Consider the following 241,328-nt stretch of genomic DNA (forward strand, 5'->3'; position numbering starts at 1 on the left):
CTATAAATTCTATGTCTTATGATCTTATACTCCACAACCACCTAATAAAGGAGCAGTGCTCCAAAAGCTAGTGCTTCCAAATAAATCTGTTGGAGTATAACCTAGTGCTGTGTGATTTTTAACGTTGTACACCCCAGTTCAACACCAACATCTCCAAATCATGTACAGCACTACTTGGACTTTCTGTTTCCGCACGAATGATTGACAGGCGGCAGACAGCCAATCAGAAGTCACATCAGTCACCGACGCAACACGTCGTAGCGCATGCGCAGATTCAGGCACCTACCATATGTCTGAAAGAGATTTTAAAAAGTGACAGAGTGAGGCAACAGTGTGAAAAACATGGGGAAAAAACAGAAAAACAAGAGCGAGAATAAGTGAGTGTACAGCTATTTACCCTTTAGTTTACTTGCCGTAGATGAGATTGGTTGCTGCGGGCGATGGGAGGAATTAAGGGAGAGGGTTCCTTGAGTAGGCCGCTGGACGGATCTGGTCCTCCTGCTCGAGTGCGGAGAAGCCTGTGTCCCTACTGCTGACATGACGCAAGACGGTCAAGTTGGTGTGCTACTGATTGGGGTTAACATTACTTTGTTTTATGGAAATGGGAGGCTCTCTTCACTCCTTTCCTCTCTGAACCTACGTTACGTTTTTAAGGAATCGCATGAGCTAGAATTTTGTTTCTACGTATGGTTTAAATCCAGTAGTTTTAGGGTCGTGTTAAAGGTACATCACAATTTTCTTGCCCTCAAGATTATGTGCCATAACCAGAAGATATTAATCCGATGCAGACTTTATATAAGTTTGACTCATTATGGATTTTTAAGTATGTTAACAATCCTGTTGAAGTGGCAAAGACAGGCTGTGTGAACATGATGTTTCCACCATAACTTATAGACTGAAGATTAGTGTAGAGTATAACTTCATCCCTTATTATGATATCAGTTGCAAATCTTTGTCAAAATGTGGCTGCTTATGTTGCCTTGGCTTTATCAATTTGTTATCTTCTGCTTTGTGAACCTGGATGATTCTGAGTACTGTAAACTAATTGCACAATCAACCTGGTCAGATGTGTTATAACATACCTCTGAAGCAGGTGGTACTTGAAATTGGATGTTCTGGCTCAGAGGTTGGCATACTATTGCTGTGCCACTAGACCCCTTCCATAATCCTAGTTACAGTTAAAAATAGAACTTGCAAGCATATCAGTGCACTTAGTGAGCCCTTTGCTAACTTATTCATGTTGCAGTATGTATCTAATTAGAGTAGTTTTAGCATCTAAGGATCTAGTTAGATTTGCCTTATTCTGAAGGTTGCCCCAGTTTCAGTGATCAGTTTGTCCATTGAAAAGGATATCTAACATTTTCAGATTCTGTTTGATGAAGCTCAACCGTTAGCCAGGAAGGACCTAAAGAGAGAGCTAAGAAGAGCCAGGAGGGGACATGGGAATTCTTTGGCAGGTAGGATCAAGGAAAACCATAACATTTTCTATAGGTATGTCAGGAATAAAAGAATATCTAGGGTAAGATTAGGGTCTGTCAAGGACAGTAATGGGAAGTTGAGCTTGGAGTCCGAAGAGAGAGGAGAGGTCCTAAATGAATATTTTTAATCAGTATTCTCACAGGAACAAGATCATGTTGATGAGGAGAATACTGAGGTACAGGCTATTAGACTAGGCAGGATTGAAGTTCACAAGGAGGAGGTGTTAGCCATTCTGGAAAGTGTGAAAATAGATAAAACCCTTGGATTGGATGAGATTTATCCTAGGATTCTCGAGCCAGGGAGGAGATTGCAGAGCCTTTGGATTTGATCTTAATGTCGTCGTTGTCTATAGAAATAGTACCTGAAGACTGGAGGATGGCAAATGTCCCTTTGTTCAAGAAGGGGAATAACCCTGGTAATTATTGACCAGTGAGCCTTACTTTGGTTGTGGATGAAATTTTGGAAAGAATTATAAGAGAGAGGAGTAATTTGATTAGGGATAATCAATACGGTTTTGTGAAGGGTAGGTCGTACCTCACAAACCTTATTGAGTTCTTTGAGAAGGTGACCAAACAGTTGGATGAGGGTAAAGCAGTTGATGTGGCGTATATGGATTTCAGTAAAGTGTTTGACAAGGTTCCCCACAGTAGGCTATTGCAGAAAATATGAAGGCATGGGATTGAGTATGATTTAGTGGGTTTGGATCAGAAATTCGCTAGCTGTAAGAAGACAGAGGGTAGTGGTTGATGGGAAATGTTCATCCTGTTCAGTTTGTAGTGGTGTACTGCAAGCAACTGTTTTGGGGCCACTGCTGTTTGGCATGTTTAGAAATGATCTGGATGAGAGCGTAGATGAATGGGTTAGTAAATTTGCAAATGACATGAAGGTCACAGGAGTTGTGGACAGTGTGAAAGGTTGTTGCAGGTTACAGAGGACATGGATAAGCTGCAGAGCTGAGCTGAGAGGTGGCAAATGGAATTTAATGCAGAAAAGTGTGAGGTGATTCACTTTGGGAGGAGTAACAGAAATACAGAGGACTGGCTAATGGTAATGTTCTTGGTAGTGTGGGTGAGCAGAGAGATCTTGATGTTCATGTGCATAGATCCCTGAAAGTTGTCACCCAGGTTGATAGGATTGTTAAGACGGCGTACAGTGTGTTAACTTTTATTGTTAGAAGGATTGAGGTTCAGAGCAATGAGGTCATGTTGCAGCTGTACAAAACTCTGGTACGGCCACTCTTAGAGTATTGCATACAGTTCTGCTCACTGCACTATAGGAAAATATGGAAACTTTGAAAAGGGTGCAGAGGAGATTTACCAGGATGTTGCCTGGTATGGAGAGATCGTCTGATGAGGAAAGACTGAGGGATTTGAGGCTGTTTCAGTACAGAGAAGAAGGTTAAGAGGTGACTTAATAGATGCATACATGATGATCAGAAGATTAGATAGGGCAGACAGTGAGAGCCTTTTCTCTCAGACGGTGATGGCTAGAGTGAGGGGACATTGCTTTAAATTGAGGGATAATGTATACAGGATAGATGTCAGAGGTAGTTTTTTTACTTAGAATAATAAGGGTGTGGAACGCCCTGCCTGCGATAGTAGTAGACTCACCAACATTAGAGCATTTAACTGGTCATTGGATAAACATTTGGATAATAATTGAATAGTGTAGGATAGATGGGCTTTAGATTGGTTTTACAGCTTGGCACAACATTGAGGGTCACAGGGCCTGTACAGTGCTGTAATGTTCTATGTTAACATGAAAAGCTTTGAAAATTAGTTTGCCTGTATAACTAATCACCTGTTCAATGACCATACCTGAATTCTGTAATTCCGTGGGAATTTTACCTTCTATGTTACGAGATATAAATAAGTTCACCTTTCTATTGATAGGCTGGAATGAACCAGCACATCTTGTGACCTACATGTAGCACTTGGGTGCAGTTCCTTGCACCTTATCAGGTATTCAATCCTGCTATTAACAACATAAAAGTGTTCACACACAAGTTTTTAAACTTCTGAGCTAGCTAGAAAATTTGATCAAAAAGGAGGCAACGGACTGGTGGTATTACTGGCAGACTGTTAATAAGTTGGTGACCGGAGTTCGAATCCCACTATGGCAAGTGGTGGAATTTGAATTAATTTAAAATCCTGCAATTAACAGACTAATGATGACTGTGAATTCATAGAAACAGAAAAACAGGAGGAGGCCATTCGGCCCTTCAAGCCTGTTCTGCCATTCATCATGACCATGGCTGATTATCCAACTCAATCGCCTAATTCTGCTCTCTCCCCATAACCTTTGTCCCCTTTGACCTAAGTGTTGCCCCTTGAATACATTAAATGTTTTGGCATCAACTATATTCTTTGGCATTGAATTCCACAGTCTCACCACACTTTGGTGGAGATACGTTTCTTCATCTCCATCCGAAATGGTCCATCCCAAGTCCTTGGACTGTGATCCCTGGTTTTGGATGCATCCACCATGGGGATCATCCTCTCTGCATCTACCATGTCTTGTCCTGTTATGATTTTATAAGTCTCTGTGAGATTTCCCCACCATCACTTGTCTGATCTCCAGTGAAAACAATCCTAACCTAGTCAATCTGTCCTCATATGTCAGTCCTGCCATCCCTGGAATCATCCTGGTAAATCTTTATTGCACGTCCTTGAGAGCAAGAGTATCCTTTCTCAGAAAAGGAGACCAAAACTGCACAGTATTCTATATGTGGCCTCATCAGGGCCCTGTATAACTGAAACAATGCATCCCTGTTCCTGTACCTGAAACGTCTCACAATGAAGGCCAATGTACAAATACAATTTGCCTTCTTTACTGCCTGATGCACCTGCATACCTACCTTCAGCGACTGGTGCGCACTTCCCTCTCCCATTTTACAGCTGTTCAATCAGTTGTCATTTTGTTTTTGCTTCCAAAGTGAATAAACTCACATTTATCCAAATTATACTCATCTGCCATTGATTTGCCCACTCACTCACCCAGTTCAGATCATGCTGAAGCATCTTTGCATCCTCGTCACAGTTCATTCTCCCATCCAACTTGGTATCATCTGCAAACTTTGAGATGTTACATTTTGTTTCCTCACCCTAATCATCAATATATAGTGTGAATAGCTGAGGTCCTAGCACTGATCCCTCTGGCACCCCACTAGTTACTGCCTGCCAATTTGAAAAAGATCCATTAATTCCTACTCTTTGTTTACTCCCTGCCAACTAGTTTTCTATCCATCTCAATACGCTCCCCCCAGTTCCATATGCTTCAATCTTGCACAATATCCTCTTAAGCGGGCTTTGTCAAATGCTTTCTGAAAGTCTAAATATACCTTATCAACTCTAGTAGTTACATCTTCAAGGAATTCTAACAGATTTGTCAAGCATGAATTCCCCTTCATAAATCCGTGCTGACTCTGCCACTGCTTTGTAAATGCTCTGCTATAAAATCCTTGATAATTGATTCGAGAGTTTTCCTCACTGTCGAAGTTCGTCTTATTGGTCGAGAATTCCCTGATTTCTCTACCATGTCTTTTGAATACTGGAGTAACATTAGCTACCCTCCAATTTACAGGGATTCTTCCAGGGTCTATAGAATCTTGGAAGATGACCACCAATGCAGCCACTATTTCTAGAGCCACTTTCTTAAGTACTCTGGAATGTAGATCATCTCGCCCTAAGGATTTATCCATCTTCAATCCCATCAATTTTTTCAACACCATTTTTCTACTAATATTGATTTCCCTTAGCTCTTCTCTCTCAATAAGTTTAGCATTCTGTAAAATTTCTGGTATCTGATTTGTGTCCTCTTTTGTGAAGACATAGCCAAAATATATATTCAGTTACTCAGCCATTTCTTTGTCCCCTATTATACATTCTTCCGTTTCTGTCTGTAGAAGACCTACATTTGTCTTCACTAACCTTATTCTGTTCACATACCACTAGAAATTCTTCGTGTCATTCATTATGTTTCCTGCAAGCTTACTTTCGCACTGTATTTTCTCTTTCTTAATCAATCCCTGGGTCCTTCTTTGCTGAATTTTAAACAGCTCTCAATCTCCAGGCATATTGTTTTTCTTAGCCAATCTGTAAGCTTCTTCCTTGGTTTGGATACAATTTCTAATTTCCTTTGTAGTCCATGGATTGGCCCTCTTACCCATTTTGCTTTTGTGCTGGACAGGAATAAACAGTTACTGCAGTTCCTCCATGCATTCCTTGAATGTTTGCCATTGCCTATCCACTGTCATCCCTTTCAATAACTCTCCCCGATCTATCAATGCCAACTCACACCTCATATCTTCATAGTTTCATTTATTAAGATTCAGCAGCCTAGTCTCTGAATCAACTTTCTCACTCTCCATCTTGATACAAAAACAGTGTCAATTGTCAGAAAACCCATTTGGTTCGCTGATGTTCTTCAGAGAAGGAAATCTGCCATTCTAACCTGGTCTGGAATTTGTGTGATTCCAGATTATCATCTGTCCTCTGGGCAGTTAGGGAAGACAATAAATTCTGGTCTAGCCAACGGTACCCTGATCTCGTGAATGAATATTTTGAAAAAGTATCATTTAATAGTAGGCATTATATTGTATATGGCAGCTGGGTCGACAGCATATTTCTGCTTTTTAAAACCATGAACGTTGGCAACTGCAATTTGCTCATTGATCTATTGCTCAAAGTTATGAAACAAGTCATCATTAATCTTCAGTGACAGAGGTTAAATTCATAAAATGAGACACTAAGAAAGATCGATTTTTGGTTGTTTGTGTGAGCAGGACTAAGTGTAAGAGGAAGGAATCTTGACAAAGATTACATTGATGTGTATAGATGAAGAAACCTGAGAGAAAGTGGTGCATGACTGAACAATCTAGAATTCAGGGATTGTAAAATATACAATGTGCTATGTTTTGAACACAAGCAAAATACTGTGGATGCTGGAAAATAAAATAAATGTTAAAATGCTGCAAATGCACATTAGGTCTGACAGCATTGTGGACAGTAATAGGTCACAACTTGAAATGTTAACTATCATTAGACTTGGAGTCAGAATCATCATAGCTTTCAAGTAGAAATATGGGAGGGAGGTTTAAACAAAACAAAAAGGAAGCTTATTAATTGGAGAAAGTCACAATCTCAAAAGAAGTGGATTTTGGTAAATTGTTGGAACTGTGGCCTATCAAGTGCTTTTGTTTTGATGAGCTTCAGCCTATGATCTTAAAAAAAGCAGCTAATGATGTAGTTGATACATGAGTTTTAATTTCTCAAAACATCTTTGATTCAGTGGCAGATGAAGTTCAGTTCAGAGAATTTGCATTGATGAACATGGACCGACAACATAAAAGAACTGTGCAAGACTTAAGAGGGTGCAGGAGCAGAGGGATGTGGGTAGATATGTGCATAGAAATTGGCAGGAGAGCAGTTTTTAGAGCAAACAATAATCTGGACTTTATTAACAGGGTTCAAGATTAAAGAGATTTGGCTGAACTTTATATACGACACTTGTTAGACTCCGACTGTAATTTCATGTGCAACTCTGGGTGCCATACTATTGTTATTGGCAACCACTCGCTAACCAGTATGATTGTCCATCTAGGAAATTCCGTGCTACTGGTCAGTTACACCACAGGAGTGATGTGAAAGGTTTGGAGAGAATCTGGGAGAGATTTACAAGAGTTGTTTCAGGGATGATATACTTCAGTTAAAATGGTAGATTGGAGAGATTGGAACTGATCATGAAGAGAAGCAGGCTAATAGGAGATTTAAGAGAGGTTCTCAAAATCATGAGGCTGCATAGAGTAGCTAGGGAGAAATTCTTTCCATTCATCAAAGGATCAAAAATGTGATGGTACAGATTTCAAGTGAATTGCAAAAGTCGTAAATGTGATTTGAGAAAAGAACTACCTCATGGGTCAAGTCTGGAATAAGCTGCCTAGGAATGTGGTCGACACTGGTTTAATTGAGGCATTCAACAGCTTGAGATGATTATTTCTATTTAATGTGCAAGGATATGGGAAGCCGGCAAGGGAGAGTGGCACTAAGTCATAATTTTCATTTGCAAAGTTGCTGAAGATGGCATGGGTTGAATGGCCTTCTCCTGCACCACAATACTTCAGTGATTCTGAAGAGAAATATAAAATAGGGTGCAGCAACAAGATATCCTCTGGCACAAAGTGGCAGAGATAGAAATGTGTTTCTTTTTAGAAAGATAGCACCATTCAGACGACTAATGAGTGGGTAAGTTTCTTTCAGAGAGGTAAGTACAAAGTTTGGGAGAAGATGCGTTGGTAAGTACATTCATTGGAGAGATAAGGCCTGTGCGAGCTTTGGTTTACCAATGCATTTCAGCAGTCTCTAAAAACAGTGCAAAAGAAAAGTTCTGCGTGGTGAAAGCTTAAGTGACATAGAAGAGAATATTCTACAAGGCTGTTGAATGCATAAGTTAAGTGACCCCCTGGTGAGGAATAAATCAATTATGTTAACAGCTTAATGGTCTCTTGAAGAGATATGAATTAGAGACATGGTGTAGAGTGAGTACAGAAGTTTGCTGTTAAGAAACCAAGTATAGCCATGCCTACTGAATAAAAGCTTTATGTGGAAACAGGCTAACTCTGAGTTTTAAGGTGAGGATAAGAAGATTGAAACTTCTTGTTGAAACAGCCACCCCCAGTCCTGAAGAAGGGTTACACCCGAAATGTTTTCTCCACCTCCTGATGCTGCCTGGCTTGCTGTGTTCTTCCAGCCTCCAGCTTGTCTACCCACGGGCTAATTGGCTAACAAATGCTATGTAAATGGGGATCAGGTCTGGAGCCTTTCTAATTTTCATTTTTAAAATTTTGGCTGAGGCCGTTATTGGGCCAGCTTAGCATTGCAAGCCTTTGGTCTTAATATTGTCATTTATAAAAAGAAACACTTCTTGCACAAAATACGGTCTGATATTTTTTGAAGCAGATTTTAAAAAGCTTGACATGGTCTTATTCACCTTGGTAGGTGCAAATGCGCATTTCCTTTGGCTACATTAGTAAGCAGAATAAGCAGACTGAGTTGGGGAAAGGTGTAGAATAGGTTCGAGTTTATATTTGTCCTTATTATGACAAATGCCTTTTGGTTATTTGTTTATGGGAAGAATGCAGTGGAAGTAACATGCTCCTCTTGGCAGGAGTGAAAAATTTGTAAGTTAACTCATGCTTTATTTTTGCAGTTTGCTACTACTGTATGTATTACTTTGTGGCTCACTGCTACCTCTCAGTGCCAGGGACCAGGGTTCAATTCCACCCTTAGGCCATTCTGAGTGTGTGGAGTTTCCACATTCTCTTTGTGTTTACGTGGGTTTCCTCCGAATGCTCTGATTTCCTCCCACAGTCCAAAGATGTGCAGGTTAGCTGGAGTGACTATGCTAAATTGCCCATAATGTCAGGGATCTGCAGGCTAGGTAGATTAGCCATGGGAAATGCAGGATTACAGAGATAGGGTAAGAGATGTGGATCAGTGTGGACTTGATGGCCTGAGTGGCCTGCTTCCACATTTCAGGGATTGATTCTGTGATTCTATGATTTATTGATATTACAGAGTGTTGTGATAATCAGAAGCTACTGACTTTCAATTTGACTCCAATTTTTTTTACTGTGGTTCTATGGTGAATGAGGTGGTGCTTTATGCTCTTGTAAAAGGAAATATTTTTGTATTTTAAAACAATTGGTTCCCATTTTCCCACTGAGCCCATTTTACAGGATAGGTGAGACTTGCTGTTGGAAAATGTATTTAGAAGGCTTTTGAAGGCACAGACAAAAACATGAAGGTGAAATGTCTTTATTAGTGAATTGTAGAGATATGTGACAAAAGCATCATGGCAGAGAGAAAGAAATGGATATCAGTGTCAGAGAAGCCCATGGTATATGAGTTGGCAGCATCTAGTTGGATTCTGGATCAGTGGTGCTGGAAGAGCACAGCAGTTCAGACAGCATCCAATGAGCAGTGAAATCGACGTTTCGGGCAAAAGCCCTTCATCAGGAATAAAGCACCACTGATCCAGAATCTGGTTTCCAGCATCTGCAGTCATTGTTTTTACCTAGCATCTAGTTGGAGAAGATTGCTCAGAAATGGTAGAGCAAAAATGTGGATGAATTTGACAATAATACCTTGAAATTCATTCATTTGAGGAAGAGAATCAATTACACCAACTTGTATTGTGCCATTGCTGTAGATATGCACAATTCACTGTGTAAATATTCCAAGATCCAAACTGACAGAGCTCATCAAACAATGTGGATCATGAAGCTTGCAGAAGTTGATTTTTAGTGGAGCCTTGGCCTGAAGTGTGGACATTGGGTAAATTAATCATTGAAATGATGTGTGTGTGAATTAGAAGATTTTTCTCCCCAAATGATCAGCTGACAGTTTTGAGATGTTGAGGAAAAAGAAATGAGATTGGTCTCTCAGCAACAAATAGAGAGTTTTAATAGCTGATAATTTGAATCCTGCGGTTGCACAACTTGTATACACTCCTTTTTAAAAAAAATGAGTGTCCTTTAGAATAAGGCATCCATTTTAACATATTCGAATACACCTGACAAATAAAAGTTCTTATTTAGACCTGTGGAGTATTTGAGAGCTAATAAATGTGTCAATTTGAAAATGTTGAGTGATTAGTGAAATCCAAGGTACCTGCAAAGCATGATTAGAAAACATTGTATTTATTCCACCCTTAAAATTATTAAGCTAACTCCAGTGAGATTAGTGGGTACAGAAAGTCGTGTAAAATTCACTTTATATTAAAATTACTAAGCCTGTTAATATCCAACTAAAATTAGTTTTTGACTAATTTATTCAGCAATTTGCCAAAACCCTTAAAATGGAATTTGCCATATGTAATAAAATTAAGAAGTTTATTTTATATACTGTTAAGACATCTATTCAGGTATAATTACATACATGATCGAAGATTTTCAATGAAAAGTTTAATTTACTGTTACTAAAGAAGCACTATGTAACAGACAAGCCAGGGGTATGTTAACCTCTGTGTTAAGAGTTTACTCATATATGATTTATTGCATGATATATGTAATGTCCAGACCATGGACAAGGTTCCCTAATTCATTTATAGTTACAGATGGGATATACCCAATTATTAAGCTTGAGGTGAAGAGGGATAAACCATCCAGGAGATGGTTTGCTGTTTAGTGGGTCATCAGCTTCTCATCTTTGTCATCACAAGAGGTTGCAGTGCAGTCTGTTTAGCAATTTCTTTGACAGTGTTAGTTAATGTGTCCCTTTGATTCCAGAAAGAATTTTTTTTAAGCTCCTGCAGCTATTGTCTCCAGTAGACCTCTTTAAAAGAAAACACACTTTGGAATTCAGGGTGACCGTGACACACAGGATGAAATTTATGAAGTGTTCCCTGTTGCCCATTGGCATCAGTAATTTTCACCAATGTGCCTCATTGCAACTTTTGGTCATCAGTAAGCTCTCAGAGCGGATCTATTCAATTAGTGTGCATCTTGTATGGGGAAAAAAATTGCCTCAGTCACGAAGTCTATTGAGCAGAATTGGTACAGCTGTACTTTCAAGCAAGTGTTATGATTTGTCATTAAGTTGGCCTAAATTGTAAAGTTTCTGCCTTCGCCTTTTCATTTTTCAATTTGGCTAATTAGTCAGCAAGATGCAGTCCAAGAAAACACGTCCCTTGTTTGCAGAGCACCAATATCCTATTAATGTAGGAATCATCATTCATAGGCAAAGAGAGTTTGATTCAATTTTTTTTCACTTCACAATTCACCATATCATTCAGAATTAGAACAGACCTCTTGTCATTTTGTCATGTTACAAATTGTAATGGCTAATTGTTGTGGAGCTGGTTCCTGTTTGGCAATTAATGATTTTGACTTGGTTTCTCTTTGGCTGATTTTCTTATAAAAGTCTGCTGAAGGATGCTTACTTTTTGAGAAGTTTGACTGTTTTCCTTCATGTTGTAAGCCAGCAGGATTGCTTTTCAGCGCAGCATTCATGTATATAAATGTGGCAAATCTGTTAAATATCTAAGCTGTGCATGAATGCAACTTGAAACTGAGGCGGCAGAGGGTGACCAAGAAGGAGAGGCATCACTTTGGCGTATACATTGCAGCCTGGAAGCAGTCACCTGCACTGGAGGGAGGATCACCTGGCAACAACCCCCCTGATCAGCAGCAGAAAGAGCATCGAGCACCAGGCAGCTGAGAGGGAGAGGCATCACTTCAGTGCATATATTACAGTCTGGAAGCAGTTATTCGCACTGAAGAGCCGAAAGTCATGAGCCTGATATCAAGGAGCTGGATCCATTCAGGATCACCCAAGATGCTGGGCGCTTCATGGATAAGAGTGATGTGGGACACTGTGCTCTACGGTCTGTTCCTCGTGGCGTGAACCGAGACGAACATCAACTGTGGCTGAAAGACCATCAACTTGATGAAAGATGCTGTTTGGTCTGCCCGAAACTTGTTGATCTTCCAGCTCAAGGAGTTGACCTTGATGGAATGTGCCAGTTTGCAACACTCAAAGGTCCAGGACTGCGTGCTGAGCGTTGCGCTGAAGCTTGGGGCAAGGCATAGTGGGGAAAGCCCACTGTCCTTCTGCTGCAGAATAATGGGGATCTGTTCAGTAATTGGGCCCTGCTGATGCCTCCACTAAATGCCAAGAGGTTGAACAGTTAACATAGAGAATGGTAAATATCAATGACACAATTTGCTCTTGGAAAGTAAAGACAGTACGCATCTGAATGGCATCAACTGTACATGTATCAAAATTTTCTATGAATAAAGTATATTTTTGAAATAAACAAATTTAAAAAAATTTAGTGAAGTTGTTGTTACATGTGGGACAGGTCTGGCCTGTTCCGCACTTCTGTGCAGCGGCAGTCACCTGAGCTATCTTCCACTTCATGTGGAGACCAAAGATGGACTGTGTCCGAAGGGACACCTGAATAAAGAACTGGACAAGGGGGGGAGAAAACGCATCCATTACTACCCTCATCCTGATGGCCTCCTTTGTATGTGCTGCATCAAACTGTGTGTGGATCCCTGGTATGCAAACACCATGATGAAATGTAGTTACTAAATAAAACTGTCATTTCCTGATTGCCAACTGTAATATCACTTGTATCTGCTGTTTAGAAGCTCATATTACTGTCAAAAAATAATTTAGCAGAAAGATTAACAAAAATCTTTAGTGTTGTCTTTGAAAACTTCAAACGTTTCTTGAAATCCTTCAGTGTTCTCGACTAATTCGCTTTTTGTGGCAGAGAATTCAATAGGCTCACCACTTTCTGGATGAAGAAATTTCTCTTCATCTCAGCCCTAAATTACTTATCCTGTGTCCTTAGATTGTGACTCATGCTTCTGGACTCCTTCTTCATTGGGACCATCCTTCCTATGTTTACCCTTTCCAGTCATAGAGGTGTACAGCACGGGAACAGACCCTTTGGTCCACTTCGTCGATGCCAACCAGATATTCTGAATTTAGGGCTGGTCCCATTCGCCAGAACTTGGCCCATTATCCCTCTGAATCCTTCATATTCATATACCCATCCAGATGAATTTTAAATGTTATAATTGTACAGCCTCTGCCACTTCCTCTGGGAGCTCATTCCATGCATGCAACAGTCTCGGCATAAGCCTATGCACTCTAGTTCTGGACTCCTTAAGCACCCTCCGACCCACGGAAAAGGCCTTATCTATTTATGTGGTACCTTTATTGAGAGCCTTCCATAAAGTCCAAGTAAACCACATCCCCTGGCATGCGTTTATCAGTTCTGCCAGTTACATCCTTTTAATATTCCAGTGGTTTTGAGCATAATTTCCATTTTGTTAATCCATGCTGATTCTGTCAATTAAATGTGTTTAATTGTTACTGATTACAATTTGCCCTGTTTCTGACTGAGGGACCTATGTTTTTCTTGACCAATCTTTTTTTCTCTGCAAAAGCTTCTTTGGTTATGTGGTTATGGTTATATTTTTCCTGTGAGCTTATGCTCATTCTCTATTTCCCCGCTTTAATTAATACTTTGCTCTCCCTTGCTGAAATCTAAACCTCATGTGTTCCCAATCCTCATGTGTGCTTTTTTGGCCATTTTATATGGCCCTTTTTGTTCTAACACTATCCCAAATTTCCCTTGTTAGCCATGGTTAGCCATCTGTCCTGTTTTTATTTTTGTGCCAGACAGCATTGAACAATTGTTGCGATTCCTCCATGTGCTCTTTAAATGTTTGCCATTGTCTATTCATCATCATTCATAACTTTCACACCTCATGCCATCGTACTTTCCTTTATTTAGATTCAGGACCTATGTCTCAGAATCAACTCTCACCCTACATATTTATTGATGTATATAGATTACATTAATTATGCCCATCAGGGATGGGGATTCAGATTCTGTTGCATTCCCTATTAATATTGGCATTCTTGTGTAAAAATTGGTATATTGTCACCCGACACTGTAGTAGTACCCTAGGAATCGAGCCCTGCTGTCCTCAGACTTGTCACAAAAGTCATAGGCTTTATCCACATATATAAAATTCTCCAATTTACCTTTTTATTACACCAAGGTTAGCAGAAAGCACAGACCAAGTTTTCTTTTCTACCCAACTAGAATTTATATTTATTGCAAATAAATAGGCTCTAACTGCAGGTACATAACTATGAATTGTTGACATTTAACTCCATGGGATTCACAGATGTGATCGTTTTTCCTTGCTGTTCATCAATTTCTCATCTCCAGGTACTTTACATTTCCTTGCAGGCGTCACATAGTGGCTGGTTCGCAAATTGCAAAATCTTTTAGCTACTGGTTGAAAACTATAAATTTTCCGTCACTGAGAGGAAAAATAAAATGGATTTTTTTAGCCTTTTGATATTGCTATTTTTTTCCAAAGGTAGAATGAGAAACACCATCTTTCCTTCTGGTGTTCTGTTTGCACACCTTTAACTACATAGGAGCCAATCACTCCACAGACTAATCAGCCAAATCTCATTTTTTTATACACCCCCAGATATTAGCGCATCTGTAACTAACCTTCCCGCAATGCATGAAAAAGCAGCAATGTTAGTTCATTTGTTGCTTGGGTCATAATTTATCGCCCATCCCTAATTGCCTAGAGGGCAGTTGAGTTAATTACAATGCTGAGGATCTGGCGTCATAAGTAGTTTGGAGCAGATCTGATTGGTGGATTTGCTTCTCTAGAAGACATTGATGAATCAGGAAAGTTGTGTGACCACAAACAAAGGCTCCATAGTCAACATTAGGCTTTTAACTCCAGATTTTTATTGAATTCAATTTCCCAGAACATTATCTTGGGTCTATGGATTTTTCATCTAGTGATGTAACCACTACACCACTACCTCCTTATTTATAATGAGTGAGAGTAACCTTTTTTTTAAAAAGTGCAGCAATCCCTTTCACAATCCTTTTTCTCCCCAGCAGTTCTTTTTCCATTTTAGTCCACAATAAAAAATACAGAAAAATAAACAGTACAATCTTTACATTATTTATTTTTGTTCCTAGTGCCAAGGATGATATTGATATTGATGCATTGGCAGCAGAGATTGAGGGAGCAGGAGCTCCCAAACCTAAACCAGTTAGTAAAAAGAAGAAAAAAGATTTTGAGTAAGTATTAGTTTTGGATTGCTTGTTTTTATTTGTGTTTGTGTTTGCGTGTTTTCTTCTGTACTGAGTTTCTCTTTGTTCTCAAATTCCAGGGAAGATGATATACTAAAAGAAATTGAAGAACTTTCTTTAGAGATTCAAGGAACAAAGGGTCATAATGAAGCAGCCAAATCTTCAGCCAAAGTAAAGGTTTAACTTAGTTTTGCCATTTTTGAGAAGGATACTTCCAGAATTGTACTTATTTAGCTTTTGCCCTGCAGTGTTTATTATCACAAAGGGAATGACCAATTGGCACTAATATTTTAGTTCTAGATAAACTATATTGTATGTTCTCTGATCTAAAGTTTCCGATCCCATACCCTGTATGTGCCAAATATCATTTACTTCCTTCTTTGTACCATCACCCATTTCCACACCATCTCCAGCTGATTTACTGTGAAAAATTGCTTGTATTTAACACTCCCTTTTAACACTTTAGTTAATTCTAGACATGGATTCTCCAGTCTTCTCTGAATTTGAGCTCACTTAAACTTGATCCATATTGCAACAATTTTTCTTATTCATTACTCTGTTCTTGCTGACTCATATTGGTGTCTGATATGACATTGTCTGATTTTAAATTCTTATTTATGGTAAGTCCCTCTGTATCCTTAGAATCTACTACATTTGTACCTCTGCAGTTTTTCAAGTCTCCTAGAATTTTCTCCTCTGCCCACTGTTGCTCTCCTCCCTTTGTCATCCCCCCTTTACCATCCCACACTTTTGTCTCCATAGCTTGCCTACCTGTGTGAAAAAAAACTTGGCAGAATTTCAGCACAACACTATGCTAAGTGCATTGCCCATAATGCAAAATGGGTTTGAATTCTTTTGTTCCCTCTTCATTTCCATTGAATTAATTTTTTTCATTCATCTTTAAATTTTCTAGGTTTTACTGTTGTCAATTATTTAGAAATGCCAGAAAAACATTATATCATATAAAACATACAAAAGTCAGCATAAGTTTTTTTCTGATATTCATAAGAGCTGACAGCATTAGTTTGTGTCCAGTTGCAGATGTGTTCAGATATTCCAAAAGGTTAAAAAGTGTGCTTTTTTTGATAATTTCAATTAGACTTAAAATCATTCCTGCACTAGCAGGATGTGTTTAGTACCTTTTTGACTTTAAAGCTGCTTTTAGTTTTAGCCATTTTGGATCTCAAACTGCACTCTAGGTCAAGATTGAATCTTAATTCTATCTAAAAAAAGCCCTTTCTGCTAAATTGAATAAGTTGGCCCAGACAGGGCTGGCATAATTTTCAATTTCACGTTTTGCAATGGAATGGAAGTTCAATATTTTATTGAAACTATTTTTATTCTAATAGAAAGAAGAAAAAGATGAATCCGAACCAATCAATAAAAAGCAAGATAAGAAGAAGAAGGGCCAGAAAGTCTCAAAATCTAGTTTTGAAGATGATGAAATGGAAGGTAAAGAGCTTGGACTACCAAAAACCAAAGGTCAGAAGCAAAAATCTGAGCAATCAGATGAAGAAGAGTTCATTGAGATACCTAAAGGGAGATCCCAAAGTCTTGCACAAAAACTCGAACTTTCAGAAGATGAGGAAGTTGATACTAAGAACTCAAAAGCAAACTCGGACAGTGATGAAGAATCCAGCGAGTTCCCTCAAAAGAACAAGAAGAATCAAAAAAGTAATCAGGCGAAGAAAGGTGAAAGTGAAGGGGAGGATGGAGGAGATTCTGCATTCAAACTAAAAACAGCTGCACAAAAGAAAGCAGAAAAGAAAGAAAGGGAGCGCAAGAAACGGGAAGAGGAAAAGGCTAAACTTCGTAAGCAGAAAGAAAAGGATGATTCTGAGCGACAGAAAAAAGAAAAAGAGCAGGAAGCTAAAACTCAGAAAGCTGAAGCTGAACTTGTTTCTAAAAATGTCAGTGAGAAAATGGATGTTACTCCAACTGCTGAAGTTAAGGGAATTGAAGATACTACAGGTGCAGAAGGTACTGTTTGATATATCTGATTTATATTTGTAAAAAGCTGGTTGTTGGACCATTTATTTTTAGCTTCTGAGCTGTTTCCTTAAAGTATTCATTTTGAAATAGGTCACATTTTGTTGTCAAACCTTGCATTGGAAGCCAAATGGCAATAACATTTCATGGTTTTCAGTTGGTTTTCTTTTTAAAAAAAACTAGTCAATTTCTTCTGTCCCTGTGTACAATAAGGTGAAGAATGTGGTCACACTCTACCTGTCACTGTCTTCATGTCCCTTGTTCTTTAATTCTTTTCTTTCTAATCCTGACTCTTTCTTTTGTTTTCTTCTCCATATTTGTTTTTGTGTGTTTGTTTTTTCCATTGTCCTCTCTCTTTTCCTTTTGTTTTTGGCTGATGTTGTGGGTGGTGTGCCATTTTGTTGTAGGAAGAAGGCAACCAGTAGATGCAGGCAACATTAGGAATCGGGATTTAATGGAAGTCTGACCTTTGCCTCTAATTTGAGGAAATTTTTGCTTGCTAATGTTAGTAAATAGTTAATGATTTAAACTTGAGAAACTGATTATTACTGAAACCACATTGTTGGCTAACCAATAAAGTTAGATTTGCTACCAACCATGCCATGCAGCAACCCACAAGATCGTGCATAGGCCCTGTTTGAGTTAATGTTTTTAGGTGAATGTGCATCTCGGGCAACACTTAGAGTCATAGAGATGTACAGCATGAAAACAGACCCTTTGGTCCAACCCATCCATGCTGACCAGATATCCCAACCCAATCTAGTCCCACCTGCCAGCACCCGGCCCATATCCCTCTAAACCCTTCCTATTCATATACCCATCCAAATGCCTCTTAAATGTTGCAATTGTACCAGCCTCCACCACATCCTCTGGCAGCTCATTCCATACACGTATCACCCTCTGCATGAAAAGGTTGCCCCTTGGGTCTCTTTTATATCTTTCCCCTCTCACCCTAAACCTATGCCATCGAGTTCTGGACTCCCCGACCCCAGGGAAAAGACTTTGTCTATTTATCCATGTCCCTCATGATTTTGTAAACCTCTATAAGTCATCCCTCAGCCTCCGACGCTCCAGGGAAAACAGCCCCAGCCTGTTCAGCCTCTCCGTGTAGCTCAACTCCTCCAACTCTGGCAACATCCTTGTAAATCTTTTCTGAACCCTTTCAATTTTCACAACATCTTTCCGATAGGAAAGAGACCAGAATTGGAAGCACCTCGCATTTATCTGAATTAAACTCCATCTGCCACTTCTCAGCCCATTGGCCCATCTGGTCCAGATCCTTTGTAATCTGCGGTAACTCTCTTCACTATCCACTACACCTCCAATTTTGGTGTCATCTGCAAACTTACTAACCTCTTATGCTTGCATCCAAATCATTTTTGTAAACGACGAAAAGTAGAGGGCCCAGCACCGATCCTTGTGGCACTCCACTGGTCATAGGCCTCCACTCTGAAAAACAACCCTCCACCACCACTCTCTCTCTTCTGCCTTTGAGCGAGTTCTGTATCCAAATGACTAGTTCTTCTTGTACTCCGTGAGATCTAACCTTGCTAATCGATCTCCCATGGGGAACCTTGTCGAATGCCTAACTGAAGTCCATATAGATTACATCTACTGCTCTGCCCTCATCAATCCTCTTAGAGTCATAGAGATGTACAGCACAGAAACAGACCCTTCAGTCCAACTCATCCATGCCAACCAGATATCCTGATCTAATCTAGACCCATTTGCCAGCACATGGCCCATATCCCTCTAAAACCTTCCTATTCATATACCCATCCAGATGCCTTTTAAATGCTGTAATTGTACCAACTTCCACCACTTCCTCTGGCAGCTCATTCCATACATGCATCATCCTCTGCGTGAAAAAGTTGCACCTTAGGTCCATTTTATGTCTTTCCCCTTTCACCCTAAACCTATGCCCTCTAGTTCTACACTCCCTCACCCCAGGGAAAATACCTTGTCTATTTATCCTATCCATGCCCCTCATGATTTTACGAACCTCACCCTCCAATGCTCCAGGAAAAACAGCCCCAGTCTATTCAGCCTCGCCTATAGTTCAAATCCTCCAACCCTGGTGACATCCTTTTAAATCTTTACTGAAGCCTTTCAAGTTTCACAACATCCTTCCCATGTAAAGGAATAAAAAATATCATGACACTGAGGAGCTGGTCACTTAAACTCATAGTTTCCATGTCATGTGCATTGTGTGCACAAAAGTAAATCCGTTGTATACCACTCCCCTATCCCACAACCCTCATTATAATAATCAAACACCAGAGTATGATTTGCACTTTTGACGGCTGTTTCAGTTTTATGGTAAGGGTAGCAATCAGGTGATGAAATCTCAAACATAAAGCTCCAGCAAAAATTTAGTAAAGTTAACTCAATAAAAAGCAAAGATATCTGCTCTGCTGGTTTTGCGAGCATCAGGTTTATGCGATTAAAATAACTGAGGTGCAAGCTATTTTGGTGCATATGCCTTGCTTTATACAAGGTTTTGGATGGTTATGTTAGCTAGTTGTGTGCTTCGTAACACTGAATATTGTTCCAAGAATTTTAGTAGTTACATTCTGCAAATGTCTTTAAAATGTAAATTTTCTTCAAATTTTCCGCTCCATCCATTACCCTGCACCCACCCTACCCTCACAGAGAATGAGAATGTTCACAGAGCTTCTACAGTTAATGAATTGCTGATCTCTAGTCATGACGAGAAGTGGGGGCACATCTCCAGTTGGTCCTCATGTAAACTGATTATCGTGTTCCTGAAAATCATGAAATCAAATGAAACAATTTAAAGTGAAATGTGGCTTCCCATAAAAATCAATGTTAAAGCCCAAGTTAGGTTTCTACAGATAGCCTTTGCTGAGAAAAGAGAGAAAAGAAACATATGCTGTACGATATGTTTACTCTCAGATGAAATAATTTTCAAGTAAAATAAATCACAAAATAGAAAATAGTGTACAATCTGGTATGTCAGGATAGGATGTTTCTAAGCAGAAAGCATTAGTTGAGTACATTCCTCAATGTCCATATTCAAATAAAATAACTTTCAAAACAAAATTTTTTACATAAAAATTCAAAATACAGAAAAAGGTCGATTATCCGAACAACACGGGCAGGGAATATTTTGTTTGAATAATTGAATGTTCGGATAATCAAATGCCAGAGAACGTAGTTTAGCCAAGCATCGGGACCTTGTGAATTTGTCTGGATAATCCAAAATTGGAATAATCAAATGCCGGATAATCAAGGTTCCTCTGTATAGAGGACAGTACAAAAGGACAAGTTTAATAAATTAAAGTTAAACATTTATCTGATTATGTTTTGACTGGGCTCCATCTATTGACAGATCTATTGTACTCAAGTCCACATTTTTGACCACACTTGCATGTGTGGTGAAATTGTCAGTTATAATTCTCAATCTCTCAGAAGCTCCATTACAGGTCCGTCTATAAGAAATCTTCTAATATAAGACTGAGTGACTTTGCCATCCACAATCTTATCAATTAACCATTTAGTTGTTTTCATGACATTTTTGTAATCTGAATTTAAGTCCAAATCTTTTCCAGCCATAACTTTGCTTTAATCTACCACAGCATTTTGTTCAAATCAAATGTCTTTACAAATAACCAACTAGCCACCTTTTGGCTTTGCTTTACCGATGTGACATCATTGTACCCTGGGCAAGTAAAACAGAAGAAGTCCCATGTCCTTTTCTTCAGTTGCAGATATCACTGGCTGGCTAACATTTATTGCCTGTCCCCAGTTGCTAGAGGTGGTGGTGTTGAGCTGCTTTCTTGAACCATTGCAATCCGCGTGCAGTTGGTAGACCCACTATGCCCTTAAGGAGGCAATTTCAGATTTTGACTCAGTGATCCTTCAAAAAACTCTATCAAGTTTGTGAGACATGATTTCTCATACACAAAGCCATGTTGACTATCCCCAATCAGCCCTTGCCTTTACAAATGCATGTACATCCTGTCCTTCCGGATTTCTTCCAATAACTTGCCCAACACCGACGTCAAGCTCACTGGTCTATAGTTCCCTGGCTTGACCTTAACATCTTTTTTAAACAGTGGCACCACGTTAGCCAACCTCCAGTCTTCCGGCACCTCACCTGTGACTGTTGATGATACAAATATTTCAGTAAGAGGCCCAGCAATCACTTCCTTAGCCTCCCACAGAGTTCTAAGGTGCACCTGATCAGGTTCTGGGGATTTATCCACCTTTATGCATTTCAAGACATCCAGCACTTCCTCCTCTTTAATATGGACATTTTTCAAGATGTCACCATCTATTTCCCTACATTCTATATCCTTTTCCACAGTAAATACTGATGCAAAATGCATGTTCAGTATCTCCCCCCTTTTCTGCCTGGTGAATAAGAAAATGACAGAGGCTTTATTAGTCTTCAGGTAGAAGATGTAAAAGCATTCTGGAAATAAATAGGGAACCATGGGTCTAGTGCTAATGGCGGATCTTGAAGAAATCAGTGGAAGTAAAGATAATAGTGCTGGAGAAATTAATCAGTTCTCTTGGTCTTGATAGCCTGCAAATGAGGGTTTGCATTCATTTTGATTTTCCATAGATCAAAGAATGGTGAAACAGAGGGCCAGATGTCTGAGAACTTTTGAATGTTTTAATAATTCCCGGACAGTAGGGGAGTCATCTGACAATTTTCTAGCAATATCTATTTCTTAACTAACATCAAGATGCGGTCTGGTCATTTCAAATGCTGTTTGAGTTTATGTGCAAATTAGCTACCGCACTTTCCTGGTCACGTTCATCACTATACAGTGACTAGAGCACTGAATTGGTTTTAAAATGCTCTGAGACTTTCTATGGTTTTGAGAAGTGCCTTATAAAAATGTCTTTCTCCTCCTTTGTTATGTGTAAACAAAGAGGACAGTAGGCATATGGGACCATAAAAATGGGAAGTTCCACTTCAAGTCAGTGCCTTCCTGATATGGAGCTATGTCCACCTTCATTCACTATTACTGTTTTTAAAGTCTGGAACCTGTCCCTAACATTGCATAAATGAACTTTGCCTAGGGGTTCAAAACTGTGTTCACCATCACCTTCTCTAAAGCAAGTGGGGACCACAGTAAATTCTGGCCAATTTGGTAATGCTTTTCTCTGTTTCCCATATGATTGACTGTTGAACGGTCAGAAATTATTTAGTAATTTTGGCATGCTCAACTATGGAGACTGATACCAAGTATTTATTCAGCTCCTGCCACTTTGATTCCCCATTTGTTATTTCCGTTAATGTTGTTTCCTTTGTTCTGCGAGGGGTGTGTGTTCACTTTAGCTTTGATCAAATCACTTCTTGGCCTCCCAAATTTCAGGAATAACAGTCCAGCTTTGGGTGGTCTTAAAATTTGTCAGAAAAAAATTGAAGTTCTTGCAGACTGTATGTTTAGTATCTCAAATCTGACTCCATTTTGTTTATGGATGAACTTTGACAAAGAACATTTGAGAATTATTGTGCCTGCTACTGTCCTTTTTATCATAGTCATGGGCATTTCTCATGCCTTGCATTGCAAATGCATTAGTATTTGTCTGAATCAGTGTTTTTTTTCTTACCCATTTATACTAACAATGACCCACATCCACTGGTTGTAACCTTTTATTTTACTCAGTGGTCTAGCAAGTTCTGTGGCTGAGTCAAGCCTTTTCTGTTTCCATGGTGATGACATAACCCAGGATTCCATGTGTTAGTTTTAAGCAGAATCTGCTTTTATTTCTCCCCACATGCTGTACACTAATTCAGGAATAAGATCAAATTAATAAAGTTGTAATGACATGAGAAGTACATTTGTCATCTTACTTTAAAACGATGAGTTATTGAAACTTCGTGCTGAAAATAAATAAGATAGTTGATTAGTTAGTGTTCAGTTTACATAAATTTCATATTTCCACAAATTTTAACTTGTTATGAGGTACAACTGAGACAGTTCTAAACCTCCCTTGGTTTATTAAAAACATCAGGGGGAAAAAAACAAGATAAATTATGCCACGCATGAAGCAATTCATGACGTACTGAGTACCTTGCGCTTTCAAATCACTGTAATATTGCAAAACAGTAATTGAAGAAAAGCTTGCGTTTTTTAATTTGTGCATCTTTTCAAAAGAAACCTAATATTCTGCCTCTGCTTCAGAGTAATCCAGATTTTCTTTTGCAAATTTCTTCCTTTTTTACTAACTTGCAAAAGCCCTGAGAATCTCTGTTGCTTGTTTTTATTTTATGTTTGGTTCCCAATTTATCATTTTGTTCCTGTCCTTGTTTTTTTTTCCTAAACCTTAACAATTCTCAGTCTTATTACTCTTTTACATAGGACGTGGGAAAGATTAGTGGTAAATCAGAGGATTAGAAAAGTTTCAAAGACTAATAAAAGATGACCAAAGACATAATAAAATGAGGGAGAAAATAAACTCTGAAGATGCTGTCTGAATTTATCCAGTTAAACTTCCAAGTGCTTCTAAACAGATGTGGAGGAGCCTTATAAAATTGAAACTAACAGCTTGGAAATTGAACTGTCTTCCGTGCTAGCCAAGCAGAAGTTGCTGTGAATTACATGAGTAATATGAGGATGGGCACTGCCTCCGTTAGACACCCAGTTGATGTTCAAAAAAAAGTTCACCAGTAATTTTGGAGGAAATTATTTTGTTAGAATGTGACGGGGGCAAAATGAAATTTGCATAATATTTAAGTTGTATAACAATTAGGAAAAAGCAAAGCAAGCTCTAGATTTCGGTGTCTTTTCTCATGGGTTTCTCCTTGATGTGTGAAGGTAATGTTGGGTTGAGCAGTTTGTTGAGGATTTCAGAATGGTTCTGCTTATTTTAACTTGCAGGTGAAGAAAATGATGGGGAGAAAAAGAAAAAAGACAAAAAGAAAAAGAAAGATAAAGATGAAAAAGAGAAAAAGAAAGCTGGTCCCAGCAAAGCTACTGTAAAAGCTATGCAAGAAGCACTTGCAAGATTAAAAGAAGAAGAAGAACGACAAAGAAGAGAAGAGGAAGAACGTTTAAAACGATTAGAAGAACTGGAAGCCAAACGTTTAGAACAGGTATATTATTAATTAATTGATAGAATGTTCAAAAATTGATTTTTGCTGAGAGGCAAACGGGCATCATTCCATTTGCTTTCCCTATTAACTGCTGAACTTGGATGCTAGCTTTGTATGATTTGTTCAAAAGGACCCTCCAATTCCTCTGTACTGCAATTTTCTGCAGTCTTTCTCCATTTAAATAATATTAATCTCTATTCTTTCTGGCGGGTTTAAAGTGTCACATCTTTTGCACATTGATTTCCATCTGCTGAGGTTTTAACCTGTCTGCATACTGTGTTCAGGTCATCCTCAACACTTGCATTCTCATGTGCCTTTTGTGTCGTCCAGAAATTTGGCCATAGTATTTTCATTTCTTACTGCATCTACAATCTCTTTCACCTCCTCCACTCCCCCCCTTACTTCCCTGCTCTCGCTCTATTAAATGAGATGCAAGTGTTTCACTGCAAAACTCTGGAAAAGATTAGTCTAATAGGACATGGTATTATCAGTTCAGTAACTTCTATTTGATTGCAATCTGTAGCGACATCAATTGTGATGTCTATAGCAAAACAGCTGAGTCTCCGACAGCAACTTCAGGGTTTATGTATATAACAATATACTCAGAGCCAAGACGTTGTCACCTTTAGAAAAATAGCTGTGAGTGAATGCTAAGTTTTCCTGTCGGTGTTATCATAAAATCAAGTGGTTTCTGGTTCTTTAAAACCTGCTTTTATTGAAAAAATTTGGGTATTTCAGTAATTTGCAGCAGGTGTTCTCAAGAGATGTGTCAAGGTGTGATATTTCTGAAACATATTACCTTTTGAAGGCACAATGCTGCAGATGCATCATGGTCACTAAGTTTATAATACTTAAATAATCACATGCCTGGTAATTCAACAAATGCAGGGCGATTAATAAAACTACTGTATGCAGTAGTTGTGGGTTTGTTCATCGGGCTGGGAATTTCGTTTGCAGACATTTCATCCCTTTTCTAGGTGACATCCTCAATGCTGTGGAACCTCCTGTGAAGCATTGCTGTTGTTGGTTGTTCATGGCAGTGGTCGGTGTATGGACTACTGCAATTAACAGCCAGAACTGGCAGCCAAAGCATCAGAAACAAAACTAAATAGATTCCAACTGTGAAGCGTCGCTGTACTGCATCAGGAGGTTCCACAGTATTGAGGATATAAACTAGAAAGGTGATGAAACATCTGCAAACCAAATTCCCAGCTCGATAAACATAGTCACAACAAATGCAACTGACACCCGAACTACCAATCTTTACACAAACTTTAAACTACTGTATCTCGACACAACAAAAACATGAATACTACAGTAAAACAGGGCAAATAGAAAATTCCACAAAGCTGGTGATACTCTGTTTAAAATCTCTGCAACATCAGATATGTACCAGTTGGAACTTTGAAATGTATTTTGGACAGTGAAAATTTCCTCTCAAGCATTTCTGAATGAGAAAGTGAGAGTATGGCCTGCATTCCTAAATTTGCCAGTAAAGCTTTTGAGCATATAACTTTGCTTTGTAAAGTTAGTCCCGAATTTCCTCTGTTTGCTACATCTGCAATTAAAATGTGACTAATCAAAAACCTTGAGACAAAACTGACTTCAACACTGGAAAATCTTTTTGATTCATTCCATTGCTAAGTATGATGAACATGGGCTAAATTTTGAATGGTTTGTTTGAACATTTATAAAGCTGAAAATAAATAGCTACAAGTAGACATTTTGAGGTAACTTCTAAACTGACTATGAAGTGACCTTGTAGCTTGAGGGTTGTGTGCTTCAGATGTCGTGAATCAAGTGTGACTTACTAGTGATCATCTTTAATAATATGCAATATCTTTACTTTGCAGGAGAAACTAGAACAGGAGCGTAAAGAAAAAAAGAAACAAAAAGAAAAGGAAAGAAAAGAACGCTTGAAGAAGGAAGGCAAATTGTTGACAAAGTCCCAGAGGGATGCGAAAGCAAGAGCTGAGGCTACACTTGAACTTCTTCGTGCTCAGGGTATAAATGAAATTGGAATATTTATATTTGTTAAAAAATATTTAATGGTATTAAGATAACTGGTGTATTAACTGTAGCACTGAATGTACTTCATAGCTAATGCAGCTAAAACCACAGGAGGCTTTTGACCACTTAGTATAATAGTATACCTTTCTGTGCCTGTGTGCCACTGAAGTGGTTCAGTGTTTTGAGTGGCACTTTATTAATAGCATGTAAGAAAAAAATGGAGTTCAGGCATTATGATCAATATGTGAAATTGTTGAATTCAATGTTGAGTCCTAGAGGCTGTAAAGTGCCTAAGTTGCAAATGAGGTGGTGTTCTTCAAGCTTGCATTGTACTTTATTGAAACATTACAGCGAACAATGTTAGCATATTAGCAGGAGCAAGGTGGTTTATTGAAAAGGCAAGTAACTTTCTTTCACCACTGGTAACAACCCCCTTGTCTCTTGCATCGGGCCTCCGTGCTACCTGTTCCCATTGTCTCTCTGCTCCTATTAAAAGTGTATTTAAAAAAGAATCCAACCCCTTTCAGTTCTGAAGAAGTCATACTGGGCTCGAAATGTTAACTCTTTTTCCAGAGATGCCGTCAAACCTCCAGAGTTTCTTCATGCTTTCTTATTCTGATAAATCAGTATTGTAATTCATGAATCTTCTTGATTCGTGACAGCAAAATGTTGCTTTGTTTAAAGAATGCTGCAGATTATAGAAAAAACAATTATGGATGTGATTGCCACAAGGGAAAAGATTGTCCTGAATGCATTTCTTGACTTTGGTTTCAAAGGTGTTGATGTGCCATCCAAAGATTCAATGCCAAAGAAGCGACCAGTATATGATACCAGAAAAAAGAAAAAACAGCATGAGAGCAAAGAGGAGGAAAACAAAGAAGGTGAGTGCTTAGTCTTCAGGTAATTTTGCCAATCTACAATATTAAATAATATGGATCAGTCAAGCAATTTGTATAAATCAGACATAGTTAACTATGTCTGAACATTAATGTTTTGAAGTAGATCCCAATGCAAATCTTCAATAAACTTTACTTAAGTTAGATGTGCTATTGTCTCAAAAGTACACACAACATACAACAGTCATTGTAGTGCAGAGAACATCTCCAATTAGGCAAAAGAGGTGAGTTTATTAATTATACATCCTATGCAACAGTCTCTTAGAATTTGCCACTGGAGTGAATGAGGGCATGTATTGAGATGATTTCCTAAATTGGTCAATGTTTTCTTTTTGTATTCATTCACATTGTTCAGAGAGGGTGGTAGTTGGGGTGATGGTACTTGTGGGCTCGACCATGTCGGGATGAAATAAACCAGATAGATTATGTAGACTTTTCCCTATGAGTTTAATGAGGATAGTCCCAGCTTAAATCATTTTGATTAATATTTCACATATAAACTCTTTGTCAGGCCAAAAGCAACACAAGTCACAGAATCATAGTTCATCATCAGTGACTAACTTTGCAGCATTAGTGACTTATACATTTTCTGAGTGAAAGGTACCAACATATTCTTGCTTTGTCTGTAGAAGCATGTTACATTCTCATTGAATCATCGTTATCTTGGGTAGGCCATTGGCTGTGAGGATGATCTTCTACCTGGTTCAGTGCATTTTTATATGCCTGAATCTGATGCCAAAGTCCCCTCCCCAAAAGTGTGCGCACAAGGCAGGTAATTTTTGGGGCGGAAAAGCAAATCAGGTATTTAGGGAGCTTTATACCCTTTATTTCTGCATCCTGAACTTGGCCTCCATTCAGTGCCTTCCTATATGTTATTTCTTCATTTTGGGCAAATTCGTGTTGACTGCTAGGGAGTCTTTTGCCATCATATGGTTTAGAGTAGAGCAATTGTTCTGAGAGGCTATTGTCAGGTATATGAACAACACGAGGTTGGTTTTGGGTAAATACAAACTTGATGATGCGAATGTTGACTTAGGAAAAGGTTCTACCATTAGACTCTATTCAATCAACACATTTGGAGGATCTTATGGAGACAGTGGTTTAATATTTCTCCAATACCTCGAGGTGGTTTTTGTAAGCAGTTGTCTTTGAAGAGCATAGAAGCACCAGCAACACTATTGTCCAAAAACCCATTGTCTTAGTTCCAGGTTTGAAACTTGACTACTTTATTCACCAGTTGTCTGAAGGATAAGCTGATGCACTGAAGGTAGTGTTGCTTTTGTTATCAATGTGTACCTTCTTTAAGATGAAATGTCTGATATGTGGGAAGTTATCCATATTTCCAGAGCCTTGGATGATCTTGATTAACTGACAATGATGTTGCACTTAGGGGTTGGTTAGAAGAGGATCTTAATTTTCTGGCTGTTTAAGGTAACTGCTGTTCTTTTATATCCATCGGTGAAAGAGTCAATAATGACATGGCGAACAGCCTCTGATTGAGCACAAATATGACCATTGTGCATGTGTGTGTTGATGACTAAAGTTTGTGGGACCTTGGTTTCGAAGTGGAGATGACCAAAGTTAAATAATTTTCTCCTTGATCCTTAAATAAACCTGTAGAGAGCTTGCTCGGAGTTGAGTTGCAGAATTGCAGTAAGAAAGGTGAAGGTGATAGTTGGTGCAATGCCTCAATGAGACCATAAAATGATGCTCAGAATTAACAAAGAAAGCCACGTCAAAATAAAATATTGAAATAGAACAAATATTTAACTGCATGCTCCAGTAAAGGAAATTGATAATTTGTTTAACATGTTTGTTTCCTGGCTTAGCAAAATGCCAAAGTATTTATGATATTTTATCACTTTTCAGAAACTTTGGAGGTTATTTCAACACCAGTACATGAAGAACTTGAAGTAGAGATGACAGAGGCACCAGATGTAATTTCCGAACCCACCCCAGGTTAGTTATTTAATTCATGACTTTTTCAGAAACTCTGCTATCCGTTAGGATTTTGCTGCTGCAGACATTTTGTTTGATTTGGCAATGCAAGTCAATCCCAAAAACAATTTGGTTTTATTAGAATTGACATTTACTGTCCTGTACACACTTGTATGGTAGTAAGTCTGGTAAAGATTTATAATATACTATTATTATTTGGGAAATTAATTCTAAAGTAGATATTTGTGGGATTTTGGTTTTCAGTTCTGTGAAGGTGAGTATTTAAAGATTCCAACTTTTTTTTGCATTGGGTTAAAGCAGTATTTGCAAGAAAGCTTGTGATTTAAATCAAATGACTTGACAAACTCCCAGGTGAGATAATCATAGAAGTGTTTACTAAATTGTATTTCTTTCACTGAGAAAGGAGGACTAGAGGCCAGAAACAAGTTCAGTTCAGACGAAAAGATCTTGACTGCTAGATTTGCTGTTGAGCAGCCTCAAAGTAGCCAAAATCCAAAAGGTATCCTGGCTGTGCGCCTTAGCAAGTGCCAAAGAGAATCTTCTACTTAATGTGTAGAAATTTGGGAGATCATATTGCAGCTGTACAGAACATTGGTTAGGCCACTTTTGGAATAATTCTGGTGTCCTTCCTATCGGGACGATGTTGTGAAACTTGAAAGGGTTCAGGAAAGATTTACAAGGATGTTTCCAGGGTTGGAGGATTTGAGCTACAGGGAGACGTTGAATAGGCTAGGGCTGCTTTCCCTGGAATGTTAGAGGCTGAGGGGTGACCTTATAAGAGGTTTATAAAATAGTGAGGGGCATGGATAGAGTAAATAGACAAAATCTTTTCCCTAGGGTAGGGGAGTCCAGAACTAGAGGGCATAGATTTATGGTGAGAGGGGAAAGATATAAAAGAGACCTAAAGGGCAACTTTTTCATGCAGAGGGTGGTACGTGTATGGAATGGGCTGCCAGGGGAAGTGGTGGAGATTAGTACAATTGCACCATTGAAGAGGCATCTGGATGGGTATATGAATAGGAAGGATTTGGAAGGATATAGGTCAAGTACTGGCAGGTGGGACTAGATTGGGTTGGGATATCTGGTCAGCATGGACGAGTTGGACCGAAGGGTCTGTTTCCATGCTGTACATCTCGATGACTCAATGACTCTATGTGCCAAATGGCCAAGCCTGCAAACTTGTCAGATTAATAAGCATCTAAAGAGTGGTGAAATGCTTCACCTAACAAACCTGTTTTTACTCTGTTTCAAGAGCTTGACATCCTTGTTAGTGTGATTCCCAAGTCTGGATACAGTATCCCATTTAAGGCCCAGATTCAGTTTTACTGGCTTGTTTCCTTAATTATAAGGTCATGTTTCCCTATTTACTTAACTGCTACTGCAAGCTTCAAAGATTTGTGACTATCTATCTCCAATATATCTACCCAGTTTAGTAGTATGTCTCTGCTTTCTTCAAGAATTCTCCTAACCTGCTTGCTGTTTTATATTAGGAGAAAGTGAGGACTGCAGATGCTGGAGATCAGAGCTGAAAAATGTGTTGCTGGAAAAGTGCAGCAGGTCAGGCAGCATCAAAGGAGCAGGAGAATCTTTAGAAGGGCCTATGCCCGAAACGTCGATTCTCCTGCTCCTTTGATGCTGCCTGACCTGCTGCGCTTTTCCAGCAACACTTTTTCAGCTATTTAATATTGTCAAGTTTAGTATCGTCACAAGCTTCAAAATTATGCTCACTCCATTTCCCTGCTGTTTACTTACTCCGTGCCTTACCATTCTATTGCACGAACATTCCTATACTCTTCCCTCCCAAAACCCAACTCACCTTGGTCTTTATTGCATCAATTAAGAACAAAACGTGAACAGTCTGGATAGCAGCTACGAAGATTTCTTTACACAAAAGACCCAAGTATTTTTGTCATTAATTGCTGCTGTGGCCTTTGTCTTCTGTATCAGGCTACTTTGTCTTCTGTGTAAAGAACTTTCTGGTAATCACTACCCACACTATTAATTTCAAATGGATGATTCCACGTTACTGACCATGAGCAAGAGAAACAGTGCCTTTTTAGTTGCTCTATCAGCACTTGTACACCATTTCTGTTTTGCAATTTGCTCATCTAACCTGACTTGCCATGTTGAAAATTACTTTATGGTGACTACCTCTATAGTCTCCAGCTGGCAGTTACTTTTGTTTGATTTTAAAGGATGGATCAGCTTTACCATTATCACATATTTCTCTCAACATGCCAATGCAAGAAACTAAACCATCAATTGTGAAATTTCAATTGAGGTATCAGCAATCATGGACATATCTCAGTTGATAAAATTTGGACTTGTTGCTGCACAGTTGCCTGCCAATACTATTGAAGATCACTTGTACGATTTCAGTAAGGTGATGGGAGAAAACTGGGATAGAAAACTTCTTTTAATATTTGGCACTTTGTGCACCAATTTGATTAGCCAAAAAAATCTGCATTAATATGTTTGGGAAAGTTACTGTACGTAGAAGATGGTTCTGTGTTTAAATTGCATTCTTTGAAATTTAAAAACAAACATTATTAGTATAACTCACAGGGCTTTTGTTTTGAAGAGTAGTATTTTCATTGACACAAACAAAGGTTATATGGTCCCATATAGAACTCTGTATTTTCATAAATGTATATATCTTTCTAAATTCCTAACCTTAATAGTTATTGATTATTGAGAATGCACTTTCATATAATAGCTAGTGTCATTTACTTCCCCCAGTGCAAAATTCTTGTTAATTAAAAAGAACTTCAGACGTTCATTGATCATATTTTTAATTTAAAGTTGAATGTTTAGTTTGTTTGAAATCTTGTTTTGTAGAACATGAAGAAGAAAAAGGTGAGGCTGATCTTGATGATTGGGAAGCTATGGCAAGCGATCATGAACAAGATAAAGGTAAATAAATGCTGCAATTTCTGCAAACCAAAAGACTTCAGTGTGAAACTAGAGTGCATAGGAATCTTGTAAAATTATAATTCCACAAAGAAAATCTATTGAATCTATTTCTCTCTCAAAATTTAAAACTTGCCCGTTTAAAATGATATTTGCCCAAATTATTTTAGGTATTTTCTCACCAAGGATGCCTACATTGTGATGTGATATTTTGAGATTAAACCATTTCTGTAGTTAATGACAGTAATTTAACAAATCTTTTCAGAAGTGAAAACTGTTCATATTGAAGTACAAGAGGAGGCTGAAGATGAGGAAGATGATGATGAGGAGGAGGAAGAAGAAGAGAGTGATGATGATGGAGCAACTGAGGAAAGTGAGGATGATGAGGAAAAGCAAGTTTTTGATGAAACTAGGACAGCATCACTAAAAATGGAGAAAGAACCTGAAGTGGTAACAAATGAAAAAGCAAAGCTACCAAAAGAGTTTAGCTCAGATTCTGAAATTGAATCTGATTCAGATGATGGCCGAACAAAAGAAGAACGAATTTATGATGAAGCAAAGCGACGTATTGAGGTATTGTTACAGAATTTTCTGTGTGGCCTTCATTAAGTTAAGGAAATGTCTCGTATTCTTCATTCATTTTGCAAGCCTGTTGATACGATTGTTATTTAAAATTTTCTTTGTCTTCTTTCATCTTTGCCTCTTAAAGATTAATTTATCCAAATGTTTTCAAAGTGAAATTGTATTTGATAAATTTTTCAGAATTCTTACAGCATGTGATAAGCAGAATGGATGAACAGGAACTAGAAAATGTACTGCATTTGGATTTCCTAAATCTACTTGACTAGGTGTGACGTGCAAGGTTACCTCAAGACACGGATGCATGATATAAGACAGTGGCTTAACTAAGCAATTAAGAGGGTCGGGATAAATGGATTATTTTCAGATTGTTGAGCTAAAAATTGTAGAGTGCCACAGGAATCAGTGTTGGGGGGACTCTGTATGTGAATCACTTAAATCACTTGGATGAAGGCACCAGGTGTACTATTTGTTTTAAAATACATTAGGCAGGGGAGCCAATTTTTAAGAAGATGCAAGAAGTGTGGGAATTAATATAATTTGTGGCAAAAATGTGAGCTTATTTATTATGATGGGAGGAACAGAAAAGCTGAATGTTTTTAAATGGATAGAGACTGCAGCAACAGATCTGGTTTTCTGTACCGGAATCTCCTCAAAAAATGGAATGTAATTACAGCAAGTGATTAGGAAGGTAAATGTTGGGCATTTATTGGAAGAAAGCTAGAGTATAAAGCTAGGGACGTCTCCCAGTGACTATGCAAAGCATTGGTGCAACCATAACTACAGTATACAGTTTTTGACCTTCTGAAAGGAGGCACTGGAAGACTTCAGACAAAATTCACTTGGCTGGCTACTAGAATGAAAGGATTGTCTTTTGACATTGGTAGTCATTGTAGATTAAAAGAATGAGAGCTTATCTGATTGTCGTGCACAAGGTTTTGGGGGGATTGGCGGGATAAAGACTGGGAGGAGATGTCTCCTGATATGGTAATCTGGAACCAAGAGGCGCATGTCAAAATAAGTTCTCACCATTTAAGATGGAGACGGAGTGGGTTTTTTTTTACTGTTTGGAATTCATTACTTGTTGAATTGTTCAATATAGTTAAAGCTGAGTTACATTTTTGACCTACAATAGATCAAGGATTGAGGGGGATAGCAGGGAAGTGAACTTAATATCACGATGAAATGAAGTGTTGGAGCAGGCCTTGGAGACCAAGTTGCCTAGTCCAACTCCCCTATCTTATGTTCTAAGGGTAATTTGTAAGCTCCAATTAATCATCTTTCACTTATGATGCTTAGCAAATAGTTGTTTGAATTTTCAGCTCTTTGATATTGTCACACTGGGACCTTGCACCCTGTTTACATTTGCATTTCTCATTGAAATGAACAAATAATGATGTAGGAAAATTAATCAGCGATATTAAAAGAACTTTGAGCTTCTCTACACTTATCCTGGCAAAGATGAACTAACTCAGCACATGCCAGGAAGTAAAGTGGAAACCTCCGGACTCCACTCTGTACTTTTACCCACTAAGTCAATCTCTTTCTTGTTTGCTATTTAGCAGCAGTTAAATAACAAGTCAGTAACACATTGACCTGGACAGTTTTGAAGATAATCTAATATAAGCATCTTTCCTGTATGATGTTTACTATTGTGGAGAAAGCCAGAACCAGAGCATAAATTTGAAATTAGTGTTTGGTCACTTTGGTTTGATATCAGTTTATAACAAAATGGGAATCTGGAACATATCTAACTTCCCAACCAATCACAACCCAATTGAGAAGCAGTGGATTTTGGATGGAATGAGATTGATCATATATTTGATTTGTAAGGGTATCAAGCTATGAAACAAAGCTGCTAAATGTCAGAGGTAAGTGTCGCTATTTCTCATTGTTCATTATAGTCTGCATTTGAGTTATGCATCATAGACTTGCTAACTATGTTGATTGCTTTTCATTTTGGATATGTCTTCTATGCTTTCTCAGAAACGCAGAGCAGACAACATTATGAATATAAACACTGAAAGGCTCAGAGCACCAATTATTTGTGTTCTTGGGCATGTTGACACAGGGAAGACCAAAATTTTGGATAAGGTATGTAAAATGGATCCTACAAATATTTTCACAATTAGCATAAAAGAATAAATGAAGCACAGGTTTGAGTCAAATGCGTGCAAGTTGACTGCCTGTTATTACTGCACACAAAATTAAGGCTAAGTGTTGCCCTCGATTAAAGTTCGTGTAGGTGTTTTGAGTATAATTGGACCAGATTCACGGTTATAGTTCAGTTAAAGTCATATATTCTGTAATATTCTAATTATAATATCGTTATTGTTGATTATTAAATGGATGTTTTATTGTAGCACTTGGAGAAGTAGAGTTACTTAAATAGATTGCAGTGTGCATTTACTACATGGGAAATTTATATTGACAGATGTTATTTTAAATATGGGCAAAATAATTTATAACCAACAGCTTGACGGAGGAATAATGTTAAACAGTAAAGTTATTTTGCTTTATGTATGTTCATATTTTTGTGGCCTAGTTCACATTCAGTGAGTTGTAATGTCTTTAGTTGTACTCACCACAAGCAGTGCACTATTGGGTTACTTTTAAATGAAAGAGAATAAGATATCAGAGTATCATTAAGATTCATGCATGAATGAATGAGGTGACCAGGGTAAGTAGCCAAAATTATGGACTGAACTCTACCATAGAGTTTAAACCCGATAACTTGCCAAAGTTGGATCCCAAAATCCACTTGATTTATTTTCACATGTACCTAAGTACTTTGAAAGCTTTATTTGCGAGCAGTGTAGGCAGATCATAGTAAGCAAGAACATACAGATCATAAGGTGCTTGAACAGAGTGAGGCATGCAGGTTACACTGCACAGGAGGTACGTGAAACAAGATCAACATTATTTGAAGTCCATTCATCAGCCTAATAATGGCAGGGAAGAAGCTGTTCTTGAACGTGTGTCTGTGTGGGTGTGTGTGTCAAAAAGCTTCTGCATCTTCTGCTTGATGGAAGATTTGTGGGAAGGACAGTTGGTCTCCTGATAGTACTGTACTGGCTCTGTAAAGTGGCTATTGATGCAATCTTCAATTATTGCAAAATGTCAAGCATGCAAACACTGATCAACTTCTAGTACCAGTCATTTTCGTTTCAGTCATGCTGACACACAACCCCCTTGGGGTTCACCACTGGAAAAACTCCCAGTGGAAATTTGTACTTTGGTTTCTGTCTATTTAAGCAGACCTCTGTCTGTTACCATCTTCGTTCCTGCCACCTTTGAGCCATTGAAGTCATGCCCTTTATTTTAGAATTCCATTGAATATGGATGTTTAGTGAATGATTGGAGAGTGGTCAGTGTGTCACATCTTCATGAGATAGGCAATGGGTTAAACATTCTTGGATGTGAACGGGTTGTCTTAAGGGGAAATGTTGAACAGATGTAATACATACTCACTGGAGTTTAGAAGCATAAGATGAGCACACTAAAACACGAGATTCTGAGGGGATTTTGAGGCAAATACTGGGGCAATTTGTTCTCTCCACTTCTCCTCTCCCAATCTCCATAACTGAAATTTATAAACCCAGAAACATTCTTTTAAGTTTCATTTGGACTTTCTCCAATGCATTCACATCCTTGCTGAAGTATGGTGCACAGAACAATACTGCAGCTGATGTCTACTTTGTGTTTATACAAGTTCGGCATAACCATGCTCTTTTACTCTGTGCCCCTAATTTAAAAAGAAACCCTAGGATCATGTACATGTTATTGATCGTGCTCTCCCTGTATTCTGCCATCTCTTAATGATCTATGCCGATACACTCAGGACATTCTACTTCTGCACTTGTAAGACTAGTACCTTTTTTGTTTGTACTGTCTCCATATTCTTTCTACTGTAATGGATCTCTTCACCCTTCTCAAAATGGACCCTGCACTTTGACCCCATCCTGTTTTTGTTTTAGCTCTCCCTTCTTTGACACATAATAATAATTAATGTTATTATTTTTGATATACCTAATTATTGGCTATATTTACTTGCAAAATTGTTGTAATTTTTACCAACAGTTAAGTCATCACTGTTGAGGCTGTCTGTCTTATAATTATGAGGCAGATAGAGGAAGAAAAGTTGCTTGGGGACGTGCTGTAGTCCATCCACATTGTGTTCTCTTGTAGACAAACTTGTTGGGGTATAAATTGTTCTCTACAAATGTGGCTGTGTTCAGGATAAGGGCAAATGAAGCCTGCACAGTCTTAGCTGCATTTCCTGTAATTTTCACTGTTTGCAGGGCCTACCTCTGGTCCACCATTCAAAGCTCAGTAGTGAAACTGCTGAGGAAAACCTTGAAGAGGATTTTTGTAAGTGTTCAAGGCAGCCCCACACAGGTTCCATTGTTAAAAGAAGATATTTCAAGTTTCGACAAAAAAGCACTTCACTGCTCCTTTCTTTCCTTCTGCAGCAGGCACTTGACACACACTCAAACCAATCTCTACCTGTGCCGCTCTCTTCTTATAGACACTAGCAATTCCAGTTACAGAGAAATGAACAATCTCTACACGTCATTTAGAAAACAATATCAGTCACTTGATTGGTTCATCAATGTATGTTGGTGGATTGTTGACCTGCTGATCAGAATATTTCCATGATGTGTATTAATACAGGGTGCATGATGTCTAGACAGAAATTGCAAATACTCATAAATTTTTTAATAAGGTACATAGTTGCTTATAGACTTTATAGTACGGTATCTTGATTTTCTTTGTATACAGCTCCGCCATACTCACGTGCAGGACAGTGAAGCAGGTGGTATAACTCAGCAGATTGGTGCAACCAATGTTCCACTAGAAACCATCAAGGAGCAAACTAAAATGGTGAAAAATGTAAGTTTATCAAATGTAGTAAGATTGCAGTTTAAACTCCAATTTATTTCTAAATGAATATTTGTGAAGCAGTGTTCAAATTAATAACTCATTGATAACTCTCTTTTAGTTTGAGAGAGATGAAATTAAAATACCGGGCATGCTGATCATTGATACACCAGGTCACGAGTCCTTCAGGTAAACCCTTTAGTTTTATTCTAGGTGTTTGATCTTAAGGAGTGATTTTTTTTCCCCCAATTACGATGGAACTAATACAAAAGTTGATCCATAATGAGTAGGGGAGCATGCAATTTAAGACTGTAGCAATTTTCTGAATGTATTTATGCTTTGAGCTATGAGGCGAAGGAAAACCCATTGAAGTAGAGAATGTGACTTGAGCAATGATGTCAAGACAACTGACATCGCAACAGTGTTTCATGCTGACTAGTATTTGTTTTCATTTGTAATTTCATTTGTAGATGAAACCAAATTTGTTCAGATGAACAACTCAGGAATAGTTAATCAACTAAATTTAACATGTAGACACAGATTTTCATACTCAAGACAGGTCATGCAAGTTGGGAATTTCCCAACTCATGAAATCACCTCAGGAGAGAAACTCACCTGAATGGCATGATCTATGGCCCAGGGAGAGGGGAGGTGAATGCAGGATACAACCGGACTCTTGCCTGGATGCAGGTCAGACCACAGAAGCTGCTAAGTGCCAGTGCTGTTTAAAAGACCTGCCTTATTTATCAGGACCTTTTTTATTCCAGTTGTTTCATTTAAAGGTAAGGCGTTTCAATCTCAACCTATCATACCCCTATCCCCTGCCCAACCATCGCAACCTGATCACTGTGCCCCCTCTCTATTAAGCTAAATTCAATCCATGTTCTCCTAGCAATCTGTATCAACTCCATGCCAATCCTTTTGGATCCGTTTAGCCAACTTGCCAATTTACTGCCAACCCAACTACCAGCCTTGGCCTTTTTCAACTTTCCAAATCATCCCATGTCTTCCATGGGCAGGCCAATGAAAATTAAATTAAAAAGTGTCTAAGTATCTCTTCCAGCCTTTAATATATATTTTTCAAAAAACAAATTCCTGTTCATGAAAACTAATTCAGAAGTTTCAAATGCTGTTAAGTGTTTAGTCCTTTACATAATCGAGCAAACGTCTAATTCTAACCCATCAGCAAAGAGAGTTAATTCTTTAATAACCTCTTGAATTGTCAGTCATCAGTGGAATTAGGACCTTATGCTGAAGTTCTTGGAAAGCAACCAAACATTTATAATGTAATTATAAGCCTTGAAGAAATGTCAGCAAACTTGTCATTGTGATACCAAGGACATTTTTTCAGCACTCCTTGATGCAGGCAACTTTTGTTTATATTTTAGAGGGTTGAGGATTTAAATAATAACACAGCATGACCGTTCTACAGAATGTATCTTCGTATCAAGAGCATTGATATGGTTTTTTAAACAAAATGCTCTCTAGTTAGTTACAGTAAAAATGGTGTCTCTTTGAACTCTACCAGTCCAGTTGAGTTTAGGTTTCTTACCTGTATGAGGTGGCCAACCCATACCCGTCCTGATGAAACTGTGGACAGTATTTCCTCATCCTGGACAGTATATTTACAGGTCCACAGATTATTGCTGGTCTTACTTTTTGTTCTTTCTCTCAACAGTTTACTGAGCATTTTTGTCAACTATTGATTGACATGTTGTGTCATGTTTGCAAGCTAAATTTGAGTATTATCTGGTTGTCTTTATTTTTCTGCCCTGAAAATAGCAACTTGAGTCAGACTTGTTTGAAATCCAAGGTGTGGTCTAAAATTCACAACAAAAGTTGTGATATCTGGACAGGTAACTATAATACAGGGTCTCTAGTTATGCTCCATAAAATCTCCTCTCTATTCTTTGCTAATACATTTAATTTGTGTTACATAGCTGATCAAATCATTGATTAGCAATAATGTAGCTTGCTTTTGCTGAATATTCATCTACATCATTCCTTAGGTCTTTCATCATGGCAAGTAGTTATGAAGAGTTCAATACCTGTGGATGTGCCATGCAATTGCCGCATATGTAATAACTGATTTATTTTGGTGTACTTGAACATTTTTTGATAAAATAAGATTCAAGTGCACTTAGCATTAGAGCTTATTTTTAGTTGTTCCTCTCTTCCAGTTTCAAGGCTAGTAGACACTGATGATCAAACTTTTACATTCTTGAAACAAACATTTTTGTATGACTCCATATCATCTTTGTGATGCAGATTTCAAACTCTTAAATTAGAGATAATTTATATTGAAAATATTTTCATTTTTTGTTGTTCCTCTTGCAGTAACTTGAGAAATAGAGGAAGTTCTCTCTGTGATATTGCCATCCTAGTGGTTGATATTATGCATGGATTGGAGCCACAGACAATAGAATCCATTAACCTTCTAAAAGCAAAAAAATGTCCTTTCATTGTTGCACTTAATAAGGTGAGTAAAGGTTTTAACTTAAGCGATGCAAGTCTAGACCATTGCTTTAAGAATGAATTGTAAAGAAAAATGCAGTTGAAATCATTTCAGTTTGCAACGTAAACTTTGTGGCATATCTGATAGGTGGAAAGGTGATATTAACAGAGGAGAAAATTTCCTGAAATTCTCAAGCTTTTCAAAAGATCCCTCATGGTTTTGCCCCTGTCTAGATCCAAAACAACTCTCTGATTTTTTTCTGTGCTCTTTCAATTTTGATCACGTGTACATCCTGAGTTTTCAATGTATCACTTTTGATTGCTGTTTCTTCAGCACCTTATGGCCATAGTCCTGTACAGCCGCAACATGACCTCCCAACTCCTGCACTCAATCCTCTGACCAATAAAGGAAAGCATACCAAACACCTTCTTCACTATCTTATCTACCTGCGACTCCACTTTCAAGGAGCTATGAACCTGCACTGCAAGGTCTCTTTGTTCAGCAACACTCCCTAGGTCCTTACCATTAAGTTTATGAGTCCTGCTAACATTTGCTTTCCCAAAATGTGACACCTCGCATTTATCTGAATTAAACTCCATCTGCCACTTCTCAGCCCATTGGCCCATCTGGTCCAGATCCTGTTGTAATCTGAGGTAACCCTCTTTGCTGTCCACAACACCTCCAATTTTGGTGTCATCTGCAAACTTACTAACTGAACCTCGTGCTCGCATCCAAATCATTTATGTAAATGACAAAAGCGAGGGCAAGAAAATCACCCTTGGATGATGCATCAAGTACTCCTCCCATGGTGAACATGCTTGGATGTGGCACTGAGGATGGCAAAGTCACAAAATAAAGCCTGGATGGCTGATGGCAAAGTTCAACAGCAGCATCACTGATTGAGCTGGTCGGGTGCTAATAGGCATGGCTGCTAGCCTGGGTCTGTGACAAAAAGGAAAAACATACTTGACCACCTTCTTATCAAACTACTCACTGCACATGTATGTGTTCATGACAGTATCACTAAGAGTGACCATGGCACAATTCTTATGGAGACTAAGTCCCAACTTCATATTGAGAATACCCTCCATCTTGTTGTATGGTAGTATCACTGTGTTAAATGGAACAGGCTTCAAATAGACTTAGGATCTCAAGATTGGACATCCGTAAGACACTGTGGGTCATCAACAATCATACTCCCAACACAAAGTGCATCCTTTTGGCTGGGCTTATTCCCCACTTAACCATTGCCATAAAGCCAGAGGATCAACTCTTAATGGAGCATGCGGAAGGGCATGTAAGGAGCAGCACCGAGCATAGTTGAAAAGGGGGTGCCGACTTGGTGACGCTACCAGAAAGGATGACTTGTGTGTCAAACTGCATAAGCAGCAAATGATAGACAGAGCTAAGCAATCACACATTATCATCAGAGTCAAACAGTCATAGAGATGTACAGCATGGAAATAGACTCTTTGATCCAATTCATCCATGCTGATCAGATATCCTGAATTAACTCAGCCCCATTTGTCAGCTTTCGGCCCAGGTCCCTTTAAACCTTTCCTAATCACATACCCTTCCAGATGCCTTTGAAATGTTCCCTTCACCATTTTATCTGGCAGCTCATTCGATACAAAAAAAAAGTATAAAGGTTGCCCCTTAGGTCTCTTTTGAATGATGTGCAGATTAGGTGAATTGGGCAATTTAGCATAGCCAATGTTCAGGGATGTGTAAGTTAGGTGTATTAGGGGTAAACATAGGGTAGGGGGAATGGGTCTGGGTGGGTTACTGTTTGGAGGGTTGGTGCGGACTTGGGCAGAAGGGCCTGTTTCTACACTGTAGGGAGTTCTAAATCTTTCCCTCTCACTTTAAACCTATGCCCTCTAGTTTTGGACTCCCCTACCATGGTGCAAATGACCTTGACTATTCACCCTATCCATGTCCCTCAATATTTGGTAAATTTGTATAAGGTCACCCCTCAGCCTCTGATGCTCCAGGGAAAACAGCCCCAGCCTATTTAGCCTCTGCCTATAGTTCATACCCTTCAATTCTGGCAATATCTTTTCTGCGCCCTGTCAAGTTTCATGACATCTTTCCTGTTAGCAGAGAGTCCAGAATTGTACGCAGTATACCAAAAATGGTAAAAACAATGACTGCAGATGCTGGAAACCAGATTCTGCATTAATGGTGCTGGAAAAGCACAGCAGTTCAGGCACCATCCGAGGAGCAGTTAAATCGACGTTTCGGGCAAAAGCCCTCCATCAGGAATGCAGGCAAAGTGCCTGAAGGGTGGAGAGATAAATGAGAGGAGGGTGGGGGTGGGAGAAAGTAGCATAGAGTACAATAGGTGAGTGGGGGAAGGGATGAAGGTGATAGGTCAGGGAGGAGGGTGGAGTGGATAGGTGGAAAAGAAGATAGGCAGGTAGGACAAGTCATGGGGACAGTGCTGAGCTGGAAGTTTGGAACTGGGGTGAGGTGGGGGAAGGGGAAATGAGGAAATGTCTAACCAATGTCCTGTACAGCTGCAAAATGACTCCCACCTCCTACACTGAATGCACTAACCAATAAAAACAACCATACCAAATGTTGCCTTCACTGCCTTGGTTTCCCTTTCCAAAATGCAGCGCCTCACATTTATCTAAATTAAACTTATCTGCCACTCCTTGACCTATCGGCCAATCTGATCAAGGTCCTATTGTACTCTGACGTAATTTTCTTCGCTGTCCACTACACCACCAATTCTGATGTCTTCTGTAAACTTACTAACTATACCTGCTATATTCACATTCAAATCATTTATGTGAAAGATGAACAGCAGTGGACTCAGCACCGATCCTTTTGACACACCACTGGTCACAGGCCTCCAGTCCAAAAAGCTACCCTCTGTCTCCTACCTTCGAGCTAATTTTGTATCGAAATTGCTAGTTCTCCCTGTATTCCATGCGATTTAACCTCGTTAACCAGGGTATCATGCAGAACCTTGTGAATGCCTTACTGAAGTCTTTGTAGACAACATCCATCACTCTGCCTTCCATCAATCCTCCTCATCAGCAGATCAGATCTAAGCTCTGCAGTCCAGCCGCATCCGGTCATGAATGGTGGTGAGCAATTGAACAATTCGCTGGAGGAGGTCAATCACAAATGTCCCCATCTTCAATGATGGAAGAGCCCAGCATATTCGTGCAAAAGATAAGGCTGAAGCATCTGTAACAGTCTTCAGCCAGAAGTGCCGAATGGATGATCACTCTCTGCCTACTGCAATCCTCCCCAGCATCATGGATACCAGTCTTCAACCAATTCGATTCGCTCATTTGGTATCAAGAAGCACTTGGAGGTACTGGATGCTGCAAAGTATAGGACCTGACAACATTCTGGCTTGTGCTCCAGGGCTTGCTGTTATCCTAGCCAGCTGTTTCAGTGGAGGTCTGATGATGGCATCTATCTGACAATGTGGAAATTTGCCCAGTTATGTTCTGTTCATAAAAAGCAAGACTGATCCAATCCTGCTAATTACTATCCCCATCATTCTACTCTTGATCATCAGTAAAGTGATGAAAGATGGTATCAACAGTACTATCAAGCAACACCTGCTACGCAATAACCTGCTCACTGATGCCCTGTTTGAATTCTGTCAGGCCCACTTGGCTTCTGATCTCATTAACTGGCATATACTTGGTTCAAACTTGAACAAAAGAGCGGAATTCCAAAGGTGAGGTGAGAAAACAAAGCCACATTTGATAGAGGGTGACATCAAGGAGCCTGAGCAAAGATTGGAATCAGTGAGAATTATGGAGCAAACTCTTTTCAGGTTGGAGGGATACCTGACACATGGGAAGATGGTTATGGTTTTGGCGATCAATCATCTTGGATGCAGGATATCCCTGCGGGAATTCATTAGGATAGTGCCTTAGGTTTGAACCATCTTGAGTTGATTTATCAATGACCTTCCTCCATCGTAAGGGCCAAAGTGGGGATGTTCATGAAGATTGCACAATGCTCAGCATCATTTCACAACTGCTCAGGTACTCAAGCAGTCCATGTTCAAATGCAACAAGGCTTGGCAAGTAACATTTGGCAACACAAATGCTAGGCAATGACCATCTCCAATAAGAGACAATATAACCACTGACCTATGATATTCAATTGTGATTACATCATTAATTCCCCACTTCTGGGATATTGCCATTGACCAGAAATGCAACTGATTCCATATAAATAGCGAGTTTCCGTATAAATAGTGCTAAAAGAGTAGGTCAGAGACTAGAATACTGTAGCAGTAACTGTCCATCATCTATAAGGCACGTGTCAAGAGTGTGATGAAATGTTCCTCACTTGCTTAGATAGGTGCAGCTCCAACAACATTCAAGAAGCTTGACACCATCTAGGACAAAGTAGCTTGCTTAATTAGCACCAAATGGACGAGCATCAATGCCCTTCACCATTGATACTCAGTAGCAGCAGTATGTACTATCTACAAGATGCACTGTTGAAATCTGCCAACTGGTCCAAATCCACAACCAATTTTAGTTAGAAGTATATGGGCAGCAAATGCAAAGAAACATCACCACCTGCAAGTTTCCCTCCAAGCCACCCACCTTGCTTGGAAATGTAGCCTTGTTTCTTCACTACCTCCGGGTCAAAATTCTGGAATTCCTTCCGAAGGACATTGAAGGTCTATCTGCAGCACATGGACTGCAGCTGTAGAAGGAAGCTTGCCAGCATCTTTTCCAAGCTGACTAAGGGTAATGTGACGATGTTGTGGCTTTAAGAGGTTATATTATTCTTTTTATTTTGGAGAGGTTTAACAGCAGAGGTGGCGAGCAGCATACAGACCCACTAGAGGAAACAGCTAATGAAGCCTTGGGGTTTTTTTTTCAAAATGTTGGAACAATAGAAGCAGCCTGAATGGGTATGGGCACAGAACCAGAATTTGTAGTTTTAACTTTCAGCTGAATTGTTGGGATCTAGCTTTTACTTCTCTTGCTTATAGCCAAAAGCTCTTCCAGCTGCTGCTGGAGTTGCATGTGAGAATCTGTTTTCTGAATTTGCCTTTTGCTAAGGGTGTGTTTGTGGGAGGTTATAGATTGGAACAGTTAATTAGTAAGAGTTACAGTATATTGTTCTGTTAAGTTTCCAATAGAGTTATGTTATTCCAATTCGTTTCTCTTTTGTTGTATTTTAACTATAGTAGATGAATAAAGTGTCTTTTGCTTTAACTCCAGTAGTTTGGCTAATTGAATTGCATCTGGAGTGCAACATCTTACATTTACCTTTAAAATAAGAAATTAGACTGTCTTCTGAATATTTTTAGCCCATAACCGCGAATGCTGGTCAGCCAGCGATGCCCACGTTCCATGAGTGAATAACAATAATCATCTTCAGCTATGCAGCAGAACAATGGATACATTGATTGCTTTTCCCCTTTGTGACTTTTCTGTCTTTCTGGTGCCCTTCTTATTTGGATTGTTCTGAGGAAGGGTCACCAGACCTGAAACGTTAACTCTGATTTCTCTTCACAGATCCTGCCATACTGCTGAGTTTTTCTAAAACTTCTGTTTTTGTTTCAAATATAAAACTTCTGGCCGATTGTAAACATTTTGCTGCTGAGTGGTGACTCAATAAATACTTCAGCTGTGTATTTTTTTGTTGCAATAGATTGACAGGTTGTATGATTGGAAGAAAAGTCCTGATACCGATGTAGTTGCCACGTTAAAGAAGCAAAAGAAGAACACAAAAGATGAATTTGATGAGAGAGCCAAATCAACTATTGTGGAATTTGCACAACAGGTTTTGTGACCTTTTCTGTCGTGTATTATGTTTTTAAAAACCAATTGGCAGGGGTTGATGTATGGAATAGGTAGAAATTTTCAGCTCAAGTTCAGAATATGCTTTCACCTAAGTTGTTATGCCTTTTATTTACTGTGATACAGCAGAGAAAACAGCTAGTCAGTCATGAATGTACCAGTTCTACGGGGGCACTGTCCTACTAATGCCACACTGTTGTTTGTATGGTCTTTCCACTTTGTTCTTGCAAATGTTTATATAATAATCTTTCTCGTGTTACTGTTGAATCTGTTGTTTTCATCTTCTTAGACAGTGCGTTTCGATCATGTCAGCTCAATACTTAAAAAAACAGTTTCTCTTTGCTACCTCTGAATCTACTGCCAGTTACCATAAATCTGCATCCTGTGGTTACTGGCCCTTATGCCGATTGAAAACAATTTATTTTCTACTTTATCAAAAGCATTCATGCTTGTAAACAATTTTGTCTTAGATTTTAACCTCTGCTGTAGGAATAAGACCATAAATAGAAGCAGAAGTTGGCTGTTTGGTCCCTTGAACCTGCCCTGTCGCTCAGTAGGATTGGCTGATGTGATATTCATTATGTCCATTTTCCTCCGTAATTGTTGATTCTTCTACTGATCAAGACTCTATCTATCTATCTCTACCTTAGCCTTAACTATAGGACTCTGCCCCACAGTTCTCTGTGGCAGAGAGTTCCAAAAGGTTCCTCTGAGGGAAGGAGTTCCTCATCATCTGTGTTGCATTGGTCCTTTTCATCCAGAAACTGTGCCCTCTGGTCCTAGTCTCTTGCCATGAGAGGAAGCACACTCTTAGCATTTACCCTGTCAAGCTGCTTAAGAATCCTATGTGTTTCAATGTGATCACCTCTCATTCATCCAAATTCAAGTGGGTATTTTCCTGCTTTTTTGCTTCCCCCCTATTTTTGAACAGGAGCATCATATTGACAGTTTTCCAGTTCTCTGATATTTCTCCAGAATCTGTGGAATTTTGGAGAATTACAACCAATGCATCTGCTATCTCTATGGCCAGTTCTTTTGTGATCCTAGAATGCAAGCCCTCAATATCACAGACTTATCTGCCTTTAGCCCTGTTAGTTTATCCAGAACTACTTCTCTAGCGATGGTAATGGTACTTAATTCCTCCCCCATATTCCGTTGTATTAATGAGATGATCAAAGTATCTTCCACCATAAAGAGTGATGCAAAATATCTGTTTAACTCCTCTACAAATTCCTTGTTCCCCATAACTATCTTCTCAAATTCATTTTCTAGGAACCTGTGTTCACTTTGATCTCTCTCTTTTTATATATTTAAAGAAGCTCTTATTGTTATAGTCCTTGCAAATTTGTCCTCCTCATTTATGTACCCTGTCTTTATTATATTTTTAATCCTCCTTTGCTGGATTGTAAAATTATCCCAGTCTTCAGGGCTATCACTGAATTTTGTCCCCTTTTAATATGCTTTTTCTTTCTACTTGAGACTCTGCTGAACATCCTTACTTGGCCATGGTTAGTTTATTCCTTTCTCAAAATTTTTCCTTTCTACCAGGATATATTTTTGGTGAGAGACATGTATTACTAGCTGCTACTGATTGTATAATCCCGGCTTCTCCACTCTCTCCACATAATTGATGACTCTCATCCCATGTTAATAAATTTCTTCATTATCTTTAGGGCCTTGATATCCTTTTGAATGTTTAAATGCCAGAACTGTATACTGTTCCAACTATGGTCCAAGCAGATTTTATAAAAAATTGAGTATAATTTCCTTTTTACCTCACATGACGCCTTTACCAATACAGCCAAAATTTCCATGTCTATATTTTTTAAGCAGCTTTTTCAGTTTGTTCTGCCAGCTTCCAAAATGTGTGTTATTTATGCCTCAGGTTTCTCTTCCATTCCCTCCCACCCCTTTCAAAATCATGGCAAGAAGGATGAAGACAGACCATTCATGCTAAAATATGTATGATTTTGCAAAACTCTGCATTAAATTTGCCATACAAATAAATGTAAGCAGACATATAAAATAGAGCAATGTTTCTTTGGAACACTACTGCATGATTACCTCTTGTCTGAAAGAAACAGCTGTTCACCATTACTAATACAAAGTACTACTGAAACCAAGCTGGTCTGGTAGCATCTTTGGAGCAAAGCACCAAGTAAACGCTTTGCATCTGATATGACCCCTCTTTTGAACTTCTGCTCTGAAAGGGTCATCCGTTAACTCTGCTTCTCTGTCCACTGATGTTGTTAGATCTACAGAGTTTCTCCTGCATTCTGTGTTTACTGAATACCATTTCTGTTTCTAACATGTACTTCTTTTTCTTTTCTTTCTTTTCTTTCCTTTCTTTTCTTTCTTTCTTTTGTTTTATTTTTTTTCTTTCTTTCTTTGTTTCTCTGTTTTCTTTCTAATCCCTTGATTTTTTTTTCTTTTAAAATTGACTATGCAGGGAAAGGATGTCTAATGAGCAATGCCATGAGTCTTCCACAAATATTGAAAGTGATTGATTTTCATCTGTGTGCCAACTTTGCTTACTATTGTTGATAGGTGAAGAAATTCTAACTTGATGTGTCTAAGCTATTTTCAGTTCGCACATTTATCAGTACATTGCTAATGGGTTAAATGATTCATTTTTAGGGCCTGAATGCTGCTCTATTCTTTGAGAACGAAGATCCACGTACATTTGTGTCATTGGTTCCTACATCAGCTCACACTGGTGATGGCATGGGAAATCTTATTGCAATGCTGGTGGAACTAACCCAGACTATGCTTGCTAAGAGACTAGCATATTCTATGGAACTGAGAGCTCAAGTTATGGAGGTAAGTACTCCTGATCAGTTGTAATTTTAAATAATTTCCAGTTCAACTTCGAAAACATTCTGCAGCAGTATACAGTATTTCTAACTTTTGTGATAAATGCTACAGATTGTCAAAAAATTAAATTAACAAATAAGTGACATTCCTTCACTTGCCAAACTGAAATAGTCAAGCTCACCAACTATCAAGTATCTTGCTTGATGTAATGACCATTCATCTACAAACTTAGAAGCTAGTGTTCGAAGACTGACTGTGTAAATAGAATGGCAACCTACCCAATTCCTGTCACTGGGTCAAAATCCTTGAATTTCCTCCCTAATGGCATTGAGTCAACACAGAGCAGGTGGACTGCAGTGGTTCAAGAAGGTAGCTCACTACCACCTTCGGAAGGGTACTAAATGCTGACCAGCCAGCGACAGTTACATCCAACAAATGAATACATTGCAGTCACTGTCAATAGACATGTCTCACTGAAGAGGTTATTGGATAGCTGCCAAGAATAAAAACCTTGTTGCCATATTTTTACCGAGACTCCCTTTTTCCTAGCCATGAGATTGAGAGACGAATTTTAGTGTTCTGATTGCTGTCTTAATTGAGTTGTCATAGATCAGGTATTGAACCAGTAGTTTTTCTGGTGTAATAGCACACAATAAGTTTTCAGGAAAGTTCAGGATGATCCTTTTCCATACTATTTATTTTGTTTCATTTTAGAATCTTTTACATGCTTGCTTTCTTTGTTGGTTGGTCAATTTAAATGCATAGTAAAGAGCAGTAATGATTATCAGCAGCTGTCAGTGTTGGGTCAGTGATAGCATTCTCATCTGAGTCTAAAGGTTGTGGATTTAAGCATCACTCCAGAGCTTTCAGGAAACAATCTGAGTTGGAACTTCAGTATAGTCGTGAAGGAATACTCCATTATTGGAAGTAGCATCATTCCAGTTGTTCTATTAATTGAGACCCGGTTTTCTTGTTACTTGAGGAACCAGAAGTTATGATTTTCTCTGCAACATTTATCACTCCTGCATTATTGAAACATGTTAGCTGGTTATTTATATGAATGGTGTTCATGAGATCTTGTGCAAATTGTCTGAGGTGTCTTTCTATATTACAACAGAGACTGCAACTCAAAATACTTGGCAAGTTGTGGGGCAACTTGGTGTATTTTTCCTTCTTTTTGCTTTTTGTGCGAGAAACTCATTTTTGATCGGCATTAAATGCATTTTAAGTTGTCCCTCTATTTCTGAAAGACTGTATGAAATGCTGGATTTACTTGTCCAAGTGTCCAATCTAGTGAAAGTGAAATTTCATCTTACAAAATCATCTCCAATGCAATTAATGAAGATTAATAACTAAACAATATTCACTGTTGTCCCTGTAATCTGCAAATGCAGTTGACAGATGGAAACTGTGTTCAAGTGTTCTATCCCATTTCTTGTGTCTCAGCGTTACAGCATCACTGGCTTGGCCAGCATTTACTTCCAGTTGCTATTTGCCCATGAGAAAGAGATGGTGAGCAATTGCCTTGAACAACTGCAGTTCATGTGCTGTAGGGACACCCACTGTGCTGTTTGGAAAGGCGATGCTGCATTTTTGCTTAGCAATAGAGAAGAAATGGCAATATAGTCAAGATGGTATTTGGCTTGGATTAGAACTTGGGAGTTTGCCCACACATTTGTCCTTGATCTTTTAATAATGAAAGTTGCAGGTTTAAAAGTTGCTGTCAAAAATGCCTTGGTGAGATGTTGCAGTGTGACTTTCAAAGAATTATGTACCTGAACCCCTAGGTCTCTCTGACAACACTATCCAGGGCCCCACTGTTAACTGTATAAGCCCTGCCCTATTTGTTTTACCAACATGCAGCTCCTTGAATTTATTCAAATTAAACCACATCTGTCACTTCTTAGACCATTGGCTCAGTTGATCAAGATCTCTTTGTAATCTGAGATAACCGTCTTCACTTTCAAATGTACCACCAATTTTGGTGTCGACTGCAAATTTACTACCCATACCTCCTAAATTCTCATCCAAATTGTTCATATCAATAACAAACAACACTGAAACCTGCAGAACACCACTGGTCACAGGCCTCCAATCCTAAAAACAATCCTCCACTACCACTCTGTACTACTGTGAAGCTAATTTTGTATCCAAATGACCAGTTCTCCTTGAATCCCTAATTTTTCTAATTACGCTAACATTTGAACCTTGTCAAGCCTTTACTAAAATCCATGTAGACAATGTTTATTGTTCTGCCCTTATCGGTCTTTTTGGTTGTGTCCTCAAAAAACTCAGTCAAGTTAGTGAGACATGATTTCCCACGCACAAAGCCAGGCTGACTATCCCTAATCAGTCCTTGTCTCTCCAAATGCACTTCTGTTTAAAAAGACTAAGGCAAAAGATGAAAAATTACAGACAGAAAATTAGCCTAGCCTCGATCGTGGGTAAGATCCTGGAATCCATTGTGAAGGGCGAGATTTCGGAATATTTGGAAGTATATGGTAAAATAGGGCAAAGTCTCCTATCTCTTCCAATTTATTCACCACTGATGTCAGACTCAACAGTCTACAGTTCTCAGGCTAGTCCTCCAGAGTCTGTCTTAAATAAAGGCACAACATTAGCCACCTGCCAATTCTCTGGCACCTCACCCATGGCTGTAGGTGAAATAAATATCTCTGCTAGGAGCCCTGCAATTTCTTCCCTAACTTTCTATAAACGATATTATTAAAATGTAAAATATTTACCAGAATGTTGCCAGAACTGCTGGAAGTGAATTGTAAGCAGAGGCTGGATAGGCTGGGACTTTTTTCACTGGAACATAAGTTGAAGGGCGGGGGCGGGGGGGGGTGGGGGTTGGGGTTTGAACTTTTAGAAGTTTATAAAATCATCAGGGGCGTAGATAAGGTGAATAGCACAGGTCTGTTTCCCTAGTGTGAGGTGAGTTGAAAGCTATAGGAATATTTAAAAGTGACCTGCTGAATTTCTCCAGCATGATTTTGTTTCAGATCTTGTGTTTTATCTGAATGCACTCTGTATAAGATCAAAACCTGGCTTGTGGACCAGATTGAAATTGGCAAGTATGACATTGTGGGCATCACGGAGACATGGTTGCAGGGGATCAGGATTGGGAGCTGAATATTCAAGATTTACATCTTATCGAAAAGATAGACAGGTGGGCAGAGAGTTTGGGGTTGTGTTATTAGTAAGAAACGAAATGAAATCAAAAGTAAGAAACGAAGTAGGCTCAGATGGTACAGAATCTGTGTGGGTAGAATTGAGGAACTGCAAAGGTAAAAAAACCATAGTTGGAGTCATGTACAGGCCTCCAAACAGTAGTCAGGAGCTGTGGTGGAAGATATACCAGGAAACAGAAAAGATGTGTAGAAAAGGCAAAGTTATAGTGATCATGGGGAATTTCAATATGCAGGTGGACTAGGAAAATCAGGTTGATAGTGGATTGCAAGAAAAGGAATTTATGACGTGTCTACGAGATGGCATTTTGGAGCTGCTTGTGGTGGAGCCCACTGGAGAACAGGCAATTGTGGATTTAGTGATGTGCAATGAGGTAGACTTGATAAGGGAGCTTAAGGTTGAAGGAACCCTTAGGAAGCAGTGATCATAATATGATTGAATTTACTTTGCAATTTGAGAGGCAGAAGATTGGAATCAGAAGTAATGGTGTTACAGCTGAATAAAGGTAGAGCCATGTGGGAGGAGCTGGGTAGAATTGTCTGGGAGAGGACCCTAGTAGGAAAGACAATAGCACAGCAGTGGCAGGAGTTTCTGGGAGTAATTCAGGAGACACAGCAGAGATTCATCCTGAGGAAAGAGAAGCATGGTACAAGGGGGATGAGGCAAACGTGGCTGACTAGGGAAGTCAGGGATAGTATAAAAGTAAAAAGAGAAAGCATGTAATGAGGCAAAGAGTAATGGGAAACCAGAGGATTGGGAAGCTTACAGAGGGCAACAAAAAAGGAAATAAGGTGGGAGAAAATTAAATCTGAGAGTAAGTTCACCAGTAATATAAGCGAAGACTGTAAGAGTTTCATATATATATTTTATATATATATATAGTAAAAGAGAGTCAAGAGTGGGCATTGGACTGCTGGAAAATGATGGTAGAGAAATAGTGGGGAACAAGGAAATGACTGAGTAACTGAATAATACTTTATGTCAGTCTTTGCGGTGGAAGACATGAGTAATATCCCAAAAATTCAAGAGTGAGGGGACAGAGCTAATTCTGGTGGTCATTACCAAGAAGAAGATGCTAGAAAAACTGAATGGCCTGAAGACAGATAAATCACCTGGACCAGATGGACTACACCACAGAGTTCTAAGGGAATTAGTGAAGAGATACTGGAGGTGTTAGTGGTGATCTTTTAGGAATGAGCAGAGTCAGGAAGAGTATCAGAGGACTGAGAAATCATTAATGTAACACTTATGTTTAAAAAGACTAAGGCAAAAGATGAAAAAGTACAGACAGAAAATTAGCCAGACCTCGATCGTGGGTAAGATCCTGGAATCCATTGTGAAAGTCGAGATTTTGGAATACTTGGAAGTGTATGGCAAAGTCAGCGTGGTTTCATCAAGGAGATGTCATGCCAGACAAAACTGCTAGAATTCTTTGAGAAAGTAACAAGCATGATAGATTAAGGAGAGTCGATGGATGTTATCTACTTGGACTTCAAGAAGGCCTTTGACACGGTGCTACCCAGGAGGTTACTGAGTAAGGTGAGGGCCCATTGTATGAGAGGCAAGGTGCTAGCATGGACAGAAGCCTGGCTGGCTTTAGAAAACAGAGAATGGGGATAAAAGGGTCTTTCTCAAGATGGCAGCCAGTGACAAGTGGTGTTCCGCAGGCTCGGTGGTAGGACCACAACTTTTCACTTTATAGATTAACAATATAGATGAAGGAACTGAGGGCATTCTGGTCACATTTGCAGACGATACAAATATAGGTAGAGGGACAAGTAGTATTGAGAAGGCAGGAGGCTACAGAAGGATTTGGACAGATTAGGAGAGTGGGCAGAGAGATGGCAGATGTTGTACAACATGGGAAAGTGAGAGGTAGGAAGAATAGAAGTGTGGACTGTTTTCTAAATGGGGAGAAAATTCAGAAGTCTGAAGTGTAGAGACACTTAGTCCAGGACACACTTTAAGGTAAACCTGAGTCACTAGTTAAGAAGGCAAATGCAATGATTGCATTTATTCTGAGAGTACTTGATTGTACTTCTGAGGCTCTATGAAGCTCTTGTCAGACCACATTTGGACTATTTTGCACAGTTTTGGGCTTGATATCTCAGGAATCATGTACCGGCCTTCGTGTTTTCAAAGGAGGTTCATGAGAATGGTCCAAAGAATGAAAAGCTTAACATATGAGGAATGTTTGATGACTCTGTGTCTATGCTGGATGGAATTTAGGAGGATGAGTGGGGGATCTAATTCAAACTTTCAGAATACTGAATGGCCTGCACCGAGTGGATGTTGGGAAGATGTTTCCATTGGTAGGAGAGACTAGGGCACAGCCTTTGAGTAAAGGGAAGAGATTTTAAAATGGAGGTGGGGGAAGCTTCTTTAGCCAGAAAGTGTTGAATCTATGGAATTCATTGTTACAGAAGGCTGTGGAGGCCAGATCGTTGAGTGTATTTAAGAATGCAATAGATAGGGTCTTGATTGTCAAGGGGAACAAGGGTTACGGGGCGAAATTGGGAGAATGGGGTTCAGAAACTTATCAATCATGATTGAATGGCCTAACATCTATGACTTATTATCTTCTCTGCAGTTCTTTGTTTAATTTCACTGTTCTTAATTATGTTGGAAGATATGTAGTGAGAGGATGTTGTATTGGAACCAGAAATTTCTGTTCATTTTCAAAAGGTGCCGGGGGTTTTATTGATGTTTGCCTGAATGAATAATCATATTCTTGATTTTAAACCTCTGCTGGAAAACGGCCCTTTCTGTTTGAACGATTAATGCACAATGCACTGAACAATCATGAACACATACCTAGAATTTCATATAATGGACTGGGTCTGTGCTTTTCAGGCATGTGTGTTTTGGCAATTGACTAATATTGATGCATGTCCTCAATCCAGTTCACCTGTTGGTGCTAATATCTATAAGCATATAACTAGAGATGACAAAACACCAGCTGACTGTATATGTTCATTGAACTGTATGATATTATGAATCACCAGTCTTTGAAAAAGGGAGTTGAAGCAAAAGAAATGACCCAACACAGACATGATTGTAACCTCAAAATACATTTTGCAACAGTAAAATTATGTCTCTTGTTTGAATGTTTCCCAGGTGAAAGCACTTTCTGGAATGGGAACGACTATTGATGTGATTCTAATCAATGGGAACATAAAGGAAGGAGATACTATTATTGTTCCTGGAGTTGAAGGTCCGATAGTTACACAAATCAGAGGTCTTCTATTGCCACCGCCTCTCAAAGAGCTGAGAGTAAAGGTATGGAGTTTTACTTCTTGTGAAAATAATGCTATGTTATAAACATATGTTGATGTTTTACCTAGTATGTGTACTTTGATAAAGCTTACTTATGTTAATCTTGTATGGGGCGTTTGTGATCACTGCCAACAAAAAGTTGCAATGCTGTGTCTGTCTATATCTCCCCTAATACTGACCCATCCTTTATATAATCAAATTTCGTTTTGCATTTTTCAATACCTGTTAGCATAACTTTCAGTAGACCCTTGGTCCATTTCAGTATTAGAGGAACTGTAAAACTGTATCCACATCTGTGAACTGAACACTTGTGACTTTGGAAAGAATTCATTTGTGAAGCTAAATGACAAAATGATTTTCTTTTCTCTGATATCTAATGAATAACAGAAACATTTAGTGGAATCTGTTAATTTTATTGTATGCAATTAAACTTGAAGGAAGTAGTTACAGTATACAATTTGATAACTGTGTCACAATGAAGGATACATAAGCATTGGTCATGATTTGGAGAGGAGATGCAAGACTAATAATCTTCAGAATCGGGTATGAAAAAATATAGAATGTTAAACTCCAGAGAACAATTGGAAAGAGATTTAAGGGAATACTTGTTAAAGTATGTAAAGTATGACAGGGGATGAATAGATTGAATTCTCTATCAGAGATAGCTCTGGAAGCTGAATCATTAAACATGTTCAAGACACCATTTGATAGATTCCTGGACATCAATAAACATGGAAATACTATGGGGAAAGTAGCTTTGAGGTAGATCATTAGCCATGATCTAATTGAATGGGGGAGCAGGCTCAATGGGCCTGTTCCGATGTAATTCAGGTGAATTCTTTAAATCAATTCATTTGGATAAGAGAATGCTAATTTCAAGACAATCATAGTTTTAAATTTAATATACAGGAAACAAAACTGCAGTAGTCGCACAGGTAATACAGTAGCATCAAGCACAGGACATTGAAAGTGTATATGACAAGGTGAGTTGAGTACTAAGTAGATGAAGTTTCCTCAGTTAAAGTTGTTGGCTTTATGTTCTCATTTCAGCTATATAGTAACAGCAATTATGTTTTAAGAAATGTACTTAGTGATACAAAACTGATATTTCTGGAAATAAGGATATTGGACGGTTCCTATTTATGGTCAAAAGTGTGGTGCTGCAAAAGCACAGCCGGTCAGGCAGCATCCGAGCAGTAGGAGAGTCGACTCTCCGCTTCAGCTTATGCTCGAAATGTCAATGTTCCGCTCCTTGGATGATGCCTGACTGGCTGTGCCTTTCCAGCTCCACACTTTTAGACTCTGATCTCCAGCATCTACAGTCCTCACTTTCTTCCTGCTCCTATTTACGGCTCTATATAATTTTCATTACTATATGTCTATTTGTTGAGAATATAGTATGTTTGTAGGATTACAATATTTTAGTGCAGGAATTTCTTTGTGTTACTGGTGAAATATTACTTTATTGAAGAGATACACATGTTAATAAGTTAAATTTACTCCTGTTTTATAAGACAATAAAATCTTCCTTTGATCTTGTTGTGCCCTTCAATAAGTTCACAGCTGACCATCAACTTCAATTTTTTTATGAAGTATGCTCATATTTCTTCTTCCTCTTTGTGTCCAAAATCAACTTATTTCTGTTTTGAACATACTCAACAACGAAGTGCCCACAACCCTGTGTGGTAGAGAATTCAAAAAGTTTTGGGGAGCATGCCTTGAATTGCTACCTTGCAAAACAAAAGTTTAAACTGAGATTGAGTTTTTCTGTTAGCATTATTGAGCTAGCTGACTTTAACCTGTGTGGTTATTACTCATATTAGAGAGAATAAAATCAAACAGCATTATTGCACCTGATCACTATCCTCTAACTACGCTTTCTGAAAGTGAATTGAAATGTTCTTTTTGGTTAATTTGGTTGACAATATTTATTAGGAAATGAGCAGATACTTTGTGTGTGACTCAAAGAAAATGTCATTGCGTTTGTCACCCACCATTGCCACACCACAAAAATGGGCAGCACAGTGGCTCAGTGGTTAGCACAGCTGCCTTACAGTGCTAGGGTCACTGGTTCAATTTTCACCTTAGGTGACTGTCTATGCGGAGTTTGTCTATTCTTTCCATGTCTGCGTTGGCTTCAAAGAGCAAGGAACAAAGAAAATTTACAGTCCAGGGAAAGCCCTTTGGCACTTCAAGCCTGAGTCGATCCAAATCTACTATCTAAACCGGTTGTCCGATTCCTAAGCATCTGTATTCCTGTGCTCCACGCCTGCTCATGCATCTGACCAGATGCATCTTAATGAATCTACCATGCCTGCTTCAACCAGCTCTGATGACAATGCGTTCCCGACACCCACCACCTTCTGTGTGAAGTACTTAAACTTTTCACCTTGAAAGCGTAATCTCTCGTTATTGAATTCTTCACCCTGAGAAAAAGCCTATCTCTCTCCATCCTGTTTATACCCTTCATGATTTTGTAAACCTCAATCAGGTCCCCTCTCAATCTCCTTTTTTCTAATGAAAACAAACCTAACCTACTCAACCTCTCTTCATAGCTAGCTCCTTTCATACCAGGCAACATCCTTGTAAACCTTCTCTGCACCGTCTCCAAAGCATCCACATCGTTTTGGTAATGTGACGACCAGAACTGTGCATAATGTTCCAAATGCAGCCGAACCAATGTCTTGTACAATTTTAACATGACTTGCCAGCTCTTATACTCAATACCCCGTCCAATGAAGGCAAGCACACCAAATGCCTCCTTGACGACTCTATCCACGTGTAACCTTCAGGATACAATGGACCTGCACTCCTGGATCTCTCTGCCCATCAACTTTTTTCCCAAGGCTCTTCTGTTCATTGTATAATTCACTCTAGAATTGGACTTGCCTAAATTCATCACCTCTCATTTGTCTGGATTGAACTCCATCTGCCACTTTTCTGCCCAACTCTACTGTCTGTCTATATCCTCCTGTATTCTTTGACAGTCCCTTATGCTTTCTGCATCTCCACCAATCATCTTGTCATCTGCAAACTTGCTGATCATACCAACAATGCCTTCTTCCAGATCATTTCTGTATATCACAAACAACAGTAGCCCCAACACTGCTCCCTGTGGAACACCAGTGGTCACCTTTCTCCATTTCGAGAAACTCCCTTCAACTACTACTGTCTGTCTCCTGTTGCTCAAACAGTTCTTTATGCACCTAGCTCAAACATGTGACTTCAGGTTTCCTCCAGGTCTTCTGTTTCTTCCCACAAAGATATGCAGATTAGGGGGGGGGGGGGGGGGGGGAGGTTAGCCATGTTAAATTGTCCCATATGGTTCATGGAAATGCAGGCTAGGTGGATTAACAATGCAAATTTGGGGGTTATGGGGATTGGGTGGGAACTGGGTCTGGATGGGATACTGTTCGGAGAGTTGGTGCAGACTCAATGGGCCAAATGACCTCTTTCTGCACTGTAGGGATTTTATGATTCTATTGGCTCAGTGAAAAAAAAATAGAATTTGTAATGGCATTTTTGCTTTAAGGTGGTTATCATGTTTTTTTTCAGAATCAGTATACGAAACAGAAGGAAGTCTGGGCTGCACAAGGTGTGAAGATTCTTGCTAAAGATCTGGAGAAATCTCTTGCAGGTTTACCACTGCTAATAGCCCACAAAGACGATGAAATTGCAGTTCTAAAGGTTTGAATTTTTGTCTGAAAGCATTATCAGTATATAAAACTTCATCTGGGGTCTTGTACAGTGGCAGTATCTCTACCTCTGAAATAGGAGGCTTGTGTTCCAGTCCCACCTACTCTGGGAGGTGTGTTGTAACAGGTTGATTTAAAATTCATGTAAATTTAAGAATTGCTGAAGTACCTTCAAAATCTTATTGCTATCCATGTGGAATTGATTGTCATTGTAGATCCTTAGAACTCCAATAATGCATTGCTCAAAATGAAGTTCTGGGATCATAAAAGCATAAATTCAATATTTACTATCAACTAATAATTTCTCTATATAATAGTGTTTGAAATCTGCACCATTTTCTCCCACCACACATGCTTGCTGTATTTTTTTAAAATCCTGATTATTAGAAGTATTATTCATCCAGATTGGAAATCAGATTGAATAAGAATCTTTTTGCAACATCTGCCTCCATAATTTCTGATTTTCCTGTGTTAATGTAACAAATAGTATTAGTCTACTTCAGTTAGTCATGCTTGATATTTTGAATATTCTGTGTCGTAACTGCTGAACTGTTATTTGGAATAATATATGTAATTTCACTAAATAAGCTTTTTTTAAATTGTGAATGCTGGGTTTATTTTAAGATTGAAAAGCATTTAATGGAAAATCAAATATTTTAGTATTTTAGATTTAGCATTTTGTCTGGTCCTTGTTTCCATTGCCTTGTGAACATTGTGTTGATGTTGACGTAAAATTAAGAATATATTTGCATAACCATGTGGTGTATCTGGAAATGTACATTTCTTTACAATTTTAATTATCCTTGCCTGTTATTGTACTTGCCTGTTTCTATCTTCAAAAGTCACATCAAACAGTCAATATTAAGTTTGAAAATGTGGCCATAATGTAATTTGAAATCTTGTCACGTTACTGTTGGTAGGATGAACTTGACCACGAACTGAAGCAGACACTGAATTCTATTAAACTTGAGGAGAAGGGTGTTTATGTACAAGCCTCTACATTGGGTTCCTTGGAGGCACTCTTAGAATATCTTCGGGCATCAAATGTGCCAGTAAGTATTGTAGTGTGAAATTTTTACTATTTTTTCATTTGTTTTCTTTATTTTCAATATGAAACAAATTTGTCCTCCTCTTTCTGTCATAGTATGCTGGAATTAACATTGGACCTGTGCACAAGAAAGACGTGATGAAAGCTTCAGCGATGCTTGAACACGATCCTCAGTAAGTTCTAAACACAGCTGTTGCAATAATCCAAATGTTTTTTACATAAAGAAATTGTTGCCTCATGTTGATTTAAAGTGCAGTGCAAAGTTCTGAAATTTGAAACCTTTTTAACTTGTCATTGTTCTACCATTATAACAAGTTTTCAATGTGGGAGGTGACCTCTAGAGTTCCAGTGACACTCCTGTGCAAATCCAAAGCTCACATTGTCACTGTCCCTGTTTTTACATACATCCACAAACCATTCTTTACTGCCACGTTTTCCTGGCTGTCACAGCTAGAAGAGTTTACATAGCAACATAAGGAGCAGCAGTAAGCCATTCGGCCCTTTGAATGTACTGCATCATTCAGGATGATCAAGGCTGATTCTCAACCTTGATGCCTTTTCCTTTGCTGACTTTCCTCCTTGGAAAATTTCTAACACGCTCAACAGGTAGGTATAGGGACTTTTTTTTCCCCTGGTTGGGAAGTATAGAACCAGGCATTTACGGATTCAGGATAGGTGTAGGCATTTATGACTGAGATGAGAAAAATCGTTTGGAGCGTGGTCAACCTGTAGAATTTGTGACAGAGGCTGGATGCCAGATCACTGAGTATTTTCAAGAAAAAGATTGCAAGTTTATTTAGATAATAAAGGTAAAAAAGATTATGGCGAGAAAGGGTGGAAGCTTTGAGATGGAAGATTAGCCATGATTCTGTTGAATGATAGAGCAGCTCAAAGGACTGAATGGCCTCTCCTGTTCCTAGTTTGTGTTTACATCCATTCAAGCATTATCGTCGCCATGAGCAATAGCTGTTTTGTCAGCCTGGTTTTACATTTGAAAATTACCTAAGACTTTAATATTTTCCCATCAAGGGTGCTGAGAAGTTTGACTTGTCATAATCACAAGAATTGTTTTTGAATGTCTCTACTCCATGCTAATGGCCAATTGAAATTTGCAAATGCTTCATCCTTATTGCTGACGTGAGCTTGATTGAACCTCATTTTTGCTACTGTCTGATGATAAATTGTTGAAAAGTAGGAGTTTGGGGATTCAGGTAGCTTGTCAGTCATCAGTTGGGAGTGTCTTTCCAAGTCAGACCTTTGGCTTGGGCCACCATCAGTCCTGTGGGTCTGTTCACTGAAAGTTCAGCAGCCATGCTGTGATGGGTAACTTGGGAAGTCATTTGTGGGGATTAGAGACAACAGGTTAGGATGCAGCATAGGCAATAGTTGTGAATAGGAACAATTTCTCATAAGGTTGAGATGAGATAGCTTTTGAAGGCAAAGATTAGTCAAGGCAACGTGGTAATTGATCACACCCCCTGGCTTCAATAGTGGAAAGCAATGCAAAACATGTCAGCATAACTAATCTGTAGACAGGGAGTTTATGGAGTGGGGTCAAGTGTTTTGGTTTTATCATAACCTTTTATACTTGTTCACAAGACAGTCCCTTCATTCAATAGATAATCCTGGTGAACCTTCTCTGAACTGCTTCCAATGAAATGCTATCTTTCCTTAAATAAGTGGGTCAAAACTGCTCTCATTACTCCAGATGTAATCTCACCAGCATCAGGTGCAGTTGCAATAAGACTTCCCTACTCTTATACTCCAACCTCCTTGAAATAAGAGCTGTTATTCCATTAGCTTTCCTAATTACCTGCTGCTCAATCAATCTTTCTATCTAAACTGTTTGCACCCCTCTCACATCTTGCCTGTACACCCACTTGTTTGTCTGCAAATTTGGCTACAGTACATTTGTTTCCTTCGTCCAAGTCTCAATCAGTTCTGCTCACCCCACCTTCCTCTTTGTCAATAGCATGATGACCATTAATTTCCAGACTCCTTCAGTTTTGAAAAAAGGGCCATCCATTCATTTAACAGAAAACAGCTACAGAAGTTCATTATTTTTCATTTGATTGTATTTCCCAACGGCATCCTGGGTATGGTTTCTTGATCAGATGGAAGTCTTAACCTGTTAGCAATCTTAATGGTTGCACAGTCTTTGGAGATTGATGTCACTAGCCATCTCACATGCTTTTGCTCCAGCTGAATTCTTCAAGTCCCATATATCACATACTTTTCATTTTACTGAAATTGACTTTTCTAGCCTTCTGATGGAAATTTGCATAAAGTTTGAAAGATTGATCATGGATTTATACAGTATAGGAGAGGCCCTTCAGCTCATTGAGTTTATACTGCCAAAAATACAGTAATATTTATGCTAGTCCCATAGCCTTGAATGTTATGACACTTCACATGCCTAAGTACTTTGGAAAGGTTGGGAGGTTACCTACCTCAAATACTACCCAGGCAGTTCATTGCAGACCCCACCACCCTCTGGGTGAAATGTACTTTACTCCAATCCTGTCTTAACCGCCTACCTTTAATTTAAAAGTGTGCTCCCTTGTTCTTGACCTTTCGACTAAGGAAAACAGCTGCTTTCTACTCCTCTGTCCATGTCCTTCCTAATCTTTTACACCTCTATCAGATCCTCTCTTAGCCTTCTCCATCATAGGCAACATCCTGGTGAATCTCCTGCTGTATTCCCTGCAGTGCAGTCACACCCTTTCTGCAATGTGGTGACCAGAACTGCACACTGTACTCCAGCTGTGGCCTAACTAAAGTCCTGTGTCCTAACTACAGGCAAGTGTCCCACATATCTCCTCTAATAATCTATCCTGCCACCTTCAGGGATTGATCATTTTGTCTTGAAGTGAGGTTACTTATATTAGAAATTGACTTGTGCTAATCTCCCAATGACACCAAAACGCAATTATACAGTCAAGTTGGTAAGGTCTAAATTGGAAGCCTCGTTCTGTTTTGGATATCACAGAAGAAGAATGTACTGGTTTTGGAAGTAGTCTGCTGATACTTTCTGTAGGTTTACCTGGGAGAAAGGAATTTAAGAAACCGGAGTTGTGTTTCATTAAGATTATACTTGTAAATAAAATAATGAAGAAAATGCACAAAGTAGGCGGAAGAAGATTCCTTACTTTAAAATGTGGCCATATCCAATCAAAGCAAAATTTCATTAAATCACATCTAGGATTTCCCCCCACAGTTAAAAATTTTGATACAACCTTCCCGGAAGTTTATGAGAGAGTACTGATGTATAGAGGGAGAGGACAGGAAATACAGCATTTGTGTCTAACAAAGTGATGGAAGAAGCCACAAGATGTAGGTTCCTTTAAGTTATAAATTTAAGTTTGTATACTGTGACAATATCTGATCTTCACCATTGAATAATGCAATGGTCTAAAGTAACTTCTCATTCCTATTTTTACAGGTATTCAGTTATCCTTGCTTTTGATGTGAAGGTTGAGCGAGATTCCCAGGAGCTTGCTGATACACTCGGAGTCAAGATCTTCAGTGCAGAAATTATCTACCATTTATTTGATGAATTCACAAAATACAGACAAGATTACAAAAAACAAAAGCAAGAAGAATTCAAGTAAGTTCATGACTTAAATGACTGCTTGGGGTTACACACACGTTATCATTTAACTTCTGTAAAAGTTAGAGACACCGATTAGTTTTTGATGGTGACTTCTATTGATAGGAGTCATTCCTTTAAAAAAAATAACAAAATGTTATACATTTTCTTTTACTGGGGTGCTGACTTCTTTACAAATATAAACGTGAATGATTGAAATGAAGTTGCATCATAATTTGAAACAATTGGTCCTGCAGACACGGACTGAATTGAAATGAAACAACAAATAAGATCTGATGAGAGAAACACTTTGAAATAGCAAGCCTGGCAGCATCGACATGAGTAGGAAGCAGTGAATGAAATGTTGATCTGATGAAAGATTACAAACCTGAAAAGTTAACTCTGGTTTCTCCCCATGGATACAATTTGCTTTTGTTTAAGATGACCAGCATCCACAGTTCTTCATTTTATATTACTGAACAGTTTCAACATTATCCTATTTTTATTTCAGATTTCAAGCATTTGCAGTATTTTGATTTTGTTCCTCATATAAATGAGTCCAGGTTGTTAACTGGGAAGTGATGTAGTTATTTTAAGGTTTGAACATGAGAATTTTTCATACAAGATCAAATATCCTAGGTCTTTAATTTTTTTTGTCTCTAATATGTGTTTAAATATCTAAATTTCTCTTCCTTTTGTAGACATGTAGCTGTTTTTCCTTCAAAACTACGCATTATCCCTCAGTTCATTTTCAATTCTCGTGATCCAATTGTAATAGGAGTTTCTGTGGAAGCTGGCCTTCTGAAACAAGGCACCCCTGTGTGTGTTCCTTCAAAAAATGTAAGTTTGCACAAGGTTTTGTTTTCCAAGTGATGAAAAAATATATTGTTTTTACTTTTTAATTTACATTGATTCGGTTTATATTTTTGAGCAGATTTCAGTTGTTAACATTTGTAAGTTTATCTATTCTGATTTTAGTCAGACAACTCATATAAGTTAATTATTTATCCTTTTCCAGTTTGTTGATATAGGAATTGTCACTAGTATTGAAGTGAATCATAAGCAAGTTGATGTTGCTCGAAAAGGCCAAGAGGTCTGCATTAAAATAGAACCCATTCCGGGAGAATCGCCAAAAATGTATGGGCGGCATTTTGAAGCTACAGACTTCATTGTCAGTAAGGTATGATGTTGTTCTATAAAGAAAAATATGCAAGCATATTTTCCTGTCTTTCTACAAAATGGATTGTAACTTTAAAGTTGCAATTTAGGAAAGCAAGATTAAAAAATAATCATGTGTTGCTAGGTGTATTGCTTGACTAGGATAGAATGGACAAAGTATTCAACTTTATGGTGCCCATTAAGTTTAATATTCAAATTGCAGATGCATATATCTGAACAGATATAATTGTTCACTGAGTGGGGTAAAAGTAGAATTCAGTATCTACTTTAGAAACCACTAAGCTTCAGCCAAGACATTTAACTAGCTCCTTTACCTTAGAATTAATTATGTTACTGTGCTGGTGGAAGTAAACTAATCCATTCTCCTGTCAACTACAACAATGTTCACCATACAAAGTTTTCAAGATTTTCAAATCTAATTGAAATTGTTTATAGTCATAACTACTTGCAGTTTGTATTTTTCCTGTGTTTTCAATGAATCAGTTTACCTTCGCTTGAACAGCGCCTCATTTTCTACTTGGGAACTCTTCAGCATTCTGGACTCCATATCAAGTCCTACAATTTTAGGGTTTGAGTACTTTTTCCCATATCCTTACCCCAACCCTCACACCAGACCTTGTCATCGGCTACTATAAACTGCCTATTGTTAGCTACTAATAGTCCCTGTTAGCAGCTATTCACACTCCTAGGCTGATCTTTACCCAGTCCTTTCTTTGTCCAACTGGTTTTCTCTCTCTTTGGGCTCCATCTCCATCTATCATTTCCTCCCACCTTCTGCATAAATACCAAATTCTTCCCAGCTACAGTCAGTTCTGAAGAAGGATCAGATGCAGCCAGACTTGCATTTTTTCAGCAATTTCTATTTTTGTTTATAAATCCTTCATTGTTCTGAGGAAACAGCTTTTTGAGCAAGCATATGAAATGTTGTGGTTCTGTTTGCCGAGCTGGGAATTTGTGTTGCAGACGTTTCGTCCCCTGTCTAGATGACATCCTCAGTGCTTGGGAGCCTCCTGTGAAGCGCTTCTGTGATGTTTCCTCTGGCATTTATAGTGATTTGTATCTGCCACTTCCGGTTGTCAGTTCCAGCCGTCCGCTGCAGCGGCCTGTATATTGGGTCCAGGTTGAAGTGCTTATTGATTGAATCTGTGGATGAGTGCCATGCCTCTAGGAATTCCCTGGCTGTTCTCTGTTTGGCTTGTCTTATAATGATTCCTGATGAAGGGCTTGTGCCCGAAACATCGAATTTCCTGTTCCTTGGATGCTGCCTGACCTGCTGCGCTTTAACCAGCAACACATTTTCAGCTTGTCTTATAATAGTAGTGTTGTTCTAGTCGAACTCCTGTTGCTTGTCATCTGAGTGTGTGGCTACTAAGGGTAGCTGGTCATGTCGTTTCGTGGCTAGTTGGTGTTCATGGATGCGGATCATTAGCTGTCTTCCTGTTTGTCCTATGTAGTGTTTTGTGCAGTCCTTGCATGGAATTTTGTACACTACATTGGTTTTGCTCATGCTGGGCATCGGGTCCTTTGTTCTGGTGAGTTGTTGTCTGAGAGTGGCTGTTGGTTTGTGTGCTGTTATGAGTCCTAGTGGTCGCAGTAGTCTGGGTCAGATATGTAGATGATACCTTTGTAATCATTAAAAACACAAAAATAAAGAACACACACCGGATCATCATCACCACACTCTCAGGAATCCGATCAGAGAGGAAGACAAGGACAACCAACTCCCACTCCTAGACGTGATGGTACAGAGAACCGAATGGAGAATTCACCACAAAGGTATATAGGAAAGTCACACACACAGACCAAGTCCTAAACTACAAAAGCAACCACCCCAACACACACAAAAGAAGTTGCATCAAGACACTGTTCAAAAGGGCCACAACACACTGCAGTACACCAGAACTACAAAAAGAGGAATAAGAACACCTATACAATATATTCGCCAAAAATGGATACCCGTGCAATTTCATCAACAGATGCCTAAGGGAAAGACAATGGAATGAGGACATGCCACAACCCAAAGGACTAGCCACACTACCATACATCAAAAACATTTCTGAACTGACAGCAGACTACTGCGACCACTAGGACTCATTACAGCATACAAACCAACAGCCACTCTCAGAGAACAACTCATCAGGACGAAGGACCCGATACCTAGCATGTCAAAACAATGTAGTGTACAAAATCCCATGCAAGGACTGCACAAAACACTACATAGGACAAACAGGAAGACAGCTAACGTTCCGCAACCATGGACACCAACTAGCCATGAAACAACATGACCAGCTATCCTTAGTAGCCACATACTCAGATGGCAAGCAACATGAATTCGACTGGGACAACACTACTATTATAAGACAAGCCAAACAGAGAACAGCCAGGGAATTCCTAGAGGCATGGCACTCCTCCACAGATTCAATCAATAAGCACATCGACCTGGACCCAATATACCAGCCACTGCAGCGGACAGCTGGAACTGACAACCGGAAGCGGCAGATACAAATCACTATAAATGCCAGAGGAAACATCACAGAAGCGCTTCACAGGAGGCTCCCAAGCACTGAGGATGTCACCTAGACAGGGGACGAAATGTCTGCAACACAAATTCCCAGCTCGGCGAACAGAACCACAACAATGAGCACCCGAGTTACAAATCTTCTCCCAAACTTTGAAGCATATGAAACATTATCATGACATCGCATACAGACTGCTGGAGGTGAATGTGAGACTCATTCTTTAGGTGTTATTCTTTGCCATTGAATTTGGATGGCATTGTGTATTATTGATTACATCACGCAGAATGTGCACAGATGTAGATTAGATTCCCTACAGTGTAGAAACAGGCCCTTCAGCCCAACAAGTCCACGCCGACCCTCCGAAGAGTTACCCACCCAAACCCTTTTTTCCTCTGACTAATGCACCAACACTATGGGCAATTTAGCACGGCCAATTCACCTAACCTGCACATCTTTGGACTGTGGAAGGAAACCAGAGCACCCAGACGAAACCACGCAGACACAGGGAGAATGTGCAAACTCCACACAGACAGTTGCCAGAGGTTGGAATCAAACTTGGGACCCTGGTGCAGTAACCACTGAGCCATGTATATAAAGCGTACAACAGTACTGCACAGGAACCAGCTGTTTGACCCACCATGTCTGTACTTATCATGATGCCATTCGAATCTAATCCCATTTGTCTGCACATAGTCTATGTCCCTGTATACCTGACCTATTCATGTCTGCCTAAATGCCTGTTAAACATTGCTATTGTATCTGCTTCTACCACCTCCCTGGTAACTCATTCCGAGTACATACCACCTTCTGTGTTCAAAAAAAAATCCCTACACGATTCCTTTACACTTTTCCCTCTCTCATTAAATCTATGCCTCCGAGCATTTGATATTTCCACTCTGGGAAATAGACTCCAACTATCCACCTGATTTATTTTGTTTTTTAGTATTATATATTGCACTGTGGTCACCCCTCAGCCTCCAATGATTAGATTACTTTTAGATTAGATTAGATTAGATTACTTACTTACAGTGTGGAAACAGGCCCTTCAACCCAACATGTCCACACCGACCCGCCGAAGCGCAACCCACCCATACCCCTACATTTACCCCTTACCTAACACTATGGGCAATTTAGCATGGCCAATTCACCTGACCCGCACATCTTTGGACTGTGGGAGGAAACCGGAGCACCCGGAGGAAACCCATGCAGACACGGGGAGAACGTGCGAACTCCACACTATCAGTCCCTGAGTCGGGAATTGAACCCGGGTCTCAGACGCTGTGAGACAGTAGTGCTAACCACTGTGCGACTGTGCCGCCCATAAATGCTCCAGTGAAAACAATAAATGTTTGTCTGACCTCACCTTATAGCTAAAACATTTCAATCTAGGCAACATCATGCTAAACCTCTTTTGCACCCTCCACCTTCTTCTTATAGTGTGGACACCAGAACTGCAAGCAGTTCTGCAGATGTGGCCTAACTAAAACCTTAGACAACTGTCAACTTTACACTGTTGAAGTCATGTGTGCCACATACCTTCTTTACCACCTTATCCACTTACGTTGCCACTGTCAAGAAGCAGAGAACTCACACCCCAAGATCCCTCTGTATATCCTAAGCGACCTGTCATTTATGTACACCTTGCTTTTGCAGTTGACCTCCCAAAATGCATCATTGTGGGTCGGGATTAAGTGCCTTCTGCCAGTTCACCACTTAATTTTTCAACTGATCTATATTCTGCTATATACTTTTGATAACATTTCTCAATATCCACAACTTCACCAATTTTCATGTTTTCTGCAAACTTATCAATCAGACCACCTACATATTCATTCAAATCATTTATATAAATTACAAACAGCAGAGGTCCCATCACTGATCCTTGAGGAACACCACTGGTAACAGACATCCAGAAAAATGTGGAAGAGAAAGTGAGGACTGCAGATGCTGGAGATTAGAGTGGAGAATGTGGTCTGGAAAAGCACAGCAGGTCAGGCAGCATCTGAGGAGTAGGAGAATCGGTGTTTTGGGCATAAGTCCTACATCAGGAATAAGCCTCATTCCTGATGAAGGGCTTTTGCCCGAAATGTCAATTCTCCTGTTCCTCAGATGCTGCCTGACCTGCTTTTTTAGCAACGCACTCTCAACCTCTGTCTTCTATGACCAAGCCAATTTTATATCCAACTTACCAACACGCCGTGGATCTTATGTGATTTGATCTTTTAGACCAACCTACCATGGAGGACCTTGTCTGATGCTTTAGTGGAGTTCATGTAGACAACATCCACTACCCTGATCAGTCATCCTTGTGTGATAAGACATTCCCTGCATAAAGCCATGCTGACTATCCCTAATAAGTCCTGCCATTAAGAGCTGTCTTTAGTAATCACCCTTTCACTAATGTAAGGCTTACCAGCCTATAATATTCTGGATTATCCCTATTGCCCTATTATATAAAGAAGCAGCATTGGTTGTTCCCCAGTTTCTTGGGACCTTGCCTGTGGCTAAAGAAGATGCAAAGGTCTTTGTCAGGACCTCAGCGTTGCCTGCTTCAGTATCCGGGGATAGAAGCCATCAGGCCCTGGGGCCTTATCTTCCTTAATGTTTTCGAAGACACCCAATGTCATTACCATCTTGATAATCCAGGGCATACCAATATTAACATACCCCTCCCTACTCTTACTATCTTCTGTGTCCTTCTCAATAAATATCAATGCGAAGTACTCATTAAGGACCTCACCCATTTCCTCTGGCTTCTCGCATAAAGTCCCTCCTTTGTCCTTGAGTAGATACACCTCTTCTCTGTCTCTTGCTCCTGTTAAACATTCAAAATGCCTTGGAATTTTCCTAATCCTATTTTGAAAGAATATTTCATGGCCCCCTTATAGCCCTCCTAATTCCTTGTTTAAGTTATTTTTTGCTGCCTTTATATTCCTCAAGGGCCTTATCTGATTTCAGTTTCCTAAGCCTTAAATATGCTTCATTTTCCTTTTGGTTCTTGCAGGGAAAAAAAGTCAATAATACAATCAGAAAGACATGGTATGTCTAAGTGAGATTTGTATTATCTGTGTCAGGTATTTTATGTGGTCACTTTAAGTATGTCTGAATACTACTGCAGCTACTGTCAACCACTGGTGCCATACATGTGAGTAGGATTCGTGCAATATCCATGGGACTCTGATGATGGACTTGAATGTAGGATTCTTCTGTATCCACAGTTATCTATCTCCTGCAGGGTTATGGATTATTTTTTGCTCTAATATATGACTGTTCCGTTGCCTTGTCTGTACTTTATGTTCAATGCACTTGTAAAGGCAGGATTCATTCCATGGTTGTTTGAGTTGGGGACAGCTGTTTAGTCTGTAACCAGAAATTTTGTAAATGGTGTTTCTTTTAAACTTGCATGATGTAGTAATCAGTTCAGATTCATGCTATTTGGTGTGCTGTTGAGTTTTGAATCTTAGCAAGACTATTGAACTGACAACAAATGTGTTTGTTAGCCTGCATTAATTGAAGTGAACTTTTATCTATCATTCTCCATACCATATGGGATATTTACAGCAGAATTCAAAATGCTGCTCTCTGAACAGTTGCAGAGCATTCTTATGTCTTTGCAATGTAATGAAGAATGACGCTCCTGCATGTTGTCTGTCAACAGCATCAAGCTTGTATGTAAAGTATAATACAACACCGATTCGGTCATAGCCGGCTGTCATGATTGGGGGCAGGGAGGTGCATGAATGCTTGCTCCAGCTTCATGGTGGAAACATGCTCTGTTCTTAGATATCCATATTTCTGGAGGACAATTCAGAGTCTCTCAATTTATTGATCCAAATGCTTTAGTCAAGTTGATGATGCAATGAAGAATTCTTGGTGGTGTTCGCAACTATTTTTTTGGGATTTGTCTGGCATTGAAAACCATGTCAGAGGTTCCTTTGCAAGCTCTAAATTCACTCTATGCTTCTGGTAGGGTTGTTCCACCCATATGAAGTGGACGCTCTAGTGGAATGGAGTTTTAGGATTTTCCCTCGTATGGAAAATCACTCAATAGTATCCACAGCATGATTTATCACTTTTCTTGAAGATAGTTACAACTCTATAATTCTGGAAGTCAGGGCTGCGTTCTTTTCCTCCCAAATCTGCAGAGTGAGTGCACGTAGTCTTGATTTGAGTATAAGGCTGACAGCTTTGAAGACCTCAATTTGGATACCATTATTGCTACAGGCTTTGTTGTTTTTAATCTGTTTGCTTGTTATACTTTTACTACTGATGATGTTCCATCCATGGATTTTACTACAGGATACTGGAGGATAGATTGTGAGTTGACTCAAGGTTGAGATGTTGATCTCTCTCTTGAACATTTTGTTCTTATGATGACTTTGTGCAAGGTAGATGTTCATTACTGACGGAGCAAGTCGATCATCTGCCCAGCAAATATTAGTCCTGTGAATGGAAAAAATGATATAGACATCACTTAAGCTTTGACTCAAATAATGGCAGAAGGAAGTTTGACAGCCTACATTGGCACATCTTCTAGCTCTTCCTTCACTTCAGGTGAGTGGAGGATATCCAGGTGACAGTGTTGAAAGACATCTCTGTCCCAACACAGGCATCTACTGTTAGTGTGTATATTCTTGACGAAGGTTTCCTAGTTTTGCAGGCCTGTCCCTGTCTCCAGATCTCATTTGTCACTGATATTGGCAAATACACCCTGGTAAAAGTCAGCTTGTGACATTGTTTAACATGGGCACCTTGGACACCCTTGACCATGGAATTTTGATAGGTTGGTGGTCAGATTATTGCCACTGCAGGTTTCTTCTGCCTTCACAGCCAGTATGGTGCACATTTTTTGTTTTGGACAGCATTTTGTCTGATAATCCTGTCATGGGTGATCCTATGAGGACCATGACAACATTCCTCAGGGTACTCTTGGAACACAAATATCTCTCCAGTGTGTCAGGATGATGATTTGTAGGGAAGATAACTGATTATAATATCAGTAAGACTTGAGTTATAGCATGAAAAGAAATTGTATAACCCTGCTTTGTACTACATGGAATCTGAAATGACTGATATATCTATGCCTCTGATATATGCTTTTACACTATCCTTTGAGTTTTGCTTTACTGTACCCCTGCACTGCCCCTTTGGCTCTGTCCAGAGTGCTTTTCATCAAATCAGATTTCCAAAGTTCAAAACTACTAAATTTTGCTACACCAGAACCTTAACTTAGCTGTCCAATTACAGACATACAAGCACACCACATCCTTGTTTACTCATATTTTGATTGCTAGTTTTGATTTTTGGGCCTGTCATCAGTACTACTTCTGTTATTTAAAAAAAAACACGTCATCACTCTGGGGCATTTGACCCTTTTATCACACCCAAAAATGATTACTTGTCCGTCTATTCATAGGAACATAGCTGTTTCTATTTACTATCCTATTCATGTTACTTTTTATAACTGTGACTGCTGACTTTATAAATAACCTGCCTATATAGCTTTTAAACCTTCTTTTTAATTGACCTGTTTCCTACTCTATTCTTGTCAATTAAGGGACAACTTTTTTTTTCGCAGTGGTTTGTGTGTGGAATTAACTGCCAAAGAAAATGGTGTTTGTGTACAATTGTAACATTTAAAAGATATTTGGATAAGTACATGAACAGGAAATGTTTGGAGAGAAATAGGCCAAAGGCAGGCAGATGGGACTAGTTTGGGAACGTGGTCAGCATGGACTAGTTAGACCGAAGGGTCTTTTTCCCTGCTGTGTGAGTTTTATGACTATGAGTCTATAAACTTGCCTGAAAACTGCTTGTTCCACCAGGTCTAAGATCAGATATTTCAATATTTAACTAGTTTAATGCACCAGCATGTGCATATCTTAAATTAAACATTTTACTCTGATTAGGCAAAAGTCACGGGAGAATTCTCTGGTAATTCTATCATGTTGGACTTTTAACTATTTTGGCAATGGAAAAAGATGTGCAATTGAAATGATCATCAACACTGTAAGTTCCCCTCCAAGCTACATATGATCTTGGCTTGGAACAATATAACTATGGGCAACAAATGCTGGCCTCGTCAGTGACCCCCTCAACTCTTGAATGAAGTAAATTCACACCGCTTGAGTATAGGGAGAAAGACTCAACAGGCAGCAGATTGTCAATTACTTATTGAATATATGGATTGTTGTGGTGACATTGAGTTTGATCAAAGTTTTGCTTATGAGTTTTCCTTTATTGATGTCTACACTTGTTCATCTATCCTTTCAAACTCCTGTGCTGACAACATGGCCATTATCACCTTGAGGCTCCAACTACAGCTCTGGAATTATTATAAATGGGCAAGGGGTGTATTTATTCCAGTCCATCCATCCATCCATAACCAAAATATTTTAGTTGTGTGAAAGAGGGTGTATTTATTAGCTTATGGGATGTAGACATGGCTGGCTGGCTAACATTTACTTCCCATTCCTAGTTGCCCTCAAGAAGGTGGTCTGAACCGCTGCAGTCTTTGCTGTAGGTAGACCCGCAATGCTGTTAGGGGAGTTCCTAGATTTTGACCCAACAACATGTTTCCACCAATTCCTCTGTCTGTGAAGAACAATTTTTCAATAATTCTCTTTTAGGGTTAAATCAAAGTATGGTCTACTTGTACATTTCAACCTGAAATGATTGCAACACTCTTGCAAATGTAATAGGAGAAAATGAGGACTGCAGATGCTGGAAATCAGAGTTAAAAAGTGTGGTGCTGAAAAAGCACAGCCAGTCAGGCAGCATCCGGGGAGCAGGAGAGTCGACGTTTTGAGCATGACCTCTTCATCAGGAATGCTTCTAATGAAGAGCTTATGCTCAAAATGTCGACTCTCTTGCTTCTCAGATGCTGCCTGACCGGCTGTGCTTTTCCAGCACCACACATTTTGACTCTGCACATGTAATAGTGGAGTAGGTCATTCAATCCCCTCGAACCTGCTCCACCAATTGAGATCATGGCTGATCATCTACCATATTCCTGTGCTATCCACCTATAACTTTTAAATCTGTTATCTACATGATCTTGTCCTGTTTAATTCACTTGAAGCTCCTTGATATCTTCCTCACAACTCTTTCTTGTCAAGTTTTGCATCATCTGCAAACTTTCTGTTGTAATATTATGTAAAGATGTTGGTGATCTAAAATAAAAACAAAGTGCGGTAGAAATTCAGCATCAGCAGCATTTGTGGAGAGAAAAAAATTCAAGTCTGATATTCATTGTCTTCTGAAATGGAGAAGAATTTTGGTTCAGAAGAAGTCACATTGGACTTGAAATTTTAACGTTTGTTTGTAAGTATTTGAGGACCTGGCACTAATCCCTGTGGCATTCCACCAGTTACAGCCATTTTTCCCCTTCTGTATCCTGTTAGCTTAATCCCTTGATCCATGCTGATATTCTTGCACCTTAGTTGAGGAAAACCAGCATGGATTTGATGACGGTAATCATATTAAATTATTTTGATTGTGCTTGAGGTAACAAAGGGCTGTTGGGTGTAATGTAGTTAATGAGATGTCCAAAGATATTTTAATGAAGATAACAATTGATATGTAAGCACGCTCCAAGCCCATGGAATAAAAGTAACAGCATAACAGGAAGCAGAGATCAGTGGTGAATGGTCACTTTCCAACATGAAGTAAGATCTAATGTGAGATTTGCGTGCTTCAATATCTGCTTGCTGCTTTGATTATTTTGCATATCAACAATGAAGGAACGTGTTGCCTATTTTATGATACAATTGCTTGATGGTTTTACAGTTCATTTGGGGAGACTGTCGTAACATGCAATTTTAGGATGTATTTTATAATATGGAGCTGTGGATGGTGATGTTAAAGCTCCAACTTTTTTTCTCGTCACATGTCTGATCAGGAATCTTTTTCACTTTTACCACCCACCATTTACACAAATATTTGGCCACATTACAAATGCACTATTATAGACCATTAAGTTTGAGGTTTTGTGATAGAATGACAAATAGACTAGAGTTTCCATGCAAGACCAATTCCCTGCAGCTTGTTTGTTGTGTTCAATTAACTTGTAATTGTGTCTATTATAGAATAGTAATTGCCTGGTCTCAGATTTGAAGAATGGCTTCTACTTGAAAGACAGAGCAGCAGATTGTTGCTCAGAGCCATATGAGTTAATTACAAGTTGTTAGGCAGCTTGAGCGGCAGTGATAGGACTGTGTTGAGTTACAATGAATGTTATCTATAGCCAGTCTTCTCTTTAAATACAGAGTCCGCATTGTTGTTTCACCAATCCTTGTTTGTGATTTTGCATTTATGTTTAAGAGCTTCTAGGTCAGAGACCATGAGAGTTCCTCTACAATTGCTGTTTTGTTACTTCAGTTATTTTATGTTGCGTGTTAAACAGGATCTGGATTAATTTGCTGAATGTGCTAGGTAATTGCCATTCTGATTTTAATGCAAATAAACAATAAAATTGCAATAAAATGTGCACAAAATTGTATGTATTATTTAGTCTGTTCCAAAACACTAAGATTATTTTGTGAACTTACATTTAAACCTTTGCTTAAAAAAAATCATATGTGGTTACAGATTGGTTATACCAGTGCTTAATGTGAAGCTTTTATCAGTAAATAGACTACAATACTTGGCTGAAGCTCAAGGACAATTTGTTCAAGTCAAGGCAAATCATGCTGGCCTTGAATAGGAAACTGACATTAAATGAAATTTGAACACATTGCCTTCAAGCAGACTTTGATGCTTTCAAGAAGATTGAAAAAAAAACCAGGAAAATAACTTAATGACTGAGTTAAAAATAGAAAGAAAGGTACCTCTTTTGTCTGAGTATCAGCTATAGAGAAGAAACTTTGAGTGAATAATTTTACTTCAAATAAAGAACTGGATAGATAAAACAAGTTGTAGGAATAAGTACAGTACAAACAAGAGAAAGCAAATGCTCCATAGAACAAATTTAAATAGAAGTAAAAGTTTTGATTTAGTTGAGCCTAATTTTTGACCTTGTATCTAATAGAGGAGAAAAAGTGTAATCCTTCAGAAACGTGGAACTTGCTTTACTTCATAATTACCATTAATAAGCAGATTAAATTATTCCTTGTATATTGATGTCAAATGTTAATGCATCCCAATAATCCATCAAATTACATACTTTCTTCTTTTAATTAAACAAGGAATGTAGGAAATGCAGCAAGTTCCATCAACATCTGAAAGAGTTGATTTTGCTACTTTATCCTGGTGTATTACAATAGTTGGGCATCACTTAATGCCACAAAGGTTGGGAAAACTGACTTGATCCAAACTAGTATATAACTCTTGCTTTATTGGTATCGCACAAGAATTAAAATTTTTTCAATGAAGTAATATAACTGTTTGAAACATCTGTTCCCTGTGAAGCTTCATATAAAAGCAGAATCTGACACATTTAGAGACCAGACAAATGTCAAATTGAGAATTAGGTAAACTAATACGGAGTGCAAGTACATGAACACTCATTGATTAAGTAGGACAGTCTTTTTTTAAACAAAACCATAGCTGGAGAAACTAAGGTCTGGCAGCACTGTGGAGAGAAAGCAGAGTTAATGTTCTTGTGACTCTTCAGAACTGAAGCTTTTATTAATATTGAGCAACAACTAGCTGGGGGCAAGAATAGATGAAATCAAATTTACAACAGTTCTTGTTATTGGAGTTACTTCTTTGCTCAAAACAATTGTAGTTTTTGTGCACACTGTTAATTTTAAGCCTGCTATTCAATAATTTATTGAACTTTTCACCAACTTTTTTTTAAATTATAGATCAGCCGACAATCCATTGATGCTTTGAAAGACTGGTTCAGAGATGAGATGCAGAAGTCTGATTGGCAGCTTGTTATGGAACTGAAGAAAATATTTGAAATTATCTAAGTAATACAGTTTGTTTTCATTTAAAACTTCAGCAGTGGGAGGACTGATTGTGATTTATGGTCTATGCTTGAACTGGACCTATTATTAAGCCACGCTGGAATGCTGAGAATCAGAATCCAGAGTAAAAAGTGGTTATAGTTAGTAAACGTTTTCCATGACAAACCAAAACTCTTGCACTGGTTTGACAGTGATATGTTTTACATATTCGTACAGTTCTCAATGTGCCTGTTCTTTTTCTTCCCGTCCTTTGGCTCCCAATATTGGCTGCTATTGTTAAATTTCCCTTCCATTACACAGAACTTGTAAGCAGCACTCCCTGATTCTAATTTTAACTGTATGAAATAATGAATAAAGTGTTTGAATCCTGTGTGCTATAGTGCAGAAGCAGTGTACAGCCTTTTTGACAAATAATTTCGGGTATAGAGAAGTTTTCTCTGTTCCAGGAGCTGCTTTTCTCAGCTACTTCATGACCATACCCTGCTTTTGTGCCTATAAATTTTTATAAATAATTAGGTAAAAGGAGAATTCCATCTGCATTGTGAGAGAAATAGCAAAGCAACCTTGTAATGGTTGTGACCCACACTGTAAACTTTCAAAGCTGAAATCACAAATAAAGCTGAAGCTGATGAGATTTACATTTCTGATATCGTACCTTTTCAAAATCAACTATAATTGATAGCTACCATTTCATAACTTTACCTAATTAGTGTAAAAGTAAGCACATACTTTTGCAGAAAACAAAAGATAGCCAGATTATTATTGCAGTTCAGATAATTTCATTGTGTATCATGCAGGACTGTTCTGTCTAGGGATAGGAGCATAAGTCAAATGGATAGGAGGAATGAATTTAGAATTAATATATTGATTTTAATTTGAGACATTACCTGTAATATCATTGCTTTATGCAGTTTTCTTTCAGCATTTTACCCTTTTTCTGTTCTTCTAGTCTCTCAACTGTTTTATCCATTTTCTACTTAAAATGGAATTGGATAGAGAAATATTAATTTAACCAAATATTTAGCATTCACTGATTTTCAGGCAATGTTCTCATTCAGTATGAAGCCTATATCACCTGTGACAATCATTCCCTTTCATTTCTGGAAAGGAATCTTTCTATTTTAGAAGCTTTAAAAACATAATGCCTTGTACATTACACTCCTTTTTTTCCATTTATGAATTCCTGAATCTTTCCCTTGGAAGTTATTTCCTTTTGACTACTTTTTCCATTTTACCCAATGCCATCCAAGTGCTTTGAAATTAATAGCTTCGGTTAGAGCTCTGTTTTGTAACGGATTTCACTATAAGCCAGATTCATGTGATGATGATGATGTAAAATATTTGTATCCCATTTTCACCAGGCTTCTTAACTAATTTTATGTATTTGTGAAGTTGTCAATAAATTAGGTTTCCTGAATCAAAGCAGTAGGCAAACACTAGGGTAATGTTCATGGGACAGATGTGTTTTTGTTTGAGGAAAAAGGCTATATATTTCCCAGAGATTATCTCAACAAGTGAGTTTTGTTTATGGTTAAAATGGTTGACACTGCACGTATAGTAAGAGAAAGGTTCCTGTATAGCTGCCTTACTGAATTATATGCTCAAAAAAATTCTTAATAACTTTGTCAATCAGCAATTCCCTTTTGCAAAGGACTTTTCTAAGGGCATTACTAAGACATTCTTCCTTCAGGAAATCCTCATAATTGATATGATTTTACATGGAAATGGTCTTTGTATTTGGATGCACATTAATGCCATTTCATGAGTTCCATACTCCAACTCACACCATTTTGGAACAGCCTCTCCTGCACCCTAAAAGGTCTAGAGTGTAAAGCTACAAGGCTAACAAAGAGGTTTAAGACAATAGTTCACCCTCAGAAGAGTATTGCAACCTGTTGTTGCTAACATACTTTTTAGGAGGATGTAAAGACATTGGAGTGTAGAAGAGTTGTGTTCTGCACTTGAACAAGTGGGTGCAGATGAAAATTAGCAATGTAATTCTTGTAGACTGCTCAGGCAGATACAGGTGTCATCTTGCATTTCAGATTTTGAGTAGCTGAGACTAGTCAAAGTGTTTACTTGAGCTTGTTGGAAGTGCTTGCTGTCATCTGTTAAAAGCATACTGAGAAGGGTTCAGCAATAATTACTGACATTCAAAAAGCAGAGGTTCAATTCCTGAATTTTTATAACTGGTTTTAATTTAAGGAAATAAAGTGTTCTGCTTTTGCTTTCTGAACTTGATTTAAAAATGAAAGAAAAATCTGTTTGTTTAATCCATGAGGTGAGAGTGACTTGTCATCAGGTCTACATCAAGTTCCTAGCAAACCTGGAATCCGTGGAAGGAGAAGAAAAAAATTCGCAGGACTTCCTCAGTGTCTGAGGCTCAACCATCTTCAACTGCTTAATAAATAGCCTTCCCTCTATCATGAAGATCAGAAGCGGAGATGTTCAACATCCGTAGGGTTACCAGAAACGCAACTAGACTCCTTAGTAGCTAGGAATACTATGGTGAGTGAGTGAGTGTGTGTGTGTGACTTAGGACAAAGCAGCTTGTTTGATTAGCATCATCTCCACAAACTTTCTCCTCTTCCACCGCTGACACTCAGTAGCAGCTGTGTGTACTTTCTATAAGATGCACTGCAGAAATTCACCAATGCATCATCCAAATCCACAACCACTTCCCTTCCTTCTAAATGGACTTGGGCAGTAGGTACATGGGAACACCAATACCACCACCTGTAGTTCCCCTCCAAGCCATGTACCATTCTGACTTGGAAAAATATTACTGTTCCTTCACTGTCGCTGGATCAAAACCCTGGAATTCCCTCCTTAATGGCATTGGGAAACAGAAGAACTAGAAGTAAGCCACCTAGTCCTTTGAACCTGGTTCACCATTCAATAAGATCATGGCTGATCTTTTCATGGTCTCAGCTCCCACTTACCCACCCTCTCACTATAACTCTTAATTCATTTACTGTTCAGAAGATTATCTATCTTTGCTTTAAAAAACCTTTGAGGAGGTAGCCTCAACCACTTCACTGGGCAGGAAATTCCATAGATTCACAACCCTCTGGGTGAAGACGTTCCTCTCTACATCTATTCTTTTCATAATTTTATGTTTCTATAAGATCCCCCTTCTCATTCTTCTCAATTGCAATGAATATAATCTCAGTCTCTCCTCATTAGCCAACCTCCTAAAGTCCAAAATCAACCTAGTGAATTTCTAATGCCAGTACATTCTTTCTAAAGTAAGGAGACCAAAATTGCACGCAGTACTCCAGGTGTGGCCTCACCAGCACCCTATACAGCTGTAACATAACCTCCCTGCTTTTAAATACAATCCCTTTCTCAATGAAGGACAAAATTCCATTTGCCTTAATTACCTGGTGCACCTGCAGACCAACCTATGATTCACGTAGAAGGACACCCAGGTCCTTCTGCACAGCAGCATGCTACAATGTTTTTTGCCATTCAAGTAATAGTTCTTTTTACCGTTATTCCTATCAAAATGGATGATTTCACATTTATGAACATTTTACTCCATCTGCCAGACCTTTGCCCACTCACTTAAACTATTTATGTCCCTCTGCATTGTTTCACAATCCTCTGCACACTTTGCTCTGCCACTCATCTTGGTGTCATCTGCAAACTTTGACACACTACACATGGTCCTCAACTCCAAATAATCTATGTAAATTGTAAATAATTATGGTCCCAACACTGATCCCTGAGGCACACCACTAGTCATTGATTTGCCAACCAGAAAAACACACATTTATCCCCACTCTTTGCTTCCTATTAGTTAACCAATCCTCTGTCCATGCTAATACATTGCCCGTAATGCCTTGAATCTTTATCTTCTGCAGCAGCCTTTTGTGCAGCACAGTGTTGAATGCCTTTTGAAAATCTAGATCACCACATCTACTGGTTCCCTGTTGTCCACCCTGCTCATAATGTCTTCATAGAATTCCAGTAATTAAACATGACCTGCCCTCATGAACCCATGCTGCGTCTGCCCATCAGGACAATTTCTTCCTTGATAACAGACTTGAGCATTTTCCCCACTACAGAAATTAAGCCAACCGGTCTATAATTCCCCATTTTTGTCTACCTTTTTCTTTAATCAGTGGTGTCACATCTACTGTTTTCTAATCTGCTGGAACTGCCCAGAGTCCACTGTATTGGCCTACAGAATGTGGACTGAAGCAGTTCAAGGCAGCAGCTCACCACTGGCAACTAGGTGGTGAGACAATAAATGCTGGCCAGCCAAGGACGCCCATGTCTTAAGAGTGAATAAATATACATTGAAATTTTTTTTTAGTTTATTAACTTGTAAATCAATTAAAGTGGTCATCTTGCCTCATGTCCATATTTGTTCAGGATGAAGGTCTATACCTTCATTAGGAGAGTGACTAATGTGAAACAGTAACAAAGAGGTTACCTTATCCTAATCATTGCCCAGAACATTTCAATTGATCAGCGCTAAGCATAGTCTTCAAAGTTTTATGCCACCTTTCCAATGGACCTTAAGATTGTGGATGGTGCACAAAAGATCCAAACTGCTTCATCCCTGAACTCAATAATTTCTTTAATTATCTACGTAATAAAAGTTTAATCTTGATCTGATGTATTTCTTTGGGTAATCCATAACTTAATAAAAGTGTAATAGTTCCACTACTATTTTTGTTAAAGGCAGGAAAAATCTCTAATTTTTAAGTGTAATATTTAGACTGGTCTTTCAAAATTCCAATGATGGCTCAATTTGGTATTTAAGTCACTTGCAAACTTCCATTATGATACCCAGATGGACATGTGTGTGTTCCTCATTGGTTGGTATTTGAGGTTGTCATTATTTTCTCATCAAGACTTCAGATAATATTTTTGATTCAACTTGACTGTTTTGTATAACTTTTTCAATTGTAAATCTGTTTGTTGCTTTCCTAGTGAAGATGAAAATAAATAATCTGCCTCATTTTCTTAGCCTTCACTCTTATGAATAAAATTTTCAAAAATTAGATCCAATAGCTGGATTTCCAAAGAATTAGCCTGTTTGGTAGACACCTTTTCTTCTTGGCTGATTTTATAAGCCAATAAATAGGTCATTTTTAGATTGATAGGCTGTTCTTAGTCAGGTATTGCAAGAATTCAGGCTGGGTCTTTGGTCAGAGTCTACCCATGACTCAGATGATTGAACAAATGTAGTGTCAGACATTTGATGACAATATGGAACCATGTTGGAAAGTAAACTGAGAAGGACAAAAGGTTTACAAAGAAACACATTGTTTGAATGGGTGGATAAAAGAATTAACATTTGGAGTACAATCTGGAAAAATTAGTTTCTTATTAAATGCACACTTGTACTTGAAACAAAGTCAATGTGAAGGTACAATGAGCAATTGGGAAGACAAATGGCATATTAACCTTGATTAGAAGGGATTAATGTAAAATTATTGCTGAACAAGATGTTGGAACTAAGTGAACAAAAACAGAAGGTGGTGAATAAACAAGCTTTAAATTTAGGATTTTTTTCAAACTGTTAATTGGCTTTCTATCTTGATCTGTATTTATTCAGTGTTGGCATATCATTTACTGAGGCAATTAAATTATTAAATGTTCACTGCCATAGGAAATAATACACAAATGTGACAACTGAAGATTTAGGCAGTAATCAAATTAACTACTTTAACTGAGAATACTTCTGGCAGTGGTATCATTATCAGTTTGCATTTGAAATGCCTATTGTGGCCTAAATGATCTCTCTCTGAATCCCTGTATTTAAACCGGATCAAACAAAGTTTGCTCACTCACCAGGAATTTTCCAGCTGGACATGTGATGGATTCTCCATCATAACAGCTACAATGTAGCAAACCGTCCAGGCAGCATAAGAGTGAAATATCAGTAAAAGCATATCACAATTTTTATGACTTGCAGAACTTACAAATTCCATATTCTAGAAAACAAAATGTTTAAAGGTCCACTTCGTGATACTACTGAGAGAAGGTAAATGGGCAAGGTGCCAAGTGAGGGCTTAGGGTGGCAGATGAGTTAGGATGGGTAATCATGTAAGGTTAGGTGTTTGGTGGCAGTGGTGGGATGTTAGTTTTATTCTAAACCAAAAGTTATGGAAGATTTTAATTCTTCAAATGTTTCCTGGTTAACTGTTATCAAGGTAAACCAGTTGGAACCCACTGCAGCCTGACTCCAACTCCGTACGGGACTTCGTCAGAGGATTCCAGACATCAGCAAATTGCAAACCAAAATTTTACACATGCCAGCCAATTGAAGTATAGTGAGCTTCCAAGAGCTCTTGACACACATATTTCAAGGTACTTCCAGTCTCTGATAGTTTGGAGATGGGAAGATCTGAGTCTATGTCTTTTAATTTCCTACATTCAAAAAAATTAGATCAGAGAGTTCTGTTATAAATTCACGACAAACATTTTTTATTAAATAGAAGTAAACACTAAAAAACAAACTTTATAAACAACAATTTTTTTAAATACAATGTATTCTACATACATGATACTTTTTACAACACAATTATTTACATGCAACTCCAACAAGAATTTGGCACACAATTTTTGCCAAGAAAAAAACCTACAAAATGTTTTTTCAATATCAGAAATGTTTTCATAAAAACACAATGTATTACTACCATGCAAATTTTAAGAGCTTCACAAAGGATTTATGGCACAAGATGGGAGCTCCAGGCTCCATTGTTTCAGATTTTAAAAATTTCACTAGCGTTGTCCTTTCATGTAAATTTTAACGTGCTTCCATAGATTTGCTGCATCACAACTTGAACATTGTCAAGAATGAAATCAAAAGCCATGTTCCACAGGGAGTCTGCTGACTGCTGGATTAGCCTGCCAGGAAACAACAAAGACATAACACTCAGAACATAGTATTTCAAAACTAAGCGTAAATTTATTTGAATTACTGTCTCAGTGGTAGCAGCAACTGAATACCACATACACCATATATTACACATTGCAGCATAAAATAGACAAATGCTGAGCTACACCAAATTAGGACATAAATTATTATATTAAGAAAGCTTTGCTGTGTGCTGGCAAATTAAGTGTTAAAAAACAAAATAACACCCCATTGAAGTTATGATTTGCTGACAGAGAAAAATTCATGTTCCAGAGGTGGACCTGAAGCCAAAATGTTAGTTTCTCTGATGTTTAAGTGCTCCTTGACACACTAAATATTCCCAGTGCTGAAAAGAACTGAATATTTGAAAGAATTCAAGGTCAAAATGATGTTAGTGTGAAATTACTTGTTTTTCCACTTAGGAAACAGGATCACACTATCACTGGTAGCAGCAATCAATTCTGAGAAAGAGAATTTGACAGTTTGACATGAAAATGAATCAAACAAAGTTCTATGATCAAGGTTTGTGCGAAGATTTGTAGCTCGGGTGCTCTGTTGTAGTGGTTCTGTTCGCCGAGCTGGAAGTTTTTGTTGCAAACGTTTCGTCCCCTGGCTTGGAGACATCATCAGTGCTCTGGAGCCTCCTGCGAAGCGCTTCTTTGATGTTTCTTCCGGTATTTATAGTGGTCTGTCCTTGCCGCTTCCGGGTGTCAGTTTCAGCTGTCCGCTGTAGTGATTGGTATATTGGGTCCAGGTCGATGTGTTTGTTGATGGAGTTTGCCATGCCTCTAGGAATGCCATGCCTCTAGGAATTGCCTGGCTGTTCTCTGTCTGGCTTGCCCAATGATAGTAGTGTTTTCCCAGTCGAATTCATGTTGCTTGTTGTCTGAGTGTGTGGCTACTAGGGATAGCTGGTCGTGTCGTTTTGTGGCTAGTTGATGTTCATGTATGCGGATTGTTAGCTGTCTTCCTGTTTGTCCTATATAGTGTTTTGTGCAGTCCTTGCATGGTATTTTGTAAACTACATTAGTTTTGCTCATGTTGGGTATTGGCTCCTTTGTTCTGGTAAGTTGTCTGAACATGACTGTTGGTTTGTGTGCCGTTATGAGTCCTAAGGGTCGCAGTAGTCTGGCTGTCAGTTCTGAAACGCTCCTGACGTATGGTAGTGTGGCTAGTCCTTTTGGTTGTGGCATGTCCTTGTTCCGTGGTCTATCTCTTAGGCATCTGTTGATAAAGTTGCGCGGGTATCCGTTTTTGGCGAATACCTTGTACTGGTGTTCCTCTTCCTCTTTTCGCAGTTCTGGTGTACTGCAGTGTGTTGTAGCTCTTTTGAATAGTGTCCTGATGCAGCTTCGTTTGTGTGTGTTGGGGTGGGTTGGCATTCATCCACAAACTCCATCAACAAACACATCGACCTGGACCCAATATACCAACCACTACAGCGGACAGCTGAAACTGACACCCGGAAGCGGCAAGGACAGACCACTATAAATACTGGAAGAAACATCAAAGAAGCGCTTCGCAGGAGGCTCCAGAGCACTGATGATGTCTCCTAGCCAGGGGACAAAACGTTTGCAACAAAAACTTCCAGCTCGGCGAACAGAACCACTACAAAGCTCTATGATTTCGACTATTTTTCTGAATTACAATACTTTGCAATGATGAACAATTAATAGCCCACAAAAGACCAAATCTGTCTGACAGCCCTTATTGTTATGGCTCTGATGCATCTAGAATATTTTCAATATTGAAAGTGGTCAACTACCCAAGTCAGTGAGACAATAATATATTGCTGGAGTTCTTCCTCTGAAGTCAAGAAATCCAAACATCTTTGTCAGATTTCACCAAAATCCATTTAGTCTATTGAGAGGCCACAGTGAAGGTCCAAAACTCATCATACAAAAGCAGAAACATTAAGCTATAAGACCATAATGATCTGGATCAGGATTTAGTCAGAGATGTACAGCATGGAAACAGAACCTTCGGTCCAACCCATCCTTGCAGACCAGATATCCCACCTGCCAGCACCCTGCCCATATCCCTCCAAACCCTTCCTATTCATATACCCATCCAAATGCCTCTTAAATGTTGCAATTGTACCAGCCTCCATCATAGAACATAGAACATAGAAGGATACAGCGCAGTACAGGCCCTTCGGCCCTCGATGTTGCGCCGACCGAATCCTACCTAACCTATACTAGCCCAATAACTTCCAAATGCCTATCCAATGCCCGCTTAAATGACCATAAAGAAGGAGAGTTCACCACTGATACGGGCAGGGCATTCCATGAACTCACAACCCGCTGTGTGAAGAATCTACCCCTAACATCTGTCCTATACCTACCACCCCTTAATTTAAAGCTATGTCCCCTAGTAACACCTGACTCCATTAGCGGTAAAAGGTTCTTAGTATCTACCCTATCTAAACCCCTAATCATCTTATACACTTCTATCAGATCTCCCCTAAACCTTCTCTTCTCCAATGAGAACAGCCCCAAGTGCCTCAGCCTTTCCTCATAAGATTTTCCTACCATTCCAGGCAACATCCTGGTAAACCTCCTCTGCACTCGTTCTAAAGCTTCCACATCCTTCCTATAGTATGGCGACCAAAACTGCACACAATACTCCCGATGAGGCCGCACCAGAGTCTTATACAACTGCAACATGACCTCAGGACTCTGGAACTCAATTCCTCTGCCAATAAAGCCCAGTACACCATATGCCTTCCTCACAGCACTATTTACCTGGGTGGCAACTTTCAGAGATCTGTGTACATGGACACCAAGATCCCTCTGCTCATCCACACTACCAAGTAGCCTACCATTAGCCCAGTAATCCATCATCTTGTTATTCCTACCAAAGTGAACGACTTCGCACTTAGCTACATTGAATTCCATTTGCCACATTTCCGCCCAGCTCTGCAACTTATCACTTCCTCTGGCAGCTCATTCCATAAACATACCACCCTCTGTGTGAAAAAGTTGCCCCTTAGGTCTTTTTATATCCTTCCCCTATGACCCTAAATCTATGCCCTCTGCACACCCCGATCCCAAGAAAAGACTTTGCCTATTTATCCTATCCATGCCCCTCATAACTTTGTAAACCTCTATAAAGTCACCCCTCAGCCTCCGACATTCCAGGGAAAACAGCCCCAACCTGTTCAGCCTCTCCCTATAGCTCAAATCCTACAACCCTGGCAATATCCGTGTAAATCTTTTCTGAACCCTTTCAAGTTTCACAACATCTTTCCAATAGGAAGGAGACCAGAATTGCACACAATATTCCAACAGTGGCCTAACCAATGTCTTGTACAGCCGCAACATGACCTCCCAACTCCTGTACTCAATAATCTGACCAATAAAGGAAAGCATGCCAAACGCCTTCTTCACTATCCTATCTACCGGAGACTCCACTTTCAAGGAGCTATGAACCTGCACTCCAAGGTCTCTTTGCTCAGCAACACTCTCTAGGACCTTGCCATTAAGTGTATAAGTCTTGCTAAGATTTGCTTTGCCAAAATGCAGCACCTCCCATTTATCTGAATTAAACTTCATCTGCCACTTTTCAGCCCACTGGCCCATCTGGTCCAGATCCTGTTGTAATCTGGAGGTAACCCTCTTCGCTGCCCACTACATCTCCAATTTTGGTGTCATCTGCAAACTTACTAACTGTACCTTTTATGCTCGCATCCAAATCATTTACGTAAATGACAAAAAATAGAGGACCCAGCACCGATCCTTGTGGCACTCCACTGGTCACAGGCCTCCAGTCTGAAAAACAACCCTCCACCACCACCCTCTGTCCTCTACCTTTGAGCCAGTTCTATATCCAAATGGCTAGTTCTCCCTTTATTCCGTGAGAACTAACCTTGCTAACCAGTCTCCCGTGGGGAAACTTGTCAAACGCCTTACTGAAGTCCATATAGATCACATCTACTGTTCTGCCCTCATCAATCTCCTTTGTTACTTCTTCAAAAAAAACTCAATCATTTAAGATTATAGCATGTATAATTTGAAATTTAAAAGTGATAGATTCAGAGGGAGCATTCGTCACTTTGTAGAAAGTGAGAAGCCTCATGCATTGTAAGAGCTTTTTCTTGTATCATGTCGTTTCTTGGGATGAGAGTTACTCCCCACAGATCTAGTAGCTGCCCTGCTACAGTAGCCACAATACTTATATGGTTGATCTAGTTACATTTCAGGTCAATGGACTAAGTCTAAAGTTCATTGGCTGGAAGGCAGTAGACAGGGTGGTGGTAGAGGTATGCTTTTCAGACTGGAGGCCTGAGACCAGTGGTGTGCCATAGGGATTGGTGCTGGGTCCACTGGTTTTTGTCATTCATATAAATGATTTTGATATGAATATAAGAGGTATGGTTAGTAAGGTTGTAGATAGCATCAAAATAGGTTATGTAGTGGACAGTGAAGATTATCTCAGAGTACAACGGGACGTTGGTCAGATGGGCCAATGGTCAATGAGTGGCAGACAGAGTTTAATTAGATAAATGTGAGGTATTGCATTTTACTAAGGCAAATTAGGGTAGGACCTCTCCAGCTAATTTTAGGGTCCTGCGGAGTGTTACTGAATAAAGAGACCTTGGGGTGCAGGTGCATAGTTCCTTGAAAGTGGTGTCACAGGTAGACAGGTTGGTGAAGATGGCATTTGGCATGCTTCCCTTAATTGATCAGTGCATTGAGAATAGGAATTGGGAGGTCATGTTGTGGCTGTGCAGAACATTAGTGAGGCCACTTTTGGAATATGTGGACAATTCTGGTCATCCTTCTATAGGAAAGATGTTGCTAAACTTCAGATGGTGCATTAAAGACTTAAAACTGAACTGTTTCTGTAAGTGTTTCAGTATCTGTGGAGCCATAAATGGTGCTGAACACTGTGCAATCATCAGTTAACATTCCCACCTCTGACCTGATGATGGGCAGAAAGTCGTTAAATTAAGCAGTTGAAGTTGGGTGGACTGAAACGCCACCTGAGGAACTCCGACAGAGCTATCTGCCCTCCAGCAACCACCACCTTTTTGCTCAGAATGATTCCAATTAGCTGCAAGAATTCCCGCAGATTCCCAGAGACTCTAGCTTTTCTGGGGCTACTTGAGCCACATTTGGATTATCTGAATGGCAATAAATTTGGAAACGGTGAGATGCAAGGAGATGCAGGTTCTTTGTACACTAATCTTTGAAACTAATCAAAGTACAGCAGGCATTCAAGGTGGCAAATATTACGTTGGCTTTCAGAGCGAGAGGATTGGAGTACAAGAGCAGGGATGTTGTGCTGCAATTGTACAAGGCCTCAGTGAAACTACATCCAGAGTACTGTATACAAGGTTTGTAGCTCAGGTTGAGGTTTAGGGTGTAGGTTTGCTCGCTGAGCTGTAGGATTGATATCCAGATGTTTCATTACCTGGCTAGGTATCATCAGTGGCGACCTCCAAGTAAAGCAAAGCTGTTGTCTCTTGCTTTCTATCTATAGGTTTGTCTTGGATGGGGTTCCAGGGGTTTGTGGTGATGTCATTTCCTGTTCGTTTTCTGAGGGGTTGATAGATGGTATCTAGATCTGTGTGTTTGTTTATGGCGTTGTGATTGGAGTACCAGACCTCTAGGAATTCTCTAGCATTTCTTTGCTTAGCCTGTTCCAGGATAGATGTGTTGTCCCAGTCGAAATGGTGTTTTTTTTTCCCTCTGTGTGTAGGGCTATGAGGGAGAGAGGGTAGTGTCTTTTTGTGGCTAGCTGGTGTTTGGGTATCCTGGTGGCTAACTTTCTTCATGTTTGTCCTACGTGGTGTTTCTGACAGTCCTTGCATGTAATTTTGTATTGTACAGAGTTTTGGTCTCTTTGTTTGAGGGTAGATGTTCTGGCTATTGAAGGATTGCTACTAAGGTTTACCAGACTGATGCCTGGGACTGATGTACAAAAATAGCCTGGATCATTTAGGACTATATTCACTGGAGCTTAGAAGAAAGATGGGAACTCTCAGAAAACTATAAAATTCTAAAAGGGTAAATGCAGGAAGGATGTTCCTGATGACAGGGAAGTCCAGAATCAGGGGTCACAATCTAAGAATCGGAGAATGGTGAGAGAATGTGGAATTCTCAGCCACAGAAAGCAGTTGAGGTGAAAAACATTGGAGGTTTTTAAGGAGTTAGCTATCGTTCTTAGGGCTAAAGGGATCCAAGGATATGGGGAGAAAGAAGGAACAGGCTACTGAGTTGGATGATCAACCATAATCATTTTGAATGGCAGAGCAGGCTTGAAGGGCCAATGGCTTACTCTTGCTCCTATGTTCTATGTTTCTAAATCAGCACAGCCAGCTCATGCTGAAGCTGAGGGTGAAGAAGTTCTAAAGAGATACTATGTTAAAAATGGAGTTGGAATGAGAAAGTGACGACATCCTCCCAGACCTGCGGATGAAGAATGGATGGCTGTTCATCAAATAGTGATACTGCTCAGGTATCGCAAGGAGATATTATGAGTAGTGAAATTCCTGTGACATATAGGAATACAGAAATTGCAGGCATCGATAAACAGATAGTTTACATGGCTATGACTTGGTTAAGATGTCCAAGGATATACTGCAGTTCTGTAGAGCGTGTCATAGATGTCACATAGTGGGAAATTTCAACATGCAATCAAAAAAGGACCTTTGACGCAACGTTTTGATGAACCATTCAGTTGTGTATTTACAGACTACATAGAACCATTATTGAAAATAATTCCCAGTAACTGAAAAACTATGCCACCTTCTTTGCAGCCTGCAATACATTATCAATGAGGATGAGCACCTCGCCAAGACCTTCCCCACACCTCCGCTTCTTGCTTTTAAACAACCACCAAACCTCAAACAGATCATTGTTCACAGCAAACTGCCTGGCTTTCAGGACAACACCATACAACCCTGTCATGGCAGGCACTGCAAGACATGTCAGAGGTTTACACGTGGGGACAGCACCCACCATGTATGTGGCAGGTACTCGTGTGACTCGGCCAACGTTGGTTTATTTCATACACTGCAGGCAAGGATGTGCTGAGGCATGGTACATTGGTGAGACCGAGCAGAGGCTATGGCAACAGATAAATGGACACCGCATAAACAATCAACAGACAGGCATGTTTCCTCCCAGTTGGAGAGCACTTCAGTGGTCCGGGACGTTCTACCTCAGACCTTCAGGTGACCATCCTCCAAGGTGGACTTTGGGACAGGGAATAATGAAAAGTGGCTGAGCAGCAGCTGATAGCCATGTTCAGTACCCATGGGGATGGCCTCAATCGGAACGTTGGGTTCATGTCACACTACAGGTGACCCCGCTACACAAACTCCTACAGATCCTCTCTCATATGCTCACACATACACACGCACTCTCTCACAGACTTATACCCCTTTACACTCAAGACACATGACACTCTCTCTCAGACACTCATACTGTCCCCCCCCTCACGCACATGCACACATATATACATACGCATTTGTGGCGTTTCTACTTGCAGAATTATATTTTATTTTACTGAAAAACTGCATGAATCTATGTAAGATTCTGTAAAACCCTTTTTTAGATTAGAACCAGTCCGAATATTACAGCACAGACAGCCTCATACAGGGCACCTCACACATTCAATGCGATATCTGAGATGAAATGGAACCTATCGTTAAAGTTCTACTGAGAATGTAACTTTTTTTAAAAAAAATGTTCTGGGGTTTACGCAAGAAAGAACTGAAACCAACATATTTATTAAGTCTCTCATCTTTAAGAATAATTAATCCAGGTCTTTTCCAAAATGTAATTTCAGTTGCATCACACTGTAAACTTCTGCTAATAATTCTGTGTCTTACAATCTTATCCTCCACAACCACCTGATGAAGGAGTAGCACTCCGAAAGCTAGTATTTCCAAATAAGCCTGTTGCAGACTACACCCTGGTGTTGTGTGATTTTTAACACTGAAAATTAACACAGCACATTAGTACACCCTTAAAATTTTGGATATGACAACCACATTCCCAGAAGCTATTCCTTTAAAGGACAATTACAGCTAGGGCAGAAATAGAAAAGTTTATTCAATTTTTAATTTGTTACCACATGAGATACAATCAATCAATCAGAGCAGGGATCCAATTTCATGTCTATGTTGTTCCAGCAGATCGTTCACATTTTGAATATAAAGCAATTAAAGTCAACTGCATATTATCCACAAACACAAGAGCTTTGAAGAGATACTATCAGAATCTCAAAATCATGATTAAGGTCTGCTGTCATGAATATCCACAGAATTGGGGCAAAGGATTAGATTTCTTACTATTTACTAGTACTCAGAGGTTCCCCGGATGAACTTATTGGATTTCGACAATTTGCGTTGATTCATGGTTTAGGTTAACGGTCCATTAAAGTTGATTAAGAAGTTCTTTAACCAAATAGTTGTATCCTCAAAGTTAGATTGCATGCCCATATTTCTAGAAAGCCTGACAAGAGCATGCAAGGTAGCACAAAAGCATTTGAAAGTTTCACAAACAAAAAAGAATGAATGGACAAGTAAACATTCGGTAACTAGAATCAGAAAAGTAGTTCTGGTCATAGGAAGAAGAATTGGTTATATCACATATATTGTTAACAAGCCTCATCGTAAGGAAGAAGATAAAGAGGAACAAGTGTGTCAGGTGGTAAGTGTAGTGATTAGATTAGATTAGATTACTTACAGTGTGGAAACAGGCCCTTCGGCCCAACAAGTCCACACCGACCTGCCGAAGCGCAACCCACCCATACCCCTGACATATACCCCTTACCTAACACAACGGGCAATTTAGCATGGCCAATTCACCTGACCCGCACATCTTTGGACTGTGGGAGGAAACCGGAGCACCCAGAGGAAACCCACGCAGACACGGGGAGAATGTGCAAACTCCACACAGTCAGTCGCCTGAGGCGGGAATTGAACCCAGGTCCCTGGCGCTGTGAGGCAGCAGTGCCAACCACTGTGCCACCGTGCCACCAAAGTGGAAGTTGACAAAGACAATGAGAGAAAGGTGGAAGAAGCGATAAATAGTTCTCAAGGCAAACCTCCTACAATTCAACTAACACACCCAGAAATACTGGGACAATATTTCTTGATGTCTCAGTTAGAGGAAGGACAACAGGAGGATCTTATACTACTTAGAAAGACTACTTTGGAAGTATAAGGTAATCTGTAGAGATACCCATGGCTGTGCACTACACTAGCTGGGCATGAAATGGATATAGGAGTGTCAGGACTGACAAAACAGCAATCTTTTCAGTTAAGCACAAAAAAGCAAGCTCAAGTGTAAACAAAGATACATGTTGGAAGATCATTTGATTAAATGTAGTCAAAGAAGCCAGAGATCACTGGTAGTGTTAGTTCCTAAAATAGACTATAGATTACAGAAAGGCAAATGTGGTCACAAAGACAGATTCACACCCATTCATTGAGCAGAAGACTACATTGATAGAAAGGAATCAGGGATTGCCTACACTTAGATCTATCTACTGAATGGGTACTGCCAGATGCCACTGACATCAAGGGCTAAGTACAATCCCAGCTACTTTTCAAAACCTTATGGAACAAGACTAGATGAGATTCATAACTATGTAGTTTCTCTAAACGATGTAGTGGCATACAGTAATACTTGGGAACAGCATATGAGACAAGTAGAAGACCTATTCAAGCAATTACAGTTGGCTGGCTTAGTAACAAGTTTAGACAAAAGTGAATACAGAAAAACAATAGCAACTTACCAAGGACACATCGTAGGACAAGGACAGGGGGAACATCGTTTGAACACACACACACACACACACACACACACGGCCAACCACTTAAACTCTACCTCGTACTACCCTAATGACATACAAGTCCTGGGCCGCCTCCACCACCAAATCTAAGCCACCAAGCAACTGGAGGAAGAACGCCTCATCTTCTGCCTTGGGACCCTTTAATCACACAGCATCGGCATCAATTCACCAGTTTCCAAATCTCCCCAACCCCCACCTCATTCCAGATCCAACCATCCAACTCAGCACCACCCTCTTGACCTGTCCAACTTGTCCTTCCCACCTATCAGCTCCACCCTCCCCCAATGACTTATCACAATTTCCTCCTACCTGTCCCAACCTATTGCCTTCCCAGCTACCTTACCTCAGCCCCGTCCCACCTCCTACACTGTCCACATTCCTGATGAAAGGCTTATGCCCAAAACATCGACTCTCCTGCTCCTTGGATGCTACCTGACCCGCTGTGCTTTTCCAGGCCACAGTTTTTGACTCTGACTCGCCAGCCTCTCAGTCTTTACTTTCTTCAAGAGACATGTTGCCAAAGGCAGCAAAGATGAAGGCTCTAATAGAATTCTCTGTCCCTAAAAACTAAATGAGAATTCCTGCAACTTTTTTGGAATGTGCGAGTTTTTAATTGGAAATTTGTGCGTAATGTCAACATGGTAGTTGTACCCTTAACAATGAGACAGTCTTCAAGAAGGTGAAAGCAATCCTAATAGGTGAATCTGTATTGTTTGTCCTGGATTTTTTCAGACCTTTCAAAACAGCAATTGATCTTTGAGATCTGGGGTAGATGCAGTTTTCATGCTGGATGAGGAGTCTGGACTAGCGAAGTCTCCAAGAAATCCAACCAGGGTTAGAAGTACTCTTGTCTACAAAAGGAACATTTGGAATTGTTGGCTCTTTAACATTTTGAAGACTATATCCAACATGGTAACAAGGAATTAATCATTCAAACTGATCATAGAGATCATTCAATTGAAGTCTTTTGTTGCAACCATTCACTGTTAACACTGTTCACAACTTCACATTGCTGGAAAAGAATCTCATTGCCAACGTATTGTTCTGATTGTAAAATAAGTTAAAAGTTTAAGAAATACTAGGATTGTATAAGGAGGAAGAAGGATGGATGAATGAATGCAAGTCTTGCGTATTATTGTTTGAGTTTGCAAATTTTGTGATGAAGCACATTTTCAAGATGGAGCTTCATCTTACATAGAGGGAGATATGAGAAGACTTTTTTGTTTTTCTGTATCTCTGATTGAAAACTGAACTGGGGAAAGGATTGTTTTGAAAATCAAGGATGTTGAACAGTTCTATATGCTTTTTAAAAACAAATTACCTGCTATTAATTATAAGTGCTACCTGCACTGTTTGTTCATGCAGTGGAGGAAAGAATACCGAAAGGTTGGAGCCGGAGGTATGTACTAAGATAGGTTCAGCTGGCAACAAGTAGCTGATTGATTTCTGGTATGGTGACCAGTTGCTGATAAAGATTTTCTGCCTGTGACCACTATATGATGAATGCTGGATAGTTGAGCAGCTTATGGGTGTCAATATTTCATCAGAAGCTATTGGATTTTCAAAAAGGAAGGTGCACTTCATTCTTCTGCAATAAAACAAAACCGCAAGCAAACCAGTTTGTTTCTTTTTAGCAGCTGCTGTGTGCTGTAACTTTGAAGCAATACATCAGAGACTTTATAATGAGCTTGCAAAGGAAGTTCAAAGAAAACAGCAATGCTGTACAAGCCAAAAGGATCATCACAGCAAAACATGCAGCAAGCACCAGTGAAAGTCTTCCCAATTCTTCCTACTGCCCGTAATGCCCTTAATGTCTACCCAAATGTGCATGTAAGGGGAGTGATATAAAGGGCTTACAGTTTTAACTAGGGGGGTTAAGTGTTAAGGGTTCAAAAGTTTTTACTTGTAGCTAGAATCTACATATTTGTGAAAAATTAGTAATCCTTGTCTGGTCTCCTTCTTATTGGAAGGATGTTATGAAACTTGAAAGGGTTCAGAACAGATTTACAAGTATATTGCCAGAGTTGGAGGATTTGAGTTATAGGGAGAGGCTGAATAGGCTAGGGCTTTTTTTCCCTGGAGCGTCAGAGGCTGAAGGGTGACCTTATAGAGGTTTATAAAATCATGAGGTGCATGGATAGGATAAATAGACAAAGTCTTTTCCCTGGGGTGGGAGCGTCTAGAACTAAAGGGCATAGGTTAAGGGTGAGGGGGGAAAGTATAAAAGGGACCTAAGGGGCAACTTTTTCATGCAGAGGGTGGTATGTGTATGGAATGATCTGCCACAGGAAGTGGTGGAGGCTAGTACAATTGCAACATTTAAAAGACATTTGGATGGGTATATGAATAGGAAGGGTTTGGAGGGATATGGGCTGGCTGCTGGCAGGTGGGACTAGATTGGGTTGGGATATCTGATCGGCATGGATGGGTTGGACCGAAGGGTCTATTTCTGTATTGTACATCTCTGACTCTAAGTACAGATATCTGGCCCATGACTTCTATTAACTTGGTCAAAAAGATGGGTAAATTGGGGAATTCTGCATACTTCTATAAAATATTTAACTTTTCATAGAATCCTTACCTTGCAGAAAGAGGCAATGTAGCCCACTGAGTCTGTACTGACACTTCGATGAGCATCCCCACAGACCCACTACAAACACCATCCCATAACCTCACATGGAGTTTTGTGACAACTCCCAGAATTTCCATACCCTACTCTGTTGAGACTTTTTTAAATAGATATTTTTATTAAAAAAAGAAAATTTAAGATTTTTTAGAAAAATTACAAAAATAATACAAACTAGTTTCTTCCACTTTACAATATAATAACACCAATATAAAATTATATAAAATAAACAAACTACTAATCTATTTTACAAACAACCAAAACATAAAATAGGATATCATACATTACTAACAGTAAACAACAAGGTAATAAATAACTAGATACATACTCAAAACAGATTTGTATCAAGTAATAACAAAACCAGTATTTATAAGGGATTCTTCCTCCTGGGGGCCCCCCGAACCAGCTACAACCATCACCACGGCTAAGCAAAAGTCCTGGACAGTATGACCGAAGTATCTGTGTCGATATAGTTCAGAAAGGGCTGCCTTGTTTTTTGGTGCACCATATTAGTGAGGAAGTCAAGGGGGATATATTCCATGACTATCCTGTGCCAGTTTGGAAGTCCTGGGGGTGGGGTCTTCGGATACCCAATTCACTAAAGTGGGCAGCACGGTGGCACAGTGGTTAGCACTGCTGCCTCACAGCGCCTGAGACCCGGGTTCAATTCCCGACTTAGGCAACTGACTGTGTGGAGTTTGCACGTTCTCCCCGTGTCTGCGTGGGTTTCCTCCCACAGTCCAAAGATGTGCGGGTCAGGCGAAATGGCCATGCTAAATTGCCTGTAGTGTTAGGTAAGGGGTAAATGTAGGGGTATGGGTGGGTTGCGCTTCGGCGGGTCGGTGTGGACTTGTTGGGCCAAAGAGCCTGTTTCCATTCTGTAAGTAATCTAATCTAACCTAATATTTTTCCTCACACAAAAGGAGAGGATAGTAAATAATTTCCTCCAGTATACGTCCAGGAAGGGAAGATTTGGAGAGCCCAAATGTAGGGACATTGGATCCGATTCAATCTGCGTACCCAAAATCTCTATCAAGGCATTCCCTACTCTATCCCAATACCTACGTATCTTATAGCATGTACACAGACAATGCGTGAGTGTGCCAAGTTCTATTTTACATTTAGGACACACTGAACCTACCTTGAACTCTGCAAGTTGTTTAGGTGCCATGTGAGCACTGTGAACTATCTTTAATTGAGTAGCCTGAGTTCTGTTACAGATAGATATCTTCCTGGCATTTTCCCAAACATCCTCCCACATTTCTAAAGAGATTTCCAATCCTAATTCTTGATTCCAGGTTTTATATAACCATTCCATGTCCTTCGATACCTTATTGCTTAATGATTGATAAAGAGTACTGACCGAGGGCAGCCCCAATGGCCAAAGCACTCTCCTTTCCATTTCTGATTTATAAGGATCGACCAACAGTGTGATCATCTTTTGTGTAAAGTCTCGTATTTGAAAATACCGAAAGAGGTCCTTGCTAGGCAGTCCAAACTTCCGGTGCAGCTGCTCAAAGGACATCATAACCTCCCCATTGAACAGGTGTCACAAACAGGAGATACCTCTGGACTCCCAAGTTTTGAACGTAGCATGCGTCAGCCCTGGCTGGAATCCCGATGTTCCCACTATGGGGGTATAAGGGGAGACTTTTTGCAGGTTACCCTCATCTTGTCGCATTATCCTCCAGGCTTTGATTGTATTTAGTACAATAGGGTTTTTACAATAGTCCATAATAACTCTCATCTTGTCCATAAATAATAGATTGATATGGGGACATTTTGCTTGGGAGGTCTCAATATCTAACCAGATTGATTGTGGATCACAAGGGACCCAATCAGCTACATAAGATAATATGGAGCTCAATTGGTACCTCCTGAAATCTGGAAAGTCCAGTCCTCCCCTTACATGTGGAAGCCGCAGATTTTCTAATTTGATAAGGGGCCATCTGTGATTCCAAACAAAGGAGCCGAGCCAACTGTAAAGCTAATGCAATGCCTGTCATGGCAGCATCAAGGGGAGCATTCTCATAGGATATAGAAGACAAGGTAAAATATTCATCTTAACTAAGGATATTGGGAGATCTTCCCAGTGTTGAAGGATCTGCCTTATTTTCTCTAACAAGTGTACGCTATTTGCTTTATATAGCTGACCAAACACTGGAGTAATAAAAATACCTAAGTACAGAAAACCTTCCAAAATGGAAAATAAGATCCGCCCGGAAAATGGACATACTGGCAAGGCCTCCCAACGGCATGGCCTCCGATTTCATAAAATTGATTTTATAACCTGAAAACATACCAAATAGATTGACCACTTGAATTAATTGGGGCACGAATGTCAAAGGATCACTTAAGAAGAGGAGGACATCATCTGCATAGACAGTAATTTTGTGCTTGCCTGATCCAACCCTTGGAGCCATTATATTAGGATCAGCTCGTATAGCTTCTATTAGTGGTTCAATCACTAGTGTAAATAATAAAGGTGAGAGAGGACATCCCTGGCAACAGCCTCTGCCAACGCTAAAGCTATCCGAACTTAAACCGTTGGTGATCACTGCTGCTTTGGGATCATTATATAATACTGAAACCCATTTAGTAAAGACCTCTCCAACACCAAACTGCTCCAGCGTTTAAAAAAAGATATGGCCATTCTACCCGATCAAATGCCTTCTCTGCATCTAGGGAGGCAACTAAACCCAGTATTACTTCCTGCTGGTAGGCTAGTATCATATTTAAGACCCTTCTAATGTTATTAGTTGACCTGCAACCCTTTATAAACCCCGTCTGGTCCTCTTTTATAATGAATGGTAAAACTCTTTCCAGTCTTAATGCTAACATTTTTGAGAGAATTTTAAAATCCACATTTAACAAGGATATGGGTCTATATGAAGAGCAATCTTCTGGGGCCTTTCCCTTCTTGAGAATGAGAGAAATATTTGCTTCTCTCAATGAAGGCGAGAATGAATAGTTGACTGTGTGAATAGTTGTACATATTTGAGTGGCCCAGCTAGTTCCCCTATAAATTCTTCATAGAACTCAACCTGGAATCTGCCTGGCCCAGGCGCTTTGCCACTCTGAAGCTGCCTAACCACGTCCTGTGCTTCCTGGGTTGTCAAGTAGGCATTCAAGAGCGACACCTGCTCCGAAGTTAAGCTCGGAAGGGCCAGATTTTTAAAGAAAGACTCCATCTTCCTAGTTCTATCCTCACAGTCCTGCGACTTATATAATTCAAAATAGAATTTTCTAAAGGCTGTATTGATCTTTTTATGATCACAAGTCAGGGTAGTAGCACTCTCTCTAACGGACATAGTGGCTTGAGGAGCCTTTTTCTTTCTGGCAAGGTACACTAGATACCTGCCAGGCTGGTCACCATATTCAAATAATCTCTGCTTCACGAATAATATTTCCATCTTTGCTGTTTGAGTAAGTGCGGTAGTCAAGGCTGCCCTAAGGGCTGTGATCCTCTGTAGCTTAGTAATGGAGGGTCTATCAACATATGCAATTTCAGCTGCCTTCAGGCGAGCCTCGGGCAGGTACTGTTGCTCTCCCTTTTGTCTTTTCCGGGTCTCAGAATATGAGATGACCAAGCCTTGCGTATATGCCTTAGTGGGTTCCCACATCATCGAAGGGTTACTGGCAGTACCTAAGTTGATATCCTAGAAGGTTTTAAATTCCTGCGAAAAATACTTTATATTCTTGCTATCCTTCAATAAGAAAGGATCCATATGCCAATGTCAGGGACCTATCCCATCATCACTCGTCTTAACTTCCATGTATACTGCAGCATGATCAGAAATAGTTACACTATCTATTTTGTAAGACAGTATCGAATTCAAAAGGGTAGAGGGAACAAAAAAAAATCAATTCTGGTATGGAACTTGTGTGGATTCGAGTAGAAAGTCTCTACCCTGGGAATGGAGACACCTCCACACATCTACCAGTCCCAGCTCCTTGTTCAGATCCGCCAGTTGCTTAGATCTCAAAGATATGCCCACAGTGGTCCTAGGTATCCTGTCCATCTCTGGGTCAATAAGACAATTAAAATCTCCCCTTATAAGTGTATGGCTGACCCCAAAAGCCATCTACTTAGAGAACGTTTCCATTACAAATTTAGAAGGGTGCGCAGGGGGACGATAAAGATTCAAAATCCTGTATTCCTCTCCATATATTAGGGCTTTAATCAATATATACCGTCTAAACTCATCTTTTATCTGGATTAACTTTGGAAGGGAAGGTTCTTACAAACAAGAATGACTACTCCCCTACTTTTTGAGCTGAAAGATGAAAAGAACACCTGGCCAAACCCACCCTGTTGCAGCTTCGAGTGTTCCTTATCAAGTAGATGTGTCTCCTGTAAAACAGCTACATCAACCCTTTCTTTTTTAAGACTTGATAATATTTTTTTCCTTTTGATTGGCGAATGGCTCCCCTTGACATTCCAGGTGCACCACCTCAATGAATGGCTAGCTATGATCGTCCAGGCAGGCCTGAGACCCCCCAGGAGGAAGAACTCCACCCAAAAGACATTGAATAAAGACCATAAAAAATTCACATATAAAAGAGCTCTTTAAAAGTTAAATCAACACTATTAAGAACTACTCCTAAGTAAAATTAACACAAAACATATTTGAAAGAAGACTTTCCTCCTTGCTCCCAGGGGGCACTACTACCTTCCAATAACCCCACCATAACCTCTCCCAGCTAGGGCCCTGCCCCTGGCCCAGGCATTACAAAATGGAGTAAATAAATTCCAGTATCTTATTAAACAGGAGTTAAATGTGGGTGACCCATCCGCACCCCCCCCCCCACACCATCATCTAGATACGCTTAATAAAACAATACAAGATAGTAATATATCAAATTACGAAATAACAATCATAGCAAGTATTAGGCAACTAAGAAAAAAGAAAGAAAACCCCACTCAAAAACATCCCCAAAAATCAAATAAGCCACACAAGCTATAGATAGGAAACCAAAGAAAGAATAAAGAACAACCCCTGCCCCCCACCCCCAACAGGTAGTGTCACAGAGATGTACAGCACAGAAACAGACCCTTTGGCCCAATCCATCCATGCTGACCAGATATCTTAACCTAATCTAGTCCCATTTGCCAGCACTTGGCCTATATCCCTCCAAACCCTTTCTATTCATATGCACATCCAGATACCTTTTAAATGGCTGTAGTTACATCATCCTCCACCATCTTCTCTGGCAGATCATTCCATACACGCACAGTTGCCCCTTAGGTCCCTTTTCTATTTTTCCCTTCTCACCCTAAACCTACACCCTCTAGTTCTGGAATTCCCCACCCCAGGGAAAAGACCTTGTCTATTTATTCTATCCATGCCCCTCACGATTTTATAACCCTGAGGAAGGTCACCCCTCAGCCCTCGACGCCCCACATTCTAAATCTTCCACGTCCTTCCCCACAGTAAACACTGATGCAAATTACATGTTTAATACCTCCCCCATCTCCTGCGGCTCCACACATAGGCCGTCCTGCTAATCTTTGAGGGGCCTTATTCTCTCCCTAGTTACCCTTTTGTCCTTAATGTATTGATAAAATCCTTTTGGATTCTCCTTAACCCTATTTACCAAAGCTATCCCCTTTTTGCCCTGCTGATTTCTCTCAAGTAGATTCCTACTGCCTTTATACTCTAAGGATTCATTCAATTTCTCCTGTCTATACCTGATGTATGCTTTCTTCTTTTTCCTAATCAAAACCTCAATTTCTCTAGTCATCCAGCTTTCCCTACACCTAGCAGCCTTTCCTTTCACCCTAACAGGAATACACTGTCTCTGGACTCTATATCATTTCTGAAGGCTTCCCATTTTCCAGCCGTCCCTTTACCTGCGAACATCTGCCCCCAATCAGCTTTTGAAAGTTTGTGCTTAATACCTCAAAATTAGCCTTCCACCAATTTAGAACTTCAACTTTTAGATCCGGTCTATCCTTTTCCATCACTATTTTAAAACTAATAGAATTATGGTCACTGGCCCCAAAGTGCTCCCCCACTGTCACCTCAGTTACCTGACTGAACTGATTTCCCAAGAGTAGGTCAGATTTTGCACTTTCTCTAGTAGGTACATCCACATACTAAATCAGAAAATGTTCTTGTACACACAAATTCTTCTCCATCAAAACCCTTAACTGTATGGCAGTCCTGTACCATAACCATATTCTTACTTACAAATTTGTTTCTCAATTTCCTGCTAACTATTGGAGATCTATAATACAATCCCAATAAAGTGATCATCCCTTTCTTATTTCTCCACCCAAATAACTTCCCTGAGATGGACTCCCAGGAATATCCTCCCTAAATACAGCAGCAATGCTATCCCTTATCAAAAACACCACTCCCCATCCTCTCTTGCCTCCCTTTCTATCCTTCCTTTGGCATTTGTAATCTGGAACATTAAACTGCCAGACTTGTGCATCCCTGAGACACTTTTCTGCAATTGCTAAGATATCCCCTTCCCATGTTCCTAACCATGCCCCGAGTTCATTTGCCTTCCCTGTCAGGCATTTCGCATTGAAGTAAATGCAGTTTAATTTCAGTCCTACCTTGTTCTACGCTTTGTTCCTGTCTGTCCTGACTGTTTGACTCACTCCAGTTCTCAACTGTACCAGTCTCAGATTGAGCTCTTTCCTCACTATTTCCTTGGGTCCCACTGCACCCCCCAGTTTAAATCCTCCCGAGTAGCTCTAGCAAATCTCCCTGCCAGTACATTAGTCCCCTCCCAATTCAGGTGCCATCAGTTTTTCTTGTACAGGTCACTTCTATCCCAGAAGAGATTCCAATGAGCCAAAAACGTGAACCCTTCTCCCCTGCACCAGCTCCTCAGCCACACATTTATCTGCTCTATCCTCCTATTCCTACCTTCATTAGCTCGTAGCTAAGATATTACTAACCTGGAGGACGTCCTTTTTAAATTCCTGCCTAATCTTCTATATTCTCCCTTCAGAATTTCATCCTTTTCCCTTCCTAAGTCAGTTCCGATTGTCTCTTGAATGAAAGGACAATACAAACAAGGATTCAGAGGCTTCAAGAGAAAGGTAAACAGGGATCCAAAATAACAAAATGCTGGAAATGTAAGAGCAAAAGTGTCTTTAAAATAGAGTTAAATTTAGAACATCTGATAGTGATTTGTAAGGGTTACCTACAATGATAAAGACAGCTTAGATACTTTGGTCTGATCGTCACAAATCCTATAGTAAGGAGGTTTATAAACAAAAACCAAATAGCAGGCACTCCTGAATCAAAAATGCACTGCCAGATGTGAAAGACCGAGTTACGAAATATTTCATTCCAATTGTCTCTGATACAGTTATCATGAAGATTAAAGTACCAACAGGATTGAGAAAAGCAAAGACATCTTGAAGAATGATCCAGATGGTCAACTTGAAACATAAACAAGATTAGGCTGTTTCACTGAATATGGTTTGTTACAGACTGCCCTACAAGATGTCATATAGATCTCATGATAGCCCAAAGCCAAGATCGATATTATTAGTCCTTCAAAAGGATGATCACAGCAAACAAACATGAACAAATCTTCATTTGAAATTGGCGCAAGTTGAAAATTTAAACAGAAGGAAGAAGTAACTCCAAGATCTGAAATATAGACTTTAGTGTAAAGCAGCAAATTACTTTTGATGGTAACAGGATGGATTGGGATCTTTAAGAGATGGCCTAGATGTTGAAATTTGAATAAAGCAGGAATAAATACAGTATCATATTTTTGGCCCACTTGAAATCAGAGGCTGTTACAACACCAGACAGATGCCATTTTAAATTTTTCAGTTCCAGTGATACCAAAGAAATTTTAGAAATGAGTAGGATAAGACAACAGTAAAGGACAAGAGTCTACTTAGCAGTCCAAAACTCTTACAACATACAGTAGGGAACAATAACATTTGCTGTTAGATCAGTAATGTTACGATATAGCTGGCTAGCAGGTTATTTTTGCGTCTTGGATCTGGGCTTGAAATCAATCTCAATGATCAGTCAAAAGCTTCTGACTTTTGGTTGTGGGAAATACAAAATAAAATTTGTCAATTTTGACAACTTTTCACTGAACTTCAGAGTTGTTATGGTGCAGGAAGAGACCATTCAGCCCATCAGCTTTATTACTTAGTGGCAGTCTCCTGGCTTTTCCTTGTATCCTTGCACACCACTTCTGTTCTGATTGTTATCTAATGCACTCTTAAATCTGCCTCCGCTAACTTCCAGGCAGTGCACTCCATACCCTAACTACTTGCTGGGTGAAAAAATATTTTTTCTTGTGTCACCTTTCCTTCATTTGCATATCACTTTAAACTTATATCTTCTTGTTTTTTTTTCTTTTGTGAGTGGCATCAGCTTCTCTAATCTAATCTGTCTAACCAGTTCATGATTTTGAAAACCTCTTTCAAATTTCATCTCAGTCATCTCTCTATTGAGACCAACTTCTTCAATTTATTGTCATGACAGAATTTTTTAATTCCTGGAACTATTATAGAGTAATAGAGATGTACAGCATGGAAACAGACCCTTTGGTCCAACCCATCCATGCCGACCAGATAGCCCAACCTAATCTAGTCCCACCTGCCAGCATCCTGCCCATATCTCTCCAAACCCTTCCTCTATTCATATAGCCATTCAAATGTCGCTTAAATGCTGTAATTTTATCAGCCTCCACCACTTCTTCTGGCAGCTCATTCCATATCCCTACCACCCTGTGCGTGAAAAAGTTGCCCCTTCGGTCTCTTTTATATCTTTCCACTCTTACTCTAAACCTATGCCCTCTTGTTCTGCACTCCCCGACCCCAAGGAAAAGACTTTCACTATTTACCCTATGCATGCCAAACCTCTAAAAGTTTACCCCTCAGCCTCTGACGCTCCAGGGAAAACAGCCCCCAGCCTGTTTAGCTTCTCCCTGGCAGCATCCTTGTAAATCTTTTTTGAACCCTTTCAAGTTACACAGCATGTTTCCGATAGGAAGGAGACTAGAATTGCACGCAATATTCCAACAGTGGCCTAACCAATGTCCTGTACAGCTGCAACATGACCTCCCAACTCCTGGACTCAATATCCTGACCAAGAAAAGAAAGCATACCAAACACCTTCTTCACTATCCTATCTACCTGCAACTCCACTTTCAAGGAGCTATGAACCTGCACTGCAAGGTCTCTTTTTGTTCAGCAACACTCCCTAGGACCTTACCATTGAGTGTATAAGTCTGCTAAGATTTGCTTTCCCAAAATGCAGCACCTCCCATTTATCTGAATTAAACTCCATCTGCCACTTCTCAGCCCACTGGCCCATCTGGTCCAGATCCTGTTGTAATCTGAAGTAACCCTCTTCACTATCCACAACATCACCAATTTTGGTGTCATCTGCAAAATTACTAACTGTATCTCTTATGCTCGCATCCAAATCGTTTATGTAAATGACAAAAAGTAGAGGACCCAGCACCAATCCTTGTGGCACTCCACTGGTCACAAGCCTCCAGTCTGAAAAACAACCCTCCACCGCACCTCTGTCTTCTACCTTTGAGCCAGTTCTGTATCCAAATGGCTAGTTCTCCCTGTATTCCATGAGATCCAAACTTGCTCATCAGTCTCTCAAGGGGAACCTTGTAAATCACTTCTGTACTCTCTCCAAGGCATGCACATCTTTCCTATAACGTGGCAGCTAGAACTGGACACTACATTCCAGCTGAGGTCTAATAATTGTCTCATACAACTTCAACATTAGAATCATAGAGTCGTATAGCATGGAAACAGACCCTTTGGTCTTATTTATCCATGGTCACCGGATATTCCACTGACCGAGTCCCATTTGCCAGAATTTGGCGCATATCCCTTTAAGTCCTTCCTATTCAAATATTCACCCAGATGTCTTTTAAATATTAATTGTGCCAGCTGCCACAACTCCCCCTGGCTGCTCTTTAAACCTTTCTCCTTAAACCTATGCCCTCTAGTTTTGGGCACACCCACCGGAGGAAAAAAGACCTTGACTATTCACCCTATTCATGCTCCAGAGAAAAAGGTTCCAGCCTTTTCAACTTCTCCCTATAGCTCACACCCTCAGTCCCAGAAACATCCTTGTGCATTTCAAGTTTAACATCCTTCCTATAGAAGGCTACATACAGAAGGCGACCAGAATCGTACACAGTAATCTAAAAGTGGCCTTACCAATGTCTGCACATGATATCCCAACTCCTTTAAATATTCTGACCAATGAAGGCAAGCATGCCAAATGCCTTCTTCACCACCCTGTCTACTTGACACTCCACTTTCAAGGAACTATGCACTAGCACCTCTAGATCTCCTTGTTCAGCAACACTCGCCAGGACTGTACCATAAACTGTCTCAGTCCTGCCCTGTTTGTCTTACCAAAATGCAACACATCACAGTTATCTAAATTAAATTCCATCTGCCATTCCTTGGCCTATTGATCAAGGGCCTGGTGTACACTGATATAAACTTAATCACTGTCCACTACATCACCTATTTTGGTGTCATCTCCAACTTACTAACCACACATCCCACATTCACATTAAAATAATTTACATAAATGATGAAAATCTGCGGAACCAGCTACTGATCCTTTTGGCACATCACTTCTCACAGGATTCCAGTCTGAAAACAACCCTCCACCACTACCCTCTGTCTTCTACCTTCAAGTCAATTTTATATCCATTTGGCTAGCTCCCCTGGATCCCACCTAACCTTACTAAACAAATTTCCACATGGAACCATGTTGAATGCTTTGCTGAAGTCCATATAGACGTTTACCACTCTGCCTTCATTAATCTTCACCTCTTCAAAATAGTCAATTAAGTTAGTGAGACATGATTTCTCACATACAAAGCCATGCTGACTATCTCTAATCAATCCTTGCCTTTCCTAATGCACGTCAATACTGTCCCTCAGGATACCCATCAGTGATGTAAGGCTTACCTGGCTACAGTTCCCCAAATTTTCCTTAGACCCTATTTCCTTACACTTGTACTCAATGCCCCTATTAATAAAGCCAAGAACATTGCGCTCTCCATCTGTTCTGCCACCTTCCATGATCTGTGCACATAAACGTCCAAGTCCCACTGTTCCTGTACTCCCTCTAGGATTTACCTATTTACATCATTTTTCAATATCCTTTTGAGAAAAGTGCATCACCTCACACATTATTGCACTGAACATCATCTACCACCTACCTACCCACTCCACCAACTTATCAATGCTTTCCTGGAGATCCATACTGTTGTTACAGTTTACAATTCGTCTATTTAAGGTCAGCTGCAAATTTTGAAGTTATCCCTGACACACCAAGATCCAGAACAATAATAAGAAAAACAAGGTCCTAATTCTGACAACTGGGCAACTCTATTTGAAATTTTCCTCCTGGCTAAAAATATCCTCTGACCATTACTCTCTGTTTCCTATCACTCAACCATTTCTGTATCCACACTGCTCCTGCCCCTTTTATATCATGACCTATAATTTTTCTCATTATGTTTATTGTATATCTCATTAACATTTCTGTTGCCTCATTGTGAACGAGACCAAACACCCTCAAAATATATTAAGAAGCTAGTCTAGATGCAAACCTTTTCTCATTTTAAAGGTAAGGTGTTGCATTCTAGATGCAATTCAAATTACTCAACCTTAAGCAAAATAGGCTTTATTTTTACATCACAATTAAAATAGACAAAATAAAAAGAAAAGGATTAGCTTAACTGTAAGTTTATTGAAATGCTTAACAAAATACATATTATTAACTACTAATCAACTGTTCCAATATAATAACATCCCATAAACACAGCTTTGACAGAGGCAAATTCAGTAAAATTTATTGTCTCAAATGCAATTCTAACAGCAGGAAGAGAACCTCAGCTTTTAGCTATAACAGAGAGAGCAATAAGAACTCCACATCCGGTTTCAAGAGTCTAGGAACTGCAGAAAGCTAAAACTAAAGATCATGTTTCTGCGGGTGCTTAGCCTCACCCATTCAGGCTGCTTCTATTATTCCAACTTAAAAAATACAAAGAACTCACAAGCTGCTTAATTTATTGTCATGGAGCAGACCAGTCAGCATTTCTGTCTCAATTTTTTTTACATAATAAAAACCAGGGCAAATTACACCACTTAAAGCCAAATTATCATCACATCTTCCCTCTTAAAAAATGAACGGCTTCATTTTTATAAACCTTTAGCCTCACGCTATTAGTACATTACAATACACATACATTATATTGTCTTTAAACATGCATTCACTACAGTCCATTTCAGTCAGTTTCTCTCAGTCTCTCACCAAACATCTCCATCTCCCTTCATCACAGTCATGACAATGCGTTGGAAATTACATTCACTTCTCCTGACACATTATAATTTTCAAACTGAATGGCTGCAATAATAAGCTCCATCTAAATAGTCTGGAATTTCATCCTTAAATTTTGCCAAATCGTTAATGGGTCATCATCAGTATATACAATTGTCTCAGACACATTACTAGCAATATAAATGTTGAAATGCCAACACTAAACTCGAGGTCTCCTTCTCTCAATTGCGGAATTTTTCTGTTGATGGTTATTAAATTTTCTGGAAAAATATCCAATAGGTCTTTCTATCTTCTCATCATCTTGCAAGAATACACTAATTCATAATTAGATTAGATTAGATTACTTACAGTGTAGAAACAGACCCTTCGGCCCAACAAGTCCACACCGACCCGCAACCCACCCAGACTCATTCCCCTACAATTACCCCTTCACCTAACACAATGGGTAATTTAGCGTGGCCAATCCACCTAACCTGCACATTTTTGGATTGTGGGAGGAAACCGGAGCACCCAGAGGAAACCCACACAGTCACAGGGAGAATGTGCAAACTCCACACAGAGAGTCGCCTGAGGCGGGAATTGAACCCGGGTCTCTGGCACTGTGAGGCAGCAGTGCTAACCACTGTTTGATCTATTTTCAATGTCCTTACTCACCTACTAAAGCTACTTTGTTTGATCATTTCAAACTTTAAATATGTTTGACTAGGTTTTCTCCTTAGATTCATAAAACATTGTAGGCTTCTGGTACTAGTTCATATGCTCAAGATTTTTTTTTAACCTCATCATCGTCCCCAGATATCTCCTCTCATAGTAATGCAAATATCTCACTAGTTTACTTACCAACTTTGTTTGAATCAACAATACCCACATGGTGACCAGCCATTTCACTCGTTTAATCACTTTTTCAAGTGAAATGAAAAAGGCTTCAACATCGTTCTTGTTGAACTTAGGCAATACTTGGACAGGCTTAAACAACACCCATCAGGCCTCTAGTCACAATGGGATTGTGTTCTATCACTGTCCTCATCACTACTCCGACCTTTCACCTCTACCGCTACCATTTTAAGTCGACTTTGAGTTTCCAGTTCCAACCTTCCAGTTCCAAGTTCAAAAAGACTCTTTCTCCCTTTCTTCTACTAGGCCTTTCCTTCTCTTTTCTTTTTGTTCTGCCAGAACTATTCTTTCTTTTTACTTTTTCCTCTGCTAGAACTATTCTCTCTTTATTTTTCTTCTGCTTTCAATCGCAATTCAAACGGTTTCATTTCCTTTTCACGTTCAAGCTGCTTCATTTGCAACTGAATTTTAACTAATTCCAATGATTCCGATGGCATTTCTCGCAATTATAAATATTGAGTTGTTGCTGCAATTACCCTCCCTTTTTGCACGGACAAAGGCAACCCAAACCCAGCCTTCCTGCCGATTCAAAAAACGTTGCCTTGCTCACTTTCTGCAAAGCTCCCAACGTGACTCCTTCCTCCTCCAGGAAACTCTTAGTGACAGAAAGAGCCATTATTACACAATGCACATCCAATTTAAACCAACCAAATGCAACACCTGAAATAAAAAAAACATTCACACTCACTGCCTACGAGTCCAATAATCCTAACCGTAACCTGGCATTAGAGATTTTGATTCCAATAAGAACCCCTAATTTGTTACGGACCAGACTAAACCCTCTAAAAAATGTATTAAGGTAATAGTTTAGACCCTAGCTTTTTGTCATTTGAAATGTAAGTTAAGTGTAAGTTGTTGCATTCCAGATGCAATTTGATTGGTCAAGCTACTCAAATTTAAGAAAAAGAAATTTCATTTTTATATCACATTTAAAATAGACAAAATAAAAAAATTGGCTTAACTGTGATGCTATCAAAATGCTTAACAAAATGATACATATATTAACCCCTATTAATTAACTGTTCCAATACAGTGCGATCCCATAAACACAATGTTGGCAAAGGCAAATTCAGTAAAATAGATTGTCTCACATGTAATTCTAGCAGCAGTAAAAGAACCCCAGCTTTTAGCTGTAATAGAGAGAGAGGAATAAGAGCGTCCACATCCAACTTTAAGTTCCCAGCAATTGCTGAAAGCTAAAACTAAGCATCCTGGTTCTGTGGGAGCTTGACCCCACCATTCAGGCTACTTCTATTGTTCCAACTTTAAAGAAAAACCCCAATGACTCAAGTTATTTAGTGGCTTTGAGCAGACCGCTCATCACCTTTAACATAACCTTTCTTCATTTAAAAAAAAGACAAAATACGCCTCTTAAAAATATAGTGTCATCATGTGCCTCTTCACAAAAACTCCTGCAAGTTGTTGGAAGTCCATTCTGACTTTTCCTGATCAACTGATGACTGCCAGCTCTCTCCTGAATATGTTTTTAATGGAAGCTTCCAATCACTAAAGTTGAACTAACTGGTCTATAATTTCTGGGATCATCCTTACAAGCTTTCTTGATCAAGGCCACAATGTCTGCAGTTCTCTAGTCTTCTGGCACCTCCCAAGAGTCCAGGGTAGCATGACTTGCAATTTCTACCCTCACGTCCTTCATAATTCTTGGATACACCTCACTTAGTCCTAGTACATTGATGATGTTAAGTGCCAATCTATCCAAGATTTCTTTCTTTTTAATTGTGAACCTTTATAGTAATAAGAATTTTCTTCTGTCACCATGACAGGAGCAGCATCCTGCTCTTTTGTATAGTGGGATCAAACTATTAATTTAATGGTTCTGAAGAGTCACCTGACTCAAAATGTTGACTCCTTCCTTCTCACAGTTGACGCCAGACCTGCTGAGTTTCTCCAGCAGTTTCTGTTTTGTTCATTTAACACCTGAGCCATGCCCACTGCTTCCAAGTGAAAATTCTCTTTTTGGTCTCTAATTGGCCTTTTTCCTCCTTTAATCAGTTTCATACTGTTTATATGCCTATTGAAAACATTAGGATTCACCTTTATGCTAGTTGTAAGTTTTTTTTTAATAAAGATTAGCTTCGTTTTTCTTATTTGCTTTTCACCTTTCCCCAAAACCTCATTGATTTTGATTCTCAATGACATCAGTCATAAGACTTTCTTTCTAATCATGGAATCATAGAATCTCTATACAGGGGAACCCCGATTATCCAAACATGATGGGCAGGCACTATTTCATTCGGATAAACAATTATTCAGTTAATTGATTAAATGCCTTTCCTCTGGGGCTTGGAACTTTTAAAGTCTGCTCCCCATTCAGGAGACTGCAGCAGCACATAACGAATGAGGCCCCGCATCCAACCCCCTCCCCAGCCCCCAACCCTGTGTAACACCTCCCCTTGCTCCCAAAACTGCCCCCTACACTGTGCAACACCTTCCCCCGGCCAACACTGCACCCCCACCCGCTTCCTCCTCACCCCCTCTCCAGGGCGGCTGGACCAGACACCAACAAGAATGCTGCAGCTGCCTTTGTGCTGTAAGTCTCCAAATAGCACACATAGCCACAGCCACACACACAACTTTTTACTGCAACTTTTTGACAGGTTCCACCTTTGCCTGTACAGGACAATGTAGGAGAGATTATCTGGGGAAGTGGGGTGGTTTAGGGTAGAACTCCAGGGAAAGTGTGGGGACAGAGAGAGGGCAGGCAGTCAGTCTTTTGGAGACGGTGCCTGTTTAATCATCATTAACAAAAGACACGATTACTGTTGGAAACACATCTTTGATATAATGTTTCCACTGGGACCTTGAGATCTCCTTCGGATAATCCGATTTTCAGATAATTGAGGTTCCCCTGTAGTGTGGAAATAGGCTTTCAGTCCATAGAGTCTATACTGACCTTCTGAACAGCATCTCATCCAGAACCTGCCCCATACTCTATCTCCATAAGCCCGCATTTTCCATGGCTAATTCACCAAGCCTGTACATCCCTGGACAGAATGGGCAACTTAACATGGCCAATCCACCTAATCTGCACATCTTTGGACTGAATTTGAATTACCAAATTAATGGTAATTTCTACCTCTTTGTCATGCAGGGATTTTGGATTTGTTGATCTTATTTTTTCCATTAGAGGGTGTGTACCTTGACTGTACCCAAACCACCGACTGTTTGAAAGTGGAACACTGTTCAATTACTGTTTTTCCCACCAACCTCTTATTTCCATCATTCCTGCTCAGCTCGGTTTTTGCCCCATAAAACTCAGCTCTCCACCAACTGATTTTTCTTACTTAGAATGGTGGTAAGTCATTCTCCAACACTGCCCTGAAACTCATGATATAATGTGTGCTGTCTCCTAAATATTTCCTTAACAGGAGTAATTCATTTTTATGGAGTAATTCTATTGTCAAGGAAAGGTCAAGGAAAATATTATATTACTAAACTGTAATGGCTTCCCAAGATTCATCCTCAATCACCTTAGAGTCATAGAGATGTACAGCATGGAAAGAGACCCTTTGGTCCAACCCGTCCATGCCGACCAGATATCCCAAACCAATCTAGTCCCACTTGCCAGCACCCGGCCCATATCCCTCCAAACCCTTCCTATTCATATGCCCATCCAAATGCCTCTTAAATGTTGCAATTGTACCAGACTCCACCACATCCTCAGCTCATTCCATACACGTGCGTGAAAAAGTTGCCCCTTAGGTCCCTTTTATATCTTTCCCCTCTCATCCTCTAGTTCTGGATTCCCCGACCCCAGGGAAAAGACTTTGTCTATTTATCCTATCCATGCCCCTCATAATTTTGTAAACTCTATAAGGTCAGCCCTCAGCCTCCGACTTCTTGGAGAAGACTATCAAAAACATGACTTTGCATCTAACTTTACCATATAATTGACCTGAGTGCTTGAATGAAACAATGAATTCTGAAATAGAAATGTTTTCCATTCCGATAGCTTTCAGTAAAGCAAGCACAAGACCACAGAAGAAAACTGAAAGTCTTAAAAAACTGCATCATTCAAGTTTTCTCAACAAAACAATCTGAGCTTATTCCTGAGATGTGCATAGGATATATACAGAAGTGAATGAAGTAATGTATTATTGAAAAAATCAATTAAACATAAAAACATATTTAACTGCAGGGCCAGGATAAATTCAAATCTGGTAATACAAGGAACAATAAAATCTAAACTTATATTCCTCCATATTCGTCAACCAAGATTAATGCTATTGTCCTACAATGTACAAAAATTAAGAATATTATGAATTGTACACTATGAAGTGTTTTACAAAGACAGAAAAATTATTCTTAAATGGAGTCCAACAAAAAAAAAGAAAAAGTATTAAACTAGAAATCGTAAAACATAACACATCTTGAGAGATAAATGTGTTACCTTTTCATGTACTTAATAACCAGATCCAACTTTTCCAGATCTTTTTCTTCAATGAGGTCAGTGCAATACTTTACAACCTGCAAAATGTCCTCTTCCACTGGCTCTGAACAAACACAAATGATGCTGCATTAGAAATGAAAATGCTAAGAAGTTCATGAACGTTCAATTGCAGTTTTTTTTGTAAAAGATTTTATATACTCCATCTCATTATATCCTTGAAAATACTGCGTACCACATGCAATCGCAAACTAAATATCTAAAGTCATTAAAGCTGCTATTTTTAAAAACAAATTAAAACAAAATGAGTAACAAGTAACGTCTTTGGTCAAGTGACCCTTCTTCAGAATCATACCCAAACCATTAACTCCGATTTCTCTTTCCAAATACTGTCAGATCTGCTGAACATTTCCAGCAATTTCTGTTTTTGATTCTGATCTACATCATCTACAGTTCTTTCAGCTTTTAAACAAAATGAGCAGCTTGCAAATCTGTATCAAATGATTAGCCTAACAACCCAGTAATTCAAATCCATCTGAGCATTGTACGATATGGTGGTTCAGCTGGGTAACTCCAAACATTCCAATTCAATGCTAACTCATGGTCAGCTACACTAAGACAATTGTATGAGCAAGGCATAACTAATCACTCATACACAGACCCTTGTGGCTGGTTTCTGTTTTCCTTTTCATTTAATAATGCTACAGAAAGGTAGAATAAAACTTCTGTAAGAACAGGTGTACCTGAAAACGCATGATGCAATGAATCTCGAGTAGTTTTGTATTTCCCAATGTCACACCGAATTCCAAGACTTAGGAAGATATCAAAAAAGTAAGATTGATGAAAATCAATTTGATACAAGGGATAGGAAGGGAGAGTGGACAACTAATGAATTGTTTAAAATTCTTTCATGAAAGAAGACTTCAGTCTCTCCCTGGTCATTGTCAACAATTATAATTTCAAGGGAAGTACAGATGATTTTGCTTCACAAAAATTTAAATTATGAAGAGTCATCAAAATTTATTTCACTTTCACTATGACCCTAATTTTTTTTTAATACGAAAATAAGAATGAGTTTACTTTAACTATCTCAACTTATATACTTCAAACAGATCCTCTCTTAGATCATTTCAAATAAAATTCTTTGACTTTTTTTATAAAATAAAAATAAAGATCTGTTGCTCACCACTCACTTAGAAAATGAGACCAATCACAGGCAATGATGGGACCGGATTGTTCTGAAATGAGTTATGATTTCTAGAAGGGCCATTAATTAACCCGCAAAAATAAATTTGAACTTTCAGTAATGTGAAAAATATTGTCACAAGGTGTCAGATTTTAAACAAAAATGTTTACTGGACAAGAATTTTAAAAAGTATTGCTATATCTAGTAAAGGCTTATTCCTTGAACCTGATAATCTCAACACGTCACCCTGTTTTACTGTTACTCTGATTCAAGAGTTCCCAGATACTTTCCAGAATTTTGAAGGTTCCTTCATTCCTCCTGGAACCAAACCAAGATGAGCCATAACTCAGATACTTGCTCCTAGAGGTATGAGATATTTTGGGACCCTTCCATGATAATTTGGTCAGGCAACCCTGTAATTGTCCTTAAGCACCTCATGACTGGAGACACCCCAGTTCAAGTGTGGGCTTAATTGCTTTGTCGCTTAGTGGTCTGCCAGCTTTCGCGCTCTAGCCCTTTCCAAGTTGTGCCAACTTCAGAGAACTGTATATTTTCTGTGGCAAGGCACAGATAATCCCAAAACTAAAGGGTACTTCACTGACAACCCATCTCCATACCTGGGGATGAGCCAGATAGAGATTTCAACTATTTCTCAAACATGTTCTTTGATCTGAAAAGACTAAGATCTTTGCTTGTTGACTAGTTTTCTAGCCTTGCTTTGATTTGGGGTACCTGGTAAAACAATTTCTCTCTTTCTAATAAGGTGAACCACAATCTTAACAGATTAACTACTTCTATTCCTAAACTAAAAGACGACCTATTTCTATTCCAGCCCATTTCAGGAAAATAGACCACCCTCTGAATGGCAATTATGTCAGGTCTGTTTACCAATCTTTCACCAGAGGTTCCCACTATCTTCTTTTTAAATACTTCAGTCTCAGGCCAAAAGTTATAATCCTGCAATATATGAATTGTGAAATTGGGTGTTTTTAAAAAACATCTTAAACTCTAAAGATGGAGCTCATTAGATTTAATTTTGCATTATAACAAAGATGCATAGTTCACTACACCACGCTCCGATATGCAGGGTATTGGTTAAAAACAGGATTATCCATTGTGTTATCAGATATATATTTGCACCATTTAGAGTTTTGTATCATCAGTCTTATTACTATGCTCCAGTTCAAAAAATGCAAGTGCTGCAGAAACTATATACGAGTTCTCCAGTTGCAGCAGTGTAAATCTTTTCTGCGACAATCTTTAGAGAATTCATTTCTTTAGACAAGCAGACACAATAAGAGTGAGATGGCATACTGAAAATTAGCAGCCTTTGCTGTTAGAGCTAAATGGTTGAGGAATTAGGAAGTAATGCAGGATCACAACACATTGCAAACAGAAATGCAGCGTAAAACAGGAATTAGAGGATGGTAGAGAAAATCTGGGCAATTTTAAAAGTCACCAAATTTGTGGATTAAATGGCAAACGATAAATATGCATTCAGCTCTGATCTCTGCTGTCACTTATAGCAAAGGTTGACAGTAAAAATATGAACTCAGTGAAAATTATGTAAATTGGGATCATTTGAACTGAGGAGCTTCACGCTACCACAGCCTCACGTGTAATGAGTGCTACCAGCATTCTAATGCTACTCAATACAAAGGAATGGAGTTGTCAGTGATGATAAATCCTTGTTAGTGCAAGATATAGACAAGCTGTTATGGAGAACAGGAATGGTTGATATCTTATGACACTATGTTCTTTTCACAATTACACAGGGAGTTAATGAAAAATAGAAGGCACTTAGATGCTTGCAATTGATGATTGTATAAGTATTATGTTAATGGGCTTCTCTTCAAGATGGAAGAATTGAATAGTTCGGAACAAAAATGGATTTGCCGACTGTACTCCTCACAATGCTAGCCCATTTAAATTCACAATTAATCTAAGATTAGTATGAAATTAGCTACTTTACTGACAACTTAGCAGGATAGCTCCTCTGATCATGTCGCTGACCAACCACTGCCTTAATCTAAAATGTGAGTCGAAAATACTGAAGTGAGAAGGACAGACAGTAAACAGACTAAAAGTCACGTTGCACAAAGAAAATGTTAACCAAAAAATTTAGAAAACAAAACTCAGTGATGATGATGCAATCTGTGGCTTCTTAAGGAAGTTAAGGATAGTATTAGATTAAAAGTAGTAAATTGTAACATGGTAATGAACAGGTGCTGGCCTGAGAATTGGGAGGGTTTTAGAAACCAAGAGAAATTAACAAAAAGAGAAAAATAAAATGATTGATTGATTTATTGATGTTACATGAATAGTGTTTGTGTGCTACACAGGCAGACTGTACCATACAAACTACATCAGAGTAGCAGAACGGAGTGCAGAATACAGTGTTACAACTGCAGAGAAGGTCCAGAGAGACACATCAGAATTAACACTTGAGAGGTCAGCTCAAAAGTCTGATAACAGCAGGAAAAAGCTGTTCTCAAATTGGTTTGCACAACTATTCAAACTTCTATATCTTCTGCCCAATGGAAGAGGGTGGAGAGTAAAACCAGTGTGGGAGGGGGTCTTTGATTATGTTGGTTGCTTTCCTGAGGCAGAGGGAAGTATAGATGGCATCAATGGATGGAAGGCTGGGTTGCATGATGGTCTGGGCTGTGTTCATGACTCTGTAGGTTCTTGCGGTCTTAAGAGCAGTTGCCATACCATGCTTTCTATGGCGCATCTATAAAAATTGATAAGAGTCCTTGTGGACGTGCCAAATTTCCTTAGCCTTCTGAGGAAGTAGAGATATTGATGTGCTTTCTTGACTGTTACGCGAATGACCATCATTCCCAGGAACTTGTTGATCTCAACCATCTCCACCTCAACACCACTGATGCAGATAGAAGACTGCCCTCCATTCTGCTTCCTGAGTGGAATGACCGGCTCCTTCATTTTTCTGACACTGATGGAGAGATTAACATCTTTATACTGTGCTGTTACACACTTACTTGCTTTCCTGTACTATGCCTTGTTGTTTGAGATCCAACCTACAATGATGGTGTCATCAGCAACTTTGTAAATGGAGTTGGGGGGTGGAATTTGTCCACACAGTTGTGAGAGCATGAGGAATATTTTAGGGGGCTGAGTATGCAGGGCACTGTTGTTGAGGATTATTTTGGAGGAGATGTCATCGCCTCTTACAGATTGCGGTCTGTGGGTCAGCAAGTCAAGAATTCAGTTACAGAAGGGCCAGCCAAGGACTAGATCAGAGTCATAGAGATCTACAGCACGGGAACAGACCCTTTGGTCCAACTCATCCATGCCAACCAGATATCCCAACCCAATCTAGTCCCATCTGCCAGCACTAGATCCATACTCCTCCAAACCCTTATTATTCATATACCCGTCCAAATGCCTCTTAAATGTTGCAATTGTACTAGCCTCCACCACTTCCCTCTGGTAGTTCATTCCATACACATACCACCTTCTGCGTGAAAAGGCTGCCCGTTAGGTCTCTTTTATATCTTTCCCCTCTCACCTTAAACTATGCCCTCTAGTTTTGGACTCACCCATCTCAGGGAAAATACTTTGTCTATTTATCCTATCCATGCCCCTCATGATTTTAGAAACCTCTATAAGGTCACCCCCCAGCCTTTGACACTCCAGGCAAAACAGCTCTAGCCTATTTAACCTCTCCCTCTAGCTCAAATCCTCCAACCCTGGCAACATTCTTGTAAATATTTTCTTAACCCTTTCAAGTTTCACAACATCCTTCTGATAGGAAGGAGACCAGAATTGCACGCAATATTCCAAAAGTGGTCCATCAACATGACCTCCCAACTCCTGTACTCAATACTCTGACCAATAAATGAAAGCGTACCGAATGCTTTCTTCACTCTCCTATCTACCCTGTGACTCTGCTTTCAAGGAACAATGAATCTGCATTCCAAAGTCTCTTTGTTCAGCAAAACTCCCTAGGAACTTACCATTAAGTGGACAAGTCCTGCTCTGATTTGCTTTCCCAAAATGCAGCACCTCACATTTATTTAAATTAAATTCCACCTGCCACTTCTCAGCTCATTGGCCCATCTGATCAAGATCCTGTTGTAATGAAGTAACCTTCTTCGCTGTCCACTACACCTCCAATTTTGGTGTCATCTGCAAACTTACTAACTATACCTCTTATGCTCATATTCAAATCATTTATATAATGATGAAAAATAGTGGACCCAGCACTGATTCTTGTGGCACTCCATTGTCATCGGGCTCTAGTCTGAAAAACAAGCCTCCACAACTACCCTCTGTCTTTTACCTTTGAACCAATTTTGTATCTAAATCGCCAGTTCTCCCTGTATTCCATGAGATCTAACCTTGCTAACCAGTCTCCCATGAGGAACCTTGTCGAATGCCTTACTGAAGTCCATATAGAGCACATCTACCGCTCTGCCCTCATCAATCTTCTTTGTTACTTGATCGAAAAACTCAATCAAGTTCGTGAGACATGATTTCTCATGCACAAATCTATGTTGACAATCCCTAATCAGTCCTGGCTTTTCCAAATACAAGTAAATCTTGTCCCACAGGACTCCCTCCAACAATTTGCCCACCCACTGACATCAGGCTTACCGGTCTTTAGTTCCCTGGCTTGCCCCTACCATCTTCCTTAAACAGTGGCACCACATTAGCCAACCCCCAGTCTTCTGGCACCTCACCTGTGACAATCAATGATACAAATACCTCAGCAAGGTGCCCAACAATCACTTCTGTAGCTTCCCACAGAGTTCTAGGGTACACCTGTCACCATCTATTTTCCTACATTTTATATCTTCCATGTCCTTCTCCACAGTCAACACTGATGCAAAATTCTCATTTAGTATCTCCCCCATCTCCACACATAGGCCACCTTGCTGATCTTTTAGGGGCCCTATTCTCTCCCTCGCTACCTTTTGTCCTTAATGTATTGATAAAATTTCTTTAGATTCTCCTAAACCCTATCTGCCAAAGATATTTCATGTTCTCTTTTTGCCCTCCTGATTTCCCTCTTAAGTCATACTGTCTTGACACTCTAAGGATTCATTCAATCTCTCCTGTCTACACCTGACATATGTTTCCTTCTCTTAGTTAAACAAAACCTCAATTTCTTTAGTCAACCAGCTTTCCCTTCACCCTAACAGGAATATATTGTCTCTGGACTCTCGTGACCTCATTTTTGAAGGCGTCCCAATTTTCAGTCTTTCCTTTACCTGCAAACATCTGCCCCAGTCAGCTTTTGAAAGTTCTTGCCTAATACCGTCAAAATTAGCCTTCCTCCAGTTTAGAACTTCAACTTTTAGATCTGGTCTAACCTTTTCCATCAGTGTTTAAAAACTAATAAAGTTATGGTTACTGGCCCCAAAGTGCTCCACCACTGATACCTCAGTCACCTGACCTGCCTTATGTCTAAAGAAGAGGTTAAGTTTTGCATCTTTTCTCGTAGGTACATCCACATACTGAATCAGACAATTTTCTTGTTCACACTTAACAAATTTCTCTCCATCTAAACCCTTAACACTGTGGCGGTTCCAGTCTATCTTTGGAAAGTTAAACTTCCCTACCATGTTCACCCTATTATTCTTGCAGATAACTGAAATCTTCTTACAAATTTGTTTCTCAATTTCCTGCTGACTATTAGAGGGTCTACAGTACAATCTCAACAAGGTGATCATTCCTTTCTTATTTCACATGTACACCCAAATAACTTCCCTGGATGTACTTCTGGGAATATCCTCCCTAAGTACAGCAGTAACTTTATCCCTTATCAAAATGCCACACACCCCCTCCTCTCTTGCCTCCCTTTCTATCCTTCCTGCAGCATTTGTATCCTGGAACATTAAGTTGCCAGCCCTGTCCATCCGAGTCACACTTCTCTAATTGCAATGATATTCCAGTCCCATGTTCCTGACCACGTTCTGCGTTCATCTGCCTTCCCTGTTAAGCCTCTTGCATCAAAATAAATGTAGTTTAATTTATCAGTCCTATCTTGTTCTCTGCTTTGTCCCTGCCTGCCCTGACTGTTTGACTCACCTCTTGTCTCTTAGATTGACCTCTTTCCTCACTATCTGCCTGGGTCCCACTCACCAATCAGCTGCACCCCCTCCCCAATACCCCCACCTTACGAGTTTAAATCCTCCTGAGCAGCTCCAGCACATCTCTCTCTGCTAGTATATTAGTCCCCTTCCAATTTTGGAGCAATCCATCCTTCTTGTCCAGGCACTTCTACCCCAGAAAAAACTCCTATGATCCAAAAATGCGAATCCTTCTCCCACATACCAGCTCCTCAACCATGTATTCATCTGCTCTATCCTCCTACTCCTACCCTCACTAGCTTGTAGCACCTGGAGTGATCCAGATATTACTATCCTCTAGGACATCATTTTTAAATTCCTACCTAATCTTTTATATTCTCCCTTCAGAATCTCATCCTTTTCCCTTCCTATGTTGTTAGTTCCAATGTGTGCAATGACCTCCTACTGGACCCTCTCCCCCTTAAGCACATTCTGCACCCTCTCAGACATCCTTGATCCTGGCACCAGGGAAGCCACATACCATTCTGATTTTTCGCTGCTGGCCACAGAAACATCTGTCTGTGCCTCTGACTAGAGAGTCCCCTAACACAACAGATCGCTTGGAACCCGGCGTACCCCTTTTACATTAGAGCCTGTCGTGAAAACAGAAACTTGGCTGTTTGTGTTACGTTCCCTTGAGAATTCATCATCCCCTACATTTTCTCAAACAGCATACCTGTTTGAAATGGGGATGGTCACAGAAGAATCTTGCACTAACTACCTAGCTCTCTTACCTTCCCTGGAGTTAACCCATCCATCTGACTGTATCTGTGACTTTTCTCCCTTCCTATAACTGTCATCCATCACATCCCTTTGCTCTTGTAAATTCCTCATTGAAGTTGACCCAGCTTATGTCCACAAATTGACACCATTAGTAAGCTATGTCCACCAGACAACATCATCCAATTCCTTTGCTTAGGCTTTTATTATTTCCAGATTTCATTATTCTGCTCCTGATTGGGCTTCTATTTTCAAACCTCAAATTTAAACTGATTCAAATTTCTGCACACGTATCTGAACTTGCATCAAGTCCCACTCACCTATCACCTCTGCGCTCACTCACGTAACACTAGCTCCCAGTTGAGCAATGCCTCAATTACATTCGCTTTTAACTGGCAAGTTGTTGCTGTCTTTCAGTTAGCATTGTATTTCTATTTCAATTCTAAATGGCTATTTTGAAAGCTGTACCTTAACCTCAGCTATCATAAATAACTTAGACCTACCCCCAATAGTTGTAACCCATTCTTTCAGAAGTGATTTTACATCTTTCAATTCGTAGGCTCCAGCAAGGTTAGCTCTTAAATAAACTGAGTCGGTGCTAATTTCACACTGTGAGGACAGTTTATGTTGTTGGTCTGAAGTAGAAACACCAGGGTCAACCTGTAAAAAAAGTAAAAGGCAATGATTTAGAATAATGATCGTTACTAATATTGAAGTATTTGACATTCAATAACATTACCATAATGGAAAGTGATCTTCTTAACAGAATAAATGGTATTACAGTTACAATTAAGACACTTGGCTGCATGATGGCATTATAATGGCAGATTTTTACTGTCTCTACCTGCAGCTTTTCTTCAACTTGGTGTTCATGTCGGATCAAGTCAGGCAACACTTTATGTGGACTAATCGTTAGTTTATTTTTAAGAGGATTCTGAACTTTAGTGGGACTGGTCTGATTCTTCTTCTTGAAACGTTTCTTTGACTTTTCAGGAATGGTACTCTTTAACTGCAGCAATGGATTCTTCATGCCTAAAACAGTAAAATATGGCTTTTAATCCCATTCTGAATCACTTCTCCCTTTGTAATTTAAAGTTTAGTGTTTTTATAAAGGTCTAGCAACATTCATATACATAAGTTCCACACACACTCTTCATACTACGTTTGTTACTTTTGAAATTTATGTGCCCTGCCTGAACTCATCATCATATAAGCAATTATCACAGATCCACTTCTTTTTAATTCTCACTTTTCTGCCCATTTTCCTCCCTCTACGATTCCCCATCTCTGTCCTTCATGCATAAAACACAGTGGATTGAATAGCCAGCCCACTTATGTTCGCTATCTAAACTTTCAACACCAGAACTATCTCCTGGAGAAGGCATTGAATTCTGACTAGCATTTGAGGAAATGGGAATATAAATTATTCTCACTTTGAATTTCCTCAGTGGCATTTGCAGTTCACTACTTGGTGCCTCCCTACTAAAGTGTAGTTAATATCACAAACTTAATACTTGGTTCTGGGTCAGGGATGCAAAAGAGATGGATGTGAGAAAGAGGAAAGTGGAGCAGATTCCACTGGTGCAAGCCTCCTCTTCAATGTAGCATAGTGTGAATCATACGGGCCAAATTATACAAGACTTATTCATGCACATTCCACTCAAAGGTTTCTAGAGTTTTCTGAATTTTTGACATAATTTTCTACTAAGTGTTATGAAAAATTTAATTTCAGAATTTATGTTCTAGGAATCTAACATTTAGGTTGAAAATTAAGTACTGTGTACAAAATAAATGGAAACACCCGACTGAAAAACTAGCAAACAACCCTGAAGTTTATGCAATTCAAACAAAGCTGAGGTAATTCAACTTCAAAGGAGAAAGATAGGTCAAAGGATGGTGAGAAAAGTATTCACGTCGAGTATTATAGTGGCTATTTTGGATTTAGCTGGAGAAGCCAATTTGCCTCAAGATATCTTGAAAAATGCTTTGAAGTGAAGTTTAAACCGGAGAGATTTAATTTATTCATGTAGGTTCCCCGGATGTCAAAAAAGTTAAAGTCAACTTGTAAAGTTATCTTCATTAGAAATATAATTATTCATGTCAGTGCAGAAGGCAGCCATTTGGCCCCATGTGTCAGCATCGGCTCATTACCTGAGCAGTGTTACCAAATGCCAATCTCCTGTTTCTTCCACATGACCTTACTAATCACTTTTACCTAAAAAATCATCCAATGCACTCTTGAATGTCTCAATCAGCTCTGCATCCATCACACTCCCAGGCAGTACATTCCATACTAAGTTGCTAAATAGAATGGAAGTTTTTTTCTCACTTCACCATGGCTTCTTTTGCATTATCACTTTAAATCTAGTGTTACTTGCTATCTATTCTCCCTGGTCCACTCAAGATTCTGAAAGCCTCAATTAGATCTCCTCTTCGTTGCCATTTCTATGGGAAGGACAGTTCCAACTTCTTCAATCTGTCTTCATAACTGAAGCACCCTGTGGACAACACACCTTTTGGAGTTCTGATCACCTTGCATTCTTCCTATAATGTGGCACCACTATTGCACACAACACTGCAGCTGAGGTCAACAAGTGCCTTTACAAGATCAGCATCACCTCTATGAGATACTGTGTTATGACATATTGTGATAGAATCATAGACCCTTTGGTCCAACTCATCCATGCCGACCAGATATCCTAACCTAATCTAATCCCATTTGCCAGCACTTGGTCCATTTCCCTCCAGACTCATCCTATTCACTTACTCATCCAGATGCCTTTTAAGTGCTGCAATTGTACCAGCCTCCACCACTTCCTCTGGCAGCTCAGTCCGTACATGTATCATCCTCTACATGAAAATGTTGTCCCTTAGGTCTCTTTTATATCTTTCCCCTCTCACCCTAAACCCTATGCCATCTAGTTCTGGACTCCCCCACCCCAGGGAAAAGACTTTGTCTATTTATCCTGTCCATGCCCCTCATGATTTTATAAACCGCTATAAGGTCACCCCTCAGCCTCTGACAATGGGGGAAAACAGCCTCAGCCTATTTAGCCTCTCCCTTTGGCTCAAATCCTCCAACCTTGCACCATCCTTGTAAATCTTTTCTGAACCCTTTCAAGTTTCACAACATCCTTCCGATAGGAAGGAGACCAGAACCGTACACAATATTCCAAAAGTGGCTTAACCAATGTCCTGTACAGCCGCAACAGGACGTCCCAACTCCTGTACTCAATGTCTGACCAATAAACTATACCAAATGCTTTCTTCACCTGTTATCCACCTGCGACTCTACTTTCAAGGAAATATGAACCTGCGCTCCAGTCTTTTCGTTCAGCAACACTCCCTATGACCATAGGTTACCTTTATTAACTCACTCACCAGCTCGTTATATTCATTAATACTGGATTCTCATTCATTCATTCACAACTCTTTATTATAACACTGTTTCAGTCATTCATTCAAAAAATTGTGTTTTGGAAGTGTGCAAATTTAAAAACAACCCTTTCAAAGCAACTACTGCATTTCCACACCTTATCAGCTCTTGCTACAAGCAGTGTTTACTCAGAATAAGTGTAGCATACCGGACAATACCATTCCCATCAAGTCTCCATGAAACATAATATTAATCAGCTCTTTCCAACCATCTCTTGGAAATTAATAGATTAAGCACCCGTTAAATACCTTTTAATTGGGCCATTGTCCCTTTGAGAAACTGACAAAACAGCGCTTCCATAAAACTGCATGAATGAATGAAACTCACGCCAGTAAATAGTCAATAAATGTCACTACCCAGCTGCAGTAATCAGTTTAATATCCTTTATTCTTTTATTGAGTATAGGTACTATTTTTAACTTATTTAGAGCATATTGGCCTCACATTTTTACTAATATTTACTAACTTAAAAGACAAAAGGACTGACACCTCTGAATTGTGCAAACAGACCAGACAGACATCCCATCAGAAGTAGCAGCCGGCACTTAGCACATGTTTTAACCATCTCCTGTCTCCCAGGACAGAAGCCCTTTAAACCTCTGTGTACCAGAGATTAAAAAAAATGTAACAGTAATGGAATTTTAATGTATACAAGAACTGTGTATAAAGGGGCTCTTGTACGAACTGTATTTCGGGATTCTATTGCCGCCTGGAACTTGTGCTGTGATTGTTGAATAAGAGAGACTATTTTCGTCATGCACCGATTCCTTTCATTACTTTAACACCCCTCCTTTCTCTTGTACTCTCTTGCCCTATTTTTGGTGCCAAATGTACTACATGCTTCATTAAATGAGCTTTCTCCTTGTTCTGCCACTTTCAATCACCTGTGTACATATACAAGCAGGAGCAGTATACCATATCTCATGCTGCCTTTCAACGTTCTTCCAATTAAAATGCATCACCTCACATTTCTGTTTATAAGCTTATCTACCACCTATCTGGAGTTCGACACTGTCCTCACAGTTGACAAATTCTTTCAAGTTTTGTGTCATCTGTAAACTTTGAAATTATTTCCTGCATACCAAGATCTAGGTCATTAATATCCAAGGAAAAGCAAAAGTCCCAGTATTACAAATCTTGATCCATCCTGAAACATATACATTAATCATTCAGTTTTCATATTACATAGCCACTTTTGTATCTTTTATTTCATGAGCTATAACTTTCAAGTCTGTTGTGTGACAATGCATCAAAGGACCTCAAAGAGCATGGACACCCCTAATCTTTTGGAGTACAGTTCTAGTCACTTTGCAATAGGAAGGATATTATTAAATTGAAATGGGTATAGAAAAGATTTACCAGGATGTTGCTGGAACTGGAAGGTTTGCATTATAGGGAGAATCTAGATAATCGCACAATTCTTACAGTTTGGAAACAGACCATTTGGCCCAATAAGTCCACACCAACCCTCCAAACAGTATCCTACACAGACCCAGTATCCTATCCAGACCCACTCCCCTACCCTTTTACTCTACATCTCCCCTGACTAATGCACCTAACCTACGCATCCCTGAACACTATGGGCAATTTAGCATTGCCAATTCACCTAACCTGCACATCTTAGGACTGTGGGAGGAAGACGGAAAACCCAGAAGAAACCCACACAGACATAGGGAGAATGTGCAAACTTCACACAGACAGTCGTCCGAGGCTTGAACCAAACCCGGCTCCGCGATGCTGTGAGACCACCTTATAAATTGGTCATTTTCTCACTAGGAAGTTGAGGGATAACGTATAGAGATTTATAAAATGAGGAGAATAGATAAGGCGAAAAGCAAAGGTCCTTTCCCTAGGGTTGGCGAGTTCAAAACTAGAGGGCATAATTTTAATGTGAGGGGAGAAAAATTTAAAAGGGACCCATGAGGCAATTTGTCCCACACAGATGGTGGTTTATATGCCAGAGGAAGTGGGAGATACGGGTACAACATTTAGAAGAAATTTGGACACATTGCAGCTGTACAGGACACTGGTTGGGCTACTTTTGGAATGTTGCATGCAATTCTGGTCTCCCTCCTATTGGGAAGATGTTGTGAAACTTGAAAGAGTTCAGAAAACATCTACAAGGATGTTGCCAGGGTTGGAGGATTTGAGCCGTCAGGAGTAGCTGAATAGGCTGGGTCTGTTTTCCCTGGAGCATCGGTAGCTGATGTCTTCAATTGTAAGTGCTTAGAGAATTGCAAGTTAGCCTGTCCAAATACTAGCCAAAGAATCTTACAGCTGGATATTATGTCTGTGAATAGTTGACTGCAGGAGTAAAGAGTAAAATTTCTAATACAATTGTGTTCATTATTTTAAAATTTATGCTGTTCTGTATATTGGAACAGAATCAACAGCATGTAGTAAAACCAAATTGTTACACCTAAGTCTCCTTAAGAGTCTGTAAAATTCCCAAGCTTTTGTCTTTAAATTCATACATTAGGAATCACTGATTTCATGGATTATATTTATGCTTCACACAAGCCTCTTCCCATCAAATATTATTACAACCTATCACGGTTTCTCTCTATTAATTTCTCCCTTATGTATTTATCTATTTATGAAGTTAAGTTCAGCAACTTCAGAGTTCTGAGAGTTTCTACTAGGATTAATAATAATGAGGGTGTCTCATATTCTACCTTGCCGATGTCTTTGATCATAAGCAGCTCTCAATTCTTCTTGTACATCAGTGGGCAAGGCTGCAAAGACTTCAGGGTCAACCTGTATTTAGAAACAAGATAACCTGAATAGTAAACCCTCTTTGTAAGATTAAAATTCCATTTTTTACACAGTTACAATAATGTTTAATCATGATTAGACACTTATTACCGAACTTAAACACGATGGATATAATAAAAGAAACACAAGGAGGATAAACAGAAGATATCTTACCTGTGAAAAAGCTGGGAGGGCTACAACCATTCCAGCAGTGTTGCTTGGCTCCTGAGGTCCAGGTAATTCAAGAATCACTGTCGCCATTGACACAGGTACTTGCCCAGTAACAGTGCCTTTCACTGATTCTTTGACAGGGGTAGCAGTAAAATTAGGCTGTTGTTGAGCAGCATACGTCTGTTCTACTTGTTCTCTAATATCTGGAGGGAGTGCAGCCAAAACAGAAGGATCTATCTACAATGAGAGTGTAAAACAAAGCATTATCCTTCTTAAGTATTTTTTCCCTAAGTGGGTGTTCTGGAAAGTTTAAGTTTTCATTTTCTTTGGTGTATAAGTGGCAAGAAAATAGAATGCAAAATTACTAGTACTTAAAAGTTGTGTATCACAGACACACATTAAATTTCATAAAACATCACAAACTGAATTATTAGCACAATACTAAAATATCCCTGCTCGAAATAACACAAAAAATTAAGCAGCTAACTTCCTTCAAAACTGGTCTTAAATTATTGCTTTAACACAAAGCAGCATTTCATCACCAAAGTAAATACAAACAATGCAGTTTTAACAATTCACTCTTTTTCAAGATTCCTAAAACCCATTTGCCATTCAAAGTAAAACGTATACAGAAAATAATTCTTTGTAAACTTTTCAGCAGAAATTATGCATGCAGTACATTGCCAAGTTTAGTCAGCAAAAGGTTAAATCCACTCTCTGCATGTTGAATGATCCTTAAGTTTGGTTTAAAGGTATGTTAGTGTATACCGGAAGTATCTGTCAGCACCTTGGAAGAAAAACGGCCTGGATTCCACCTTCCAAAATGTACTGGTGAAGCAGTTGGAGTTACGTGCAAATGTGCAGACAGGAAAAGGACAGAATGAGACTTTATATGATACTCCCAACAGTTTAATAGTGTGTCAGTGCTTCTCTTTTTCAGATGAAAAACTGCCACTTTGGCAAAGTACCCAGGGAACTACAACCTGCCAAGGAGTTAGTTCGTTGCTCCAGGTAAAATCAAAAAGGGGAAAATAGTGAGAATTAAAACAAAAAGGAATTACTTCTTTCTACTTTTGGAAGGCACTAAAAAGGTTACAACAAGAATGTGCATCCAAATATACGAGGTGGAATGGGACTTCATGAAATTTTTATTAAGTAGGGTGTCATAAATAGGAATTCCATACATCTAACATTACAACCTACGTTTTCAAAGTTAAGCACTCCAAAGAAATAAAAATACCCATTTAGCACCCTTAACATAATAAATCAGCCCCAGGTGATTCATTAGAGTGTTATACAGCAAAATTAGACCACAGGTCAAAGGCAGCAGCAGCCAAGGGATTGGTAAAAGAGATTTTTATGGGAGGAAGTTGAGGTACAGAGGTGTAAGGAAAGAATTCCAGTGCTTCCGTTGAAGACTCTTCATTTGAAGACTCAGCTACCAATTAGAATTGAGGGTGTACAAGAGAACAGAATGGGATGTGCATCTTGGAGGATTGTGAGGCTGCAGGAGATTAGAGAAATAGGGAGGGAAAAGGCCAGGCAAGTATTTGAAAACAAAGTTGAGAATGTTACAATCAAGACATTGCTTGACAGGAAGCCCAAGTAGGTGAATGAGTATTGGTAAGAGTGAACAGCACTTGGGGAAAATAAGGATATGGGATTGCAGAGTTCTAGACGTCGTCCAGTCTACAGAGGGTGAAATGTGGCAGGCCAGCCAGAAGTAAGTTCAAATCTAAGGTCAAAAAAGAATAAATGAGGAGTTCAGCAGCATGTGAAATCTCAGACAGTTATGCTGCTTCTCAAACCTCTCAATACTGCAAAATTTAAAACAATGAAACTTTGTTACATTATTACCTTAAAAAAGAGCCAGTGTGAAATTAGTAGAATGTGTCCAAAATTGTTATGCATTACTTTTGATTTAAAATCAACCATGGTGAACATGTACATCACGCAGTCTCCTACTGAGCAGGACGATAGTGCTAATCTCTTGACATAAAGTTATACAAATGCAGGCTTACAATTCAAAAAAAGGAGTCACCCAGTTTGAAGACTCATCATACTGTGACTACTGTATGTGTCATAACATCAGGAACTTTTTTCCACATTAATCTTTGTACCTGAGAAGGGGATGGCACTTCAATACTAAGGTCACGTCGGAGCTTATGGATAACTGTATTCTCAGGGGTATGTACCCCACCAGCTTTTATTGAGATGTCTAAACCATTGAAATTTGTATCTTGATGAGGTGGAAGCAAAAGAGAACCTCCTGCTTCTGCTGTCTTCTTCTGCATACCATCTGGATCTGCAATCAAATTTAAAAAGAAAACAAAGTAATAACAATGTTATAAGTGAATACTGTCCAGGAAAATAAAACACAATTGACATCGCACAAGTATGAAACGTCACATAATTCATAATAGTAGCAGTATTCAATGAGTTGTGATTTTTGTAAAGTCTTTCAAATGGTCTCTTGTGAATCAACTACACTTATGCATCATGAGCAGAACAATTTTCCTTAGTATTATGCAATATTTGACACAGAAGTGAAGATCTAAAAATAACAAATTGCATTCCACTAACTATTAACAGTGAATCAGATGTAATGAGAAACAAATTAATTCTTCTTACTCCCTACCTTATACAGCACCAAAAAGACATTTAAAACTGACAGATGAAATTGCAAGAAACTCAATCTTTCATCTAGGAATTGACAGGAGTGATTGCTATTTCCTTGAAATGTGGTCCCATTTTAAGTATGTTGAACACATCTGTTGGTAACTGGACAGAGTTACCAGAGAAAATTATATGAAAATCTAGTCTAGTTTGGTCCAATTGTCAAAACAAAGCAGTTTTGATGTTGGCATCTCTAATTCTAATAGTAACAGATCCCAGACAGAAGAATGTTCTAATTAGTTTTGTTGCAATAGTTGACTGGTGAAAAAAAATTCAAGAACAACCAAATAACTTAATTTATTACAAGAATATGAAATCTATTCACACGTGCTTGATTAGCAACTACTTTTGAATATAACTTTTCTTTAAATGTAATCTTATAATTAATTAATTATTAATTTTTTTTTTACAAATTGGTGAATCTATTGGGAGTATTTGAAATTTCAGACCAGGGGTCTTTGTCAGGACCACAGCCGAAATAGTCGACTCTCCTGCCCCTCTGATGCTGTTTGACGTGTAGTAATTTTTCCAGCTCTACATTTTATCGACTGACTTTCTAGCATCTGCAGTCCTCACTACCTCTAAGCATTTGAAGCTATCTTTCTCCAAGTGCGTTTGGGAAGAAAATGGTGATAATCGATAAATTTTGTGATTCATGAAAACAGAAAATTGCCATGTAATAAACTAAATTACAGTATATTTGAGCAGAGAAGTTGCAAACTTTTTTTTCCTGTTATAATGAAGAGTTCGAGGAGAAAGTGAGGTCTGCAGATGCTGGAGATCAGAGCTGAAAATGTGTTGCTGGAAAAGTGCAGCAGGTCAGGCAGCATCAAGGAACAGGAAATTCGACGTTTCGGGCATAAGCCCTTCATCAGGAATGAGGAAAGTGTGTCCAGCAGGCTAAGATAAAAGGTAGGGAGGAGGGATTTGGGGGAAGGGCGATAGAGATGTGATAGGTGGAAGGAGGTCAAGGTGAGGGTGATAGGCCGGAGTGGGGTGGGGGCGGAGAGGTCAGGAAGAAGATTGCAGGTTAGGAAGGCGGTGCTTAGTTCGAGGGATTCGACTGAGACAAGGTGGGGGGAGGGGAAATGAGGAAACTGGAGAAATCGGAGTTCACCCCTTGTGGTTGGAGGATTCCCAGGCGGAAGATGAGGCGCTCTTCCTCCAACCGTCATGTTGTTATGGTCTGGCGATGGAGGAGTCCAAGGACCTGCATGTCCTTGGTGGAGTGGGAGGGGAAGTTAAAGTGTTGAGCCACGGAGTGTTTGGGTTGGTTGTTCCGGGTGTCCCAGAGGTGTTCTCTGAAATGTTCCGTAAGTAATGAAGAGTTCATTAACTTTAACATTTGGAAAAAAGGTTGCAATTCTTAGCATTTCAATTACTGAGCTTATAGTAAAATTCATGGGGCAAAATATTATGAATTTTACACTGAAATGGAGGGATTGAACAGTGCTTTGGGCTGAATAATCTATTCTTGCTCCTAATTTATAGATAGCAATGTACTGTTATTGTGAAGTTTTGTTTTTCAACCAACTGCATATGGGCATTGGTTTATTTATATGAAGGGATTTAAACTTAGTTTGGGAAAGAGTGACCAAGCTATGATTTTAAACCAGTACATGTTGTGTTCGTGGAAGTTTGCTGATGCTGTGACTGTTGTTGGGGTGATTACACTACTAGGGTGTTTAATGTAGGGCTAGGGAGGGTAATACTATTACTGCAACAGACACTTCTAGTTCCAGCCCTGAAACGGTTAATAACAGCCATGCGGGCTGAAGCTGGCAATTGCATGACTACCTGTCTGGAGCTCGCAATTGATATACATTTTGTTAATTAAATCATGGAGCCTGTAACTGCCAGCCAGTGTCAATTGTTCCATCGAAACTCATGATTGATAAAGGAACCGGTAACTGTCAGACAGTGTGAATTGCTCTATCGGAACTCATAGTTGATAAAAGTACCTGTTAATTTACTTACTGAAACTATTGATTAAATCACGGAAAACGACTAGCCTGTCAGACACATAGTAATGAAAGTTGATTCTCTAAACAATGAACTATTGATTACGAGATCGGAACCGCTGGCCCCAGGACGTCTGTGCCATTGTCAAGCACAGCAGGAGCTGGACAGGCACCTCGATGCGGCCAATGGGAAGACGGATCCCATCGCGCGCAGATGAACGGACCAATGAGGAAGGCAGACAAGGAAAATCTAACTGGGGACTCCAGGCAGCGCGAAGTATAACTGTGCCAAGTCCGAACGGGGGGGGGGGCAGAACGCCTTCTCCAACGAATGCATGCTTGATAATTCATTGTATCGTTTCCCAGTTAAGATTCTGTGAATAAACGGCAGTCTGCGCCAAACTAAAGTTGCCAGTGTGGGTCTCTCCTTCCAAAAGAACACGCAAAGACAGGACCCCGCGGGTCCGTCTTAACACTGTTTACAATAGAAAAAGAATTCATTGAAAGATATTCACTTACTTTTGGTTTGGAATAATCAAGGAATGATTTTAACATAGAAATAATCCAGAAATTGGAGTCTTTAGGACAGTTGGGGGAGACCTGACTAGGACCAGATGCCATAATCATTGATAGAGTCATTGAGTGGTACAGCACAGAAACAGACCTTTCAGTCCATCTCATTCGCACCGACCAGATATCCTAAATTAATCTAGTCCATGTGCCAGCATTTGGCCCATATCCCTCTTAACCCTTCCTATTCATGTACCCATCCAAGTGCCTTTTAAATGTTATAATTGTATGCGCCTCCACTATTTCTTCTGGCAGTTTGTTCCATACATGCACCATACTGTGTGAAAAAGTTGCCCTTAGGTCCCTTTTAAATCTATACCCTCTCACCTTAAACCTATGTCCTCTAGTTTTAAATTCCCCTAGCTGGGGAAAAAAACCTTTGTTATTCACCTTATCCATGCCCCTCATGATGTTATAAATCTCTGTTAGGTCACCTCAGCCTGACACTGCAGGGAGAAAAGTTGATCGAGGGATCGCTTAGCTCTGCCTATCACTTGCAGCTTTTGATGTTTGGCATCAAGGTGGTCCAGTTCCGTAGCTTCACCAGATTGATAACTCATTTTTCGTTATGCCTGGTCAGGCTCATGGCATGCCCTCCTGCACTCTCTATTAAACCAGATTTGATTACAATGATGCCGTGAGGGATAGTCCAGGTCAAGAGGTTGCAGATTGTGTTGTAGTATGATTCTGCTGTTGTTGATGGCCCACCATGCCTCATGGATGCCCAGTCTTGACTTATGAGATCTGTTTGAAGTCTCTCACATTTAGCGTGATGATAGTGCTACACAACACAATGAAGGGTGTTCTCAATGTGAAGGCAGGACTTTGTCTCCACAAGGACTGTGTGGTGGTCAGAGACAGCAGGCAGATTGGTAAGGATGAGGTCAAGCATGCTTTTCCCTCTGGTTGGTTCCCTCATCACCTGCTCAGATCCAATCTAGCAGCTATGTCCTTCTGGAACTGACCAGCTCAAGCTACAGTGTGGCCGCTCCACCCAGAGTATATTTTGTGCCTTTGTCACCGTCAAGGCTACCTCCAAGTGTCGGAGGAGTACTGACTCGTCAACCAAGGGACAACAGTACGTGGTAATCAGTAGTACATTTCCTTGCTTATGTTTAACCTGATGCCATGAGACTGCATGAAGTCCAATGTCAATGTTAAGATTTCCCAGGGCGACTCCCTCCTAACTGTATACCACTGTGGTGCCACCTCTACCAGGTCGGTCTTGCTGGTGCGTTAGGACATATCCAGGCATGGATTCAAAATGCCTGACATTGTCTGTAAGGTATGATTCCGTGAGTATGACTATGTCTGGCTGTTGCTTGACTGGACTGGGAAATAGCTATCCCAGTTTTTGGTGTCCTCACACATAAATCACTTTATAATTAGTGTACTAATTACCCTATGCCTCTTGCAAAGAAGTAAAAGCTGGAGAAGGTGGCCAGCGAGCAGAAGGTCTCAGGAAGCAAAGAGTATCTCATTGAAGTCTATGGACTGGTGCTCGGTTTTCCCAGTTTTATTTTTTCCTCTACCAATATTACCAATGCTTTTGTTTTGGGTCTGTCTCTGTGTCTGTCAGGGTTTTAAGAGAGACGTTAAAATTTTAGTTAGCAAGAGTTATAAGTAGATAGTTTGTAGTTTTGTTTTGACAGCAGGTCGTATTTATTTATTGGTAATAGAAACTAGAAAACAGGAACAAAAGCAGGCCATTCAGCCCTTCAAGTCTGCTCTGTAATTCAACATGATCACCCAACTAAGTATCCTGTTCCAGTTTTCTTCCCATACTGCTCGATCCCTTCAGCCTGAAGCATTATCTCAAACTCCTTCCTCAAAATATTCAATGTTTTGTCTTCAACTACTTTACATGGCAGATAATTCCACAGGTTTGCCACTCTCTAGATGAAGAAATTTTTCATTTTACTCCTAAATGGCCCACCCTGTATCCTTAGACTATGGCCCCTGCACTGGATTGCCTGCTCATCGCGAACATCCTTCCTGTGTTTACATTGTCTAGGCCTGTTCGAATTTTACAGATTTCTAAGTGGTCACTCCTCATTTTGCTAAATTCCAGTGTCTCTTCATATGTCAGTCCTGCCAACCCAGAAATCATTATAGTAAACCTTCACTGCACTTCTTCCATAGTCAGAAAATCCATCATTAAATAAGGAGACCAAAACTGCATACCAACTTCAAGGTGTGGTCTCACTAAGGCCCTTTGTAATTGCAGCAAGTCATCCCTGCTCCTGTACTCAAACCGTCTCATTATGAAGGCATGGTATTTGTCTTCTTTACAACCTGCTGCATCTGTTTGCTTACTTTCAACGAATGGTGTGCAAAGTCACCCAAGTCTTACTGCACCTGCCTCTTTTTCAATCTATCGCCTTTCAGATAATCTGCTTTCTTGGTTTCTTTTTTACTATCCCAAGGTGGATAATAAGTAGTACTGTTGTTAAATACAGGATCCTAGTCAGTACTTTTTGGTAACTTCTATTCCATTAACAGGTTAAATTAGGATCTTGGTGTACTTGATTAAATCATTAATCTTTGCGGTTACCCCGGGAGCTGTGCAGCTCAAAACTTAGTGCACTTTCCGAACTGGATTGTAATAACAATTTCAATATATTCACCATCTTTCTTGAAGCCCTGTTTCCTTACCAATTTTCAAGTTAAAATCTCCCAGTAAATCACTTTGCTGTTACTACATGCTCCTCTAATGCTGCAATTATACCATCTACCACTTCAGAGGTCCTACCAGGGAACCCACACACTATTTCTTCATTCTCTTTCCCACTACTCCTCTCTCGGCATCTCTCTCATTCCCACCGTTTTTTGACTTTCTCTGTCAACTTCCCCCATTGTTCTCTCCCTCCTTTCCAACAATTCCCTCCTTCGGTTTATGCAAGGCATCTCATTTTTACCTTCTGAAAGCCTGTTTTCCATAGCTTCTTTGGTTCTTGATGCCTGAAAAATGCCCATCTTCGAACACGAAGCCACAATAGTTGAGTTATTTTGCACAAATGAAGACATGGGAGCAAAAGAAGCTTTAGAGTCTGGGATTAAATGATGCATCTGAATTCCAACCTAAAAAATAAAAAGAAGAAAGTTAACTAGATTCCGTCCAAATACATTCCCATATGATTAAAATAATTATTTCACATTTCATTCACTATTGTTTTAAAATTTACAATATAAATCTTACAAGATGTATATACATTCCTCAATTCACTCTAATATTGCAGTTCATTGTAACTGAAGCCAAACCATAAAATGCAGTGAACAGAAAAACTGTGTAACAAACAACAAATAAATTAAAACAAATATTATACAGGGTAATTCAAATGATTTGTCATATTGAGTTAACTATATCATGGGAATACTGAAGCTCTGCAGGGTATATTAAGTATAATGCGAAATACTAAACTTATGGTAATTAAAACATGACTTTTAGTTATTAGTCAATTATTCTATTACCATCTTGTAAAACTTGACAAAAGCTCTGATATTATTTAACCTACTCTTTTCTCTTTCTTAAGGAGTTTCAGTAATTTATATTCAACTGTTTTGCAGTTACACTCACTAGTTTTATGAAAAGAGAAACTAACTTTTAATTATATTGTGCATTGTCAATCAACTTGAAATTCATTGCAATTGTTCCTGTTTAATGCATTTAATTAAAGGTAGAATGTTGTTTTGCAGAAAAATACTTTGATAGCAAAAACAGAAGTTTCTACTGGCCTTAATTACTGTAAGCTGTAGTCAGATTTTTAGTTTTATCTATTGCAGTAAAGAGATTGTAAATCCATTAAACATATCACATCCAGTATATTGAGTTGTACACATCTAGAATATTTCACCTGCTAATTAAAAGTCTATTCCACACATTACTTTGGAAACCACATCATCATTATGGTGATAATAAATACTCCAGCAGGTAATTATCTTTAATTAGGGACAGAATTGGTCAAGTAAGAGGGGAAATTTGCTGCTTCAATTAGCTAAGCATTTATTGCATCACAATAGATTTTGCATTATTTATGAATATATCATTATGATTCTAGGAAGGCAGATTTTATTAATGACTAAGTAGAAAAGGTAAAAGTGAAAACAACTTTAAATGCAATCCTGCCACATTATATTGATAAAGACACATTTTATTTAACGCTTATTGGCTGTCTGATGGATCTCTAGCAAATAATCTGGCAAGTTAGGTTAAAAAGCTGTCCATAAGAGATAAAGTGGCAGATGTATTGGGGATAGTTCCGAACTCAGAATCGGTACATCCTGTTCAAAACGGATAATTCCAAATTTCTCACCCTCGGTAGTTAACTAAAATGTTAAAGAGAATATTAAACAAAGAAAAAAAACATATAATTACATGAATTTAGTTGGCATGTCAGAATATCGAATAGAGCATTAGAAAAGCAAAGAATGACAAAAAGGAAGGAAATTACAGTAGGAGAAAAATCTAGGAAACAAACGTATGTAAAGAAATTTAAAAATGAAAAATATTAACTAAGTGAATACTGTTCCAATAGAAAGTGAGCCTGGGAATTTATAATGGAAAATAAGGAGATGGCAGAAGAACTGAACAGCTATTTTGCATCAGTCTCTACTGTACAGATTACAAGTAACATCACAAAAATATCTGTGAATTGGAAAATGCAAGGGAAGGAGGAACCAATAAAGTTACACAGAGAATTGTTGGAACTGAGAGAATTGTTGGCAGGGCCCAGGTTCTAATAGACTTCAGCCTATGATCCTAAAAACGGTGAGTAAGATACTTGTTGCATTGGCTCTAATTTTCGAATCCTTGACTATTCACCCTATCCATATCCCTATGATTTTATAAATCTCTGTAAGGTCACAGTAAAAAAATAGAGCAATTACCTAAGTAGTGAAAAATTGCACAGCTCAGAGGTGAACAGTCCAACTGCATGAATCACAAAAGACTAATACCGATGTTTCAGAAAGTAATTAAGAAAGCTAACAGAATGTTATTGTTCATTGAGAGCAGAATAGAATATAAACATAGGGAAAGGTTCTTGTGATGCAATGAGAGTGTACCTACCTCTGAGCCAGGAGCACAGTTTCAACTCCCACCTGCTCTAGAGGTGTGCAATAACAATCTCTGAACAGATTGATTAGAAAATATCTACAAAAGTAGGGAGGTTATGCTTTAGTGAAACATAGCATTGGTGATACCACATCTTCAGTACTATGTTGAGAACTGGTCTCCTTATTTAAAAATACAGATAAAGACATTGGAAGCAGGTGAGAAAGTTGAATATTTAATACCTGGAATGGACGGGGTGTTTTATGTGGAAACGTTCAACAGGCTTGGTTTGCATCCACTGAAGTTTAAAAGATTAATAGGTGACTTGATTGAAACATACAAGATCCAGAGTGAGGGCAGAGGGGAAAGAATATTTCATCTTATAGCAGAATCTAGAATGAGGGGTCAGTGTTAAAAGGGCTGCCCATTTAAGACAAACAGGAGGAGAACTCCACCACTGCTCCCCCTACCACCAAGACCTCTTGTCTTGGTATAAAAACAATACCTTTTTATTTTTCTTTGCTTTTCATACTGAAATGAGAAGGAGCTGTTAAAAACCACAGATTTTATAATGCTTTGAAAATAAGGTATTTAATATCTATTGTGAACCCTGTTTGTGTAGCTGTCTAGTGTGGACTAGTGGCCAAATATCAACGGCAGAAGTCCTCTGCCTGCCAACAACCATGTTATTTTTTGTCAGGTAGCTTAACAGCTTGGGCTGTAGATAAGATAGACAGAAGCTGATCAGACCAGAGCAAAATAAGGAGTGCAGCAAACAAAAACAGAGTTCTCTGCAGTAACCCATTTTAAACCTGAAGATAACTAGCTTACCTTACTGTCAGCAGATGCTGCAAGTGGATCTTTGAACTGGACAACTCAAAAGAACTTTCATAAAGTTAAAGACCCAGTGCTTCCCGCACATCTTCAGATCAGCAACAACCAACCCAATAAATATTGTGAACAAATTCTATAAAATAGTTTATCACAAGCACAGATTCAGCTAAAGGATATTGAACAGTTATGGGTTTAATTTCAAAGTGGGAGATTTATTTGATTCAATAATGGAAGTCAAAATTTTAAACTCACCCCTCTCAAATCTGTCACATTCAGCTTCATCATATGGAACATGCGCAGTACCTCTCTGCTAATTATTTTTCCATTGCTTGTTGCGTGGTCCAATGTGACACTTCTGCACAATCCAAATTTTGAGTAGTCATTAGGATGAAAACCCAAAACAGGGAATACCAGAACATATTTACTGATTTATGACAAAATAATTTATATAATATTACACATAGATATGAAAACCAACATTAAAAATATATTGTCTCAGAATTCTATGCTTATCATGTAGCAAATTAAAAATGAAATTAAAAAGACTATAAAGTGTTTGTTATATTAAAGATGCAATTTTTGAAAGGTTAAAAGAAATAAAGTAAACTTGTGTTTCACAATGATTTCATTTGAGTCACAAAAGTAATTGTGTATTTTAGAATATTTCAGAAAGCAAATTCTAAACTAATTCTTCAAAGAACCTCCAAAGTGCCGTGGCTTACTTAAAAGATATGATTAAATTTAAATACTGCTCTGTTGCAAGCAGAAAGCTTTACACCTGCTGGAAATGAGGAGGAATTTCTTCTGATGGTACTAAATCTGGAATTTTTTTTAACCAGAGAGGATGATAGAACCTACATCATTAAGCATATTCAAGTCTGAAATAGATAGATCAGAGAATGAATCAAGGGCTTAAGGGCAAAAGACAGGCAAGTGGAGGTAAGGATTATCAGATCAATCATTCTCACTGAATGGTAAAGCAGACTTGCAAGGTTTACTTCTGCACCTAGGGTCTTTCATAGATCGTCTTTGCTGTTAGCTTTTAAATGTTACAAAGCAAAGTTGAATAATGATGCATGTTAGTTTGGTATAAAATATGTAATAATTGCATATCAAATTAAGCAAATTTAGATTCTTAGCATTCAAAATATTATATAATACATCAAAAAATTCAGAATTAGAAGAGGGAGCTTGACAACTGTAATTTCATTTTGAGTGTATTTTCACATTTTTCCCTTTCCCAGGTTGATTGTTAGATTTAGATAACCTGAAGGATACATTGGAAATAAATGAACCATGCATCTCTTGTTTTTATACACAACAAATCAAGTGAGATTTCAATTTAAAGAGCATGAAATTCAATAGCTCAGGAAAATGAACACAGGAAACAGAATGAGTGATCAAACTGCACCCCATGCTATTAATGGAGCAAGCAAATTTCATGTCGTTTCTTGATTTAATTTATTTCAGTATGTCGCTGTACTTTACTGTTAGTGATTCAACACCGGGGCAGGGAACACAATTGTGAAAAGTTACCAAAAGTTCAAACTAATTTAGTACATAAAGCTAGTTTGTATCACGAGAAGATCCACAATAATTTTGAGAATTAAGCTCTATGTATAGAATAGCTATTTAGCGCCCTTGCCCGTTTCACTATTCATGAGATCGTGGCTGATGTGACCCAACTCCTTTGTTTCATTTTCATTCATTCCTGTGCGTGGAAATCTATTAATCTCCAATTTAAATTTTCTACTGACATAGCATACATCGTTTTACAAATTGAGTTTCAAGCTTCTAATCTCTTTGCATGTAGAATAGTTCCTGAGGATCAGCTTTAAATTTTGTTATGATACCTAATTCTAGACTCCCCCATTTGCAGAAAGATAATATTTCAAGATAAATTTTCAAATCATGGTGATAGCTTGAAACTTTTCACAAAATCACCTCCCAACTTCTAAATTCAAGGGAATACAACCCTAGTTTGTGTAATCGTGCCTCATCTTAATCCTTGATATAATTCTGGGAAATTTGCTCTGCATTTCCTCCAAGGCCAACATATTCTTTCAAAAGTGTGGTCTACAAGTGAATACCGTACTCTAGGTATGATGTAACCACAGTTTTGTGCAGTTGGAAGTTCTAGCCCTTTGCATTCTGGTGTTCCAGATATAAAAATCAATGCTCCATTAAACCTTCTTGGTTGTTCTCTGCATCTCTCCCTGAAAATATATCTTTTCAAAAATAAGTACAGCAGCATCAGATAAATAAGAGTAAGAAGATGCCAGTAACTCAGTGCATGCAACTCTAAGTTGTACTGCAGGATGTCAAGGTATGATTCAAACATCTTCTGGTCAAATAAAGAAAGCTCTGATGATTACTTTCAAAGTTGAAATAGTCTTCAAATCAGTCAGAACCTACAGATTTCAGAAATTTTAATTTCCCCGTGATCACAAAAATATACATCTTGAAAACAATTTTTAATCCACCATTTGATTCTCTACATCACACAAACCATTATAGAGGGACTCTTTGGGGAGCTTTGTAGGAGTTACACTTAATCACCATTTTCATTTTATTGATATTGTCTGGGTACTATACCCATCAGGCAACACAAAACGTAGCTGAAATTCATCATCCAGGGAAGTGCATGTCCTCTAAAAGCCCCATAACATTGCTTTCTTTAAATTAGCTCAAATTGCATTCATGCAACTATCTGCAGCTAAACATTGTTTATCTGAGCTTAGTTTACACAATAATTTCATACTTTATTCTTAATATTTTAATTCCAATCTACTTAGTCCGCATCTATTATAGTGTATTTTGGTTTGATAAAAACTGTTAGAAAATTGATTATTAGCAAAACAAAATAATGGTAACATGCGTTGATTCTCATTTGAGTTTGAGTGTATAAAATTCAATCTTTGAGTAAAACTGCTAAAAAAAAACTTGGAATATAAAGTAGTTCATCTGTGCATTCAGCTTTTATGATGTCTATCTGAAGTATTATTTCTAATTGGCATTATGTAATAGATCTTGTTTTAGAAATGATCAATTGTTGCCCCATATTCAGTAAGTAGCTAAAATGCTACAGTGAATTATAAAGGATAACATAACAGGATGTCTGGAAAATATCACTAGGATTAGAAAACGTTAACATGAATTGATGAAATTAAATTTGATAAACCTACTGGTGTTTTCTGAAGACCTAACTAGTAGAATAGATGAGGCAAAACCAGTAGATGTGGCACATCCAGATTTTCAGAAAGCTTTTAATAAAGTCCCATCTAAGAGGCTAGTGTACAAAATTAAAGAAACGAGGTTTGGGAGTTAACAAACTGGCATGCATTGGTAATTAGATAGCAGAAAGGAAACAGCAGGAATACATGGTTTTTTTTGGGAGTGTAACACAGTGACTAGTGGAATTCTACAGGGATCAAAACTTAGGTTTCAGTTATTTATAATATCTACGAAAAATTTGGATGAGGGAATCAAATGTAACATATTCAAATGTACTAATGAAACAGAATTAGAAGGAATTGTGAGCAATGAGGTGGAAGTGAAGAAGCATCAAAGCATGTTTAACAAGTTGAGTGAGAGGGAAAATACATGGCAGATGTGGTATAACATGGAGAATTGTGATGCTGTCTACGTAAGTAGGAAAACCAGAATGGTAGACTATTATTTAAATGGCGATAGATTAAGAAATCTTGATGTACAAAGGAACCTAGGTGACCTTGTACACCAGTCACTGAAAGCAAGCCGAGAGGTGCAGCAAGTGGTTCAGAATGCAAATGTACACTGACTGTCACTACAATGGAATTTTAGTATAAGAGAAAGGATGGCTTGCTGTAGGTAAGCAGGGCCTTGATGAGAGTACACCTGGACTATTTTATGCACTTTTCATCTCCTTACTTAAAAGACACACTTGCCATAGAGAGAGTACAGGGAAGGTTCACTAGATTGACTCCTGGAATGGTAGATTTGTCATGCGAGGAGAGACTGGGCTGACTAGACTTGTATTCACTCAAGCTTAGAAGAATGAGAGAAGATCTCACTGAAACATATAAAACTTTGACAATGCTGGACAGACTGGATGCAACGATGGTGTTATCCCTTACTGGGGGATCTAGAACAAAGGCTCAGGATAGTCGTGGACAAATCTTATATTCAGATGGCAAATACGTTGATTTTCTATGACCTGGCAATGGAAGCCAAAGTACTCAACATACTTAGGGAAGAAATAGATAGATATCTGAATACTAAAGTTGTTAAGGAATATGGGGAATGATTGGGAAGGTGCTGAGATAGAGGATAAACCATGATCATACTGAATGTCTGAGCAGGCTCAATAGGCTAAATGACATTCTCTTGCTCCCATTTTCTATGTTTCTAATTCACAATACCTGGTAAAATTGTCACAAATTCCATGTCCACCAAACTTAGCCGGTTCCGTTGGAGCACCAGCTTTTCTCGTCATTACTTTAAGAGTTAGACGTTTTCCCTTCATATTAGATATTTCCAGTCGTCGTTGGATCTCCTCTGCAAGGTTGAAAAGAAACACCTCAACTTCTTTAGTCTGAAGGGGGGAAAGGAAACAAAGGCATTACCATTCAAAACTTTCAGATTAAAAAAAACTTGCACACCACAAGCAGAAAGCAAACTCATAACATGCAATAATCTGTCCACAGCTTCAAACTTTATCCAAAATATTAAACATAAACAATTATTGTGAAGTGTTTCGTGAGTGCATGTGTATTATATGAAGACATATAATTGTTTAAAGTACACGCAAAGACAGTATGCTATTGACAACTGTAGACAATTGTAAAAATTTACTTCAAAATGTAATTTGAAACACATAAAACATTAATTACAACTAATTACAAAGATACAATGGTAGCACATTTTGTATATTCTGTTTTACACAGGGGTTTCCCCTTTCCATTTACAAGCGTTTCTGTTATGCTGAAATTGATACCTTTCATTCCTGTCTCAAACTTGTTACAAGCTTATCAGAAGCAGTTGTGACAGAACTAATGTTGACGGTTCACATCAATGACTCGAAACTTAAACCCAAAGATATTTTCCTATTATTTATGGGATGTAGGCACCAATATTGTTGCAGATTCTTAACTGTTCTCAAAAATGTACTGGGGAACTGCTTTCTTGAATCAATGTTGTAGGCTCACCAGCAGTACTGAGCTATTTAGAGTTGTAAGATTTTGATTCAGTGACCATGAAGGAAAAGTAATATGGAACATAGGACTGTGCAGCACAGGAATAGGCCCTCTGATCCACCATGCCTGCACCAAGCATGATACCACTCTAATCTAACCCCACTTGCCTGAACATTGTCTGATGTCTCCTAGTTAGAAGTGAGAGTTCCTTGGAGGGGAGCTTATATGTAATGCAATTTCCATGCCTTATCCTCTGGGTGATTGTAGCTGCCCCAGTAGAAAATACTTTAGGAGGAATCTTTGATAGTTATTTAGATGTAACTTTCAAACGATTCCTAATGGTAGGGACACTGAACATTCATGGTGATTGATAGGGTGCTAGGCAAGATGCTTTGTCTTGGATTGTGTCAAACCTCAAATGTTGTTGGAAATCATTCCAGTAAATGCGATATATTCCATCACATTCTTGACTTTTTGGCAAGGTTTGTAGCTCATGATGTTACCCAGCCAGGTAATGAAACGTCTGGATATCAAACCTACAGCTCAGCGAGCAAACCTACACCCTAAACATTCTTGACTTGCATCTTGTACATGGTGGACAGGTTTTCTTTAGTAAAGGAAGTGAGTTAATTTTCACAAAATATCTTCAAATTCCTAAGGTTCTCATGCAGCCATGGCATTTATGTAGCTGGATTAATAAATCTTTGGTCAATGGTGACCACTGGATGCCAATGGTGGTGTGTTCTGCGATGGTAATACTGTTAAATGCCAAGGGAAGGTGGTTAGATTCTTGCTTATTGGAGATGGTCAGTGCCTGGCACTTCCATGACATGAATGTTGCTTGTCATTTTGATCATGCTACTCCTTTAACAAGTTATGTTGTCCTTGGTCTTTTCTGCAGAAAGTCGGAAAGGCACAGGTTCCAAAAAGTCTGGGGTTGAAGTGTTTTAGGGCCAATTTGATTATAGCTAATAGATACTGCCTCAGACAAAAGGGCTTTCAAGTTTTGAAAAACACTTGTACAATGAAAGGGAAGTAGCCAGTTCTCCGAGCTCAGCTTTTCTCTGGTTTGGTCTGGCTAGTCACTGAAAACAGTCAGGCAGTTTTAAAAGCTGCTGCACACAAAGAAGCAGGTCCATGTTGATGCCCCACTCTCTCTGAAATCTCTCCTGTAAGACCCTGGGTTGGATTTTACCTTTTGCGCCAAGGGGTGTTTAGAGGAATAGTTACAAGTATTTGGAACAGCATCATTAAGTATAATCAGTTGGATTTTCGGATACGTTAAAATATTCTGTATTCTGTTCTCTTTTGTTTCATTCGGTAATCTTGTAAATAAATTATTTTGTTTAAAAATAAGTGGTTTGATCAGCTGCATTCTTCCTGGAATATCCACATTACACCTGCTTAAAACAACTGGCAAAGTTACTTAGAAATTTTGAGGGTGTCTGGCCTAATCCATAACACCATTAATGGAGCAAAATCTTGCTGCATACAATCAAAAATTGTTTCATTACCTGGGTGGTTGAGAATGACATTGAATGCTGTGCAATCATCAGAGACAGCCCAATTCTGACCTTATGATGGGAGTGATGTCATTGATGGAACACAGTGTTTATACCTAAACACTGTTCCAAGGTGATCCTGCAGCAACAATCTAGAGTGGAGGGGACTAACCTCCAACATTCACAAACTCCTTCCTTTCTGCTGGATAGCACAGTAACCACCCTTAATCTCCCCATGCCCTCATCCACTCTCAGAAATTCCACTGATCTAACGTTGCCAGGGTCGCTGATCCTACATTTGCTCAAATGCTGCCTTAATCTCAAGGGCTGTCATACTCACCTCTAGAATTCAACTCCTTTGTCCATGCTTGGATCCAGGTTATCCTGGCAAAAACTCAACTTCGCCTCTTTCACTGGAGTGTGACTGGACTTGAAACGTTAATACTGTTTTTCTCTCTACAAATGCTGCTAGAGTACTGAGTTTCTCCAGCATTTCCAGTGTTTGTTAGCCTCTTCTTGCACAAATAACTCAACTTGTTATCCAACATTTTGTGTTCACTGTTACAAAGATTATTCTTTGAGAATTTGGATAAGGCAATTTTGCTACTATGAAAATTGTAGAGGATGTATTTAGAGGAATGCCAGCATGAAGCTGTGAGTGAGAAATAAGAGGGAAACATTTACAATACAAGCTGGGAGAGCAAAAATCTGAGAAATAACATTGGATCTCCTCCAATCACACCACTGCCGGAGATAGCTGCTTTCCATTAATCAAGACTTCTTAAGAATCCTTCACATCAATTGATCTACCACTGTTAGCTACGCTTTCAGCCACCTCAGTCCTAATCTCTCATTAAGGCTTTGGTCCAAACTTGGGCAAAAATAGGCTAAACCCATATGTCAAGATAAATATTACTTTCCTTGACATCAAGTATTTTCCCCAAAAAAGGTATCAAGGAGTTCTAGCAAAATACAGTCAATGGAAATTGAGGAGAAAACTCTTCACAGCTTGGAGTCATACCTAGCATAAAGGAAGATTGTTGCGATGTTAGCATGTCAACCATCTGAACCATTTTCAGCTGCTTAAGCAATGGTCTTCTCTACACCACATGGTTAGAAAAGAGGCTGTTCACTGATAACTGCAGAATGTTCAGTACTATTTGACTCCTCAGACAGGGATGGCTGGTTTGCAACATCAAGAGTATAGGTTTGAATCCCACACTGGCTGAGGTTATCATGGAGAATTCTTCTTCTCAAATTCTCCCTATGCTTGAAGTGTAGCGACCCTCAGGTTAAATTACCACCAATCACCTCTCTATTAAGGGTGAAGTCCTATGGTCCAGTAGGACTATGGTGACTTTACTGTTACTCCTCAGTTCCTGATAATGTCCATATTATTGGATATTACACTTGATATTATTCAGGCTTCAACTGAATGTAAGCGGTAACTTACATTCACGCCAACAAGCCAGGGAAAGGCATCTCCAATCAGAGAATCAAGCCTTCATAGGAAGTGTGAGGTGGAGGTGGCGACCATGACCATTTACCAGAAACTAAACTAGGACAGCCAAATAGATGGTATAGCTACAAATTGCTGGGAATGCTGCGGTAACCAACACCTCTTGACTTGATTAGTATCCATCCACTATCTTGAAAATGGCATCCACAGTTGCAGCGGCTTGCATTGTCTACAAGATGCACTACAGAAAGTCATCAAGGTTCCTACAGTAGCACCTTCTAAATTCTCAACTATGTATAAAGTTGCAAAAATACCGTCAGCAATGACAGAATAAAGAAAATCTTCCCTAACTCCCTCTCTTTAGCTCACTATCCTCCTTTAAATTTAATGTAGCTTTTGTTATTTGTTCTAATACCTTTTGCTGCAGATCTTTGTTTTATTTAATTTGTTTCTTTAATTGCCCTGTGAAGTGCCTTTGGATATTTTCTATACGTTGTTACTGAAGCTCTTCACTGACATACATAAACACGGACTCCGATGTAAACAATATACAACATTACTGATCCACTTTCATGCTTTTTGTTTATTTGCCTGGATCGATCATAAGTAATGAGGAAAAGTACAATTTTGAGATTCTGATTAGGTGAGCTTCTAATTGTAGCTATTCTATCACACAAAGTATGCACAGGTCATACATTTTTTTCTTGCAAAGGAAAACACAAAATTATCAGGGTACTAGTATGCCTACACCAACAAAGAGAAAAAAGTGTTAGACTAAGTCACATTTTCTCATTTCAACTGGTTGTTACCACCTTTCCATCTATGCTTAGTTTTGCAACCAAAGTGTATACACGTGAAACTCCAGTTGAAGTGAGAAAGTACAACAATATTCACGAGTACCTTACCTGACTAAACCGGATGCCATAGTTGATCTCTGCAGATACAGATTTGCGTTCTCTCTCTGTTCGAACTGGCCTATCGTCTAGACCACGGCAGAATCTGTAAAGCATTTGACCTGTTTTAGGCCCAAATTCCTTTTGAAGCGTAGACATCAAAATCTGCTGGAGTTCTCCACAGGTTTTAACACCAATGGATGCCATTCTATTTTCTAAAGTCCTTCCAACTCCTAAATACAAAGAGAAGTAGCAATATAAATTTAAGCTGAAAATGGAGAGGGCAGTGTGATGAGAAAAATATTTTATATCATATTGCAGAACTTGCCAGATACCTTGCCAGATAAACAAATAAATCATTTATAGCTCCTGAGTTTGACTATTTTATGGTCCTGATCACTTCTGTCAAAAAGAATGCTCACATTCAATATTTAATTAATATAAATATTGCTCAAAAAATAACATATCCTCTGTATAAATTTAATAATTTGAATGTCTCGTCTACACAAAATAAAATTCATTTATCATGGTCTTTATAAATTTTCCTGACAAAATTGTGGTTTAAATAACGAACAGTGGACCTTTCAAGTTTTTTTTTGACTTTTCTTCTGCTAAACTCTCCCAGTAGATTTCTCTAAATTTTCTCATTTTCATCTTGAATAAATTCTGAGGCCTTCTTGATTGCATAGCCAGGGGTCTACATTTCTTTTCTGGCCCTTTCACTGCTCTTTGCAGCTTTGCCTCTTGAAGCCTAATGCCAACTGCAATGGTGCTCATCGTGAGCATCTCTTTTACACTTGGCTGCTTCCCTTTTCTGGGCTTTGCATTATTTTTCACATAGTTATTGAATTTTTTGGGGGGAGGACCATTTGACCTCTAACTTTATCTCCTGGATCATTCAGTTGTTCCTTAGAGAATCTCTTTTGCTAAGGACCTGTATTTTCCAAATATGGCTAGCTTCTGTCTCTTCTACTAGCCAACTCTCTTGTCTCACTGCATTTTGAGTGGCGAGCTCACCTTTCTGCTGCTTCCATGGCATGCTGTTTGCTTTCTCTGGCAAAAATTGCTTTTCAGCTACTGATTAACTGTCTTCTTTAATCGTAAATCTCTGAAAGGGCTAAACTCACTTGCCTCAAATTGATTTTTTTTCTGTCTCTTCTGGATTTTTTTTTCATCGTTGGGATCAGATCCGCACTACTTTTATTAAGTGGTACTTTTCTAGATGCTGGACCTTTGAGATATTTGTCACTTCCACCTGTATTTGGCATTGCGTAAAGATCATTTGCAACAGCTTACTATCACAAATCCTCCTGTGTCCTGGGTCCATCTAGTGGTTAGTGGCAGAAGATGCATAACTATGAAATATTCATTAAAAAAGCATTGTGCTTAGACAACAATGAGGTTTTCATTGTTTGATTGCAATTATATAACTACGTTTGGTCAGGCACAATTACTAGCTTAGGGAGTGGTACAAATACCTGTCTGAAAGCTAGAGGAGAACTTTTTGTCACCATCTACTAAGTGTGATATCAGTAGAGCCTATATAACAATAACATTAACCCCTTCAGAAATATTATCTTATGCAAAATGGTGCTTCCTGGCCCTGCCACACCTCAATTCTAAAATTCTCCTCGTTTACAAATTTCTTCAGTGGCTTGCCTTCCCTATTTCAGTAACCCTCTCCAGTTCTAGAATCTTTTAACCATCCATGCACTTGTCCAATTCTGACTCCTTGTATTTTCCCATTTTGAACTGACCCCCAATTGGTGGTCATCAATATTGCTGCCCAGAAGCTGGAAATCCTTTCTTTAATGTTTCTGCCCTTCACCTTGCCATTCTTAAGATCTACTTTTTTGATCAAGCTTGCTTCTGGAAGTGTGTGGAACATTTTACTACTATAAAGGAACTATATTAATACAAGTTATGTGCAAATTAGCAATTGCATTTTCCTTTATTAAGATAGTGATTACAAAAGCACTTAATTGACTAATAAATGCTTTGGATTATAAAAGCATTACATAAATTCAAGTTCACTTTTTAGGGTTGATTGCATTTCCAAGTTAAGTCAATTGTCAAAATTATCTACATTAAACACTCAGAATTACCTGGCAGATTGCTCACAAGTTGATCTCTGATAAAATCATCAACTTCCTCTGGTTTTAAATAATACTGTCCATCTGGTTTGGCCTTACGGGTGGCCATTCTGGCCAGCAGAATGTTTGATCCTATTCAAAACATCAATAACAAAGCATTATAGTACTCATCAGGAAAGCAACTCTTAAAAATCTTTCACATCTTAGTTAATTTTGTGGTTGTGCTTTCCTCTCTTAAAAGCATCAGCCCACCTTATGCTTCATGCATAAATTGAGACAGTGAGTGGTTTTTATTCCAGGACAAGACAACAAACTCAACCCTGTTCTATCTTCTAAACATAAAATTTCCAGCATCAGACACTGGATAGTATTAAGGCACTGGCTGATCATGTTCCATCTGGGTCAGGGCACTGAGATCTATTCCAATACCCAAGCTAAATCAATCTCTGAAATCTCACCACACACCAGCAATCAAAGCTGATGTAATAATGAACAAATGAACTAAAATTTTAATTTCAAAACTGATTAAACATTTTGGAAACTTTTCAACAATAGCAAGTTAAGAATACTTTGCTTCAGTTTTCCCAGTGAAGGTCACTGAAGCCATTCCTAGAGTGACAAGAAATATAGAGGTTATAAAAAAGTAGGAACCTTAACCAATCACCTCAATAGGAAAAAAGTACTGAGCAAACAATTGGGATTAAAGGCAGACAAGTCTCCAGGTCTGATGTCTTACATCCTAGTATCTTAAGGGAAGTAGCACCAGAGACAGCACTGGTTATAACATTCCAAAATTCCCTGGATTCTGGAAAAGTTCTAGTGAATTGGAAAAACATTAATGTAACACCCTTATTCGAAAGAGGGAGGCGGCAAGTAGGAAGCTATAGACCAGTTAGTTTAATCTATTGTTAGCAGATTGTTGGAATTTATTATTAAGTGAGTTGCAAGAGGACATTTGGAAAGAGCAAATGCAATCTATCAGCCAGCATGGTTTTATTGAGGACAAATCATGTTTGACTAATTTGCTAGAGTTCTCCAAAGATGGAACAAGCAAAGTGGATGATGCAGGTCCTGTAGATCTATTTTATCTTTACTTCGAGAAGGCATTCATAAGGTGCAGCACAGAAGGTACACAAGCTATGATCACACAGAATTAGGGGCAATATATTAGCGTGAACAGAGGCTTGGCTAAATAATAAAGCAGAGAATTTGGATAAATGAGAAGTGATCTATTTTGGTCAGAAGAATGTAAAAGCAACTTATTGTCTAAATGGAAAGAAAATTCAAAATGCTTCAGTGCAGAGAACGGTACATTGGGTGTCATTACACATGAATCACAGTAAACTAGTTTGCGCTAGGTAATAAGGGCAAAGGGAATTTCGGTATATATTCCTAAAGGAATGGGGTATAAAAGCAGGGAAATGTTGTTCCAACTGTATAGGTCACACAGTTTTGGTCCCTTCACATCAGGAAGAATGTAATTCCATTGGAGAAAGTTCAGAGTAGGTTCATTAGATTAACTCCAAAGATGAAAGGCATATCTTGTGAGAAGAGATTGAACAATTTAGGCTTATGTTTCCAGCGTTTTGAAGAATGGAAAAAATCTGATTGAGGTATAAAAGATGCTAAAAGGAATTGACAATGTAGACACAGAGCCCCTTGTAGGGCTTTCAGAAACTAGAAGTCACTGACCTCAAGGTCCACACAGCAACAAACACAACTACAGGGAATATTGAGGAGACATTTTTCTCTCACAGAGCAGGAAGTCTTTGGAACTATCTTCCTAGAAAGGTGGTGGAAACAGAGTCTTTGAATATTTTCAAGGCAGAGGAATACAGAATCTTGATTAACAAGAGGATGAAAGGTTGTTTGTGGTACCTCGAAATGTGAAATAATCAGATCAGTCATAATCTTATTGTTTGGCAGAACAGGCTCAAGAGGCTGCGTGCACTAAACCTGCTCCTAATTTATCTGTTATGCTGATTAACATATACAACCATTCTTCAGTACCACTCCAACTTGAACACCACTTGTAAGATGTACTGAGGAGAGTATACTATAGTGAGGGACTTCAATGTTTATCACCAGGAGTAGCTCTGTAGCACCATATGGTAGTGTTGGCCATGTCCTGAACATCATGACAGCCAGACCTGGCCTACAACAGGTAGAGAACACCACAAGAAGCAAGCTAGTTTAGTTCCTCTTCACCAACCTAACTCCCATAGATACATATATTCATGACAGCATAAGCTAGCAGAGAAGACAAAGTTTTATCTCCACATTAATGGCACCTTCTATTGTGTTGTGTAGCATTATAACTATTCTAAATGTAACAGGTACAGAACACATCTGGTAGTTCAAAATTGGGAACTCATCAGGCACCAATCAGCAGCAGCAGAATCACTTCCACCACAATCTGTAAACCATTGGTCTAACATTTTCCCATTTTATCAATAGCATCGAGTAAGGATTCAATGAGGAGCGTGGAACGGCCTGATACAGTGCCAGGTATACCAATATCTTGGGAAGCTAGAACAAGGAATACAAATATTTTAACAGCAGAGTCAATATGTGAACCAAAAGATTATAAAGCTGTGCTGTCTTATCAAATTCAGTTGTGAATGATAGTGAACAATCAAATAACTAATTGAAGGCATTACCTCCATAAACACCTACATCCTCAATAACAGCGAAATGCAGCATGTCAATGAAAAAAACAAGAATAAAGAATCTGCTACTATTTTCAGCTAGAACAGCCAAGTGAATGATCCATCTTGGTCTCTTCCAGACATCATCAATCTTCACCCAATTGGATTTGTATCACGTGACATCAAGAGATTGCTGAACACATGAAATCCTGGCTATGGTGAAGACATGTTCCAGAATGTGCAATGGTCTCTAATCAAGTTGTTCCAGTCCAGCGAAAACACTGGTAATTAGTCAGACAAGTAGAAAATTGCCCAGATGTATCATCCACAAAAAGCTGGCCAAATTTAATCCATCTGATTAGTGCGCCATCAGTTCACACTCATCAGCAGCAACTGATGGAAAATGTTGTTGACAATGCCATCAAGGGCAACTTACTCACCAACAACCTGTTCACCGAGGCTGAGATTAGGTTCTGAAGAACACTCAGCTCTCAATCTTGAAGCCTTGAGTTCAAACATGGACTAAGTAGCTGTATTCCAGAAATGAAGTGAGAGTGACTGCCCTTGACATCAAGGGAGCATCTGATTGAGTGTGGCATCAAGGAGCCCTAGTAAAAGTGAAATCACTGGGAATCAGAAGGAAAACTCTTCACTGGCTTGAGTCATATCTAACACAAAGGAAGGTGAGTGTAGCTGATGGAAGCCAACACTATTGATCCCAGAACACTGCTGCAGCAGTCACAGAATCAGAGATTTTACAGCATTGAAAAGGGCCTATGGGCCATAAGTGTTCATATGGCTCATCAAGCATCTATGTATTCCAATTCTATTTTCCAGCAGTTGGCCTGTGGTGTTTTAAATGTTCTTTTAAATACCATGTTTTATACAGTGAATTCCTTATACACATAAATCTTTGAAAAAAATTTCCTTAATATCCCTCGAAACCTTGTGCACCTTATCTTCGAATTCTTATTGATTTTTAATGGGAAAAGTTTCTCTGTATCTGATTCCCCCCTCAACCTTCTCTGGTCAAAGGCAAACATCCCCAGCCTATCTAGTCTCTCTTCATTGCTATACCGCTCCAACACAGGCAACATTTTGATGAATCTCCTCTCCACCGTCTCCAGTGGGATCTCATCCTTCCTCTAATGTGGTGACCAGAACTGCACACAGGACTCCAGCTGTGCCTACAGCTCCATTATACTCTCCTCACTTTTGTACTCAGTGCATTGACTAATAAAAAGTAAGAATACTTTATCAATCTGTCTTGTTGCCTTCAAGGATCTATGGACAAGCAAACCAAGGTTCCCCTGGTCCTACCTGTACGCCCTTGCCTTGTTAGTCCTCCCCGAATACATCCCTCAATTTTCAGGGTTAAATTCCATTTGTCACTGTTCAGCCCACCTGAGGAACCTGTCTATATCACCCTGTAGCCTAAGGCTTCTCCTTATTATTTACCACACCACCAATTTTCATGCCATTTCCAAATCAACTGATCACACATCCTACACTCACATCTGGATCATTCATGTACATAACAAACAGCATGATATTCAGAAGCAAACTCTGAGATACACCACTGGACACAAGTTTCCAGTTATAAAAACATTGACCATCACTCACTTCTTCTTGCAGCTAAGCCAATTTTAGATCCAAATTATCCTGGATTCAATGAATTCTTAGCTTTTTAAGCAGCCTCCCATGCGAGACCTTGTCAAAAGCCTTACTGAAGTCAATCCAGACAACATCAGTTGCACTATGCTCATCCTTCACTTCCTTACAAATCATTAAACATGATCTCCCCCTTGACAAAGTCTGTTTGACCAAAACCCTTCAGCACTGTGGCCTTGGTAACCATCTTTAGCTACTTCATCAATAACCTTTCCTCCTTTATAAGAGAAGTGGAGAAACTCACTATCGATTGTATAGGTTTCACTTCTGTTTTCAATTGCTCAAATAATGAAGCATTCCACTTCCACATAAAGCAAGACCTGGATAACTGTCAGGCTCAATCTAATGACCATCTCCAACAAGAAAGAGTCTAACCATTTCCCATTGCCATTCAATGATGTTACCGTCACTCAGTCATTGACTCATAGAAATGGACAGTGTGGAAACACTCCCTTTGGTCTAACTTATCCATGCTAACCAGATATCCACTACTCTGACCTCTTGCCATCATGGTAGCCCACAAACCCACCAACACACTAAAACAGCAGCTAATTAACTTAAATTATCCTATACAGACAACAAGCAAAACGAGCGTCATTTACAAAATACGTTGCAAGAACTGTAACAAACACTACATTGTACAAATAGGCAGAAAACTAGCCACCAGGATACATGAACATCAACTAGCCACAAAAAGACATGACCTACTATCACTAGTATCCCTACACACAGATGATGAAGGACACTACTCCGACTGAGACAACAATCCATCCTAGAACGTCAAATAGAAACATGCACGACAATTTTGACAAGCATGGCATTCCAATGGAACTCTATCAACAAACACAGAGTTGGACTCCATTTACCATCCTCTGAGAAAAAGAACAGGAAATGACACTATCAACCCAAGGAAACCTAAACACAAACAGAAAGTGGGCCATGACACCAGTGCTTCACCAGAGGCTCACTGATGATGTTACCTAGTATGGTGGTACTGAAATGTCTGAAAACAAACCTTCCGCCTCAGCAAGTAAACTTACATCCAGATATCCTAAATAAATCTAGTTCCATTTGTCAGCATTTCTCCCATGTCCCGCTAAAGCCTTTCCATTTATATAATCATTCAGATGCCTTTTAAATGTTGTAATTGTACCAGACTCCACCACATCCTCTAGCAGCTCATTACAACCCTCTACACAAGAGAAGTTGCCCCTTAGGTCCCTTTTAAATCTTTCCCCTCTCACCTTAAACCTGTGCCCTCTAGTTCTGGACTCCCCTACCCTGGGAAAAAGGCCATGGCTATTCACCCTATCCATCTCCCTCAGAATTTTACAAATTTGTATGAGATCACTCATCAGCCTCCAACACTCCAGGGAATACAGCCTATTCAGCCTCTCTCTATAGTTCAAACCCTCCAACCCTGGCAACATCTTTGTAAATCTTTGCTGAATCCTTTCAAGTTTCACAACATCCTTCCTAGATCAGGAAGACTAGAATTGAACACAATATTCCAAATTGGCCTAACCAATGATCTGTACAGCCACAACATGACCTCCCAACTCCTATAATCAATGCACTGACCAATAAATGCAAGCATATCAAACGCCTTCTTCATTATCATCTCTACTTACAACTCCACTTTCAAGGAACTATGAACCTGCACTTCAAGATGCAATTGTTTGGCAATATTCCTCAGGACCTCACCATTAAATGCATAAGTCTGCCCTGATTTGCTCTGCCAAAATGCAACACCACATATTTATCTAAATTAAATTCAATCTGCCACTCCTTGCTCCAGAGGCCCATCTGATCAAGGTCCCATTGTACTCTGAAAGTAACCTTCTTGGCTCTCCACTACACCAATTTTGGTTTCATCTGCAAACTTACTAACCATACCTCCTATATTCACATCCAAATCACTCAATCCTCCACCATCAACATTCAAGGGGCTACCATAAACCATAAGTTTAACTGGACTAGCAACATAAACATTGTCACTACAAGAGCAGCTCAAAAATTACCCAAAGCTTTTCCAGTTAGAACTGTGGTGAAATACTCTCCACATGACTGGATGAGTGTACCTCCACCAATACTGAAGAAGCTCCACACTATTCAGCCTGCTTGACTGACACTCCATTTATCACCTTAAACATTAACTTCTTCAATCATTGATATACCTTAGCTTCTGTGTAGATCATTCTCAGGATGCACTGCTTCAACCTGTCAAGGCTTTCTTGACAAACCATCCAACCATTTGACCTTTCTCACCTAAGAAAAAGGGCGATTGGCACAAAAAGTCATCAATCAACTCAAACTCACAGTTTTCCATGTCTATATTGTAGATCTCTGTTCCTTCAACATCAATTTACCACATCAATGCAGTAGTTCAAGAAGGTGACTCATGTCCACCTTCTCAAGGGCAATAAGGAATGGCCAAGAAATGCCAACCTTGCCACTGATGCCCACTTCTCATGAACAAAAGAAATTCAACTGTTCTTTCTTGACAGATGTTCTTGTCTTAGTGCCGAAAATCTAGCAGTCTCAGTCTTGAACATATTTATTGACTAAGCAACCAGAGCTCTCAGATACACAAGTCTCGAGATTCATACCTGGCTGAGCAACCAAGTTTCTCATCTCAGTCCTAAATATCCAGACCTTTATCCTGAGACTATAACGTCTATTTGTAGGTTCCTTCACCAGGAGAGGAAGCCTCAGTTTCTGTTGCTCTTTAAAAATTCCATACATTTCAAATCAGATGATGTCTTAATGTCGTAATGTCAAAAGTAGAGTGGCTCATTCCAGTTGATCTCACCGTATTGAGCACCTCTTATCTAGAAAATATTTAGTGCATTACCTCTTAGAAATGTATAATTTTACTATTTTAACTCATTTTAATATCTTACTATTCTTAATTGAAATGCTGTGAACATTCAACTTCACACGCAAATTAAAGGCACAATTCGTATTACTTAACTACATACCCATTCCAACGGATGCAGTGCATTTTGTTTTCTCTCTGATCTCAGAGCGAATCACAGTTGCTACCTCATCAGGTGTCAATCCAGTTTCAGCACAAATTGCGGTTACATCTATAAGAGCTTCATCACAGCTGACAGCTTCAATGTCACATGTATAGCTAAATGCAGAGGAGACAAAGGAAATGAGTCAAGCTTTGGAACAGTGGGGAAAAAACTAAACAAATGTAACAGATGTTTTTGTTCATTGCTGGGATTCAGGTTGCAATCCAGAAGAGACAGTTAAGATGCAAATTTATTTTCTCGAACAGATAGAAGCTTTAAGTGAAATTAATTTGGATAGTCTTTACTAAGGCGTTAATGATTGAAGGTCCACAGAGCAAAACCACTATATCTTCACACTAGACTGGCATTCTTTGCTCGGAAAGATCACATGGTGTGAACAAGTTGCATTTAACCTGTACCATGTTGGGTTCCAATTACTCTTGTTTTGATGCTAGCAATTGGCGATTAAAACGCAAGTACATGTTTAATTCCCTACCACTGATTTCTCAAAACAGAGTCAATATAAAAATACTTAAGACAAGAACCAGTAAAATGAATGACTTTATCATAAAGCCTCTGTTTAAAATGTTGTTCAACTCTTTTCCCTCTTGCATCTATCTCACCTAACTATACATCATCAAATGGTCATAACACAAACAACCATGCAGAACATTGGAGAAAGTGAGGTCTGCAGATGCTGAAGATAGGAGTAGAGAGTGTAGTGATGGAATAGCACAGCAGGTCAGGCAGCAGCCGAGGAGCAGAAAAATCGATGTTTCGGATGAAGGGCTCGTGTCCGAAATGTTAATTCTCCTGCTCCTTGGATGCTATCTGGTCTGCTGTGCTTTTCCAGCACCATACTCTCAACCATGCAGAACATGTAATCAATAGGTAAAACTCAAATGACCTTTTTAAACCTGCACTTGAAGTCAATGAAAAATATAATATATTGATTACATTTACTTTAGTTTTATCAAATTTTGAATGAATTTGGTTTTTATAACTGCATTTCTTTGCAAGTACTAATAGTGTATAATGAATTATTAATATCTGTACCGTGCTAATGCCTCCTAGAATTGCAAAGAAACAGGTTGTACAGGGTCCACAAGTTCATGCTAGAGTTTCGCATTGTACTCATGTACTCTTGTCCATTCTCGTCAAAATGTAATTAACATAAATTTCTATGTTCTTCTCACTCATATAGCAATCTAGATAGCCCTCAATTTTTTCTATATTTTTCCTTTCATCTACCTCCTGCAGTAGGAAATTCCACATTTCAACCAGTATGTAGTGAAATAAGTTTCTTTTGAATATCCCATTTTCATATGTATATGACTGACTTTTTATTATAATAACCAGATTGTACACAATATTGTAAATAACACCTAACCAAAGTTCAAAAATGAATTTGACAAAGACTTCTACACTTATCAATTCATTCCATCTAGAAAGTATATAAATTTTATTCCACAGACCATGGAGAACTTTATAAGTATTCCAACCACATTTGAAATCCAATTAGAATTTCAAAGAAAGTTCAGTTCAAAAAGATCTGCATTCATACAATAAGTTAGTTTAGACTTGAAAAAAAATCTCTTACTCAGAACTCAGTCAGTCAGGACGGAAAATAAATTATTAGCATGCACCAATCTGCTGCAGATTTTCTAATTTACTTGCTTTCAGGATTTGTTTTTCATTTAATTTTTTCCACGAATTTTGAAACACAATTTTCTAGTTAATTCCTTTGTTAAATAAAAAGTAAATAACATTTACTTGTGCTGTGATCACCCATATGGAGTGCAATGTCAGATTATGAATTTGAAAACTATAAATTGACTCATAGTCCTAATTTATCCCAAGGGACAGAAATAACTGTAAACCAAAAACTTAAATACATTGGAGTAACGCACTTAAACAAATCTGAATGGTTTAAGAGGACAAGTAAACAAACATAGGTGGGTGGTCTGAAAAGGCAGTGAAATTATTTCAAATGATTTACTAAGAATGGGGACAAATAACAACAATGAATAAAGAATGAAGACAATGATTAAAAATTTGAAAATTACACAGGCTAAAGATTTATGTTGAAAAACTGTCCCAGTGCTACTTTTGTTAGGATTGAAATTCCTCCATCAACAAACTTGAAATAGAATTAAAATTACAATTTATAAATCTGTCCAATTTTCTACTTTATAAACAATAATCTTTGAAAAAACTATTTGTCCGAAAGAGAACAACTTCTAAATATTAATGAATGATCAACTTCTGGAAGATTTAACTTATTAAGTTGGGTTCTTCATGTCATAAGAATTCCACAATTTTTTCAAATCACCAATATTTTACTTGTATACAAATTAGTTATACAATTAATTGCTTTTACTGGTGATTTTTGTTTTCATTACTGTGAAGCTTGCTGCCTTTACTGAGCTGAAATTCTGTTGTGTCTTATTCCACTCATACCAAATATAGGTTCGCAAATGGGACATTTCAGAAATCTAAAAATATCCTAAACTTGTGGAAAAGATTTGAGAATCATATTTGGTTATACTCCTAAGTGTTCCATGGTGTTCTATGGGCAGGACAGACTACAAAGCATTTCTGGTTTCCATGAATAGAAAATTTCTGAGCTTACTGTGGAAAAGAGACCCAAGGTAGCAAAGTTTTTACCACAAAAAATGCACCCCACAAAGAGATATATGTTTGCAAACCTATGGAGAGCTCAACATAAATTAAGGTGGCTAATAAAAATACTAATACTCACTATATTGTAAAGTTAGAGAGAAGGATCATAATTCCCAAAGATGATTGTTAATGTTTTTCAAGTCACTGGAAAGTTTGCAATCAAAAGATGTACAAGTTGAGTCAAGTGCTAATTGGCATCGGACAATGTTGATTCGAAAAATAACGAGCATGGCTCAAAGAGTGATATGGAAAGAATATTAAAATACAATGTTCCTACTCATGGTAATCTGGTAACAGTACTAAAGAAAGACAGTTGTTTCATTGGAATGGGCTCCACTTAAAACTGGGACAAAACAGCATCCTCTCTAATTGTGTAACTAGGGCTGTGGGTTCAGCTTAACAACTGGGAGAGGAGAACAAGGGGCAAATGAAGAAAACTTGATTAATCTAAAGAGATATCCTAAGTCAATACTACAGTTTGGCCATCTGGATAAAGGCACACACAAACTGGATTCAACAGAAAGGTCAACCAAAATAGTACATCAGCAAGGGTGGTCCTGGAAAGAATAGCAATAAAAAAAACTAGAGACTGTTTATATTAACGCACACATTATTCATAAGATGGACAACTAACAGCACAAATAGAGATAGGCCGAGGGGATCCAATTGCAATGTAACATTGGATAGAATATTCCAAGTGAACAGCATCTGGACAGACAGCAAAAACATCAATTTTCTAACCATTTTTTGAGTGGTGAGATGAGATTCTCACCAGTCAGCAGACAATTTGCACTTTTCATCATTATATTATATTATTAGTTAACTTCACCTCACGTATGCAGTTTCCCATTCTTCCAAGTGTTGAATAGAAACTAGGTGGCAGCATGAGTGTCAGAGTGGTTACCTGGGGATTCCAGTTCATTCTTTGCTTTTGTGAACCTCCATCCTGGTTCAGTCCCCAGCATTTCAGGACACACACATTGTTTGCAACTGAACTCACCAAATCCCCATCCATGGACTTGGCATCTGACATGTATCAATCTCAGTGCGAAATGGCACATCTCCAACAAACATACATTTCAACACTGTGCTTGAACACATTGGTACCTTTCATTACAAAGCTGCTGCCAGGACGTTTTGAGCAAAGATACAGTTTTCTCATGGATTTGACCAGGGAACGTAACAAGGATCCTCGCTCATTCTCTTAGCACTTACTCAATTTGTGCATTCTTCGATATTCACAGCATCGCTGCTCGCCTTTTAGTACCTTGCTACGTCAGTTAAAACTTAAAGGCACACAGGCCATTTGTCTTGTCTTGCAGTTTAATTAAGCTAGACAGCTTCTCATGGTTATCAGCGAAGGGCTTGCTGTATGTTACCATGCTAAGTCAATCTCACACCTGCACATGTACCAGCTAGATATGAATCAAACATACTGCCTGGAGCTTCATTCATGAAGTCAAAGGGAGGTTTATCAGGTGCCACTCCTACATTAATTCTGGTCCAGTAACAATACCTGCTATGTCACTGCCTCCCCCAAAGAGATTATCATTTTCTAGGCTGTAACTACAGATATTTTCACCTCAATTTAAAGCAGTTTTTAAGCTAATAATTTTTAAAAGGTTACAGAACACACCACAACACAAAGAGCCATAGGCTTTACAATGTAGGAGGAATGGGTCAGTTCTGCAGGAGACAAATTCAAAATCAGCCTCACTGTCATTCTCTCCCTCCAAAACTTGCATAATTTGTTTCAATATTTAACTACTTTATTTCTTAAAAGTTGCCTCGACCAATCCCTCCCACCCCTTTACTTACAAATAATCGATCATCCACTGCTTTACAAATATTTGAAGACTGTGAATAAGAACAAAAACAAAAAAAAGCATAGAAACAGGCCCTTCTGCCCTCCAAGGCTGCGCTGACACATTTTGCCCTTCTAGACTAAAACTGTCTTCACTTATAAGATCAGCATCCCTCATTTCCTTCCTATTCATGCATTTGTCCAGGTGCTTCTTGAATGCTGCTACTGTTTCTGTTTCCACCAACGCGTCCCTGGCACTCACCACGCTTTGCGTCGTAAACTTGCCTCATACATCTCTTTTAAACTCCCCCACCCCCCAACACACACACACACACACACACACACACACACACCTTAAACCTGTGTTCCCTATTTATTGACCCTTGCACCCCAGGAAAAAGCACCATACTTTGCACTCTATCCAGGCCAATCACAATCTTACAAAAATTAGGTCACCCCTCAACCGTCTACATTCCAGTGAAAACAAACCCTGTTTATTCAACCTTTCTTCATAGCTAACCCACCCCCTCTCCCCCCATACCAGGCAACGTCCTGGTAAACCTTTTCTGCACCGTTTCCAAAGCATCCATATCCTTCTGGTAGTGTGGTGACCGGAGTCTTTGCCATCTTTTAATTAAATGTATTCCGTAGTTACTCTATGATAAAAGAATGCTCATTGGTTATCAACCGACAGCCCCTCACTTTTAAATAGTTTTCAGTAGTTTATGAATCCGCCTACAAAATGCAACATCCTTTCCACATCCACTGCCCTCAGGATAGAGTCATAGAGTCATAGAGATGTACAGCATGGAAGCAGACCCTTCAGTCCATCCCGTCAATGCCAACCAGATATCCCAACTCAATCTAGTCCCACCTGCCAGCACCCAGCCCATATCCCTCCAAACCCTTCCTATTCATGTACCCATCCAAATGCTTCTTAAATGTTGCAATTGTACCAGCCTCCACCACTTCCTCTGGCAGCTCATTCCTCTGTGTGAAAAAGTTGCCCTGTAGGTCTCTTTTATATCTTTCCCCTCTCACCCTAAACCGATGCCCTCTCGTTCTGGACTCCCCGACCCCAGGGAAAAGACTTTGACTATTTACCCTATCCATAACCCTCAGAATTTTGTAAACCTCTACAAGGTCACCCCTCAGCCTCCGACGCTCCAGGGAAAACAGCCCCAACCTGTTAAGCCTCTCCCTATAGCTCAAATCCTCCACCCTGGCAACATCCTTGTAAATCTTTTCTGAACCCTTTCAAGTTTCACAACATCTTTCCGATAGGAAGGAGACCAGAATTGCAAGCAATATTCCAACAGTGGCCTAATCAATGTCCCGTCCAGCCGCAACATGACCTCCCAACTCCTGCACTCAATACTCTGATCAATAAAGGAAAGCATACCAAACGCCTTCTTCACTATCCTATCTATCTGCGACTCCACTTTCAATGAGCTATGAACCTGCACTCCAAGCTCTCTTTGTTCAGCAACACTCCCTATGACCTTACCATTAGGTCTATAAGTCCTGCTTTCCCAAAATGCAGCACCTTGCATTTATCTGAATTAAACTCCACCTGCCACTTCTCTGCCCAATGGCCCATCTGGTCAAGATCCTGCTGTCCACTACACCTCCAATTTTGGTGTCATCTGCAAGCTTACTAACTGTACCTCTTATGCTCACATCCAAATCATTTATGCAAGTGACAAAATGATCTTATACTTTTAAATCAATCAATCAGTGTCTTTATCTTCTAAACATCAGTGGATACAAGCCTAACCTTTCTAACCAATCCTCATAAAACAACCTGTCAATTCCAGGTAAACTTTCTCTGAACTGCTTCCAATGCACTTACACCCCTTCTTAAATAAGGAGACAAATACTATGCACATTTCTCCAGAAGGGGACTCATCCATGCCAATTTTTGTTCAAGCAAATAACCTCTCCACATTTGTATTCAAGTCTCCTTGCAACAAAACAATAACATTCTATTAGCCTTCCTCATATTTGATGCATCTGTTTGCTAACCTTTTGACAGTCGTGGACTTGAACACCCAGATCTCTCTGCATCTCAGAGCTCTGCAATCTCTTGCTATTCAGATAACTTTTGTTTTAAATTATCCTGACAAAAATGAACAATTTCACATTCTCCTATATTATACTATAACTCTTTGCAGTCTCTTTACGTCCTCTTCACAACTTACTTTGCTAACTATTTTTGTGGCATCAGCAAAATTTATCAGCCATATCTGATCAGCACTGGTTCAACAAAGAATACAGTAGTAGACACCAGGACCAGCACTAGACACACCCAAAAGTGAGATGCCAACCTGGTGAAGATACACCACAGGTCTACTTTCATGCCAATCAGCAAAAGTAGGATACGACAAACAGAGCTAAGCACTTCCTTAACCAACACATCAGATCTAAGCTCTGCAGTCCTGTCAATTTCAGCTATCAATGCTGGAGGGCAATTAAACTCATTGGAGGAGCTCGATCCATAAATATTCTCATCTTCAATAATATGGGAGCTGAGTATATCAACAAAGAAAAAGACAATACTGAAGCACTGCAAACACATTCAGCCAGAAGTACTGAGATGATGATTCGTCTTGGTCTCCTCCTGAAATGATCAGCAGCACGGAAACTAGTCTTCACCAAATGCATTCACTCACATGATAGCAAGAAGTGGATGAACATAATGTATACTGCAAACTCCTGACAAAATGTCAGCCATAGTACTGAAGACTTGTGCTCGAGAACTAGCCAAAATGTTCCAGTATAGTGACAATACTGTGATTTACCTGAAAAGTTTCGAAGAAACTCTAGATATGCCCTGTCTGTTAAAAAAAAGTTCAAATTCAACTCAGTCAATTATTGCCCCATCAATGTACTCTATCAAAATGAAGGAGAGGTCACTGAATGTATTGCCAATCAGCACTTTTTCACAATAACCTGTTCACAGATGCTCAGTTTGGTTCTGCTCAGGCTAGTCAGCTCTTGACCTTGTTGAATGATTGAATAAGTTGATTTCCAGAGGCGATGTGAATGTTTTTGATATTAAGACTCATTTGACTGAGTATGACATTAAGGGTAACTGAAACCAGTGGCAATATGGGGAAGACTAGATGGAGTCATACCTTAGAACAAAGGAGGATGGTTCTGATTCTCTGTTTGGGACATCACTGCAAGAATTCCTCACAATGGCATTCTAAACTCAACCATCCAATGATCTTTCTCCATCATGACGTTAGAAGTGGAGACTTTTGCAGACAATTGCACAATGTTCAGCATCAATCATGACCCCTCAGATACTTACACAATTTGGGTCTATATGCAGTAAGAATTAAACAACACCCAGGCTTGGGCTGAAAAGAAGCCAGTAGTCTTTGCACCACACAAATGCCAGTCAATGACCATTGCCAATAAGGAAAAACTAACCATCGCTCTTTGACATTCAACAACGTTAACAGTGCCGAATGCCTTACTATTAACATCTGGGGATTATCATTAACGAATATCTGAACTGGAAGAGCTACATAAATACTCTGGCTACTACAAGTCGGAGACTGAAAATTCAGTAGTAATTCTGATTCCTTGAAACCTACCCGTTATCTACAATGCACAAGCTAGAAGTGTAATGGAATACTTTCCTTTTCCCTGGATGCATTCCACTTCAACAACACTCAAAACCTTCAACCCCAGCAAGGACAAAGCAGCCCACACAGTTGGCCATAATCTGAAAAATTCACTCCCTCCACTACTGATACACAGTGACAGCAGGGTGTACTTACAAGATGCACTGCAGAAATTCATCAGGCTACTCTGACTGTGCCCTTTAAACTCATGACCTCTACTACCTAGAAGGGAGAGGCGCTCCACAAACATGCAGGTCCCCCTCCAAGTCACATACCATTCAGACTTAGAAGTAAATTAGTGTTAATCCACACTGTTGCTGAATTCAAATAGTGGAACCCTATTTCAAACAGTACTGTGTATCTACTCTCCATGGAGTACAGCAGTTCAGGAATGCAACCTCCTCACCATGTTCTCAAGGAACAGGTAATAAGTGTTGGTTGAACCAGCAACATCTACATCACTTAAACAAACATACATAAAAAATAGAACTTTTACCTAGAAGTAATTAGGGCACTATGATTTGGTATACAACTAAAAAACATGCAATTCTGCACAGCAGATATATTGGTAAGCAGGTGTGCAATATGTAAAATTGACCTTCTAGATTAGAGATAACAACCTTTATAGAAATGAAAACAAATATAATTTAGTCACAGGGAAGCAGAAAATGAGCAAATGTATTATTTCATGCTCTGACTAATCGTGATTTATTTAGTGCAATGTTTAATTCACTGTTAAAATAGTAATTTTCATTAATTTTATATGCAAGAATAAACAACAATACCTTGCCAGTGTTTCATACAAAACTGATGCCACTTCTTTGTAGGCTTTGAAGTTATAGCTGACAGCCTGAAGTTCAGGGCACAGTTGCTTTGCTTGTCCAAAAAACATGCCATTCTTAATTCCAATCCGTCTGTAGTAGAAGAACGATAAAATCAATGACATACATACTTGTAATTAGCAAGAAGATCTTTCATAAAATTAAATGCAAACTTTTAAAGGAAGAATATCTTCCTTTTTTTCCAATTTTCTAAGTCCAACTGATGGTCTACACTTCCAGATACTTTTGATCTTTACAACATCCAAGTGGAACACCAGAGTTCTGTTCACTTAGGTTCAGATTTAAAATTACGAGATGGTACCTTTCCACCTTTTCAGGGCTATGAGAGTGGTCAATGAATCTATGAAATTAAAATACCATTTAAAAATACAATTACACCCCAGTCAAAAATGTCACATGTTCAAGAGTTTTTACAGTAAGGTTAACAATGTAGAGAAATTGATGATTCATCAGAATGTAGCTGCAATAGAGGTAGCAGTCCATGGGGACTTCTACAGTGCACCATTTGGAACAATGTAGAATCACCAACAAAACCTGAATTTAAGTCATTCTGCAAATGAACAGACTCTCAAAGTTAACAGTTTCAGTGGTGTAATGTTTTATTGTTATCACTTCAAGATCTAAGCCACAGAAAATGAAATACACAAACATAAAAGTACACATTTTTAGAAGAAATATCTTGTGAATCAAACCAGTATTTTATTAAGTTAAAAATCATACAACACCAGGTTATAGTCCAACAGGTTTAATTGGAAGCACTAGCTTTCGGAGTGCCGCTCCTTCATCAGGTGGTTGTTGATTTTTAACTTTGTACACCCCAGTCCAACACAGGCATCTCCAAACCAGTATTTTATTACCTTGCTTCATAGCTACAGGATGCAATTTCTGCCATTGACAAGGCCATCACATCCATGCTAGTACCATTCACACAGGCAGGATTTGGATTCTCCCAGGTACTGCCATCTAACTTCTCAGGCACTTTTTTCTCTTCTATAAAAATAATGAAATGTACAATGCTAATCTTACATTTGATTTGAGTTATGTCCATGTCTCTCTCCCATAAATTAAAATGCCATAAAAGCTACGGGCCAAAGTTAAGCAAATCAATAACCACACACACTGGCATTATGGCTTCACAATCAACCCCCATACCCATCCCAGTAGTATTTTCAAACAGGTTCATTCTCCGCACTTTCTGATTAATACATGTTCTATGCAAAATCACTCAAAGATAAAATATATTAAGCCTGGGATACTAGAATGGAATTTTGCGACATATTCCTGTACTTTTTGATAAAGCCAATAAGGTGCCAACTCCAAGAGCTTCATGCTACAGTTTTTTCTTCAATAGGACAACAGTTTAAAATAAATTAAATCTGGATGAGTGTAATATTGTTGATTAGGTATACAGTGAGAAAACTATTGTGTGCAAAGGAAAACTTTACATTTCTGCTTATAAACTTGTCAGTGTTTCTATTTTTAATCTCTGCATGCACAGCTGGAAACAAATGTCCATGTAAAACAACATGGTACCAGGGTGTTCACAGCACAAAAGGATGGCATTCAACTTTTATTGTCAAGAAGCCAATGGTGATAGTAGATCTTACACCTATTATATAACTCAACTGATTATTTTCATTTGAAACATAGAATAAAAATCAAACCTGTCACGAAACAGACAAATTTCTCACTATTTAATACCTGGTTTCTCCAAGTGCTTTTATGAATAAAGAGATGTGTTCATGAATTACTCACTTCTGTTGAACTTTAACGCTTGATTATGTGGAATTATACAGGACAGAAGATGTCCTTTAGTCCATCAAGTCTGCACCATCACTCCGTTAACTCTGTACTCATATCAGTTTCCAGCACTAGATCTACTGTCTTAAATATTATGACATTTCAAGAATTCATGTAAGTACTTTTTAAAAAGATTGAGATTGTCTGTCTCAACTACTCTCCCAGGCACCCTCTGGGTGGAAAATATTTTCCTCTAATTCCCTCTAAACCTCCTTCCTTCCACTTTAAAAGTGTGCCCCCACGTTACTGACCCTTCAACTAAGTGGAACAGCTGCTTTCTACCCAACCAATCCACACCTCTCAATCTTACATACCTCTATCAGGATCCCCCCCATTCTTCTTTGCTCCGAAGAAAACTTTCACAGCTTCTCTTCATAGCTTAAGCACTCCAACCCAGGCAATATCCTAGTGAATTCCTTCTAGTGCTTTTGTTTGGGTAAATTGTCTTAGAAATTAACACTTAAACATAATCCCAAAATTCCTTCAATTATTACCACATACAACGAGAAATCACAAAATTTGACATGTACAATAATTAAAAGCTACACATTTTGTTGAATTAACAGAACAGGAATACACATTCTAAGAATGATAATTCCTCACCTATCTTACCTTTCATTAGCTTCTTTTGGTAATACTGCATTTCAAACTGTTGGTTCGTGTTTGATCGGATAGGCATGTGACCATGGCCTCTGTTGTGGGTGACAGCTACTGGCTTTCCTAGAAGGCAGAAAATGAAAAACTTTGATTGTTTATGTGTCTGTACTTCACATCAAACCATATACAATTCATCTGAATTGGACTCGAATGAGAAAAAGGCAGCGAACACAAAAAATGTAAATTTTGGAACTCAAACCAAAATAATTGAAAATAATTAAGTTCTAAATGCTTCTAGATTCTATGATATTAATTATTATTCAAATAGAAACTCCTTCAGGTAGTTTTCACACACAGGCCTCTGTAGAACTTACTGACAGCTGAGCAGAATAACTGGTTTGAAACAGGATGAGCAAATTCAATATTCTTGAATGTGTTTTTAATTACATCTTGAATGGCTCAAGCAAATTTGTGCAACTCACTTATGTTTATACAAGCATAGCTGATAAGGCCAACAAATGTTGGCCTTCCCCTTCTACAGAGTATCTGACTAAGCCATTACAGGATCTGATAGTATTGTGGGAGGATCTCTATCCCAAGGACTGCTTCAGCTCACCACCACATTCTCCAGCTAATTAGGTGTGGGCAATAAGTGTTCACTTGGCTAGTGATGCCCGTACAATGTGAATGAAAAGAAGTTAAAAACAAACCTTAATGTGGTTGACTTGGAGTCACATACCTGCCAGTCCAGCAAAGGAAAGCAGGTATTGTTCACTACAGGATATTAGTGAACCAAATGGGTTGCTACAACAATATATTGTAGTTCCACAGTAATCAAAACTGGGGTGAGTCTTGTTTTAATTTTCGATTAATGAATTAAATTTAGTGATAATTCAACATGATCTTCAGAACATTTTTAAAAAATTCACTCACAGGATATGGATATCACTGCCTGGGCCAGTCGTTACTGCTCATCCCTTCTTGCCCTTGAGAACATGATAGTGAAGATCACAGAATTGCTACAGTATGGAAACAGGCTCTTCAACCGAACAAGTCCACACTGGCCCTCTGAAAAGTATCCCAGACAAACCCATTTCCTGACCTTGCTACTCTACGGTTACCTGACTAATGCACCTAACATACATGTCCCTGAACACTATGGGCAATTTAGCTTGGCCAATTCACCTAACCTGCACATCTTTGGATTGTGGGAGGAAACCAGAGCATCTGGAGAAAACCAATACAAACATAGGGAGAACGTGCAAACTCCAAACAGACAGTTGCCTCATGCTGGAATTGAACCCGGGGTCCCTACTACTGTGAGACAGCAGTGCTAACCATTGAGCCACCATGCCGCTTCATTGGTCTGTTGCAGACTGTGTACTGTAGGTACACTCACAAAGCCAGAGGGGGAATATGTCTTGAAAGCTCGTTTACTAGTCCAGTGACATTAATCCTACTTTACCATTGCCCCATTAATTATTCCCACTTGCATTGAATGTTGAAGGCTTGCAGCCATTGAAAACAGCACCTATTCAGGAAATTCCCCATGAGACTCCTATTTCTGAAACTTGTCACTAAAGCTCAGTTCAGTGTGCATTTTCCTTTCCTCCTGATATAATATTTCAACCCAATATCTTCCATAAGACACAGAAGCAGGATTACGCCTTTTGGCCCATTGTGTCTGTTCAGCCATTTGATCATGGCTGATGTTTCTCAACCCCATTCCCCTGCCTTCGTCCTGTAACCCTTGATCCCTTTACCAATCAAGAACTTATCTGTCTCTGTCTTAAACAGACAGAATGATTTGGCCTCCAAAGCCCTCTGCAGCAATGCATTTTACAGAATTATCACCCTCTGGCTGAAAACTTCCTCCTCATCTCAGTTCTAAAGGGTCATCCTTTCACTCTGAGCTGCGTCTTCTGGTCCTAGTCTCTCTTAATAGTGGAAACACCTTTGCTACATCCATTCTATTCAAGGCAGTCAGTATTTTTTGAGAGTTTCAATCAGATTCAACCCCCCCTCCATCCTTCTAAATCCCTCAGAGTACAGACCTGGTGTCCTCAACTGCTCCTGTTCCTCATATGACAAGTCCTTCATCCCCAGGATCATTCTTGTAAACATCCGCTGGACCTCCTCTAATGTTAGTACATCCTTTCTTAGATACAGGGCCCAAAACTGATGATAATATTCCAAATGCGGTCTGACCAGAGCCTGAGACAGCCTCAGCAATATATCTATACTCATATTTTCTAGCCCTCTTGAAATAAATGCTAACATTGCATTTGTGTTCCTAAGTGCCAAATGAATCTGCATGTTAAACTTAAGAGAATCCTGAACTCGGACTCCTTATTTCTTTGTGCTATGGATTACCAAAACATTTTCCAGTTTCTTCCTACCAAACTGTATAACCTCACATTTCACTCCATCTGCCACTTCCTTGCCCATGCTCCTATCTGCCCATGTCCATCTGCATCCTCCCTGCTTCCTCAACACCACCTGTGCCTCTACCTATTTTTGTGTGATTTACAAACTGAGCAACAAATGCCTCCATCCCGTTGTCCAGATCATTAACATCTATTGTGAATAGTTGTGGTCACAGCACAGACTCCTGCAAAATTCTACTAGTTACTGGCTGCCATCCTGAAAAAGACCCCTTTATCCCTACTGCCTTCTACCAGTGTGCCAATCCTCTATCCACACCAGTACCTTGCCCCTAACACCATGTTTTCCTCTCTTATCTTATTTAGCAGCCTCCTTGTTAGATGCCCTCAGGAAATCCAAATAGATCACGTCAAATAGCTCTTCTTTGTCCAACTTGCTCATTTACTCTTCAAAGAATCCGAACAGATTTGTCAGGAATGACCTCCCATTAAAGAAGCCAGACTGATTCAGCTCTATTTTACCATGTACCCTCAAGGATTCCACAATTTTAGCCTTAAGAATGGACTCTAAATCTTATCAATGATTGACATCAGGCTAACCAGCCTATAATTTCCTGCCTTCCGCCTCCATCCCTCTGAAAGTGAGGTGTTATCGATTTTGAGAAGGTTTGTAACTCAGGTTATATTACCCTCCCTGACTCAAGTGATTCCAGAAAGATGCCTCCACAATCTCTTAAGCTATTTTTTTCAGAATTCTCAGGTGTAGTTCACCTCGTCCACTTTCAGCTTCCTCAGCACCTTCTCCTTAGTGATGGCCATTACATCCAACTCTGTCCCCGACTCTCAAAGTTCTAGTATGTTGGGTTTTCCATTGTGAAAACTGATGCAAAGCACCTATTTAGTTCCTTTGCCATTTCTTTGTTACCCATTACTATTTCTCCAGCCTCATTTTCCAGCAGTTCAATGTTTACTCATGCCTCTCTTCTACCTTTTAGATATCAGAAAAACTCTTGCAATCTTCTTTTGTATTACTAACTAACTTACTCTCATATTTCATCTTCTGCCCTCTTATGGCTTTTTAGAAAGTTACCCTCTACTCATTTTAAAAGCTTCCACTAATATTCATCAAACTGAATGTTTTTTTCTTTTGCCTTTATGCTGTCCCCGAATTCCCTTCGTTCTCCCCTTAGAATGTTTCTTCTTTTTAGGGGATGAATCTCTGCTGTATCTCCCGAATTACTCCCAGAAACTCTTGCCATTACTGCTCCAGCATCTTCCCTGTGAGGCTTCCCTCCCAACCAAAATTCCATTTCTTTGCAGATACTTTTATTCAGTTGTAATATTGTTACATCTGATTCCAGCTTGCGCTTCTCACACTGCAGGGTGAATTCTATCATATTATGATCACTGCCCCCTGCTGGTTCTTTCGCCTTCAGTTCCCGAATCAAATCTGCTTCATTACACATCACCAAATCCAGAACTGTGTGTTCCCTAGCAGGCTCTGTAACAAGCTGCTCCAAAAACAACCATCTCATAGACATTTCACAATTTCCTTTTCTTGAGATCTGCGACCAACCTGCCTATTGAAGTCCCAATGAGTATTTTATTCAATATATTAAATAAATTTACCAGGACCAATACCATATAACTGTCCAGAGGATAACCAGGTAACCATTGTCGCAAGATAGACTGGACAGTAAATAGGGTAATGACACTACCACTGCACAAGACTCTAAATCAGATAGCAGTAAATACTTCTTCTCAGTATTATAGTGAATGCAAATAGCAGTCTCTTTCCAGGTATTCAAGTAACAATGCATATAGTTATTAACAGTTTTCAACCAACTTGTTACAGATCTCCCAATAACTCTTTGATGCAGTGATAGTGCCCCAACCAATGTCTAGAAGGTTTGGTTCAAGTCCCACCTACTCCAGAGGTTGTCAGACACATTTAAACAGGTAGATCAGAAATATCAGGTTCACTAGCAATTGTTTAGATAACCTTTTCCATTCTAGTGACAATAGTATTATCACAGTTATGCTATCAATCAGATGCTGTATTTGACCCTACACTTACATTCTGGCTCCCAACCCAAGTATTCATCCAGGATCCAGTCTTAATGCTATCCTGAAATTTCACTTATAGAAAAGCTGTACCCACTTCATACTGGTACCTGATCTCTGCTTAAATCATTATTCCAACCCACACCCTTCCTTCTGAAATGTGCAATCTTCAGTTCTGAAAAACGACTGCCTAACTATGTCAATCCGACCCTACTATATAATTATGGCTGAGCTATTAACTACAACATTTTAAAGCCTTTCAATTTGGCACTATGACCATGAATGTGTCAGTGTAGCCCACTATGTGGAACGCAAAGGGAAAAGTTGAAAAATTCTCTGTAGCATAGATTGTGAAGATTGATTTGTTCTTCATACCTTACAAACATACAAACTGGGAGCAAGAGTGGGCCATATGGCTCTTCAAGCCTGCTCCACCATTCAAGAAAATCATGGATAATTTGACTGTGTTTTGAATTCCACATTCTCACCTTCCTCCAATGACCTCAGATTCTCTTGCTGAACAAGAATCTACCAGTGTCTACCTTGTAGAGGTGCAGGTGCTGAACTGAGGTGGACATAGTCAGAAGTCACATGACACCACTTTATAGTCCAATAGGTTTATCTGAAATCAGACAAGCCTTTGAAGCGTAGCCCCTTCGTCAAGTGGTGAGAGAGCAGAGCACATAGATACAGAATTTTTAGGCAGAGAAATCAACAGCAGCCAGGCCAAATGATCATACAACTGGTGTGAGTAGAGTATCAGATAATACATCTCTGCAGCTGATCAAGAGTGTTAGATGACGTGTAAAATGTTTATAAAATCAATGTCAGTACTGTGCTATCATTATCACTATCGCTCTGCCTGATTATATGTAAAATGTGACATCTCGGGTCAGATACTGAACTGTAGACGTGAGGCTTTGTTCAGAATCTGTCTCAGACTTTTAACCTAGAACCTGACTGGTTTCTGTCCATATGCCCTGCTCTCATTGCATGTGATGAAGCGGTTGCGCTCCGAAAGCTTGTGTGATTTCAAATAAACCTGTTGGACTATAACTGATGTTTTGTGACCTCTGACTTCGAAAAATATTTGATTGCTCCACTCCACCACTTTCTGAAGCCGAGAATTCCAAAGATGCATAACCCTCAGAACAAATTTCCCTTTGTCTACCTGAATAATCCTGCTTTTAAAACAGCATCTCCTAGATCTAGACTAATGCACAAGAGTAAACATCCTTTCCACATCCAACTTGTCAAGACCATTCAAGATCTTATAAACATCAATCCAATACTCCATCACTCTTCTGTAGGGAAAACAAACCCAGTCTGTCACCAATTCCCTGTGAAACTGAAATATAAAATCTTTAGCTTTGTCTTCAATTGCTCTCATAACAATGGACAGGACTCCATTAGCTTTCTTAATCACTGGCTGTTCTTGCATACTAATTTTCTGTGAGAGGTGTACTAAAGCACTAAATCCCTCTGCTCCTTTGGAAATATGCTGTCATTCTCCACTCATAACAACTTCCATTATTCCTGCCAAATTGAGCAACATTAAACTCCATCTGCCAGATTTTTGTTCACTCACTCAACTTATCTATATCGGTATTGCACCTTATGTTGTCACAGCCCACTTTCCAACCTACCTTTGTGTCTGCAAATTTAGCCACTATATCGTCAACCTCCTTAACTAAATCATTTCTATAAATTTCAAAAACGTTAAGGGCTTAGCAGAAACCCATACAACACACTACTCATCTCAGTCTGCCAAAGATCCTTTTTTACACACTGCTTTCTTCCAGGCAGCCAATCTTTTGTGCATGATCAAGTGCCAATCCCTACTCCAAAAGCTCCTTCATTGCAAAATAACTGAGTCATTAATTGTCTCAAGGAAATCCAAGTACAGTATATCAGTGGTCTCCCCTTTATCCATACTGCATGTTACACCTTCAAAGAATTCCAATGAATTGATGTAAATTAACTTCCATGTCACGAAACCATGCTTACTCTTCTTCAGTAATTTGCATTTTTCCAACCATTTGCTTACAACCTCCTTAATAATCAATTCTAACACACTCCCTATGATAGACGTCAAGCTAGCCAGTATATAGTTTCCTGAGTTCTGCCTCACACCTCTTGAAGAAAGGAGTTATATTTTCCACACAGGACATTTGTTGAACCTCACGAATTTTGGAAAATTAATACCAACACAACTACTACCTCATTAGACACCGTTTTTAAATCCTGAGAGGCGGGGGCGGGTGGGGGGAGGGTCCATCTAGACCCAGAGACTTATCAATCAGCATTGCTTTCCTTGTGATTGTAATTTCACCATTTGTATCATCAATAGGTGACGTGCCGGAAGACCGGAGATTGGCTAATGTGGTGCCGCTATTTAAGAAAGGTGTTAAGGACAAGCCAGGCAACTAGAGACCAGTGAGCCTGACGTCAGTGGTGGGCAAGTTGTTGGAGGGAATCCTGAAGGACAGGATGTAGATGTATTTGGAAAGGCAAGGACTGGTTAGGGGCAGCCAACATGGCTTTATGCATGGGAAATCATGTCTCACAAATTTGACTGAGTTTATTCAAGAAGTAACAAAGACAATTGAGGAGGGCATAGCGGTAGACGCAAACTATATGGACTTTAGTAAAGCATTCGACAAGGTTCCTCATGGGAGACTGCTTAACAAGGTTAGGTCTCATGGAATACAGGGAGAACTAGCCATTTGGATACAGAACTGGCGCAAAAGTAGAAGACAGAGGGTGGCAGTGGAGGGTTGTTTTACAGACTGTGATCAGTGGAGTGCCACAAAGATCGGTGCTGGGTCCATCATTTATATAAATTATTTGGATGTGAGCATAAGAGGTATAGTTAGTAAGTTTGCAGATGACACCAAAATTGGAGATGCAGTGGACAGCGAAGAAGGTTACCTCAGATTATAACGGGATCTTGATCAGATGAGCCAAGGGGTTGAGGAGTGGCAGATGGGAGTTTAATTTAGATAAATGCGAAAACAAATCTTAGCAGGACTTATACACTTAATGGTAAGGTCCTAGAGAGTGTTGCTGAACAAAGAGACCTTGGAGTGCAGGTTCATAGCTCCTTGAAAGTAGAGTCACAGGTAGATAAGATAGTGAAGGCGGTGTCAGGTATGCTTTTCTTTATTGGTCACAGCATTGAGTACAGGAGTTGGGAGGTCATGTTGCGGCTGTACACAGGACATTGATTAGGCCACTGTTGGAATATTGGTTATTTAGAATATTGCATGCAGTTCTGGTCTCCTTCCTACCGGAAGGGTGTTGTGAAACTTGAAAGAGTTCAGAAAAGATTGACAAGGATTGTGCCAGGGTTGGAGAATTTGAGCTATAGGGAGAGGTTGAATAGGCGAGGGCTGTTTTCCCTGGAGCGTCAAAGGCTGAGGGGTGACCTTACAGAGGTTTATAAAATCATGAGGGGCATGGATAGGGTAAATAGACAAGGTCTTTTCCCTGGAGTAGGGGAGTCCAGAACTAGAGGGCATAGGTTTAGGGTGAGAGGGGAAAGATATAAAAGAGACCCAAGGGGCAATTGTTTTATGCAGAGGGGAGTGCATGTGTGGTATGGGCTGCCAGTAGAAGTTGAGGAGACTAGTACAAGTGCAACATTTAAAAGGCATCTGGATGGGTTTTTGCAAGGTTTGTAGCTCAGGTTGAGGTTTAGGGTGTAGGTTTGCTCACTGAGCTGTAGGTTTGATATCCAGACATTTCATTACCTGGCTAGGTAACATCATCAGTGGCGACCTCCAAGTGAGTGGGACAGGCTAAGCAAAGACATGCCAGAGAATTCTGACCAAAAATCTGGGTCCGCTAAGTGGATGACACCTTTGTCATCACAAAACGAATCAAGATAGAAGAGGCATTTAATATCATCAACAACACCCTCACAGGCATAAAGTTCACCAAGGAGGAAGAAACCGACAACAAACTCACATTCCTGGACGTCACAGTCGAAAGAACGGACAACGGAGAACTACAAACCCGCGTATACAGAAAACCGACAAACACTGACCAAATACTTAACTACACCAGCAACCATCCCATCACACACAAACGAAGCTGTATCAGAACACTATTCCAACGAGCCACATCACACTGCAGCACAGACGAACTTTGGAAAACAGAGGAGAACCACCTATACAGCGTATTCAAGAAGAACGGATACTCAAAAAATACAGTCCGCAGATTCCTCAAGAACAAACCACGACAAGCAGACCAAACACAGCCAGAAACCCTAACCACCTTACCATACATCAAAGTAGTTTCAGAAATGACAGCCAGACTGCTAAGACACCTCAGAATCCTCGTAGCACACAAACCCACCAACACACAAACAAAAACTACAAACTTAAAAGACCCAGTACATCCCATGGACAAAACCAACGTCATCTACAAAATTCCATGAAAGGACTGGACGAAACACCACGTAGGACAAACAGGAAGAAAGTTAGCCACCAGGATACACGAACACCAGCCAGCCACAAAAAGACACAACCCTCTCTCCCTCGTAGCCCTACACACGGTGGAAAAAAAACATTTCGACTGGGACAACACATCTATCCTGGGACAGGCTAAGCAAAGACATGCCAGAGAATTCCTAGAGGCCTGGCACTCCAACCACAACGACATAAACAAACACATAGATCTAGACACCATCTATCAATCCCTCAGAAAACGAACAAGAAATAGCATCACCACAAACCCCAGGAACCCCATCCAGGACAAACATATAAATAGAAAGCAGGAGACAACATCTTCACTTCACTTGGAGGTCGCCACTGATGATGTTACCTAGCCACGTAATGAAACGTCCGACATCAAACCTACAGCTCAGCGAACAAACCTACACCTTAAACCTGGATGGGTATATGAATAGGAAGGGTTTGGAGGGATATGGGCCGGGTGCAGGTAGATGAGACTAGATAGGGTTGTGATATCTGGTCGGCATGGACGAGTTGGACCGAAGGGTCTGTTTCCATGCTGTACATCTCTATGACTCTAAGTTCCTTGCTGTCATATACCACCTCATTTATAGGTAATTCTGAGCTGTTTTTTGTGAAATATATGTAGTGAAGATAGAAGCAAATTATTTATTACCTTTACGTGCTATTTCTTTGTTATGAACAATTAACATCCCATTATTGGCAAAAAGGACCACCTCTCTCAACTATTGCGATTTCTTTTCACAATTTTAGCTAGCTTCCTGTCATGCTCTAATTAATTTGTCCCAATTAATCTTGTAGGCTTTCAATACTGTTCATTGTATTCTGACTAGTCATCAGACCTGCCATTCGTCTTTGCATAATTGTGTTTTTCCTTAAGTTTAATGCTTTCCTAAACTTCTTTAAGCAACTAGAGATGGTTGGTCCTGCTGCTTTCTTTTTGTATAGTACTTGTTCTAAATAATCTGAAATATCTCTTTAAATGTACATCACTACTACTTTACTGATCTATTGCCTAGCTGAATATGCCAATTCAATACAGTCAGCTCAGCTTGCATGCCCTTCTGCATTGTTGCCCTAACTTAAGGGTAAAACACCAGTCTTTGAACTATCCATCTCCCTTTCAAACTGGAGATAAAATGCAAGCATATTATGATCACTAATACTCAGAATTGTCTTTACTGTGAAATCATGAATGCATCCTGTCACATTACACAAAACCAGTGTTAGTATGGTCTGCTCTCTAACAAAAGTAGACAATGCTGGAGAAACTCAGCAGGTCTGGCAGCATCTGCGGAGAGAGAAACTGTGCTAATGTTTTGAGTCTGCTTAGACCTTTTTTTGAACCCCTCACAGAAGCCTGTGGTTATCCCACACTGTGTTGTTGCAAGAAATTCTCTTTGGCATTCTATGGACTCTTCATCAAGGTTAATATTATCAATATAATTTTTTCCAGTTTACATGTGGATTAAAATCACTCATGATTATTGCTGTACCTTTATCATAGGCTCCCAGCATTTCTTGTAAACTTACTGCCAAATCATGGTTCCTGCTAGTGGGAACCTGCAGATCACTTCCACTAATTACTTGCTTCCCTTACTATTCCTCATCTCCACCCAAACCAATTCAATATCCTAATCTTCTGAATCAAGATTATCTCTAATATTGCACATTACCATCTTTGATTAGGTCACTGGTGAAGCAGCTGAAGATGGTTACCCCTTGGACACCCTACTATCTGAAGTAGAAACGTTTGATGAAAATAACAATTAACATTCATGCCATACAAGTGCAAGGCAACAACTACCCCACAATCAATAATCTAATCATCTCCCCTTGAAATTTGACATTTAGCATTAGCATTTCTGAATCCCCTCCATCAACAACCTAGGAGTACCACCAAGCAGAAACTGCACTGGACCAGCCATATAAACACTTCAGGTACAAAAGCAAGTCACTGGCTAGGAATCCTGCCAAATGGAACTCACTAAAGTCTGACTGTCTATAAAGGTAAAAACAATGACTGCAGATGCTGGAAACCAGATTCTGGATCAGTGGTGCTGGAAGAGCACAGCAGTTCAGGTAGCATCCGAGCAGTGAAATCGACGTTTCGGCCAAAAGCCCTTCAGGCCAAGTCAAGAGTTTGATGGAATACTCTCCACTGAAATTCCACACCACCAGGCTAAAGCAGCACTTTCGAAACCCATGACCACCGCTACTTACAAGGACATGGGCAGTCGATACATGGGGATACCACCTCCACGTTTGACCCAAAATCATTCCCATTCTGATTTGGAAATACGTAATCATTTTTTCAGTGTTGCTGGGTAAAAATTCTGAAACCCTCTCACTCATGGCATAGTGGGTCTACCTACAGCAAATGGATGTCAGCTGTCTGAGAAGGCAGCTCATCACCACCTTCTTAAGGCAACTATGAATGGCAATAAATATTGGTCCAGCCAGAGATGTCCAAATGCCTAGACTGATGAAACGAATACACTAATTCCAGCACAGTTCAGACATACACTGCTCCAACAATAACTGATAATTGTTTCCCCTACACTGGTGACAGCAGTGGTCCACAAATCAGAGCTCACTTGTCCCAAACCAATCCTTAAGTACCACATTAACTTAAATGTGGTTCAGGTAGTGATCCAGAGATTATTATTATTGAAGATTTGTTTTATAATTTAGCAGTTAACTTCTCAGATACTTTCAGTAGAACCTTTCTCCTAGTTCTACCTATGCCTTTGGTGATTACAACTATATCCTCCCCTCTCTGATTGCAAATTATTCTCCAGCTCAGAGCAGATATTCTGAACTCTGGCATCAGATTGACAACAGTGGTCTAGACATGTGTTCTTTGCTGCTGAGAACAATGTCATTTCCTGCCCGACCTCACTGTACACCCCTACCATTAAAAAAATTTCTGTTTACTCTCCCTCTGAATGGTTCCCTGCACCATGGTGCATTGGTCAGGTAGCTCATCCACCCTGCAACCCTCAACCTCATGCAAACAAGCTGAGGAAACACACAAACCTGTTGGACAATTGCAATGGCTGAGCTTCCTGCACTCCTCTTATCTGCCTTATTTGCAGTCACATGTTTTTGTTCCTGATCAAATCAGAAGACCCCCATCCCAAAGAGTATGATTGCATCCTCAAGTGATGTCCAGCAACCGTCCCTGTCCCTGATGTGTCTGCAGCACGGATTCCAGCTGTAAGTCACTCAGTCAAAGCAAGCATTTACTGCAGACATTTGCACCCTGTATCATACTGGCATTCAGGAGCTTCCATATTCTGCAATCGTAGAAGAGCACTTGTCCTGTTGTCTCCAATATGTGCTAATTAATCACAATTGGATTTGTAATTAATAAAGCCTACACCTCCCAATAAATGTTACCACTGACACTAAATTTTACAATACTGATAAAACAATACCATTCTTAGAATCCTGACAAGGTTATAGTTTTTAATGATACAATTGCCTGCTCCTTGTTCAAATGGGGATCAAATGCTACAGACTGACAAAGAGTAGAAGAACAAAAAGCATCCCCGCACTTTATTGAACTGCCTACTCAGTACACTTCACTTCTTGCAGTAAATCTTACTTCAGGCACCAAATTCTGACTCTGAACCAAATTCCCAGGTATACTCAATAAAAACTAAAAGAATTGCAGATGCTATAAGTCAGAATCAAAAACAGAAATTGCTGGAAAAGCTCAGCAGATTTGGCAGCCTCCGAAGAGAAATCAGAGTTAATGTTTCAGGTCTGGGGACCCTTCCTCAGAACATGAAGGGTCCCCAGACCCGAAGCTCTGATTTCTCTTCACAGATGCTGCCAGATCTGCTGAGCTTTTCCAGTAATTTCTGTTTTTGACCCGGGTATACTCACTTGGCCTTGATCTTACTCATGCGGGCTCTTTGATACTAACCATGCACTCTTAGAGGGGCATGGATAGGATAAATAGACAAAGTCTTTTCCTTCGGGTTGGAGAGTCCAGAACTAGAGGGCATATGTTTAGGGTGAGAGGGGAAAGATATAAAAGGGACCTAAGGGGCAACTTCTTCACGCAGAGGGTGGTATGTGTATGGAATGAGCTGCCAGAAGTGGTGGAGGCTGGTACAATTGTAACAGTTAAAAGGCATTTGGATGGGTATATGAATCGGACGGGTTTGGAGGGATATGGGCCGGGAGCTGGCAGGTGGGACTAGATTGGGTTGGGATACCTGGTCAGCATGGGTGGGTTGGACTGAAGGGTCTGTTTCCATGCTGTACATCTCGTTGACTCTATGAAATGAAAACCAGTGGATACCAGTGGTCAAGAACAGTGAATACAGCAACAAATCAAGACAGTATTTCACAAAGTTCAGTTTCCGAAATCTCCAAAGCAGCAAATAATGTGCTTCAAAATTCCACACCAGCCTTAACGAGAGTATGGTCCCATTCAGAGTACACAGCTCACACAGCAATTCAACAATTTAACCACTTCTAATAGTTCGATGTATACAAACCTTTCAAGTCTGGACGATCACGAATGCCCACTGATACAAAGAAGCAGTCCATATCAACATGCATTATACAATTCTGTTTTCTTGATGGATTTATAGTATTTGCAGTGCCTGAAAGAAAAGAAAATTGTGAACATGGAGTAGGCATTTGTTTACTAAAAGGTTCCCAAATCTTTCAACATGATGGTTAAGTAAGTAGCCATTGACAGCATGGCGCCCATCCCCACAAAATTGGTAAAATCTAAAGAAGTGCTTGCAGCACCCACACATGAAAATGGTATTTTCAAACAATTAACTCATGCAATATGTGACTCTGGATGTGGAGGATGGTTTTGAAGAAACTTAGCAGATTGCTGCAGTGAATCTTGTAGATCAGGTTTGACCAACTTCCTTCTATTCAGGAGTGGGGAGCAGGGAGGAATAGGATAAGGTTCACATTTCAATTTCTGTCTCACTTGGGGGATGGTGAAAAAATTTCAGAAAGATACATCTGGCACAACAGTAAATACGAATTTCATTTTTTAAAAAAATTGATCATTTAAATGAGCAACCTATAAGTAATCTAATCTAAAAACTGCTAAGTAACAGACTTAACATAATCAAAAAGACAAAAGTAAGAGTTTAAGAATTAGACCCCAAGTCCTAAGCATCAAAGAACAGGCGGGAACTAGGGCTAAGGAGTTAGTAGCGTACACACCGAGCTGACTGAGGCAGAATTCATAGTTTGGGAGGGGAGCACAAGGAAGTGATCATAAGCAGGCTGCCTCGCACCCGAGACTGACTTTACGTTTGTAGTGTGTATGTAATGTAAGAGGGTGGTGAGTAATGGGAGGTGTGTGATGGTGATGGTAATGAAGTGGGAACGTGTTGGTAGGAGGAAAGGAAGCGGGCAGGGAGAAAGGGCAGTTTTGTTTTGGATCTTTCTCATTTCTTATCCCATGCCCACATCCTCACATGCTGCATCATCTTCCGTTGCACACTCATGGTTGCCACTTCCCCATCCCAGTTACACAAGCCTGTTCCAATCCCAACCCAAATATCTGCATCTGTCATAGTATCAAAACAAAATTGAGTCACAATTGATTCCTTGTTTCCATTATCTCCTCCAGTCTTAAAATCCTCTTGCCCATCCTCACTTTTTAATGCTCCACCATTGGCTGCCATTTCTAAAACTACTTGGGACTCAAGCTCTGAAACCCTCCTCTACATCTCTTGACTGCTATACTTTGCCTTTTTCCTTTATGACGTTCCTCATAAACGACACAGTTAACAGAATGTTTAGTCACCTTCCCTTACTTCCAATAAGACCATAAGACATAGGAGCAGAAATTAGGCCATTTAGCCCATCGAGCCTGCTCTATCATTCAATCATGGCTTGATAAGTTTCTCAACCCTATTTTCCTACTTTCTGTCCATAACCCTTGAGCCGCTTGGTACTCAAGAACCTATCTATCTCAGTCTTAAATTCAGTCAATGATCTGGCTGTCACAGCTTTCTGTGGCAATGAATTCCACAGATTCACCACTCTCTAGTTTCAGAAGTTCCTCCTTATCTTTGTTCTAAAAAGTCTTATCATTACTTTAATGCTGTGCCCTTGGGTCCTAGTCTCTCCTACTGATAGAAACATCTTGCCAACATCTACTCTGTCCAGGCTATTCAGTATTCCGTACGTTTCAATTAGATCCACCGCGCCCCCCAACCAAAACTTCCTTCTAAACTCCAGAGTATAAACCCAGACAATCCTTATATGTTAAGCTTTTCATTCCTGGGACCATTCCAGTGAACCTCCTCTGAACATGCTCCATGACCAGTACATCCTTCCTGAGATATGGGGCACAACACTGCACCCAATTGTCCAAAATGTGCTCTGACCAAAGCCTTACAGAGCCTCAGAAGTACACCTCTGTTTTATATTCAAGTCCTCTCAACATAAATGCCATCATTGCATTTGCCTTCCTAACTACTGACTCAATCTGCAAGTTTACCTTGGGAGTTCTAGCCCAGGATTCTCGCATGTCTCTCTGCACTTCAGAATTATGAACTTCCTTCCAATTTAGAAAATAGTCCATGCTCTAGTCTTCTTATCAAAGTGCATGACCATACACCTTCCCATGTTGTACTCCATCTGCCACTTCGCCTAATCTGTCCAAATTCTTCTGCAGCCTCCCCGCTTCCTCAATGCTACTTGTCCCTCAACCCTTCTTTATATTATCTGCAAATGTAGGCTGAACACACTCAGTTCTTTCATCTAGATCGTTCAAGTAAAAAGTTGTCGTCTTGTCACTTGTCACCAGCTGCAATCCTGAGAAGGATCCTTTTATCCCCACTCTGCTTTCTGCCAGACAGCCAAGCTTATATCCATGCTAGCACCTTGCCTCTAACACCAGGGGCCTTTATCTTACTCAGTAACCTCCTGTGCGGAACCTTGTCAAAGGCCTTCTTAAAGTCCAGGTAGATAACGTGCATTGGTTCTCCTTGGTCTAACCTGTTTATATCTTCCTCAGAGAATAATAGAAGAGCCCCTTATGCGGCTCAGTGTCATTTATCATTTAATAATGTATGTGACTTTTCATCGCATCAAATGGGATAGGGTGGGATCCTTAAAAAATCTAGTTGGGTAAGCTGCAAACAATAAGAGAAGTGTTACAAATAAATTTACCGAAATGTGAAGTCAGTGATCTTTAAAATCCAACAACCATCACTGTTTCAAATAACAAGTCTTCTTCCTCCAAACTTCAATGACCAATCATACTCCTACTGAAGTACTGATCAACCTCTTCCCTCAAGCACCTACCAATTACCCTACACAGTTATCTTCCTTTCTTCACTTAAGTTAGGATACCAGCTGATGGCAATAATGGATAAGTCAAATCCCAGATTGAAATGTAACCTGGCAGGGCCCAAATTAGATTTTTGCAGTTGGTTAGTCAATGAAAATATTCACAAGAGTGACACTGTTCTCTTAAAACAAGAACACAAGTTTATCAAACAAAAGGAGAAAAAAAAATGTATATTATAATAAAGTCAACATGAAAAATCTTAACACAAAGCAAAAACAGCAATATCCTTTGTAGATATGCAATTCCAGTGAAATGTCACTTCTATCTTAATTAATTTTGTTTATTTATTTGACTCTTACCAGCTTTTTTTCTTGGACTGCTAACAGTTTTAGGACATCTTTCCAGTTCTGATAACTTGAACTTGTTTCAGATTATTTTTTAGTTTCATAGCTGAGACTTTTACAAACTCTCAACATGGAGATTCTACGAATCTAACAAACTGCCCTGCAGTTCAGATAAAATTGCTCTCCTGAAACAAAAAACCTTATTTTTCAGCTAGAATGAAACTGAAACCAGGTTCCTCTGAATTGAACTCAAACTAAGCTCCGAGTGGTTCTTGATCATTTGTTTTCCAGAACGTCTTGGGGGAGGTGGTGGAGGAGTTATACTGTCACTGAACTAATAATTCAGACACAGGCTAATACACTGGGGACATAGGCTGGAGTACTACTATGCAGATGGTGAATTCAACTAATAAATCTGGAACTAAAAGCTAGTCTAACACTGACCATGCAACCACTGTCAATTATTGTAAAACCCATCTAGCTCTCTTTAGGAAAAGAAATCTGCTGTTTTCATCTGGTCTGGCCTATATGTGACACTATACATACTGCAAAGTGACTGACTCTTAACTGCATTCTGAAATGGTTTAGCAGGCCAGTGAGTTCAAGGGATTCAATTAAAAATGGGCAACAAATTGCCAGCAACACCCACATCTCAAAGAATTAAAGAAAGTATAAAGATTTCATTAATTAACAATACAGGTATCTGTCTAGGTCTTTACTATGTCATACGCTTTCTTGGAAATTATGTATTTAGGTTGTTGTTCCAAATGACTTTCGCATCTCAAAAACAGTTACTTCTATTAAGTCAAAATCCATCTGCCTAAATTTTAAAAATCCAAATTCCAATGCACGATACACTTTATCACAATTACCCAATGATCACTGGTAACATGCACCACCCAAACTTCAGTGATACTTTGACTCTCTTAATCTTACAGGGTTTGTGCTTCGTGAAAACGAAGCCTAATAACAAAAGTGCCCTCAACCTCACCATTCTGGCGCAGGTAGCAGAGTCTTTACCTCGGTATGCCCACAAATGGACATGTGAGAATTTCAAAACTTAAGATTTAAGTGGGACCTGCCAGGATGAATACATCCCAAAATATTATGAACAAAAGCATCATTACAAGATCATATCTTATTCAAGAGAACTTTCCTATTGAATTGGCAAAATGGATAAAGACCTTATAAAAACTTCCACCAAAGCAACAACTACACTCATTAAAAAGTGAAATTAAACCATACAAGGGACAATGGTTTATAAGTAAAACTCTGATACATTCTCTTTGAACAAAGTTAATAAATTTATCTTATTAACTGTCAATACTGTTTAAAATGAGTGCAATCTCTCATGTGATTGTACACTAGAGTTAGATAAAAAGCATAATGTCAAACAAGTTAATACGATCTTACCAGAATGATTAGTTTCAATGGGATTTCTTTGAAACTTGCCCATGTTAATCCTTTTTAGTTTCTCTCTGCCTGGGTAAATTCCGTTACTTTGTCTCTGAAGTCTGTTTACATAGTCTGCAAACTCACTTTTCCACGTTGAGATGTGATGCAGTCTTGAATGGGCATAAAACTCAGATATAAAACTTGGGTCTGCCGGTTTTGAAGACCAATGGGAAGATAGCTTGTTGGGTGAAGGCTCTGAACTGCTTTTCATTTTTGGAATTCCTTGAACAGTAGAATGGTTAGCCCCATTTACTTTAAAGCACTCATTTAATGAAGATGCTGTAGCAGTCCTAATATGATCAGGCAGCAAAGCGTTGCCTTCTGCAAACTGCTTTTCACAGTTCCTGAAATGCATTTCACAGTCATCATTTTCTTCTTCCAGCCTTTCAGGAATTTCAATTTCCTTTTCCCACGAACTTTCACTGCAATGTTTTAAGTAATCCTGCTTTTTTAAGGCACTATAAGAATTGGGTTCATTCCTTTTATGAAGTGAAAAATGGTCTCTATAACTATGAACGCCATTATGATTTATATTAGGAAAAACATGCTCCAAGTCTGTTAGTTCAAAGTCTTCACTTTTTATGTCACATCCATTCATTCCATTGTTGGTCTGGTTTGAGTTCTCCTTGTATTTGGCATTCTCTTGGTTGTGAGAGATACTCTTTCTAGAAGTGAGCATCAGAAATCATAAATTTTACTCTTTGATATGCATATTAATGCACTGTATCAACACAAATATCGCCACATATTAGGCGCATGTGATAGACCAAGGCTGCATAACAAGAAACAAAAACAGATAACACTGCAAGTATATAATAGTTCCTGCTTATGTTAAAAGGAAATAAACTTAAAGGGTGGCGTTTGAACTATAAATTCATAGTGTTGCATGGGAAGAATGACACAGAAGTTGAAACAGATATTGAGAATATTGGGAAATGAGTAGCACAGCAGGGTATCAGTTTCCCCAAATTACAAAAGCAATAACAATGGGATGAGGGGTGGAAAACAGGAAGCAGAGAACATAAGATTCTGCAGGCCGTACGCAAGATTTGGTCCTGTGAGGCTTCTACACAAATGGCTTTCACTCCTATTTTCCACTAGCTCAAAATCTATTAACCTATAGCTCAACTACTTTTTCCTCAACCAGCAGTTCTCTCTACTGTTCAGTTCACCAAAATTTCCACTGTTGTAGATAAACTCTACATTGGGGTTCCCATGTTCACTGAATTGTGTATATGACTCTTGGTCACAACCATCTTCAACTAAGAAAAAAGCCTGCATCTCCAAATTGAGTTACTTAACATTCTCTGATTATACTAATGAGATCAATAGATTTTAATATTGGAAATGCCAAATAGACCTTGACTGGAAGGGATAGAAAGAAGAGAGTAAATAAACAGGTAAGACTAGAGGTTACAAAAGTAATGAAAAGACAAAACTAAAGGCTCTGTATTTGAATGCACATAGCATTAAGAACAAAACAGATGACCTGAAAGTACAAATACAAATAAATAAGTACAATCTGTTCGCCATTGTGGAGACATGGCTGCAGGGTGACACGGATTGGAACCAGAATTCTGAAAGGATATTTAGAAAGGATAGGAAGCAGCAAAGGTTAGAAGGTGATTTTGTAAATTAATGGTAGTGCTATCAGAAAGATGGATGACCTAAATTTAAAAAACCAGAAAGTACAGCAGTTTAGGTTGAAACGTGAAATGATAAAAGGTAACAAGTCACTTGTGGCAGTGGCAAACAGGGGCCTGAAAAGTTGCCACACAGTGGGATGTAGTATAATGTAAAAGATCACCTTGTCAAAAAGGTAAACAATCAATCATGGGGGATTTTAATCTGTACGTTCACTTGAAAATCAGGTGGGCAAAAGTAGTCTAGTAGAAAAGCTTATAGAAAGTTTTCGAGATAGATTCTTAGAACAGCGTGTACTGGAGCCAACCAGACAACAATCTAGTCGAGAATACAGCCCATCCCATCACACATATCAGACTTTCATCCACGGATTACATCTAAACCTCCTCAGGAAAGCAACCAACATAATGACCCCTCATACCCCAGTTATATTCTCTTCTGTCCAGCAAGTTTGTATATACATACGAAAAGAGTCAATAACTTCTTCCCTGCTGTTATCAGACTTCTGAATGGACCTCTCAAATTTTGAACTTAATGTTGACCTTGCCCTCTATGAACCTTCTCTGCAGCCGTAACATTATATTCTTCGTCCTGTTCTATTACCCAATGCGCTTTGTAGGTATAAACTTTTCACTGTACCTAGATACCTGTTACAATAATAAATCAAATCAAACCTAGTATTGAGGACCAATAGGATTATTTAATGACCTCATATCGAAGGCACCTCCAGGACACAGCAATTATGACTGAATTCTACACTCAGTTTGAGGAAGGAGAGTGGGACCAAGACCAAGATTTTAAACTTAAGTAAGAGCAACTAATGCTGACTAAAGTGAAATGGCAATTTAGATGAAGAAATGTGTAAATTAAGATAGCATAGTGACATTAAAGGGAACGTCGCAGCATACACAGAACGGATTCAATGAGAATGAAAAATTCCAAGTGGAGAACCCATCAGCAATTACCAAAAAGGTTCAAGATTGCATCAAACTCAAAGGATGCATATAAGTGGGCAAACATGGATGACAGGTCAAACAACTGGATACAATTAAAAGAACAATAAATAACAAATAAAATATTAAGAAGGGAAAAATTACAACACAAGAGAATGCTTGCTAGAAATCTAAAAACAAATAGTAAGAGGTCCTACAAACATTTAAAAAGGAAAAGAGTTAACGTGAAAGTTGTTGCTGTAGAAAGCAAGTCTGGAGATGAATAACTAAAAATAAGGAAATGGCAAGTGAAGAGAAGAACATTAAATCAGAATTTAAATACTGATGTCACTGAATTACTTACATGTTTCTATTCAGTTTATAAATATTGCTCGGGCCTGGCATAGATTCTTCAGGCTTGCTCACAGTGAAGTTCAATCCTTTTTGAACACTTGACTGCTTGGTATAGAGCTGATAGGGAATGTAGGATAAGAGATATCCAGCTTTTATACTGCAATCCAAACAAAAGGATCAAACTGAGTGAACATGTTATCTCCAACAACACAGCTCTGCAAACAACAGAAAACTGTAAATTTCTGGGTCTTTTTTAAATTGGAAACCTAATAGATAGAGCAGGAACATTTTCAAAAAAGACCATTTACCTAAATAAAATTGGTCTGATTAAGAACAGTACAATATGAGTGTAAAAAGAAAAGCTACAGACAAATGGATTATAAAATACCTGCAACTTTGATGTTTAAATCCTGAATGGTTAAATTCATCTTACATCTGATTTCATTGCAGCAGAAGAGAATCATATTTGTTCGAAATGCTATTTTTTTCACAATTAATGTGGAAGTAAATGCATGTTCACAGATACAACAGATTAAGTGTATTGAATATTATCAACTCAACGTGTAGTGTATAAAAGTTCATAACATTAATTGTCTACCACACAGACTCAATTTTCTTTTTCTTTATACTTTCACACGATGCGGGCATGGCTGGCATGACCATCATTTCTTGCCCATTCCTAACTGTTCTTGAACTTAGTTATTTATTTAATATTTCAAGAGGGCAGTTAAGAGTGACTTGACTGCGCTTGCAGATACATTAGGTCAGACGACGTAAGAATGACAGCCTTCGTTCCTTAAAGAATATTAGTAAACCAGATTTTTATTTTTAACTGATTTTTCACTATTACTGATTATAGTGCTTTTAAATCCAGACGGAATTTAAACTCAACAAATTTAGAATCAATCACTCCTCTGTGGGATTTGAGTTCATGTCTCCATAGCATTGCCCTAGGCCACTGGAAAGTCAGTCAATAAAGCGTGGAGCTGAAAAAAACACAGCGAGTCAAGCAGCATCAGAAGAGCAGGAGAGTCCATGTTGACACTCCTGCTCTTCTGATGCTGCTTGACCTGCTGTGCTTTTTCCCCTCCATATTTTATTGACTCTGACTTTCCAGCATCTACAGTCTTCACTATCTCCAAGTTCAGGGACATTACCACCATCTTACTCTTGAACTTCAAATTTGTGACTGGTGGGATAGGAAATAGTCTAGTGCAAACAAAGGGAAAAAAATATTTACTGGCATAACCATCTCTCTCACTTAGAAATCTGAGAAATGTCATTTTTCAGTTTAAGATCATACCTTTCAGCACCAATGAAATGTAAAGATGAGGACAAATTCAAAAGCTATTACACACATATTTTTGAAAGCACTGTACAATGTGACAATTTGGAAATACTTAAACTTGCGATCCAGATGCTAATAGCTTGATATGAGTCATGTCTAAGTGTATTCCTAAGGCAACTGGCTGCAGTAATGTCAACCACTGCTCCGTTTTACTAGATCACAGTGCATCCAAATGAGGAATTAGTCACTGTTATAGATTTTATGATGCTTTGGATGCAGAAGCTGGTGGGATAGAAAAAGATGACCAGAAGGACCCTAGTGGCACTATGGGAGAGAAGACAAGAGGTGAGGGCAGAAGTGCAGTAAAGGGTCAGACATGGCTAAGGGCTCTATCAACCTTGGTCACAGGAAATCCTTGGTTGAGGAAAAAGGTGGACATTTCTGAGATCTTTCCCTGCAAAAGGTGGCATAATCAGAATAGATGCATCGGAGCCAGAGAAACTGGGAGAATGGAATGGAGTCTGTCCAAGAAGCAGCATGAGTGAATGTGTTACCTATGTAACTGTGGAAGACAGTGGGTTTGTAGTAGATATCGGTGGCCAATCTATTGCTAGATATGGAAACAGATGTCAAGAAATGGAAAGGAGGAGTGAGGGATAGACAAGGTGAGAGCATGCTGAAAATTAGAAGCAAACATGATAAATTTATCCAATTTTGAATGAGAGGGGAAAACAGCACTGATGAGCTCAACAGTGCACCAGAGAAACAGTTGTGGGGAGGGACCTGAGTACAATGGAAAGAGGAATGTTTCACATACCCCAGCATAACTGGAGCACATGGCTACACCTTTGATCTGAAAAATGAGAAAGGAGTTAAAGGAGAAGCTGCCCAAAGTGAAATCTGAGGGACTGAGGAGTGGCAGATGGTGTTTAATTTAGATAAATGCAAGGTGCTACATTTTGGAAAACCAAATCAGAGCAGGGCTTATACACTTAAATGGTAACAGAACATAGAAAAACATAGAAAAATACAGCGCAGTACAGGCCCTTCGGCCTTCGATGTTGCGCCGATCCAAGCCCACCTAACCTATACTAGCCCACCATCCTCCATATGCCCATCCAAAGCCTGTTTAAATGCCCATAAAGAAGGAGAATCCACCACTGTTACTGGCAGGGCATTCCATGAACTCACGACACACTGAGTAAAGAATCTAACCCTAACATCTGTCCTATACCTACCACCCCTTAATTTAAAGCTATGCCCCCTCGTAATATCTGACTGCATAAGTGGAAAAAGGTTCTCATGGTCAACCCTATCTAAACCCCTAATCATCTTGTACACCTCTATCAAGTCACCCCTAAAACCTTCTTTTCTCCAATGAAAACAGTCCCAAGTGCCTCAGCCTTTCCTCATATGATCTTCCTACCATACCAGGCAACATCCTGGTAAACCTCCTCTGCACCCGTTCCAGCGCCTTCACATGCTTCCTATAGTATGGTGACCAAAACTGCACACAATATTCCAGATGAGGCCGCACCAGAGTCTTATACAACTGCAACATGACCTCAGGACTCCGGAACTCAATTCCTCTACCAATAAAAGCCAGGACGCCATATGCCTTCTTCACAGCACTACTTACCTGGGTGGCAACTTTCAGAGATCTGTGTACATGGACACCAAGATCCCTCTGCTCATCTACACTACCAAGTATCTGACCATTAGCCCAGTACTCCATCTTCTTGTTACTCTTACCAAAGTGAATCACTTCACACTTACCTATATTGAACTCCATTTGCTACCTTTCTGCCCAGCTCTGCAGCTTATCTATATCCCGCTGTAACCTGCCACATCCTTCCTCACTGTCAACAACTCCACCGACTTTTGTATCATCCACAAACTTGCTCACCCAACCTTCTAGCCCCTCCTCCAGATCATTTATAAAAATGACAAGCAGCAATGGTCCCAAAACATCCTTGCGGAACACCACTGGTAACTGCACTCCAAGATGAACCTTTACCATCAACTACTACCCTCTGTCTTCTTCCAGCCAGCCAATTCCTAATCCAAACCTCCAACTCACCCTCAATGCCATACCTCCGTATTTTTTGCAGTAGCCTACCATGGGGAACCTTATCAAACGCCTTACTAAAATCCATATACACCACATCTACCGCTTTACCCTCATCCACCTCCTTAGTCACCTTCTCAAAGAATTCAATAAGGTTTGTGAGGCACGACCTGCCCTTCACAAAACCATGCTGACTATCCTTGATCACATTATTCCTATCCAGATGTTCATAAATCCTATCCCTTACAATTCTCTCTAAGACTTTGCCCACAACAGAAGTGAGACTCACCAGCCTATAGTTACTAGGGTTATCCCTACTCCCCTTCTTGAACAAGGGAACCACATTTGCTATCCTCCAGTCTTCTGGCACTATTCCTGTAGACAACGAGGACATAAAAATCAAGGCCAATGGCTCTGCAATCTTCTCCTTTGCTTCCCAGAGAATCCTAGGATAAATGCCATCAGGCCCACGGGACTTATCTAGTTTCACCCTTTCCAGAATTTCCAATACCTCTTCCCTACATACCTCAAAGCCATCCATTCTAATTAATTGTGACTCAATATTCACATTGGCAACAATGTCCTGTTCCTGAGTGAATACTGATGGAAAGTATTCATTCAGTGTCTCCCCAATTTCTTCAGCCTCCACATGCAACTTCCCACTACTATCCTTGACTGGACCTATTCCTACCCTAGTCATTCTTTTATTCCTGACATACCTATAGAAAGCTTTGGGTTTTCCCTAATCCGACCAACCAAGGACTTTTCATGTCCCCTCCTTGCTGCTCTTAGCTCTCTCTTTAGATCCTTCCTGGCTCCTTTATAACTCTCAATCGCCCCAATTGAACCTTCATGCCTCATCTTTACACAGGCCGCCCTCTTCCCTTTAACAAGGGATTCCAATTCCTTATTAAACCACGGCTCCCTCACACAACCCTTTCCTCCCTGCCTGATAAGTACATACTTATCAAGGACACTCAATAGTTGCTCCTTGAACAAGGTCCACATATCGAATGCACCCTTCCCTTGAAGCCTACTTTTCCAAGCCACGCATCCTAAGTCATGCCTCACCGCATCATAATTTCCCTGCCCCCAGCTATAACTCTTGCCCTGCAGTGCACACTTATCCCTCTCCATCACTAGAGTAAAAGTCACCGAGTTGTGGTCATTGTCCCCAAAGAGCTCACCTACCTCCAATTCTAACACCTGGCCTGGTTCGTTACCCAGAACCAAATCCAGTATGGCCTCACCTCTTGTTGGCCTGTCTATATACTGTGTCAGGAAATCCTCCTGCACACATTGGACAAACACCGACCCATTTAACGTACTCGAGCTATAGCTTTCCCAGTCAATATCTGGAAAGTTAAAGTCCCCCATAACAACCACCATATTACTTTCACTCTTCTCCTGAATCATCCTCGCAATCCTTTCTTCTACGTCTCTAGGACTATTAGGAGGCCTGTAGAAAACTCCTAACAGGGTGACCTCACCTTTCCTATTTCTAAGCTCAGCCCAAATTACCTCAGATGGCGAGTCTTCATCCATCGTCCTTTCCACTGCTGTAATACTATCTTTGACAAGCAATGCCACACCTTCCCCTCTTTTACCCCCACCTCTGGCCCTACTAAAACATTTAAACCATGGAACCTGCAACAGCCAATCCTGTCCCTGTTCTACCCCTGTCTCCGTAATAGCCACAACATTAAAATCCCAGGTACAAACCCACGCTGCAAGTTCACCTACCTTAATGTCCTGGGCAGTGTTGCTGAACAAAGAGACCTTGGAGTACAGGTTCATAGTTCTTTGAAATAAATCGCGGGTAGGTAGGATAGTGAAGGCGGCATTTGGTATGCTTTGTTATTGGTCAGAGCATTGAATGTAGGAGGTGGGAGGTTGTGTTGCGGCTGTACAGGACATTGGTTAGGCCACTTTTGGAATATTGTGCGCAATTCGGGGCTCCTTCCTATCGTAAGGTTGTTGTGAAAAAAGATGTACAAGGATGTTGCCAGGGTTGGAGGATTTGAGCTATAGGGAGAGGCTAAATAGGCTGGGGCTGTTTGCCCTGAAGCATCAGAGGTTGAGAGGTGACGTTATAGAGGTTTATAAAATCATGAGCGACTTGGACAGGACAAAGACAAGGTCCTTTCCCTGGGGTGGGGGAATCCAGAACTATAGGGCATAGGTTTAGGGTGAGAGGGGCCAGATTTAAAAAAAGGGACCTGAGGGGCAACTTTTTCCACACAGAGGGTGGTGTGTGTATGGAATGAGGAAGTGGTGGAAGCTGGTACAATGACAGATTTAAAAGGCATCTGGATGGGTATATTAATAGGAAGGGTTTAAGAGGGATGTGGGCCAAATGCTGACAAATGGGACTAGATTAGGTTAGGATATCTGGTCAGCATGGACAAGTTGGACTGAAGGGTCTTTTCCGTCCTGTACATCTGTATGACTCAAAGACAAGATCGGTCAGGCGGGGAAGGTGGTGGTTAATGGGGACGGTTCAGGCCTTCATTTCAGAAAGTGAAATAATCCCCCTGATGGGGGATGGGTGTGTAAAGAGACTGCACATCCAATGAAGAGGAGATGGCTGGATCTAAGAGCAGAGTGCAGTCAAGTCAAAGGGAGACAGGTTTGAGTGAGTGAGACAGAATTAAGGTGACCAATGTCACATCAACAACTTTCAATTAACAGGTTGAGGGCAGGTGAAAGGCCAGAGGAAGGGGTTCAGGAAGGAGAATACTGGAGGCAGGTGAAGGGATCTGTGGGACAGGGTAACAACTCTTATCTAAAGCAATAGGCATGGAGGCGAAGGTGCCAGAAGAAGAGTTTGTTTTGTTCTAGACCATCATTCCTAAACAATTTTCTCCAGCTGAGGTTAAACCACTGGTTTATATTGCTGGGCTTATCTTATCTCCTTTTTGAACAAAGACACTTCACTTGCAATTCTTAAATCCCCTGGCAGCAGTCTTGTATTTAAAAAGGGATGGACAATTAATGGCTCCCAAATCCCTCTGTTCTGTAGCCTTCTGCAATCTTGCGCCATTTAAATAATATTCAGCTTCATTCCCATTTCTGAACGTTCTCATTTCTGACCTTGTGATTGGCTTTTCCCTATCATGAATCAGCTGAAGATGGCTTAGCCTAGGACACCATCTTGACTATCTTGCACTGATGCCTGGAGACTGAAACAATCCATCTCCAATAACCATAACCATTTTCTTCTGTGTTATGAATGAATGGTCAGATTATCTGAAGTTAATATTAACATGGACCTAGACATTGCTGGCAAGGCTAGAATTCATTGCCAAACTCAGCTGACCCTGAAAAGGTGGTGGTGGTGGTACTTCATTCATGAATTATATATGAATGTGGGGTATACTTTGTAGCAGTTTGATAAAACAAAGCACAACAGAGGTGAGGTTAGGGAGGTTGGGAAGTGGTCGGAAACAAAGCCATAAAGGGGTTTGCAAACAAGGATGAGAATTCTTCCATGTTATTAATGACATTGATCTTACATTATGATGGGTCAAGCTGTTACTGAAAAGATAAAAAAGGAATTTACATTTAACGGCATTTTTTTAATCTCTTCAGGACTGCCAATAAATTGTTTTACAAGTAGTGTCACTGTTAATATTTGGACAAAGGCAGCAGTCAATGTGTGCGTAGCAGGACACAACAACCAACAGTTAGTACGTTTTAGCAATATTGGCCGAAGGATAAATGTAGTTTTGTGCAGCAGGGAAATCCTTTTGCACTGTTTCAATTTAACATTATAGAGTCTTTCATACCAACCTAAATTGGCAGATAAGGGATCAGTGTACTATCTCTTCTGAAAGACAACATCTTTGGCAGCATAACATTCATGTCTCAGTCATTAGAAAGTGCCCTATTAAATGGACCATAATTTGAGTCTGACTCAGAAATAAGTGTTCTCTCACTGAACCAAGGTTAAAGTAATTTTTTAAAAACATTCATTTTGTGAGCTGAGTAAAGAGTGAGGGCTGCAGATGCTGGAGATCAGAGCTGAAAATGTGTTGCTGGTTGAAGCGCAGCAGGTCAGGCAGCATCCATGGAACAGGAAATTCGAATTGTCGAATTGCTGCCCATATTTCACGTTTTCCTCAGAAATTCTGCTCAACATAGAGACTGGTAGCTGCAGAATATGCTGAATCATTACTATAAGTCCTTAAGGCGTAGGAGCAGAAGTAGCCATTCAGTCTATCAAGTCTGCTCCATCATTCAATGAGATAATGACTAATCCGGTAATCCTCAATGTCACTCTTCTTCCTTATCCCTATAACCCTAGATTCCCTTACTAATTAAAAATCTGTCTATTTCAGCCTTATTAAGTATACTTAATGACCTAGCCTCTACAGCACTCTGCAGGGTAAAGTGTTCCACTGATTCACTCTAAGAGAATAAATTCCTCTTCATCTTTAATTGAGTAACCCCCTTACTTTGAGAATGTGCCTCCGGTCTCTCACACACAAGGGTAAACAGCCTCCCATTTACCCTGTTAAGCCCCCTAAGAAACTTAAATGTTTCAATAAGTTCACCTCTCATTTTTCTAAACTTTACTGAGTACAGGCCTGACTTACTCTTTGTAAGAAAGTTCCTTCATACTTAGTGAATGTTCTCCATACTGCATCCAATACCAATAAATTGTTTCCGGTATTCTTGGAGTGGTCTAACAAGTGCCTTGCATAATTTTAGCAAGATTTCTCTATTTTTATAGATCATTACCTTTAAAATAAAGGCCAACATTCAAGTTCTGATTCCTGAAGAAGGGCTTATGCCCGAAACGTCGATTCTCCTGCTCCTTGGATGCTGCCTGACCTGCTGCGCTTTTCCAGTAACACATTTTTCAGCCAACATTCAAGTGCCTTCTCTATTATACAATGACCTCGTACCTAGTTTCCCTAGAATGTAGAACATGTCAATAATTTAGGGCATATTGAGATTAAGGGGGATTGGTATGGGATACTTAAAAAAGTTTAAGGTAGATAGGTCCTCAGGTTTGATATGATCTATCCTAAGATACTGAGGGAAGCAAGGGAGGAGATTGCTAGGGCCTTGAAAGAGAGTTTGTATCCCCTTTATCCACAGGGGAGGTCCCAGAAGACTGGAGAATAGGTATATTGTTTTTTTGTTTAAGAAGGGCAACAGGGATGCCCAGTAAATTATGAGCTGATGAGCCATACATCAGCGGTAGAAATTATTGGAGAATAATTATTTTTAGGGACAGGATTTACTCACATTTGGAAAAGAATTGACTTATTAGGGATAGTCAGCATGTCTTTATGCAGGGGAGGTCTTGTCTCACAAATTTGATTGTGTTTTATGAGGAAGTTATGTTTAATGATGTTGGCAATGGATGTTGTTTAAATGGGCTTTACTAAAGAATCCAACAAGATTCCCATAATAGGCTGGTCCAGAAGATTAAGTCACATGGAAATCACACTGAGTTGGTAAAATGGGTACAAAATTGGCTTGATAAAAGAAGGTTCAGAGATGTAGAGGGATGCTTTTCTGTCTGGAGGTCTGTGACCAGTGGTGTTCCTCAAGAATCAATGCTGAGACCTTGGTTGTTTGTAACATATAAATGACTTGGATGAAAACGTTTGATTAGTACATTCGCAGATGTCAGAGTCATAAGCTCAGAAGCAGACTATTTGGTCCAACCAATCCAAGCCGACCATAATCCCAAACTAAATTAGTCCCATTTGCCTGCACTTAGCCCACATCTCTCCAAACATTTCTTATTCAAGTTCATTTCCAAATGCCTTTTGAACGTTGTATCGTACCCACATCCACCACTTTCATGAACCAATATCTCCGTAAAAAAATTGCCACTCATCTTTTTAAAATATTTTCCTCTCACCTTAAAATTATGCCTACTACTCTTGAAATCCCCCATTCCAGAAAAAAGACACCTGCCATTCACCTTATCTATATTCCTCTCAATTTTATAGATCTCTATAAAGGTCACCCCTTCAACCGCATACACGCCATTAAAAGAAGTCCCAGCTTCTCCTTATAACCCAAACTCTCCATTCTCCATTACAGCTTGGTAAATCTCTTCTGAACCCTCTTCAGATTAATTACATTGTTCCTTTAACAGGGCAGCCAGAACTGGACACAGTACTGCAGATGAGGCCTCACCAACATCATGCACAACCTCAACATAATGTCCCAACTCCTCTCATCAAAGGTCTGAGCAATGAAAGCAAGCTTGCTAAACGCCTTCTTAACCACCCTATCTATATGTGACACAAACTTCAAAGAATTTTGTGGCTGAACTCCTAGGTCTCTCTGCTCTGCAACACTACCCAAGGTCATACTTTAAATTCTAAGTCCTGCCCTTTTTTGTTTTACCAAAGTACAAAGCTTTGCATTTATCCAAATTAAACCCCATCCTACTATTCTTTAACATTGACCCAATTGATCAAGATCTCTTTGTAATCTTAAATAATCTTCGTAACATGAAAATTGGTGGAGTTGTGGACAGTGAAGAAGATTATCAAAGGAGAGAGAACATTTGAAAAGTTATGCAGAGAAATGGTCGGAAGAGTTTAATTCAGACTAGTGTAATGTGAGGCATTTTGGGAGGTCAAATGCAAGATGAAATTACACAGTAAATGGCAAGACCCTTAGGAGCACTGACATATGGAGAGATTTAGAGGTTTAAGTCCATAGCTCCATGAAAGTGGAAACTCAAATGGCAAAGTAGTTAAAAAATAACATTCAGCATGTTGCCTTAATCGGTTGGGGCTTTGAGTACTAAGTTGACAAGTCATGTTGCAGCCATATAAAACTTTAATTAGGCCACATTTGGAATATTGTGTGCAGCTCTGGTCCCCACACAGGATGGATATTGAGATTGTGGAGAGGGTGCAAAGGAGATTTACCAGGATGTTGCCTGGTTTGGAGTACATTAGCTACAAGGGGAAGTTTGGCAAACTTGGATCATTTATGCTAGAACATTGGAAGGTAAGGGGGTAACATGGTATGAGTATATAAAATTATGACAAGAATGCATTAAGTGAATAATAGGAGTCTTTTCCCCAAAGGTGAATAGTAAAATTTAAGAGGCATTTAGACATACACAAAAACAAGACTGGGAATAGGGAGGAAGTGAACTAGTTTATAATGGCATCATGGTCGGCGCAGACATGGTGTGACGGAGGCCCTGTCTGTGTTATGCTATGCTGTACTGTACTATGTTCTCTATTCTTGCTGCCAAAGTGCAAAACCCCATATTTCCTCTCTTTACATTCCATCTGCCAAGTTTTTGCCCACTCACTGAACCTGTCTATATCCCTTTGCAGACTGTCATTCCCATCAATTGTCTTCCCACTTATTTTTGTGTCATGATCCAAGTCAATGAATTCATAAGAAATTTCCACATTTGCCTCATGACTGATGTCAGGCTAACTGCTCAAGCACTCAGTTTTCTTACTCTCTCCCTCCTTATATGATAGACTAACATTTGTTAACTTCCAATCCATTGGGATCATTCTAGAATCTAGGGAATTTTGGAAAAACTCAAGTAGTACATTTATTACCTCTGCAGCTATCTCATTGTAGAATTCTAGGATTGGGCCATGGGTTTTGAGGGATTTCAGTGCCATAAGTTTCTTCAATACATTTTCTCTTTTAACATTAAATGACTTTCGTTCCCGATTCTTTTTAGACCCATTGCTACCCTCTGTTTCTCATGTGTAATTTGTAACTTCTATTTTGAAGACAGACAGCTCCTCTGTTAAACTTGCATTGTGCAGAGTACAAGGAACTTTATTACACATCAAGTCAGACTGTATATAACTGAATAGGCAATAGAATCAGAAATGTACAGCAGGGAAATAAACCCTGTGGTCCTACTCGTCCATGCCAGCACAGCCTAAATTAATACAGTCCCATTTGCCAGCATTTGGCTCATATCCCTCTTCCTATTCATATGTCCATCCACATGCCTTTAAAATATTGTAATTGTACAGGCTCCACCACTTCCTCTGGCACCTCATTCCATACACGCACTGTCCTCTACATAAAAAAGTTGCATATTAGGTCCCTTCTAAACCTTTCCCCTCTCACTTTAAACCTATGCCGTCCAGTTTCGGACTCCCCTATCTCAGGGAAAAGACCTTACCTATTTACCCTCTCCATGCCCCTCATGATTTTATAAACCTCTATAAAGGTCACTCCTCAGCCTCCAATGCTCCAGGGAAAATAGCCCAGTCCATTAAGCCTCTTCCTATAGCTCAAACCTTCCAACTGTAGCAACATTTTTGTAATTTTTTTCTGAACCCTTTCAAGTTTCACAACATCTTTCCTATAGCAGGAAGACCAGAATTGCACACAATATTCCAAAAGTGGCCTAACCAGCTGCGCAACATGACCTCCCAACTCCTATAATCAATGCACTGACTAATAAAGGCAAGCATACCAAACGCCATCCTACCTATTGCAACCCCATTTTCAAGGACTTACAAACTTGCACTCTAAAGTCTCTTTCTTCAGGAGCACACCCCAGGACCTTACCATTAAGTGTATAAGTTCTACCCTGATTTGCCATTCCAAAATGCAGCACCTCACATTTATTTATATTAAACTCCATCTGCCACTCCTCAGCCCATTCACCCACCTGATCGTTGTACTCTCAGGTAACTTTCTTCACTGCCCACTCTTCCACCAATTTTGGTCTCATCTGCAAACTTACCAACTGTACCACCTATGTTCACATCCAAATCATTCATATAAATGATGAAAAGCAGTGGACCCAGCACCAATTCTTGAGGCATACCACTGGTCACAGGCCTCCAGTCTGAAAAGCAATCCTCCACCATCCTCTGTCTTCTGCCTTCGAGCCATTTCAGTATCCAAATGGCTAGCTCTTCCTGTATTCCATGTGATCTAACCTTGCTAACCAGTCTATGTATACATCAAAATATGAGAATAAACCTTCCGTCACCCAGCACCGACACCCTTAGGTCTAACAAAAAAAAAACTGGAGGGAAACATTTCTGAAGTGCAAACAGTTAGTCTGCTTCTGGCTCACCAGCACACCAAAATACTTTCCAAGCAACAATGAACACACTAAAGATAAGTGACCCCAATTAATGTATTTAAAACTGCTCTTGCAATTGAAAAAAACAGCACAAATAAAGCAGGAGCAATCTGGATGGCTGCTTGACCCTGCTCCACCATTTAATAAAATCATTGCCAATTTTTGATTTCAAACATACTTTCACACTTCATTCCCTCAAGTCCTACCATCTACTGATCTTAATATACTCAACAACTGATCATCCACAGCAATTTTGGGTGGAATATTCTAAGTATTCAGAACCTATGGAGTAAGAAGTAACTCTAAATGCTCATTCCATTTAACAAGTGTTTTCTTTACAAAGCTCAGAGATTGTAAAAGCTCTAGTTTACAGATTGAAATAGTATAAACAAGAAAACAGTTAAGAAAATTTGCTGTGAAAGATATTTTACTTTCAGTAAGATGGATACAGAACTTCAGCAAAATATTTTCGGAGATCTTTTCAAACTAACGTGTAAATGCGCCTTTGCAATCTGACGCTTGTGCCACACAAAAACTTAAGTCATTCAGATATCCTACTACCATGAACTGCATGTGACAGAACAAATTAAGACAAAGCTCAACTAAAACAAAAATACAGCAACACTGAGCTAACTGAACTTGCAATTTTAACAATATACAATTAAATTTAGGGTTAAACAGTGTAATAAATATTCACTGGATTGTTTTGTCTCCTTTTTACAAAAGAACTATATCTTAAATCTAAACTCTTAGTACTGGTCAATACTATTATCAAATTGACGGTTCACAGCTATCCAGGTCAGAGTCACACTGTCACTGAGTAAATGACAATCTGACAGCCAAACACTTAAGGATCAGACACGTGGGCTTTACTGTAATTAGCAATGTGTCCACTTGTCAAAACATAAATGGGAACGACAATAACCATTATATTTTCACTTACCTGTCAGTAATCCAACTGGGGCGAACAACTTTCTCTTCCTTCAGTTCTTTGATTTTTGAATTTGGAAGGTTAGTGGCAATAATGTGAGTAGTTTTAGACCTCGAATAGTACATATGATACTGGCCTCCATGCAGCATCATAAGCCGTCGCAGCTCATCAGCCGTTGGGTCTGCAACACAACACATCACATCATTTACAGATGAAGTAAATCAGGACTAATTTAGCATTCAGGCCATGGCAACTACACAAGCATGAAATATTTTATTTACCCTGCCAGCATTATACCTTTCAACCACTCATTGAAATTCATTCAACTCCATTCTACTAGATGAATAATCATTCAACTATCTACCCAGTGACATGAGGACAGATTAAATTAATTCCAGTGTTCTGAAAGGATACAGCTAATTCTGAATAAGATTTATAAATCACCACATACCTGTGTAACCATTGACAAAAATTGAAACACCTCTGAAAATACAAGATACTGTCCCTTCATTTTGTTGTTGAAGAGAAGCGTCTGATTTGAATTGTCTTTCTAGCTTGTCCATCTTTGCTGCCATGTATCCACCCTACGAGAAAATTCAGAAGACCTTATTACCCTGCACTGACTTATTTCAACACTTATCTAACATAAGTCTCCTTGAACAAAAAGGAAATATTTAATTTACATAGTCCTTGTCATAAGTCTTCAAAACATCTCATGGCCCTTCACACAATTAATTACTTTGAATATGTAGATAAATATATACAATAGGATCCTGTCAATTAAGAAAATCTTTTTTCTCTGTTGGCTAAGGGAAATATACATTAAGACAGAGTTCCTTCTTGTATGGAATTTTGAGTATCCACTGAAATGATCAGAAGATACAGGTGGACAATTAATCTGATATTTTGACCATAGGATGATGTTTCTGCCTAATGCATCACACCTTCAATATTGATTTTTATTGATGTTGGCCTTTGGTATTCAAAGGGCCTAGACTTCAATCTACAACGTTTGGAATATTAACAACTCTGGCAAAAAAAAGTAAAACTGTAGTGTGATTGTAAGCTTATTCAATTTGTATTGTGAGATGGACAAAATGAAACGAATAAATTTACAAATAAAAACACAGAAAGCTTAAGAGTAATGTGAGCTGAACAAACCCATTCTGTCCAACCGTCCCCTTCGCTGGCACGTTTCCTCCATCCTCCACGGCTCATAGTAGGTTCCCTGAAATTTAATTTTGAATTGTCCATTTTAAAACATAATCACTCAAATTTATTATGAATTACATACAAAAGAATAATTACTTATGCTTAAAAGGAAGTTTAAAAAGGTTGCCAAAATTGCAATTCACCTTGGTAAAACATGAAGTCAAAACTGTGTCTATTAGTTACTACATGTGAACAAACAACTGTTATTATCAAAGTCAAAATGAATTCATGATTCATAGCACTGGTATTTTAGGGAGCTTTATTATGACACACACTACATGTTATTACTTTAAAATAAGTATATCTACATAATGAAAAAAGAAACTATTCAAACTTCACGAGTTGATTAGTTGATGCTAAACTAATTAAGCAAATACTTCTGTTAATATGTTTCTTCTGAACCACCAAGAACATATTGTCTTAAACACTTCTCATATCTAACTTGCCTCTAAGTATTAAGTTTAATGCACAGTGGCTTGGTAATACACAATTTCAGTAATGCTTGAAAAACAGAGACTTGCTATTACAACGTTTTGGTTTTCATTCATTTGGATAGAAACAATAATGCCAAATTCTAAAGGGAGCATCGATTAGGCTGCATGAGTAAAAGGTGTTGACTAGTTTTGTCAAGTTTGACTGATTGGTCAAGGTATTGCCTTAGAGAATACATCAGGAAAATATTGTCCTTCATGCCTTTGTTTAATTAAAAAAAGACAATGCGTGCACATGTTCTTTTTTTCCTGCAGAGAACAGGTTGTTGCCTGTGAAAATTTATAACTTCTAGCAAGCATAAGCGAATCACATTGTGAGCCTGATGACAAATTTGAATTGGTCATAGCACGTTTGAGGCTGTTCAGCAAGGGCTGTCCAATTCAGGGTTTGCATCTAATATTAGACATTATGTTGAGTCCTGCGAGCATGTCCTGGTTTGAGTGCAGTTGAAGAGATTACTGTTAGATACAATCTGCCATCTGTCAGGACAAACAGTCTATGTACTGAGAATTCCACCAATAGTAAAATATTTAAAGTCTCTTTGGATGCTCAGATTTTGAGAAACTGCACACAATAATTCCAATTGTGATTACATCTAAACAAGATCTATAGAATACATTACGTGCATTCATTAACAATTTCTGTCTAGAGAGTAATCCTTGAAAGTGCATTGAGGCAGGAATAAACTAGGGATTGGGATAATGAATTAAATGGTGCAAAGTGATTTAGAGCTGAACCTCAAGAGTATGATAGCATTTCAAAATATGTATTTCATAATCCATATGGTTTTGTATTATTAACTGCAAATTTTCCTATTGTGGGTGATTCAATTGTTTTCATTCTTTGTAACTGCCAACATTGGGGCAGTTTAGCACTTTGTACCACTTAGCAACATGATAACTGAAGAATTTTGCATTATATAGTAAACCAGAAAACAATGGGGTCAGGTAAAAGGAAAAGGCAGCTTTATTGACTATAATGTATTGCTTTCCAGGTATTTTTGTGTCATCTGCAAATCTAGCTACAGTTCGTTCGTTTCCTTCACTTATAGGTTCGCATTTTTGCAATTCCAAAGGTTATATCACCTTCTCATTCTGTGAATCTATTTAATTATATCTAGAAAAGGAACCAGCTTGTGTGGAAAATCATGCTCCACTCCTCCTCCCATACAAAATCTCTGTATGAGCTGTATTTGCACTTGTGGATTGGTACAAACAGCAAAGAGATTTAAACTATGCATTTAAACATATCAGTCAGCAGCTTCAGATCTTACTGTAATCTCTATGACAATAACTGCATGTTCCCTACCTTATCTCCAACTCCATCAAAAACCTCTTTCACTTCTTGATTCAATTTCTCCAATGCACTTCTGGTCAGTCTCCCAACATCCCCTCTCCAAAAAAAATCACAAATCAGCTGTAGGTTACCCACTCTTGACAAAGCTCCACTTACATATTCTGTAATCTCTTGCTTGTTTAATTAATCCAAAGAATCATGTTACAAATCTTATTTGCTTCTTCTACCTATTCCACTACAGCCCAATACATATTAAAGGACAACTTAAGTTGCTACTACAAACCTCTCTAGCCTTAGGTTCTTTCCAGTTCACCAACACTGCAATTAAATGAAATCCTTCCTGTACAGCAGCAACCAGAGTTGTACATATCATTCCGGAAGTGTAGTGTACTATATTCTCCAAACTTTGCATCACGTTTCTCTACCACATCCACTTGGTGGTAACATCTCAACCTGACTCTTCAAAACACTCAACGTTTTAAAATTCATTCGTGGGTTGTGGGTGTCACTGCATACGTAGTTGTCCTTGAGAAGGTATTCGTGAGCTGTCTTCTTGAATCACTGCAGTCCATCTTCTTTAGGACATTAATGAAGAGTTTGTTTAAGGAATGTATTTAAGGAGGAAAGATGGGTGGAAATGGTACAGAGTTATTGTTAAATTATATCCATGGGGGGATCCATGATGGTAGCAATCTAAGAGGATCGTGTTGCAGAGCTCCGCACCACAGCACAAGCTGGATGAACTTCTAATCCACCCAACCCGGACCACTGCAATATCCTGGGACTCTGGAGATGTCAAGGAGTCCCAGAAAATTCTGAATATTCATCAGATCTGCGTTTTTGACCGTCCAGAGATGCCGAAGGGAGGAGCAGCATACGAGGCTGGGCCTGCAGCCCAGCCTGCAGGATCCTCAGACTCGATTACCTACCAGGCCCTGGTGAAGGAACTCACAAAATTTTGCAAGATGTTGGGTAAGCAAATTGAGGAGAAGCTGGCCCCGATCTCTACAATGCTGCAGAAGCATGAACAGCAGCTGGGAGACCTGGAGAAAAGGATGGATGAGGCAAAACACAGCGTTGCAGTAGTGGAAGCTGATACCTGTTCCTCCAAGGATAGGATCCAAGCCCTGGAGATGGAAGTCTGTAATTTGCATGACCAAGTGGATGAACTTGAGAATGGGGCAGGAGAAAAAATATTTCGATCGCCGGTCTGCTGGCGGGTAAGGAAGGTCTGCGCATGGCGGAATTTATTGAGGACTGATTGCCGAAATTCCTTAACTTGGAGACTGGAATGAGAGGCTTGAAGATGGAGAGGGCTCACCAGGTCACAGTGTGGAGGTCAGTTATTGGAAAAATATCCACATCCTCTCTCGGTGCGGTTTCATCATTATAGAGATAAGGAGAGAATTGTGGAAGCTTCCAGAATCCAGGGGAAGGGTCCGAAGGCCCTAATGTACAAGGGTTCATGCTTTTCCAGGACTTCTCATTGGTGATGATCCAGAAAATACTATTACAGCACCAAGAGACGACTGAGGGAGCTTGAGATCCAGTACTCTGAGGTATCCGGCGGTGCTTCGGGTCACCTTAGATGGATCCATACATCTCTTTGACACAGAGAAGGCAAGAAATTTTGTGGACAAATTAATCTAATCTGATCAATTTAGTATGTACATATAGTAGCGCTGTTTGGGTATGTCTTTTTTTTCTCTTTAAAAAAAAGAGGAAGCTCGGTTGGGGCTCTCTTTTTATATTGGTAATAATCTGGTTTAAACTAAGTTTGAAAACAGTTGAGATGTGTACCCTCAATTTCGAAGTTATACTAAAGGATGGGTGGGGTATTTACTCCCTTCTTGTTTAAAAAAAATATTTATTCACATTGCTATTCCATGGTGTATTTTCTTTGTTTTCTGCTTGTGTTTGTGGTGTGGCTCTAGCTGGGATGAGGGAAAATGGTTGGGATGGCTAGATGCCTACTTACAGGCAGTTTATGCCTGGTTCAGCTATTTAAATGTCTGGGCTGCAGTCTTGGCAGCGGGATGGGAAATTGGGTTTTGGGATGGGTAGTTGCTCCCTTTGGGCAGGGGTTGAATTCCTATATACAGCACCGTTGGCACTTTATATGTTGGTTAGTTTTTTTCATTTTTGTTGTAGAGATAGCTTTGTAGGTTTGTTAACTGTAGTGATTTTAGTTTGTGTAATTGTTATGTTCGATGGATGTTGTGACACTAAGACTTGGCGATTTGTGGTTTGAGTTCCTCCTATCTGGAATTTAAATGTCATTACAGGAGGTTAAGGCTAATGACTTGATTAAATGGTGTACCTGGAATACCAAGGGGAGTCACTCACCAATTAAGAGGAAGGTACTTTTGAATATTAGAGAGGAGGTGGATATTGCTTTGTTACAGGAGGCACACTGGGATGATAGGGAGCACTTGAAACTACAGCAGAATAGCTTTGACCAGGTTTACTTTTCTTCTTTTAATACCAGAAGTAGGGGAGTGGCTACACGGGAGGTTTGTAATTCTCAAAGCCCTGATAAATAAGGAAGGATATGGTGTTTTAAATGTTTATTGCCCTACGGCCCACCCCCTCAAATTTTTGGTTGATGCGTTCTCTAAACTGACCAGTCTCTACTCTCAGTATATCATTATAGGGGGAGGTTTTAACTGTCTCATGGACCCCACAGTGAATAGGTTGCCCAAAGACACCCCGTTACCTTCTGTACAAACTAAACAACTGGTGGATCTGTCTGTGGAGTTACAGTTGGTGGATGTCTGGAGGCGTCTCCACCCTACTGGCAGGGATTTTATGGCCTTTTTTTTCCAATCCACATAGATGTCACACTAGGATTGATTATTTTTCTGACCCCCGTGGCAACCCTGGACTTTGTGGCATCTTGTACAATTGGTAATATTACCACTTCCGATCACGCTCCAATGTACCTGTTGGTTAAGATTAATAACGTTACAATAGGTTCGAGGCACTGACAAATGGACCCCTTTATCCTCAAGGATAACAAGTTTGGAGAGTACTTCTCTGGGGAATTTCAGGTGTTCCTAGACATGAACTCGGGCTCGGCTAGTAGCCCATCTGTCCTCTGGGAAACTGCCAAAGCCTATGCCATTGGATTAATTATTTCCTACTCTGCCAGTAGGAAGTGGCAGAAGGGTGAGCAGCAACTTCTCCAAGCACAGTTGAAAGCAGCCAAGAAGGTTTACTTTGACAGGCCATCACTGCGCAAGCTACAGAGGATTATGATGCTGCGGTCTGCATTGAATTTCATACTCTCACAGACAGCAAAGAAGGAGCTTATTTTTGCAAAGCAAAGGTTATATTAGCATGGTGACAGGCCAGGCAAATACTTAGCATCTCTTGCCAGGAAAAGGAGCACACTTCAAGCTATTATGGTGATTAGGGAAGGGTCTGGGAACCTAACATGTGACTCCAAAAAGATTTTACTTTAAGTTATACCAATCTGAGGGTGTCAAGGAGGGGCAGGTCAAATGGAGCTATTTTTCAAGGATCTGGAGCTCCCGGGCGTGACCCCGAACAAGAGTCTTTTCTCAATGCTGAAAACGTGTTGCTGGAAAAGCGCAGGTCAGGCAGCATCCAAGGAGCAGGAGAGTCGACGTTTCAGGCATAAGCCCTTCTTCAGGAATGCCCCTTTATCAGAGCAAGATGTGCAGGAGGCTGTGAAGCAGCTTCAGAGTAGAAAGGCACCCGGTCCTGACGGACTTCCCAGCTAATTCTATAAGGAATTTATAAACACATTGTCAGGCCCGATGCTCGACATGTTAAATGACTCATACAGCCATGATTGTCTCCTGCCATCTCTGAGAGGCCAATATTTCACTTATTCTTAAGAAAGGAAAGTCCTAGAAGACTGTGGTTCATCCAGGCCCATTTCACTCTTAAATGTTGACTTTAAAATCCTCTCTAGATTCTTGCATTAAGGTTGGAGACTGTGTTACCTTCTGTTATTAAAGAGGACCAGATGGGCTTCATAAAAAGCCGCAGAACCTCCAATAATGCAAGGAGGCTTCATGTAATTCAAGTATGTCAACAACAGTCAATACAGGGATTGGTGATTTCTCTAGATGCAGAGAAGACATTTAACAGAGTTGAGTGGCCATACCTTTTCTATACTCTGCAGCAGTTTGGCTTGGGCAAAGTCTTTATAAGATGGGTAAAGGTTCTCTACAGTGACCCTCTCACTGTGGTCATTAATGGGGTGCGATCAAGCAATTTTAACATTTTTAGGGGCAGCCAGCAGGGCTGTCCCCTTTTGCCACTGCTTTTTACATTGGTGATTGAACCATTGGCGGAGGCCATTCGTAGGGATCACAATATATCAACTCTAGAAGTGGGGTCAAATTACATAAGATTTCATTGTACGCAGACGATGTCCTAAGTTTTTTTGAAAAATCCAGCAGTTTTGGTGCCTCACCGATACAATGCATCAGTGTATTTGGCACCTTTTTGAGGTACAAGATTAATTTTGCAAAATCAGAGGCTATGCCTATGGGTGGTCTTATGAAGGTTTAGGTCTTGAGGCGGATATCGGTTCCTATTTAAGTGGTCACAGCGGGGTTGTATGTATTTGGGTATATTCATTATTCCAGTTCTGGATCGACTGTTCAAAGCTAATTTTGTTCAATTATTTGACAAAATCAAACAAGACCTTTAAAGATGGGAGGCACTTCCGGTCTCGTGGTTGGGTCAGATAGCACTTATTAAGCTGAACATTCTCCCCCGTTTGTTATACCCTTTCCAGATGCTCCCCTGATTTTGATAAGCAAACATTCAGGAGATTGAATGGCTGGTTCAGCTCTTTTATTTTGCATAGTAAGCAGCCCCTCATTAAATTAGCTAAATTGTAATTGCAAAATTGTAAGTTTGGGGGGAGTGGATCTCCGGACATTAAAAGCTACCAACTAAGCTCGCTTTTATTCTACGTGAGTGATTGGGTTTGTAGGGATTCTCTTTCAATATGGTTAGATATTGAAACCTTCCAGGCAAGGTGCCCCCTTACCAGCTTGCTGTTTTTGGACAAAATGAGGACAGTTAGGGAATATTGCCAAAACTCAATAGTTACCAATACTGATAAAGCATTGAGGGCAATTCGGCAAAGGGAAGGTACTATTGGCAAAACATCTTCTCTTATACCTATAATGAGTATATGCCAGATTTTCAACCGGGGACGATAGTTTCGCGATTCAAACAGTGGGTAACTAGGGGTGTGTCTTGCGTGGGCAATCTATTTGAGGGAGACACAATGGTGTCCTTTGATCAGTTAACATAGAAATACGAGCTATCTAACAGGGACCTCTTTTGTTTTTTTTCAAGTTAGGGATTTTATTCAAAAAAAAGGCTGAACTTGTGACTGATCCCTACAAATCTGACAAAGAGAGGAGGATGCTCAGTGCTAAGAGTACACTTTCTGACAGTACTTTATATCAACAATTGGGGGGTGCCCCCTCAGATTGAGTTTGATCAACTCTGTAGGGTGCGTGCGAAAGAGCTCAGCGTTGAAGTCTCCTCAGAGGCAGAGCAAGATATTTGGGAAAACGCAAGAAAGATATCAATTTGCAATAGGACACATGCTTTACAGTTGATGATTCTCCATAGGGTCCACTTGGCTCCAGACCGTTTGTCAAAATTTAAAACAGGGATGTCTTCAACATGTCCCAAGTGTAAGGTCGGTATGGGTACACTTACCCATTGTCTTTGGCCCTGTGGTAGATTTCAAACATACAGGAGCACTGTGGCAGGTGCAATGGAGAGGATTTGGGTGTAAGGGTGGAGAAGGACCATGATCATCTTCTTCTTGGCCTGCCCAGCATATTCCCTGCAGATGCGCATAAGAACAAACTTTTCAATGCTCTCACTTTCTGCGCAAGAAAGAATATCTTGCTAGGTTGGGTATCCAAACCCTCGCACCTGTCAGATGGCGTAAGATTGTTATAGAGCATATCCTCTACGATTTTCTCATAAGTATGGTACACCACAAGACTGAGAATTTTTATAAGACATGGCAGCTGAAAATGTGTTGCTGGTTAAAGCACAGCAGGTTAGGCAGCATCCAAGGAACAGGAAATTCGACGTTTCGGGCATAAGCCCTTCATCAGGAATGAGGAGAGTGTGCCAAGCAGGCTAAGATAAAAGGTAGGGAGGAGGGACTTGGGGGAGGGGCGTTGGAGATGTGATAAGTGGAAGGAGGTCAAGGTGAGGGTGATAGGCCGGAGTGGGGTGGGGACGGAGAGGTCAGGAAGAAGATTGCAGGTTAGGAGGGCGGTGCTGAGTTGAGGGAACCGACTGAGACAAGGTGGGGGGAGGGGAAATGAGGAAACTGGAGAAATCTGAGTTCATTCCTTGTGGTTGGAGGGTTCCCAGGCGGAAGATGAGGCGCTCCTCCTCCAGCCGTCATGTTGTTATGTTCTGCCGGTGGAGGAGTCCAAGGACCTGCATGTCCTCGGTGGAGTGGGAGGGAGAGTTAAAGTGTTGAGCCACGGGGTGGTTGGGTTGGTTGGTCCGGGCGTCCCAGAGGCCGCAAGTAAGCGGCCCGTCTCACCAATATAGAGGAGGCCACATCGGGTGCAGCGGATACAATAGATGATGTGTGTGGAGGTACAGGTGAACTTGTGGCGGATATGGAAGGATCCCTTGGGGCCTTGGAGGGAAGTGAGGGAGGAGGTGTGGGCGCAAGTTTTACATTTCCTGCGGTTGCAGGGGAAGGTGCCGGGAGTGGAGGTTGGGTTGGTGGGGGGTATGGACCTGACGAGGGAGTCACGAAGGGAGTGGTCTTTGCGGAACGCTGATAGGGAGGGGAGGGAAATATATCCCTGGTGGTGGGGTCTGTTTGGAGGTGGCGGAAATGACGGCGGATGATACGTTGTATACGGAGGTTGGTAGGGTGGTAGGTGAGAACCAGTGGGGTTCTGTCTTGGTGGCGGTTGGAGGAGCAGGGCTCAAGGGCGGAGGAGCGGGAAGTGGAGGAGATGCGGTGGAGGGCATCGTCGATCACATCTGGGGGGAATCTGCGGTCCTTGAAGAAGGAGGCCATCTGAGCTGTGCGGTGTTGGAACTGGTCCTCCTGGGAGCAGATGCGGCGGAGACGAATGGCAGCCCTTTTTGGAATACCTAGATACAGATTTATCTGCCACACTAATAAGGGCTTTTACAAAACCATAATGATTGTACTTTATGAGTCCAATATCCAGGGAGGAGGAACTACAAATGTATGAGCGTCTTGTTTGGCTGAGTTGAGTTATTACTATTTATTAGTTTGTTATTGGTTATTGTTTATTTAGGTAAATAGTTAGCTGGGTTTTTTAATATATACTTTTCTATATATATTCATACATTTGTACAAGGGTGGGTTGGTTTTTTTTCACATTGTGTTCTTCCTTTGTATTGTTTTGAATTGTATTGTTTTGTATTTGCTGTAATAGTATAAAAAAACTTTCAATAATTTTTTAAAAAATTATATCCACCAATACAAGAAATCATTGAAATTCTTTACAAACATGTCCAACTTCTTGAACAAGGGCAGGATTTATACAGTTAATGGTAGGGCCCTGGAAAGTGTTGCAAAACAGAAGAACTTAGTGATTCAGGTACTAGCTCATTGAAAACTGTGCCTCAGACAGAGAGAGTGGTCAAGAAGGCATTTGGCATGCTTGCTTTCATTGGTCAGATCATTGAGTATAAGTGTAGGGATGTCTTGCTGTGGTTGTACAGGATGTTGGTGAGCTGCTTTTGGAATACTGTTTACAGTTCTGGTCACTTCTCTAGGAAAGATATTACTAAACTGAAGAGGGTACAGAAAAGATATACAAAGATATTAGCAGGACTGGAGAGGCTAGACAGGCTGAAACTATTTTCACTGGAGAATAGGAGGTTGAGGGGTGACCTTATAGTGGCTTATTAAATTACGAGGGGCATAGTTAAGGTGAATAGCAAAGATATTTTTTCCTCGGGGTTGGGAAGTTCAAAACTTGAGGGCATAAATTCAAGGTGAGAGAAAATATTTGAAAAAGACCCGAGGGGTGTTTTTCTTCACACAGAGGGTGAAATGAACTGCTAGAAGATGCAGTAGATGCAGATACAGTTACTATGTTTTAAAAAGGCACTTGGATAAGTACTTGAACAGGCAAGTTTTAGTTGGATATGGACAAAACCCAGGCAAATGGGACTAGTTTAGTTCAACTAATCTGGTTAGAATGGATGAGTTGGACCGAAGGGTCTATTTCCCTGCTGTATGACTCTATAAAGATAAACCTATAAAGCACTGGACTCAATTTACACCTCTCTTGAACAAAGGGGGTAAATGAGCACCCTTAAAAAGTGACACCACAGTTTTAACGTGCGAACAAGTGAAGTAACTTGGATGAAAATATCCAAATTCAAAAAGTGAATTTAGTTTTCACATTTAATGTCATTTGTTACCTTCTCACCAGATCAAACCATCTGCATGCAACTAAGGTATCCATTTGTTCATAAATTGATAATTAGAATGGTATACATGCACTTCTTCACATGACATGCTTTATCCACAGACTTTTCCTTTATTCAGCAGTAACATTTCATTCCACTTTTGACTCGAGCAAACGTTCGTCCTACCCTTCCCAGAGTTTAAGAGCAAAATACAAATTTCAAACTGCACTTGAGAAAAGGCAGCTGGTTTTCATCTTTGTTCAATACAAGAAATTTTAAGAATAGTGGTTTGAAAAAAGATTGCTGAATATCAAAGAAATCCTTCTATCTTAGGTATTTTATACTATGCCCACCTTGTTTTGTGTTTCGCATTAGAATACAAGAAAGATTGCTTCCTTTCAATGTTGTAAATTTTAAAAAGCTGTTATTTATATTTGATTATCTTGGTGCCTTCTCAAAACATAATGCTGTACCTATTTACAATCCCAACATTGATTGATCACAGGAAATGCACTTGCCAAGGGATGGCTGCCGATACACAAATGCTTTGCCAAGACAGATGCAATGAATCAACACATAATATGAACAAAGTCCACAATAACCACTGAACCTAAATCTCTACATCTACTTTTGCAATTGATTTCCTGCTCAATACGACCAGTAATGAGCTGTTAAATTCTCCTGACATTAAACACAACTTTGTCAGCAAAACACTGGCTTGCACAAATATTATCTACAATTATATTCCCTAAAAAACAAGATGAACTAACCATAATTATCAATGCTCCCTCCTCCCTAACTTTTGAACCTCATAACAAACAGCTTACTCCAACTATGCAAATGCTTATAACGCAGAAGTAGGTCAAATTTTTAAAAAGACCTGAACTAACACAATTCCACACAAATTGCATGTTTTCAAATCATAAACATCTAACAATGAACTCTAACCTGGAAAGCAGATACACTTGATTACTGTTTCCAACTAAATGCTAATGCTGTTGAATGAGGAGTATCCAAAATCTAAACTTGAATTCAGGCTCATTACTTGTGCAGATGTCCTTTTGCATCCATTTATTCAGGATTGTATCACTTACAATTGTCTAAAATTTGGAACTTAATTAGCACAATCAGTTCTGCATAACATAACAAAGGGGTTTAATAAGGTACCGCATACAAGGTTACTTAATAAGAGCCTATGGTATTACATTAGCATACTCAGAGGATCGGCTAACTAACAGAACACAGATAGGTTAAAAGGAGCATTTTCAGGTTTGCAGCCTGTAACTAATCGAGTGTTATAGGGATAACTTCTGGTGCCAGAATTATTTGCAATACATATTAGTGACTTGGATGAGGGAAGTGAATGTGCTATAGCCAAGTTTGTGGATGACACAAAAGCAGGTGAGAAGGCAAATGGTGAGGATGACACAAATAGTCTGCAGATAGATACAGGCAGTTTAAGCACATGGGCAAAAAAAATTGGTAGATAAAATACATTGTGGGTAAATGTAAGATTGTGCATTTGGCAGGAAGAACTGCAGCACAGAGGGACTTTTGGATCATCATGCAAGAATCACAAAATCAAACAAACAAATTCAGCAGGTAATAGGGTAAGCAAGTGGATAATTGGCCTTTATTTCAAAGTGATTGGTGCATAAAAGTAAGGAAATTTGCTAAGGCTATAGAAGGACTCATCAGACAATACCTGGAGTACTGTGCAGTTTTTGGTCCCTTTATCTAAAGAAAGATGCACGAGCCATTGAGGCAATTAAAAAAAAGGTTCAGTAGGTGGACCTCAATTAGGGAGGATTGCCCGTTGAGAAGAGGTTGAGTAGGTTGGATCTGTACTCACTGGAGTTTAGTAGAATGGAAGGCTACCATATTGAAGATTCTTAGCATGCTTGAAAGATCATTTCCCATTATGACAGTGTAGAACCAGAGGATATAATCTCAGTATAGGAGGTTGCTCACTTAAAACAGAGATGAGGAGAAATTTCTTTACACAGGTGATGGTGCTGGTGGAACATGTGGAATTCCTTACCACAGAGACTGGGTCATTAACAATATAAAAAGCTGGGATAAACAGAATTTTAATCAGTTAAGAAATCAAGAGTTTTGGGGAAAAGGTAGGAAAGGTGAATTAAGGATTATCACATCAGGCATGATCTCACTGAATAGTGAAGCGGTCGATGGGCTGAATTGCCTACTTCTGCTTCTATGTCTTATGTCTTGCATGAAAGATATGCTTCTATTTTCAAGAAAGCATTAAAATAAGAGTTGTTGTGGCCACAGCAAAAATAGCTGGAGCTTTGAGATGGAAGGGTGATTTCACACATTACTCAAAAATCTGGGGTAAGAGGTCCTCAATGTGGCAGACAGAAAATCTAAGGGAGGCATATAAAGTAGGAGATTTTTAAAAATTCTTTGTGGGATGTGGGTGTCACTAGCTGGCCAGCATTTGTTGCATTTCCTTGGTTGCCGTTGAGAAAGTGGGTGGCGAGCTGCCTTCTTGAACCGCTGCAAAAGTAAGGAGGTGCCTTCTCTGCCATTCAATATGATTATGGCTGATCCATTATCTAACACCACATTCCCACTTTCTATCCACATCCCTTTGATGCCTTTAATATAAAATTTATCAATTTTTTTTCTTGAATACAACAGACATAGCAGGGATTAAACAATAAGCTCGGGGAACTTTGCAAATCAGTGTGCAGGTGCACTCGACACCTCAACTCCTCCCGAAATCCTTTTCTTTTCTATGTCTGTCATTGGTTGAGTTTCCAAGCATCTCTTCTAACTCGTCCAAGAAGGCCCAGAAAATGTTTGACATATTAGCAGGCAAGGAAGCATTTGCAGAAACAGAGTTAATGTTTCAGGTTAATAACCATTAATATGATCATGAAAAGGCATTTGATGGATATCATAAAATTTAAGTATATCTACAGGCTGGTAATATGGAAAGCAGGAGAACAAAAGGGTAGTTCTGAGATACAGTGAAAGACAGGAAAAGATTAAATGACAAAATAAATAAATGATGCTGTTTCTGTTGTGCCATCATCCCTTTTTGTTCCTTAATCGCTCTCCCCTTTCACTCTATCACAGATCTTCTCTTTTGCCAGACTTGCTGGATTTCTCAGCACTATTTGTATTCAAAATCTCCTGCTTATATTCATTCGCCTTTTGCTTTTTCCTTCCCTTTCTCTGCACTCTCTTGCTTAGAAACTGTTACAGTTCTAACTTCTGTAATTCTGATCAAAAGTTTTATATAGTAATATAGCAAGGAAACAGATCTTTTAGTCCAACTCGTCCATGCTGACCACGTTTCCCAAACTAAACTAATCCCATTTGCCTATGTTTGGCCCATATCTCTCTTAACCTTTCCTATTCATGTACCTGTCCAAATGTTTTTTAAATATTGTTAGTCTACTTGCATCTACCACTTTCTCTAGCGGTTCATTCCACACACAAACCATCCTGTAAAAACACTGTCCCTCAGGTGCCTTTTAAATTTTTGTTCTCTCGCCTAACAAATATGGCCCTGAGTTTTGAACCCACCCCATCCTTGGAAAAGACCGTTGCTATTCATCTTATCTATGCCCCTCATGATTTTATAAATCTCTTTAAGGTCACCCCTCAACCTCCTATGCTGCATTGAAAGAGTCCCAGCCTCTCCTTATAAATCAAACCCTCTGGTGACAGCGACACCCTTGTATCTCTTTTCTAAATCCTCTCCAATCTAATAAGATCTTTCCCAAGGCAGGGCAACCAGAACTGTACGCAGTACTCCAAAAGTGGCCTCACTGCTCCACAGCCTCAACATGATGCCCATCTCTTTCCTGTACCTAATTGCCTGTGAAATGAAGGCAAGTGTGCCAAAATACTTTCTTAATCACTGTCTACTTGCAACACAACTTTTAAAGAAATATGCACCTGGAACCCCTTGGTCTCTCTGTTCAATAACACTATCCAGGGTCCTACCCTTAACTGTATAAGTGCTGCCCTTGTTTGGGTTACCAAAATGCAACACTTCACATTTATCCAAGTTAAACTCCATCTGCCTCTCCTCAGCCTATTGGCCCAGTTGATCAAGATCCCTTTGTCATCTTAGACAACATTCTTCACTGTTGACTATTCCAACAATTTTGGTGTCACCCACAAACATACAAACCATGCTTCCTAAATTCTTATCCAATAATTTATATAAATGATAAACAACAGTGGACCCTGCACTAATCCCTACGGAACACCACTGGTCACAGGCTTCCAGTCTGAAAAATAACATTCCCCACCACCTTCTATCTCCTACTGTCAAGCCAATTTGATATGTAAATGGCAGGCTCTACCTGAATCCCATGTGATCTAACTTCATTAATCGTTTTGACCTGAAATATTAACTATATATCTCTCCACAAATGCTGTCTGACCTATTGAGTAGTTCCAACATGTGTGATGTTTTACTTGAGCATCATGGCACAATGTCTCTTCCTTTTAATCTTCATGAAGTACATGGGATTGTTTGTTTTTAAAGGTGCTGTATAACTTGAAATTTTGAATATTCCGATGAGCTTCTGGCTTGTCTCTCTACAATCTGAGGTCATCCAAAACTCTGCTACATGTGTGTAACTCACAATAGCCCTTGTTCCGCTTTCAGCTTTGTGCTTGCTGATCTACATTTGTAGAACTTTGATTTTAAAAGATTTTATCATTGTTTTCTAATTTGTCCATGGCTTCATCCCACCATATCTGTCACCTCCTTCAGACCCACAACTTGCGTGCACTCTGCTGAATCTAGCCTTGTGTATTCCTAATCCAGGATGTTTCACAACTGCTGACCATGCTCAGTTGCGTCGGCCCCAATTTCTGAATCCTTTCGCTCTCTGCCTTGATTTCCTCAAAAACCTACCGTTTTGAGCAAACTTTTGATCATCTAATCTAATATCTTCCTAAGTGGGTCAGTGTTATACGTTGTTTTGTGATGCTCCTTAAAAAGGCCTTGGGACGTTCTGTTGCATTAATATGGTTTGTAAGTTGTCATAATGTCTGCCTGAGACATAGCGGCAAAACGTGTTACAGCAAAGAATAAAAGCAAACAATTGACAACGCTTGCACTAGTTCTCTGAAAGAACAATGCACTGTATTTCGATTCCATCTTACCCTGTATATGAACACAATGCCATGCCAGTTTTAGAAAGCATACTGTTCAGTTCACCTTGTTACATATATACCAAACCAAGTCAATGGTATAGCTTAACTTATTGAAATGGGTTTGCAGAGAGAAATAAGATAAACATTTTTCTTTCCACAGTGTCTCAATTACAAGCATTACAACAGAAGCTAATGTAAGAAATAAATGGGCAGTACATGTTCCACTATCAATTTGATGCACACTAGACAAGGGGGCTATGATATGCTCTGTAAGTGGCATCAGCCTTCATCATTTGACAGAGATTACCAAATTGAGCAGAGGATCAATGGGTGTGACCTCAGATTTCTCCAGTAGTAATTATGTATTTGTTACATGCCTACATTTTATCTAGTTTACATTCCATAAATGTTAATTTTTCAATTATTGCCATACCAACTAAAATCTTACTAGACCAGTTCAATCCCAATGGGACAGCACTGGTTGCCTTAAATGAGAAGTGTCTAGACATACATAATTTCACCTTAGAGACAAGACAGAAATTAAGTGAATTCTGAATTAAGAGAGCAATAGCAGGCAAGAAACATTCAAAACAAAGGTAAACAGTTACAGCTGTATCCCTTGAGGAAAGAATGTTTTTGTCATGCATACATTCAGAAAGAGAAAAACAGCAGATAAGGAGAAGTCCAAAGGACCATTACTTTTCTCTTTTCCCCCTGCCCAAGGCACCATGTGAATAACCACTTGTTTCAATTCTATGTTTGGCTTTGCCTTCAAATGGCAGAGGTCCTGTGCCATTAGCTTGGCTGAAAATGGGACTCTAAAATGGAGAAAGATTCAACATGAAATAAAAAGAAAGGAATCAGTACTTCTTTCAATATGGTAAACTGAGCATGAACAGCAAACTGTGAAAGACAAGAAACAGCACTTGTATCTGTTCTGTCATTCAATAAAATTGCAGTTGACCTGATCTTGGCCTCATCTCCACTTTCCTGCCTGTGTCCCTTAAAACTGGACAATCTGCCTATCTGAGCTTTGATATCATTGAGACCACCTTCACACTTGCTGCGGTAGAGTTTTCCAAATATTCATAAAATTCAGAAGAAATTCCTTTTCATCTTTGTCTTACAGGGGCAACCCCTCATTCAGGAATAATGTCCCCAATTCTAAATCCAACCATGAGGTAATAACACCTTTTCAGCACCTTCTGTCTTTCAGCATTATAGAGATGTCTCCTAGAAATGTGATCAAGAAATCCCTGAAGGGACTTTGACAGCAACATGATTAAGAAAAATAAAAATAAAGAACTGTGAATACTGGAAATCTGAAAAACAAACTGAAAAGACTGCAGAAAGTCAGCAGGTCTGGCAGCATCTCTCAAAAGAGAAGTGGAGTTAATGTTTTCAGCCTGGTGACCTTTGGTCAGAATACTTGGTATATGGAGTTCCAAATCAAAATGGTATCTTAAAATGAATGGACCATAACTCCCACCGCACTCCACCATCAGAATGCACAAAAGATTTTTATGTGCTAGTGTTTCACTTCAATTGCTTGCACAATCGAAAAAGAGCACCCCACTCCCACACAGGAGGGCAGCAATACATACCACAAAGAATATTTAACATAAGCTTGGTAGCTATATCTGTTTTACGGCAAATATGATATTTGCAGGTGCAAAATTATAATTTTCATACATATATTTGAGGAAAATCGAACAAGTGAAGTTATTCATAAGTTAGTTCAACTATCACCAAACAAGATATTTCTCAACAGATGTTGACGGGGATGGGGGGGGGGTGTGGCTAAGAGGGATAAAACACAGCATTTGCTAAAGGAACAGACATTTGTGGACATAAACATGAACAGAACTTTACGAGAATAGGAAGAACAGAGCTAAAGTCTGACCAAAATCCCCATTCGTTCTTTACAGAGAAATAAAATCACAACATAATCTGCGCAACGCTATTATTTTACCGCGAATTACAGTCAGTTTTGGAAAGGAGGCTATTGTGTAAATACTGCTCAGAAAATTCAAAACAATTGGGAGGCAGCTTTCTAACAGGTACGGGGGAGGGGTGATTACACCATTCTCCTCCTGGATTAAGGTGAAAATCACCTGGATTATGGGGAAAACCTCCCCCTGCTGTTGGATTGAAGGGGAAACCTCCTCCTGGAGATGATGGGGACGCCTCCTGCAGTCTCCAGCCCCCGCCCCCCGCCCCCGCCCGGCGATGATCCTCTGCTCCGGAGCCAGGCAAAGGGCTCCCAGGGCAGTAGGGTCTGTGCTCAGGCAGGACTCCGGCTTTAAGGCTCTGCCTTATCTCTAGAGTGGCCTCGGCTGGGGAAAAGCCGACATTATTTGTGTCTGAGGCCAGGGCTGCAGCTTCTCAGCACCGAGACCCGGAGCCCCCGGAGGAGAGAGACCGGGCCGCGCGCTCTCTCCGTGCCGGTGCCGCCAGTCACGTAACTGGGTACGGGCTCACCTCTCACGGCCTAAAACTCATCCCGACCTCGGTTACCATCCGTCTCCCGGCTTCTATTATCACCGTTTGTATATCGGGCCGCTGGCCTCTACCCCTCACTCCGGTCTCTGGCTCCGTGATCTCTCCATTCCCGTTCCACCCCGCCCCGTCCGCCTGCTCCGGCACCGCCTGCAACCACCCAATTACAGCGACACCGTGGGCTGGAGGCTAGTACTACACCCAGTCACAGCAAAACCCTGGGCTGGATGCAAGTACTACACCCAGTCACAGCGACACTACGGACTGGAGGCTGGCACTACACCCAGTCACAGCGACATCGTGGGTTGGAGGCTAGTACTACACCCAGTCACAGCGACACTGTGGGCTGGAGGCTAGTACTGCAACCAGTCAAAGCGACACTGAGGGCTGGAGGCTGCTACTGCATCCAGTTACAACGACACCGAGGGTTGGTTCAACACATTCACAGCGACACCAAGGCTGAAGGCTGGTATTACATTCAGTCACAGCGACATCGAGGGCTGGAGTCTGGAACGACACCCAGTCACAGCTACACCGAGGGCTTGGAGGCTGGTAATACCCATAGTGACAGAGATACTGGGCGACGAGAGGCTGCAACTGCACTATTTCATGATGGGGGTGTGACTGGAATCACACATTATTGCAACTGAAGAGGGGTAGTGCAAAACTGAAACTACATTGAGTCGCAGCGACACCTAAGATAGGATTTTGTACCGTGTCGAGAGTGGGGTGCTGGAAAAACACAACAGGTGTTGGAACAGAAGGAGAATCGACGTTTTGGGCAAGAGCCCTTCATCAGGATCCTGATGAAGGGCTCTTGCTTGAAGCATCGTTTCTCCTGCTCCTCTGATGCTGCCTGACCTGGTGTCATTTTCCAGCACCCCACTCTCGACTCTAATCTCCAGTATCTGCATCCCTCACTTTCCCCTAGTTGATATTGTACTATACCCAGTCACAGTGACACCCTCAGGTGAAAATGTGTAACTGCGCCGTGTTACAATGACACAAGGTGGTAAGGACCTGTAACTAGAGCCATATCACCATGATACATGGTGTTTCACAGTGACACCTGGTGGAATCGTGAAAAGTAATGAGACGCTTATAGCGAAGTTTACACCTCGTTCGCACATTTATTCTGTCTCTGATATGTGTCGGGGTCTACAAAGAAAATCTTCCACCATACCATTGCTTGATACCTATCCACTGAATAAAATCTGCCAGTCTTCCTTCATAGGTTGGGTTGGACTACTGCTGGTGACCATGATGTGGAAGTCACATGGCACCAGGTTATAGTCCAACAGGTTGATTTGAAATCACAAGTTTTTTTTGGAGCACTGGTCCTTCACCTGGTGAAAAAGGAGCAGCACTCGGAAAGCTTGTGATTTCAAATAAACTTGTTGGACGATAACCTGGTGTCATGTGACTTTTGACTTCGGTGAAACAGCGAAAGGTGAAACCCTTAAGTCAAGATTAGAGTGTTGCTGGAAAAGCACAGCAGGTCAGGCAGCATCCGAGGAGCCGGAAAAATCTATGTTTTGGGCAAAAGCTTTTCATCAGGTAAAGCCCCAATGAAGGGCTTTTGCCTGAAGCGTCCATTTTCCTGCTCCTCAGATACTACCTGACCTGCTGTGCTTTTCCAGCACCACTCTGATCTCCAGCATCTGCAGTCCTCACGTTCGCCCTGAAACCCTTATGTGGCCATTCTGAGCAGGCAAGGAAGCCAATTGTCTCACTGCTGCCTATAAAATCCCAGAAAGGTCAGGGATTGAACAGTACACTCAAGAAGGCCACCTGCTGGCTTTCGTTCAAATGTACCTATAGCGATACTAAAACTTTGTCGTAAGATTGGGGAAGCGACAGCCAGTGATACAGTCATTAAACCGACAATCCAGAACCCCTGGCTAATGCTCTGAGGATACGAGTTGAACAAAAATCTGGAATTAAAAGCTAGCCTAATGGGTTTGTAAAAGGCAGATTGTAATAATGTACCCAATCTAGTTGAATTTTCTGATTAGCAACAGAAAAAAAATTGATGAAGGGTTTTCAATAGAGATCATCTATACTTTAAATAATTGTTTGCCAATCAAAATTGAAACCTGTTGAATAGCTCGATCAGTATCAACTTAGATAAAAATTAGTTGAAGGACAGAAAATAGCAAGTTGTGATTCATAGTTGTTTTTCCAAACAGGATGATGATAGCTATGGTATTACCCTATGTTCAGTGCTGGAATTACTTTTTAAAAACAATCTATACACACTTGCTTTATCTTTTAGCTTTTCTCATGTTATATAAGGTGAAAGCAACGCTAGTTGATCACTCTTCATTTCAAATTCTTTTAGGATTCATTGGGTGGTTTTACAGCTGAATGTTTTCCTGCTTCCAATCCTCCCCGTTTACCCAGGCTGGGGACTGACATCGATATATGCCTGCACTAGTGAGATCATCAAAGGCCATTGTTATGTCCAAGATTGGAAGATGCACTATCTGTTTCTAGGCCTACCCTTGATACAGTGAAAATTGTACATTATATTAGGTTCAGAACATAAAGGGCCATAAACTAGGTTTATTTAATGAACAAAAGTACTTGTTATTATAATCATAAAACTATTTGATAAAAATGCACTAATACAAGTTTGATCTATGTAATTGTAATTTCTAACTATTTCCAACAGATATGCACAAGTACAAATTAAAGGAAATATGAAAAAAACTTGCTGTGCAGAAATTAATATTGGAAAAAGATACTTTGGCCAAAACCAGGTCAAAAATCAAATGACACCAGGCTATAGTCCAACAGGTGTATTTGAATTTGCAAGCTTTCAGAGCTCACTTCCTTCCTCAGGCACGGTTTGTTAATTCTCTGAGAATAAGAGTGTGAGATATGAAATATTCCAGATTGCTTTTAGTCAAACACACTTTATCGTGTAAACTGGACAAACAGACTCAGATAGTGGTCAATAGACATATACAATTGTTCCTCTAGGGTATCTTTCGAAACAGTTAATTCGGGATGTCTAGAGGAAGTCTTTAAGAAACCTTTAAGATACTTTGGCTTTTAAGCTCTCATACAGAATTCTGAAGAAGGTTTCCCATAGTCAGCATTTCCTGTAATTTTCTTTCTTCTGTGAAGACCTCCAAGACCTGAATGTGGCAACAAATTTGGGAACCAGATGCCAATGCATGGAACTACGGAGTGGCTGCTTAAAGGGAATGTTGTTCACAACCTCGACAAAGGAAGAATCATGGACCTAAAAATGGCTGCAGTAATCACATGGCCACAAATTAAGGCAAGTTTAGGAACCAATGTGGAATAAGTAAAATCCTCTGAATTGAAATGACCATTTTGTCAAAAATGTTGAAAAGTCAGGCATCAAGAAACTCACATCGCCTATTTAACTTATAGTAATATGTTAAGTTGTACATGCTGGAACTGAAAGGGTTGCCTGTGATTGCCCAGCTTGGAAGCCAGACTCAAAACTACAAATGCAGTCATGCATAAATGCATATTTCAATAGCTGCTTGAAGACCAGCAGATAGACAGAAAGTAAAATGGATTAGTAACAGCAAAGGCTGGAAGACCCTCTCTCTCTCTCTCTCTCTCTCTCTCTCTCTCTCTGTTTCCTTTTCATGATCTGGAAAACTTGCACCAGCAATTAACCAAATCGGCAGACCATCTATTCACCAACAATTCATCAAGATTTGACAAATTTCACTCCAGCTGGCAACATAATACAGCAAGTAAACAGCTGAGGTCTCAGGTTCGATCACAAGGGCTCCAAGAATATTTTAAAGTGCACATATCTCCCTACTAAGCACTCCCTTGTTTTTAAACTTTGTCATTTTTTTTAAGAGTGTTGGATGTTGTGCTTTAATAAAATTTATTTTTGTTCACTAAGAAAGCCTCTCAATTGACTCCTTAGTTTTGTTTCAGTGAGTAAGTCTTAATTGAAGGGCGAAAGACCAACATGCTAAAAAGAAATAAAGCTCTTCATTATGGCCAACTGAGGGGTTAAAAAGATTGGAGCCAATTCACCCCTCCTGATCATGTCATACAATTGAAATAGAGGATAAAAGCCAGTGATGGTGGCTCAGTAGTTACTACTGTTACCTCACAGTGTCAAGAACCCAGGTTTGATTCCAGCTTTGAGTGATTGACTGTGTGGAGTTTGCACATTCTTCCCGTGTCTGCGTGGGTTTCCTCTGGGTGCTGCGGATTCCTCCCACAGACCAAAGATGTGAAGTTTAGGTGGATTAGCCATCTAAATGGTGGGTGGCACGGTGGCACAGTGGTTAGCACTGCTGCCTCACAGCGCCTGAGACCCGGGTTCAATTCCTGACTCAGGTGGCAGACTGTGTGGAGTTTGCACGTTCTCCCCGTGTCTGCGTGGGTTTCCTCCAGGTGCTCCAGTTTCCTCCCACAGTCCAAGGATGTGCGGGTCAGGTGAATTGGCCATGCTAAGTTGCCCATAGTGTTAGGTAAAGGGGTAAATGTAGGGGTATGGGTGGGTTGCGCTTCGGCGGGTCGGTGTGGATTTGTTGGGCCGAAGGGCCTGTTTCCATACTGTAAGTAATCTAATCTAAGTTGCTCTGTAGTGTGCAGGTTAGGTGGGTTAGTCACGATTAAAAACCCCACGGAGGGTTACAGGAGTGGAGGTCTGGATGGTATGCTTTTCAGAGGGTCAGTACAGAGGCGATGGGTCAAGTGGCTTCTTTCTGTAATTTAGGAATTCTATGATCTGATGACACCAATTGACTGCAAATGGATAGATGAGTAGCAGATAGAATTTAATAAAAAGAATTTTGATGATACGGAGAGGGAATACAGATATAATTCATAATTATAAGGAGTACACAGGTATCCGGGGATTTGAGGGTTAATGCATGTAGATATTTGCAGGTGAAAGGATATACTGAGAGAGCAATAAGCAAAGCGCATGAGATTTTGGGCTTCAGATAAAGTGGCATTTGATAAAAAAGCAGGGAGGTTATGTGGAACATAGAACATTACAGCGCAGCACAGGCCGTTTGGCCTTCAATGTTGCGCTGACCTGTGGAACCTCTGAAACCTATCTACCCTACACTATTACATTTTTATCCATACGTATATCCAATGACCATTTAAATGCCCTTTAGGTTGATGAGTCTACTACAGTTGCAGGCTGTGCATTCCACGCCCCTACTACTCTTTGAGTGAAGAAGCAATCTCTCACATCTGTCCTATATCTATCACCCCTCAATTTGAATCTATGTCCCCTCATGCTAGCCACCACCATCCGAGGAAAATACTTTCAGTGTCCACCCTATCTAACCCTCTGATTATCTTATATGTCTCAATTCAGTTACCTCTCAACCATCCTTTTGCTAACGAAAACAGTCTCATGTCCTTCAGCCTTTCCTCATAAGAACTTCCCTCAATATCAGACAACATCCTCGTAAATCTCCCCTGCACCCTTTCCAAAGCTTCCATATCCTTCCTAAAATGTGGAACATTTGTAAAGCTCTGGCTCTAGAGCATTATTGAAAAATATGGTGCTGGGAAAACACAACAGGTCAGGCAGCATCCGAGGAGCAGGAGCATGTTTCGGGCATAAGCACTTCTTCAGGAATGAGGCTGGTGTGCCAAGCGGGCTGAGCTAAAGGGTAGAGGGGAGGGAATTTGGGGGAGGGGCACTGGGAATACGATAGGTGGAAGGAGGTGAGGGTGAGGGTGATAGACCGGAGAGGGGGTGGGCGCGGAAGAAGATTGCAGGTCAAGAGAGTGGTGCTGAATCCAGGGGTTGGGACTGAGATAAGGTGGGGAGGGGAAATGAGGAAGCTAGAGAAATCTACATTCATCCTGTGTGGTTGGAGGGTTCCTAGGCGGAAGATGAGGCGCTCTTCCTCCAGGCGTCATGTGGTCAGGGTTTGGCAATGGAGGAGGCCAAGGACCTACATGTCCTTGGCAGATTGGGCGGGGGAGTTAAAGTGTTCAGCCACGAGACGGTTGGGTTGGTTAGTGCGGGTGTCCCAGAGGTGTTCCCTGAAACGTTCCGCAAGTAGGCGGCCTGTCTCCCCAATGTAGAGGAGACCACATCGGGTTCAACGGTTGCAGTAAATGATGTGTGTGGAGGTGCAGGTGAATTTGCAATGGATATGAAAGGTTCCATTGTGGCCTTGGAGGGAGGTGAGGGGGGGAGGTGTGGGCGCAGGTTTTGCACCTCTTGCGGTTACAGGGAAAGGTGCTGGGAGTGGAGGTTGGGTTGGTGGGGGGTGTGGACCTGACGAGGGAGTTGCAAAGGGAGTGGTCTCTCCGGAACGCTGACAGGAGTGGGGAGGGAAATATATATGCAAATGTGTTGCTGGTCAAAGCACAGCAGGCCAGGCAGCATCTCAGGAATAGAGAATTCGACGTTTCGAGCATAAGCCCTTCATCGCTTATTCCTGATGAAGGGCTTATGCTTGAAACGTCGAATTCTCTATTCCTGAGATGCTGCCTGGCCTGCTGTGCTTTGACCAGCAACACATTTGCAGCTGTGATCTCCAGCATCTGCAGACCTCATTTTTTACACAGGGAAATATATATCTCTGGTTGTGGGGTCTGTTTGGAGGTGGCGGAAATGACGGAGGATGATACGAAGTATCAGGAGGTTGATGGGGTGGAAGGTGAGGACCATTGGGGTTCTGTCCTGGTGGCGATTGGAGGGGCGGGGTTCAAGGGCGGAGGTACGGGAAGTGGAGGAGATGCAGCGGAGGTGAAGGAATTGGGAATATGAGATGGCGTTTTTACAGGGGGCACGGTGGGAGGAGGTGTAATCTAGGTAGCTGTGTGAGTCGGTCAGTTTGTAGCAAATATCTGTGTTGAGTCGGTCGCCCAAGATAGAAATGGAGAGGTTTAGGAAGGGGAGGGAGGAGTCTAAGACAGTCCAGGTATTTGAGGTCAGGGTGGAAGGTGTTAGTAAAGTGGATGAACTGTTCAACCTCCTCGTGGTTGGCACGAGGTAGCGCCAATACAATCATCAATGTAGTGGAGGAAAAGGTGTGGGGTGGTGCCAGTGTAGCTGCGGAAGATGGACTGTTTCACATATCCGACGAAGAGGCAGGCATAGCTGGGGCCCATGCAGGTGCCAATGGCTACTCCTTTGGTTTAAAGGAAGTGGGAGGATTGGAAGGAGAAGTTGTTAAGAATGAGGACCAGTTCAGTCAGTCAGAGAAGGGTGTCAGTGGAAGGGTTCTGGTTGGGTCAGCAGGAAAGGAAGAGGTGGAGGGCTTGGAGGCCTTCGTGATGGGGGATGGAAGTGTATAGGGACTGGATGTCCATCATGAAGATAAGGCATTAGGGGCCGGGGAAGCGAAAATCATGGAGGAGGTGGAGGGCGTGGGTGGTGTCCCCAATGTAGGTGGGGAGTTTTTGGACTAAGAAGGACAGGATAGTGTCGAGTTATTTTTCTTCATCAGATATGTAGAACAGTCCATCTTCCTCAGCTACATTGGCACCACCCCCCCACCTTTTCCTCCGCTACATCGATGATTGTATTGGCGCTACCTCATGCTCTCACGAGGAGGTTGAACAGTTCATCCACTTTACTAACACCTTCCATCCTGACCTCAAATTTACCTGGACCGTCTCAGACTCCTCCCTCCCCTTCCTAGATCCCTCCATTTCTATCTTGGGCGACCGACTCAACACAGACATTTACTACAAACCAACCGACTCCCACAGCTACCTAGATTACACCCCCTCCCAACCTGCACCCTGTAAAAATGCCATAACATATTCCCAATTCCTTCGCCTCCGCCGCATCTGCTCCCAGGAGGACCAATTCCACTACCGAACAACCCAAATGGCTTCCTTCTTCAAAGACCGCAATTTCCCCTCCGATGTGGTCGACGATGCTCTCCAACGCAACTCCTCCACTTCCCGCTCCTCCGCCCTTGAACCCTGTCCCTCCCCGCCTCAGGCAACTGACTGTGTGGAGTTTGCACATTCTCCCGTGTCTGCGTGGGTTTCCTCTGGGTGCTCCAGTTTCCTCCCACACGCCAAAAATGTGCAGGTTAGGTGAATTGGCCATGCTAGTGTTAGGTGCAGGAGTAAATGTAGGGGAATGGGTCTGGGTGGGGTGTGCGTCGGTGGGTTGGTGTGGACTTGTTGGGCCGAAGGGCCTGTTTCCACACTGTAAGTAATCTAATCTAATCTAATCTAATCAATCGCCACTAGGACAGAACCCCAATGGTCCTCACCTTCCACCCCACCAACCTCCTGATACATCGTATCATCCTCCGTCATTTCTGCCACCTCCAAACAGACCCCACCAACAGGAATATATTTCCCTCCCCATCCCTATCAGCATTCCGGAGAGATCACTCCCTCCGCGACTCCCTCGTCAGGTCCACATACCCCACCAACCCACCTCCACTCCCAGCACCTTCCCTTGCAACCACAAGAGGTGCAAAACCTGCGCTCACACCTCTCCCCTCACCTCCCTCCAAGGCCCCAGTGCATCCTTCCATATCCGTTGTAAATTCACCTGCGCCTCCACACATATCATTTACTGTATCCGTTGCACCCGATGTGGTCTCCTCTACATTGGGGATACAGGCTGCCTACTTGCGGAACGTTTCAGGGAACACCTCTGGGACACCCGCACCAACCAACCCAACCGCCTTGTGGCTGAACACTTTATCTCCCCCCTCCCAATCTGCCAAGGACATGTAGGTCCTTGGCCTCCTCCATCGCCAAACCCTGACCACATGACGCCTGGAGGAAGAGCGCCCTCATCTTCCGTCTAGGAACCCTCCAACCACACGGGATGAATGTAGATTTCTCCAGCTTCCTCATTTCCCCTCCCCACCTTATCTCAGTCCCAACCCCTGGATTTAGCACCGCTCTCTTGACCTGCAATCTTCTTCCCGACCTCTCCGCCCCCACCCCCTCTCCGGCCTATCACCCTCACCTTCACCTCCTTTCACCTATCGTATTCCCAGCGCCCCTTCCCCAAATTCCCTCCCCTCTACCCTTTAGCTCAGCCCGCTTGGCACACCAGCCTCATTCCTGAAGAAGGGCTTATGACCAAAATGTCGATTCTTCTGCTCCTCGGATGCTGCCTGGCCTGCTGTGTTTTTCCAGCACCACATTTTTCAACTCTGGTCTCCAGCATCTGCAATCCTCACTTTCTCTAGAGCATTATGCCCAGTTCTGGGCATCACATTTTAAGAAGAATGTGAGGGTCCTTGAAGAACTGTACAACAGAATTCTTGGTTTAGTTCCTAGGATAAGAGATTTTAGCTACAAGGAGTTGTTAGGGTTGTTCTCCTTGATGCAAAGTAGGCCGAAGGGAGATTTGATAGAGATGTATAAGATTATGTCAGGTTTAGATAAAATAGACAATGAAAAGCTATTGATTATTAGATGGTTAAAGAACTAGCAGACACATGTTTAAGATTTTGGGCAAAAGGCACAAGGGCATGTCAGGAAGAATGTTTTAATTCAGTGAGAGTTAATGGCACATAGCACACTGCGTATAGAGGTGATTGAAGTGGAGACATAAATGTTTCATAATGAAATTGGACAGACTGAAATATACATGCAGAGTTGCAGAGCTGGGGGATAAATGGAGGAAAGAGACTCCCTGGATTTTTTTTTCCCCAGAGAGCTGATGATCTTGATGGAATGAATGGTCCTCTTCTGTGACATAACAATGCTAAGTGATATTCTGGCGCAATGAGACAGCTAAGAATGGAGCAAACGGTGAAAGTATCAGAGAGAGTTGAGAAGAAATCTTTGCACCCAGAGAATTATCGGGACTTGGAATTTATTGTCTGCAAGGTTGGTCAAACCAGAAACCCTTATTGTATAGACAACTCTTTTGGATATACAGCTGAAGTCTCATAAGCCACAGGGCTGGACAATGACATTATCATTGAAATTATCATAGAATCATACAGCATAAAAGTGCATTCAGCCATCATGCCATACGGGCTCTTTGTAAGGGCTATCCAGAAGACTCACTACCCTTCCCTCACCTGGATCTTATCCTTTTCAACAATTTTTCCAATTCCCAATTAAAGTTACTAAGAGGGCTATTTTATTTGCTAAATGCAGATTGTTTGCTGATTTTGTATGTCATTGATGGCAGTCTTGGAAATAAATGTTGTTTGTAAGCTCATTGGTTATGTGTAAATCTTGGTACTAAAGGCATGTCTCCTCAAGCCAAGGAAGATTATTCTGGACTTTCAACTGCAGCTCTTAATACATATAATATCTGAGATACAGTACGTCACAACTACCCTTCGTGACCACTCCAGAACAGTTATTTCTCTATTATGGTAAGCAATGCTATTAGAAACCCCCAACAATTCCGATCTAAGATACTCCAGTTGTTCAAGCAAAGTAAAAGTTGGAAACAAAATAATTGTAAATAGAAATTTTGTGATTTGATATCATTTGTAAACAATGATGATTACTAAGCTTCATAAATCAACACCAACTGTAATCTCACCATCCTGAATCTAAAATACAGTGCTGTTTCCTCAGTATCACAAGGTCAAAATCTTAAAACTGTCTTTGTAAGGGCATTGTGGGCGTACCTTTACCAAATAGACTACAACTGTTCAAGTAGGCAGCTCATGGGTAACTAGGGATGGGCAATAAATGAATGTCCAGCCAGAGATGCCCACATCTCACAAGTGAATTTAAAAGAACACCAAAAATGCAGATGAAACAATGTATTAAATTTTAAAACATTTTAAAATATTAATTTAAAATAAATACTACTCATCTTTAAGAATCTTACTACCACAGATGAAGCCATCCACAGAATATCAGTTTCAAACCAGCAAACTGGGCTGTTGGCAAGGAATGGGAATCAAGTTGCAAGATCCACAGAGGAATATTTATTAAGACACAAGCGATCATACTGTATTCTCTTTACCACAAAATTGTGTCCCTGTGAATGAGATACACAGGTCTGTACACCGAACCTCAAACCTGTGCTCTTGATCAACAAATTCAGTCTGCATCTCTTGGAAAACTACAGAAGGCTTACCTTGATGGGTCAAATTACACTTGTATTCTGTGGATCTGATAAACGTACCTGAGCTGAAGTTACAAGCATACAAAATACAGTATGTAGTCAATTTGGGATGCCTGAAATTCAGAGGAATGTCTGTTTCTCCAACAAATGCTTGGCAGCTGGAATTATTTGAGATTTTATACACTAAACTTCACAATTTGGAGCTGCTCTTTATTGCAAGACCTCTCCTCAGAAAGGTTTGTTCCTCAGTGGTTAAGGGCACGGTGTAGGGGGATCGTGAATGAGTTAATCAAAACAGGGAGGCTACCGAGTGAAAAGCTGTTAGGGGTTTCCTGTAAAGAATGGACCAAGATAAAACTGCCATCGCTAAACTGAGAGTGAATAACAGAACTTTGATATATTTGCAACTCTCAGGGGACAAGAAGACATACAGATCCACACCTGACAATCCATTTCAAAAGCAGGCAATCAGTCCTGTTGCTTGTGTGCCACTTTTTTTATATGATAAAGCAGATTAGCAGATGATTAGCAGATCATATATAGGTCCAGCCCTTACACAGGTAAATTTGATCAGCAAAAGATTGTTAAGGAAAATGAACATTTATTTGTGTTTACAGCATTTCTCTTTTTTTATCTCAAATATATTTTCATTTGTTAGAGTGATGCACTGATTGTTTGATAATATTGAATGTTTCATAAGGAAATTCCTGAGGCAGTATCAATGGGTAAAACTTAATGTTACATAGTTGATGTTCAGTGGAAGATGTGAAAGTGGATGCCACTTCTGCTTGGGATGGGGTGGGAGGAGGATGGCTTTTCCCCCACGATCATGCAGTTGGCTGTCTATTACGTGTATACACTCAGCAAATTGTGTGGAAAGTGAGCATCATTGCCTCATGAGGTGAATTGTTTTAGGACCTTATTTAGGACAGCCAATCATTCACTGTCAGGCAAGAGACATCAGCCTTTGTGTTTGCCCCCACCTCACTATCATAACACCCTACCCACTCCCCTTCACACACCTCACCCATCTAAAGCCTAATGGAGATGTCTCAGTCCAGATGAGACATGTTCAACACCTTACTGTGAGTTCGCCTCCAACCATCTCTGTATCTCAAATACTCTTGTGTTAGAGAGGTCCATACTCTACTCACTCTCAGAATATAGAGGACTAACACAAATTAGTTGTTGTATTTATTGATGGATGTATTAGATTTGAAGCCCTTAGTTTTTGACTCCTGTACATGCAAAAAAAAAGGATTGAATCATCCCAGACCATGAACAATGTGGGCAACGGACGAGTCAGCCAGAAAATATGACGAAATTGACACAAACGAGATCAATACACTGAGAAAAAGGATTCTGATTCTGCAATCAAGTTTTGAATGGTGAGTTTAGAACCTCACGAGTGACCAAAGAGATGCCTATTTTCATGCATTACTATTTAATTTCAGTGCACTGACAAGCATTTTCCTATTCCTTCATACGTCATATAGAAACTAGACAGTGACAACTCCTGACAGGAAAATCAGAGTGGGTACTTAAGCAAGTTTGTTCCTCTAGGCATCCATTATTGAACAGCAATCCCCAACACCTCAGTCTATGCTTCATGGGCACTGACCATGTCATGGTAAGTTGGGAAGCTTCACACTTATTAGTCATGGGCCTGTTAATTCATCAGACAGGTCTGCTTCTTGAAGTTGGTCATTGGATGGGCCATGGTCAGTCTTGAACATCTGTCCACTGAAAGTCAAGAGAAGTTATTGGGCTGCTGTGGTAGGGAAGCTGAAAAGTTTAATTGTAGGGATTGGAGGCTGCAGAGGGGCTAATAATTGTGAAGGGGTCAGCTCAACATATAAGGAGTGGAGGCAATAGAATGTGGCATGACAATGGGCATTATGGGAGCGGGGAATTGTTGATGATGACCACCTAGCCTTGATGGGGGTCAATGTACTACTGCGTCAGGTATGATTATCGTGGCCGGGTGAGCTGCCCAAAATGATAACGTTTATGATGGATTTGATGAAAGGACTAAAGCATGCTGGGAAATGAAAACCAGCCTTGACCAAAGTGACTATGCTAATCAACATGCTGCAGAATCCAGACAGGCTGCAGCTACCAACAGACAGTTTGCAACAAACCTGGTAGCTGCAGACTCTACAAAACACATCTGAATTTTGGTTTGAATTGAGTCAATGGAATGTCATCCTCAGGGCGATTGAAAACATCGAGGTGCATACGAGACATGGGTGCACCTCACACCTTTATTTGGAGGAGGCTACGTGTGCCCAGCATCCCCAGGAATGGAGGCCTAAGGACCACCCTGCCATCAACATGCCAATGCCTGGTTGGGTCTGATCGATCAGGGTGACCAAGCCTGATTGATCCATTGGTGAATAGTGAAGACCCTCCCAAAAGGGCATGAAGACTTTGGAATATAAGAATCACCACAGCTCCATGCTCAATGCGGTAACTTGAGCCCGGTAACGTGATAGCAGTAACTGGAGATTAACCACCAAGAAGAGAAGGCACCTCTGAGATCATTGGGAAAAGGCCAGACAACATCACCATGTGGAGCAAGGTCAGGTTTTAGTGTGGTGGTATATGATCATCCAGATTTAAATTAAAGCACAGTGGATTTGTAGAGTAAATTGTTAGTTTTCAGTATATTTTATTGTTATAATATTAATTGTGTTACATGAATAAATATTCTTGTTTATTATTATTAAGAGTTGACTCAGTTATTTTGCTGGTATAGGAGTTAAAGCACACTGTGTGGGCAGGTGCAACACTAACAGTACACCTAGGGTTCAGGGGGTAAATTGGAGAAATGTACAATTAAATAAATGGATGGGAAGAAAGGGAAGATCAAAGCCGATGGGGTTGACAGTGAAGGCTGTAAGAACAGTTTATGAAGATTTGGGGATTATCTAGACTGATAGGCTGAGCATACAATTCACTCGGTGAAGTGTGACCACTGATTCCTTCCAACTTCATCCAAATTGGAAGTGGAAGTGAAAATGGTTGCCAGTGCACCCAGAGGGGATGGAATAAGTGTTTTATTTTATGTGTGAGGAGTCTTTACTCTTTGTATGATGCGAGGACCTTCGAAGGGCTATAGCACTATAGCATTAAACAGACGCCAACCATTAGAGGTGAAAGACACCTGTTTTCAAAAATGCTGTGTGTTGACCTTGACCAACTAAATAACATGGCCCAAGTACCCTTGACCCATATGATCTATTATTATTAATTAATCCTTCTAATGGCTGTGAGGCATAAGCAATGTCTTGTGGCCTGGAAAGATCCACCCTAGTTGCCAAAATAGCAAGCATCTTCCAAGGTCTTATAGGCTATACTAGATGCAGAAACTGCTCACTTCACACCTTGGACTACAAAATGCCCATAGCTTTATTGGATATGCAGTGTTGTCTCTCTGGATACTGTGGGGATAGGGAGTAGCAATAGAAGTTTTCACTATGCCAATATATGTGTGCCAAAAGGTACATGTCTGAATCTGGGCAATAGTGTGCTGAATCAATGTCGAGGCATCCTTCTGTCTTCCTTGTTTGGGGCCTCCATGTTCTAGCATTTGGAGAATTATTCGTGTGTAGTGCAATGATGGAATGATCACAATTGCTTTATTTCTGATGTTGTTCCCATGAATTGTCCTCAACGGATACAGGCACAGAAGCTGTGGTGGTCATTCCTGCAGCTGTTGCACTAAGAGCTGTTACCCAAATGGATGAGAAGTGTGGTTCTATAGCCCACAACCATCATTACCCTCCAACTAATGTGGAACAAACACCTTCTACACAGCTTCCAGCTATAGACACTTTAATGGTGCAGTGAAATTGCCAGAATGCCACACTTATTCATCATCCATAAAATGTTGCGCAGATAAGAGTGGGGCAGTGGCATTATACTCCATCCAGAGGTGGGGGTCAGAACACTGTGTAACTCTGTCCAGTGTTTCCTTTTCTACTGGAGTCATTGAAAGTCATAGGATGGTCCCTCCTCATCAAGTTTCCATGTAGCTCATGCTTCTGCCTTTGTACCAATACTATCCACGCAGAGGATGCAGCTTGATCAGCCAAATCTCTGCTCCCAACAACTGGAAGATGCAAGGGTATGGGATGGACACTAATGATTCTGAGAGCTGCAGTATTGTTCTGTGTAAGAAGATAAAGATGATGTTCAGAGGGAACAGCACCTTCAGTATCTTACAGCACAGCAGAGCCAGCCAAAGCTGCTCAGACAGCATTTCCTTGTGAACATCATTCAATGGTACTGAGTTATGTGAACCCATCTTTCAATAGCTGCAAATGTTTGACGCCGCTGAGGCCAGCCTCACCTGTTTAATCACAACTAAAGGTAAGCTTAATGCATTGATTTTTCCACATATTCCTTGCTGTTTAATAAAAGTTAAGGTTGTAAAAGGATGGAAGACTTCCCAACAGCTAATGCTCCCTCATTCAATCGTAACAAAGTTTCCTGTTGGGATGTGTACTATTGAAAAGATAACTGTCATTCAGACAGGGTTATAACACCAACTAGTACTGACATTCACTCACACGGTTGATGATCAAAAGTGAATGTGTATTTTAAAATGTGATAATGTACTTACAATGCCATGCCACTTATGTGCTCACTTGTGCTTTGCCCTTTCCATCCTATAGGTGCCACCATGGTGTCCACCTATTGGCCCTGCTGACAAATGATTCAGGGGACAGATATGGAGAGAGAGCCCAAATGTGCTGAGTCTGTCCTCCCCAGGTGCAGGATCACACCCCCACTGCTCCAAACCCACACCTCTGCTTTAACTCCAAAAGGGTTGAGTGTGGCAGGCAGAGTGGAATAGAAGGTCTGGTCACATCTGGATTGTCCTGAGAGGTGACCTCCAGTGCATCTGTATGTGACTACTCCTCCAGTTGGCTGCTTACTAGCACCACCCTCTCACCTTCTGAGGAAGGGGCACCTGGGAGTGAGGTCAAGGACCCTGCCTCCCCAAGCAGAGCACCAATGACCACAGTGATGGAGTTCAGGTCTGTGTATATATCCAGCAGACACTGAGTATGCTATACGCTAGCTCTCTAGGGCAGCTACCAATCTGGCCGTGGAGGCAGCCAAGTGTTCACATGTTAGATGCAGTATGGTACAAATACTTGGTGGAATCCTTCAATCATCAAGTCAACTTGCCCAGTGCCTTCCATAGATCTGCTTGCTGCTCCTGTGTCAGCTTGTGCATTATGAATTCACGATGAGGTCTCCTGAGGAAAGAGAGTGGCCTCTCCTCTGTAACATCCTGTCTATCAAGACCTCTAGATATCTGCTGTTATAGATAATTGTGTGCTGTAGATAAAGAGTAACTAGTGGATGTATTTTATTTAGATTTCCAGAAGGCATTTGATAAAGTGCCACAGCAAAGATTATTGTAGACAATAACAGCTCATGCTATAATGTGTTCATATGTTCGGGGGGTACAGCATATTGTTAGAGCTAGAACATTGGCTGGCTAACAGGAAGAAGAGAATAATAATAAATGGGTCTTTTCCATGCTGGCAGGATGTTGTTGTGAGTGGTGTACCACAGGGGTCAGTGCAGGGGTTTCAATTCTTTACAGTTTATATAAATGATCTGCATTAAGGGATTGAAAATGTCACAGCTAAATTTGCTCACACTACAACTTAGATAGGAAAATGATTTGTGAAGAGAGCTGAAGCAGCCAATAAAAGGATATTGATAAGTGAAGTAAGTGAGCAAATATCTCGTGAACGAGTACGATGTTGGAAAATGTGAAATTGCCCATTTTGGCAATAAAAAATGTTATCTAAATGATGAGAGTTCTGAGAATGCAAAGAGATCTATGTGCCCTAGTGCCTGAATCACAGCTGGTTAGTATGCAGGTACAGCAAGTAATTGGGAAAGCTCATAGAATATTATGTTTTATGGGGATCAGGTATTCTTCAATGATGCAGGGCATTGGTGAGACCACACCTGGAGTACTATGTACAGTACTGGTCAGCGGACTTGTGGATGTTAATGCTTTGAAAGCTGTTCAGAGAAGGTTTAATAGACTAAGACCTCAAATGAGTGGATCACCTTTGGACAAAAGGCTAGAATTGAGTTTAGAAGAGTTGACAGTGACTTAATTACAACATATATGATTGAGGATACTTAATCTAGTCGATATTGAAAGGATGTTCCCTCTGTGGAAGAATCTAGCACTAGGGGGGGTCACAGTTTAAAAATAAGGGTGCATCCACTTAAGACAGAGATGAGGAAACATTTTTTCTGTCAGAGGGTTATAAGTCTTTAGAATTCTGTTCCTAAAAGGACAGTAGCTGCAGAATCTTTTAACTATTTTAAGGCAGAGATAGATAGATTCTTGATTACCAAGCAGATAAAAGATTATTGGGAAATGTGCATGAATGTAGATTTGAGGTTAAAATTGGATCAGCCATGATCTTATTGAAGGGCGGAGCACACTTGAAGGATCCAGTGACCTACTCTTGTTCCTTGTTCATATATTGGTGAAACAGGGAGCTAACCTGCCTCTGTCAGCCACTTCTGGGGCAATTCTACACACAGGGAACTCCTTACTGATAGCATTCATTCTGGTGCATTAATGTCTTTTAAATATGGTGCCAGTTCCAAGAATCCAGGAGGTCCTAGCAGTGACGAATGCTTTAATCTGTGGTGAGACGGAAGATATGACGAGCAGGGTTCTGTAGAGGCATGGTGTGAAGGTAATAAGGCGAGTTTTGAAAACAGCTCAAAAACTTTTGTTAGGACAGAGAGAAACTCTCCTCAAAAACTCTCCAAAAATTTAAAATGAGCTTATTTCAAGTAAAATTCAGCTGTTTTCTCTAAATCTACCTGCCAACCCCTTTTATGATTCTAATGACCTCTATCAAAGTACAGGAAAATGAGTGCTTAGCAGCTCAAATAAAACTATTTTATGCAATTTAATTAATTATATGAATAACTGGCAGTTGGTTGGAACTGAGCTGAAAATTAGATAAATGCATCAAATCCTAACATTGTTTGGTGGGTCCCTAAACATTGTTTGTATCGAAATAAGCGTATCTCACCTTGTGAATCTATGATGCGCAATAAGCCTATTTTCTGACCAGTGTTCATCATTTATTCCTCTCCGTAATTGGAGCAATAAAATTGAATTTTTAAGTTAAAATTTTGCCACATGTTCAGATATGTAAAGAAAAAAGAAGTAAATAAAGGATAACACTGAAACATATAGATACATTTTGATCAAAAATAGAGAAAACGTTATTCTCACTGTGCACAGAGGAAATTGTAGCAATTTGAAAATCCTATGCCCTTTCACTTTAAGTGTGGTTTTATCTCTCAGACTTATTGGTGAATGAGACTTCATGCATTCTCAGTGTGCAGCTAGCCACAAGCAGAAATCAGGTGGCTGCCATGAATACCAATCCGTTGTATTTGGACAGATGCATGTGGCCATTGTTCTAAGGTTGCCAATCTTCCAGAATTAGGCTGGAAACTCCTAGAATTGAAGATGGATCTCTAATCTGCTGCGAGCAATTGTGAAAATGAATAAATTTAGGAACATCAAAAAGATTAAACTCTTCTGTATCGTCATAAAAAATTGAAGATTGTAAAGAGGCTGTTTGACCTACAGTCAGCATTCACCCAATTTGGACAATAGTGAGTATTGTTGCTTTCCATCTGGTGTGGGAAGGCAATGCGTCATAGGGATGGATCTTTTGGATAATCAATGGCAGCAATAACAATGATTGTTGGGGATATGGTGGGGAGAAGGTTGG

The 241,328-nt window shown here is 39.8% G+C and overlaps 2 protein-coding genes across 4 annotated transcripts; one reads left to right on the plus strand and one right to left on the minus strand.

Moving 5' to 3' along the window:
* The first annotated feature begins 272 nt into the window (after nt 1–272).
* Nucleotides 273–77,541, plus strand: eif5b (eukaryotic translation initiation factor 5B). The gene is made up of 24 exons (XM_060826005.1): nt 273–377; nt 15,016–15,117; nt 15,210–15,300; nt 16,479–17,109; nt 23,979–24,193; nt 26,047–26,197; nt 26,980–27,084; nt 28,969–29,058; nt 31,897–31,971; nt 32,234–32,541; nt 34,534–34,641; nt 37,330–37,440; nt 37,550–37,617; nt 39,766–39,907; nt 45,536–45,667; nt 48,322–48,504; nt 54,808–54,969; nt 58,522–58,653; nt 59,582–59,713; nt 59,806–59,882; nt 63,152–63,316; nt 64,000–64,138; nt 64,317–64,478; nt 76,803–77,541. The coding sequence occupies exons 1-24, from the start codon at nt 343–345 to the stop codon at nt 76,908–76,910; spliced, it is 3,624 nt and encodes a 1,207-aa protein (XP_060681988.1). The 5' UTR covers nt 273–342; the 3' UTR covers nt 76,911–77,541.
* A 5,905-nt stretch (nt 77,542–83,446) lies between these two features.
* Nucleotides 83,447–222,674, minus strand: rev1 (REV1 DNA directed polymerase). Of its 3 annotated transcripts, none has more exons than XM_060826630.1 (23): nt 222,555–222,674; nt 204,591–204,657; nt 203,881–204,013; nt 203,442–203,610; nt 190,086–190,232; nt 187,104–187,810; nt 182,570–182,677; nt 169,145–169,252; nt 167,590–167,722; nt 166,676–166,804; nt 157,731–157,885; nt 150,443–150,562; nt 148,350–148,570; nt 143,710–143,882; nt 139,562–139,664; nt 136,341–136,503; nt 130,336–130,520; nt 128,219–128,452; nt 127,966–128,047; nt 122,700–122,887; nt 122,359–122,515; nt 113,855–113,957; nt 83,447–83,774 (listed from the first exon to the last, which is right to left on the minus strand). In XM_060826630.1, the coding sequence occupies exons 2-23, from the start codon at nt 204,645–204,647 to the stop codon at nt 83,663–83,665; spliced, it is 3,687 nt and encodes a 1,228-aa protein (XP_060682613.1). In that variant the 5' UTR covers nt 204,648–204,657; nt 222,555–222,674; the 3' UTR covers nt 83,447–83,662. The 3 variants fall into 3 exon arrangements, with proteins under 3 accessions (XP_060682613.1, XP_060682612.1, XP_060682614.1); XM_060826629.1 differs by having other exon boundaries at nt 222,492–222,674; XM_060826631.1 differs by lacking the exons at nt 83,447–83,774; nt 113,855–113,957 and adding an exon at nt 117,341–117,993 and having other exon boundaries at nt 222,492–222,674.
* Between the last annotated feature and the right edge of the window lie 18,654 nt (nt 222,675–241,328).

This window comes from Hemiscyllium ocellatum, chromosome 6 (genome assembly GCF_020745735.1).
Source record: "Hemiscyllium ocellatum isolate sHemOce1 chromosome 6, sHemOce1.pat.X.cur, whole genome shotgun sequence".
In the NCBI taxonomy this organism is placed as follows: Eukaryota; Metazoa; Chordata; class Chondrichthyes; order Orectolobiformes; family Hemiscylliidae; genus Hemiscyllium; species Hemiscyllium ocellatum.

What these genes read in the sequence shown, in the direction of transcription:
- eif5b (XM_060826005.1), top strand. Translation starts at nt 343, where the DNA reads ATGGGGAAAAAACAGAAAAACAAGAGCGAGAATAA. An exon ending in CAAAAGCAAGAAGAATTCAA is followed by an intron (nt 63,317 to 63,999) that starts GTAAGTTCATGA and finishes TTCCTTTTGTAG; the next exon opens with ACATGTAGCTGTTTTTCCTT. An exon ending in CAGACTTCATTGTCAGTAAG is followed by an intron (nt 64,479 to 76,802) that starts GTATGATGTTGT and finishes TTTAAATTATAG; the next exon opens with ATCAGCCGACAATCCATTGA.
- rev1 (XM_060826630.1), bottom strand. Translation starts at nt 204,647, where the DNA reads ATGAGCCGTGGAGGATGGAGGAAACGTGCCAGCGAAGGGGACGGTTGG. An exon ending in CCAAAAGAAGCTAATGAAAG is followed by an intron (nt 167,723 to 169,144) that starts GTAAGATAGGTG and finishes TTATTTTTATAG; the next exon opens with AAGAGAAAAAAGTGCCTGAG. An exon ending in TGATCAAAGACATCGGCAAG is followed by an intron (nt 122,888 to 127,965) that starts GTAGAATATGAG and finishes TTACTGTTTTAG; the next exon opens with GCATGAAGAATCCATTGCTG.